Source organism: Phyllobates terribilis, unplaced genomic scaffold (assembly GCF_046119375.1).
Source record: "Phyllobates terribilis strain yellow unplaced genomic scaffold, ASM4611937v1 Scaffold_1__5_contigs__length_1240528914, whole genome shotgun sequence".
NCBI classification, from domain to species: domain Eukaryota; kingdom Metazoa; phylum Chordata; class Amphibia; order Anura; family Dendrobatidae; genus Phyllobates; species Phyllobates terribilis.
Window position 1 is genome coordinate 672,348,717 of NW_027362761.1, and position 288,358 is coordinate 672,637,074.

Genomic DNA, 288,358 nt, shown 5'->3' on the forward strand with positions numbered 1-288,358 from the left:
GCTGCATTATTTAAGGACTTTGTTGTATTATTTAAGGACTTTGCTGCATTATTTAAGGACTCTGCTGCGGTATTTAAGGACTCTGCTGCATTATTTAAGGACTTTGTTGCATTATTTAAGGACTCTGCTGCATTATTTAAGGACTTTGCTGCATTATTTAAGGACTATGCTGTGGTATTTAAGGACTCTGCTGTATTATTTAAGGACTTTGCTGCATTATTTAAGGACTCTGCTGCATTATTTAATGACTTTGTTGCATTATATAAAGACTCTGCTGCATTATTTAAGGACTATGTTGCATTATGTTAGAAGTCTGCTGCATTATTTAAGGACTTTGCTGCATAATTTAAGGACTCTGCTGCATTATTTAAGGAATTTGCTGCATTATTTAAGGACTCTGCTGCGATATTTAAGTACTCTTCTGCATTATTTAAGGACTTTGATGCATTATTTAAGGACGCTGCTGCAGAATTTAAGGAATCTGCTGCATTATTTAAGGACTTTGTTGCATTATTTAAGGTCTCTGCTGCATTATTTAACGACTTTGCTGCATTATTTAAGGACTCTGCTGCATAATTTAAGGACTTTATTGCATTATTTTAGGATCCTGCTGCATTATTTAATGACTCTGCTGAAGCATTTGAGGACTCAGCTGCATTATTAAAGGTCTCTGCTGCATTATTTAAGGATCCTGCTGAAGCATTTGAGGACTCAGCTGCATTATTTAAGGACTTTGCTGCATTATTTAACGACTCTGCTGCGTTATTTAAGGACTCTGCTGCATTATTTAAGAACTTTGCTGCATTATTTAAGGACTCTTCTGCATTATTTAATGACTCTGCTGAAGTATTTGAGGACTCAGCTGCATTATTTAAGGACTCTGCTGCATTATTTAAGGAATTTGCTGCATTATTTAAGGACTCTGCTGCGTTATTTAAGGACTCTGCTGCATTATTTAAGGACTTTGATGCATTATTTAAGGACGCTGCTGCAGAATTTAAGGAATCTGCTGCATTATTTAAGGACTTTGTTGCATTATTTAAGGTCTCTGCTGCATTATTTAAGGACTCTGCTGTGGTATTTAAGGACTCTGCTGCATTATTTAAGGAATTTGTTGCATTATTTAAGGACGCTGCTGCATTATTTAAGGACTTTGTTGCTTTATTTAAGGACTCTGCTGCAGTATTTAATGACTCTGCTGAAGCATTTGGGGACTCAGATGCATTATTTAAGGACTCTGCTGCATTATGTAAGGGCTTTGCTGCTTTATTTAAGGACTCTTTTGCATTATTTAAGGACTTTGTTGCATTATTTAAGGACTCTGCTGCATTATTTAAGGACTTTGCTGCATTATTTAAGGACTATGCTTTGGTATTTAAGGACTCTGCTGCATTATTTAAGGACTTTGCTGCATTATTTAAGGACTCTGCTGCATTATTTAATTACTTTGCTGCATTATTTAAGGACTCTGCTGCGGTATTTAAGGACTCTGCTGCATTATTTAAGGACTTTGATGCATTATTTAAGGACTCTGCTGCATTATTTAAGGAATTTGTTGCATTATTTAAGGACTCTGCTGCATTATTTAAGGACTTTGCTGCATTATTTAATAACTTTGTTGCATTATATAAGTACTCTGCTGCATTATTTAAGGACTTTGTTGCATTATGTAAGGAGTCTGCTGCATTATTTAAGGACTTTGCTGCATTATTTAACGACTCTGCTGAAGCATTTGAGGACTCAGCTGCATTATTTAAGGACTCTGCTGCATTATTTAAGGAATTTGCTGCATTATTTAAGGACTCTGCTGCGGTATTTAAGGACTCTGCTGCATTATTTAAGGACTTTGTTGCATTATGTAAGGAGTCTGCTGCATTATTTAAGGACTTTGCTGCATTATTTAATGAATCTGCTGAAGCATTTGAGGACTCAACTGCATTATTTAAGGTCTCTGCTGCATTATTTAAGGACTCTGCTGAAGCATTTGAGGACTCAGCTGCATGATTTAAGGACTTTGCTGCATTAGTTAAGGACTCTGCTGCATTATTTAAGGAATTTGTTGCATTATTTAAGGACTCTGCTGCATTATTTAAGGACTTTGCTGCATTATTTAATAACTTTGTTGCATTATATAAGTACTCTGCTGCATTATTTAAGGACTTTGTTGCATTATGTAAGGAGTCTGCTGCATTATTTAAGGACTTTGCTGCATTATTTAACGACTCTGCTGAAGCATTTGAGGACTCAGCTGCATTATTTAAGGACACTGCTGCATTATTTAAGGAATTTGCTGCATTATTTAAGGACTCTGCTGCGGTATTTAAGGACTCTGCTGCATTATTTAAGGACTTTGTTGCATTATTTAAGGTCTCTGCTGCAGTATTTAATGACTCTGCTGAAGCATTTGGGCACTCAGATGCATTATTTAAGGACTCTGCTGCATTATGTAAGGGCTTTGCTGCTTTATTTAAGGACTCTTTTGCATTATTTAAGGACTTTGTTGCATTATTTAAGGACTCTGCTGCATTATTTAAGGACTTTGTTGCATTATTTAAGGATTCTGCTGCATTATTTAAGGACTTTGCTGCATTATTTAAGGACTTTGCCGCATTATTTAAGGACTATGCTTTGGTATTTAAGGACTCTGCTGCATTATTTAAGGACTCTGCTGCATTATTTAAGGACTCTGCTGCATTATTTAATTACTTTGCTGCATTATTTAAGGACTCTGCTGCGGTATTTAAGGACTCTGCTGCGGTATTTAAGGACTCTGCTGCATTATTTAAGGACACTGCTGCAGAATTTAAGGAATCTGCTTCATTATTTAAGGACTTTGTTGCTTTATTTAAGGTCTCTGCTGCATTATTTAAGGACTCTGCTATGGTACTTAAGGACTTTGCTGCATTATTTAAGGACTTTGCTGCATTATTTAATGAATCTGCTGAAGCATTTGAGGACTCAACTGCATTATTTAAGGTCTCTGCTGCATTATTTAAGGACTCTGCTGAAGCATTTGAGGACTCAGCTGCATGATTTAAGGACTTTGCTGCATTAGTTAAGGACTCTGCTGCATTATTTAAGGAATTTGTTGCATTATTTAAGGACTCTGCTGCATTATTTAAGGACTTTGCTGCATTATTTAATAACTTTGTTGCATTATATAAGTACTCTGCTGCATTATTTAAGGACTTTGTTGCATTATGTAAGGAGTCTGCTGCATTATTTAAGGACTTTGCTGCATTATTTAACGACTCTGCTGAAGCATTTGAGGACTCAGCTGCATTATTTAAGGACACTGCTGCATTATTTAAGGAATTTGCTGCATTATTTAAGGACTCTGCTGCGGTATTTAAGGACTCTGCTGCATTATTTAAGGACTTTGTTGCATTATTTAAGGTCTCTGCTGCAGTATTTAATGACTCTGCTGAAGCATTTGGGCACTCAGATGCATTATTTAAGGACTCTGCTGCATTATGTAAGGGCTTTGCTGCTTTATTTAAGGACTCTTTTGCATTATTTAAGGACTTTGTTGCATTATTTAAGGACTCTGCTGCATTATTTAAGGACTTTGTTGCATTATTTAAGGATTCTGCTGCATTATTTAAGGACTTTGCTGCATTATTTAAGGACTTTGCCGCATTATTTAAGGACTATGCTTTGGTATTTAAGGACTCTGCTGCATTATTTAAGGACTCTGCTGCATTATTTAAGGACTCTGCTGCATTATTTAATTACTTTGCTGCATTATTTAAGGACTCTGCTGCGGTATTTAAGGACTCTGCTGCGGTATTTAAGGACTCTGCTGCATTATTTAAGGACACTGCTGCAGAATTTAAGGAATCTGCTTCATTATTTAAGGACTTTGTTGCTTTATTTAAGGTCTCTGCTGCATTATTTAAGGACTCTGCTATGGTACTTAAGGACTTTGCTGCATTATTTAAGGACTTTGCTGCATTATTTAAGGACTCTGCTGCATTATTTAAGAACTTTGTTGCATTATTTAAGGACTCTGCTGCATTATTTAAGGACTTTGTTGCATTATGTAAGGACTCTGCTGCATTATTTAAGGACTTTGCTGTATTATTTAAGGACTCTGCTGCATTATTTAAGGACTTTTTTGCATTACTTAATGACTCTGCTGCATTATTTAAGGACTTTGCTGCATTATTTAAGGACTCTGTTGCATTATTTAAGGACTTTATTGCATTATTTAATGACTCTGCTGCATTATTTAAGGAATTTGCTGCATTATTTAAGGACTCTGCTGCATTATTTAAGGACTTTGCTGCATTATTTAATGACTCTGCTGCATTATTTAAGGACTTTGTTGTATTATTTAAGGACTTTGCTGCATTATTTAAGGACTCTGCTGCGGTATTTAAGGACTCTGCTGCATTATTTAAGGACTTTGTTGCATTATTTAAGGACTCTGCTGCATTATTTAAGGACTTTGCTGCATTATTTAAGGACTATGCTGTGGTATTTAAGGACTCTGCTGTATTATTTAAGGACTTTGCTGCATTATTTAAGGACTCTGCTGCATTATTTAATGACTTTGTTGCATTATATAAAGACTCTGCTGCATTATTTAAGGACTATGTTGCATTATGTTAGAAGTCTGCTGCATTATTTAAGGACTTTGCTGCATAATTTAAGGACTCTGCTGCATTATTTAAGGAATTTGCTGCATTATTTAAGGACTCTGCTGCGATATTTAAGGACTCTTCTGCATTATTTAAGGACTTTGATGCATTATTTAAGGACGCTGCTGCAGAATTTAAGGAATCTGCTGCATTATTTAAGGACTTTGTTGCATTATTTAAGGTCTCTGCTGCATTATTTAACGACTTTGCTGCATTATTTAAGGACTCTGCTGCATAATTTAAGGACTTTATTGCATTATTTTAGGATCCTGCTGCATTATTTAATGACTCTGCTGAAGCATTTGAGGACTCAGCTGCATTATTAAAGGTCTCTGCTGCATTATTTAAGGATCCTGCTGAAGCATTTGAGGACTCAGCTGCATTATTTAAGGACTTTGCTGCATTATTTAACGACTCTGCTGCGTTATTTAAGGACTCTGCTGCATTATTTAAGAACTTTGCTGCATTATTTAAGGACTCTTCTGCATTATTTAATGACTCTGCTGAAGTATTTGAGGACTCAGCTGCATTATTTAAGGACTCTGCTGCATTATTTAAGGAATTTGCTGCATTATTTAAGGACTCTGCTGCGTTATTTAAGGACTCTGCTGCATTATTTAAGGACTTTGATGCATTATTTAAGGACGCTGCTGCAGAATTTAAGGAATCTGCTGCATTATTTAAGGACTTTGTTGCATTATTTAAGGTCTCTGCTGCATTATTTAAGGACTCTGCTGTGGTATTTAAGGACTCTGCTGCATTATTTAAGGAATTTGTTGCATTATTTAAGGACGCTGCTGCATTATTTAAGGACTTTGTTGCTTTATTTAAGGACTCTGCTGCAGTATTTAATGACTCTGCTGAAGCATTTGGGGACTCAGATGCATTATTTAAGGACTCTGCTGCATTATGTAAGGGCTTTGCTGCTTTATTTAAGGACTCTTTTGCATTATTTAAGGACTTTGTTGCATTATTTAAGGACTCTGCTGCATTATTTAAGGACTTTGCTGCATTATTTAAGGACTATGCTTTGGTATTTAAGGACTCTGCTGCATTATTTAAGGACTTTGCTGCATTATTTAAGGACTCTGCTGCATTATTTAATTACTTTGCTGCATTATTTAAGGACTCTGCTGCGGTATTTAAGGACTCTGCTGCATTATTTAAGGACTTTGATGCATTATTTAAGGACTCTGCTGCATTATTTAAGGAATTTGTTGCATTATTTAAGGACTCTGCTGCATTATTTAAGGACTTTGCTGCATTATTTAATAACTTTGTTGCATTATATAAGTACTCTGCTGCATTATTTAAGGACTTTGTTGCATTATGTAAGGAGTCTGCTGCATTATTTAAGGACTTTGCTGCATTATTTAACGACTCTGCTGAAGCATTTGAGGACTCAGCTGCATTATTTAAGGACTCTGCTGCATTATTTAAGGAATTTGCTGCATTATTTAAGGACTCTGCTGCGGTATTTAAGGACTCTGCTGCATTATTTAAGGACTTTGTTGCATTATGTAAGGAGTCTGCTGCATTATTTAAGGACTTTGCTGCATTATTTAATGAATCTGCTGAAGCATTTGAGGACTCAACTGCATTATTTAAGGTCTCTGCTGCATTATTTAAGGACTCTGCTGAAGCATTTGAGGACTCAGCTGCATGATTTAAGGACTTTGCTGCATTAGTTAAGGACTCTGCTGCATTATTTAAGGAATTTGTTGCATTATTTAAGGACTCTGCTGCATTATTTAAGGACTTTGCTGCATTATTTAATAACTTTGTTGCATTATATAAGTACTCTGCTGCATTATTTAAGGACTTTGTTGCATTATGTAAGGAGTCTGCTGCATTATTTAAGGACTTTGCTGCATTATTTAACGACTCTGCTGAAGCATTTGAGGACTCAGCTGCATTATTTAAGGACACTGCTGCATTATTTAAGGAATTTGCTGCATTATTTAAGGACTCTGCTGCGGTATTTAAGGACTCTGCTGCATTATTTAAGGACTTTGTTGCATTATTTAAGGTCTCTGCTGCAGTATTTAATGACTCTGCTGAAGCATTTGGGCACTCAGATGCATTATTTAAGGACTCTGCTGCATTATGTAAGGGCTTTGCTGCTTTATTTAAGGACTCTTGCATTATTTAAGGACTTTGTTGCATTATTTAAGGACTCTGCTGCATTATTTAAGGACTTTGTTGCATTATTTAAGGATTCTGCTGCATTATTTAAGGACTTTGCTGCATTATTTAAGGACTTTGCCGCATTATTTAAGGACTATGCTTTGGTATTTAAGGACTCTGCTGCATTATTTAAGGACTCTGCTGCATTATTTAAGGACTCTGCTGCATTATTTAATTACTTTGCTGCATTATTTAAGGACTCTGCTGCGGTATTTAAGGACTCTGCTGCGGTATTTAAGGACTCTGCTGCATTATTTAAGGACACTGCTGCAGAATTTAAGGAATCTGCTTCATTATTTAAGGACTTTGTTGCTTTATTTAAGGTCTCTGCTGCATTATTTAAGGACTCTGCTATGGTACTTAAGGACTTTGCTGCATTATTTAAGGACTTTGCTGCATTATTTAAGGACTCTGCTGCATTATTTAAGAACTTTGTTGCATTATTTAAGGACTCTGCTGCATTATTTAAGGACTTTGTTGCATTATGTAAGGACTCTGCTGCATTATTTAAGGACTTTGCTGCATTATTTAAGGACTCTGCTGCATAATTTAAGGACTTTATTGCATTATTTTAGGATCCTGCTGCATTATTTAATGACTCTGCTGAAGCATTTGAGGACTCAGCTGCATTATTAAAGGTCTCTGCTGCATTATTTAAGGATCCTGCTGAAGCATTTGAGGACTCAGTTGCATTATTTAAGGACTTTGCTGCATTATTTAACGACTCTGCTGCGTTATTTAAGGACTCTGCTGCATTATTTAAGAACTTTGCTGTATTATTTAAGGACTCTTCTGCATTATTTAATGACTCTGCTGAAGTATTTGAGGACTCAGCTGCATTATTTAAGGACTCTGCTGCATTATTTAAGGAATTTGCTGCATTATTTAAGGACTCTGCTGCGTTATTTAAGGACTCTGCTGCATTATTTAAGGACTTTGATGCATTATTTAAGGACGCTGCTGCAGAATTTAAGGAATCTGCTGCATTATTTAAGGACTTTGTTGCAATATTTAAGGTCTCTGCTGCATTATTTAAGGACTCTGCTGTGGTATTTAAGGACTCTGCTGCATTATTTAAGGAATTTGTTGCATTATTTAAGGACGCTGCTGCATTATTTAAGGTCTTTGTTGCATTATTTAAGGACTCTGCTGCAGTATTTAATGACTCTGCTGAAGCATTTGGGGACTCAGATGCATTATTTAAGGACTCTGCTGCATTATGTAAGGGCTTTGCTGCTTTATTTAAGGACTCTTTTGCATTATTTAAGGACTTTGTTGCATTATTTAAGGACTCTGCTGCATTATTTAAGGACTTTGTTGCATTATTTAAGGATTCTGCTGCATTATTTAAGGACTTTGCTGCATTATTTAAGGACTATGCTTTGGTATTTAAGGACTCTGCTGCATTATTTAAGGACTTTGCTGCATTATTTAAGGACTCTGCTGCATTATTTAATTACTTTGCTGCATTATTTAAGGACTCTGCTGCGGTATTTAAGGACTCTGCTGCATTATTTAAGGACTTTGATGCATTATTTAAGGACTCTGCTGCATTATTTAAGGAATTTGTTGCATTATTTAAGGACTCTGCTGCATTATTTAAGGACTTTGCTGCATTATTTAATAACTTTGTTGCATTATATAAGTACTCTGCTGCATTATTTAAGGACTTTGTTGCATTATGTAAGGAGTCTGCTGCATTATTTAAGGACTTTGCTGCATTATTTAACGACTCTGCTGAAGCATTTGAGGACTCAGCTGCATTATTTAAGGACTCTGCTGCATTATTTAAGGAATTTGCTGCATTATTTAAGGACTCTGCTGCGGTATTTAAGGACTCTGCTGCATTATTTAAGGACTTTGTTGCATTATGTAAGGAGTCTGCTGCATTATTTAAGGACTTTGCTGCATTATTTAATGAATCTGCTGAAGCATTTGAGGACTCAACTGCATTATTTAAGGTCTCTGCTGCATTATTTAAGGACTCTGCTGAAGCATTTGAGGACTCAGCTGCATGATTTAAGGACTTTGCTGCATTATTTAAGGACTCTGCTGCATTATTTAAGGAATTTGTTGCATTATTTAAGGACTCTGCTGCATTATTTAAGGACTTTGCTGCATTATTTAATAACTTTGTTGCATTATATAAGTACTCTGCTGCATTATTTAAGGACTTTGTTGCATTATGTAAGGAGTCTGCTGCATTATTTAAGGACTTTGCTGCATTATTTAACGACTCTGCTGAAGCATTTGAGGACTCAGCTGCATTATTTAAGGACTCTGCTGCATTATTTAAGGAATTTGCTGCATTATTTAAGGACTCTGCTGCGGTATTTAAGGACTCTGCTGCATTATTTAATTACTTGCTGCATTATTTAAGGACTCTGCTGCGGTATTTAAGGACTCTGCTGCATTATTTAATTACTTGCTGCATTATTTAAGGACTCTGCTGCGGTGTTTAAGAACTCTGCTGCATTATTTAAGGACTTTGCTGCATTATTTTAGGACTCTGCTGCATTATTTAAGGACTTTGCTGTATTATTTAAGGACTCTACTGAATTATTTAAGGACTTTGTTGCATTATTTAAGGACTCTGCTGCATTATTTAAGGACTTTGTGCATTATGTAAGGACTCTGCTGCATTATTTAAGGACTTTGTTGCATTATTTAAGGTCTCTGCTGCAGTATTTAATGACTCTGCTGAAGCATTTGGGCACTCAGATGCATTATTTAAGGACTCTGCTGCATTATGTAAGGGCTTTGCTGCTTTATTTAAGGACTCTTTTGCATTATTTAAGGACTTTGTTGCATTATTTAAGGACTCTGCTGCATTATTTAAGGACTTTGTTGCATTATTTAAGGATTCTGCTGCATTATTTAAGGACTTTGCTGCATTATTTAAGGACTTTGCCGCATTATTTAAGGACTATGCTTTGGTATTTAAGGACTCTGCTGCATTATTTAAGGACTCTGCTGCATTATTTAAGGACTCTGCTGCATTATTTAATTACTTTGCTGCATTATTTAAGGACTCTGCTGCGGTATTTAAGGACTCTGCTGCGGTATTTAAGGACTCTGCTGCATTATTTAAGGACACTGCTGCAGAATTTAAGGAATCTGCTTCATTATTTAAGGACTTTGTTGCTTTATTTAAGGTCTCTGCTGCATTATTTAAGGACTCTGCTATGGTACTTAACGACTTTGCTGCATTATTTAAGGACTTTGCTGCATTATTTAAGGACTCTGCTGCATTATTTAAGAACTTTGTTGCATTATTTAAGGACTCTGCTGCATTATTTAAGGACTTTGTTGCATTATGTAAGGACTCTGCTGCATTATTTAAGGACTTTGCTGCATTATTTAAGGACTCTGCTGCATAATTTAAGGACTTTATTGCATTATTTTAGGATCCTGCTGCATTATTTAATGACTCTGCTGAAGCATTTGAGGACTCAGCTGCATTATTAAAGGTCTCTGCTGCATTATTTAAGGATCCTGCTGAAGCATTTGAGGACTCAGTTGCATTATTTAAGGACTTTGCTGCATTATTTAACGACTCTGCTGCGTTATTTAAGGACTCTGCTGCATTATTTAAGAACTTTGCTGTATTATTTAAGGACTCTTCTGCATTATTTAATGACTCTGCTGAAGTATTTGAGGACTCAGCTGCATTATTTAAGGACTCTGCTGCATTATTTAAGGAATTTGCTGCATTATTTAAGGACTCTGCTGCGTTATTTAAGGACTCTGCTGCATTATTTAAGGACTTTGATGCATTATTTAAGGACGCTGCTGCAGAATTTAAGGAATCTGCTGCATTATTTAAGGACTTTGTTGCAATATTTAAGGTCTCTGCTGCATTATTTAAGGACTCTGCTGTGGTATTTAAGGACTCTGCTGCATTATTTAAGGAATTTGTTGCATTATTTAAGGACGCTGCTGCATTATTTAAGGTCTTTGTTGCATTATTTAAGGACTCTGCTGCAGTATTTAATGACTCTGCTGAAGCATTTGGGGACTCAGATGCATTATTTAAGGACTCTGCTGCATTATGTAAGGGCTTTGCTGCTTTATTTAAGGACTCTTTTGCATTATTTAAGGACTTTGTTGCATTATTTAAGGACTCTGCTGCATTATTTAAGGACTTTGTTGCATTATTTAAGGATTCTGCTGCATTATTTAAGGACTTTGCTGCATTATTTAAGGACTATGCTTTGGTATTTAAGGACTCTGCTGCATTATTTAAGGACTTTGCTGCATTATTTAAGGACTCTGCTGCATTATTTAATTACTTTGCTGCATTATTTAAGGACTCTGCTGCGGTATTTAAGGACTCTGCTGCATTATTTAAGGACTTTGATGCATTATTTAAGGACTCTGCTGCATTATTTAAGGAATTTGTTGCATTATTTAAGGACTCTGCTGCATTATTTAAGGACTTTGCTGCATTATTTAATAACTTTGTTGCATTATATAAGTACTCTGCTGCATTATTTAAGGACTTTGTTGCATTATGTAAGGAGTCTGCTGCATTATTTAAGGACTTTGCTGCATTATTTAACGACTCTGCTGAAGCATTTGAGGACTCAGCTGCATTATTTAAGGACTCTGCTGCATTATTTAAGGAATTTGCTGCATTATTTAAGGACTCTGCTGCGGTATTTAAGGACTCTGCTGCATTATTTAAGGACTTTGTTGCATTATGTAAGGAGTCTGCTGCATTATTTAAGGACTTTGCTGCATTATTTAATGAATCTGCTGAAGCATTTGAGGACTCAACTGCATTATTTAAGGTCTCTGCTGCATTATTTAAGGACTCTGCTGAAGCATTTGAGGACTCAGCTGCATGATTTAAGGACTTTGCTGCATTATTTAAGGACTCTGCTGCATTATTTAAGGAATTTGTTGCATTATTTAAGGACTCTGCTGCATTATTTAAGGACTTTGCTGCATTATTTAATAACTTTGTTGCATTATATAAGTACTCTGCTGCATTATTTAAGGACTTTGTTGCATTATGTAAGGAGTCTGCTGCATTATTTAAGGACTTTGCTGCATTATTTAACGACTCTGCTGAAGCATTTGAGGACTCAGCTGCATTATTTAAGGACTCTGCTGCATTATTTAAGGAATTTGCTGCATTATTTAAGGACTCTGCTGCGGTATTTAAGGACTCTGCTGCATTATTTAAGGACTTTGTTGCATTATGTAAGGAGCCTGCTGCATTATTTAAGGACTTTGCTGCATTATTTAATGACTCTGCTGAAGCATTTGAGGACTCAGCTGCATAATTTAAGGACTCTGCTGCATTATTTAAGGAATTTGCTGCATTATTTAAGGACTCTGCTGCGATATTTAAGGACTCTTCTGCATTATTTAAGGACTTTGATGCATTATTTAAGGACGCTGCTGCAGAATTTAAGGAATCTGCTGCATTATTTAAGGACTTTGTTGCATTATTTAAGGTCTCTGCTGCATTATTTAACGACTTTGCTGCATTATTTAAGGACTCTGCTGCATAATTTAAGGACTTTATTGCATTATTTTAGGATCCTGCTGCATTATTTAATGACTCTGCTGAAGCATTTGAGGACTCAGCTGCATTATTAAAGGTCTCTGCTGCATTATTTAAGGATCCTGCTGAAGCATTTGAGGACTCAGCTGCATTATTTAAGGACTTTGCTGCATTATTTAACGACTCTGCTGCGTTATTTAAGGACTCTGCTGCATTATTTAAGAACTTTGCTGCATTATTTAAGGACTCTTCTGCATTATTTAATGACTCTGCTGAAGTATTTGAGGACTCAGCTGCATTATTTAAGGACTCTGCTGCATTATTTAAGGAATTTGCTGCATTATTTAAGGACTCTGCTGCGTTATTTAAGGACTCTGCTGCATTATTTAAGGACTTTGATGCATTATTTAAGGACGCTGCTGCAGAATTTAAGGAATCTGCTGCATTATTTAAGGACTTTGTTGCATTATTTAAGGTCTCTGCTGCATTATTTAAGGACTCTGCTGTGGTATTTAAGGACTCTGCTGCATTATTTAAGGAATTTGTTGCATTATTTAAGGACGCTGCTGCATTATTTAAGGACTTTGTTGCTTTATTTAAGGACTCTGCTGCAGTATTTAATGACTCTGCTGAAGCATTTGGGGACTCAGATGCATTATTTAAGGACTCTGCTGCATTATGTAAGGGCTTTGCTGCTTTATTTAAGGACTCTTTTGCATTATTTAAGGACTTTGTTGCATTATTTAAGGACTCTGCTGCATTATTTAAGGACTTTGCTGCATTATTTAAGGACTATGCTTTGGTATTTAAGGACTCTGCTGCATTATTTAAGGACTTTGCTGCATTATTTAAGGACTCTGCTGCATTATTTAATTACTTTGCTGCATTATTTAAGGACTCTGCTGCGGTATTTAAGGACTCTGCTGCATTATTTAAGGACTTTGATGCATTATTTAAGGACTCTGCTGCATTATTTAAGGAATTTGTTGCATTATTTAAGGACTCTGCTGCATTATTTAAGGACTTTGCTGCATTATTTAATAACTTTGTTGCATTATATAAGTACTCTGCTGCATTATTTAAGGACTTTGTTGCATTATGTAAGGAGTCTGCTGCATTATTTAAGGACTTTGCTGCATTATTTAACGACTCTGCTGAAGCATTTGAGGACTCAGCTGCATTATTTAAGGACTCTGCTGCATTATTTAAGGAATTTGCTGCATTATTTAAGGACTCTGCTGCGGTATTTAAGGACTCTGCTGCATTATTTAAGGACTTTGTTGCATTATGTAAGGAGTCTGCTGCATTATTTAAGGACTTTGCTGCATTATTTAATGAATCTGCTGAAGCATTTGAGGACTCAACTGCATTATTTAAGGTCTCTGCTGCATTATTTAAGGACTCTGCTGAAGCATTTGAGGACTCAGCTGCATGATTTAAGGACTTTGCTGCATTATTTAAGGACTCTGCTGCATTATTTAAGGAATTTGTTGCATTATTTAAGGACTCTGCTGCATTATTTAAGGACTTTGCTGCATTATTTAATAACTTTGTTGCATTATATAAGTACTCTGCTGCATTATTTAAGGACTTTGTTGCATTATGTAAGGAGTCTGCTGCATTATTTAAGGACTTTGCTGCATTATTTAACGACTCTGCTGAAGCATTTGAGGACTCAGCTGCATTATTTAAGGACTCTGCTGCATTATTTAAGGAATTTGCTGCATTATTTAAGGACTCTGCTGCGGTATTTAAGGACTCTGCTGCATTATTTAAGGACTTTGTTGCATTATGTAAGGAGCCTGCTGCATTATTTAAGGACTTTGCTGCATTATTTAATGACTCTGCTGAAGCATTTGAGGACTCAGCTGCATAATTTAAGGACTCTGCTGCATTATTTAAGGAATTTGCTGCATTATTTAAGGACTCTGCTGCGATATTTAAGGACTCTTCTGCATTATTTAAGGACTTTGATGCATTATTTAAGGACGCTGCTGCAGAATTTAAGGAATCTGCTGCATTATTTAAGGACTTTGTTGCATTATTTAAGGTCTCTGCTGCATTATTTAAGGACTCTGCTGTGGTATTTAATTACTCTGCTGCATTATTTAAGGAATTTGTTGCATTATTTAAGGACGCTGCTGCATTATTTAAGGACTTTGTTGCATTATTTAAGGACTTTGCTGCATTAATTAAGGACTTTGCTGCATTACTTAAGAACTCTGCTGCATTATTTAATTACTTGCTGCATTATTTAAGGACTCTGCTGCGGTGTTTAAGAACTCTGCTGCATTATTTAAGGACTTTGCTGCATTATTTTAGGACTCTGCTGCATTATTTAAGGACTTTGCTGTATTATTTAAGGACTCTACTGAATTATTTAAGGACTTTGTTGCATTATTTAAGGACTCTGCTGCATTATTTAAGGACTTTGCTGTATTATTTAAGGACTCTGCTGCATTATTTAAGGACTTTTTTGCATTATTTAATGACTCTGCTGCATTATTTAAGGACTTTGCTGCATTATTTAAGGACTCTGTTGCATTATTTAAGGACTTTATTGCATTATTTAATGACTCTGCTGCATTATTTAAGGAATTTGCTGCATTATTTAAGGACTCTGCTGCATTATTTAAGGACTTTGCTGCATTATTTAATGACTCTGCTGCATTATTTAAGGACTTTGTTGTATTATTTAAGGACTTTGCTCCATTATTTAAGGACTCTGCTGCGGTATTTAAGGACTCTGCTGCATTATTTAAGGACTTTGTTGCATTATTTAAGGACTCTGCTGCATTATTTAAGGACTTTGCTGCATTATTTAAGGACTATGCTGTGGTATTTAAGGACTCTGCTGTATTATTTAAGGACTTTGCTGCATTATTTAAGGACTCTGCTGCATTATTTAATGACTTTGTTGCATTATATAAAGACTCTGCTGCATTATTTAAGGACTATGTTGCATTATGTTAGAAGTCTGCTGCATTATTTAAGGACTTTGCTGCATAATTTAAGGACTCTGCTGCATTATTTAAGGAATTTGCTGCATTATTTAAGGACTCTGCTGCGATATTTAAGGACTCTTCTGCATTATTTAAGGACTTTGATGCATTATTTAAGGACGCTGCTGCAGAATTTAAGGAATCTGCTGCATTATTTAAGGACTTTGTTGCATTATTTAAGGTCTCTGCTGCATTATTTAACGACTTTGCTGCATTATTTAAGGACTCTGCTGCATAATTTAAGGACTTTATTGCATTATTTTAGGATCCTGCTGCATTATTTAATGACTCTGCTGAAGCATTTGAGGACTCAGCTGCATTATTAAAGGTCTCTGCTGCATTATTTAAGGATCCTGCTGAAGCATTTGAGGACTCAGCTGCATTATTTAAGGACTTTGCTGCATTATTTAACGACTCTGCTGCGTTATTTAAGGACTCTGCTGCATTATTTAAGAACTTTGCTGCATTATTTAAGGACTCTTCTGCATTATTTAATGACTCTGCTGAAGTATTTGAGGACTCAGCTGCATTATTTAAGGACTCTGCTGCATTATTTAAGGAATTTGCTGCATTATTTAAGGACTCTGCTGCGTTATTTAAGGACTCTGCTGCATTATTTAAGGACTTTGATGCATTATTTAAGGACGCTGCTGCAGAATTTAAGGAATCTGCTGCATTATTTAAGGACTTTGTTGCATTATTTAAGGTCTCTGCTGCATTATTTAAGGACTCTGCTGTGGTATTTAAGGACTCTGCTGCATTATTTAAGGAATTTGTTGCATTATTTAAGGACGCTGCTGCATTATTTAAGGACTTTGTTGCTTTATTTAAGGACTCTGCTGCAGTATTTAATGACTCTGCTGAAGCATTTGGGGACTCAGATGCATTATTTAAGGACTCTGCTGCATTATGTAAGGGCTTTGCTGCTTTATTTAAGGACTCTTTTGCATTATTTAAGGACTTTGTTGCATTATTTAAGGACTCTGCTGCATTATTTAAGGACTTTGCTGCATTATTTAAGGACTATGCTTTGGTATTTAAGGACTCTGCTGCATTATTTAAGGACTTTGCTGCATTATTTAAGGACTCTGCTGCATTATTTAATTACTTTGCTGCATTATTTAAGGACTCTGCTGCGGTATTTAAGGACTCTGCTGCATTATTTAAGGACTTTGATGCATTATTTAAGGACTCTGCTGCATTATTTAAGGAATTTGTTGCATTATTTAAGGACTCTGCTGCATTATTTAAGGACTTTGCTGCATTATTTAATAACTTTGTTGCATTATATAAGTACTCTGCTGCATTATTTAAGGACTTTGTTGCATTATGTAAGGAGTCTGCTGCATTATTTAAGGACTTTGCTGCATTATTTAACGACTCTGCTGAAGCATTTGAGGACTCAGCTGCATTATTTAAGGACTCTGCTGCATTATTTAAGGAATTTGCTGCATTATTTAAGGACTCTGCTGCGGTATTTAAGGACTCTGCTGCATTATTTAAGGACTTTGTTGCATTATGTAAGGAGTCTGCTGCATTATTTAAGGACTTTGCTGCATTATTTAATGAATCTGCTGAAGCATTTGAGGACTCAACTGCATTATTTAAGGTCTCTGCTGCATTATTTAAGGACTCTGCTGAAGCATTTGAGGACTCAGCTGCATGATTTAAGGACTTTGCTGCATTAGTTAAGGACTCTGCTGCATTATTTAAGGAATTTGTTGCATTATTTAAGGACTCTGCTGCATTATTTAAGGACTTTGCTGCATTATTTAATAACTTTGTTGCATTATATAAGTACTCTGCTGCATTATTTAAGGACTTTGTTGCATTATGTAAGGAGTCTGCTGCATTATTTAAGGACTTTGCTGCATTATTTAACGACTCTGCTGAAGCATTTGAGGACTCAGCTGCATTATTTAAGGACACTGCTGCATTATTTAAGGAATTTGCTGCATTATTTAAGGACTCTGCTGCGGTATTTAAGGACTCTGCTGCATTATTTAAGGACTTTGTTGCATTATTTAAGGTCTCTGCTGCAGTATTTAATGACTCTGCTGAAGCATTTGGGCACTCAGATGCATTATTTAAGGACTCTGCTGCATTATGTAAGGGCTTTGCTGCTTTATTTAAGGACTCTTTTGCATTATTTAAGGACTTTGTTGCATTATTTAAGGACTCTGCTGCATTATTTAAGGACTTTGTTGCATTATTTAAGGATTCTGCTGCATTATTTAAGGACTTTGCTGCATTATTTAAGGACTTTGCCGCATTATTTAAGGACTATGCTTTGGTATTTAAGGACTCTGCTGCATTATTTAAGGACTCTGCTGCATTATTTAAGGACTCTGCTGCATTATTTAATTACTTTGCTGCATTATTTAAGGACTCTGCTGCGGTATTTAAGGACTCTGCTGCGGTATTTAAGGACTCTGCTGCATTATTTAAGGACACTGCTGCAGAATTTAAGGAATCTGCTTCATTATTTAAGGACTTTGTTGCTTTATTTAAGGTCTCTGCTGCATTATTTAAGGACTCTGCTATGGTACTTAAGGACTTTGCTGCATTATTTAAGGACTTTGCTGCATTATTTAAGGACTCTGCTGCATTATTTAAGAACTTTGTTGCATTATTTAAGGACTCTGCTGCATTATTTAAGGACTTTGTTGCATTATGTAAGGACTCTGCTGCATTATTTAAGGACTTTGCTGCATTATTTAAGGACTCTGCTGCATAATTTAAGGACTTTATTGCATTATTTTAGGATCCTGCTGCATTATTTAATGACTCTGCTGAAGCATTTGAGGACTCAGCTGCATTATTAAAGGTCTCTGCTGCATTATTTAAGGATCCTGCTGAAGCATTTGAGGACTCAGTTGCATTATTTAAGGACTTTGCTGCATTATTTAACGACTCTGCTGCGTTATTTAAGGACTCTGCTGCATTATTTAAGAACTTTGCTGTATTATTTAAGGACTCTTCTGCATTATTTAATGACTCTGCTGAAGTATTTGAGGACTCAGCTGCATTATTTAAGGACTCTGCTGCATTATTTAAGGAATTTGCTGCATTATTTAAGGACTCTGCTGCGTTATTTAAGGACTCTGCTGCATTATTTAAGGACTTTGATGCATTATTTAAGGACGCTGCTGCAGAATTTAAGGAATCTGCTGCATTATTTAAGGACTTTGTTGCAATATTTAAGGTCTCTGCTGCATTATTTAAGGACTCTGCTGTGGTATTTAAGGACTCTGCTGCATTATTTAAGGAATTTGTTGCATTATTTAAGGACGCTGCTGCATTATTTAAGGTCTTTGTTGCATTATTTAAGGACTCTGCTGCAGTATTTAATGACTCTGCTGAAGCATTTGGGGACTCAGATGCATTATTTAAGGACTCTGCTGCATTATGTAAGGGCTTTGCTGCTTTATTTAAGGACTCTTTTGCATTATTTAAGGACTTTGTTGCATTATTTAAGGACTCTGCTGCATTATTTAAGGACTTTGTTGCATTATTTAAGGATTCTGCTGCATTATTTAAGGACTTTGCTGCATTATTTAAGGACTATGCTTTGGTATTTAAGGACTCTGCTGCATTATTTAAGGACTTTGCTGCATTATTTAAGGACTCTGCTGCATTATTTAATTACTTTGCTGCATTATTTAAGGACTCTGCTGCGGTATTTAAGGACTCTGCTGCATTATTTAAGGACTTTGATGCATTATTTAAGGACTCTGCTGCATTATTTAAGGAATTTGTTGCATTATTTAAGGACTCTGCTGCATTATTTAAGGACTTTGCTGCATTATTTAATAACTTTGTTGCATTATATAAGTACTCTGCTGCATTATTTAAGGACTTTGTTGCATTATGTAAGGAGTCTGCTGCATTATTTAAGGACTTTGCTGCATTATTTAACGACTCTGCTGAAGCATTTGAGGACTCAGCTGCATTATTTAAGGACTCTGCTGCATTATTTAAGGAATTTGCTGCATTATTTAAGGACTCTGCTGCGGTATTTAAGGACTCTGCTGCATTATTTAAGGACTTTGTTGCATTATGTAAGGAGTCTGCTGCATTATTTAAGGACTTTGCTGCATTATTTAATGAATCTGCTGAAGCATTTGAGGACTCAACTGCATTATTTAAGGTCTCTGCTGCATTATTTAAGGACTCTGCTGAAGCATTTGAGGACTCAGCTGCATGATTTAAGGACTTTGCTGCATTATTTAAGGACTCTGCTGCATTATTTAAGGAATTTGTTGCATTATTTAAGGACTCTGCTGCATTATTTAAGGACTTTGCTGCATTATTTAATAACTTTGTTGCATTATATAAGTACTCTGCTGCATTATTTAAGGACTTTGTTGCATTATGTAAGGAGTCTGCTGCATTATTTAAGGACTTTGCTGCATTATTTAACGACTCTGCTGAAGCATTTGAGGACTCAGCTGCATTATTTAAGGACTCTGCTGCATTATTTAAGGAATTTGCTGCATTATTTAAGGACTCTGCTGCGGTATTTAAGGACTCTGCTGCATTATTTAAGGACTTTGTTGCATTATGTAAGGAGCCTGCTGCATTATTTAAGGACTTTGCTGCATTATTTAATGACTCTGCTGAAGCATTTGAGGACTCAGCTGCATAATTTAAGGACTCTGCTGCATTATTTAAGGAATTTGCTGCATTATTTAAGGACTCTGCTGCGATATTTAAGGACTCTTCTGCATTATTTAAGGACTTTGATGCATTATTTAAGGACGCTGCTGCAGAATTTAAGGAATCTGCTGCATTATTTAAGGACTTTGTTGCATTATTTAAGGTCTCTGCTGCATTATTTAAGGACTCTGCTGTGGTATTTAATTACTCTGCTGCATTATTTAAGGAATTTGTTGCATTATTTAAGGACGCTGCTGCATTATTTAAGGACTTTGTTGCATTATTTAAGGACTTTGCTGCATTAATTAAGGACTTTGCTGCATTACTTAAGAACTCTGCTGCATTATTTAATTACTTGCTGCATTATTTAAGGACTCTGCTGCGGTGTTTAAGAACTCTGCTGCATTATTTAAGGACTTTGCTGCATTATTTTAGGACTCTGCTGCATTATTTAAGGACTTTGCTGTATTATTTAAGGACTCTACTGAATTATTTAAGGACTTTGTTGCATTATTTAAGGACTCTGCTGCATTATTTAAGGACTTTGCTGTATTATTTAAGGACTCTGCTGCATTATTTAAGGACTTTTTTGCATTATTTAATGACTCTGCTGCATTATTTAAGGACTTTGCTGCATTATTTAAGGACTCTGTTGCATTATTTAAGGACTTTATTGCATTATTTAATGACTCTGCTGCATTATTTAAGGAATTTGCTGCATTATTTAAGGACTCTGCTGCATTATTTAAGGACTTTGCTGCATTATTTAATGACTCTGCTGCATTATTTAAGGACTTTGTTGTATTATTTAAGGACTTTGCTGCATTATTTAAGGACTCTGCTGCGGTATTTAAGGACTCTGCTGCATTATTTAAGGACTTTGTTGCATTATTTAAGGACTCTGCTGCATTATTTAAGGACTTTGCTGCATTATTTAAGGACTATGCTGTGGTATTTAAGGACTCTGCTGTATTATTTAAGGACTTTGCTGCATTATTTAAGGACTCTGCTGCATTATTTAATGACTTTGTTGCATTATATAAAGACTCTGCTGCATTATTTAAGGACTATGTTGCATTATGTTAGAAGTCTGCTGCATTATTTAAGGACTTTGCTGCATTATTTAAGGACTCTGCTGCATTATTTAAGGACTTTATTGCATTATTTAAGGACTCTGCTGCATTATTTAATGACTCTGCTGAAGCATTTGAGGACTCAGCTGCATTATTTAAGGTCTCTGCTGTATTATTTAAGGACTCTGCTGCATTATTTAATGACTCTGCTGCGGTATTTAAGGACTCTGCTGCATTATTTAAGGACTTTGCTGCATTACTTAAGGACTGCTGCGTTATTTAAGGACTCTGCTGCATTATTTAAGACTTTGCTGCATTATTTAAGGACTCTGCTGCAGTGCTTAATGACTCTGCTGAAGCAATTGGGGACTCAGATGCATTATTTAAGGACTCTGCTGCATTATGTAAGGACTTTGCTGCTTTATTTAAGGACTTTGCTGCATTATTTAAGGACTTTGTTGCATTATTTAAGGACTCTGCTGCATTATTTAAGGACTTTGTTGCATTATTTAAGGACTCTGCTGCATTATTTAAGGACTTTGCTGCATTATTTAAGGACTATGCTGTGGTATTTAAGGACTATGCTTTGGCATTATTTAAGGACTTTGCTGCATTATTTAAGGACTCTGCTGCATTATTTAATTACTTTGCTGCATTATTAAAGGACCCTGCTGCGGCATTTAAGGATTCTGCTGCATTATTTAAGGACTTTGATGCATTATTTAAGGACGCTGCTGCAGAATTTAAGGAATCTTCTGCATTATTTAAGGACTTTGTTGCATTATTTAAGGTCTCTGCTGCATTATTTAAGGACTCTGCTATGGTACTTAACGACTTTGCTGCATTATTTAAGGACTTTGCTGCATTATTTAAGGACTTTGATGCATTATTTAAGAACTTTGTTGCATTATTTAAGGACTCTGCTGCATTATTTAAGGACTTTGTTGCATTATGTAAGGACTCTGCTGCATTATTTAAGGACTTTGTTACATTATTTAAGGTCTCTGCTGCAGTATTTAATGACTCTGCTGAAGCATTTGGGCACTCAGATGCATTATTTAAGGACTCTGCTGCATTATGTAAGGGCTTTGCTGCTTTATTTAAGGACTCTTTTGCATTATTTAAGGACTTTGTTGCATTATTTAAGGACTCTGCTGCATTATTTAAGGACTTTGTTGCATTATTTAAGGATTCTGCTGCATTATTTAAGGACTTTGCTGCATTATTTAAGGACTTTGCCGCATTATTTAAGGACTATGCTTTGGTATTTAAGGACTCTGCTGCATTATTTAAGGACTCTGCTGCATTATTTAAGGACTCTGCTGCATTATTTAATTACTTTGCTGCATTATTTAAGGACTCTGCTGCGGTATTTAAGGACTCTGCTGCGGTATTTAAGGACTCTGCTGCATTATTTAAGGACACTGCTGCAGAATTTAAGGAATCTGCTTCATTATTTAAGGACTTTGTTGCTTTATTTAAGGTCTCTGCTGCATTATTTAAGGACTCTGCTATGGTACTTAAGGACTTTGCTGCATTATTTAAGGACTTTGCTGCATTATTTAAGGACTCTGCTGCATTATTTAAGAACTTTGTTGCATTATTTAAGGACTCTGCTGCATTATTTAAGGACTTTGTTGCATTATGTAAGGACTCTGCTGCATTATTTAAGGACTTTGCTGCATTATTTAAGGACTCTGCTGCATAATTTAAGGACTTTATTGCATTATTTTAGGATCCTGCTGCATTATTTAATGACTCTGCTGAAGCATTTGAGGACTCAGCTGCATTATTAAAGGTCTCTGCTGCATTATTTAAGGATCCTGCTGAAGCATTTGAGGACTCAGTTGCATTATTTAAGGACTTTGCTGCATTATTTAACGACTCTGCTGCGTTATTTAAGGACTCTGCTGCATTATTTAAGAACTTTGCTGTATTATTTAAGGACTCTTCTGCATTATTTAATGACTCTGCTGAAGTATTTGAGGACTCAGCTGCATTATTTAAGGACTCTGCTGCATTATTTAAGGAATTTGCTGCATTATTTAAGGACTCTGCTGCGTTATTTAAGGACTCTGCTGCATTATTTAAGGACTTTGATGCATTATTTAAGGACGCTGCTGCAGAATTTAAGGAATCTGCTGCATTATTTAAGGACTTTGTTGCAATATTTAAGGTCTCTGCTGCATTATTTAAGGACTCTGCTGTGGTATTTAAGGACTCTGCTGCATTATTTAAGGAATTTGTTGCATTATTTAAGGACGCTGCTGCATTATTTAAGGTCTTTGTTGCATTATTTAAGGACTCTGCTGCAGTATTTAATGACTCTGCTGAAGCATTTGGGGACTCAGATGCATTATTTAAGGACTCTGCTGCATTATGTAAGGGCTTTGCTGCTTTATTTAAGGACTCTTTTGCATTATTTAAGGACTTTGTTGCATTATTTAAGGACTCTGCTGCATTATTTAAGGACTTTGTTGCATTATTTAAGGATTCTGCTGCATTATTTAAGGACTTTGCTGCATTATTTAAGGACTATGCTTTGGTATTTAAGGACTCTGCTGCATTATTTAAGGACTTTGCTGCATTATTTAAGGACTCTGCTGCATTATTTAATTACTTTGCTGCATTATTTAAGGACTCTGCTGCGCTATTTAAGGACTCTGCTGCATTATTTAAGGACTTTGATGCATTATTTAAGGACTCTGCTGCATTATTTAAGGAATTTGTTGCATTATTTAAGGACTCTGCTGCATTATTTAAGGACTTTGCTGCATTATTTAATAACTTTGTTGCATTATATAAGTACTCTGCTGCATTATTTAAGGACTTTGTTGCATTATGTAAGGAGTCTGCTGCATTATTTAAGGACTTTGCTGCATTATTTAACGACTCTGCTGAAGCATTTGAGGACTCAGCTGCATTATTTAAGGACTCTGCTGCTTTATTTAAGGAATTTGCTGCATTATTTAAGGACTCTGCTGCGGTATTTAAGGACTCTGCTGCATTATTTAAGGACTTTGTTGCATTATGTAAGGAGTCTGCTGCATTATTTAAGGACTTTGCTGCATTATTTAATGAATCTGCTGAAGCATTTGAGGACTCAACTGCATTATTTAAGGTCTCTGCTGCATTATTTAAGGACTCTGCTGAAGCATTTGAGGACTCAGCTGCATGATTTAAGGACTTTGCTGCATTATTTAAGGACTCTGCTGCATTATTTAAGGAATTTGTTGCATTATTTAAGGACTCTGCTGCATTATTTAAGGACTTTGCTGCATTATTTAATAACTTTGTTGCATTATATAAGTACTCTGCTGCATTATTTAAGGACTTTGTTGCATTATGTAAGGAGTCTGCTGCATTATTTAAGGACTTTGCTGCATTATTTAACGACTCTGCTGAAGCATTTGAGGACTCAGCTGCATTATTTAAGGACTCTGCTGCATTATTTAAGGAATTTGCTGCATTATTTAAGGACTCTGCTGCGGTATTTAAGGACTCTGCTGCATTATTTAAGGACTTTGTTGCATTATGTAAGGAGCCTGCTGCATTATTTAAGGACTTTGCTGCATTATTTAATGACTCTGCTGAAGCATTTGAGGACTCAGCTGCATAATTTAAGGACTCTGCTGCATTATTTAAGGAATTTGCTGCATTATTTAAGGACTCTGCTGCGATATTTAAGGACTCTTCTGCATTATTTAAGGACTTTGATGCATTATTTAAGGACGCTGCTGCAGAATTTAAGGAATCTGCTGCATTATTTAAGGACTTTGTTGCATTATTTAAGGTCTCTGCTGCATTATTTAAGGACTCTGCTGTGGTATTTAATTACTCTGCTGCATTATTTAAGGAATTTGTTGCATTATTTAAGGACGCTGCTGCATTATTTAAGGACTTTGTTGCATTATTTAAGGACTTTGCTGCATTAATTAAGGACTTTGCTGCATTACTTAAGAACTCTGCTGCATTATTTAATTACTTGCTGCATTATTTAAGGACTCTGCTGCGGTGTTTAAGAACTCTGCTGCATTATTTAAGGACTTTGCTGCATTATTTTAGGACTCTGCTGCATTATTTAAGGACTTTGCTGTATTATTTAAGGACTCTACTGAATTATTTAAGGACTTTGTTGCATTATTTAAGGACTCTGCTGCATTATTTAAGGACTTTGCTGTATTATTTAAGGACTCTGCAGCATTATTTAAGGACTTTTTTGCATTATTTAATGACTCTGCTGCATTATTTAAGGACTTTGCTGCATTATTTAAGGACTCTGTTGCATTATTTAAGGACTTTATTGCATTATTTAATGACTCTGCTGCATTATTTAAGGAATTTGCTGCATTATTTAAGGACTCTGCTGCATTATTTAAGGACTTTGCTGCATTATTTAATGACTCTGCTGCATTATTTAAGGACTTTGTTGTATTATTTAAGGACTTTGCTGCATTATTTAAGGACTCTGCTGCGGTATTTAAGGACTCTGCTGCATTATTTAAGGACTTTGTTGCATTATTTAAGGACTCTGCTGCATTATTTAAGGACTTTGCTGCATTATTTAAGGACTATGCTGTGGGATTTAAGGACTCTGCTGTATTATTTAAGGACTTTGCTGCATTATTTAAGGACTCTGCTGCATTATTTAATGACTTTGTTGCATTATATAAAGACTCTGCTGCATTATTTAAGGACTATGTTGCATTATGTTAGAAGTCTGCTGCATTATTTAAGGACTTTGCTGCATTATTTAAGGACTCTGCTGCATTATTTAAGGACTTTATTGCATTATTTAAGGACTCTGCTGCATTATTTAATGACTCTGCTGAAGCATTTGAGGACTCAGCTGCATTATTTAAGGTCTCTGCTGTATTATTTAAGGACTCTGCTGCATTATTTAATGACTCTGCTGCGGTATTTAAGGACTCTGCTGCATTATTTAAGGACTTTGCTGCATTACTTAAGGACTGCTGCGTTATTTAAGGACTCTGCTGCATTATTTAAGACTTTGCTGCATTATTTAAGGACTCTGCTGCAGTGCTTAATGACTCTGCTGAAGCAATTGGGGACTCAGATGCATTATTTAAGGACTCTGCTGCATTATGTAAGGACTTTGCTGCTTTATTTAAGGACTTTGCTGCATTATTTAAGGACTTTGTTGCATTATTTAAGGACTCTGCTGCATTATTTAAGGACTTTGTTGCATTATTTAAGGACTCTGCTGCATTATTTAAGGACTTTGCTGCATTATTTAAGGACTATGCTGTGGTATTTAAGGACTATGCTTTGGCATTATTTAAGGACTTTGCTGCATTATTTAAGGACTCTGCTGCATTATTTAATTACTTTGCTGCATTATTAAAGGACCCTGCTGCGGCATTTAAGGATTCTGCTGCATTATTTAAGGACTTTGATGCATTATTTAAGGACGCTGCTGCAGAATTTAAGGAATCTGCTGCATTATTTAAGGACTTTGTTGCATTATTTAAGGTCTCTGCTGCATTATTTAAGGACTCTGCTATGGTACTTAACGACTTTGCTGCATTATTTAAGGACTTTGCTGCATTATTTAAGGACTTTGATGCATTATTTAAGAACTTTGTTGCATTATTTAAGGACTCTGCTGCATTATTTAAGGACTTTGTTGCATTATGTAAGGACTCTGCTGCATTATTTAAGGACTTTGCTGCATTATTTAAGGACTCTGTTGCATAATTTAAGGACTTTATTGCATTATTTAAGGATCCTGCTGCATTATTTAAGGATCCTGCTGAAGCATTTGAGGACTCAGCTGCATTATTTAACGACTCTGCTGCATTATCTAAGGACTCTGCTGCTTTATTTAAGGACTTTCCTGCATTATTTAAGGAGTCTTCTGCATTATTTAATGACTCTGCTGAAGCATTTGAGGACTCAGCTGCATTATTTAAGGACTCTGCTGCATTATTTAAGGACTTTGCTGCATTATTTAATGACTCTGCTGAAGCATTTGAGGACTCAGCTGCATTATTTAAGGACTTTGCTGCATTATTTAACGACTCTGCTGCGTTATTTAAGGACTCTGCTGCATTATTTAAGAACTTTGCTGCATTATTTAAGGACTCTTCTGCATTATTTAATGACTCTGCTGAAGTATTTGAGGACTCAGCTGCATTATTTAAGGACTCTGCTGCATTATTTAAGGAATTTGCTGCATTATTTAAGGACTCTGCTGCGTTATTTAAGGACTCTGCTGCATTATTTAAGGACTTTGATGCATTATTTAAGGACGCTGCTGCAGAATTTAAGGAATCTGCTGCATTATTTAAGGACTTTGTTGCATTATTTAAGGTCTCTGCTGCATTATTTAAGGACTCTGCTGTGGTATTTAAGGACTCTGCTGCATTATTTAAGGAATTTGTTGCATTATTTAAGGACGCTGCTGCATTATTTAAGGACTTTGTTGCTTTATTTAAGGACTCTGCTGCAGTATTTAATGACTCTGCTGAAGCATTTGGGGACTCAGATGCATTATTTAAGGACTCTGCTGCATTATGTAAGGGCTTTGCTGCTTTATTTAAGGACTCTTTTGCATTATTTAAGGACTTTGTTGCATTATTTAAGGACTCTGCTGCATTATTTAAGGACTTTGCTGCATTATTTAAGGACTATGCTTTGGTATTTAAGGACTCTGCTGCATTATTTAAGGACTTTGCTGCATTATTTAAGGACTCTGCTGCATTATTTAATTACTTTGCTGCATTATTTAAGGACTCTGCTGCGGTATTTAAGGACTCTGCTGCATTATTTAAGGACTTTGATGCATTATTTAAGGACTCTGCTGCATTATTTAAGGAATTTGTTGCATTATTTAAGGACTCTGCTGCATTATTTAAGGACTTTGCTGCATTATTTAATAACTTTGTTGCATTATATAAGTACTCTGCTGCATTATTTAAGGACTTTGTTGCATTATGTAAGGAGTCTGCTGCATTATTTAAGGACTTTGCTGCATTATTTAACGACTCTGCTGAAGCATTTGAGGACTCAGCTGCATTATTTAAGGACTCTGCTGCATTATTTAAGGAATTTGCTGCATTATTTAAGGACTCTGCTGCGGTATTTAAGGACTCTGCTGCATTATTTAAGGACTTTGTTGCATTATGTAAGGAGTCTGCTGCATTATTTAAGGACTTTGCTGCATTATCTAATGAATCTGCTGAAGCATTTGAGGACTCAACTGCATTATTTAAGGTCTCTGCTGCATTATTTAAGGACTCTGCTGAAGCATTTGAGGACTCAGCTGCATGATTTAAGGACTTTGCTGCATTAGTTAAGGACTCTGCTGCATTATTTAAGGAATTTGTTGCATTATTTAAGGACTCTGCTGCATTATTTAAGGACTTTGCTGCATTATTTAATAACTTTGTTGCATTATATAAGTACTCTGCTGCATTATTTAAGGACTTTGTTGCATTATGTAAGGAGTCTGCTGCATTATTTAAGGACTTTGCTGCATTATTTAACGACTCTGCTGAAGCATTTGAGGACTCAGCTGCATTATTTAAGGACACTGCTGCATTATTTAAGGAATTTGCTGCATTATTTAAGGACTCTGCTGCGGTATTTAAGGACTCTGCTGCATTATTTAAGGACTTTGTTGCATTATTTAAGGTCTCTGCTGCAGTATTTAATGACTCTGCTGAAGCATTTGGGCACTCAGATGCATTATTTAAGGACTCTGCTGCATTATGTAAGGGCTTTGCTGCTTTATTTAAGGACTCTTTTGCATTATTTAAGGACTTTGTTGCATTATTTAAGGACTCTGCTGCATTATTTAAGGACTTTGTTGCATTATTTAAGGATTCTGCTGCATTATTTAAGGACTTTGCTGCATTATTTAAGGACTTTGCCGCATTATTTAAGGACTATGCTTTGGTATTTAAGGACTCTGCTGCATTATTTAAGGACTCTGCTGCATTATTTAAGGACTCTGCTGCATTATTTAATTACTTTGCTGCATTATTTAAGGACTCTGCTGCGGTATTTAAGGACTCTGCTGCGGTATTTAAGGACTCTGCTGCATTATTTAAGGACACTGCTGCAGAATTTAAGGAATCTGCTTCATTATTTAAGGACTTTGTTGCTTTATTTAAGGTCTCTGCTGCATTATTTAAGGACTCTGCTATGGTACTTAAGGACTTTGCTGCATTATTTAAGGACTTTGCTGCATTATTTAAGGACTCTGCTGCATTATTTAAGAACTTTGTTGCATTATTTAAGGACTCTGCTGCATTATTTAAGGACTTTGTTGCATTATGTAAGGACTCTGCTGCATTATTTAAGGACTTTGCTGCATTATTTAAGGACTCTGCTGCATAATTTAAGGACTTTATTGCATTATTTTAGGATCCTGCTGCATTATTTAATGACTCTGCTGAAGCATTTGAGGACTCAGCTGCATTATTAAAGGTCTCTGCTGCATTATTTAAGGATCCTGCTGAAGCATTTGAGGACTCAGTTGCATTATTTAAGGACTTTGCTGCATTATTTAACGACTCTGCTGCGTTATTTAAGGACTCTGCTGCATTATTTAAGAACTTTGCTGTATTATTTAAGGACTCTTCTGCATTATTTAATGACTCTGCTGAAGCATTTGAGGACTCAGCTGCATAATTTAAGGACTCTGCTGCATTATTTAAGGAATTTGCTGCATTATTTAAGGACTCTGCTGCGATATTTAAGGACTCTTCTGCATTATTTAAGGACTTTGATGCATTATTTAAGGACGCTGCTGCAGAATTTAAGGAATCTGCTGCATTATTTAAGGACTTTGTTGCATTATTTAAGGTCTCTGCTGCATTATTTAAGGACTCTGCTGTGGTATTTAATTACTCTGCTGCATTATTTAAGGAATTTGTTGCATTATTTAAGGACGCTGCTGCATTATTTAAGGACTTTGTTGCATTATTTAAGGACTTTGCTGCATTAATTAAGGACTTTGCTGCATTACTTAAGAACTCTGCTGCATTATTTAATTACTTGCTGCATTATTTAAGGACTCTGCTGCGGTGTTTAAGAACTCTGCTGCATTATTTAAGGACTTTGCTGCATTATTTTAGGACTCTGCTGCATTATTTAAGGACTTTGCTGTATTATTTAAGGACTCTACTGAATTATTTAAGGACTTTGTTGCATTATTTAAGGACTCTGCTGCATTATTTAAGGACTTTGCTGTATTATTTAAGGACTCTGCAGCATTATTTAAGGACTTTTTTGCATTATTTAATGACTCTGCTGCATTATTTAAGGACTTTGCTGCATTATTTAAGGACTCTGTTGCATTATTTAAGGACTTTATTGCATTATTTAATGACTCTGCTGCATTATTTAAGGAATTTGCTGCATTATTTAAGGACTCTGCTGCATTATTTAAGGACTTTGCTGCATTATTTAATGACTCTGCTGCATTATTTAAGGACTTTGTTGTATTATTTAAGGACTTTGCTGCATTATTTAAGGACTCTGCTGCGGTATTTAAGGACTCTGCTGCATTATTTAAGGACTTTGTTGCATTATTTAAGGACTCTGCTGCATTATTTAAGGACTTTGCTGCATTATTTAAGGACTATGCTGTGGTATTTAAGGACTCTGCTGTATTATTTAAGGACTTTGCTGCATTATTTAAGGACTCTGCTGCATTATTTAATGACTTTGTTGCATTATATAAAGACTCTGCTGCATTATTTAAGGACTATGTTGCATTATGTTAGAAGTCTTCTGCATTATTTAAGGACTTTGCTGCATTATTTAAGGACTCTGCTGCATTATTTAAGGACTTTATTGCATTATTTAAGGACTCTGCTGCATTATTTAATGACTCTGCTGAAGCATTTGAGGACTCAGCTGCATTATTTAAGGTCTCTGCTGTATTATTTAAGGACTCTGCTGCATTATTTAATGACTCTGCTGCGGTATTTAAGGACTCTGCTGCATTATTTAAGGACTTTGCTGCATTACTTAAGGACTGCTGCGTTATTTAAGGACTCTGCTGCATTATTTAAGACTTTGCTGCATTATTTAAGGACTCTGCTGCAGTGCTTAATGACTCTGCTGAAGCAATTGGGGACTCAGATGCATTATTTAAGGACTCTGCTGCATTATGTAAGGACTTTGCTGCTTTATTTAAGGACTTTGCTGCATTATTTAAGGACTTTGTTGCATTATTTAAGGACTCTGCTGCATTATTTAAGGACTTTGTTGCATTATTTAAGGACTCTGCTGCATTATTTAAGGACTTTGCTGCATTATTTAAGGACTATGCTGTGGTATTTAAGGACTATGCTTTGGCATTATTTAAGGACTTTGCTGCATTATTTAAGGACTCTGCTGCATTATTTAATTACTTTGCTGCATTATTAAAGGACCCTGCTGCGGCATTTAAGGATTCTGCTGCATTATTTAAGGACTTTGATGCATTATTTAAGGACGCTGCTGCAGAATTTAAGGAATCTGCTGCATTATTTAAGGACTTTGTTGCATTATTTAAGGTCTCTGCTGCATTATTTAAGGACTCTGCTATGGTACTTAACGACTTTGCTGCATTATTTAAGGACTTTGCTGCATTATTTAAGGACTTTGATGCATTATTTAAGAACTTTGTTGCATTATTTAAGGACTCTGCTGCATTATTTAAGGACTTTGTTGAATTATGTAAGGACTCTGCTGCATTATTTAAGGACTTTGCTGCATTATTTAAGGACTCTGTTGCATAATTTAAGGACTTTATTGCATTATTTAAGGATCCTGCTGCATTATTTAAGGATCCTGCTGAAGCATTTGAGGACTCAGCTGCATTATTTAACGACTCTGCTGCATTATCTAAGGACTCTGCTGCTTTATTTAAGGACTTTCCTGCATTATTTAAGGAGTCTTCTGCATTATTTAATGACTCTGCTGAAGCATTTGAGGACTCAGCTGCATTATTTAAGGACTCTGCTGCATTATTTAAGGACTTTGCTGCATTATTTAATGACTCTGCTGAAGCATTTGAGGACTCAGCTGCATTATTTAAGGACTTTGCTGCATTATTTAACGACTCTGCTGCGTTATTTAAGGACTCTGCTGCATTATTTAAGAACTTTGCTGCATTATTTAAGGACTCTTCTGCATTATTTAATGACTCTGCTGAAGTATTTGAGGACTCAGCTGCATTATTTAAGGACTCTGCTGCATTATTTAAGGAATTTGCTGCATTATTTAAGGACTCTGCTGCGTTATTTAAGGACTCTGCTGCATTATTTAAGGACTTTGATGCATTATTTAAGGACGCTGCTGCAGAATTTAAGGAATCTGCTGCATTATTTAAGGACTTTGTTGCATTATTTAAGGTCTCTGCTGCATTATTTAAGGACTCTGCTGTGGTATTTAAGGACTCTGCTGCATTATTTAAGGAATTTGTTGCATTATTTAAGGACGCTGCTGCATTATTTAAGGACTTTGTTGCTTTATTTAAGGACTCTGCTGCAGTATTTAATGACTCTGCTGAAGCATTTGGGGACTCAGATGCATTATTTAAGGACTCTGCTGCATTATGTAAGGGCTTTGCTGCTTTATTTAAGGACTCTTTTGCATTATTTAAGGACTTTGTTGCATTATTTAAGGACTCTGCTGCATTATTTAAGGACTTTGCTGCATTATTTAAGGACTATGCTTTGGTATTTAAGGACTCTGCTGCATTATTTAAGGACTTTGCTGCATTATTTAAGGACTCTGCTGCATTATTTAATTACTTTGCTGCATTATTTAAGGACTCTGCTGCGGTATTTAAGGACTCTGCTGCATTATTTAAGGACTTTGATGCATTATTTAAGGACTCTGCTGCATTATTTAAGGAATTTGTTGCATTATTTAAGGACTCTGCTGCATTATTTAAGGACTTTGCTGCATTATTTAATAACTTTGTTGCATTATATAAGTACTCTGCTGCATTATTTAAGGACTTTGTTGCATTATGTAAGGAGTCTGCTGCATTATTTAAGGACTTTGCTGCATTATTTAACGACTCTGCTGAAGCATTTGAGGACTCAGCTGCATTATTTAAGGACTCTGCTGCATTATTTAAGGAATTTGCTGCATTATTTAAGGACTCTGCTGCGGTATTTAAGGACTCTGCTGCATTATTTAAGGACTTTGTTGCATTATGTAAGGAGTCTGCTGCATTATTTAAGGACTTTGCTGCATTATTTAATGAATCTGCTGAAGCATTTGAGGACTCAACTGCATTATTTAAGGTCTCTGCTGCATTATTTAAGGACTCTGCTGAAGCATTTGAGGACTCAGCTGCATGATTTAAGGACTTTGCTGCATTAGTTAAGGACTCTGCTGCATTATTTAAGGAATTTGTTGCATTATTTAAGGACTCTGCTGCATTATTTAAGGACTTTGCTGCATTATTTAATAACTTTGTTGCATTATATAAGTACTCTGCTGCATTATTTAAGGACTTTGTTGCATTATGTAAGGAGTCTGCTGCATTATTTAAGGACTTTGCTGCATTATTTAACGACTCTGCTGAAGCATTTGAGGACTCAGCTGCATTATTTAAGGACACTGCTGCATTATTTAAGGAATTTGCTGCATTATTTAAGGACTCTGCTGCGGTATTTAAGGACTCTGCTGCATTATTTAAGGACTTTGTTGCATTATTTAAGGTCTCTGCTGCAGTATTTAATGACTCTGCTGAAGCATTTGGGCACTCAGATGCATTATTTAAGGACTCTGCTGCATTATGTAAGGGCTTTGCTGCTTTATTTAAGGACTCTTTTGCATTATTTAAGGACTTTGTTGCATTATTTAAGGACTCTGCTGCATTATTTAAGGACTTTGTTGCATTATTTAAGGATTCTGCTGCATTATTTAAGGACTTTGCTGCATTATTTAAGGACTTTGCCGCATTATTTAAGGACTATGCTTTGGTATTTAAGGACTCTGCTGCATTATTTAAGGACTCTGCTGCATTATTTAAGGACTCTGCTGCATTATTTAATTACTTTGCTGCATTATTTAAGGACTCTGCTGCGGTATTTAAGGACTCTGCTGCGGTATTTAAGGACTCTGCTGCATTATTTAAGGACACTGCTGCAGAATTTAAGGAATCTGCTTCATTATTTAATGACTTTGTTGCTTTATTTAAGGTCTCTGCTGCATTATTTAAGGACTCTGCTATGGTACTTAAGGACTTTGCTGCATTATTTAAGGACTTTGCTGCATTATTTAAGGACTCTGCTGCATTATTTAAGAACTTTGTTGCATTATTTAAGGACTCTGCTGCATTATTTAAGGACTTTGTTGCATTATGTAAGGACTCTGCTGCATTATTTAAGGACTTTGCTGCATTATTTAAGGACTCTGCTGCATAATTTAAGGACTTTATTGCATTATTTTAGGATCCTGCTGCATTATTTAATGACTCTGCTGAAGCATTTGAGGACTCAGCTGCATTATTAAAGGTCTCTGCTGCATTATTTAAGGATCCTGCTGAAGCATTTGAGGACTCAGTTGCATTATTTAAGGACTTTGCTGCATTATTTAACGACTCTGCTGCGTTATTTAAGGACTCTGCTGCATTATTTAAGAACTTTGCTGTATTATTTAAGGACTCTTCTGCATTATTTAATGACTCTGCTGAAGTATTTGAGGACTCAGCTGCATTATTTAAGGACTCTGCTGCATTATTTAAGGAATTTGCTGCATTATTTAAGGACTCTGCTGCGTTATTTAAGGACTCTGCTGCATTATTTAAGGACTTTGATGCATTATTTAAGGACGCTGCTGCAGAATTTAAGGAATCTGCTGCATTATTTAAGGACTTTGTTGCAATATTTAAGGTCTCTGCTGCATTATTTAAGGACTCTGCTGTGGTATTTAAGGACTCTGCTGCATTATTTAAGGAATTTGTTGCATTATTTAAGGACGCTGCTGCATTATTTAAGGTCTTTGTTGCATTATTTAAGGACTCTGCTGCAGTATTTAATGACTCTGCTGAAGCATTTGGGGACTCAGATGCATTATTTAAGGACTCTGCTGCATTATGTAAGGGCTTTGCTGCTTTATTTAAGGACTCTTTTGCATTATTTAAGGACTTTGTTGCATTATTTAAGGACTCTGCTGCATTATTTAAGGACTTTGTTGCATTATTTAAGGATTCTGCTGCATTATTTAAGGACTTTGCTGCATTATTTAAGGACTATGCTTTGGTATTTAAGGTCTCTGCTGCATTATTTAAGGACTCTGCTATGGTACTTAAGGACTTTGCTGCATTATTTAAGGACTTTGCTGCATTATTTAAGGACTCTGCTGCATTATTTAAGAACTTTGTTGCATTATTTAAGGACTCTGCTGCATTATTTAAGGACTTTGTTGCATTATGTAAGGACTCTGCTGCATTATTTAAGGACTTTGCTGCATTATTTAAGGACTCTGCTGCATAATTTAAGGACTTTATTGCATTATTTTAGGATCCTGCTGCATTATTTAATGACTCTGCTGAAGCATTTGAGGACTCAGCTGCATTATTAAAGGTCTCTGCTGCATTATTTAAGGATCCTGCTGAAGCATTTGAGGACTCAGTTGCATTATTTAAGGACTTTGCTGCATTATTTAACGACTCTGCTGCGTTATTTAAGGACTCTGCTGCATTATTTAAGAACTTTGCTGTATTATTTAAGGACTCTTCTGCATTATTTAATGACTCTGCTGAAGTATTTGAGGACTCAGCTGCATTATTTAAGGACTCTGCTGCATTATTTAAGGAATTTGCTGCATTATTTAAGGACTCTGCTGCGTTATTTAAGGACTCTGCTGCATTATTTAAGGACTTTGATGCATTATTTAAGGACGCTGCTGCAGAATTTAAGGAATCTGCTGCATTATTTAAGGACTTTGTTGCAATATTTAAGGTCTCTGCTGCATTATTTAAGGACTCTGCTGTGGTATTTAAGGACTCTGCTGCATTATTTAAGGAATTTGTTGCATTATTTAAGGACGCTGCTGCATTATTTAAGGTCTTTGTTGCATTATTTAAGGACTCTGCTGCAGTATTTAATGACTCTGCTGAAGCATTTGGGGACTCAGATGCATTATTTAAGGACTCTGCTGCATTATGTAAGGGCTTTGCTGCTTTATTTAAGGACTCTTTTGCATTATTTAAGGACTTTGTTGCATTATTTAAGGACTCTGCTGCATTATTTAAGGACTTTGTTGCATTATTTAAGGATTCTGCTGCATTATTTAAGGACTTTGCTGCATTATTTAAGGACTATGCTTTGGTATTTAAGGACTCTGCTGCATTATTTAAGGACTTTGCTGCATTATTTAAGGACTCTGCTGCATTATTTAATTACTTTGCTGCATTATTTAAGGACTCTGCTGCGGTATTTAAGGACTCTGCTGCATTATTTAAGGACTTTGATGCATTATTTAAGGACTCTGCTGCATTATTTAAGGAATTTGTTGCATTATTTAAGGACTCTGCTGCATTATTTAAGGACTTTGCTGCATTATTTAATAACTTTGTTGCATTATATAAGTACTCTGCTGCATTATTTAAGGACTTTGTTGCATTATGTAAGGAGTCTGCTGCATTATTTAAGGACTTTGCTGCATTATTTAACGACTCTGCTGAAGCATTTGAGGACTCAGCTGCATTATTTAAGGACTCTGCTGCATTATTTAAGGAATTTGCTGCATTATTTAAGGACTCTGCTGCGGTATTTAAGGACTCTGCTGCATTATTTAAGGACTTTGTTGCATTATGTAAGGAGTCTGCTGCATTATTTAAGGACTTTGCTGCATTATTTAATGAATCTGCTGAAGCATTTGAGGACTCAACTGCATTATTTAAGGTCTCTGCTGCATTATTTAAGGACTCTGCTGAAGCATTTGAGGACTCAGCTGCATGATTTAAGGACTTTGCTGCATTATTTAAGGACTCTGCTGCATTATTTAAGGAATTTGTTGCATTATTTAAGGACTCTGCTGCATTATTTAAGGACTTTGCTGCATTATTTAATAACTTTGTTGCATTATATAAGTACTCTGCTGCATTATTTAAGGACTTTGTTGCATTATGTAAGGAGTCTGCTGCATTATTTAAGGACTTTGCTGCATTATTTAACGACTCTGCTGAAGCATTTGAGGACTCAGCTGCATTATTTAAGGACTCTGCTGCATTATTTAAGGAATTTGCTGCATTATTTAAGGACTCTGCTGCGGTATTTAAGGACTCTGCTGCATTATTTAAGGACTTTGTTGCATTATGTAAGGAGCCTGCTGCATTATTTAAGGACTTTGCTGCATTATTTAATGACTCTGCTGAAGCATTTGAGGACTCAGCTGCATAATTTAAGGACTCTGCTGCATTATTTAAGGAATTTGCTGCATTATTTAAGGACTCTGCTGCGATATTTAAGGACTCTTCTGCATTATTTAAGGACTTTGATGCATTATTTAAGGACGCTGCTGCAGAATTTAAGGAATCTGCTGCATTATTTAAGGACTTTGTTGCATTATTTAAGGTCTCTGCTGCATTATTTAAGGACTCTGCTGTGGTATTTAATTACTCTGCTGCATTATTTAAGGAATTTGTTGCATTATTTAAGGACGCTGCTGCATTATTTAAGGACTTTGTTGCATTATTTAAGGACTTTGCTGCATTAATTAAGGACTTTGCTGCATTACTTAAGAACTCTGCTGCATTATTTAATTACTTGCTGCATTATTTAAGGACTCTGCTGCGGTGTTTAAGAACTCTGCTGCATTATTTAAGGACTTTGCTGCATTATTTTAGGACTCTGCTGCATTATTTAAGGACTTTGCTGTATTATTTAAGGACTCTACTGAATTATTTAAGGACTTTGTTGCATTATTTAAGGACTCTGCTGCATTATTTAAGGACTTTGCTGTATTATTTAAGGACTCTGCTGCATTATTTAAGGACTTTTTTGCATTATTTAATGACTCTGCTGCATTATTTAAGGACTTTGCTGCATTATTTAAGGACTCTGTTGCATTATTTAAGGACTTTATTGCATTATTTAATGACTCTGCTGCATTATTTAAGGAATTTGCTGCATTATTTAAGGACTCTGCTGCATTATTTAAGGACTTTGCTGCATTATTTAATGACTCTGCTGCATTATTTAAGGACTTTGTTGTATTATTTAAGGACTTTGCTGCATTATTTAAGGACTCTGCTGCGGTATTTAAGGACTCTGCTGCATTATTTAAGGACTTTGTTGCATTATTTAAGGACTCTGCTGCATTATTTAAGGACTTTGCTGCATTATTTAAGGACTATGCTGTGGTATTTAAGGACTCTGCTGCATTATTTAAGGACTCTGCTGCATTATGTAAGGACTTTGCTGCTTTATTTAAGGACTTTGCTGCATTATTTAAGGACTTTGTTGCATTATTTAAGGACTCTGCTGCATTATTTAAGGACTTTGTTGCATTATTTAAGGACTCTGCTGCATTATTTAAGGACTTTGCTGCATTATTTAAGGACTATGCTGTGGTATTTAAGGACTATGCTTTGGCATTATTTAAGGACTTTGCTGCATTATTTAAGGACTCTGCTGCATTATTTAATTACTTTGCTGCATTATTAAAGGACCCTGCTGCGGCATTTAAGGATTCTGCTGCATTATTTAAGGACTTTGATGCATTATTTAAGGACGCTGCTGCAGAATTTAAGGAATCTGCTGCATTATTTAAGGACTTTGTTGCATTATTTAAGGTCTCTGCTGCATTATTTAAGGACTCTGCTATGGTACTTAACGACTTTGCTGCATTATTTAAGGACTTTGCTGCATTATTTAAGGACTTTGATGCATTATTTAAGAACTTTGTTGCATTATTTAAGGACTCTGCTGCATTATTTAAGGACTTTGTTGCATTATGTAAGGACTCTGCTGCATTATTTAAGGACTTTGCTGCATTATTTAAGGACTCTGTTGCATAATTTAAGGACTTTATTGCATTATTTAAGGATCCTGCTGCATTATTTAAGGATCCTGCTGAAGCATTTGAGGACTCAGCTGCATTATTTAACGACTCTGCTGCATTATCTAAGGACTCTGCTGCTTTATTTAAGGACTTTCCTGCATTATTTAAGGAGTCTTCTGCATTATTTAATGACTCTGCTGAAGCATTTGAGGACTCAGCTGCATTATTTAAGGACTCTGCTGCATTATTTAAGGACTTTGCTGCATTATTTAATGACTCTGCTGAAGCATTTGAGGACTCAGCTGCATTATTTAAGGACTTTGCTGCATTATTTAACGACTCTGCTGCGTTATTTAAGGACTCTGCTGCATTATTTAAGAACTTTGCTGCATTATTTAAGGACTCTTCTGCATTATTTAATGACTCTGCTGAAGTATTTGAGGACTCAGCTGCATTATTTAAGGACTCTGCTGCATTATTTAAGGAATTTGCTGCATTATTTAAGGACTCTGCTGCGTTATTTAAGGACTCTGCTGCATTATTTAAGGACTTTGATGCATTATTTAAGGACGCTGCTGCAGAATTTAAGGAATCTGCTGCATTATTTAAGGACTTTGTTGCATTATTTAAGGTCTCTGCTGCATTATTTAAGGACTCTGCTGTGGTATTTAAGGACTCTGCTGCATTATTTAAGGAATTTGTTGCATTATTTAAGGACGCTGCTGCATTATTTAAGGACTTTGTTGCTTTATTTAAGGACTCTGCTGCAGTATTTAATGACTCTGCTGAAGCATTTGGGGACTCAGATGCATTATTTAAGGACTCTGCTGCATTATGTAAGGGCTTTGCTGCTTTATTTAAGGACTCTTTTGCATTATTTAAGGACTTTGTTGCATTATTTAAGGACTCTGCTGCATTATTTAAGGACTTTGCTGCATTATTTAAGGACTATGCTTTGGTATTTAAGGACTCTGCTGCATTATTTAAGGACTTTGCTGCATTATTTAAGGACTCTGCTGCATTATTTAATTACTTTGCTGCATTATTTAAGGACTCTGCTGCGGTATTTAAGGACTCTGCTGCATTATTTAAGGACTTTGATGCATTATTTAAGGACTCTGCTGCATTATTTAAGGAATTTGTTGCATTATTTAAGGACTCTGCTGCATTATTTAAGGACTTTGCTGCATTATTTAATAACTTTGTTGCATTATATAAGTACTCTGCTGCATTATTTAAGGACTTTGTTGCATTATGTAAATAGTCTGCTGCATTATTTAAGGACTTTGCTGCATTATTTAACGACTCTGCTGAAGCATTTGAGGACTCAGCTGCATTATTTAAGGACTCTGCTGCATTATTTAAGGAATTTGCTGCATTATTTAAGGACTCTGCTGCGGTATTTAAGGACTCTGCTGCATTATTTAAGGACTTTGTTGCATTATGTAAGGAGTCTGCTGCATTATTTAAGGACTTTGCTGCATTATTTAATGAATCTGCTGAAGCATTTGAGGACTCAACTGCATTATTTAAGGTCTCTGCTGCATTATTTAAGGACTCTGCTGAAGCATTTGAGGACTCAGCTGCATGATTTAAGGACTTTGCTGCATTAGTTAAGGACTCTGCTGCATTATTTAAGGAATTTGTTGCATTATTTAAGGACTCTGCTGCATTATTTAAGGACTTTGCTGCATTATTTAATAACTTTGTTGCATTATATAAGTACTCTGCTGCATTATTTAAGGACTTTGTTGCATTATGTAAGGAGTCTGCTGCATTATTTAAGGACTTTGCTGCATTATTTAACGACTCTGCTGAAGCATTTGAGGACTCAGCTGCATTATTTAAGGACACTGCTGCATTATTTAAGGAATTTGCTGCATTATTTAAGGACTCTGCTGCGGTATTTAAGGACTCTGCTGCATTATTTAAGGACTTTGTTGCATTATTTAAGGTCTCTGCTGCAGTATTTAATGACTCTGCTGAAGCATTTGGGCACTCAGATGCATTATTTAAGGACTCTGCTGCATTATGTAAGGGCTTTGCTGCTTTATTTAAGGACTCTTTTGCATTATTTAAGGACTTTGTTGCATTATTTAAGGACTCTGCTGCATTATTTAAGGACTTTGTTGCATTATTTAAGGATTCTGCTGCATTATTTAAGGACTTTGCTGCATTATTTAAGGACTTTGCCGCATTATTTAAGGACTATGCTTTGGTATTTAAGGACTCTGCTGCATTATTTAAGGACTCTGCTGCATTATTTAAGGACTCTGCTGCATTATTTAATTACTTTGCTGCATTATTTAAGGACTCTGCTGCGGTATTTAAGGACTCTGCTGCGGTATTTAAGGACTCTGCTGCATTATTTAAGGACAATGCTGCAGAATTTAAGGAATCTGCTTCATTATTTAAGGACTTTGTTGCTTTATTTAAGGTCTCTGCTGCATTATTTAAGGACTCTGCTATGGTACTTAAGGACTTTGCTGCATTATTTAAGGACTTTGCTGCATTATTTAAGGACTCTGCTGCATTATTTAAGAACTTTGTTGCATTATTTAAGGACTCTGCTGCATTATTTAAGGACTTTGTTGCATTATGTAAGGACTCTGCTGCATTATTTAAGGACTTTGCTGCATTATTTAAGGACTCTGCTGCATAATTTAAGGACTTTATTGCATTATTTTAGGATCCTGCTGCATTATTTAATGACTCTGCTGAAGCATTTGAGGACTCAGCTGCATTATTAAAGGTCTCTGCTGCATTATTTAAGGATCCTGCTGAAGCATTTGAGGACTCAGTTGCATTATTTAAGGACTTTGCTGCATTATTTAACGACTCTGCTGCGTTATTTAAGGACTCTGCTGCATTATTTAAGAACTTTGCTGTATTATTTAAGGACTCTTCTGCATTATTTAATGACTCTGCTGAAGTATTTGAGGACTCAGCTGCATTATTTAAGGACTCTGCTGCATTATTTAAGGAATTTGCTGCATTATTTAAGGACTCTGCTGCGTTATTTAAGGACTCTGCTGCATTATTTAAGGACTTTGATGCATTATTTAAGGACGCTGCTGCAGAATTTAAGGAATCTGCTGCATTATTTAAGGACTTTGTTGCAATATTTAAGGTCTCTGCTGCATTATTTAAGGACTCTGCTGTGGTATTTAAGGACTCTGCTGCATTATTTAAGGAATTTGTTGCATTATTTAAGGACGCTGCTGCATTATTTAAGGTCTTTGTTGCATTATTTAAGGACTCTGCTGCAGTATTTAATGACTCTGCTGAAGCATTTGGGGACTCAGATGCATTATTTAAGGACTCTGCTGCATTATGTAAGGGCTTTGCTGCTTTATTTAAGGACTCTTTTGCATTATTTAAGGACTTTGTTGCATTATTTAAGGACTCTGCTGCATTATTTAAGGACTTTGTTGCATTATTTAAGGATTCTGCTGCATTATTTAAGGACTTTGCTGCATTATTTAAGGACTATGCTTTGGTATTTAAGGTCTCTGCTGCATTATTTAAGGACTCTGCTATGGTACTTAAGGACTTTGCTGCATTATTTAAGGACTTTGCTGCATTATTTAAGGACTCTGCTGCATTATTTAAGAACTTTGTTGCATTATTTAAGGACTCTGCTGCATTATTTAAGGACTTTGTTGCATTATGTAAGGACTCTGCTGCATTATTTAAGGACTTTGCTGCATTATTTAAGGACTCTGCTGCATAATTTAAGGACTTTATTGCATTATTTTAGGATCCTGCTGCATTATTTAATGACTCTGCTGAAGCATTTGAGGACTCAGCTGCATTATTAAAGGTCTCTGCTGCATTATTTAAGGATCCTGCTGAAGCATTTGAGGACTCAGTTGCATTATTTAAGGACTTTGCTGCATTATTTAACGACTCTGCTGCGTTATTTAAGGACTCTGCTGGATTATTTAAGAACTTTGCTGTATTATTTAAGGACTCTTCTGCATTATTTAATGACTCTGCTGAAGTATTTGAGGACTCAGCTGCATTATTTAAGGACTCTGCTGCATTATTTAAGGAATTTGCTGCATTATTTAAGGACTCTGCTGCGTTATTTAAGGACTCTGCTGCATTATTTAAGGACTTTGATGCATTATTTAAGGACGCTGCTGCAGAATTTAAGGAATCTGCTGCATTATTTAAGGACTTTGTTGCAATATTTAAGGTCTCTGCTGCATTATTTAAGGACTCTGCTGTGGTATTTAAGGACTCTGCTGCATTATTTAAGGAATTTGTTGCATTATTTAAGGACGCTGCTGCATTATTTAAGGTCTTTGTTGCATTATTTAAGGACTCTGCTGCAGTATTTAATGACTCTGCTGAAGCATTTGGGGACTCAGATGCATTATTTAAGGACTCTGCTGCATTATGTAAGGGCTTTGCTGCTTTATTTAAGGACTCTTTTGCATTATTTAAGGACTTTGTTGCATTATTTAAGGACTCTGCTGCATTATTTAAGGACTTTGTTGCATTATTTAAGGATTCTGCTGCATTATTTAAGGACTTTGCTGCATTATTTAAGGACTATGCTTTGGTATTTAAGGACTCTGCTGCATTATTTAAGGACTTTGCTGCATTATTTAAGGACTCTGCTGCATTATTTAATTACTTTGCTGCATTATTTAAGGACTCTGCTGCGGTATTTAAGGACTCTGCTGCATTATTTAAGGACTTTGATGCATTATTTAAGGACTCTGCTGCATTATTTAAGGAATTTGTTGCATTATTTAAGGACTCTGCTGCATTATTTAAGGACTTTGCTGCATTATTTAATAACTTTGTTGCATTATATAAGTACTCTGCTGCATTATTTAAGGACTTTGTTGCATTATGTAAGGAGTCTGCTGCATTATTTAAGGACTTTGCTGCATTATTTAACGACTCTGCTGAAGCATTTGAGGACTCAGCTGCATTATTTAAGGACTCTGCTGCATTATTTAAGGAATTTGCTGCATTATTTAAGGACTCTGCTGCGGTATTTAAGGACTCTGCTGCATTATTTAAGGACTTTGTTGCATTATGTAAGGAGTCTGCTGCATTATTTAAGGACTTTGCTGCATTATTTAATGAATCTGCTGAAGCATTTGAGGACTCAACTGCATTATTTAAGGTCTCTGCTGCATTATTTAAGGACTCTGCTGAAGCATTTGAGGACTCAGCTGCATGATTTAAGGACTTTGCTGCATTATTTAAGGACTCTGCTGCATTATTTAAGGAATTTGTTGCATTATTTAAGGACTCTGCTGCATTATTTAAGGACTTTGCTGCATTATTTAATAACTTTGTTGCATTATATAAGTACTCTGCTGCATTATTTAAGGACTTTGTTGCATTATGTAAGGAGTCTGCTGCATTATTTAAGGACTTTGCTGCATTATTTAACGACTCTGCTGAAGCATTTGAGGACTCAGCTGCATTATTTAAGGACTCTGCTGCATTATTTAAGGAATTTGCTGCATTATTTAAGGACTCTGCTGCGGTATTTAAGGACTCTGCTGCATTATTTAAGGACTTTGTTGCATTATGTAAGGAGCCTGCTGCATTATTTAAGGACTTTGCTGCATTATTTAATGACTCTGCTGAAGCATTTGAGGACTCAGCTGCATAATTTAAGGACTCTGCTGCATTATTTAAGGAATTTGCTGCATTATTTAAGGACTCTGCTGCGATATTTAAGGACTCTTCTGCATTATTTAAGGACTTTGATGCATTATTTAAGGACGCTGCTGCAGAATTTAAGGAATCTGCTGCATTATTTAAGGACTTTGTTGCATTATTTAAGGTCTCTGCTGCATTATTTAAGGACTCTGCTGTGGTATTTAATTACTCTGCTGCATTATTTAAGGAATTTGTTGCATTATTTAAGGACGCTGCTGCATTATTTAAGGACTTTGTTGCATTATTTAAGGACTTTGCTGCATTAATTAAGGACTTTGCTGCATTACTTAAGAACTCTGCTGCATTATTTAATTACTTGCTGCATTATTTAAGGACTCTGCTGCGGTGTTTAAGAACTCTGCTGCATTATTTAAGGACTTTGCTGCATTATTTTAGGACTCTGCTGCATTATTTAAGGACTTTGCTGTATTATTTAAGGACTCTACTGAATTATTTAAGGACTTTGTTGCATTATTTAAGGACTCTGCTGCATTATTTAAGGACTTTGCTGTATTATTTAAGGACTCTGCTGCATTATTTAAGGACTTTTTTGCATTATTTAATGACTCTGCTGCATTATTTAAGGACTTTGCTGCATTATTTAAGGACTCTGTTGCATTATTTAAGGACTTTATTGCATTATTTAATGACTCTGCTGCATTATTTAAGGAATTTGCTGCATTATTTAAGGACTCTGCTGCATTATTTAAGGACTTTGCTGCATTATTTAATGACTCTGCTGCATTATTTAAGGACTTTGTTGTATTATTTAAGGACTTTGCTGCATTATTTAAGGACTCTGCTGCGGTATTTAAGGACTCTGCTGCATTATTTAAGGACTTTGTTGCATTATTTAAGGACTCTGCTGCATTATTTAAGGACTTTGCTGCATTATTTAAGGACTATGCTGTGGTATTTAAGGACTCTGCTGTATTATTTAAGGACTTTGCTGCATTATTTAAGGACTCTGCTGCATTATTTAATGACTTTGTTGCATTATATAAAGACTCTGCTGCATTATTTAAGGACTATGTTGCATTATGTTAGAAGTCTGCTGCATTATTTAAGGACTTTGCTGCATTATTTAAGGACTCTGCTGCATTATTTAAGGACTTTATTGCATTATTTAAGGACTCTGCTGCATTATTTAATGACTCTGCTGAAGCATTTGAGGACTCAGCTGCATTATTTAAGGTCTCTGCTGTATTATTTAAGGACTCTGCTGCATTATTTAATGACTCTGCTGCGGTATTTAAGGACTCTGCTGCATTATTTAAGGACTTTGCTGCATTACTTAAGGACTGCTGCGTTATTTAAGGACTCTGCTGCATTATTTAAGACTTTGCTGCATTATTTAAGGACTCTGCTGCAGTGCTTAATGACTCTGCTGAAGCAATTGGGGACTCAGATGCATTATTTAAGGACTCTGCTGCATTATGTAAGGACTTTGCTGCTTTATTTAAGGACTTTGCTGCATTATTTAAGGACTTTGTTGCATTATTTAAGGACTCTGCTGCATTATTTAAGGACTTTGTTGCATTATTTAAGGACTCTGCTGCATTATTTAAGGACTTTGCTGCATTATTTAAGGACTATGCTGTGGTATTTAAGGACTATGCTTTGGCATTATTTAAGGACTTTGCTGCATTATTTAAGGACTCTGCTGCATTATTTAATTACTTTGCTGCATTATTAAAGGACCCTGCTGCGGCATTTAAGGATTCTGCTGCATTATTTAAGGACTTTGATGCATTATTTAAGGACGCTGCTGCAGAATTTAAGGAATCTGCTGCATTATTTAAGGACTTTGTTGCATTATTTAAGGTCTCTGCTGCATTATTTAAGGACTCTGCTATGGTACTTAACGACTTTGCTGCATTATTTAAGGACTTTGCTGCATTATTTAAGGACTTTGATGCATTATTTAAGAACTTTGTTGCATTATTTAAGGACTCTGCTGCATTATTTAAGGACTTTGTTGCATTATGTAAGGACTCTGCTGCATTATTTAAGGACTTTGTTGCATTATTTAAGGTCTCTGCTGCAGTATTTAATGACTCTGCTGAAGCATTTGGGCACTCAGATGCATTATTTAAGGACTCTGCTGCATTATGTAAGGGCTTTGCTGCTTTATTTAAGGACTCTTTTGCATTATTTAAGGACTTTGTTGCATTATTTAAGGACTCTGCTGCATTATTTAAGGACTTTGTTGCATTATTTAAGGATTCTGCTGCATTATTTAAGGACTTTGCTGCATTATTTAAGGACTTTGCCGCATTATTTAAGGACTATGCTTTGGTATTTAAGGACTCTGCTGCATTATTTAAGGACTCTGCTGCATTATTTAAGGACTCTGCTGCATTATTTAATTACTTTGCTGCATTATTTAAGGACTCTGCTGCGGTATTTAAGGACTCTGCTGCGGTATTTAAGGACTCTGCTGCATTATTTAAGGACACTGCTGCAGAATTTAAGGAATCTGCTTCATTATTTAAGGACTTTGTTGCTTTATTTAAGGTCTCTGCTGCATTATTTAAGGACTCTGCTATGGTACTTAAGGACTTTGCTGCATTATTTAAGGACTTTGCTGCATTATTTAAGGACTCTGCTGCATTATTTAAGAACTTTGTTGCATTATTTAAGGACTCTGCTGCATTATTTAAGGACTTTGTTGCATTATGTAAGGACTCTGCTGCATTATTTAAGGACTTTGCTGCATTATTTAAGGACTCTGCTGCATAATTTAAGGACTTTATTGCATTATTTTAGGATCCTGCTGCATTATTTAATGACTCTGCTGAAGCATTTGAGGACTCAGCTGCATTATTAAAGGTCTCTGCTGCATTATTTAAGGATCCTGCTGAAGCATTTGAGGACTCAGTTGCATTATTTAAGGACTTTGCTGCATTATTTAACGACTCTGCTGCGTTATTTAAGGACTCTGCTGCATTATTTAAGAACTTTGCTGTATTATTTAAGGACTCTTCTGCATTATTTAATGACTCTGCTGAAGTATTTGAGGACTCAGCTGCATTATTTAAGGACTCTGCTGCATTATTTAAGGAATTTGCTGCATTATTTAAGGACTCTGCTGCGTTATTTAAGGACTCTGCTGCATTATTTAAGGACTTTGATGCATTATTTAAGGACGCTGCTGCAGAATTTAAGGAATCTGCTGCATTATTTAAGGACTTTGTTGCAATATTTAAGGTCTCTGCTGCATTATTTAAGGACTCTGCTGTGGTATTTAAGGACTCTGCTGCATTATTTAAGGAATTTGTTGCATTATTTAAGGACGCTGCTGCATTATTTAAGGTCTTTGTTGCATTATTTAAGGACTCTGCTGCAGTATTTAATGACTCTGCTGAAGCATTTGGGGACTCAGATGCATTATTTAAGGACTCTGCTGCATTATGTAAGGGCTTTGCTGCTTTATTTAAGGACTCTTTTGCATTATTTAAGGACTTTGTTGCATTATTTAAGGACTCTGCTGCATTATTTAAGGACTTTGTTGCATTATTTAAGGATTCTGCTGCATTATTTAAGGACTTTGCTGCATTATTTAAGGACTATGCTTTGGTATTTAAGGACTCTGCTGCATTATTTAAGGACTTTGCTGCATTATTTAAGGACTCTGCTGCATTATTTAATTACTTTGCTGCATTATTTAAGGACTCTGCTGCGGTATTTAAGGACTCTGCTGCATTATTTAAGGACTTTGATGCATTATTTAAGGACTCTGCTGCATTATTTAAGGAATTTGTTGCATTATTTAAGGACTCTGCTGCATTATTTAAGGACTTTGCTGCATTATTTAATAACTTTGTTGCATTATATAAGTACTCTGCTGCATTATTTAAGGACTTTGTTGCATTATGTAAGGAGTCTGCTGCATTATTTAAGGACTTTGCTGCATTATTTAACGACTCTGCTGAAGCATTTGAGGACTCAGCTGCATTATTTAAGGACTCTGCTGCTTTATTTAAGGAATTTGCTGCATTATTTAAGGACTCTGCTGCGGTATTTAAGGACTCTGCTGCATTATTTAAGGACTTTGTTGCATTATGTAAGGAGTCTGCTGCATTATTTAAGGACTTTGCTGCATTATTTAATGAATCTGCTGAAGCATTTGAGGACTCAACTGCATTATTTAAGGTCTCTGCTGCATTATTTAAGGACTCTGCTGAAGCATTTGAGGACTCAGCTGCATGATTTAAGGACTTTGCTGCATTATTTAAGGACTCTGCTGCATTATTTAAGGAATTTGTTGCATTATTTAAGGACTCTGCTGCATTATTTAAGGACTTTGCTGCATTATTTAATAACTTTGTTGCATTATATAAGTACTCTGCTGCATTATTTAAGGACTTTGTTGCATTATGTAAGGAGTCTGCTGCATTATTTAAGGACTTTGCTGCATTATTTAACGACTCTGCTGAAGCATTTGAGGACTCAGCTGCATTATTTAAGGACTCTGCTGCATTATTTAAGGAATTTGCTGCATTATTTAAGGACTCTGCTGCGGTATTTAAGGACTCTGCTGCATTATTTAAGGACTTTGTTGCATTATGTAAGGAGCCTGCTGCATTATTTAAGGACTTTGCTGCATTATTTAATGACTCTGCTGAAGCATTTGAGGACTCAGCTGCATAATTTAAGGACTCTGCTGCATTATTTAAGGAATTTGCTGCATTATTTAAGGACTCTGCTGCGATATTTAAGGACTCTTCTGCATTATTTAAGGACTTTGATGCATTATTTAAGGACGCTGCTGCAGAATTTAAGGAATCTGCTGCATTATTTAAGGACTTTGTTGCATTATTTAAGGTCTCTGCTGCATTATTTAAGGACTCTGCTGTGGTATTTAATTACTCTGCTGCATTATTTAAGGAATTTGTTGCATTATTTAAGGACGCTGCTGCATTATTTAAGGACTTTGTTGCATTATTTAAGGACTTTGCTGCATTAATTAAGGACTTTGCTGCATTACTTAAGAACTCTGCTGCATTATTTAATTACTTGCTGCATTATTTAAGGACTCTGCTGCGGTGTTTAAGAACTCTGCTGCATTATTTAAGGACTTTGCTGCATTATTTTAGGACTCTGCTGCATTATTTAAGGACTTTGCTGTATTATTTAAGGACTCTACTGAATTATTTAAGGACTTTGTTGCATTATTTAAGGACTCTGCTGCATTATTTAAGGACTTTGCTGTATTATTTAAGGACTCTGCAGCATTATTTAAGGACTTTTTTGCATTATTTAATGACTCTGCTGCATTATTTAAGGACTTTGCTGCATTATTTAAGGACTCTGTTGCATTATTTAAGGACTTTATTGCATTATTTAATGACTCTGCTGCATTATTTAAGGAATTTGCTGCATTATTTAAGGACTCTGCTGCATTATTTAAGGACTTTGCTGCATTATTTAATGACTCTGCTGCATTATTTAAGGACTTTGTTGTATTATTTAAGGACTTTGCTGCATTATTTAAGGACTCTGCTGCGGTATTTAAGGACTCTGCTGCATTATTTAAGGACTTTGTTGCATTATTTAAGGACTCTGCTGCATTATTTAAGGACTTTGCTGCATTATTTAAGGACTATGCTGTGGTATTTAAGGACTCTGCTGTATTATTTAAGGACTTTGCTGCATTATTTAAGGACTCTGCTGCATTATTTAATGACTTTGTTGCATTATATAAAGACTCTGCTGCATTATTTAAGGACTATGTTGCATTATGTTAGAAGTCTGCTGCATTATTTAAGGACTTTGCTGCATTATTTAAGGACTCTGCTGCATTATTTAAGGACTTTATTGCATTATTTAAGGACTCTGCTGCATTATTTAATGACTCTGCTGAAGCATTTGTGGACTCAGCTGCATTATTTAAGGTCTCTGCTGTATTATTTAAGGACTCTGCTGCATTATTTAATGACTCTGCTGCGGTATTTAAGGACTCTGCTGCATTATTTAAGGACTTTGCTGCATTACTTAAGGACTGCTGCGTTATTTAAGGACTCTGCTGCATTATTTAAGACTTTGCTGCATTATTTAAGGACTCTGCTGCAGTGCTTAATGACTCTGCTGAAGCAATTGGGGACTCAGATGCATTATTTAAGGACTCTGCTGCATTATGTAAGGACTTTGCTGCTTTATTTAAGGACTTTGCTGCATTATTTAAGGACTTTGTTGCATTATTTAAGGACTCTGCTGCATTATTTAAGGACTTTGTTGCATTATTTAAGGACTCTGCTGCATTATTTAAGGACTTTGCTGCATTATTTAAGGACTATGCTGTGGTATTTAAGGACTATGCTTTGGCATTATTTAAGGACTTTGCTGCATTATTTAAGGACTCTGCTGCATTATTTAATTACTTTGCTGCATTATTAAAGGACCCTGCTGCGGCATTTAAGGATTCTGCTGCATTATTTAAGGACTTTGATGCATTATTTAAGGACGCTGCTGCAGAATTTAAGGAATCTGCTGCATTATTTAAGGACTTTGTTGCATTATTTAAGGTCTCTGCTGCATTATTTAAGGACTCTGCTATGGTACTTAACGACTTTGCTGCATTATTTAAGGACTTTGCTGCATTATTTAAGGACTTTGATGCATTATTTAAGAACTTTGTTGCATTATTTAAGGACTCTGCTGCATTATTTAAGGACTTTGTTGCATTATGTAAGGACTCTGCTGCATTATTTAAGGACTTTGCTGCATTATTTAAGGACTCTGTTGCATAATTTAAGGACTTTATTGCATTATTTAAGGATCCTGCTGCATTATTTAAGGATCCTGCTGAAGCATTTGAGGACTCAGCTGCATTATTTAACGACTCTGCTGCATTATCTAAGGACTCTGCTGCTTTATTTAAGGACTTTCCTGCATTATTTAAGGAGTCTTCTGCATTATTTAATGACTCTGCTGAAGCATTTGAGGACTCAGCTGCATTATTTAAGGACTCTGCTGCATTATTTAAGGACTTTGCTGCATTATTTAATGACTCTGCTGAAGCATTTGAGGACTCAGCTGCATTATTTAAGGACTTTGCTGCATTATTTAATGACTCTGCTGCGTTATTTAAGGACTCTGCTGCATTATTTAAGAACTTTGCTGCATTATTTAAGGACTCTTCTGCATTATTTAATGACTCTGCTGAAGTATTTGAGGACTCAGCTGCATTATTTAAGGACTCTGCTGCATTATTTAAGGAATTTGCTGCATTATTTAAGGACTCTGCTGCGTTATTTAAGGACTCTGCTGCATTATTTAAGGACTTTGATGCATTATTTAAGGACGCTGCTGCAGAATTTAAGGAATCTGCTGCATTATTTAAGGACTTTGTTGCATTATTTAAGGTCTCTGCTGCATTATTTAAGGACTCTGCTGTGGTATTTAAGGACTCTGCTGCATTATTTAAGGAATTTGTTGCATTATTTAAGGACGCTGCTGCATTATTTAAGGACTTTGTTGCTTTATTTAAGGACTCTGCTGCAGTATTTAATGACTCTGCTGAAGCATTTGGGGACTCAGATGCATTATTTAAGGACTCTGCTGCATTATGTAAGGGCTTTGCTGCTTTATTTAAGGACTCTTTTGCATTATTTAAGGACTTTGTTGCATTATTTAAGGACTCTGCTGCATTATTTAAGGACTTTGCTGCATTATTTAAGGACTATGCTTTGGTATTTAAGGACTCTGCTGCATTATTTAAGGACTTTGCTGCATTATTTAAGGACTCTGCTGCATTATTTAATTACTTTGCTGCATTATTTAAGGACTCTGCTGCGGTATTTAAGGACTCTGCTGCATTATTTAAGGACTTTGATGCATTATTTAAGGACTCTGCTGCATTATTTAAGGAATTTGTTGCATTATTTAAGGACTCTGCTGCATTATTTAAGGACTTTGCTGCATTATTTAATAACTTTGTTGCATTATATAAGTACTCTGCTGCATTATTTAAGGACTTTGTTGCATTATGTAAGGAGTCTGCTGCATTATTTAAGGACTTTGCTGCATTATTTAACGACTCTGCTGAAGCATTTGAGGACTCAGCTGCATTATTTAAGGACTCTGCTGCATTATTTAAGGAATTTGCTGCATTATTTAAGGACTCTGCTGCGGTGTTTAAGGACTCTGCTGCATTATTTAAGGACTTTGTTGCATTATGTAAGGAGTCTGCTGCATTATTTAAGGACTTTGCTGCATTATTTAATGAATCTGCTGAAGCATTTGAGGACTCAACTGCATTATTTAAGGTCTCTGCTGCATTATTTAAGGACTCTGCTGAAGCATTTGAGGACTCAGCTGCATGATTTAAGGACTTTGCTGCATTAGTTAAGGACTCTGCTGCATTATTTAAGGAATTTGTTGCATTATTTAAGGACTCTGCTGCATTATTTAAGGACTTTGCTGCATTATTTAATAACTTTGTTGCATTATATAAGTACTCTGCTGCATTATTTAAGGACTTTGTTGCATTATGTAAGGAGTCTGCTGCATTATTTAAGGACTTTGCTGCATTATTTAACGACTCTGCTGAAGCATTTGAGGACTCAGCTGCATTATTTAAGGACACTGCTGCATTATTTAAGGAATTTGCTGCATTATTTAAGGACTCTGCTGCGGTATTTAAGGACTCTGCTGCATTATTTAAGGACTTTGTTGCATTATTTAAGGTCTCTGCTGCAGTATTTAATGACTCTGCTGAAGCATTTGGGCACTCAGATGCATTATTTAAGGACTCTGCTGCATTATGTAAGGGCTTTGCTGCTTTATTTAAGGACTCTTTTGCATTATTTAAGGACTTTGTTGCATTATTTAAGGACTCTGCTGCATTATTTAAGGACTTTGTTGCATTATTTAAGGATTCTGCTGCATTATTTAAGGACTTTGCTGCATTATTTAAGGACTTTGCCGCATTATTTAAGGACTATGCTTTGGTATTTAAGGACTCTGCTGCATTATTTAAGGACTCTGCTGCATTATTTAAGGACTCTGCTGCATTATTTAATTACTTTGCTGCATTATTTAAGGACTCTGCTGCGGTATTTAAGGACTCTGCTGCGGTATTTAAGGACTCTGCTGCATTATTTAAGGACACTGCTGCAGAATTTAAGGAATCTGCTTCATTATTTAAGGACTTTGTTGCTTTATTTAAGGTCTCTGCTGCATTATTTAAGGACTCTGCTATGGTACTTAAGGACTTTGCTGCATTATTTAAGGACTTTGCTGCATTATTTAAGGACTCTGCTGCATTATTTAAGAACTTTGTTGCATTATTTAAGGACTCTGCTGCATTATTTAAGGACTTTGTTGCATTATGTAAGGACTCTGCTGCATTATTTAAGGACTTTGCTGCATTATTTAAGGACTCTGCTGCATAATTTAAGGACTTTATTGCATTATTTTAGGATCCTGCTGCATTATTTAATGACTCTGCTGAAGCATTTGAGGACTCAGCTGCATTATTAAAGGTCTCTGCTGCATTATTTAAGGATCCTGCTGAAGCATTTGAGGACTCAGTTGCATTATTTAAGGACTTTGCTGCATTATTTAACGACTCTGCTGCGTTATTTAAGGACTCTGCTGCATTATTTAAGAACTTTGCTGTATTATTTAAGGACTCTTCTGCATTATTTAATGACTCTGCTGAAGTATTTGAGGACTCAGCTGCATTATTTAAGGACTCTGCTGCATTATTTAAGGAATTTGCTGCATTATTTAAGGACTCTGCTGCGTTATTTAAGGACTCTGCTGCATTATTTAAGGACTTTGATGCATTATTTAAGGACGCTGCTGCAGAATTTAAGGAATCTGCTGCATTATTTAAGGACTTTGTTGCAATATTTAAGGTCTCTGCTGCATTATTTAAGGACTCTGCTGTGGTATTTAAGGACTCTGCTGCATTATTTAAGGAATTTGTTGCATTATTTAAGGACGCTGCTGCATTATTTAAGGTCTTTGTTGCATTATTTAAGGACTCTGCTGCAGTATTTAATGACTCTGCTGAAGCATTTGGGGACTCAGATGCATTATTTAAGGACTCTGCTGCATTATGTAAGGGCTTTGCTGCTTTATTTAAGGACTCTTTTGCATTATTTAAGGACTTTGTTGCATTATTTAAGGACTCTGCTGCATTATTTAAGGACTTTGTTGCATTATTTAAGGATTCTGCTGCATTATTTAAGGACTTTGCTGCATTATTTAAGGACTATGCTTTGGTATTTAAGGACTCTGCTGCATTATTTAAGGACTTTGCTGCATTATTTAAGGACTCTGCTGCATTATTTAATTACTTTGCTGCATTATTTAAGGACTCTGCTGCGGTATTTAAGGACTCTGCTGCATTACTTAAGGACTTTGATGCATTATTTAAGGACTCTGCTGCATTATTTAAGGAATTTGTTGCATTATTTAAGGACTCTGCTGCATTATTTAAGGACTTTGCTGCATTATTTAATAACTTTGTTGCATTATATAAGTACTCTGCTGCATTATTTAAGGACTTTGTTGCATTATGTAAGGAGTCTGCTGCATTATTTAAGGACTTTGCTGCATTATTTAACGACTCTGCTGAAGCATTTGAGGACTCAGCTGCATTATTTAAGGACTCTGCTGCATTATTTAAGGAATTTGCTGCATTATTTAAGGACTCTGCTGCGGTATTTAAGGACTCTGCTGCATTATTTAAGGACTTTGTTGCATTATGTAAGGAGTCTGCTGCATTATTTAAGGACTTTGCTGCATTATTTAATGAATCTGCTGAAGCATTTGAGGACTCAACTGCATTATTTAAGGTCTCTGCTGCATTATTTAAGGACTCTGCTGAAGCATTTGAGGACTCAGCTGCATGATTTAAGGACTTTGCTGCATTATTTAAGGACTCTGCTGCATTATTTAAGGAATTTGTTGCATTATTTAAGGACTCTGCTGCATTATTTAAGGACTTTGCTGCATTATTTAATAACTTTGTTGCATTATATAAGTACTCTGCTGCATTATTTAAGGACTTTGTTGCATTATGTAAGGAGTCTGCTGCATTATTTAAGGACTTTGCTGCATTATTTAACGACTCTGCTGAAGCATTTGAGGACTCAGCTGCATTATTTAAGGACTCTGCTGCATTATTTAAGGAATTTGCTGCATTATTTAAGGACTCTGCTGCGGTATTTAAGGACTCTGCTGCATTATTTAAGGACTTTGTTGCATTATGTAAGGAGCCTGCTGCATTATTTAAGGACTTTGCTGCATTATTTAATGACTCTGCTGAAGCATTTGAGGACTCAGCTGCATAATTTAAGGACTCTGCTGCATTATTTAAGGAATTTGCTGCATTATTTAAGGACTCTGCTGCGATATTTAAGGACTCTTCTGCATTATTTAAGGACTTTGATGCATTATTTAAGGACGCTGCTGCAGAATTTAAGGAATCTGCTGCATTATTTAAGGACTTTGTTGCATTATTTAAGGTCTCTGCTGCATTATTTAAGGACTCTGCTGTGGTATTTAATTACTCTGCTGCATTATTTAAGGAATTTGTTGCATTATTTAAGGACGCTGCTGCATTATTTAAGGACTTTGTTGCATTATTTAAGGACTTTGCTGCATTAATTAAGGACTTTGCTGCATTACTTAAGAACTCTGCTGCATTATTTAATTACTTGCTGCATTATTTAAGGACTCTGCTGCGGTGTTTAAGAACTCCTCTGCATTATTTAAGGACTTTGCTGCATTATTTTAGGACTCTGCTGCATTATTTAAGGACTTTGCTGTATTATTTAAGGACTCTACTGAATTATTTAAGGACTTTGTTGCATTATTTAAGGACTCTGCTGCATTATTTAAGGACTTTGCTGTATTATTTAAGGACTCTGCTGCATTATTTAAGGACTTTTTTGCATTATTTAATGACTCTGCTGCATTATTTAAGGACTTTGCTGCATTATTTAAGGACTCTGTTGCATTATTTAAGGACTTTATTGCATTATTTAATGACTCTGCTGCATTATTTAAGGAATTTGCTGCATTATTTAAGGACTCTGCTGCATTATTTAAGGACTTTGCTGCATTATTTAATGACTCTGCTGCATTATTTAAGGACTTTGTTGTATTATTTAAGGACTTTGCTGCATTATTTAAGGACTCTGCTGCGGTATTTAAGGACTCTGCTGCATTATTTAAGGACTTTGTTGCATTATTTAAGGACTCTGCTGCATTATTTAAGGACTTTGCTGCATTATTTAAGGACTATGCTGTGGTATTTAAGGACTCTGCTGTATTATTTAAGGACTTTGCTGCATTATTTAAGGACTCTGCTGCATTATTTAATGACTTTGTTGCATTATATAAAGACTCTGCTGCATTATTTAAGGACTATGTTGCATTATGTTAGAAGTCTGCTGCATTATTTAAGGACTTTGCTGCATTATTTAAGGACTCTGCTGCATTATTTAAGGACTTTATTGCATTATTTAAGGACTCTGCTGCATTATTTAATGACTCTGCTGAAGCATTTGAGGACTCAGCTGCATTATTTAAGGTCTCTGCTGTATTATTTAAGGACTCTGCTGCATTATTTAATGACTCTGCTGCGGTATTTAAGGACTCTGCTGCATTATTTAAGGACTTTGCTGCATTACTTAAGGACTGCTGCGTTATTTAAGGACTCTGCTGCATTATTTAAGACTTTGCTGCATTATTTAAGGACTCTGCTGCAGTGCTTAATGACTCTGCTGAAGCAATTGGGGACTCAGATGCATTATTTAAGGACTCTGCTGCATTATGTAAGGACTTTGCTGCTTTATTTAAGGACTTTGCTGCATTATTTAAGGACTTTGTTGCATTATTTAAGGACTCTGCTGCATTATTTAAGGACTTTGTTGCATTATTTAAGGACACTGCTGCATTATTTAAGGACTTTGCTGCATTATTTAAGGACTATGCTGTGGTATTTAAGGACTATGCTTTGGCATTATTTAAGGACTTTGCTGCATTATTTAAGGACTCTGCTGCATTATTTAATTACTTTGCTGCATTATTAAAGGACCCTGCTGCGGCATTTAAGGATTCTGCTGCATTATTTAAGGACTTTGATGCATTATTTAAGGACGCTGCTGCAGAATTTAAGGAATCTGCTGCATTATTTAAGGACTTTGTTGCATTATTTAAGGTCTCTGCTGCATTATTTAAGGACTCTGCTATGGTACTTAACGACTTTGCTGCATTATTTAAGGACTTTGCTGCATTATTTAAGGACTTTGATGCATTATTTAAGAACTTTGTTGCATTATTTAAGGACTCTGCTGCATTATTTAAGGACTTTGTTGCATTATGTAAGGACTCTGCTGCATTATTTAAGGACTTTGTTGCATTATTTAAGGTCTCTGCTGCAGTATTTAATGACTCTGCTGAAGCATTTGGGCACTCAGATGCATTATTTAAGGACTCTGCTGCATTATGTAAGGGCTTTGCTGCTTTATTTAAGGAATCTTTTGCATTATTTAAGGACTTTGTTGCATTATTTAAGGACTCTGCTGCATTATTTAAGGACTTTGTTGCATTATTTAAGGATTCTGCTGCATTATTTAAGGACTTTGCTGCATTATTTAAGGACTTTGCCGCATTATTTAAGGACTATGCTTTGGTATTTAAGGACTCTGCTGCATTATTTAAGGACTCTGCTGCATTATTTAAGGACTCTGCTGCATTATTTAATTACTTTGCTGCATTATTTAAGGACTCTGCTGCGGTATTTAAGGACTCTGCTGCGGTATTTAAGGACTCTGCTGCATTATTTAAGGACACTGCTGCAGAATTTAAGGAATCTGCTTCATTATTTAAGGACTTTGTTGCTTTATTTAAGGTCTCTGCTGCATTATTTAAGGACTCTGCTATGGTACTTAAGGACTTTGCTGCATTATTTAAGGACTTTGCTGCATTATTTAAGGACTCTGCTGCATTATTTAAGAACTTTGTTGCATTATTTAAGGACTCTGCTGCATTATTTAAGGAATTTGTTGCATTATGTAAGGACTCTGCTGCATTATTTAAGGACTTTGCTGCATTATTTAAGGACTCTGCTGCATAATTTAAGGACTTTATTGCATTATTTTAGGATCCTGCTGCATTATTTAATGACTCTGCTGAAGCATTTGAGGACTCAGCTGCATTATTAAAGGTCTCTGCTGCATTATTTAAGGATCCTGCTGAAGCATTTGAGGACTCAGTTGCATTATTTAAGGACTTTGCTGCATTATTTAACGACTCTGCTGCGTTATTTAAGGACTCTGCTGCATTATTTAAGAACTTTGCTGTATTATTTAAGGACTCTTCTGCATTATTTAATGACTCTGCTGAAGTATTTGAGGACTCAGCTGCATTATTTAAGGACTCTGCTGCATTATTTAAGGAATTTGCTGCATTATTTAAGGACTCTGCTGCGTTATTTAAGGACTCTGCTGCATTATTTAAGGACTTTGATGCATTATTTAAGGACGCTGCTGCAGAATTTAAGGAATCTGCTGCATTATTTAAGGACTTTGTTGCAATATTTAAGGTCTCTGCTGCATTATTTAAGGACTCTGCTGTGGTATTTAAGGACTCTGCTGCATTATTTAAGGAATTTGTTGCATTATTTAAGGACGCTGCTGCATTATTTAAGGTCTTTGTTGCATTATTTAAGGACTCTGCTGCAGTATTTAATGACTCTGCTGAAGCATTTGGGGACTCAGATGCATTATTTAAGGACTCTGCTGCATTATGTAAGGGCTTTGCTGCTTTATTTAAGGACTCTTTTGCATTATTTAAGGACTTTGTTGCATTATTTAAGGACTCTGCTGCATTATTTAAGGACTTTGTTGCATTATTTAAGGATTCTGCTGCATTATTTAAGGACTTTGCTGCATTATTTAAGGACTATGCTTTGGTATTTAAGGACTCTGCTGCATTATTTAAGGACTTTGCTGCATTATTTAAGGACTCTGCTGCATTATTTAATTACTTTGCTGCATTATTTAAGGACTCTGCTGCGGTATTTAAGGACTCTGCTGCATTATTTAAGGACTTTGATGCATTATTTAAGGACTCTGCTGCATTATTTAAGGAATTTGTTGCATTATTTAAGGACTCTGCTGCGGTATTTAAGGACTCTGCTGCATTATTTAAGGACTTTGTTGCATTATGTAAGGAGTCTGCTGCATTATTTAAGGACTTTGCTGCATTATTTAATGAATCTGCTGAAGCATTTGAGGACTCAACTGCATTATTTAAGGTCTCTGCTGCATTATTTAAGGACTCTGCTGAAGCATTTGAGGACTCAGCTGCATGATTTAAGGACTTTGCTGCATTATTTAAGGACTCTGCTGCATTATTTAAGGAATTTGTTGCATTATTTAAGGACTCTGCTGCATTATTTAAGGAATTTGCTGCATTATTTAATAACTTTGTTGCATTATATAAGTACTCTGCTGCATTATTTAAGGACTTTGTTGCATTATGTAAGGAGTCTGCTGCATTATTTAAGGACTTTGCTGCATTATTTAACGACTCTGCTGAAGCATTTGAGGACTCAGCTGCATTATTTAAGGACTCTGCTGCATTATTTAAGGAATTTGCTGCATTATTTAAGGACTCTGCTGCGGTATTTAAGGACTCTGCTGCATTATTTAAGGACTTTGTTGCATTATGTAAGGAGCCTGCTGCATTATTTAAGGACTTTGCTGCATTATTTAATGACTCTGCTGAAGCATTTGAGGACTCAGCTGCATAATTTAAGGACTCTGCTGCATTATTTAAGGAATTTGCTGCATTATTTAAGGACTCTGCTGCGATATTTAAGGACTCTTCTGCATTATTTAAGGACTTTGATGCATTATTTAAGGACGCTGCTGCAGAATTTAAGGAATCTGCTGCATTATTTAAGGACTTTGTTGCATTATTTAAGGTCTCTGCTGCATTATTTAAGGACTCTGCTGTGGTATTTAATTACTCTGCTGCATTATTTAAGGAATTTGTTGCATTATTTAAGGACGCTGCTGCATTATTTAAGGACTTTGTTGCATTATTTAAGGACTTTGCTGCATTAATTAAGGACTTTGCTGCATTACTTAAGAACTCTGCTGCATTATTTAATTACTTGCTGCATTATTTAAGGACTCTGCTGCGGTGTTTAAGAACTCTGCTGCATTATTTAAGGACTTTGCTGCATTATTTTAGGACTCTGCTGCATTATTTAAGGACTTTGCTGTATTATTTAAGGACTCTACTGAATTATTTAAGGACTTTGTTGCATTATTTAAGGACTCTGCTGCATTATTTAAGGACTTTGCTGTATTATTTAAGGACTCTGCAGCATTATTTAAGGACTTTTTTGCATTATTTAATGACTCTGCTGCATTATTTAAGGACTTTGCTGCATTATTTAAGGACTCTGTTGCATTATTTAAGGACTTTATTGCATTATTTAATGACTCTGCTGCATTATTTAAGGAATTTGCTGCATTATTTAAGGACTCTGCTGCATTATTTAAGGACTTTGCTGCATTATTTAATGACTCTGCTGCATTATTTAAGGACTTTGTTGTATTATTTAAGGACTTTGCTGCATTATTTAAGGACTCTGCTGCGGTATTTAAGGACTCTGCTGCATTATTTAAGGACTTTGTTGCATTATTTAAGGACTCTGCTGCATTATTTAAGGACTTTGCTGCATTATTTAAGGACTATGCTGTGGTATTTAAGGACTCTGCTGTATTATTTAAGGACTTTGCTGCATTATTTAAGGACTCTGCTGCATTATTTAATGACTTTGTTGCATTATATAAAGACTCTGCTGCATTATTTAAGGACTATGTTGCATTATGTTAGAAGTCTGCTGCATTATTTAAGGACTTTGCTGCATTATTTAAGGACTCTGCTGCATTATTTAAGGACTTTATTGCATTATTTAAGGACTCTGCTGCATTATTTAATGACTCTGCTGAAGCATTTGAGGACTCAGCTGCATTATTTAAGGTCTCTGCTGTATTATTTAAGGACTCTGCTGCATTATTTAATGACTCTGCTGCGGTATTTAAGGACTCTGCTGCATTATTTAAGGACTTTGCTGCATTACTTAAGGACTGCTGCGTTATTTAAGGACTCTGCTGCATTATTTAAGACTTTGCTGCATTATTTAAGGACTCTGCTGCAGTGCTTAATGACTCTGCTGAAGCAATTGGGGACTCAGATGCATTATTTAAGGACTCTGCTGCATTATGTAAGGACATTGCTGCTTTATTTAAGGACTTTGCTGCATTATTTAAGGACTTTGTTGCATTATTTAAGGACTCTGCTGCATTATTTAAGGACTTTGTTGCATTATTTAAGGACTCTGCTGCATTATTTAAGGACTTTGCTGCATTATTTAAGGACTATGCTGTGGTATTTAAGGACTATGCTTTGGCATTATTTAAGGACTTTGCTGCATTATTTAAGGACTCTGCTGCATTATTTAATTACTTTGCTGCATTATTAAAGGACCCTGCTGCGGCATTTAAGGATTCTGCTGCATTATTTAAGGACTTTGATGCATTATTTAAGGACGCTGCTGCAGAATTTAAGGAATCTGCTGCATTATTTAAGGACTTTGTTGCATTATTTAAGGTCTCTGCTGCATTATTTAAGGACTCTGCTATGGTACTTAACGACTTTGCTGCATTATTTAAGGACTTTGCTGCATTATTTAAGGACTTTGATGCATTATTTAAGAACTTTGTTGCATTATTTAAGGACTCTGCTGCATTATTTAAGGACTTTGTTGCATTATGTAAGGACTCTGCTGCATTATTTAAGGACTTTGCTGCATTATTTAAGGACTCTGTTGCATAATTTAAGGACTTTATTGCATTATTTAAGGATCCTGCTGCATTATTTAAGGATCCTGCTGAAGCATTTGAGGACTCAGCTGCATTATTTAACGACTCTGCTGCATTATCTAAGGACTCTGCTGCTTTATTTAAGGACTTTCCTGCATTATTTAAGGAGTCTTCTGCATTATTTAATGACTCTGCTGAAGCATTTGAGGACTCAGCTGCATTATTTAAGGACTCTGCTGCATTATTTAAGGACTTTGCTGCATTATTTAATGACTCTGCTGAAGCATTTGAGGACTCAGCTGCATTATTTAAGGACTCTGCTGCATTATTTAAGGAGTTTGCTGCATTATTTAAGGACTCTGCTGCGGTATTTATGGACTCTGCTGCATTATTTAAGGACTTTGATGCATTATTTAAGGACGCTGCTGCAGAATTTAAGGAATCTGCTGCATTATTTAAGGACTTTGTTGCATTATTTAAGGTCTCTGCTGCATTATTTAAGGACTCTGCTGTGGTATTTAAGGACTCTGCTGCATTATTTAAGGAATTTGTTGCATTATTTAAGGACGCTGCTGCATTATTTAAGGAATTTGTTGCATTATTTAAGGACTTTGCTGCATTAATTAAGGACTTTGCTGCATTACTTAAGGACTCTGCTGCATTATTTAATTACTTGCTGCATTATTTAAGGACTCTGCTGCTGTGTTTAAGAACTCTGCTGCATTATTTAAGGACTTTGCTGCATTATTTTAGGACTCTGCTGCATTATTTAAGGACTTTGCTGTATTATTTAAGGACTCTACTGCATTATTTAAGGACTTTGTTGCATTATTTAAGGACTCTGCTGCATTATTTAAGGACTTTGCTGCATTATTTAAGGACTTTTTTGCATTATTTAAGGACTCTGCTGCATTATTTAAGGACTTTGCTGCATTATTTAAGGACTCTGTTGCATTATTTAAGGACTTTATTGCATTATTTAATGACTCTGCTGCATTATTTAAGGAATTTGCTGCATTATTTAAGGAATCTGCTGCATTATTTAAGGACTTTGCTGCATTATTTAATGACTCTGCTGCATTATTTAAGGACTTTGTTGTATTATTTAAGGACTTTGCTGCATTATTTAAGGACTCTGCTGCGGTATTTAAGGACTCTGCTGCATTATTTAAGGACTTTGTTGCATTATTTAAGGACTCTGCTGCATTATTTAAGGACTTTGCTGCATTATTTAAGGACTATGCTGTGGTACTTAAGGACTCTGCTGTATTATTTAAGGACTTTGCTGCATTATTTAAGGACTCTGCTGCATTATTTAATGACTTTGTTGCATTATATAAGGACTCTGCTGCATTATTTAAGGACTATGTTGCATTATGTTAGAAGTCTGCTGCATTATTTAAGGACTTTGCTGCATTATTTAAGGACTCTGCTGCATTATTTAAGGACTTTATTGCATTATTTAATGACTCTGCTGAAGCATTTGAGGACTCAGCTGCATTATTTAAGGTCTCTGCTGTATTATTTAAGGACTCTGCTGCATTATTTAATGACTCTGCTGCGGTATTTAAGGACTCTGCTGCATTATTTAAGGACTTTGCTGCATTATTTAAGGACTGCTGCGTTATTTAAGGACTCTGCTGCATTATTTAAGACTTTGCTGCATTATTTAAGGACTCTGCTGCAGTGTTTAATGACTCTGCTGAAGCAATTGGGGACTCAGATGCATTGTTTAAGGACTCTGCTGCATTATGTAAGGACTTTGCTGCTTTATTTAAGGACTTTGCTGCATTATTTAAGGACTTTGTTGCATTATTTAAGGACTCTGCTGCATTATTTAAGGACTTTGTTGCATTATTTAAGGACTCTGCCGCATTATTTAAGGACTATGCTTTGGTATTTAAGGACTCTGCTGCATTATTTAAGGACTTTGCTGCATTATTTAAGGACTCTGCTGCATTATTTAATTACTTTGCTACATTATTTAAGGACTCTGCTGCGGTATTTAAGGACTCTGCTGCATTATTTAAGGACTTTGATGCATTATTTAAGGACACTGCTGCAGAATTTAAGGAATCTGCTTCATTATTTAAGGACTTTGTTGCATTATTTAAGGTCTCTGCTGCATTATTTAAGGACTCTGCTATGGTACTTAAGGACTTTGCTGCATTATTTAATGACTCTGCTGAAGCATTTGAGGACTCAGCTGCATTATTTAAGGACTTTGCTGCATTATTTAACGACTCTGCTGCGTTATTTAAGGACTCTGCTGCATTATTTAAGAACTTTGCTGCATTATTTAAGGACTCTTCTGCATTATTTAATGACTCTGCTGAAGTATTTGAGGACTCAGCTGCATTATTTAAGGACTCTGCTGCATTATTTAAGGAATTTGCTGCATTATTTAAGGACTCTGCTGCGTTATTTAAGGACTCTGCTGCATTATTTAAGGACTTTGATGCATTATTTAAGGACGCTGCTGCAGAATTTAAGGAATCTGCTGCATTATTTAAGGACTTTGTTGCATTATTTAAGGTCTCTGCTGCATTATTTAAGGACTCTGCTGTGGTATTTAAGGACTCTGCTGCATTATTTAAGGAATTTGTTGCATTATTTAAGGACGCTGCTGCATTATTTAAGGACTTTGTTGCTTTATTTAAGGACTCTGCTGCAGTATTTAATGACTCTGCTGAAGCATTTGGGGACTCAGATGCATTATTTAAGGACTCTGCTGCATTATGTAAGGGCTTTGCTGCTTTATTTAAGGACTCTTTTGCATTATTTAAGGACTTTGTTGCATTATTTAAGGACTCTGCTGCATTATTTAAGGACTTTGCTGCATTATTTAAGGACTATGCTTTGGTATTTAAGGACTCTGCTGCATTATTTAAGGACTTTGCTGCATTATTTAAGGACTCTGCTGCATTATTTAATTACTTTGCTGCATTATTTAAGGACTCTGCTGCGGTATTTAAGGACTCTGCTGCATTATTTAAGGACTTTGATGCATTATTTAAGGACTCTGCTGCATTATTTAAGGAATTTGTTGCATTATTTAAGGACTCTGCTGCATTATTTAAGGACTTTGCTGCATTATTTAATAACTTTGTTGCATTATATAAGTACTCTGCTGCATTATTTAAGGACTTTGTTGCATTATGTAAGGAGTCTGCTGCATTATTTAAGGACTTTGCTGCATTATTTAACGACTCTGCTGAAGCATTTGAGGACTCAGCTGCATTATTTAAGGACTCTGCTGCATTATTTAAGGAATTTGCTGCATTATTTAAGGACTCTGCTGCGGTGTTTAAGGACTCTGCTGCATTATTTAAGGACTTTGTTGCATTATGTAAGGAGTCTGCTGCATTATTTAAGGACTTTGCTGCATTATTTAATGAATCTGCTGAAGCATTTGAGGACTCAACTGCATTATTTAAGGTCTCTGCTGCATTATTTAAGGACTCTGCTGAAGCATTTGAGGACTCAGCTGCATGATTTAAGGACTTTGCTGCATTAGTTAAGGACTCTGCTGCATTATTTAAGGAATTTGTTGCATTATTTAATGACTCTGCTGCATTATTTAAGGACTTTGCTGCATTATTTAATAACTTTGTTGCATTATATAAGTACTCTGCTGCATTATTTAAGGACTTTGTTGCATTATGTAAGGAGTCTGCTGCATTATTTAAGGACTTTGCTGCATTATTTAACGACTCTGCTGAAGCATTTGAGGACTCAGCTGCATTATTTAAGGACACTGCTGCATTATTTAAGGAATTTGCTGCATTATTTAAGGACTCTGCTGCGGTATTTAAGGACTCTGCTGCATTATTTAAGGACTTTGTTGCATTATTTAAGGTCTCTGCTGCAGTATTTAATGACTCTGCTGAAGCATTTGGGCACTCAGATGCATTATTTAAGGACTCTGCTGCATTATGTAAGGGCTTTGCTGCTTTATTTAAGGACTCTTTTGCATTATTTAAGGACTTTGTTGCATTATTTAAGGACTCTGCTGCATTATTTAAGGACTTTGTTGCATTATTTAAGGATTCTGCTGCATTATTTAAGGACTTTGCTGCATTATTTAAGGACTTTGCCGCATTATTTAAGGACTATGCTTTGGTATTTAAGGACTCTGCTGCATTATTTAAGGACTCTGCTGCATTATTTAAGGACTCTGCTGCATTATTTAATTACTTTGCTGCATTATTTAAGGACTCTGCTGCGGTATTTAAGGACTCTGCTGCGGTATTTAAGGACTCTGCTGCATTATTTAAGGACACTGCTGCAGAATTTAAGGAATCTGCTTCATTATTTAAGGACTTTGTTGCTTTATTTAAGGTCTCTGCTGCATTATTTAAGGACTCTGCTATGGTACTTAAGGACTTTGCTGCATTATTTAAGGACTTTGCTGCATTATTTAAGGACTCTGCTGCATTATTTAAGAACTTTGTTGCATTATTTAAGGACTCTGCTGCATTATTTAAGGACTTTGTTGCATTATGTAAGGACTCTGCTGCATTATTTAAGGACTTTGCTGCATTATTTAAGGACTCTGCTGCATAATTTAAGGACTTTATTGCATTATTTTAGGATCCTGCTGCATTATTTAATGACTCTGCTGAAGCATTTGAGGACTCAGCTGCATTATTAAAGGTCTCTGCTGCATTATTTAAGGATCCTGCTGAAGCATTTGAGGACTCAGTTGCATTATTTAAGGACTTTGCTGCATTATTTAACGACTCTGCTGCGTTATTTAAGGACTCTGCTGCATTATTTAAGAACTTTGCTGTATTATTTAAGGACTCTTCTGCATTATTTAATGACTCTGCTGAAGTATTTGAGGACTCAGCTGCATTATTTAAGGACTCTGCTGCATTATTTAAGGAATTTGCTGCATTATTTAAGGACTCTGCTGCGTTATTTAAGGACTCTGCTGCATTATTTAAGGACTTTGATGCATTATTTAAGGACGCTGCTGCAGAATTTAAGGAATCTGCTGCATTATTTAAGGACTTTGTTGCAATATTTAAGGTCTCTGCTGCATTATTTAAGGACTCTGCTGTGGTATTTAAGGACTCTGCTGCATTATTTAAGGAATTTGTTGCATTATTTAAGGACGCTGCTGCATTATTTAAGGTCTTTGTTGCATTATTTAAGGACTCTGCTGCAGTATTTAATGACTCTGCTGAAGCATTTGGGGACTCAGATGCATTATTTAAGGACTCTGCTGCATTATGTAAGGGCTTTGCTGCTTTATTTAAGGACTCTTTTGCATTATTTAAGGACTTTGTTGCATTATTTAAGGACTCTGCTGCATTATTTAAGGACTTTGTTGCATTATTTAAGGATTCTGCTGCATTATTTAAGGACTTTGCTGCATTATTTAAGGACTATGCTTTGGTATTTAAGGACTCTGCTGCATTATTTAAGGACTTTGCTGCATTATTTAAGGACTCTGCTGCATTATTTAATTACTTTGCTGCATTATTTAAGGACTCTGCTGCGGTATTTAAGGACTCTGCTGCATTATTTAAGGACTTTGATGCATTATTTAAGGACTCTGCTGCATTATTTAAGGAATTTGTTGCATTATTTAAGGACTCTGCTGCATTATTTAAGGACTTTGCTGCATTATTTAATAACTTTGTTGCATTATATAAGTACTCTGCTGCATTATTTAAGGACTTTGTTGCATTATGTAAGGAGTCTGCTGCATTATTTAAGGACTTTGCTGCATTATTTAACGACTCTGCTGAAGCATTTGAGGACTCAGCTGCATTATTTAAGGACTCTGCTGCATTATTTAAGGAATTTGCTGCATTATTTAAGGACTCTGCTGCGGTATTTAAGGACTCTGCTGCATTATTTAAGGACTTTGTTGCATTATGTAAGGAGTCTGCTGCATTATTTAAGGACTTTGCTGCATTATTTAATGAATCTGCTGAAGCATTTGAGGACTCAACTGCATTATTTAAGGTCTCTGCTGCATTATTTAAGGACTCTGCTGAAGCATTTGAGGACTCAGCTGCATGATTTAAGGACTTTGCTGCATTATTTAAGGACTCTGCTGCATTATTTAAGGAATTTGTTGCATTATTTAAGGACTCTGCTGCATTATTTAAGGACTTTGCTGCATTATTTAATAACTTTGTTGCATTATATAAGTACTCTGCTGCATTATTTAAGGACTTTGTTGCATTATGTAAGGAGTCTGCTGCATTATTTAAGGACTTTGCTGCATTATTTAACGACTCTGCTGAAGCATTTGAGGACTCAGCTGCATTATTTAAGGACTCTGCTGCATTATTTAAGGAATTTGCTGCATTATTTAAGGACTCTGCTGCGGTATTTAAGGACTCTGCTGCATTATTTAAGGACTTTGTTGCATTATGTAAGGAGCCTGCTGCATTATTTAAGGACTTTGCTGCATTATTTAATGACTCTGCTGAAGCATTTGAGGACTCAGCTGCATAATTTAAGGACTCTGCTGCATTATTTAAGGAATTTGCTGCATTATTTAAGGACTCTGCTGCGATATTTAAGGACTCTTCTGCATTATTTAAGGACTTTGATGCATTATTTAAGGACGCTGCTGCAGAATTTAAGGAATCTGCTGCATTATTTAAGGACTTTGTTGCATTATTTAAGGTCTCTGCTGCATTATTTAAGGACTCTGCTGTGGTATTTAATTACTCTGCTGCATTATTTAAGGAATTTGTTGCATTATTTAAGGACGCTGCTGCATTATTTAAGGACTTTGTTGCATTATTTAAGGACTTTGCTGCATTAATTAAGGACTTTGCTGCATTACTTAAGAACTCTGCTGCATTATTTAATTACTTGCTGCATTATTTAAGGACTCTGCTGCGGTGTTTAAGAACTCCTCTGCATTATTTAAGGACTTTGCTGCATTATTTTAGGACTCTGCTGCATTATTTAAGGACTTTGCTGTATTATTTAAGGACTCTACTGAATTATTTAAGGACTTTGTTGCATTATTTAAGGACTCTGCTGCATTATTTAAGGACTTTGCTGTATTATTTAAGGACTCTGCTGCATTATTTAAGGACTTTTTTGCATTATTTAATGACTCTGCTGCATTATTTAAGGACTTTGCTGCATTATTTAAGGACTCTGTTGCATTATTTAAGGACTTTATTGCATTATTTAATGACTCTGCTGCATTATTTAAGGAATTTGCTGCATTATTTAAGGACTCTGCTGCATTATTTAAGGACTTTGCTGCATTATTTAATGACTCTGCTGCATTATTTAAGGACTTTGTTGTATTATTTAAGGACTTTGCTGCATTATTTAAGGACTCTGCTGCGGTATTTAAGGACTCTGCTGCATTATTTAAGGACTTTGTTGCATTATTTAAGGACTCTGCTGCATTATTTAAGGACTTTGCTGCATTATTTAAGGACTATGCTGTGGTATTTAAGGACTCTGCTGTATTATTTAAGGACTTTGCTGCATTATTTAAGGACTCTGCTGCATTATTTAATGACTTTGTTGCATTATATAAAGACTCTGCTGCATTATTTAAGGACTATGTTGCATTATGTTAGAAGTCTGCTGCATTATTTAAGGACTTTGCTGCATTATTTAAGGACTCTGCTGCATTATTTAAGGACTTTATTGCATTATTTAAGGACTCTGCTGCATTATTTAATGACTCTGCTGAAGCATTTGAGGACTCAGCTGCATTATTTAAGGTCTCTGCTGTATTATTTAAGGACTCTGCTGCATTATTTAATGACTCTGCTGCGGTATTTAAGGACTCTGCTGCATTATTTAAGGACTTTGCTGCATTACTTAAGGACTGCTGCGTTATTTAAGGACTCTGCTGCATTATTTAAGGACTCTGCTGCAGTGCTTAATGACTCTGCTGAAGCAATTGGGGACTCAGATGCATTATTTAAGGACTCTGCTGCATTATGTAAGGACTTTGCTGCTTTATTTAAGGACTTTGCTGCATTATTTAAGGACTTTGTTGCATTATTTAAGGACTCTGCTGCATTATTTAAGGACTTTGTTGCATTATTTAAGGACACTGCTGCATTATTTAAGGACTTTGCTGCATTATTTAAGGACTATGCTGTGGTATTTAAGGACTATGCTTTGGCATTATTTAAGGACTTTGCTGCATTATTTAAGGACTCTGCTGCATTATTTAATTACTTTGCTGCATTATTAAAGGACCCTGCTGCGGCATTTAAGGATTCTGCTGCATTATTTAAGGACTTTGATGCATTATTTAAGGACGCTGCTGCAGAATTTAAGGAATCTGCTGCATTATTTAAGGACTTTGTTGCATTATTTAAGGTCTCTGCTGCATTATTTAAGGACTCTGCTATGGTACTTAACGACTTTGCTGCATTATTTAAGGACTTTGCTGCATTATTTAAGGACTTTGATGCATTATTTAAGAACTTTGTTGCATTATTTAAGGACTCTGCTGCATTATTTAAGGACTTTGTTGCATTATGTAAGGACTCTGCTGCATTATTTAAGGACTTTGTTGCATTATTTAAGGTCTCTGCTGCAGTATTTAATGACTCTGCTGAAGCATTTGGGCACTCAGATGCATTATTTAAGGACTCTGCTGCATTATGTAAGGGCTTTGCTGCTTTATTTAAGGAATCTTTTGCATTATTTAAGGACTTTGTTGCATTATTTAAGGACTCTGCTGCATTATTTAAGGACTTTGTTGCATTATTTAAGGATTCTGCTGCATTATTTAAGGACTTTGCTGCATTATTTAAGGACTTTGCCGCATTATTTAAGGACTATGCTTTGGTATTTAAGGACTCTGCTGCATTATTTAAGGACTCTGCTGCATTATTTAAGGACTCTGCTGCATTATTTAATTACTTTGCTGCATTATTTAAGGACTCTGCTGCGGTATTTAAGGACTCTGCTGCGGTATTTAAGGACTCTGCTGCATTATTTAAGGACACTGCTGCAGAATTTAAGGAATCTGCTTCATTATTTAAGGACTTTGTTGCTTTATTTAAGGTCTCTGCTGCATTATTTAAGGACTCTGCTATGGTACTTAAGGACTTTGCTGCATTATTTAAGGACTTTGCTGCATTATTTAAGGACTCTGCTGCATTATTTAAGAACTTTGTTGCATTATTTAAGGACTCTGCTGCATTATTTAAGGACTTTGTTGCATTATGTAAGGACTCTGCTGCATTATTTAAGGACTTTGCTGCATTATTTAAGGACTCTGCTGCATAATTTAAGGACTTTATTGCATTATTTTAGGATCCTGCTGCATTATTTAATGACTCTGCTGAAGCATTTGAGGACTCAGCTGCATTATTAAAGGTCTCTGCTGCATTATTTAAGGATCCTGCTGAAGCATTTGAGGACTCAGTTGCATTATTTAAGGACTTTGCTGCATTATTTAACGACTCTGCTGCGTTATTTAAGGACTCTGCTGCATTATTTAAGAACTTTGCTGTATTATTTAAGGACTCTTCTGCATTATTTAATGACTCTGCTGAAGTATTTGAGGACTCAGCTGCATTATTTAAGGACTCTGCTGCATTATTTAAGGAATTTGCTGCATTATTTAAGGACTCTGCTGCGTTATTTAAGGACTCTGCTGCATTATTTAAGGACTTTGATGCATTATTTAAGGACGCTGCTGCAGAATTTAAGGAATCTGCTGCATTATTTAAGGACTTTGTTGCAATATTTAAGGTCTCTGCTGCATTATTTAAGGACTCTGCTGTGGTATTTAAGGACTCTGCTGCATTATTTAAGGAATTTGTTGCATTATTTAAGGACGCTGCTGCATTATTTAAGGTCTTTGTTGCATTATTTAAGGACTCTGCTGCAGTATTTAATGACTCTGCTGAAGCATTTGGGGACTCAGATGCATTATTTAAGGACTCTGCTGCATTATGTAAGGGCTTTGCTGCTTTATTTAAGGACTCTTTTGCATTATTTAAGGACTTTGTTGCATTATTTAAGGACTCTGCTGCATTATTTAAGGACTTTGTTGCATTATTTAAGGATTCTGCTGCATTATTTAAGGACTTTGCTGCATTATTTAAGGACTATGCTTTGGTATTTAAGGACTCTGCTGCATTATTTAAGGACTTTGCTGCATTATTTAAGGACTCTGCTGCATTATTTAATTACTTTGCTGCATTATTTAAGGACTCTGCTGCGGTATTTAAGGACTCTGCTGCATTATTTAAGGACTTTGATGCATTATTTAAGGACTCTGCTGCATTATTTAAGGAATTTGTTGCATTATTTAAGGACTCTGCTGCATTATTTAAGGACTTTTCTGCATTATTTAATAACTTTGTTGCATTATATAAGTACTCTGCTGCATTATTTAAGGACTTTGTTGCATTATGTAAGGAGTCTGCTGCATTATTTAAGGACTTTGCTGCATTATTTAACGACTCTGCTGAAGCATTTGAGGACTCAGCTGCATTATTTAAGGACTCTGCTGCTTTATTTAAGGAATTTGCTGCATTATTTAAGGACTCTGCTGCGGTATTTAAGGACTCTGCTGCATTATTTAAGGACTTTGTTGCATTATGTAAGGAGTCTGCTGCATTATTTAAGGACTTTGCTGCATTATTTAATGAATCTGCTGAAGCATTTGAGGACTCAACTGCATTATTTAAGGTCTCTGCTGCATTATTTAAGGACTCTGCTGAAGCATTTGAGGACTCAGCTGCATGATTTAAGGACTTTGCTGCATTATTTAAGGACTCTGCTGCATTATTTAAGGAATTTGTTGCATTATTTAAGGACTCTGCTGCATTATTTAAGGAATTTGCTGCATTATTTAATAACTTTGTTGCATTATATAAGTACTCTGCTGCATTATTTAAGGACTTTGTTGCATTATGTAAGGAGTCTGCTGCATTATTTAAGGACTTTGCTGCATTATTTAACGACTCTGCTGAAGCATTTGAGGACTCAGCTGCATTATTTAAGGACTCTGCTGCATTATTTAAGGAATTTGCTGCATTATTTAAGGACTCTGCTGCGGTATTTAAGGACTCTGCTGCATTATTTAAGGACTTTGTTGCATTATGTAAGGAGCCTGCTGCATTATTTAAGGACTTTGCTGCATTATTTAATGACTCTGCTGAAGCATTTGAGGACTCAGCTGCATAATTTAAGGACTCTGCTGCATTATTTAAGGAATTTGCTGCATTATTTAAGGACTCTGCTGCGATATTTAAGGACTCTTCTGCATTATTTAAGGACTTTGATGCATTATTTAAGGACGCTGCTGCAGAATTTAAGGAATCTGCTGCATTATTTAAGGACTTTGTTGCATTATTTAAGGTCTCTGCTGCATTATTTAAGGACTCTGCTGTGGTATTTAATTACTCTGCTGCATTATTTAAGGAATTTGTTGCATTATTTAAGGACGCTGCTGCATTATTTAAGGACTTTGTTGCATTATTTAAGGACTTTGCTGCATTAATTAAGGACTTTGCTGCATTACTTAAGAACTCTGCTGCATTATTTAATTACTTGCTGCATTATTTAAGGACTCTGCTGCGGTGTTTAAGAACTCTGCTGCATTATTTAAGGACTTTGCTGCATTATTTTAGGACTCTGCTGCATTATTTAAGGACTTTGCTGTATTATTTAAGGACTCTACTGAATTATTTAAGGACTTTGTTGCATTATTTAAGGACTCTGCTGCATTATTTAAGGACTTTGCTGTATTATTTAAGGACTCTGCAGCATTATTTAAGGACTTTTTTGCATTATTTAATGACTCTGCTGCATTATTTAAGGACTTTGCTGCATTATTTAAGGACTCTGTTGCATTATTTAAGGACTTTATTGCATTATTTAATGACTCTGCTGCATTATTTAAGGAATTTGCTGCATTATTTAAGGACTCTGCTGCATTATTTAAGGACTTTGCTGCATTATTTAATGACTCTGCTGCATTATTTAAGGACTTTGTTGTATTATTTAAGGACTTTGCTGCATTATTTAAGGACTCTGCTGCGGTATTTAAGGACTCTGCTGCATTATTTAAGGACTTTGTTGCATTATTTAAGGACTCTGCTGCATTATTTAAGGACTTTGCTGCATTATTTAAGGACTATGCTGTGGTATTTAAGGACTCTGCTGTATTATTTAAGGACTTTGCTGCATTATTTAAGGACTCTGCTGCATTATTTAATGACTTTGTTGCATTATATAAAGACTCTGCTGCATTATTTAAGGACTATGTTGCATTATGTTAGAAGTCTGCTGCATTATTTAAGGACTTTGCTGCATTATTTAAGGACTCTGCTGCATTATTTAAGGACTTTATTGCATTATTTAAGGACTCTGCTGCATTATTTAATGACTCTGCTGAAGCATTTGAGGACTCAGCTGCATTATTTAAGGTCTCTGCTGTATTATTTAAGGACTCTGCTGCATTATTTAATGACTCTGCTGCGGTATTTAAGGACTCTGCTGCATTATTTAAGGACTTTGCTGCATTACTTAAGGACTGCTGCGTTATTTAAGGACTCTGCTGCATTATTTAAGACTTTGCTGCATTATTTAAGGACTCTGCTGCAGTGCTTAATGACTCTGCTGAAGCAATTGGGGACTCAGATGCATTATTTAAGGACTCTGCTGCATTATGTAAGGACATTGCTGCTTTATTTAAGGACTTTGCTGCATTATTTAAGGACTTTGTTGCATTATTTAAGGACTCTGCTGCATTATTTAAGGACTTTGTTGCATTATTTAAGGACTCTGCTGCATTATTTAAGGACTTTGCTGCATTATTTAAGGACTATGCTGTGGTATTTAAGGACTATGCTTTGGCATTATTTAAGGACTTTGCTGCATTATTTAAGGACTCTGCTGCATTATTTAATTACTTTGCTGCATTATTAAAGGACCCTGCTGCGGCATTTAAGGATTCTGCTGCATTATTTAAGGACTTTGATGCATTATTTAAGGACGCTGCTGCAGAATTTAAGGAATCTGCTGCATTATTTAAGGACTTTGTTGCATTATTTAAGGTCTCTGCTGCATTATTTAAGGACTCTGCTATGGTACTTAACGACTTTGCTGCATTATTTAAGGACTTTGCTGCATTATTTAAGGACTTTGATGCATTATTTAAGAACTTTGTTGCATTATTTAAGGACTCTGCTGCATTGTTTAAGGACTTTGTTGCATTATGTAAGGACTCTGCTGCATTATTTAAGGACTTTGCTGCATTATTTAAGGACTCTGTTGCATAATTTAAGGACTTTATTGCATTATTTAAGGATCCTGCTGCATTATTTAAGGATCCTGCTGAAGCATTTGAGGACTCAGCTGCATTATTTAACGACTCTGCTGCATTATCTAAGGACTCTGCTGCTTTATTTAAGGACTTTCCTGCATTATTTAAGGAGTCTTCTGCATTATTTAATGACTCTGCTGAAGCATTTGAGGACTCAGCTGCATTATTTAAGGACTCTGCTGCATTATTTAAGGACTTTGCTGCATTATTTAATGACTCTGCTGAAGCATTTGAGGACTCAGCTGCATTATTTAAGGACTCTGCTGCATTATTTAAGGAGTTTGCTGCATTATTTAAGGACTCTGCTGCGGTATTTATGGACTCTGCTGCATTATTTAAGGACTTTGATGCATTATTTAAGGACGCTGCTGCAGAATTTAAGGAATCTGCTGCATTATTTAAGGACTTTGTTGCATTATTTAAGGTCTCTGCTGCATTATTTAAGGACTCTGCTGTGGTATTTAAGGACTCTGCTGCATTATTTAAGGAATTTGTTGCATTATTTAAGGACGCTGCTGCATTATTTAAGGAATTTGTTGCATTATTTAAGGACTTTGCTGCATTAATTAAGGACTTTGCTGCATTACTTAAGGACTCTGCTGCATTATTTAATTACTTGCTGCATTATTTAAGGACTCTGCTGCTGTGTTTAAGAACTCTGCTGCATTATTTAAGGACTTTGCTGCATTATTTTAGGACTCTGCTGCATTATTTAAGGACTTTGCTGTATTATTTAAGGACTCTACTGCATTATTTAAGGACTTTGTTGCATTATTTAAGGACTCTGCTGCATTATTTAAGGACTTTGCTGCATTATTTAAGGACTTTTTTGCATTATTTAAGGACTCTGCTGCATTATTTAAGGACTTTGCTGCATTATTTAAGGACTCTGTTGCATTATTTAAGGACTTTATTGCATTATTTAATGACTCTGCTGCATTATTTAAGGAATTTGCTGCATTATTTAAGGAATCTGCTGCATTATTTAAGGACTTTGCTGCATTATTTAATGACTCTGCTGCATTATTTAAGGACTTTGTTGTATTATTTAAGGACTTTGCTGCATTATTTAAGGACTCTGCTGCGGTATTTAAGGACTCTGCTGCATTATTTAAGGACTTTGTTGCATTATTTAAGGACTCTGCTGCATTATTTAAGGACTTTGCTGCATTATTTAAGGACTATGCTGTGGTACTTAAGGACTCTGCTGTATTATTTAAGGACTTTGCTGCATTATTTAAGGACTCTGCTGCATTATTTAATGACTTTGTTGCATTATATAAGGACTCTGCTGCATTATTTAAGGACTATGTTGCATTATGTTAGAAGTCTGCTGCATTATTTAAGGACTTTGCTGCATTATTTAAGGACTCTGCTGCATTATTTAAGGACTTTATTGCATTATTTAATGACTCTGCTGAAGCATTTGAGGACTCAGCTGCATTATTTAAGGTCTCTGCTGTATTATTTAAGGACTCTGCTGCATTATTTAATGACTCTGCTGCGGTATTTAAGGACTCTGCTGCATTATTTAAGGACTTTGCTGCATTATTTAAGGACTGCTGCGTTATTTAAGGACTCTGCTGCATTATTTAAGACTTTGCTGCATTATTTAAGGACTCTGCTGCAGTGTTTAATGACTCTGCTGAAGCAATTGGGGACTCAGATGCATTGTTTAAGGACTCTGCTGCATTATGTAAGGACTTTGCTGCTTTATTTAAGGACTTTGCTGCATTATTTAAGGACTTTGTTGCATTATTTAAGGACTCTGCTGCATTATTTAAGGACTTTGTTGCATTATTTAAGGACTCTGCCGCATTATTTAAGGACTATGCTTTGGTATTTAAGGACTCTGCTGCATTATTTAAGGACTTTGCTGCATTATTTAAGGACTCTGCTGCATTATTTAATTACTTTGCTACATTATTTAAGGACTCTGCTGCGGTATTTAAGGACTCTGCTGCATTATTTAAGGACTTTGATGCATTATTTAAGGACACTGCTGCAGAATTTAAGGAATCTGCTTCATTATTTAAGGACTTTGTTGCATTATTTAAGGTCTCTGCTGCATTATTTAAGGACTCTGCTATGGTACTTAAGGACTTTGCTGCATTATTTAAGGACTCTGCTGCATTATTTAAGAACTTTGTTGCATTATTTAAGGACTCTGCTGCATTATTTAAGGACTTTGTTGCATTATGTAAGGACTCTGCTGCATTATTTAAGGACTTTGCTGCATTATTTAAGGACTCTGCTGCATAATTTAAGGACTTTATTGCATTATTTTAGGATCCTGCTGCATTATTTAATGACTCTGCTGAAGCATTTGAGGACTCAGCTGCATTATTAAAGGTCTCTGCTGCATTATTTAAGGATCCTGCTGAAGCATTTGAGGACTCAGCTGCATTATTTAAGGACTTTGCTGCATTATTTAACGACTCTGCTGCATTATTTAAGGACTCTGCTGCATTATTTAAGAACTTTGCTGCATTATTTAAGGACTCTTCTGCATTATTTAATGACTCTGCTGAAGTATTTGAGGACTCAGCTGCATTATTTAAGGACTCTGCTGCATTATTTAAGGAATTTGCTGCATTATTTAAGGACTCTGCTGCGTTATTTAAGGACTCTGCTGCATTATTTAAGGACTTTGATGCATTATTTAAGGACGCTGCTGCAGAATTTAAGGAATGTGCTGCACTATTTAAGGACTTTGTTGCATTATTTAAGGTCTCTGCTGCATTATTTAAGGACTCTGCTGTGGTATTTAAGGACTCTGCTGCATTATTTAAGGAATTTGTTGCATTATTTAAGGACGCTGCTGCATTATTTAAGGACTTTGTTGCATTATTTAAGGACTCTGCTGCAGTATTTAATGACTCTGCTGAAGCATTTGGGGACTCAGATGCATTATTTAAGGACTTTGATGCATTATGTAAGGGCTTTGCTGCTTTATTTAAGGACTCTTTTGCATTATTTAAGGACTTTGTTGCATTATTTAAGGACTCTGCTGCATTATTTAAGGACTTTGTTGCATTATTTAAGGATTCTGCTGCATTATTTAAGGACTTTGCTGCATTATTTAAGGACTATGCTTTGGTATTTAAGGACTCTGCTGCATTATTTAAGGACTTTGCTGCATTATTTAAGAACTCTGCTGCATTATTTAATTACTTTGCTGCATTATTTAAGGACTCTGCTGCGGTATTTAAGGACTCTGCTGCATTATTTAAGGACTTTGATGCATTATTTAAGGACTCTGCTGCATTATTTAAGGAATTTGTTGCATTATTTAAGGACTCTGCTGCATTATTTAAGGACTTTGCTGCATTATTTAATAACTTTGTTGCATTATATAAGTACTCTGCTGCATTATTTAAGGACTTTGTTGCATTATGTAAGGAGTCTGCTGCATTATTTAAGGACTTTGCTGCATTATTTAACGACTCTGCTGAAGCATTTGAGGACTCAGCTGCATTATTTAAGGACTCTGCTGCATTATTTAAGGAATTTGCTGCATTATTTAAGGACTCTGCTGCGGTATTTAAGGACTCTGCTGCATTATTTAAGGACTTTGTTGCATTATGTAAGGAGTCTGCTGCATTATTTAAGGACTTTGCTGCATTATTTAATGAATCTGTTGAAGCATTTGAGGACTCAACTGCATTATTTAAGGTCTCTGCTGCATTATTTAAGGACTCTGCTGAAGTATTTGAGGACTCAGCTGCATTATTTAAGGACTCTGCTGCATTATTTAAGGAATTTGCTGCATTATTTAAGGACTCTGCTGCGTTATTTAAGGACTCTGCTGCATTATTTAAGGACTTTGATGCATTATTTAAGGACGCTGCTGCAGAATTTAAGGAATCTGCTGCATTATTTAAGGACTTTGTTGCAATATTTAAGGTCTCTGCTGCATTATTTAAGGACTCTGCTGTGGTATTTAAGGACTCTGCTGCATTATTTAAGGAATTTGTTGCATTATTTATGGACGCTGCTGCATTATTTAAGGTCTTTGTTGCATTATTTAAGGACTCTGCTGCAGTATTTAATGACTCTGCTGAAGCATTTGGGGACTCAGATGCATTATTTAAGGACTCTGCTGCATTATGTAAGGGCTTTGCTGCTTTATTTAAGGACTCTTTTGCATTATTTAAGGACTTTGTTGCATTATTTAAGGACTCTGCTGCATTATTTAAGGACTTTGTTGCATTATTTAAGGATTCTGCTGCATTATTTAAGGACTTTGCTGCATTATTTAAGGACTATGCTTTGGTATTTAAGGACTCTGCTGCATTATTTAAGGACTTTGCTGCATTATTTAAGGACTCTGCTGCATTATTTAATTACTTTGCTGCATTATTTAAGGACTCTGCTGCGGTATTTAAGGACTCTGCTGCATTATTTAAGGACTTTGATGCATTATTTAAGGACTCTGCTGCATTATTTAAGGAATTTGTTGCATTATTTAAGGACTCTGCTGCATTATTTAAGGACTTTGCTGCATTATTTAATAACTTTGTTGCATTATATAAGTACTCTGCTGCATTATTTAAGGACTTTGTTGCATTATGTAAGGAGTCTGCTGCATTATTTAAGGACTTTGCTGCATTATTTAACGACTCTGCTGAAGCATTTGAGGACTCAGCTGCATTATTTAAGGACTCTGCTGCTTTATTTAAGGAATTTGCTGCATTATTTAAGGACTCTGCTGCGGTATTTAAGGACTCTGCTGCATTATTTAAGGACTTTGTTGCATTATGTAAGGAGTCTGCTGCATTATTTAAGGACTTTGCTGCATTATTTAATGAATCTGCTGAAGCATTTGAGGACTCAGCTGCATAATTTAAGGACTCTGCTGCATTATTTAAGGAATTTGCTGCATTATTTAAGGACTCTGCTGCGATATTTAAGGACTCTTCTGCATTATTTAAGGACTTTGATGCATTATTTAAGGACGCTGCTGCAGAATTTAAGGAATCTGCTGCATTATTTAAGGACTTTGTTGCATTATTTAAGGTCTCTGCTGCATTATTTAAGGACTCTGCTGTGGTATTTAATTACTCTGCTGCATTATTTAAGGAATTTGTTGCATTATTTAAGGACGCTGCTGCATTATTTAAGGACTTTGTTGCATTATTTAAGGACTTTGCTGCATTAATTAAGGACTTTGCTGCATTACTTAAGAACTCTGCTGCATTATTTAATTACTTGCTGCATTATTTAAGGACTCTGCTGCGGTGTTTAAGAACTCTGCTGCATTATTTAAGGACTTTGCTGCATTATTTTAGGACTCTGCTGCATTATTTAAGGACTTTGCTGTATTATTTAAGGACTCTACTGAATTATTTAAGGACTTTGTTGCATTATTTAAGGACTCTGCTGCATTATTTAAGGACTTTGCTGTATTATTTAAGGACTCTGCAGCATTATTTAAGGACTTTTTTGCATTATTTAATGACTCTGCTGCATTATTTAAGGACTTTGCTGCATTATTTAAGGACTTTATTGCATTATTTAATGACTCTGCTGCATTATTTAAGGAATTTGCTGCATTATTTAAGGACTCTGCTGCATTATTTTAGGACTTTGCTGCATTATTTAATGACTCTGCTGCATTATTTAAGGACTTTGTTGTATTATTTAAGGACTTTGCTGCATTATTTAAGGACTCTGCTGCGGTATTTAAGGACTCTGCTGCATTATTTAAGGACTTTGTTGCATTATTTAAGGACTCTGCTGCATTATTTAAGGACTTTGCTGCATTATTTAAGGACTATGCTGTGGTATTTAAGGACTCTGCTGTATTATTTAAGGACTTTGCTGCATTATTTAAGAACTCTGCTGCATTATTTAATGACTTTGTTGCATTATATAAAGACTCTGCTGCATTATTTAAGGACTATGTTGCATTATGTTAGAAGTCTGCTGCATTATTTAAGGACTTTGCTGCATTATTTAAGGACTCTGCTGCATTATTTAAGGACTTTATTGCATTATTTAAGGACTCTGCTGCATTATTTAATGACTCTGCTGAAGCATTTGAGGACTCAGCTGCATTATTTAAGGTCTCTGCTGTATTATTTAAGGACTCTGCTGCATTATTTAATGACTCTGCTGCGGTATTTAAGGACTCTGCTGCATTATTTAAGGACTTTGCTGCATTACTTAAGGACTGCTGCGTTATTTAAGGACTCTGCTGCATTATTTAAGACTTTGCTGCATTATTTAAGGACTCTGCTGCAGTGCTTAATGACTCTGCTGAAGCAATTGGGGACTCAGATGCATTATTTAAGGACTCTGCTGCATTATGTAAGGACTTTGCTGCTTTATTTAAGGACTTTGCTGCATTATTTAAGGACTTTGTTGCATTATTTAAGGACTCTGCTGCATTATTTAAGGACTTTGTTGCATTATTTAAGGACTCTGCTGCATTATTTAAGGACTTTGCTGCATTATTTAAGGACTATGCTGTGGTATTTAAGGACTATGCTTTGGCATTATTTAAGGACTTTGCTGCATTATTTAAGGACTCTGCTGCATTATTTAATTACTTTGCTGCATTATTAAAGGACCCTGCTGCGGCATTTAAGGATTCTGCTGCATGATTTAAGGACTTTGATGCATTATTTAAGGACGCTGCTGCAGAATTTAAGGAATCTGCTGCATTATTTAAGGACTTTGTTGCATTATTTAAGGTCTCTGCTGCATTATTTAAGGACTCTGCTATGGTACTTAACGACTTTGCTGCATTATTTAAGGACTTTGCTGCATTATTTAAGGACTTTGATGCATTATTTAAGAACTTTGTTGCATTATTTAAGGACTCTGCTGCATTATTTAAGGACTTTGTTGCATTATGTAAGGACTCTGCTGCATTATTTAAGGACTTTGCTGCATTATTTAAGGACTCTGTTGCATAATTTAAGGACTTTATTGCATTATTTAAGGATCCTGCTGCATTATTTAAGGATCCTGCTGAAGCATTTGAGGACTCAGCTGCATTATTTAACGACTCTGCTGCATTATCTAAGGACTCTGCTGCTTTATTTAAGGACTTTCCTGCATTATTTAAGGAGTCTTCTGCATTATTTAATGACTCTGCTGAAGCATTTGAGGACTCAGCTGCATTATTTAAGGACTCTGCTGCATTATTTAAGGACTTTGCTGCATTATTTAATGACTCTGCTGAAGCATTTGAGGACTCAGCTGCATTATCTAAGGACTCTGCTGCATTATTTAAGGAGTTTGCTGCATTATTTAAGGACTCTGCTGCGGTATTTATGGACTCTGCTGCATTATTTAAGGACTTTGATGCATTATTTAAGGACGCTGCTGCAGAATTTAAGGAATCTGCTGCATTATTTAAGGACTTTGTTGCATTATTTAAGGTCTCTGCTGCATTATTTAAGGACTCTGCTGTGGTATTTAAGGACTCTGCTGCATTATTTAAGGAATTTGTTGCATTATTTAAGGACGCTGCTGCATTATTTAAGGAATTTGTTGCATTATTTAAGGACTTTGCTGCATTAATTAAGGACTTTGCTGCATTACTTAAGGACTCTGCTGCATTATTTAATTACTTGCTGCATTATTTAAGGACTCTGCTGCTGTGTTTAAGAACTCTGCTGCATTATTTAAGGACTTTGCTGCATTATTTTAGGACTCTGCTGCATTATTTAAGGACTTTGCTGTATTATTTAAGGACTCTACTGCATTATTTAAGGACTTTGTTGCATTATTTAAGGACTCTGCTGCATTATTTAAGGACTTTGCTGCATTATTTAAGGACTTTTTTGCATTATTTAAGGACTCTGCTGCATTATTTAAGGACTTTGCTGCATTATTTAAGGACTCTGTTGCATTATTTAAGGACTTTATTGCATTATTTAATGACTCTGCTGCATTATTTAAGGAATTTGCTGCATTATTTAAGGATTCTGCTGCATTATTTAAGGACTTTGCTGCATTATTTAATGACTCTGCTGCATTATTTAAGGACTTTGTTGTATTATTTAAGGACTTTGCTGCATTATTTAAGGACTCTGCTGCGGTATTTAAGGACTCTGCTGCATTATTTAAGGACTTTGTTGCATTATTTAAGGACTCTGCTGCATTATTTAAGGACTTTGCTGCATTATTTAAGGACTATGCTGTGGTACTTAAGGACTCTGCTGTATTATTTAAGGACTTTGCTGCATTATTTAAGGACTCTGCTGCATTATTTAATGACTTTGTTGCATTATATAAGGACTCTGCTGCATTATTTAAGGACTATGTTGCATTATGTTAGAAGTCTGCTGCATTATTTAAGGACTTTGCTGCATTATTTAAGGACTCTGCTGCATTATTTAAGGACTTTATTGCATTATTTAATGACTCTGCTGAAGCATTTGAGGACTCAGCTGCATTATTTAAGGTCTCTGCTGTATTATTTAAGGACTCTGCTGCATTATTTAATGACTCTGCTGCGGTATTTAAGGACTCTGCTGCATTATTTAAGGACTTTGCTGCATTATTTAAGGACTGCTGCGTTATTTAAGGACTCTGCTGCATTATTTAAGACTTTGCGGCATTATTTAAGGACTCTGCTGCAGTGCTTAATGACTCTGCTGAAGCAATTGGGGACTCAGATGCATTATTTAAGGACTCTGCTGCATTATGTAAGGACTTTGCTGCTTTATTTAAGGACTTTGCTGCATTATTTAAGGACTTTGTTGCATTATTTAAGGACTCTGCTGCATTATTTAAGGACTTTGTTGCATTATTTAAGGACTCTGCTGCATTATTTAAGGACTTTGCTGCATTATTTAAGGACTATGCTGTGGTATTTAAGGACTATGCTTTGGCATTATTTAAGGACTTTGCTGCATTATTTAAGGACTCTGCTGCATTATTTAATTACTTTGCTGCATTATTAAAGGACCCTGCTGCGGCATTTAAGGATTCTGCTGCATTATTTAAGGACTTTGATGCATTATTTAAGGACGCTGCTGCAGAATTTAAGGAATCTGCTGCATTATTTAAGGACTTTGTTGCATTATTTAAGGTCTCTGCTGCATTATTTAAGGACTCTGCTATGGTACTTAACGACTTTGCTGCATTATTTAAGGACTTTGCTGCATTATTTAAGGACTTTGATGCATTATTTAAGAACTTTGTTGCATTATTTAAGGACTCTGCTGCATTATTTAAGGACTTTGTTGCATTATGTAAGGACTCTGCTGCATTATTTAAGGACTTTGCTGCATTATTTAAGGACTCTGTTGCATAATTTAAGGACTTTATTGCATTATTTAAGGATCCTGCTGCATTATTTAAGGATCCTGCTGAAGCATTTGAGGACTCAGCTGCATTATTTAACGACTCTGCTGCATTATCTAAGGACTCTGCTGCTTTATTTAAGGACTTTCCTGCATTATTTAAGGAGTCTTCTGCATTATTTAATGACTCTGCTGAAGCATTTGAGGACTCAGCTGCATTATTTAAGGACTCTGCTGCATTATTTAAGGACTTTGCTGCATTATTTAATGACTCTGCTGAAGCATTTGAGGACTCAGCTGCATTATCTAAGGACTCTGCTGCATTATTTAAGGAGTTTGCTGCATTATTTAAGGACTCTGCTGCGGTATTTATGGACTCTGCTGCATTATTTAAGGACTTTGATGCATTATTTAAGGACGCTGCTGCAGAATTTAAGGAATCTGCTGCATTATTTAAGGACTTTGTTGCATTATTTAAGGTCTCTGCTGCATTATTTAAGGACTCTGCTGTGGTATTTAAGGACTCTGCTGCATTATTTAAGGAATTTGTTGCATTATTTAAGGACGCTGCTGCATTATTTAAGGAATTTGTTGCATTATTTAAGGACTTTGCTGCATTAATTAAGGACTTTGCTGCATTACTTAAGGACTCTGCTGCATTATTTAATTACTTGCTGCATTATTTAAGGACTCTGCTGCTGTGTTTAAGAACTCTGCTGCATTATTTAAGGACTTTGCTGCATTATTTTAGGACTCTGCTGCATTATTTAAGGACTTTGCTGTATTATTTAAGGACTCTACTGCATTATTTAAGGACTTTGTTGCATTATTTAAGGACTCTGCTGCATTATTTAAGGACTTTGCTGCATTATTTAAGGACTTTTTTGCATTATTTAAGGACTCTGCTGCATTATTTAAGGACTTTGCTGCATTATTTAAGGACTCTGTTGCATTATTTAAGGACTTTATTGCATTATTTAATGACTCTGCTGCATTATTTAAGGAATTTGCTGCATTATTTAAGGATTCTGCTGCATTATTTAAGGACTTTGCTGCATTATTTAATGACTCTGCTGCATTATTTAAGGACTTTGTTGTATTATTTAAGGACTTTGCTGCATTATTTAAGGACTCTGCTGCGGTATTTAAGGACTCTGCTGCATTATTTAAGGACTTTGTTGCATTATTTAAGGACTCTGCTGCATTATTTAAGGACTTTGCTGCATTATTTAAGGACTATGCTGTGGTACTTAAGGACTCTGCTGTATTATTTAAGGACTTTGCTGCATTATTTAAGGACTCTGCTGCATTATTTAATGACTTTGTTGCATTATATAAGGACTCTGCTGCATTATTTAAGGACTATGTTGCATTATGTTAGAAGTCTGCTGCATTATTTAAGGACTTTGCTGCATTATTTAAGGACTCTGCTGCATTATTTAAGGACTTTATTGCATTATTTAATGACTCTGCTGAAGCATTTGAGGACTCAGCTGCATTATTTAAGGTCTCTGCTGTATTATTTAAGGACTCTGCTGCATTATTTAATGACTCTGCTGCGGTATTTAAGGACTCTGCTGCATTATTTAAGGACTTTGCTGCATTATTTAAGGACTGCTGCGTTATTTAAGGACTCTGCTGCATTATTTAAGACTTTGCTGCATTATTTAAGGACTCTGCTGCAGTGTTTAATGACTCTGCTGAAGCAATTGGGGACTCAGATGCATTGTTTAAGGACTCTGCTGCATTATGTAAGGACTTTGCTGCTTTATTTAAGGACTTTGCTGCATTATTTAAGGACTTTGTTGCATTATTTAAGGACTCTGCTGCATTATTTAAGGACTTTGTTGCATTATTTAAGGACTCTGCCGCATTATTTAAGGACTATGCTTTGGTATTTAAGGACTCTGCTGCATTATTTAAGGACTTTGCTGCATTATTTAAGGACTCTGCTGCATTATTTAATTACTTTGCTACATTATTTAAGGACTCTGCTGCGGTATTTAAGGACTCTGCTGCATTATTTAAGGACTTTGATGCATTATTTAAGGACACTGCTGCAGAATTTAAGGAATCTGCTTCATTATTTAAGGACTTTGTTGCATTATTTAAGGTCTCTGCTGCATTATTTAAGGACTCTGCTATGGTACTTAAGGACTTTGCTGCATTATTTAAGGACTCTGCTGCATTATTTAAGAACTTTGTTGCATTATTTAAGGACTCTGCTGCATTATTTAAGGACTTTGTTGCATTATGTAAGGACTCTGCTGCATTATTTAAGGACTTTGCTGCATTATTTAAGGACTCTGCTGCATAATTTAAGGACTTTATTGCATTATTTTAGGATCCTGCTGCATTATTTAATGACTCTGCTGAAGCATTTGAGGACTCAGCTGCATTATTAAAGGTCTCTGCTGCATTATTTAAGGATCCTGCTGAAGCATTTGAGGACTCAGCTGCATTATTTAAGGACTTTGCTGCATTATTTAACGACTCTGCTGCATTATTTAAGGACTCTGCTGCATTATTTAAGAACTTTGCTGCATTATTTAAGGACTCTTCTGCATTATTTAATGACTCTGCTGAAGTATTTGAGGACTCAGCTGCATTATTTAAGGACTCTGCTGCATTATTTAAGGAATTTGCTGCATTATTTAAGGACTCTGCTGCGTTATTTAAGGACTCTGCTGCATTATTTAAGGACTTTGATGCATTATTTAAGGACGCTGCTGCAGAATTTAAGGAATGTGCTGCACTATTTAAGGACTTTGTTGCATTATTTAAGGTCTCTGCTGCATTATTTAAGGACTCTGCTGTGGTATTTAAGGACTCTGCTGCATTATTTAAGGAATTTGTTGCATTATTTAAGGACGCTGCTGCATTATTTAAGGACTTTGTTGCATTATTTAAGGACTCTGCTGCAGTATTTAATGACTCTGCTGAAGCATTTGGGGACTCAGATGCATTATTTAAGGACTTTGCTGCATTATGTAAGGGCTTTGCTGCTTTATTTAAGGACTCTTTTGCATTATTTAAGGACTTTGTTGCATTATTTAAGGACTCTGCTGCATTATTTAAGGACTTTGTTGCATTATTTAAGGATTCTGCTGCATTATTTAAGGACTTTGCTGCATTATTTAAGGACTATGCTTTGGTATTTAAGGACTCTGCTGCATTATTTAAGGACTTTGCTGCGGTATTTAAGGACTCTGCTGCATTATTTAAGGACTTTGATGCATTATTTAAGGACTCTGCTGAAGCATTTGAGGACTCAGCTGCATTATTTAAGGACTCTGCTGCATTATTTAAGGAATTTGCTGCATTATTTAAGGACTCTGCTGCGGTATTTAAGGACTCTGCTGCATTATTTAAGGACTTTGTTGCATTATGTAAGGAGTCTGCTGCATTATTTAAGGACTTTGCTGCATTATTTAATGAATCTGCTGAAGCATTTGAGGACTCAACTGCATTATTTAAGGTCTCTGCTGCATTATTTAAGGACTCTGCTGAAGCATTTGAGGACTCAGCTGCATGATTTAAGGACTTTGCTGCATTATTTAAGGACTCTGCTGCATTATTTAAGGAATTTGTTGCATTATTTAAGGACTCTGCTGCATTATTTAAGGACTTTGCTGCATTATTTAATAACTTTGTTGCATTATATAAGTACTCTGCTGCATTATTTAAGGACTTTGTTGCTTTATGTAAGGAGTCTGCTGCATTATTTAAGGACTTTGCTGCATTATTTAACGACTCTGCTGAAGCATTTGAGGACTCAGCTGCATTATTTAAGGACTCTGCTGCATTATTTAAGGAATTTGCTGTATTATTTAAGGACTCTGCTGCGGTATTTAAGGACTCTGCTGCATTATTTAAGGACTTTGTTGCATTATGTAAGGAGCCTGCTGCATTATTTAAGGACTTTGCTGCATTATTTAATGACTCTGCTGAAGCATTTGAGGACTCAGCTGCATAATTTAAGGACTCTGCTGCATTATTTAAGGAATTTGCTGCATTATTTAAGGACTCTGCTGCGATATTTAAGGACTCTTCTGCATTATTTAAGGACTTTGATGCATTATTTAAGGACGCTGCTGCAGAATTTAAGGAATCTGCTGCATTATTTAAGGACTTTGTTGCATTATTTAAGGTCTCTGCTGCATTATTTAAGGACTCTGCTGTGGTATTTAATTACTCTGCTGCATTATTTAAGGAATTTGTTGCATTATTTAAGGACGCTGCTGCATTATTTAAGGACTTTGTTGCATTATTTAAGGACTTTGCTGCATTAATTAAGGACTTTGCTGCATTACTTAAGAACTCTGCTGCATTATTTAATTACTTGCTGCATTATTTAAGGACTCTGCTGCGGTGTTTAAGAACTCTGCTGCATTATTTAAGGACTTTGCTGCATTATTTTAGGACTCTGCTGCATTATTTAAGGACTTTGCTGTATTATTTAAGGACTCTACTGAATTATTTAAGGACTTTGTTGCATTATTTAAGGACTCTGCTGCATTATTTAAGGACTTTGCTGTATTATTTAAGGACTCTGCAGCATTATTTAAGGACTTTTTTGCATTATTTAATGACTCTGCTGCATTATTTAAGGACTTTGCTGCATTATTTAAGGACTCTGTTGCATTATTTAAGGACTTTATTGCATTATTTAATGACTCTGCTGCATTATTTAAGGAATTTGCTGCATTATTTAAGGACTCTGCTGCATTATTTAAGGACTTTGCTGCATTATTTAATGACTCTGCTGCATTATTTAAGGACTTTGTTGTATTATTTAAGGACTTTGCTGCATTATTTAAGGACTCTGCTGCGGTATTTAAGGACTCTGCTGCATTATTTAAGGACTTTGTTGCATTATTTAAGGACTCTGCTGCATTATTTAAGGACTTTGCTGCATTATTTAAGGACTATGCTGTGGTATTTAAGGACTCTGCTGTATTATTTAAGGACTTTGCTGCATTATTTAAGAACTCTGCTGCATTATTTAATGACTTTGTTGCATTATATAAAGACTCTGCTGCATTATTTAAGGACTATGTTGCATTATGTTAGAAGTCTGCTGCATTATTTAAGGACTTTGCTGCATTATTTAAGGACTCTGCTGCATTATTTAAGGACTTTATTGCATTATTTAAGGACTCTGCTGCATTATTTAATGACTCTGCTGAAGCATTTGAGGACTCAGCTGCATTATTTAAGGTCTCTGCTGTATTATTTAAGGACTCTGCTGCATTATTTAATGACTCTGCTGCGGTATTTAAGGACTCTGCTGCATTATTTAAGGACTTTGCTGCATTACTTAAGGACTGCTGCGTTATTTAAGGACTCTGCTGCATTATTTAAGACTTTGCTGCATTATTTAAGGACTCTGCTGCAGTGCTTAATGACTCTGCTGAAGCAATTGGGGACTCAGATGCATTATTTAAGGACTCTGCTGCATTATGTAAGGACTTTGCTGCTTTATTTAAGGACTTTGCTGCATTATTTAAGGACTTTGTTGCATTATTTAAGGACTCTGCTGCATTATTTAAGGACTTTGTTGCATTATTTAAGGACTCTGCTGCATTATTTAAGGACTTTGCTGCATTATTTAAGGACTATGCTGTGGTATTTAAGGACTATGCTTTGGCATTATTTAAGGACTTTGCTGCATTATTTAAGGACTCTGCTGCATTATTTAATTACTTTGCTGCATTATTAAAGGACCCTGCTGCGGCATTTAAGGATTCTGCTGCATTATTTAAGGACTTTGATGCATTATTTAAGGACGCTGCTGCAGAATTTAAGGAATCTGCTGCATTATTTAAGGACTTTGTTGCATTATTTAAGGTCTCTGCTGCATTATTTAAGGACTCTGCTATGGTACTTAACGACTTTGCTGCATTATTTAAGGACTTTGCTGCATTATTTAAGGACTTTGATGCATTATTTAAGAACTTTGTTGCATTATTTAAGGACTCTGCTGCATTATTTAAGGACTTTGTTGCATTATGTAAGGACTCTGCTGCATTATTTAAGGACTTTGCTGCATTATTTAAGGACTCTGTTGCATAATTTAAGGACTTTATTGCATTATATAAGGATCCTGCTGCATTATTTAAGGATCCTGCTGAAGCATTTGAGGACTCAGCTGCATTATTTAACGACTCTGCTGCATTATCTAAGGACTCTGCTGCTTTATTTAAGGACTTTCCTGCATTATTTAAGGAGTCTTCTGCATTATTTAATGACTCTGCTGAAGCATTTGAGGACTCAGCTGCATTATTTAAGGACTCTGCTGCATTATTTAAGGACTTTGCTGCATTATTTAATGACTCTGCTGAAGCATTTGAGGACTCAGCTGCATTATTTAAGGACTCTGCTGCATTATTTAAGGAGTTTGCTGCATTATTTAAGGACTCTGCTGCGGTATTTATGGACTCTGCTGCATTATTTAAGGACTTTGATGCATTATTTAAGGACGCTGCTGCAGAATTTAAGGAATCTGCTGCATTATTTAAGGACTTTGTTGCATTATTTAAGGTCTCTGCTGCATTATTTAAGGACTCTGCTGTGGTATTTAAGGACTCTGCTGCATTATTTAAGGAATTTGTTGCATTATTTAAGGACGCTGCTGCATTATTTAAGGAATTTGTTGCATTATTTAAGGACTTTGCTGCATTAATTAAGGACTTTGCTGCATTACTTAAGGACTCTGCTGCATTATTTAATTACTTGCTGCATTATTTAAGGACTCTGCTGCTGTGTTTAAGAACTCTGCTGCATTATTTAAGGACTTTGCTGCATTATTTTAGGACTCTGCTGCATTATTTAAGAACTTTGTTGCATTATTTAAGGACTCTGCTGCATTATTTAAGGACTTTGTTGCATTATGTAAGGACTCTGCTGCATTATTTAAGGACTTTGCTGCATTATTTAAGGACTCTGCTGCATAATTTAAGGACTTTATTGCATTATTTTAGGATCCTGCTGCATTATTTAATGACTCTGCTGAAGCATTTGAGGACTCAGCTGCATTATTAAAGGTCTCTGCTGCATTATTTAAGGATCCTGCTGAAGCATTTGAGGACTCAGTTGCATTATTTAAGGACTTTGCTGCATTATTTAACGACTCTGCTGCGTTATTTAAGGACTCTGCTGCATTATTTAAGAACTTTGCTGTATTATTTAAGGACTCTTCTGCATTATTTAATGACTCTGCTGAAGTATTTGAGGACTCAGCTGCATTATTTAAGGACTCTGCTGCATTATTTAAGGAATTTGCTGCATTATTTAAGGACTCTGCTGCGTTATTTAAGGACTCTGCTGCATTATTTAAGGACTTTGATGCATTATTTAAGGACGCTGCTGCAGAATTTAAGGAATCTGCTGCATTATTTAAGGACTTTGTTGCAATATTTAAGGTCTCTGCTGCATTATTTAAGGACTCTGCTGTGGTATTTAAGGACTCTGCTGCATTATTTAAGGAATTTGTTGCATTATTTAAGGACGCTGCTGCATTATTTAAGGTCTTTGTTGCATTATTTAAGGACTCTGCTGCAGTATTTAATGACTCTGCTGAAGCATTTGGGGACTCAGATGCATTATTTAAGGACTCTGCTGCATTATGTAAGGGCTTTGCTGCTTTATTTAAGGACTCTTTTGCATTATTTAAGGACTTTGTTGCATTATTTAAGGACTCTGCTGCATTATTTAAGGACTTTGTTGCATTATTTAAGGATTCTGCTGCATTATTTAAGGACTTTGCTGCATTATTTAAGGACTATGCTTTGGTATTTAAGGACTCTGCTGCATTATTTAAGGACTTTGCTGCATTATTTAAGGACTCTGCTGCATTATTTAATTACTTTGCTGCATTATTTAAGGACTCTGCTGCGGTATTTAAGGACTCTGCTGCATTATTTAAGGACTTTGATGCATTATTTAAGGACTCTGCTGCATTATTTAAGGAATTTGTTGCATTATTTAAGGACTCTGCTGCATTATTTAAGGACTTTGCTGCATTATTTAATAACTTTGTTGCATTATATAAGTACTCTGCTGCATTATTTAAGGACTTTGTTGCATTATGTAAGGAGTCTGCTGCATTATTTAAGGACTTTGCTGCATTATTTAACGACTCTGCTGAAGCATTTGAGGACTCAGCTGCATTATTTAAGGACTCTGCTGCTTTATTTAAGGAATTTGCTGCATTATTTAAGGACTCTGCTGCGGTATTTAAGGACTCTGCTGCATTATTTAAGGACTTTGTTGCATTATGTAAGGAGTCTGCTGCATTATTTAAGGACTTTGCTGCATTATTTAATGAATCTGCTGAAGCATTTGAGGACTCAACTGCATTATTTAAGGTCTCTGCTGCATTATTTAAGGACTCTGCTGAAGCATTTGAGGACTCAGCTGCATGATTTAAGGACTTTGCTGCATTATTTAAGGACTCTGCTGCATTATTTAAGGAATTTGTTGCATTATTTAAGGACTCTGCTGCATTATTTAAGGACTTTGCTGCATTATTTAATAACTTTGTTGCATTATATAAGTACTCTGCTGCATTATTTAAGGACTTTGTTGCATTATGTAAGGAGTCTGCTGCATTATTTAAGGACTTTGCTGCATTATTTAACGACTCTGCTGAAGCATTTGAGGACTCAGCTGCATTATTTAAGGACTCTGCTGCATTATTTAAGGAATTTGCTGCATTATTTAAGGACTCTGCTGCGGTATTTAAGGACTCTGCTGCATTATTTAAGGACTTTGTTGCATTATGTAAGGAGCCTGCTGCATTATTTAAGGACTTTGCTGCATTATTTAATGACTCTGCTGAAGCATTTGAGGACTCAGCTGCATAATTTAAGGACTCTGCTGCATTATTTAAGGAATTTGCTGCATTATTTAAGGACTCTGCTGCGATATTTAAGGACTCTTCTGCATTATTTAAGGACTTTGATGCATTATTTAAGGACGCTGCTGCAGAATTTAAGGAATCTGCTGCATTATTTAAGGACTTTGTTGCATTATTTAAGGTCTCTGCTGCATTATTTAAGGACTCTGCTGTGGTATTTAATTACTCTGCTGCATTATTTAAGGAATTTGTTGCATTATTTAAGGACGCTGCTGCATTATTTAAGGACTTTGTTGCATTATTTAAGGACTTTGCTGCATTAATTAAGGACTTTGCTGCATTACTTAAGAACTCTGCTGCATTATTTAATTACTTGCTGCATTATTTAAGGACTCTGCTGCGGTGTTTAAGAACTCTGCTGCATTATTTAAGGACTTTGCTGCATTATTTTAGGACTCTGCTGCATTATTTAAGGACTTTGCTGTATTATTTAAGGACTCTACTGAATTATTTAAGGACTTTGTTGCATTATTTAAGGACTCTGCTGCATTATTTAAGGACTTTGCTGTATTATTTAAGGACTCTGCAGCATTATTTAAGGACTTTTTTGCATTATTTAATGACTCTGCTGCATTATTTAAGGACTTTGCTGCATTATTTAAGGACTCTGTTGCATTATTTAAGGACTTTATTGCATTATTTAATGACTCTGCTGCATTATTTAAGGAATTTGCTGCATTATTTAAGGACTCTGCTGCATTATTTAAGGACTTTGCTGCATTATTTAATGACTCTGCTGCATTATTTAAGGACTTTGTTGTATTATTTAAGGACTTTGCTGCATTATTTAAGGACTCTGCTGCGGTATTTAAGGACTCTGCTGCATTATTTAAGGACTTTGTTGCATTATTTAAGGACTCTGCTGCATTATTTAAGGACTTTGCTGCATTATTTAAGGACTATGCTGTGGTATTTAAGGACTCTGCTGTATTATTTAAGGACTTTGCTGCATTATTTAAGGACTCTGCTGCATTATTTAATGACTTTGTTGCATTATATAAAGACTCTGCTGCATTATTTAAGGACTATGTTGCATTATGTTAGAAGTCTGCTGCATTATTTAAGGACTTTGCTGCATTATTTAAGGACTCTGCTGCATTATTTAAGGACTTTATTGCATTATTTAAGGACTCTGCTGCATTATTTAATGACTCTGCTGAAGCATTTGAGGACTCAGCTGCATTATTTAAGGTCTCTGCTGTATTATTTAAGGACTCTGCTGCATTATTTAATGACTCTGCTGCGGTATTTAAGGACTCTGCTGCATTATTTAAGGACTTTGCTGCATTACTTAAGGACTGCTGCGTTATTTAAGGACTCTGCTGCATTATTTAAGACTTTGCTGCATTATTTAAGGACTCTGCTGCAGTGCTTAATGACTCTGCTGAAGCAATTGGGGACTCAGATGCATTATTTAAGGACTCTGCTGCATTATGTAAGGACATTGCTGCTTTATTTAAGGACTTTGCTGCATTATTTAAGGACTTTGTTGCATTATTTAAGGACTCTGCTGCATTATTTAAGGACTTTGTTGCATTATTTAAGGACTCTGCTGCATTATTTAAGGACTTTGCTGCATTATTTAAGGACTATGCTGTGGTATTTAAGGACTATGCTTTGGCATTATTTAAGGACTTTGCTGCATTATTTAAGGACTCTGCTGCATTATTTAATTACTTTGCTGCATTATTAAAGGACCCTGCTGCGGCATTTAAGGATTCTGCTGCATTATTTAAGGACTTTGATGCATTATTTAAGGACGCTGCTGCAGAATTTAAGGAATCTGCTGCATTATTTAAGGACTTTGTTGCATTATTTAAGGTCTCTGCTGCATTATTTAAGGACTCTGCTATGGTACTTAACGACTTTGCTGCATTATTTAAGGACTTTGCTGCATTATTTAAGGACTTTGATGCATTATTTAAGAACTTTGTTGCATTATTTAAGGACTCTGCTGCATTATTTAAGGACTTTGTTGCATTATGTAAGGACTCTGCTGCATTATTTAAGGACTTTGCTGCATTATTTAAGGACTCTGTTGCATAATTTAAGGACTTTATTGCATTATTTAAGGATCCTGCTGCATTATTTAAGGATCCTGCTGAAGCATTTGAGGACTCAGCTGCATTATTTAACGACTCTGCTGCATTATCTAAGGACTCTGCTGCTTTATTTAAGGACTTTCCTGCATTATTTAAGGAGTCTTCTGCATTATTTAATGACTCTGCTGAAGCATTTGAGGACTCAGCTGCATTATTTAAGGACTCTGCTGCATTATTTAAGGACTTTGCTGCATTATTTAATGACTCTGCTGAAGCATTTGAGGACTCAGCTGCATTATTTAAGGACTCTGCTGCATTATTTAAGGAGTTTGCTGCATTATTTAAGGACTCTGCTGCGGTATTTATGGACTCTGCTGCATTATTTAAGGACTTTGATGCATTATTTAAGGACGCTGCTGCAGAATTTAAGGAATCTGCTGCATTATTTAAGGACTTTGTTGCATTATTTAAGGTCTCTGCTGCATTATTTAAGGACTCTGCTGTGGTATTTAAGGACTCTGCTGCATTATTTAAGGAATTTGTTGCATTATTTAAGGACGCTGCTGCATTATTTAAGGAATTTGTTGCATTATTTAAGGACTTTGCTGCATTAATTAAGGACTTTGCTGCATTACTTAAGGACTCTGCTGCATTATTTAATTACTTGCTGCATTATTTAAGGACTCTGCTGCTGTGTTTAAGAACTCTGCTGCATTATTTAAGGACTTTGCTGCATTATTTTAGGACTCTGCTGCATTATTTAAGGACTTTGCTGTATTATTTAAGGACTCTACTGCATTATTTAAGGACTTTGTTGCATTATTTAAGGACTCTGCTGCATTATTTAAGGACTTTGCTGCATTATTTAAGGACTTTTTTGCATTATTTAAGGACTCTGCTGCATTATTTAAGGACTTTGCTGCATTATTTAAGGACTCTGTTGCATTATTTAAGGACTTTATTGCATTATTTAATGACTCTGCTGCATTATTTAAGGAATTTGCTGCATTATTTAAGGAATCTGCTGCATTATTTAAGGACTTTGCTGCATTATTTAATGACTCTGCTGCATTATTTAAGGACTTTGTTGTATTATTTAAGGACTTTGCTGCATTATTTAAGGACTCTGCTGCGGTATTTAAGGACTCTGCTGCATTATTTAAGGACTTTGTTTCATTATTTAAGGACTCTGCTGCATTATTTAAGGACTTTGCTGCATTATTTAAGGACTATGCTGTGGTACTTAAGGACTCTGCTGTATTATTTAAGGACTTTGCTGCATTATTTAAGGACTCTGCTGCATTATTTAATGACTTTGTTGCATTATATAAGGACTCTGCTGCATTATTTAAGGACTATGTTGCATTATGTTAGAAGTCTGCTGCATTATTTAAGGACTTTGCTGCATTATTTAAGGACTCTGCTGCATTATTTAAGGACTTTATTGCATTATTTAATGACTCTGCTGAAGCATTTGAGGACTCAGCTGCATTATTTAAGGTCTCTGCTGTATTATTTAAGGACTCTGCTGCATTATTTAATGACTCTGCTGCGGTATTTAAGGACTCTGCTGCATTATTTAAGGACTTTGCTGCATTATTTAAGGACTGCTGCGTTATTTAAGGACTCTGCTGCATTATTTAAGACTTTGCTGCATTATTTAAGGACTCTGCTGCAGTGTTTAATGACTCTGCTGAAGCAATTGGGGACTCAGATGCATTGTTTAAGGACTCTGCTGCATTATGTAAGGACTTTGCTGCTTTATTTAAGGACTTTGCTGCATTATTTAAGGACTTTGTTGCATTATTTAAGGACTCTGCTGCATTATTTAAGGACTTTGTTGCATTATTTAAGGACTCTGCCGCATTATTTAAGGACTATGCTTTGGTATTTAAGGACTCTGCTGCATTATTTAAGGACTTTGCTGCATTATTTAAGGACTCTGCTGCATTATTTAATTACTTTGCTACATTATTTAAGGACTCTGCTGCGGTATTTAAGGACTCTGCTGCATTATTTAAGGACTTTGATGCATTATTTAAGGACACTGCTGCAGAATTTAAGGAATCTGCTTCATTATTTAAGGACTTTGTTGCATTATTTAAGGTCTCTGCTGCATTATTTAAGGACTCTGCTATGGTACTTAAGGACTTTGCTGCATTATTTAAGGACTCTGCTGCATTATTTAAGAACTTTGTTGCATTATTTAAGGACTCTGCTGCATTATTTAAGGACTTTGTTGCATTATGTAAGGACTCTGCTGCATTATTTAAGGACTTTGCTGCATTATTTAAGGACTCTGCTGCATAATTTAAGGACTTTATTGCATTATTTTAGGATCCTGCTGCATTATTTAATGACTCTGCTGAAGCATTTGAGGACTCAGCTGCATTATTAAAGGTCTCTGCTGCATTATTTAAGGATCCTGCTGAAGCATTTGAGGACTCAGCTGCATTATTTAAGGACTTTGCTGCATTATTTAACGACTCTGCTGCATTATTTAAGGACTCTGCTGCATTATTTAAGAACTTTGCTGCATTATTTAAGGACTCTTCTGCATTATTTAATGACTCTGCTGAAGTATTTGAGGACTCAGCTGCATTATTTAAGGACTCTGCTGCATTATTTAAGGAATTTGCTGCATTATTTAAGGACTCTGCTGCGTTATTTAAGGACTCTGCTGCATTATTTAAGGACTTTGATGCATTATTTAAGGACGCTGCTGCAGAATTTAAGGAATGTGCTGCACTATTTAAGGACTTTGTTGCATTATTTAAGGTCTCTGCTGCATTATTTAAGGACTCTGCTGTGGTATTTAAGGACTCTGCTGCATTATTTAAGGAATTTGTTGCATTATTTAAGGACGCTGCTGCATTATTTAAGGACTTTGTTGCATTATTTAAGGACTCTGCTGCAGTATTTAATGACTCTGCTGAAGCATTTGGGGACTCAGATGCATTATTTAAGGACTTTGATGCATTATGTAAGGGCTTTGCTGCTTTATTTAAGGACTCTTTTGCATTATTTAAGGACTTTGTTGCATTATTTAAGGACTCTGCTGCATTATTTAAGGACTTTGTTGCATTATTTAAGGATTCTGCTGCATTATTTAAGGACTTTGCTGCATTATTTAAGGACTATGCTTTGGTATTTAAGGACTCTGCTGCATTATTTAAGGACTTTGCTGCATTATTTAAGAACTCTGCTGCATTATTTAATTACTTTGCTGCATTATTTAAGGACTCTGCTGCGGTATTTAAGGACTCTGCTGCATTATTTAAGGACTTTGATGCATTATTTAAGGACTCTGCTGCATTATTTAAGGAATTTGTTGCATTATTTAAGGACTCTGCTGCATTATTTAAGGACTTTGCTGCATTATTTAATAACTTTGTTGCATTATATAAGTACTCTGCTGCATTATTTAAGGACTTTGTTGCATTATGTAAGGAGTCTGCTGCATTATTTAAGGACTTTGCTGCATTATTTAACGACTCTGCTGAAGCATTTGAGGACTCAGCTGCATTATTTAAGGACTCTGCTGCATTATTTAAGGAATTTGCTGCATTATTTAAGGACTCTGCTGCGGTATTTAAGGACTCTGCTGCATTATTTAAGGACTTTGTTGCATTATGTAAGGAGTCTGCTGCATTATTTAAGGACTTTGCTGCATTATTTAATGAATCTGCTGAAGCATTTGAGGACTCAACTGCATTATTTAAGGTCTCTGCTGCATTATTTAAGGACTCTGCTGAAGTATTTGAGGACTCAGCTGCATTATTTAAGGACTCTGCTGCATTATTTAAGGAATTTGCTGCATTATTTAAGGACTCTGCTGCGTTATTTAAGGACTCTGCTGCATTATTTAAGGACTTTGATGCATTATTTAAGGACGCTGCTGCAGAATTTAAGGAATCTGCTGCATTATTTAAGGACTTTGTTGCAATATTTAAGGTCTCTGCTGCATTATTTAAGGACTCTGCTGTGGTATTTAAGGACTCTGCTGCATTATTTAAGGAATTTGTTGCATTATTTAAGGACGCTGCTGCATTATTTAAGGTCTTTGTTGCATTATTTAAGGACTCTGCTGCAGTATTTAATGACTCTGCTGAAGCATTTGGGGACTCAGATGCATTATTTAAGGACTCTGCTGCATTATGTAAGGGCTTTGCTGCTTTATTTAAGGACTCTTTTGCATTATTTAAGGACTTTGTTGCATTATTTAAGGACTCTGCTGCATTATTTAAGGACTTTGTTGCATTATTTAAGGATTCTGCTGCATTATTTAAGGACTTTGCTGCATTATTTAAGGACTATGCTTTGGTATTTAAGGACTCTGCTGCATTATTTAAGGACTTTGCTGCATTATTTAAGGACTCTGCTGCATTATTTAATTACTTTGCTGCATTATTTAAGGACTCTGCTGCGGTATTTAAGGACTCTGCTGCATTATTTAAGGACTTTGATGCATTATTTAAGGACTCTGCTGCATTATTTAAGGAATTTGTTGCATTATTTAAGGACTCTGCTGCATTATTTAAGGACTTTGCTGCATTATTTAATAACTTTGTTGCATTATATAAGTACTCTGCTGCATTATTTAAGGACTTTGTTGCATTATGTAAGGAGTCTGCTGCATTATTTAAGGACTTTGCTGCATTATTTAACGACTCTGCTGAAGCATTTGAGGACTCAGCTGCATTATTTAAGGACTCTGCTGCTTTATTTAAGGAATTTGCTGCATTATTTAAGGACTCTGCTGCGGTATTTAAGGACTCTGCTGCATTATTTAAGGACTTTGTTGCATTATGTAAGGAGTCTGCTGCATTATTTAAGGACTTTGCTGCATTATTTAATGAATCTGCTGAAGCATTTGAGGACTCAACTGCATTATTTAAGGTCTCTGCTGCATTATTTAAGGACTCTGCTGAAGCATTTGAGGACTCAGCTGCATGATTTAAGGACTTTGCTGCATTATTTAAGGACTCTGCTGCATTATTTAAGGAATTTGTTGCATTATTTAAGGACTCTGCTGCATTATTTAAGGACTTTGCTGCATTATTTAATAACTTTGTTGCATTATATAAGTACTCTGCTGCATTATTTAAGGACTTTGTTGCATTATGTAAGGAGTCTGCTGCATTATTTAAGGACTTTGCTGCATTATTTAACGACTCTGCTGAAGCATTTGAGGACTCAGCTGCATTATTTAAGGACTCTGCTGCATTATTTAAGGAATTTGCTGCATTATTTAAGGACTCTGCTGCGGTATTTAAGGACTCTGCTGCATTATTTAAGGACTTTGTTGCATTATGTAAGGAGCCTGCTGCATTATTTAAGGACTTTGCTGCATTATTTAATGACTCTGCTGAAGCATTTGAGGACTCAGCTGCATAATTTAAGGACTCTGCTGCATTATTTAAGGAATTTGCTGCATTATTTAAGGACTCTGCTGCGATATTTAAGGACTCTTCTGCATTATTTAAGGACTTTGATGCATTATTTAAGGACGCTGCTGCAGAATTTAAGGAATCTGCTGCATTATTTAAGGACTTTGTTGCATTATTTAAGGTCTCTGCTGCATTATTTAAGGACTCTGCTGTGGTATTTAATTACTCTGCTGCATTATTTAAGGAATTTGTTGCATTATTTAAGGACGCTGCTGCATTATTTAAGGACTTTGTTGCATTATTTAAGGACTTTGCTGCATTAATTAAGGACTTTGCTGCATTACTTAAGAACTCTGCTGCATTATTTAATTACTTGCTGCATTATTTAAGGACTCTGCTGCGGTGTTTAAGAACTCTGCTGCATTATTTAAGGACTTTGCTGCATTATTTTAGGACTCTGCTGCATTATTTAAGGACTTTGCTGTATTATTTAAGGACTCTACTGAATTATTTAAGGACTTTGTTGCATTATTTAAGGACTCTGCTGCATTATTTAAGGACTTTGCTGTATTATTTAAGGACTCTGCAGCATTATTTAAGGACTTTTTTGCATTATTTAATGACTCTGCTGCATTATTTAAGGACTTTGCTGCATTATTTAAGGACTCTGTTGCATTATTTAAGGACTTTATTGCATTATTTAATGACTCTGCTGCATTATTTAAGGAATTTGCTGCATTATTTAAGGACTCTGCTGCATTATTTTAGGACTTTGCTGCATTATTTAATGACTCTGCTGCATTATTTAAGGACTTTGTTGTATTATTTAAGGACTTTGCTGCATTATTTAAGGACTCTGCTGCGGTATTTAAGGACTCTGCTGCATTATTTAAGGACTTTGTTGCATTATTTAAGGACTCTGCTGCATTATTTAAGGACTTTGCTGCATTATTTAAGGACTATGCTGTGGTATTTAAGGACTCTGCTGTATTATTTAAGGACTTTGCTGCATTATTTAAGAACTCTGCTGCATTATTTAATGACTTTGTTGCATTATATAAAGACTCTGCTGCATTATTTAAGGACTATGTTGCATTATGTTAGAAGTCTGCTGCATTATTTAAGGACTTTGCTGCATTATTTAAGGACTCTGCTGCATTATTTAAGGACTTTATTGCATTATTTAAGGACTCTGCTGCATTATTTAATGACTCTGCTGAAGCATTTGAGGACTCAGCTGCATTATTTAAGGTCTCTGCTGTATTATTTAAGGACTCTGCTGCATTATTTAATGACTCTGCTGCGGTATTTAAGGACTCTGCTGCATTATTTAAGGACTTTGCTGCATTACTTAAGGACTGCTGCGTTATTTAAGGACTCTGCTGCATTATTTAAGACTTTGCTGCATTATTTAAGGACTCTGCTGCAGTGCTTAATGACTCTGCTGAAGCAATTGGGGACTCAGATGCATTATTTAAGGACTCTGCTGCATTATGTAAGGACTTTGCTGCTTTATTTAAGGACTTTGCTGCATTATTTAAGGACTTTGTTGCATTATTTAAGGACTCTGCTGCATTATTTAAGGACTTTGTTGCATTATTTAAGGACTCTGCTGCATTATTTAAGGACTTTGCTGCATTATTTAAGGACTATGCTGTGGTATTTAAGGACTATGCTTTGGCATTATTTAAGGACTTTGCTGCATTATTTAAGGACTCTGCTGCATTATTTAATTACTTTGCTGCATTATTAAAGGACCCTGCTGCGGCATTTAAGGATTCTGCTGCATTATTTAAGGACTTTGATGCATTATTTAAGGACGCTGCTGCAGAATTTAAGGAATCTGCTGCATTATTTAAGGACTTTGTTGCATTATTTAAGGTCTCTGCTGCATTATTTAAGGACTCTGCTATGGTACTTAACGACTTTGCTGCATTATTTAAGGACTTTGCTGCATTATTTAAGGACTTTGATGCATTATTTAAGAACTTTGTTGCATTATTTAAGGACTCTGCTGCATTATTTAAGGACTTTGTTGCATTATGTAAGGACTCTGCTGCATTATTTAAGGACTTTGCTGCATTATTTAAGGACTCTGTTGCATAATTTAAGGACTTTATTGCATTATTTAAGGATCCTGCTGCATTATTTAAGGATCCTGCTGAAGCATTTGAGGACTCAGCTGCATTATTTAACGACTCTGCTGCATTATCTAAGGACTCTGCTGCTTTATTTAAGGACTTTCCTGCATTATTTAAGGAGTCTTCTGCATTATTTAATGACTCTGCTGAAGCATTTGAGGACTCAGCTGCATTATTTAAGGACTCTGCTGCATTATTTAAGGACTTTGCTGCATTATTTAATGACTCTGCTGAAGCATTTGAGGACTCAGCTGCATTATCTAAGGACTCTGCTGCATTATTTAAGGAGTTTGCTGCATTATTTAAGGACTCTGCTGCGGTATTTATGGACTCTGCTGCATTATTTAAGGACTTTGATGCATTATTTAAGGACGCTGCTGCAGAATTTAAGGAATCTGCTGCATTATTTAAGGACTTTGTTGCATTATTTAAGGTCTCTGCTGCATTATTTAAGGACTCTGCTGTGGTATTTAAGGACTCTGCTGCATTATTTAAGGAATTTGTTGCATTATTTAAGGACGCTGCTGCATTATTTAAGGAATTTGTTGCATTATTTAAGGACTTTGCTGCATTAATTAAGGACTTTGCTGCATTACTTAAGGACTCTGCTGCATTATTTAATTACTTGCTGCATTATTTAAGGACTCTGCTGCTGTGTTTAAGAACTCTGCTGCATTATTTAAGGACTTTGCTGCATTATTTTAGGACTCTGCTGCATTATTTAAGGACTTTGCTGTATTATTTAAGGACTCTACTGCATTATTTAAGGACTTTGTTGCATTATTTAAGGACTCTGCTGCATTATTTAAGGACTTTGCTGCATTATTTAAGGACTTTTTTGCATTATTTAAGGACTCTGCTGCATTATTTAAGGACTTTGCTGCATTATTTAAGGACTCTGTTGCATTATTTAAGGACTTTATTGCATTATTTAATGACTCTGCTGCATTATTTAAGGAATTTGCTGCATTATTTAAGGATTCTGCTGCATTATTTAAGGACTTTGCTGCATTATTTAAGGTCTCTGCTGCATTATTTAAGGACTCTGCTGTGGTATTTAAGGACTCTGCTGCATTATTTAAGGAATTTGTTGCATTATTTAAGGACGCTGCTGCATTATTTAAGGAATTTGTTGCATTATTTAAGGACTTTGCTGCATTAATTAAGGACTTTGCTGCATTACTTAAGGACTCTGCTGCATTATTTAATTACTTGCTGCATTATTTAAGGACTCTGCTGCTGTGTTTAAGAACTCTGCTGCATTATTTAAGGACTTTGCTGCATTATTTTAGGACTCTGCTGCATTATTTAAGAACTTTGTTGCATTATTTAAGGACTCTGCTGCATTATTTAAGGACTTTGTTGCATTATGTAAGGACTCTGCTGCATTATTTAAGGACTTTGCTGCATTATTTAAGGACTCTGCTGCATAATTTAAGGACTTTATTGCATTATTTTAGGATCCTGCTGCATTATTTAATGACTCTGCTGAAGCATTTGAGGACTCAGCTGCATTATTAAAGGTCTCTGCTGCATTATTTAAGGATCCTGCTGAAGCATTTGAGGACTCAGTTGCATTATTTAAGGACTTTGCTGCATTATTTAACGACTCTGCTGCGTTATTTAAGGACTCTGCTGCATTATTTAAGAACTTTGCTGTATTATTTAAGGACTCTTCTGCATTATTTAATGACTCTGCTGAAGTATTTGAGGACTCAGCTGCATTATTTAAGGACTCTGCTGCATTATTTAAGGAATTTGCTGCATTATTTAAGGACTCTGCTGCGTTATTTAAGGACTCTGCTGCATTATTTAAGGACTTTGATGCATTATTTAAGGACGCTGCTGCAGAATTTAAGGAATCTGCTGCATTATTTAAGGACTTTGTTGCAATATTTAAGGTCTCTGCTGCATTATTTAAGGACTCTGCTGTGGTATTTAAGGACTCTGCTGCATTATTTAAGGAATTTGTTGCATTATTTAAGGACGCTGCTGCATTATTTAAGGTCTTTGTTGCATTATTTAAGGACTCTGCTGCAGTATTTAATGACTCTGCTGAAGCATTTGGGGACTCAGATGCATTATTTAAGGACTCTGCTGCATTATGTAAGGGCTTTGCTGCTTTATTTAAGGACTCTTTTGCATTATTTAAGGACTTTGTTGCATTATTTAAGGACTCTGCTGCATTATTTAAGGACTTTGTTGCATTATTTAAGGATTCTGCTGCATTATTTAAGGACTTTGCTGCATTATTTAAGGACTATGCTTTGGTATTTAAGGACTCTGCTGCATTATTTAAGGACTTTGCTGCATTATTTAAGGACTCTGCTGCATTATTTAATTACTTTGCTGCATTATTTAAGGACTCTGCTGCGGTATTTAAGGACTCTGCTGCATTATTTAAGGACTTTGATGCATTATTTAAGGACTCTGCTGCATTATTTAAGGAATTTGTTGCATTATTTAAGGACTCTGCTGCATTATTTAAGGACTTTGCTGCATTATTTAATAACTTTGTTGCATTATATAAGTACTCTGCTGCATTATTTAAGGACTTTGTTGCATTATGTAAGGAGTCTGCTGCATTATTTAAGGACTTTGCTGCATTATTTAACGACTCTGCTGAAGCATTTGAGGACTCAGCTGCATTATTTAAGGACTCTGCTGCTTTATTTAAGGAATTTGCTGCATTATTTAAGGACTCTGCTGCGGTATTTAAGGACTCTGCTGCATTATTTAAGGACTTTGTTGCATTATGTAAGGAGTCTGCTGCATTATTTAAGGACTTTGCTGCATTATTTAATGAATCTGCTGAAGCATTTGAGGACTCAACTGCATTATTTAAGGTCTCTGCTGCATTATTTAAGGACTCTGCTGAAGCATTTGAGGACTCAGCTGCATGATTTAAGGACTTTGCTGCATTATTTAAGGACTCTGCTGCATTATTTAAGGAATTTGTTGCATTATTTAAGGACTCTGCTGCATTATTTAAGGACTTTGCTGCATTATTTAATAACTTTGTTGCATTATATAAGTACTCTGCTGCATTATTTAAGGACTTTGTTGCATTATGTAAGGAGTCTGCTGCATTATTTAAGGACTTTGCTGCATTATTTAACGACTCTGCTGAAGCATTTGAGGACTCAGCTGCATTATTTAAGGACTCTGCTGCATTATTTAAGGAATTTGCTGCATTATTTAAGGACTCTGCTGCGGTATTTAAGGACTCTGCTGCATTATTTAAGGACTTTGTTGCATTATGTAAGGAGCCTGCTGCATTATTTAAGGACTTTGCTGCATTATTTAATGACTCTGCTGAAGCATTTGAGGACTCAGCTGCATAATTTAAGGACTCTGCTGCATTATTTAAGGAATTTGCTGCATTATTTAAGGACTCTGCTGCGATATTTAAGGACTCTTCTGCATTATTTAAGGACTTTGATGCATTATTTAAGGACGCTGCTGCAGAATTTAAGGAATCTGCTGCATTATTTAAGGACTTTGTTGCATTATTTAAGGTCTCTGCTGCATTATTTAAGGACTCTGCTGTGGTATTTAATTACTCTGCTGCATTATTTAAGGAATTTGTTGCATTATTTAAGGACGCTGCTGCATTATTTAAGGACTTTGTTGCATTATTTAAGGACTTTGCTGCATTAATTAAGGACTTTGCTGCATTACTTAAGAACTCTGCTGCATTATTTAATTACTTGCTGCATTATTTAAGGACTCTGCTGCGGTGTTTAAGAACTCTGCTGCATTATTTAAGGACTTTGCTGCATTATTTTAGGACTCTGCTGCATTATTTAAGGACTTTGCTGTATTATTTAAGGACTCTACTGAATTATTTAAGGACTTTGTTGCATTATTTAAGGACTCTGCTGCATTATTTAAGGACTTTGCTGTATTATTTAAGGACTCTGCAGCATTATTTAAGGACTTTTTTGCATTATTTAATGACTCTGCTGCATTATTTAAGGACTTTGCTGCATTATTTAAGGACTCTGTTGCATTATTTAAGGACTTTATTGCATTATTTAATGACTCTGCTGCATTATTTAAGGAATTTGCTGCATTATTTAAGGACTCTGCTGCATTATTTTAGGACTTTGCTGCATTATTTAATGACTCTGCTGCATTATTTAAGGACTTTGTTGTATTATTTAAGGACTTTGCTGCATTATTTAAGGACTCTGCTGCGGTATTTAAGGACTCTGCTGCATTATTTAAGGACTTTGTTGCATTATTTAAGGACTCTGCTGCATTATTTAAGGACTTTGCTGCATTATTTAAGGACTATGCTGTGGTATTTAAGGACTCTGCTGTATTATTTAAGGACTTTGCTGCATTATTTAAGAACTCTGCTGCATTATTTAATGACTTTGTTGCATTATATAAAGACTCTGCTGCATTATTTAAGGACTATGTTGCATTATGTTAGAAGTCTGCTGCATTATTTAAGGACTTTGCTGCATTATTTAAGGACTCTGCTGCATTATTTAAGGACTTTATTGCATTATTTAAGGACTCTGCTGCATTATTTAATGACTCTGCTGAAGCATTTGAGGACTCAGCTGCATTATTTAAGGTCTCTGCTGTATTATTTAAGGACTCTGCTGCATTATTTAATGACTCTGCTGCGGTATTTAAGGACTCTGCTGCATTATTTAAGGACTTTGCTGCATTACTTAAGGACTGCTGCGTTATTTAAGGACTCTGCTGCATTATTTAAGACTTTGCTGCATTATTTAAGGACTCTGCTGCAGTGCTTAATGACTCTGCTGAAGCAATTGGGGACTCAGATGCATTATTTAAGGACTCTGCTGCATTATGTAAGGACTTTGCTGCTTTATTTAAGGACTTTGCTGCATTATTTAAGGACTTTGTTGCATTATTTAAGGACTCTGCTGCATTATTTAAGGACTTTGTTGCATTATTTAAGGACTCTGCTGCATTATTTAAGGACTTTGCTGCATTATTTAAGGACTATGCTGTGGTATTTAAGGACTATGCTTTGGCATTATTTAAGGACTTTGCTGCATTATTTAAGGACTCTGCTGCATTATTTAATTACTTTGCTGCATTATTAAAGGACCCTGCTGCGGCATTTAAGGATTCTGCTGCATTATTTAAGGACTTTGATGCATTATTTAAGGACGCTGCTGCAGAATTTAAGGAATCTGCTGCATTATTTAAGGACTTTGTTGCATTATTTAAGGTCTCTGCTGCATTATTTAAGGACTCTGCTATGGTACTTAACGACTTTGCTGCATTATTTAAGGACTTTGCTGCATTATTTAAGGACTTTGATGCATTATTTAAGAACTTTGTTGCATTATTTAAGGACTCTGCTGCATTATTTAAGGACTTTGTTGCATTATGTAAGGACTCTGCTGCATTATTTAAGGACTTTGCTGCATTATTTAAGGACTCTGTTGCATAATTTAAGGACTTTATTGCATTATTTAAGGATCCTGCTGCATTATTTAAGGATCCTGCTGAAGCATTTGAGGACTCAGCTGCATTATTTAACGACTCTGCTGCATTATCTAAGGACTCTGCTGCTTTATTTAAGGACTTTCCTGCATTATTTAAGGAGTCTTCTGCATTATTTAATGACTCTGCTGAAGCATTTGAGGACTCAGCTGCATTATTTAAGGACTCTGCTGCATTATTTAAGGACTTTGCTGCATTATTTAATGACTCTGCTGAAGCATTTGAGGACTCAGCTGCATTATCTAAGGACTCTGCTGCATTATTTAAGGAGTTTGCTGCATTATTTAAGGACTCTGCTGCGGTATTTATGGACTCTGCTGCATTATTTAAGGACTTTGATGCATTATTTAAGGACGCTGCTGCAGAATTTAAGGAATCTGCTGCATTATTTAAGGACTTTGTTGCATTATTTAAGGTCTCTGCTGCATTATTTAAGGACTCTGCTGTGGTATTTAAGGACTCTGCTGCATTATTTAAGGAATTTGTTGCATTATTTAAGGACGCTGCTGCATTATTTAAGGAATTTGTTGCATTATTTAAGGACTTTGCTGCATTAATTAAGGACTTTGCTGCATTACTTAAGGACTCTGCTGCATTATTTAATTACTTGCTGCATTATTTAAGGACTCTGCTGCTGTGTTTAAGAACTCTGCTGCATTATTTAAGGACTTTGCTGCATTATTTTAGGACTCTGCTGCATTATTTAAGGACTTTGCTGTATTATTTAAGGACTCTACTGCATTATTTAAGGACTTTGTTGCATTATTTAAGGACTCTGCTGCATTATTTAAGGACTTTGCTGCATTATTTAAGGACTTTTTTGCATTATTTAAGGACTCTGCTGCATTATTTAAGGACTTTGCTGCATTATTTAAGGACTCTGTTGCATTATTTAAGGACTTTATTGCATTATTTAATGACTCTGCTGCATTATTTAAGGAATTTGCTGCATTATTTAAGGATTCTGCCATTATTTAAGGACTTTGCTGCATTATTTTAAGGTCTCTGCTGCATTATTTAAGGACTCTGCTTGTGGAATTTAAGGACTCTGCTGCATTATTTAAGGAATTTGTTGCATTATTTAAGGACGCTGCTGCATTATTTAAGGAATTTGTTGCATTATTTAAGGACTTTGCTGCATTAATTAAGGACTTTGCTGCATTACTTAAGGACTCTGCTGCATTATTTAATTACTTGCTGCATTATTTAAGGACTCTGCTGCTGTGTTTAAGAACTCTGCTGCATTATTTAAGGACTTTGCTGCATTATTTTAGGACTCTGCTGCATTATTTAAGAACTTTGTTGCATTATTTAAGGACTCTGCTGCATTATTTAAGGACTTTGTTGCATTATGTAAGGACTCTGCTGCATTATTTAAGGACTTTGCTGCATTATTTAAGGACTCTGCTGCATAATTTAAGGACTTTATTGCATTATTTTAGGATCCTGCTGCATTATTTAATGACTCTGCTGAAGCATTTGAGGACTCAGCTGCATTATTAAAGGTCTCTGCTGCATTATTTAAGGATCCTGCTGAAGCATTTGAGGACTCAGTTGCATTATTTAAGGACTTTGCTGCATTATTTAACGACTCTGCTGCGTTATTTAAGGACTCTGCTGCATTATTTAAGAACTTTGCTGTATTATTTAAGGACTCTTCTGCATTATTTAATGACTCTGCTGAAGTATTTGAGGACTCAGCTGCATTATTTAAGGACTCTGCTGCATTATTTAAGGAATTTGCTGGCATTATTTAAGGACTCTGCTGCGTTATTTAAGGACTCTGCTGCATTATTTAAGGACTTGATGCATTATTTAAGGACGCTGCTGCAGAATTTAAGGAATCTGCTGCATTATTTAAGGACTTTGTTGCAATATTTAAGGTCTCTGCTGCATTATTTAAGGACTCTGCTGTGGTATTTAAGGACTCTGCTGCATTATTTAAGGAATTTGTTGCATTATTTAAGGACGCTGCTGCATTATTTAAGGTCTTTGTTGCATTATTTAAGGACTCTGCTGCAGTATTTAATGACTCTGCTGAAGCATTTGGGGACTCAGGATGCATTATTTAAGGACTCTGCTGCATTATGTAAGGGCTTTGCTGCTTTATTTAAGACTCTTTTGCATTATTTAAGGACTTTGTTGCATTATTTAAGGACTCTGCTGCATTATTTAAGGACTTTGTTGCATTATTTAAGGATTCTGCTGCATTATTTAAGGACTTTGCTGCATTATTTAAGACTATGCTTTGGTATTTAAGGACTCTGCTGCATTATTTAAGGACTTTGCTGCATTATTTAAGGGACTCTGCTGCATTATTTAATTACTTTGCTGCATTATTTAAGGACTCTGCTGCGGTATTTAAGGACTCTGCTGCATTATTTAAGGACTTTGATGCATTATTTAAGGACTCTGCTGCATTATTTAAGGAATTTGTTGCATTATTTAAGGACTCTGCTGCATTATTTAAGGACTTTGCTGCATTATTTAATAACTTTGTTGCATTATATAAGTACTCTGCTGCATTATTTAAGGACTTTGTTGCATTATGTAAGGAGTCTGCTGCATTATTTAAGGACTTTGCTGCATTATTTAACGACTCTGCTGAAGCATTTGAGGACTCAGCTGCATTATTTAAGGACTCTGCTGCTTTATTTAAGGAATTTGCTGCATTATTTAAGGACTCTGCTGCGGTATTTAAGGACTCTGCTGCATTATTTAAGGACTTTGTTGCATTATGTAAGGAGTCTGCTGCATTATTTAAGGACTTTGCTGCATTATTTAATGAATCTGCTGAAGCATTTGAGGACTCAACTGCATTATTTAAGGTCTCTGCTGCATTATTTAAGGACTCTGCTGAAGCATTTGAGGACTCAGCTGCATGATTTAAGGACTTTGCTGCATTATTTAAGGACTCTGCTGCATTATTTAAGGAATTTGTTGCATTATTTAAGGACTCTGCTGCATTATTTAAGGACTTTGCTGCATTATTTAATAACTTTGTTGCATTATATAAGTACTCTGCTGCATTATTTAAGGACTTTGTTGCATTATGTAAGGAGTCTGCTGCATTATTTAAGGACTTTGCTGCATTATTTAACGACTCTGCTGAAGCATTTGAGGACTCAGCTGCATTATTTAAGGACTCTGCTGCATTATTTAAGGAATTTGCTGCATTATTTAAGGACTCTGCTGCGGTATTTAAGGACTCTGCTGCATTATTTAAGGACTTTGTTGCATTATGTAAGGAGCCTGCTGCATTATTTAAGGACTTTGCTGCATTATTTAATGACTCTGCTGAAGCATTTGAGGACTCAGCTGCATAATTTAAGGACTCTGCTGCATTATTTAAGGAATTTGCTGCATTATTTAAGGACTCTGCTGCGATATTTAAGGACTCTTCTGCATTATTTAAGGACTATTGATGCATTATTTAAGGACGCTGCTGCAGAATTTAAGGAATCTGCTGCATTATTTAAGGACTTTGTTGCATTATTTAAGGTCTCTGCTGCATTATTTAAGGACTCTGCTGTGGTATTTAATTACTCTGCTGCATTATTTAAGGAATTTGTTGCATTATTTAAGGACGCTGCTGCATTATTTAAGGACTTTGTTGCATTATTTAAGGACTTTGCTGCATTAATTAAGGACTTTGCTGCATTACTTAAGAACTCTGCTGCATTATTTAATTACTTGCTGCATTATTTAAGGACTCTGCTGCGGTGTTTAAGAACTCTGCTGCATTATTTAAGGACTTTGCTGCATTATTTTAGGACTCTGCTGCATTATTTAAGGACTTTGCTGTATTATTTAAGGACTCTACTGAATTATTTAAGGACTTTGTTGCATTATTTAAGGACTCTGCTGCATTATTTAAGGACTTTGCTGTATTATTTAAGGACTCTGCAGCATTATTTAAGGACTTTTTTGCATTATTTAATGACTCTGCTGCATTATTTAAGGACTTTGCTGCATTATTTAAGGACTCTGTTGCATTATTTAAGGACTTTATTGCATTATTTAATGACTCTGCTGCATTATTTAAGGAATTTGCTGCATTATTTAAGGACTCTGCTGCATTATTTAAGGACTTTGCTGCATTATTTAATGACTCTGCTGCATTATTTAAGGACTTTGTTGTATTATTTAAGGACTTTGCTGCATTATTTAAGGACTCTGCTGCGGTATTTAAGGACTCTGCTGCATTATTTAAGGACTTTGTTGCATTATTTAAGGACTCTGCTGCATTATTTAAGGACTTTGCTGCATTATTTAAGGACTATGCTGTGGTATTTAAGGACTCTGCTGTATTATTTAAGGACTTTGCTGCATTATTTAAGGACTCTGCTGCATTATTTAATGACTTTGTTGCATTATATAAAGACTCTGCTGCATTATTTAAGGACTATGTTGCATTATGTTAGAAGTCTGCTGCATTATTTAAGGACTTTGCTGCATTATTTAAGGACTCTGCTGCATTATTTAAGGACTTTATTGCATTATTTAAGGACTCTGCTGCATTATTTAATGACTCTGCTGAAGCATTTGAGGACTCAGCTGCATTATTTAAGGTCTCTGCTGTATTATTTAAGGACTCTGCTGCATTATTTAATGACTCTGCTGCGGTATTTAAGGACTCTGCTGCATTATTTAAGGACTTTGCTGCATTACTTAAGGACTGCTGCGTTATTTAAGGACTCTGCTGCATTATTTAAGACTTTGCTGCATTATTTAAGGACTCTGCTGCAGTGCTTAATGACTCTGCTGAAGCAATTGGGGACTCAGATGCATTATTTAAGGACTCTGCTGCATTATGTAAGGACATTGCTGCTTTATTTAAGGACTTTGCTGCATTATTTAAGGACTTTGTTGCATTATTTAAGGACTCTGCTGCATTATTTAAGGACTTTGTTGCATTATTTAAGGACTCTGCTGCATTATTTAAGGACTTTGCTGCATTATTTAAGGACTATGCTGTGGTATTTAAGGACTATGCTTTGACATTATTTAAGGACTTTGCTGCATTATTTAAGGACTCTGCTGCATTATTTAATTACTTTGCTGCATTATTAAAGGACCCTGCTGCGGCATTTAAGGATTCTGCTGCATTATTTAAGGACTTTGATGCATTATTTAAGGACGCTGCTGCAGAATTTAAGGAATCTGCTGCATTATTTAAGGACTTTGTTGCATTATTTAAGGTCTCTGCTGCATTATTTAAGGACTCTGCTATGGTACTTAACGACTTTGCTGCATTATTTAAGGACTTTGCTGCATTATTTAAGGACTTTGATGCATTATTTAAGAACTTTGTTGCATTATTTAAGGACTCTGCTGCATTATTTAAGGACTTTGTTGCATTATGTAAGGACTCTGCTGCATTATTTAAGGACTTTGCTGCATTATTTAAGGACTCTGTTGCATAATTTAAGGACTTTATTGCATTATTTAAGGATCCTGCTGCATTATTTAAGGATCCTGCTGAAGCATTTGAGGACTCAGCTGCATTATTTAACGACTCTGCTGCATTATCTAAGGACTCTGCTGCTTTATTTAAGGACTTTCCTGCATTATTTAAGGAGTCTTCTGCATTATTTAATGACTCTGCTGAAGCATTTGAGGACTCAGCTGCATTATTTAAGGACTCTGCTGCATTATTTAAGGACTTTGCTGCATTATTTAATGACTCTGCTGAAGCATTTGAGGACTCAGCTGCATTATTTAAGGACTCTGCTGCATTATTTAAGGAGTTTGCTGCATTATTTAAGGACTCTGCTGCGGTATTTATGGACTCTGCTGCATTATTTAAGGACTTTGATGCATTATTTAAGGACGCTGCTGCAGAATTTAAGGAATCTGCTGCATTATTTAAGGACTTTGTTGCATTATTTAAGGTCTCTGCTGCATTATTTAAGGACTCTGCTGTGGTATTTAAGGACTCTGCTGCATTATTTAAGGAATTTGTTGCATTATTTAAGGACGCTGCTGCATTATTTAAGGAATTTGTTGCATTATTTAAGGACTTTGCTGCATTAATTAAGGACTTTGCTGCATTACTTAAGGACTCTGCTGCATTATTTAATTACTTGCTGCATTATTTAAGGACTCTGCTGCTGTGTTTAAGAACTCTGCTGCATTATTTAAGGACTTTGCTGCATTATTTTAGGACTCTGCTGCATTATTTAAGGACTTTGCTGTATTATTTAAGGACTCTACTGCATTATTTAAGGACTTTGTTGCATTATTTAAGGACTCTGCTGCATTATTTAAGGACTTTGCTGCATTATTTAAGGACTTTTTTGCATTATTTAAGGACTCTGCTGCATTATTTAAGGACTTTGCTGCATTATTTAAGGACTCTGTTGCATTATTTAAGGACTTTATTGCATTATTTAATGACTCTGCTGCATTATTTAAGGAATTTGCTGCATTATTTAAGGAATCTGCTGCATTATTTAAGGACTTTGCTGCATTATTTAATGACTCTGCTGCATTATTTAAGGACTTTGTTGTATTATTTAAGGACTTTGCTGCATTATTTAAGGACTCTGCTGCGGTATTTAAGGACTCTGCTGCATTATTTAAGGACTTTGTTGCATTATTTAAGGACTCTGCTGCATTATTTAAGGACTTTGCTGCATTATTTAAGGACTATGCTGTGGTACTTAAGGACTCTGCTGTATTATTTAAGGACTTTGCTGCATTATTTAAGGACTCTGCTGCATTATTTAATGACTTTGTTGCATTATATAAGGACTCTGCTGCATTATTTAAGGACTATGTTGCATTATGTTAGAAGTCTGCTGCATTATTTAAGGACTTTGCTGCATTATTTAAGGACTCTGCTGCATTATTTAAGGACTTTATTGCATTATTTAATGACTCTGCTGAAGCATTTGAGGACTCAGCTGCATTATTTAAGGTCTCTGCTGTATTATTTAAGGACTCTGCTGCATTATTTAATGACTCTGCTGCGGTATTTAAGGACTCTGCTGCATTATTTAAGGACTTTGCTGCATTATTTAAGGACTGCTGCGTTATTTAAGGACTCTGCTGCATTATTTAAGACTTTGCTGCATTATTTAAGGACTCTGCTGCAGTGTTTAATGACTCTGCTGAAGCAATTGGGGACTCAGATGCATTGTTTAAGGACTCTGCTGCATTATGTAAGGACTTTGCTGCTTTATTTAAGGACTTTGCTGCATTATTTAAGGACTTTGTTGCATTATTTAAGGACTCTGCTGCATTATTTAAGGACTTTGTTGCATTATTTAAGGACTCTGCCGCATTATTTAAGGACTATGCTTTGGTATTTAAGGACTCTGCTGCATTATTTAAGGACTTTGCTGCATTATTTAAGGACTCTGCTGCATTATTTAATTACTTTGCTACATTATTTAAGGACTCTGCTGCGGTATTTAAGGACTCTGCTGCATTATTTAAGGACTTTGATGCATTATTTAAGGACACTGCTGCAGAATTTAAGGAATCTGCTTCATTATTTAAGGACTTTGTTGCATTATTTAAGGTCTCTGCTGCATTATTTAAGGACTCTGCTATGGTACTTAAGGACTTTGCTGCATTATTTAAGGACTCTGCTGCATTATTTAAGAACTTTGTTGCATTATTTAAGGACTCTGCTGCATTATTTAAGGACTTTGTTGCATTATGTAAGGACTCTGCTGCATTATTTAAGGACTTTGCTGCATTATTTAAGGACTCTGCTGCATAATTTAAGGACTTTATTGCATTATTTTAGGATCCTGCTGCATTATTTAATGACTCTGCTTAAGCATTTGAGGACTCAGCTGCATTATTAAAGGTCTCTGCTGCATTATTTAAGGATCCTGCTGAAGCATTTGAGGACTCAGCTGCATTATTTAAGGACTTTGCTGCATTATTTAACGACTCTGCTGCATTATTTAAGGACTCTGCTGCATTATTTAAGAACTTTGCTGCATTATTTAAGGACTCTTCTGCATTATTTAATGACTCTGCTGAAGTATTTGAGGACTCAGCTGCATTATTTAAGGACTCTGCTGCATTATTTAAGGAATTTGCTGCATTATTTAAGGACTCTGCTGCGTTATTTAAGGACTCTGCTGCATTATTTAAGGACTTTGATGCATTATTTAAGGACGCTGCTGCAGAATTTAAGGAATGTGCTGCACTATTTAAGGACTTTGTTGCATTATGTAAGGTCTCTGCTGCATTATTTAAGGACTCTGCTGTGGTATTTAAGGACTCTGCTGCATTATTTAAGGAATTTGTTGCATTATTTAAGGACGCTGCTGCATTATTTAAGGACTTTGTTGCATTATTTAAGGACTCTGCTGCAGTATTTAATGACTCTGCTGAAGCATTTGGGGACTCAGATGCATTATTTAAGGACTTTGATGCATTATGTAAGGGCTTTGCTGCTTTATTTAAGGACTCTTTTGCATTATTTAAGGACTTTGTTGCATTATTTAAGGACTCTGCTGCATTATTTAAGGACTTTGTTGCATTATTTAAGGATTCTGCTGCATTATTTAAGGACTTTGCTGCATTATTTAAGGACTATGCTTTGGTATTTAAGGACTCTGCTGCATTATTTAAGGACTTTGCTGCATTATTTAAGAACTCTGCTGCATTATTTAATTACTTTGCTGCATTATTTAAGGACTCTGCTGCGGTATTTAAGGACTCTGCTGCATTATTTAAGGACTTTGATGCATTATTTAAGGACTCTGCTGCATTATTTAAGGAATTTGTTGCATTATTTAAGGACTCTGCTGCATTATTTAAGGACTTTGCTGCATTATTTAATAACTTTGTTGCATTATATAAGTACTCTGCTGCATTATTTAAGGACTTTGTTGCATTATGTAAGGAGTCTGCTGCATTATTTAAGGACTTTGCTGCATTATTTAACGACTCTGCTGAAGCATTTGAGGACTCAGCTGCATTATTTAAGGACTCTGCTGCATTATTTAAGGAATTTGCTGCATTATTTAAGGACTCTGCTGCGGTATTTAAGGACTCTGCTGCATTATTTAAGGACTTTGTTGCATTATGTAAGGAGTCTGCTGCATTATTTAAGGACTTTGCTGCATTATTTAATGAATCTGCTGAAGCATTTGAGGACTCAACTGCATTATTTAAGGTCTCTGCTGCATTATTTAAGGACTCTGCTGAAGTATTTGAGGACTCAGCTGCATTATTTAAGGACTCTGCTGCATTATTTAAGGAATTTGCTGCATTATTTAAGGACTCTGCTGCGTTATTTAAGGACTCTGCTGCATTATTTAAGGACTTTGATGCATTATTTAAGGACGCTGCTGCAGAATTTAAGGAATCTGCTGCATTATTTAAGGACTTTGTTGCAATATTTAAGGTCTCTGCTGCATTATTTAAGGACTCTGCTGTGGTATTTAAGGACTCTGCTGCATTATTTAAGGAATTTGTTGCATTATTTAAGGACGCTGCTGCATTATTTAAGGTCTTTGTTGCATTATTTAAGGACTCTGCTGCAGTATTTAATGACTCTGCTGAAGCATTTGGGGACTCAGATGCATTATTTAAGGACTCTGCTGCATTATGTAAGGGCTTTGCTGCTTTATTTAAGGACTCTTTTGCATTATTTAAGGACTTTGTTGCATTATTTAAGGACTCTGCTGCATTATTTAAGGACTTTGTTGCATTATTTAAGGATTCTGCTGCATTATTTAAGGACTTTGCTGCATTATTTAAGGACTATGCTTTGGTATTTAAGGACTCTGCTGCATTATTTAAGGACTTTGCTGCATTATTTAAGGACTCTGCTGCATTATTTAATTACTTTGCTGCATTATTTAAGGACTCTGCTGCGGTATTTAAGGACTCTGCTGCATTATTTAAGGACTTTGATGCATTATTTAAGGACTCTGCTGCATTATTTAAGGAATTTGTTGCATTATTTAAGGACTCTGCTGCATTATTTAAGGACTTTGCTGCATTATTTAATAACTTTGTTGCATTATATAAGTACTCTGCTGCATTATTTAAGGACTTTGTTGCATTATGTAAGGAGTCTGCTGCATTATTTAAGGACTTTGCTGCATTATTTAACGACTCTGCTGAAGCATTTGAGGACTCAGCTGCATTATTTAAGGACTCTGCTGCTTTATTTAAGGAATTTGCTGCATTATTTAAGGACTCTGCTGCGGTATTTAAGGACTCTGCTGCATTATTTAAGGACTTTGTTGCATTATGTAAGGAGTCTGCTGCATTATTTAAGGACTTTGCTGCATTATTTAATGAATCTGCTGAAGCATTTGAGGACTCAACTGCATTATTTAAGGTCTCTGCTGCATTATTTAAGGACTCTGCTGAAGCATTTGAGGACTCAGCTGCATGATTTAAGGACTTTGCTGCATTATTTAAGGACTCTGCTGCATTATTTAAGGAATTTGTTGCATTATTTAAGGACTCTGCTGCATTATTTAAGGACTTTGCTGCATTATTTAATAACTTTGTTGCATTATATAAGTACTCTGCTGCATTATTTAAGGACTTTGTTGCATTATGTAAGGAGTCTGCTGCATTATTTAAGGACTTTGCTGCATTATTTAACGACTCTGCTGAAGCATTTGAGGACTCAGCTGCATTATTTAAGGACTCTGCTGCATTATTTAAGGAATTTGCTGCATTATTTAAGGACTCTGCTGCGGTATTTAAGGACTCTGCTGCATTATTTAAGGACTTTGTTGCATTATGTAAGGAGCCTGCTGCATTATTTAAGGACTTTGCTGCATTATTTAATGACTCTGCTGAAGCATTTGAGGACTCAGCTGCATAATTTAAGGACTCTGCTGCATTATTTAAGGAATTTGCTGCATTATTTAAGGACTCTGCTGCGATATTTAAGGACTCTTCTGCATTATTTAAGGACTTTGATGCATTATTTAAGGACGCTGCTGCAGAATTTAAGGAATCTGCTGCATTATTTAAGGACTTTGTTGCATTATTTAAGGTCTCTGCTGCATTATTTAAGGACTCTGCTGTGGTATTTAATTACTCTGCTGCATTATTTAAGGAATTTGTTGCATTATTTAAGGACGCTGCTGCATTATTTAAGGACTTTGTTGCATTATTTAAGGACTTTGCTGCATTAATTAAGGACTTTGCTGCATTACTTAAGAACTCTGCTGCATTATTTAATTACTTGCTGCATTATTTAAGGACTCTGCTGCGGTGTTTAAGAACTCTGCTGCATTATTTAAGGACTTTGCTGCATTATTTTAGGACTCTGCTGCATTATTTAAGGACTTTGCTGTATTATTTAAGGACTCTACTGAATTATTTAAGGACTTTGTTGCATTATTTAAGGACTCTGCTGCATTATTTAAGGACTTTGCTGTATTATTTAAGGACTCTGCAGCATTATTTAAGGACTTTTTTGCATTATTTAATGACTCTGCTGCATTATTTAAGGACTTTGCTGCATTATTTAAGGACTCTGTTGCATTATTTAAGGACTTTATTGCATTATTTAATGACTCTGCTGCATTATTTAAGGAATTTGCTGCATTATTTAAGGACTCTGCTGCATTATTTTAGGACTTTGCTGCATTATTTAATGACTCTGCTGCATTATTTAAGGACTTTGTTGTATTATTTAAGGACTTTGCTGCATTATTTAAGGACTCTGCTGCGGTATTTAAGGACTCTGCTGCATTATTTAAGGACTTTGTTGCATTATTTAAGGACTCTGCTGCATTATTTAAGGACTTTGCTGCATTATTTAAGGACTATGCTGTGGTATTTAAGGACTCTGCTGTATTATTTAAGGACTTTGCTGCATTATTTAAGAACTCTGCTGCATTATTTAATGACTTTGTTGCATTATATAAAGACTCTGCTGCATTATTTAAGGACTATGTTGCATTATGTTAGAAGTCTGCTGCATTATTTAAGGACTTTGCTGCATTATTTAAGGACTCTGCTGCATTATTTAAGGACTTTATTGCATTATTTAAGGACTCTGCTGCATTATTTAATGACTCTGCTGAAGCATTTGAGGACTCAGCTGCATTATTTAAGGTCTCTGCTGTATTATTTAAGGACTCTGCTGCATTATTTAATGACTCTGCTGCGGTATTTAAGGACTCTGCTGCATTATTTAAGGACTTTGCTGCATTACTTAAGGACTGCTGCGTTATTTAAGGACTCTGCTGCATTATTTAAGACTTTGCTGCATTATTTAAGGACTCTGCTGCAGTGCTTAATGACTCTGCTGAAGCAATTGGGGACTCAGATGCATTATTTAAGGACTCTGCTGCATTATGTAAGGACTTTGCTGCTTTATTTAAGGACTTTGCTGCATTATTTAAGGACTTTGTTGCATTATTTAAGGACTCTGCTGCATTATTTAAGGACTTTGTTGCATTATTTAAGGACTCTGCTGCATTATTTAAGGACTTTGCTGCATTATTTAAGGACTATGCTGTGGTATTTAAGGACTATGCTTTGGCATTATTTAAGGACTTTGCTGCATTATTTAAGGACTCTGCTGCATTATTTAATTACTTTGCTGCATTATTAAAGGACCCTGCTGCGGCATTTAAGGATTCTGCTGCATTATTTAAGGACTTTGATGCATTATTTAAGGACGCTGCTGCAGAATTTAAGGAATCTGCTGCATTATTTAAGGACTTTGTTGCATTATTTAAGGTCTCTGCTGCATTATTTAAGGACTCTGCTATGGTACTTAACGACTTTGCTGCATTATTTAAGGACTTTGCTGCATTATTTAAGGACTTTGATGCATTATTTAAGAACTTTGTTGCATTATTTAAGGACTCTGCTGCATTATTTAAGGACTTTGTTGCATTATGTAAGGACTCTGCTGCATTATTTAAGGACTTTGCTGCATTATTTAAGGACTCTGTTGCATAATTTAAGGACTTTATTGCATTATTTAAGGATCCTGCTGCATTATTTAAGGATCCTGCTGAAGCATTTGAGGACTCAGCTGCATTATTTAACGACTCTGCTGCATTATCTAAGGACTCTGCTGCTTTATTTAAGGACTTTCCTGCATTATTTAAGGAGTCTTCTGCATTATTTAATGACTCTGCTGAAGCATTTGAGGACTCAGCTGCATTATTTAAGGACTCTGCTGCATTATTTAAGGACTTTGCTGCATTATTTAATGACTCTGCTGAAGCATTTGAGGACTCAGCTGCATTATCTAAGGACTCTGCTGCATTATTTAAGGAGTTTGCTGCATTATTTAAGGACTCTGCTGCGGTATTTATGGACTCTGCTGCATTATTTAAGGACTTTGATGCATTATTTAAGGACGCTGCTGCAGAATTTAAGGAATCTGCTGCATTATTTAAGGACTTTGTTGCATTATTTAAGGTCTCTGCTGCATTATTTAAGGACTCTGCTGTGGTATTTAAGGACTCTGCTGCATTATTTAAGGAATTTGTTGCATTATTTAAGGACGCTGCTGCATTATTTAAGGAATTTGTTGCATTATTTAAGGACTTTGCTGCATTAATTAAGGACTTTGCTGCATTACTTAAGGACTCTGCTGCATTATTTAATTACTTGCTGCATTATTTAAGGACTCTGCTGCTGTGTTTAAGAACTCTGCTGCATTATTTAAGGACTTTGCTGCATTATTTTAGGACTCTGCTGCATTATTTAAGGACTTTGCTGTATTATTTAAGGACTCTACTGCATTATTTAAGGACTTTGTTGCATTATTTAAGGACTCTGCTGCATTATTTAAGGACTTTGCTGCATTATTTAAGGACTTTTTTGCATTATTTAAGGACTCTGCTGCATTATTTAAGGACTTTGCTGCATTATTTAAGGACTCTGTTGCATTATTTAAGGACTTTATTGCATTATTTAATGACTCTGCTGCATTATTTAAGGAATTTGCTGCATTATTTAAGGATTCTGCTGCATTATTTAAGGACTTTGCTGCATTATTTAATGACTCTGCTGCATTATTTAAGGACTTTGTTGTATTATTTAAGGACTTTGCTGCATTATTTAAGGACTCTGCTGCGGTATTTAAGGACTCTGCTGCATTATTTAAGGAATTTGTTGCATTATTTAAGGACTCTGCTGCATTATTTAAGGACTTTGCTGCATTATTTAAGGACTATGCTGTGGTACTTAAGGACTCTGCTGTATTATTTAAGGACTTTGCTGCATTATTTAAGGACTCTGCTGCATTATTTAATGACTTTGTTGCATTATATAAGGACTCTGCTGCATTATTTAAGGACTATGTTGCATTATGTTAGAAGTCTGCTGCATTATTTAAGGACTTTGCTGCATTATTTAAGGACTCTGCTGCATTATTTAAGGACTTTATTGCATTATTTAATGACTCTGCTGAAGCATTTGAGGACTCAGCTGCATTATTTAAGGTCTCTGCTGTATTATTTAAGGACTCTGCTGCATTATTTAATGACTCTGCTGCGGTATTTAAGGACTCTGCTGCATTATTTAAGGACTTTGCTGCATTATTTAAGGACTGCTGCGTTATTTAAGGACTCTGCTGCATTATTTAAGACTTTGCTGCATTATTTAAGGACTCTGCTGCAGTGCTTAATGACTCTGCTGAAGCAATTGGGGACTCAGATGCATTATTTAAGGACTCTGCTGCATTATGTAAGGACTTTGCTGCTTTATTTAAGGACTTTGCTGCATTATTTAAGGACTTTGTTGCATTATTTAAGGACTCTGCTGCATTATTTAAGGACTTTGTTGCATTATTTAAGGACTCTGCTGCATTATTTAAGGACTTTGCTGCATTATTTAAGGACTATGCTGTGGTATTTAAGGACTATGCTTTGGCATTATTTAAGGACTTTGCTGCATTATTTAAGGACTCTGCTGCATTATTTAATTACTTTGCTGCATTATTAAAGGACCCTGCTGCGGCATTTAAGGATTCTGCTGCATTATTTAAGGACTTTGATGCATTATTTAAGGACGCTGCTGCAGAATTTAAGGAATCTGCTGCATTATTTAAGGACTTTGTTGCATTATTTAAGGTCTCTGCTGCATTATTTAAGGACTCTGCTATGGTACTTAACGACTTTGCTGCATTATTTAAGGACTTTGCTGCATTATTTAAGGACTTTGATGCATTATTTAAGAACTTTGTTGCATTATTTAAGGACTCTGCTGCATTATTTAAGGACTTTGTTGCATAATTTAAGGACTTTATTGCATTATTTAAGGATCCTGCTGCATTATTTAAGGATCCTGCTGAAGCATTTGAGGACTCAGCTGCATTATTTAACGACTCTGCTGCATTATCTAAGGACTCTGCTGCTTTATTTAAGGACTTTCCTGCATTATTTAAGGAGTCTTCTGCATTATTTAATGACTCTGCTGAAGCATTTGAGGACTCAGCTGCATTATTTAAGGACTCTGCTGCATTATTTAAGGACTTTGCTGCATTATTTAATGACTCTGCTGAAGCATTTGAGGACTCAGCTGCATTATCTAAGGACTCTGCTGCATTATTTAAGGAGTTTGCTGCATTATTTAAGGACTCTGCTGCGGTATTTATGGACTCTGCTGCATTATTTAAGGACTTTGATGCATTATTTAAGGACGCTGCTGCAGAATTTAAGGAATCTGCTGCATTATTTAAGGACTTTGTTGCATTATTTAAGGTCTCTGCTGCATTATTTAAGGACTCTGCTGTGGTATTTAAGGACTCTGCTGCATTATTTAAGGAATTTGTTGCATTATTTAAGGACGCTGCTGCATTATTTAAGGAATTTGTTGCATTATTTAAGGACTTTGCTGCATTAATTAAGGACTTTGCTGCATTACTTAAGGACTCTGCTGCATTATTTAATTACTTGCTGCATTATTTAAGGACTCTGCTGCTGTGTTTAAGAACTCTGCTGCATTATTTAAGGACTTTGCTGCATTATTTTAGGACTCTGCTGCATTATTTAAGGACTTTGCTGTATTATTTAAGGACTCTACTGCATTATTTAAGGACTTTGTTGCATTATTTAAGGACTCTGCTGCATTATTTAAGGACTTTGCTGCATTATTTAAGGACTTTTTTGCATTATTTAAGGACTCTGCTGCATTATTTAAGGACTTTGCTGCATTATTTAAGGACTCTGTTGCATTATTTAAGGACTTTATTGCATTATTTAATGACTCTGCTGCATTATTTAAGGAATTTGCTGCATTATTTAAGGATTCTGCTGCATTATTTAAGGACTTTGCTGCATTATTTAATGACTCTGCTGCATTATTTAAGGACTTTGTTGTATTATTTAAGGACTTTGCTGCATTATTTAAGGACTCTGCTGCGGTATTTAAGGACTCTGCTGCATTATTTAAGGACTTTGTTGCATTATTTAAGGACTCTGCTGCATTATTTAAGGACTTTGCTGCATTATTTAAGGACTATGCTGTGGTACTTAAGGACTCTGCTGTATTATTTAAGGACTTTGCTGCATTATTTAAGGACTCTGCTGCATTATTTAATGACTTTGTTGCATTATATAAGGACTCTGCTGCATTATTTAAGGACTATGTTGCATTATGTTAGAAGTCTGCTGCATTATTTAAGGACTTTGCTGCATTATTTAAGGACTCTGCTGCATTATTTAAGGACTTTATTGCATTATTTAATGACTCTGCTGAAGCATTTGAGGACTCAGCTGCATTATTTAAGGTCTCTGCTGTATTATTTAAGGACTCTGCTGCATTATTTAATGACTCTGCTGCGGTATTTAAGGACTCTGCTGCATTATTTAAGGACTTTGCTGCATTATTTAAGGACTGCTGCGTTATTTAAGGACTCTGCTGCATTATTTAAGACTTTGCTGCATTATTTAAGGACTCTGCTGCAGTGTTTAATGACTCTGCTGAAGCAATTGGGGACTCAGATGCATTGTTTAAGGACTCTGCTGCATTATGTAAGGACTTTGCTGCTTTATTTAAGGACTTTGCTGCATTATTTAAGGACTTTGTTGCATTATTTAAGGACTCTGCTGCATTATTTAAGGACTTTGTTGCATTATTTAAGGACTCTGCCGCATTATTTAAGGACTATGCTTTGGTATTTAAGGACTCTGCTGCATTATTTAAGGACTTTGCTGCATTATTTAAGGACTCTGCTGCATTATTTAATTACTTTGCTACATTATTTAAGGACTCTGCTGCGGTATTTAAGGACTCTGCTGCATTATTTAAGGACTTTGATGCATTATTTAAGGACACTGCTGCAGAATTTAAGGAATCTGCTTCATTATTTAAGGACTTTGTTGCATTATTTAAGGTCTCTGCTGCATTATTTAAGGACTCTGCTATGGTACTTAAGGACTTTGCTGCATTATTTAAGGACTCTGCTGCATTATTTAAGAACTTTGTTGCATTATTTAAGGACTCTGCTGCATTATTTAAGGACTTTGTTGCATTATGTAAGGACTCTGCTGCATTATTTAAGGACTTTGCTGCATTATTTAAGGACTCTGCTGCATAATTTAAGGACTTTATTGCATTATTTTAGGATCCTGCTGCATTATTTAATGACTCTGCTGAAGCATTTGAGGACTCAGCTGCATTATTAAAGGTCTCTGCTGCATTATTTAAGGATCCTGCTGAAGCATTTGAGGACTCAGCTGCATTATTTAAGGACTTTGCTGCATTATTTAACGACTCTGCTGCATTATTTAAGGACTCTGCTGCATTATTTAAGAACTTTGCTGCATTATTTAAGGACTCTTCTGCATTATTTAATGACTCTGCTGAAGTATTTGAGGACTCAGCTGCATTATTTAAGGACTCTGCTGCATTATTTAAGGAATTTGCTGCATTATTTAAGGACTCTGCTGCGTTATTTAAGGACTCTGCTGCATTATTTAAGGACTTTGATGCATTATTTAAGGACGCTGCTGCAGAATTTAAGGAATGTGCTGCACTATTTAAGGACTTTGTTGCATTATTTAAGGTCTCTGCTGCATTATTTAAGGACTCTGCTGTGGTATTTAAGGACTCTGCTGCATTATTTAAGGAATTTGTTGCATTATTTAAGGACGCTGCTGCATTATTTAAGGACTTTGTTGCATTATTTAAGGACTCTGCTGCAGTATTTAATGACTCTGCTGAAGCATTTGGGGACTCAGATGCATTATTTAAGGACTTTGCTGCATTATGTAAGGGCTTTGCTGCTTTATTTAAGGACTCTTTTGCATTATTTAAGGACTTTGTTGCATTATTTAAGGACTCTGCTGCATTATTTAATGACTTTGTTGCATTATATAAAGACTCTGCTGCATTATTTAAGGACTATGTTGCATTATGTTAGAAGTCTGCTGCATTATTTAAGGACTTTGCTGCATTATTTAAGGACTCTGCTGCATTATTTAAGGACTTTATTGCATTATTTAAGGACTCTGCTGCATTATTTAATGACTCTGCTGAAGCATTTGAGGACTCAGCTGCATTATTTAAGGTCTCTGCTGTATTATTTAAGGACTCTGCTGCATTATTTAATGACTCTGCTGCGGTATTTAAGGACTCTGCTGCATTATTTAAGGACTTTGCTGCATTACTTAAGGACTGCTGCGTTATTTAAGGACTCTGCTGCATTATTTAAGACTTTGCTGCATTATTTAAGGACTCTGCTGCAGTGCTTAATGACTCTGCTGAAGCAATTGGGGACTCAGATGCATTATTTAAGGACTCTGCTGCATTATGTAAGGACATTGCTGCTTTATTTAAGGACTTTGCTGCATTATTTAAGGACTTTGTTGCATTATTTAAGGACTCTGCTGCATTATTTAAGGACTTTGTTGCATTATTTAAGGACTCTGCTGCATTATTTAAGGACTTTGCTGCATTATTTAAGGACTATGCTGTGGTATTTAAGGACTATGCTTTGGCATTATTTAAGGACTTTGCTGCATTATTTAAGGACTCTGCTGCATTATTTAATTACTTTGCTGCATTATTAAAGGACCCTGCTGCGGCATTTAAGGATTCTGCTGCATTATTTAAGGACTTTGATGCATTATTTAAGGACGCTGCTGCAGAATTTAAGGAATCTGCTGCATTATTTAAGGACTTTGTTGCATTATTTAAGGTCTCTGCTGCATTATTTAAGGACTCTGCTATGGTACTTAACGACTTTGCTGCATTATTTAAGGACTTTGCTGCATTATTTAAGGACTTTGATGCATTATTTAAGAACTTTGTTGCATTATTTAAGGACTCTGCTGCATTATTTAAGGACTTTGTTGCATTATGTAAGGACTCTGCTGCATTATTTAAGGACTTTGCTGCATTATTTAAGGACTCTGTTGCATAATTTAAGGACTTTATTGCATTATTTAAGGATCCTGCTGCATTATTTAAGGATCCTGCTGAAGCATTTGAGGACTCAGCTGCATTATTTAACGACTCTGCTGCATTATCTAAGGACTCTGCTGCTTTATTTAAGGACTTTCCTGCATTATTTAAGGAGTCTTCTGCATTATTTAATGACTCTGCTGAAGCATTTGAGGACTCAGCTACATTATTTAAGGTCTCTGCTGCATTATTTAAGGACTTTGCTGCATTATTTAATGACTCTGCTGAAGCATTTGAGGACTCAGCTGCATTATTTAAGGACTCTGCTGCATTATTTAAGGAGTTTGCTGCATTATTTAAGGACTCTGCTGCGGTATTTATGGACTCTGCTGCATTATTTAAGGACTTTGATGCATTATTTAAGGACGCTGCTGCAGAATTTAAGGAATCTGCTGCATTATTTAAGGACTTTGTTGCATTATTTAAGGTCTCTGCTGCATTATTTAAGGACTCTGCTGTGGTATTTAAGGACTCTGCTGCATTATTTAAGGAATTTGTTGCATTATTTAAGGACGCTGCTGCATTATTTAAGGAATTTGTTGCATTATTTAAGGACTTTGCTGCATTAATTAAGGACTTTGCTGCATTACTTAAGGACTCTGCTGCATTATTTAATTACTTGCTGCATTATTTAAGGACTCTGCTGCTGTGTTTAAGAACTCTGCTGCATTATTTAAGGACTTTGCTGCATTATTTTAGGACTCTGCTGCATTATTTAAGGACTTTGCTGTATTATTTAAGGACTCTACTGCATTATTTAAGGACTTTGTTGCATTATTTAAGGACTCTGCTGCATTATTTAAGGACTTTGCTGCATTATTTAAGGACTTTTTTGCATTATTTAAGGACTCTGCTGCATTATTTAAGGACTTTGCTGCATTATTTAAGGACTCTGTTGCATTATTTAAGGACTTTATTGCATTATTTAATGACTCTGCTGCATTATTTAAGGAATTTGCTGCATTATTTAAGGAATCTGCTGCATTATTTAAGGACTTTGCTGCATTATTTAATGACTCTGCTGCATTATTTAAGGACTTTGTTGTATTATTTAAGGACTTTGCTGCATTATTTAAGGACTCTGCTGCGGTATTTAAGGACTCTGCTGCATTATTTAAGGACTTTGTTGCATTATTTAAGGACTCTGCTGCATTATTTAAGGACTTTGCTGCATTATTTAAGGACTATGCTGTGGTACTTAAGGACTCTGCTGTATTATTTAAGGACTTTGCTGCATTATTTAAGGACTCTGCTGCATTATTTAATGACTTTGTTGCATTATATAAGGACTCTGCTGCATTATTTAAGGACTATGTTGCATTATGTTAGAAGTCTGCTGCATTATTTAAGGACTTTGCTGCATTATTTAAGGACTCTGCTGCATTATTTAAGGACTTTATTGCATTATTTAATGACTCTGCTGAAGCATTTGAGGACTCAGCTGCATTATTTAAGGTCTCTGCTGTATTATTTAAGGACTCTGCTGCATTATTTAATGACTCTGCTGCGGTATTTAAGGACTCTGCTGCATTATTTAAGGACTTTGCTGCATTATTTAAGGACTGCTGCGTTATTTAAGGACTCTGCTGCATTATTTAAGACTTTGCTGCATTATTTAAGGACTCTGCTGCAGTGTTTAATGACTCTGCTGAAGCAATTGGGGACTCAGATGCATTGTTTAAGGACTCTGCTGCATTATGTAAGGACTTTGCTGCTTTATTTAAGGACTTTGCTGCATTATTTAAGGACTTTGTTGCATTATTTAAGGACTCTGCTGCATTATTTAAGGACTTTGTTGCATTATTTAAGGACTCTGCCGCATTATTTAAGGACTATGCTTTGGTATTTAAGGACTCTGCTGCATTATTTAAGGACTTTGCTGCATTATTTAAGGACTCTGCTGCATTATTTAATTACTTTGCTACATTATTTAAGGACTCTGCTGCGGTATTTAAGGACTCTGCTGCATTATTTAAGGACTTTGATGCATTATTTAAGGACACTGCTGCAGAATTTAAGGAATCTGCTTCATTATTTAAGGACTTTGTTGCATTATTTAAGGTCTCTGCTGCATTATTTAAGGACTCTGCTATGGTACTTAAGGACTTTGCTGCATTATTTAAGGACTCTGCTGCATTATTTAAGAACTTTGTTGCATTATTTAAGGACTCTGCTGCATTATTTAAGGACTTTGTTGCATTATGTAAGGACTCTGCTGCATTATTTAAGGACTTTGCTGCATTATTTAAGGACTCTGCTGCATAATTTAAGGACTTTATTGCATTATTTTAGGATCCTGCTGCATTATTTAATGACTCTGCTGAAGCATTTGAGGACTCAGCTGCATTATTAAAGGTCTCTGCTGCATTATTTAAGGATCCTGCTGAAGCATTTGAGGACTCAGCTGCATTATTTAAGGACTTTGCTGCATTATTTAACGACTCTGCTGCATTATTTAAGGACTCTGCTGCATTATTTAAGAACTTTGCTGCATTATTTAAGGACTCTTCTGCATTATTTAATGACTCTGCTGAAGTATTTGAGGACTCAGCTGCATTATTTAAGGACTCTGCTGCATTATTTAAGGAATTTGCTGCATTATTTAAGGACTCTGCTGCGTTATTTAAGGACTCTGCTGCATTATTTAAGGACTTTGATGCATTATTTAAGGACGCTGCTGCAGAATTTAAGGAATGTGCTGCACTATTTAAGGACTTTGTTGCATTATTTAAGGTCTCTGCTGCATTATTTAAGGACTCTGCTGTGGTATTTAAGGACTCTGCTGCATTATTTAAGGAATTTGTTGCATTATTTAAGGACGCTGCTGCATTATTTAAGGACTTTGTTGCATTATTTAAGGACTCTGCTGCAGTATTTAATGACTCTGCTGAAGCATTTGGGGACTCAGATGCATTATTTAAGGACTTTGATGCATTATGTAAGGGCTTTGCTGCTTTATTTAAGGACTCTTTTGCATTATTTAAGGACTTTGTTGCATTATTTAAGGACTCTGCTGCATTATTTAAGGACTTTGTTGCATTATTTAAGGATTCTGCTGCATTATTTAAGGACTTTGCTGCATTATTTAAGGACTATGCTTTGGTATTTAAGGACTCTGCTGCATTATTTAAGGACTTTGCTGCATTATTTAAGAACTCTGCTGCATTATTTAATTACTTTGCTGCATTATTTAAGGACTCTGCTGCGGTATTTAAGGACTCTGCTGCATTATTTAAGGACTTTGATGCATTATTTAAGGACTCTGCTGCATTATTTAAGGAATTTGTTGCATTATTTAAGGACTCTGCTGCATTATTTAAGGACTTTGCTGCATTATTTAATAACTTTGTTGCATTATATAAGTACTCTGCTGCATTATTTAAGGACTTTGTTGCATTATGTAAGGAGTCTGCTGCATTATTTAAGGACTTTGCTGCATTATTTAACGACTCTGCTGAAGCATTTGAGGACTCAGCTGCATTATTTAAGGACTCTGCTGCATTATTTAAGGAATTTGCTGCATTATTTAAGGACTCTGCTGCGGTATTTAAGGACTCTGCTGCATTATTTAAGGACTTTGTTGCATTATGTAAGGAGTCTGCTGCATTATTTAAGGACTTTGCTGCATTATTTAATGAATCTGCTGAAGCATTTGAGGACTCAACTGCATTATTTAAGGTCTCTGCTGCATTATTTAAGGACTCTGCTGAAGTATTTGAGGACTCAGCTGCATTATTTAAGGACTCTGCTGCATTATTTAAGGAATTTGCTGCATTATTTAAGGACTCTGCTGCGTTATTTAAGGACTCTGCTGCATTATTTAAGGACTTTGATGCATTATTTAAGGACGCTGCTGCAGAATTTAAGGAATCTGCTGCATTATTTAAGGACTTTGTTGCAATATTTAAGGTCTCTGCTGCATTATTTAAGGACTCTGCTGTGGTATTTAAGGACTCTGCTGCATTATTTAAGGAATTTGTTGCATTATTTAAGGACGCTGCTGCATTATTTAAGGTCTTTGTTGCATTATTTAAGGACTCTGCTGCAGTATTTAATGACTCTGCTGAAGCATTTGGGGACTCAGATGCATTATTTAAGGACTCTGCTGCATTATGTAAGGGCTTTGCTGCTTTATTTAAGGACTCTTTTGCATTATTTAAGGACTTTGTTGCATTATTTAAGGACTCTGCTGCATTATTTAAGGACTTTGTTGCATTATTTAAGGATTCTGCTGCATTATTTAAGGACTTTGCTGCATTATTTAAGGACTATGCTTTGGTATTTAAGGACTCTGCTGCATTATTTAAGGACTTTGCTGCATTATTTAAGGACTCTGCTGCATTATTTAATTACTTTGCTGCATTATTTAAGGACTCTGCTGCGGTATTTAAGGACTCTGCTGCATTATTTAAGGACTTTGATGCATTATTTAAGGACTCTGCTGCATTATTTAAGGAATTTGTTGCATTATTTAAGGACTCTGCTGCATTATTTAAGGACTTTGCTGCATTATTTAATAACTTTGTTGCATTATATAAGTACTCTGCTGCATTATTTAAGGACTTTGTTGCATTATGTAAGGAGTCTGCTGCATTATTTAAGGACTTTGCTGCATTATTTAACGACTCTGCTGAAGCATTTGAGGACTCAGCTGCATTATTTAAGGACTCTGCTGCTTTATTTAAGGAATTTGCTGCATTATTTAAGGACTCTGCTGCGGTATTTAAGGACTCTGCTGCATTATTTAAGGACTTTGTTGCATTATGTAAGGAGTCTGCTGCATTATTTAAGGACTTTGCTGCATTATTTAATGAATCTGCTGAAGCATTTGAGGACTCAACTGCATTATTTAAGGTCTCTGCTGCATTATTTAAGGACTCTGCTGAAGCATTTGAGGACTCAGCTGCATGATTTAAGGACTTTGCTGCATTATTTAAGGACTCTGCTGCATTATTTAAGGAATTTGTTGCATTATTTAAGGACTCTGCTGCATTATTTAAGGACTTTGCTGCATTATTTAATAACTTTGTTGCATTATATAAGTACTCTGCTGCATTATTTAAGGACTTTGTTGCATTATGTAAGGAGTCTGCTGCATTATTTAAGGACTTTGCTGCATTATTTAACGACTCTGCTGAAGCATTTGAGGACTCAGCTGCATTATTTAAGGACTCTGCTGCATTATTTAAGGAATTTGCTGCATTATTTAAGGACTCTGCTGCGGTATTTAAGGACTCTGCTGCATTATTTAAGGACTTTGTTGCATTATGTAAGGAGCCTGCTGCATTATTTAAGGACTTTGCTGCATTATTTAATGACTCTGCTGAAGCATTTGAGGACTCAGCTGCATAATTTAAGGACTCTGCTGCATTATTTAAGGAATTTGCTGCATTATTTAAGGACTCTGCTGCGATATTTAAGGACTCTTCTGCATTATTTAAGGACTTTGATGCATTATTTAAGGACGCTGCTGCAGAATTTAAGGAATCTGCTGCATTATTTAAGGACTTTGTTGCATTATTTAAGGTCTCTGCTGCATTATTTAAGGACTCTGCTGTGGTATTTAATTACTCTGCTGCATTATTTAAGGAATTTGTTGCATTATTTAAGGACGCTGCTGCATTATTTAAGGACTTTGTTGCATTATTTAAGGACTTTGCTGCATTAATTAAGGACTTTGCTGCATTACTTAAGAACTCTGCTGCATTATTTAATTACTTGCTGCATTATTTAAGGACTCTGCTGCGGTGTTTAAGAACTCTGCTGCATTATTTAAGGACTTTGCTGCATTATTTTAGGACTCTGCTGCATTATTTAAGGACTTTGCTGTATTATTTAAGGACTCTACTGAATTATTTAAGGACTTTGTTGCATTATTTAAGGACTCTGCTGCATTATTTAAGGACTTTGCTGTATTATTTAAGGACTCTGCAGCATTATTTAAGGACTTTTTTGCATTATTTAATGACTCTGCTGCATTATTTAAGGACTTTGCTGCATTATTTAAGGACTCTGTTGCATTATTTAAGGACTTTATTGCATTATTTAATGACTCTGCTGCATTATTTAAGGAATTTGCTGCATTATTTAAGGACTCTGCTGCATTATTTTAGGACTTTGCTGCATTATTTAATGACTCTGCTGCATTATTTAAGGACTTTGTTGTATTATTTAAGGACTTTGCTGCATTATTTAAGGACTCTGCTGCGGTATTTAAGGACTCTGCTGCATTATTTAAGGACTTTGTTGCATTATTTAAGGACTCTGCTGCATTATTTAAGGACTTTGCTGCATTATTTAAGGACTATGCTGTGGTATTTAAGGACTCTGCTGTATTATTTAAGGACTTTGCTGCATTATTTAAGAACTCTGCTGCATTATTTAATGACTTTGTTGCATTATATAAAGACTCTGCTGCATTATTTAAGGACTATGTTGCATTATGTTAGAAGTCTGCTGCATTATTTAAGGACTTTGCTGCATTATTTAAGGACTCTGCTGCATTATTTAAGGACTTTATTGCATTATTTAAGGACTCTGCTGCATTATTTAATGACTCTGCTGAAGCATTTGAGGACTCAGCTGCATTATTTAAGGTCTCTGCTGTATTATTTAAGGACTCTGCTGCATTATTTAATGACTCTGCTGCGGTATTTAAGGACTCTGCTGCATTATTTAAGGACTTTGCTGCATTACTTAAGGACTGCTGCGTTATTTAAGGACTCTGCTGCATTATTTAAGACTTTGCTGCATTATTTAAGGACTCTGCTGCAGTGCTTAATGACTCTGCTGAAGCAATTGGGGACTCAGATGCATTGTTTAAGGACTCTGCTGCATTATGTAAGGACTTTGCTGCTTTATTTAAGGACTTTGCTGCATTATTTAAGGACTTTGTTGCATTATTTAAGGACTCTGCTGCATTATTTAAGGACTTTGTTGCATTATTTAAGGACTCTGCCGCATTATTTAAGGACTATGCTTTGGTATTTAAGGACTCTGCTGCATTATTTAAGGACTTTGCTGCATTATTTAAGGACTCTGCTGCATTATTTAATTACTTTGCTACATTATTTAAGGACTCTGCTGCGGTATTTAAGGACTCTGCTGCATTATTTAAGGACTTTGATGCATTATTTAAGGACACTGCTGCAGAATTTAAGGAATCTGCTTCATTATTTAAGGACTTTGTTGCATTATTTAAGGTCTCTGCTGCATTATTTAAGGACTCTGCTATGGTACTTAAGGACTTTGCTGCATTATTTAAGGACTCTGCTGCATTATTTAAGAACTTTGTTGCATTATTTAAGGACTCTGCTGCATTATTTAAGGACTTTGTTGCATTATGTAAGGACTCTGCTGCATTATTTAAGGACTTTGCTGCATTATTTAAGGACTCTGCTGCATAATTTAAGGACTTTATTGCATTATTTTAGGATCCTGCTGCATTATTTAATGACTCTGCTGAAGCATTTGAGGACTCAGCTGCATTATTAAAGGTCTCTGCTGCATTATTTAAGGATCCTGCTGAAGCATTTGAGGACTCAGCTGCATTATTTAAGGTCTCTGCTGTATTATTTAAGGACTCTGCTGCATTATTTAATGACTCTGCTGCGGTATTTAAGGACTCTGCTGCATTATTTAAGGACTTTGCTGCATTACTTAAGGACTGCTGCGTTATTTAAGGACTCTGCTGCATTATTTAAGACTTTGCTGCATTATTTAAGGACTCTGCTGCAGTGCTTAATGACTCTGCTGAAGCAATTGGGGACTCAGATGCATTATTTAAGGACTCTGCTGCATTATGTAAGGACTTTGCTGCTTTATTTAAGGACTTTGCTGCATTATTTAAGGACTTTGTTGCATTATTTAAGGACTCTGCTGCATTATTTAAGGACTTTGTTGCATTATTTAAGGACTCTGCTGCATTATTTAAGGACTTTGCTGCATTATTTAAGGACTATGCTGTGGTATTTAAGGACTATGCTTTGGCATTATTTAAGGACTTTGCTGCATTATTTAAGGACTCTGCTGCATTATTTAATTACTTTGCTGCATTATTAAAGGACCCTGCTGCGGCATTTAAGGATTCTGCTGCATTATTTAAGGACTTTGATGCATTATTTAAGGACGCTGCTGCAGAATTTAAGGAATCTGCTGCATTATTTAAGGACTTTGTTGCATTATTTAAGGTCTCTGCTGCATTATTTAAGGACTCTGCTATGGTACTTAACGACTTTGCTGCATTATTTAAGGACTTTGCTGCATTATTTAAGGACTTTGATGCATTATTTAAGAACTTTGTTGCATTATTTAAGGACTCTGCTGCATTATTTAAGGACTTTGTTGCATTATGTAAGGACTCTGCTGCATTATTTAAGGACTTTGCTGCATTATTTAAGGACTCTGTTGCATAATTTAAGGACTTTATTGCATTATTTAAGGATCCTGCTGCATTATTTAAGGATCCTGCTGAAGCATTTGAGGACTCAGCTGCATTATTTAACGACTCTGCTGCATTATCTAAGGACTCTGCTGCTTTATTTAAGGACTTTCCTGCATTATTTAAGGAGTCTTCTGCATTATTTAATGACTCTGCTGAAGCATTTGAGGACTCAGCTGCATTATTTAAGGACTCTGCTGCATTATTTAAGGACTTTGCTGCATTATTTAATGACTCTGCTGAAGCATTTGAGGACTCAGCTGCATTATCTAAGGACTCTGCTGCATTATTTAAGGAGTTTGCTGCATTATTTAAGGACTCTGCTGCGGTATTTATGGACTCTGCTGCATTATTTAAGGACTTTGATGCATTATTTAAGGACGCTGCTGCAGAATTTAAGGAATCTGCTGCATTATTTAAGGACTTTGTTGCATTATTTAAGGTCTCTGCTGCATTATTTAAGGACTCTGCTGTGGTATTTAAGGACTCTGCTGCATTATTTAAGGAATTTGTTGCATTATTTAAGGACGCTGCTGCATTATTTAAGGAATTTGTTGCATTATTTAAGGACTTTGCTGCATTAATTAAGGACTTTGCTGCATTACTTAAGGACTCTACTGCATTATTTAATTACTTGCTGCATTATTTAAGGACTCTGCTGCTGTGTTTAAGAACTCTGCTGCATTATTTAAGGACTTTGCTGCATTATTTTAGGACTCTGCTGCATTATTTAAGGACTTTGCTGTATTATTTAAGGACTCTACTGCATTATTTAAGGACTTTGTTGCATTATTTAAGGACTCTGCTGCATTATTTAAGGACTTTGCTGCATTATTTAAGGACTTTTTTGCATTATTTAAGGACTCTGCTGCATTATTTAAGGACTTTGCTGCATTATTTAAGGACTCTGTTGCATTATTTAAGGACTTTATTGCATTATTTAATGACTCTGCTGCATTATTTAAGGAATTTGCTGCATTATTTAAGGATTCTGCTGCATTATTTAAGGACTTTGCTGCATTATTTAATGACTCTGCTGCATTATTTAAGGACTTTGTTGTATTATTTAAGGACTTTGCTGCATTATTTAAGGACTCTGCTGCGGTATTTAAGGACTCTGCTGCATTATTTAAGGACTTTGTTGCATTATTTAAGGACTCTGCTGCATTATTTAAGGACTTTGCTGCATTATTTAAGGACTATGCTGTGGTACTTAAGGACTCTGCTGTATTATTTAAGGACTTTGCTGCATTATTTAAGGACTCTGCTGCATTATTTAATGACTTTGTTGCATTATATAAGGACTCTGCTGCATTATTTAAGGACTATGTTGCATTATGTTAGAAGTCTGCTGCATTATTTAAGGACTTTATTGCATTATTTAATGACTCTGCTGAAGCATTTGAGGACTCAGCTGCATTATTTAAGGTCTCTGCTGTATTATTTAAGGACTCTGCTGCATTATTTAATGACTCTGCTGCGGTATTTAAGGACTCTGCTGCATTATTTAAGGACTTTGCTGCATTATTTAAGGACTGCTGCGTTATTTAAGGACTCTGCTGCATTATTTAAGACTTTGCTGCATTATTTAAGGACTCTGCTGCAGTGCTTAATGACTCTGCTGAAGCAATTGGGGACTCAGATGCATTATTTAAGGACTCTGCTGCATTATGTAAGGACTTTGCTGCTTTATTTAAGGACTTTGCTGCATTATTTAAGGACTTTGTTGCATTATTTAAGGACTCTGCTGCATTATTTAAGGACTTTGTTGCATTATTTAAGGACTCTGCTGCATTATTTAAGGACTTTGCTGCATTATTTAAGGACTATGCTGTGGTATTTAAGGACTATGCTTTGGCATTATTTAAGGACTTTGCTGCATTATTTAAGGACTCTGCTGCATTATTTAATTACTTTGCTGCATTATTAAAGGACCCTGCTGCGGCATTTAAGGATTCTGCTGCATTATTTAAGGACTTTGATGCATTATTTAAGGACGCTGCTGCAGAATTTAAGGAATCTGCTGCATTATTTAAGGACTTTGTTGCATTATTTAAGGTCTCTGCTGCATTATTTAAGGACTCTGCTATGGTACTTAACGACTTTGCTGCATTATTTAAGGACTTTGCTGCATTATTTAAGGACTTTGATGCATTATTTAAGAACTTTGTTGCATTATTTAAGGACTCTGCTGCATTATTTAAGGACTTTGTTGCATTATGTAAGGACTCTGCTGCATTATTTAAGGACTTTGCTGCATTATTTAAGGACTCTGTTGCATAATTTAAGGACTTTATTGCATTATTTAAGGATCCTGCTGCATTATTTAAGGATCCTGCTGAAGCATTTGAGGACTCAGCTGCATTATTTAACGACTCTGCTGCATTATCTAAGGACTCTGCTGCTTTATTTAAGGACTTTCCTGCATTATTTAAGGAGTCTTCTGCATTATTTAATGACTCTGCTGAAGCATTTGAGGACTCAGCTGCATTATTTAAGGACTCTGCTGCATTATTTAAGGACTTTGCTGCATTATTTAATGACTCTGCTGAAGCATTTGAGGACTCAGCTGCATTATCTAAGGACTCTGCTGCATTATTTAAGGAGTTTGCTGCATTATTTAAGGACTCTGCTGCGGTATTTATGGACTCTGCTGCATTATTTAAGGACTTTGATGCATTATTTAAGGACGCTGCTGCAGAATTTAAGGAATCTGCTGCATTATTTAAGGACTTTGTTGCATTATTTAAGGTCTCTGCTGCATTATTTAAGGACTCTGCTGTGGTATTTAAGGACTCTGCGGCATTATTTAAGGAATTTGTTGCATTATTTAAGGACGCTGCTGCATTATTTAAGGAATTTGTTGCATTATTTAAGGACTTTGCTGCATTAATTAAGGACTTTGCTGCATTACTTAAGGACTCTGCTGCATTATTTAATTACTTGCTGCATTATTTAAGGACTCTGCTGCTGTGTTTAAGAACTCTGCTGCATTATTTAAGGACTTTGCTGCATTATTTTAGGACTCTGCTGCATTATTTAAGGACTTTGCTGTATTATTTAAGGACTCTACTGCATTATTTAAGGACTTTGTTGCATTATTTAAGGACTCTGCTGCATTATTTAAGGACTTTGCTGCATTATTTAAGGACTTTTTTGCATTATTTAAGGACTCTGCTGCATTATTTAAGGACTTTGCTGCATTATTTAAGGACTCTGTTGCATTATTTAAGGACTTTATTGCATTATTTAATGACTCTGCTGCATTATTTAAGGAATTTGCTGCATTATTTAAGGATTCTGCTGCATTATTTAAGGACTTTGCTGCATTATTTAATGACTCTGCTGCATTATTTAAGGACTTTGTTGTATTATTTAAGGACTTTGCTGCATTATTTAAGGACTCTGCTGCGGTATTTAAGGACTCTGCTGCATTATTTAAGGACTTTGTTGCATTATTTAAGGACTCTGCTGCATTATTTAAGGACTTTGCTGCATTATTTAAGGACTATGCTGTGGTACTTAAGGACTCTGCTGTATTATTTAAGGACTTTGCTGCATTATTTAAGGACTCTGCTGCATTATTTAATGACTTTGTTGCATTATATAAGGACTCTGCTGCATTATTTAAGGACTATGTTGCATTATGTTAGAAGTCTGCTGCATTATTTAAGGACTTTGCTGCATTATTTAAGGACTCTGCTGCATTATTTAAGGACTTTATTGCATTATTTAATGACTCTGCTGAAGCATTTGAGGACTCAGCTGCATTATTTAAGGTCTCTGCTGTATTATTTAAGGACTCTGCTGCATTATTTAATGACTCTGCTGCGGTATTTAAGGACTCTGCTGCATTATTTAAGGACTTTGCTGCATTATTTAAGGACTGCTGCGTTATTTAAGGACTCTGCTGCATTATTTAAGACTTTGCTGCATTATTTAAGGACTCTGCTGCAGTGTTTAATGACTCTGCTGAAGCAATTGGGGACTCAGATGCATTGTTTAAGGACTCTGCTGCATTATGTAAGGACTTTGCTGCTTTATTTAAGGACTTTGCTGCATTATTTAAGGACTTTGTTGCATTATTTAAGGACTCTGCTGCATTATTTAAGGACTTTGTTGCATTATTTAAGGACTCTGCCGCATTATTTAAGGACTATGCTTTGGTATTTAAGGACTCTGCTGCATTATTTAAGGACTTTGCTGCATTATTTAAGGACTCTGCTGCATTATTTAATTACTTTGCTACATTATTTAAGGACTCTGCTGCGGTATTTAAGGACTCTGCTGCATTATTTAAGGACTTTGATGCATTATTTAAGGACACTGCTGCAGAATTTAAGGAATCTGCTTCATTATTTAAGGACTTTGTTGCATTATTTAAGGTCTCTGCTGCATTATTTAAGGACTCTGCTATGGTACTTAAGGACTTTGCTGCATTATTTAAGGACTCTGCTGCATTATTTAAGAACTTTGTTGCATTATTTAAGGACTCTGCTGCATTATTTAAGGACTTTGTTGCATTATGTAAGGACTCTGCTGCATTATTTAAGGACTTTGCTGCATTATTTAAGGACTCTGCTGCATAATTTAAGGACTTTATTGCATTATTTTAGGATCCTGCTGCATTATTTAATGACTCTGCTGAAGCATTTGAGGACTCAGCTGCATTATTAAAGGTCTCTGCTGCATTATTTAAGGATCCTGCTGAAGCATTTGAGGACTCAGCTGCATTATTTAAGGACTTTGCTGCATTATTTAACGACTCTGCTGCATTATTTAAGGACTCTGCTGCATTATTTAAGAACTTTGCTGCATTATTTAAGGACTCTTCTGCATTATTTAATGACTCTGCTGAAGTATTTGAGGACTCAGCTGCATTATTTAAGGACTCTGCTGCATTATTTAAGGAATTTGCTGCATTATTTAAGGACTCTGCTGCGTTATTTAAGGACTCTGCTGCATTATTTAAGGACTTTGATGCATTATTTAAGGACGCTGCTGCAGAATTTAAGGAATGTGCTGCACTATTTAAGGACTTTGTTGCATTATTTAAGGTCTCTGCTGCATTATTTAAGGACTCTGCTGTGGTATTTAAGGACTCTGCTGCATTATTTAAGGAATTTGTTGCATTATTTAAGGACGCTGCTGCATTATTTAAGGACTTTGTTGCATTATTTAAGGACTCTGCTGCAGTATTTAATGACTCTGCTGAAGCATTTGGGGACTCAGATGCATTATTTAAGGACTTTGCTGCATTATGTAAGGGCTTTGCTGCTTTATTTAAGGACTCTTTTGCATTATTTAAGGACTTTGTTGCATTATTTAAGGACTCTGCTGCATTATTTAAGGACTTTGTTGCATTATTTAAGGATTCTGCTGCATTATTTAAGGACTTTGCTGCATTATTTAAGGACTATGCTTTGGTATTTAAGGACTCTGCTGCATTATTTAAGGACTTTGCTGCGGTATTTAAGGACTCTGCTGCATTATTTAAGGACTTTGATGCATTATTTAAGGACTCTGCTGAAGCATTTGAGGACTCAGCTGCATTATTTAAGGACTCTGCTGCATTATTTAAGGAATTTGCTGCATTATTTAAGGACTCTGCTGCGGTATTTAAGGACTCTGCTGCATTATTTAAGGACTTTGTTGCATTATGTAAGGAGTCTGCTGCATTATTTAAGGACTTTGCTGCATTATTTAATGAATCTGCTGAAGCATTTGAGGACTCAACTGCATTATTTAAGGTCTCTGCTGCATTATTTAAGGACTCTGCTGAAGCATTTGAGGACTCAGCTGCATGATTTAAGGACTTTGCTGCATTATTTAAGGACTCTGCTGCATTATTTAAGGAATTTGTTGCATTATTTAAGGACTCTGCTGCATTATTTAAGGACTTTGCTGCATTATTTAATAACTTTGTTGCATTATATAAGTACTCTGCTGCATTATTTAAGGACTTTGTTGCTTTATGTAAGGAGTCTGCTGCATTATTTAAGGACTTTGCTGCATTATTTAACGACTCTGCTGAAGCATTTGAGGACTCAGCTGCATTATTTAAGGACTCTGCTGCATTATTTAAGGAATTTGCTGCATTATTTAAGGACTCTGCTGCGGTATTTAAGGACTCTGCTGCATTATTTAAGGACTTTGTTGCATTATGTAAGGAGCCTGCTGCATTATTTAAGGACTTTGCTGCATTATTTAATGACTCTGCTGAAGCATTTGAGGACTCAGCTGCATAATTTAAGGACTCTGCTGCATTATTTAAGGAATTTGCTGCATTATTTAAGGACTCTGCTGCGATATTTAAGGACTCTTCTGCATTATTTAAGGACTTTGATGCATTATTTAAGGACGCTGCTGCAGAATTTAAGGAATCTGCTGCATTATTTAAGGACTTTGTTGCATTATTTAAGGTCTCTGCTGCATTATTTAAGGACTCTGCTGTGGTATTTAATTACTCTGCTGCATTATTTAAGGAATTTGTTGCATTATTTAAGGACGCTGCTGCATTATTTAAGGACTTTGTTGCATTATTTAAGGACTTTGCTGCATTAATTAAGGACTTTGCTGCATTACTTAAGAACTCTGCTGCATTATTTAATTACTTGCTGCATTATTTAAGGACTCTGCTGCGGTGTTTAAGAACTCTGCTGCATTATTTAAGGACTTTGCTGCATTATTTTAGGACTCTGCTGCATTATTTAAGGACTTTGCTGTATTATTTAAGGACTCTACTGAATTATTTAAGGACTTTGTTGCATTATTTAAGGACTCTGCTGCATTATTTAAGGACTTTGCTGTATTATTTAAGGACTCTGCAGCATTATTTAAGGACTTTTTTGCATTATTTAATGACTCTGCTGCATTATTTAAGGACTTTGCTGCATTATTTAAGGACTCTGTTGCATTATTTAAGGACTTTATTGCATTATTTAATGACTCTGCTGCATTATTTAAGGAATTTGCTGCATTATTTAAGGACTCTGCTGCATTATTTAAGGACTTTGCTGCATTATTTAATGACTCTGCTGCATTATTTAAGGACTTTGTTGTATTATTTAAGGACTTTGCTGCATTATTTAAGGACTCTGCTGCGGTATTTAAGGACTCTGCTGCATTATTTAAGGACTTTGTTGCATTATTTAAGGACTCTGCTGCATTATTTAAGGACTTTGCTGCATTATTTAAGGACTATGCTGTGTTATTTAAGGACTCTGCTGTATTATTTAAGGACTTTGCTGCATTATTTAAGAACTCTGCTGCATTATTTAATGACTTTGTTGCATTATATAAAGACTCTGCTGCATTATTTAAGGACTATGTTGCATTATGTTAGAAGTCTGCTGCATTATTTAAGGACTTTGCTGCATTATTTAAGGACTCTGCTGCATTATTTAAGGACTTTATTGCATTATTTAAGGACTCTGCTGCATTATTTAATGACTCTGCTGAAGCATTTGAGGACTCAGCTGCATTATTTAAGGTCTCTGCTGTATTATTTAAGGACTCTGCTGCATTATTTAATGACTCTGCTGCGGTATTTAAGGACTCTGCTGCATTATTTAAGGACTTTGCTGCATTACTTAAGGACTGCTGCGTTATTTAAGGACTCTGCTGCATTATTTAAGACTTTGCTGCATTATTTAAGGACTCTGCTGCAGTGCTTAATGACTCTGCTGAAGCAATTGGGGACTCAGATGCATTATTTAAGGACTCTGCTGCATTATGTAAGGACTTTGCTGCTTTATTTAAGGACTTTGCTGCATTATTTAAGGACTTTGTTGCATTATTTAAGGACTCTGCTGCATTATTTAAGGACTTTGTTGCATTATTTAAGGACTCTGCTGCATTATTTAAGGACTTTGCTGCATTATTTAAGGACTATGCTGTGGTATTTAAGGACTATGCTTTGGCATTATTTAAGGACTTTGCTGCATTATTTAAGGACTCTGCTGCATTATTTAATTACTTTGCTGCATTATTAAAGGACCCTGCTGCGGCATTTAAGGATTCTGCTGCATTATTTAAGGACTTTGATGCATTATTTAAGGACGCTGCTGCAGAATTTAAGGAATCTGCTGCATTGTTTAAGGACTTTGTTGCATTATTTAAGGTCTCTGCTGCATTATTTAAGGACTCTGCTATGGTACTTAACGACTTTGCTGCATTATTTAAGGACTTTGCTGCATTATTTAAGGACTTTGATGCATTATTTAAGAACTTTGTTGCATTATTTAAGGACTCTGCTGCATTATTTAAGGACTTTGTTGCATTATGTAAGGACTCTGCTGCATTATTTAAGGACTTTGCTGCATTATTTAAGGACTCTGTTGCATAATTTAAGGACTTTATTGCATTATTTAAGGATCCTGCTGCATTATTTAAGGATCCTGCTGAAGCATTTGAGGACTCAGCTGCATTATTTAACGACTCTGCTGCATTATCTAAGGACTCTGCTGCTTTATTTAAGGACTTTCCTGCATTATTTAAGGAGTCTTCTGCATTATTTAATGACTCTGCTGAAGCATTTGAGGACTCAGCTGCATTATTTAAGGACTCTGCTGCATTATTTAAGGACTTTGCTGCATTATTTAATGACTCTGCTGAAGCATTTGAGGACTCAGCTGCATTATCTAAGGACTCTGCTGCATTATTTAAGGAGTTTGCTGCATTATTTAAGGACTCTGCTGCGGTATTTATGGACTCTGCTGCATTATTTAAGGACTTTGATGCATTATTTAAGGACGCTGCTGCAGAATTTAAGGAATCTGCTGCATTATTTAAGGACTTTGTTGCATTATTTAAGGTCTCTGCTGCATTATTTAAGGACTCTGCTGTGGTATTTAAGGACTCTGCGGCATTATTTAAGGAATTTGTTGCATTATTTAAGGACGCTGCTGCATTATTTAAGGAATTTGTTGCATTATTTAAGGACTTTGCTGCATTAATTAAGGACTTTGCTGCATTACTTAAGGACTCTGCTGCATTATTTAATTGCTTGCTGCATTATTTAAGGACTCTGCTGCTGTGTTTAAGAACTCTGCTGCATTATTTAAGGACTTTGCTGCATTATTTTAGGACTCTGCTGCATTATTTAAGGACTTTGCTGTATTATTTAAGGACTCTACTGCATTATTTAAGGACTTTGTTGCATTATTTAAGGACTCTGCTGCATTATTTAAGGACTTTGCTGCATTATTTAAGGACTTTTTTGCATTATTTAAGGACTCTGCTGCATTATTTAAGGACTTTGCTGCATTATTTAAGGACTCTGTTGCATTATTTAAGGACTTTATTGCATTATTTAATGACTCTGCTGCATTATTTAAGGAATTTGCTGCATTATTTAAGGATTCTGCTGCATTATTTAAGGACTTTGCTGCATTATTTAATGACTCTGCTGCATTATTTAAGGACTTTGTTGTATTATTTAAGGACTTTGCTGCATTATTTAAGGACTCTGCTGCGGTATTTAAGGACTCTGCTGCATTATTTAAGGACTTTGTTGCATTATTTAAAGACTCTGCTGCATTATTTAAGGACTTTGCTGCATTATTTAAGGACTATGCTGTGGTACTTAAGGACTCTGCTGTATTATTTAAGGACTTTGCTGCATTATTTAAGGACTCTGCTGCATTATTTAATGACTTTGTTGCATTATATAAGGACTCTGCTGCATTATTTAAGGACTATGTTGCATTATGTTAGAAGTCTGCTGCATTATTTAAGGACTTTGCTGCATTATTTAAGGACTCTGCTGCATTATTTAAGGACTTTATTGCATTATTTAATGACTCTGCTGAAGCATTTGAGGACTCAGCTGCATTATTTAAGGTCTCTGCTGTATTATTTAAGGACTCTGCTGCATTATTTAATGACTCTGCTGCGGTATTTAAGGACTCTGCTGCATTATTTAAGGACTTTGCTGCATTATTTAAGGACTGCTGCGTTATTTAAGGACTCTGCTGCATTATTTAAGACTTTGCTGCATTATTTAAGGACTCTGCTGCAGTGTTTAATGACTCTGCTGAAGCAATTGGGGACTCAGATGCATTGTTTAAGGACTCTGCTGCATTATGTAAGGACTTTGCTGCTTTATTTAAGGACTTTGCTGCATTATTTAAGGACTTTGTTGCATTATTTAAGGACTCTGCTGCATTATTTAAGGACTTTGTTGCATTATTTAAGGACTCTGCCGCATTATTTAAGGACTATGCTTTGGTATTTAAGGACTCTGCTGCATTATTTAAGGACTTTGCTGCATTATTTAAGGACTCTGCTGCATTATTTAATTACTTTGCTACATTATTTAAGGACTCTGCTGCGGTATTTAAGGACTCTGCTGCATTATTTAAGGACTTTGATGCATTATTTAAGGACACTGCTGCAGAATTTAAGGAATCTGCTTCATTATTTAAGGACTTTGTTGCATTATTTAAGGTCTCTGCTGCATTATTTAAGGACTCTGCTATGGTACTTAAGGACTTTGCTGCATTATTTAAGGACTCTGCTGCATTATTTAAGAACTTTGTTGCATTATTTAAGGACTCTGCTGCATTATTTAAGGACTTTGTTGCATTATGTAAGGACTCTGCTGCATTATTTAAGGACTTTGCTGCATTATTTAAGGACTCTGCTGCATAATTTAAGGACTTTATTGCATTATTTTAGGATCCTGCTGCATTATTTAATGACTCTGCTGAAGCATTTGAGGACTCAGCTGCATTATTAAAGGTCTCTGCTGCATTATTTAAGGATCCTGCTGAAGCATTTGAGGACTCAGCTGCATTATTTAAGGACTTTGCTGCATTATTTAACGACTCTGCTGCATTATTTAAGGACTCTGCTGCATTATTTAAGAACTTTGCTGCATTATTTAAGGACTCTTCTGCATTATTTAATGACTCTGCTGAAGTATTTGAGGACTCAGCTGCATTATTTAAGGACTCTGCTGCATTATTTAAGGAATTTGCTGCATTATTTAAGGACTCTGCTGCGTTATTTAAGGACTCTGCTGCATTATTTAAGGACTTTGATGCATTATTTAAGGACGCTGCTGCAGAATTTAAGGAATGTGCTGCACTATTTAAGGACTTTGTTGCATTATTTAAGGTCTCTGCTGCATTATTTAAGGACTCTGCTGTGGTATTTAAGGACTCTGCTGCATTATTTAAGGAATTTGTTGCATTATTTAAGGACGCTGCTGCATTATTTAAGGACTTTGTTGCATTATTTAAGGACTCTGCTGCAGTATTTAATGACTCTGCTGAAGCATTTGGGGACTCAGATGCATTATTTAAGGACTTTGCTGCATTATGTAAGGGCTTTGCTGCTTTATTTAAGGACTCTTTTGCATTATTTAAGGACTTTGTTGCATTATTTAAGGACTCTGCTGCATTATTTAAGGACTTTGTTGCATTATTTAAGGATTCTGCTGCATTATTTAAGGACTTTGCTGCATTATTTAAGGACTATGCTTTGGTATTTAAGGACTCTGCTGCATTATTTAAGGACTTTGCTGCGGTATTTAAGGACTCTGCTGCATTATTTAAGGACTTTGATGCATTATTTAAGGACTCTGCTGAAGCATTTGAGGACTCAGCTGCATTATTTAAGGACTCTGCTGCATTATTTAAGGACTCTGCTGCATTATTTAATGACTCTGCTGCGGTATTTAAGGACTCTGCTGCATTATTTAAGGACTTTGCTGCATTACTTAAGGACTGCTGCGTTATTTAAGGACTCTGCTGCATTATTTAAGACTTTGCTGCATTATTTAAGGACTCTGCTGCAGTGCTTAATGACTCTGCTGAAGCAATTGGGGACTCAGATGCATTATTTAAGGACTCTGCTGCATTATGTAAGGACTTTGCTGCTTTATTTAAGGACTTTGCTGCATTATTTAAGGACTTTGTTGCATTATTTAAGGACTCTGCTGCATTATTTAAGGACTTTGTTGCATTATTTAAGGACTCTGCTGCATTATTTAAGGACTTTGCTGCATTATTTAAGGACTATGCTGTGGTATTTAAGGACTATGCTTTGGCATTATTTAAGGACTTTGCTGCATTATTTAAGGACTCTGCTGCATTATTTAATTACTTTGCTGCATTATTAAAGGACCCTGCTGCGGCATTTAAGGATTCTGCTGCATTATTTAAGGACTTTGATGCATTATTTAAGGACGCTGCTGCAGAATTTAAGGAATCTGCTGCATTATTTAAGGACTTTGTTGCATTATTTAAGGTCTCTGCTGCATTATTTAAGGACTCTGCTATGGTACTTAACGACTTTGCTGCATTATTTAAGGACTTTGCTGCATTATTTAAGGACTTTGATGCATTATTTAAGAACTTTGTTGCATTATTTAAGGACTCTGCTGCATTATTTAAGGACTTTGTTGCATTATGTAAGGACTCTGCTGCATTATTTAAGGACTTTGCTGCATTATTTAAGGACTCTGTTGCATAATTTAAGGACTTTATTGCATTATTTAAGGATCCTGCTGCATTATTTAAGGATCCTGCTGAAGCATTTGAGGACTCAGCTGCATTATTTAACGACTCTGCTGCATTATCTAAGGACTCTGCTGCTTTATTTAAGGACTTTCCTGCATTATTTAAGGAGTCTTCTGCATTATTTAATGACTCTGCTGAAGCATTTGAGGACTCAGCTGCATTATTTAAGGACTCTGCTGCATTATTTAAGGACTTTGCTGCATTATTTAATGACTCTGCTGAAGCATTTGAGGACTCAGCTGCATTATCTAAGGACTCTGCTGCATTATTTAAGGAGTTTGCTGCATTATTTAAGGACTCTGCTGCGGTATTTATGGACTCTGCTGCATTATTTAAGGACTTTGATGCATTATTTAAGGACGCTGCTGCAGAATTTAAGGAATCTGCTGCATTATTTAAGGACTTTGTTGCATTATTTAAGGTCTCTGCTGCATTATTTAAGGACTCTGCTGTGGTATTTAAGGACTCTGCGGCATTATTTAAGGAATTTGTTGCATTATTTAAGGACGCTGCTGCATTATTTAAGGAATTTGTTGCATTATTTAAGGACTTTGCTGCATTAATTAAGGACTTTGCTGCATTACTTAAGGACTCTGCTGCATTATTTAATTGCTTGCTGCATTATTTAAGGACTCTGCTGCTGTGTTTAAGAACTCTGCTGCATTATTTAAGGACTTTGCTGCATTATTTTAGGACTCTGCTGCATTATTTAAGGACTTTGCTGTATTATTTAAGGACTCTACTGCATTATTTAAGGACTTTGTTGCATTATTTAAGGACTCTGCTGCATTATTTAAGGAATTTGCTGCATTATTTAAGGACTTTTTTGCATTATTTAAGGACTCTGCTGCATTATTTAAGGACTTTGCTGCATTATTTAAGGACTCTGTTGCATTATTTAAGGACTTTATTGCATTATTTAATGACTCTGCTGCATTATTTAAGGAATTTGCTGCATTATTTAAGGATTCTGCTGCATTATTTAAGGACTTTGCTGCATTATTTAATGACTCTGCTGCATTATTTAAGGACTTTGTTGTATTATTTAAGGACTTTGCTGCATTATTTAAGGACTCTGCTGCGGTATTTAAGGACTCTGCTGCATTATTTAAGGACTTTGTTGCATTATTTAAAGACTCTGCTGCATTATTTAAGGACTTTGCTGCATTATTTAAGGACTATGCTGTGGTACTTAAGGACTCTGCTGTATTATTTAAGGACTTTGCTGCATTATTTAAGGACTCTGCTGCATTATTTAATGACTTTGTTGCATTATATAAGGACTCTGCTGCATTATTTAAGGACTATGTTGCATTATGTTAGAAGTCTGCTGCATTATTTAAGGACTTTGCTGCATTATTTAAGGACTCTGCTGCATTATTTAAGGACTTTATTGCATTATTTAATGACTCTGCTGAAGCATTTGAGGACTCAGCTGCATTATTTAAGGTCTCTGCTGTATTATTTAAGGACTCTGCTGCATTATTTAATGACTCTGCTGCGGTATTTAAGGACTCTGCTGCATTATTTAAGGACTTTGCTGCATTATTTAAGGACTGCTGCGTTATTTAAGGACTCTGCTGCATTATTTAAGACTTTGCTGCATTATTTAAGGACTCTGCTGCAGTGTTTAATGACTCTGCTGAAGCAATTGGGGACTCAGATGCATTGTTTAAGGACTCTGCTGCATTATGTAAGGACTTTGCTGCTTTATTTAAGGACTTTGCTGCATTATTTAAGGACTTTGTTGCATTATTTAAGGACTCTGCTGCATTATTTAAGGACTTTGTTGCATTATTTAAGGACTCTGCCGCATTATTTAAGGACTATGCTTTGGTATTTAAGGACTCTGCTGCATTATTTAAGGACTTTGCTGCATTATTTAAGGACTCTGCTGCATTATTTAATTACTTTGCTACATTATTTAAGGACTCTGCTGCGGTATTTAAGGACTCTGCTGCATTATTTAAGGACTTTGATGCATTATTTAAGGACACTGCTGCAGAATTTAAGGAATCTGCTTCATTATTTAAGGACTTTGTTGCATTATTTAAGGTCTCTGCTGCATTATTTAAGGACTCTGCTATGGTACTTAAGGACTTTGCTGCATTATTTAAGGACTCTGCTGCATTATTTAAGAACTTTGTTGCATTATTTAAGGACTCTGCTGCATTATTTAAGGACTTTGTTGCATTATGTAAGGACTCTGCTGCATTATTTAAGGACTTTGCTGCATTATTTAAGGACTCTGCTGCATAATTTAAGGACTTTATTGCATTATTTTAGGATCCTGCTGCATTATTTAATGACTCTGCTGAAGCATTTGAGGACTCAGCTGCATTATTAAAGGTCTCTGCTGCATTATTTAAGGATCCTGCTGAAGCATTTGAGGACTCAGCTGCATTATTTAAGGACTTTGCTGCATTATTTAACGACTCTGCTGCATTATTTAAGGACTCTGCTGCATTATTTAAGAACTTTGCTGCATTATTTAAGGACTCTTCTGCATTATTTAATGACTCTGCTGAAGTATTTGAGGACTCAGCTGCATTATTTAAGGACTCTGCTGCATTATTTAAGGAATTTGCTGCATTATTTAAGGACTCTGCTGCGTTATTTAAGGACTCTGCTGCATTATTTAAGGACTTTGATGCATTATTTAAGGACGCTGCTGCAGAATTTAAGGAATGTGCTGCACTATTTAAGGACTTTGTTGCATTATTTAAGGTCTCTGCTGCATTATTTAAGGACTCTGCTGTGGTATTTAAGGACTCTGCTGCATTATTTAAGGAATTTGTTGCATTATTTAAGGACGCTGCTGCATTATTTAAGGACTTTGTTGCATTATTTAAGGACTCTGCTGCAGTATTTAATGACTCTGCTGAAGCATTTGGGGACTCAGATGCATTATTTAAGGACTTTGCTGCATTATGTAAGGGCTTTGCTGCTTTATTTAAGGACTCTTTTGCATTATTTAAGGACTTTGTTGCATTATTTAAGGACTCTGCTGCATTATTTAAGGACTTTGTTGCATTATTTAAGGATTCTGCTGCATTATTTAAGGACTTTGCTGCATTATTTAAGGACTATGCTTTGGTATTTAAGGACTCTGCTGCATTATTTAAGGACTTTGCTGCGGTATTTAAGGACTCTGCTGCATTATTTAAGGACTTTGATGCATTATTTAAGGACTCTGCTGAAGCATTTGAGGACTCAGCTGCATTATTTAAGGACTCTGCTGCATTATTTAAGGAATTTGCTGCATTATTTAAGGACTCTGCTGCGGTATTTAAGGACTCTGCTGCATTATTTAAGGACTTTGTTGCATTATGTAAGGAGTCTGCTGCATTATTTAAGGACTTTGCTGCATTATTTAATGAATCTGCTGAAGCATTTGAGGACTCAACTGCATTATTTAAGGTCTCTGCTGCATTATTTAAGGACTCTGCTGAAGCATTTGAGGACTCAGCTGCATGATTTAAGGACTTTGCTGCATTATTTAAGGACTCTGCTGCATTATTTAAGGAATTTGTTGCATTATTTAAGGACTCTGCTGCATTATTTAAGGACTTTGCTGCATTATTTAATAACTTTGTTGCATTATATAAGTACTCTGCTGCATTATTTAAGGACTTTGTTGCTTTATGTAAGGAGTCTGCTGCATTATTTAAGGACTTTGCTGCATTATTTAACGACTCTGCTGAAGCATTTGAGGACTCAGCTGCATTATTTAAGGACTCTGCTGCATTATTTAAGGAATTTGCTGCATTATTTAAGGACTCTGCTGCGGTATTTAAGGACTCTGCTGCATTATTTAAGGACTTTGTTGCATTATGTAAGGAGCCTGCTGCATTATTTAAGGACTTTGCTGCATTATTTAATGACTCTGCTGAAGCATTTGAGGACTCAGCTGCATAATTTAAGGACTCTGCTGCATTATTTAAGGAATTTGCTGCATTATTTAAGGACTCTGCTGCGATATTTAAGGACTCTTCTGCATTATTTAAGGACTTTGATGCATTATTTAAGGACGCTGCTGCAGAATTTAAGGAATCTGCTGCATTATTTAAGGACTTTGTTGCATTATTTAAGGTCTCTGCTGCATTATTTAAGGACTCTGCTGTGGTATTTAATTACTCTGCTGCATTATTTAAGGAATTTGTTGCATTATTTAAGGACGCTGCTGCATTATTTAAGGACTTTGTTGCATTATTTAAGGACTTTGCTGCATTAATTAAGGACTTTGCTGCATTACTTAAGAACTCTGCTGCATTATTTAATTACTTGCTGCATTATTTAAGGACTCTGCTGCGGTGTTTAAGAACTCTGCTGCATTATTTAAGGACTTTGCTGCATTATTTTAGGACTCTGCTGCATTATTTAAGGACTTTGCTGTATTATTTAAGGACTCTACTGAATTATTTAAGGACTTTGTTGCATTATTTAAGGACTCTGCTGCATTATTTAAGGACTTTGCTGTATTATTTAAGGACTCTGCAGCATTATTTAAGGACTTTTTTGCATTATTTAATGACTCTGCTGCATTATTTAAGGACTTTGCTGCATTATTTAAGGACTCTGTTGCATTATTTAAGGACTTTATTGCATTATTTAATGACTCTGCTGCATTATTTAAGGAATTTGCTGCATTATTTAAGGACTCTGCTGCATTATTTAAGGACTTTGCTGCATTATTTAATGACTCTGCTGCATTATTTAAGGACTTTGTTGTATTATTTAAGGACTTTGCTGCATTATTTAAGGACTCTGCTGCGGTATTTAAGGACTCTGCTGCATTATTTAAGGACTTTGTTGCATTATTTAAGGACTCTGCTGCATTATTTAAGGACTTTGCTGCATTATTTAAGGACTATGCTGTGTTATTTAAGGACTCTGCTGTATTATTTAAGGACTTTGCTGCATTATTTAAGAACTCTGCTGCATTATTTAATGACTTTGTTGCATTATATAAAGACTCTGCTGCATTATTTAAGGACTATGTTGCATTATGTTAGAAGTCTGCTGCATTATTTAAGGACTTTGCTGCATTATTTAAGGACTCTGCTGCATTATTTAAGGACTTTATTGCATTATTTAAGGACTCTGCTGCATTATTTAATGACTCTGCTGAAGCATTTGAGGACTCAGCTGCATTATTTAAGGTCTCTGCTGTATTATTTAAGGACTCTGCTGCATTATTTAATGACTCTGCTGCGGTATTTAAGGACTCTGCTGCATTATTTAAGGACTTTGCTGCATTACTTAAGGACTGCTGCGTTATTTAAGGACTCTGCTGCATTATTTAAGACTTTGCTGCATTATTTAAGGACTCTGCTGCAGTGCTTAATGACTCTGCTGAAGCAATTGGGGACTCAGATGCATTATTTAAGGACTCTGCTGCATTATGTAAGGACTTTGCTGCTTTATTTAAGGACTTTGCTGCATTATTTAAGGACTTTGTTGCATTATTTAAGGACTCTGCTGCATTATTTAAGGACTTTGTTGCATTATTTAAGGACTCTGCTGCATTATTTAAGGACTTTGCTGCATTATTTAAGGACTATGCTGTGGTATTTAAGGACTATGCTTTGGCATTATTTAAGGACTTTGCTGCATTATTTAAGGACTCTGCTGCATTATTTAATTACTTTGCTGCATTATTAAAGGACCCTGCTGCGGCATTTAAGGATTCTGCTGCATTATTTAAGGACTTTGATGCATTATTTAAGGACGCTGCTGCAGAATTTAAGGAATCTGCTGCATTATTTAAGGACTTTGTTGCATTATTTAAGGTCTCTGCTGCATTATTTAAGGACTCTGCTATGGTACTTAACGACTTTGCTGCATTATTTAAGGACTTTGCTGCATTATTTAAGGACTTTGATGCATTATTTAAGAACTTTGTTGCATTATTTAAGGACTCTGCTGCATTATTTAAGGACTTTGTTGCATTATGTAAGGACTCTGCTGCATTATTTAAGGACTTTGCTGCATTATTTAAGGACTCTGTTGCATAATTTAAGGACTTTATTGCATTATTTAAGGATCCTGCTGCATTATTTAAGGATCCTGCTGAAGCATTTGAGGACTCAGCTGCATTATTTAACGACTCTGCTGCATTATCTAAGGACTCTGCTGCTTTATTTAAGGACTTTCCTGCATTATTTAAGGAGTCTTCTGCATTATTTAATGACTCTGCTGAAGCATTTGAGGACTCAGCTGCATTATTTAAGGACTCTGCTGCATTATTTAAGGACTTTGCTGCATTATTTAATGACTCTGCTGAAGCATTTGAGGACTCAGCTGCATTATCTAAGGACTCTGCTGCATTATTTAAGGAGTTTGCTGCATTATTTAAGGACTCTGCTGCGGTATTTATGGACTCTGCTGCATTATTTAAGGACTTTGATGCATTATTTAAGGACGCTGCTGCAGAATTTAAGGAATCTGCTGCATTATTTAAGGACTTTGTTGCATTATTTAAGGTCTCTGCTGCATTATTTAAGGACTCTGCTGTGGTATTTAAGGACTCTGCGGCATTATTTAAGGAATTTGTTGCATTATTTAAGGACGCTGCTGCATTATTTAAGGAATTTGTTGCATTATTTAAGGACTTTGCTGCATTAATTAAGGACTTTGCTGCATTACTTAAGGACTCTGCTGCATTATTTAATTACTTGCTGCATTATTTAAGGACTCTGCTGCTGTGTTTAAGAACTCTGCTGCATTATTTAAGGACTTTGCTGCATTATTTTAGGACTCTGCTGCATTATTTAAGGACTTTGCTGTATTATTTAAGGACTCTACTGCATTATTTAAGGACTTTGTTGCATTATTTAAGGACTCTGCTGCATTATTTAAGGACTTTGCTGCATTATTTAAGGACTTTTTTGCATTATTTAAGGACTCTGCTGCATTATTTAAGGACTTTGCTGCATTATTTAAGGACTCTGTTGCATTATTTAAGGACTTTATTGCATTATTTAATGACTCTGCTGCATTATTTAAGGAATTTGCTGCATTATTTAAGGATTCTGCTGCATTATTTAAGGACTTTGCTGCATTATTTAATGACTCTGCTGCATTATTTAAGGACTTTGTTGTATTATTTAAGGACTTTGCTGCATTATTTAAGGACTCTGCTGCGGTATTTAAGGACTCTGCTGCATTATTTAAGGACTTTGTTGCATTATTTAAGGACTCTGCTGCATTATTTAAGGACTTTGCTGCATTATTTAAGGACTATGCTGTGGTACTTAAGGACTCTGCTGTATTATTTAAGGACTTTGCTGCATTATTTAAGGACTCTGCTGCATTATTTAATGACTTTGTTGCATTATATAAGGACTCTGCTGCATTATTTAAGGACTATGTTGCATTATGTTAGAAGTCTGCTGCATTATTTAAGGACTTTGCTGCATTATTTAAGGACTCTGCTGCATTATTTAAGGACTTTATTGCATTATTTAATGACTCTGCTGAAGCATTTGAGGACTCAGCTGCATTATTTAAGGTCTCTGCTGTATTATTTAAGGACTCTGCTGCATTATTTAATGACTCTGCTGCGGTATTTAAGGACTCTGCTGCATTATTTAAGGACTTTGCTGCATTATTTAAGGACTGCTGCGTTATTTAAGGACTCTGCTGCATTATTTAAGACTTTGCTGCATTATTTAAGGACTCTGCTGCAGTGTTTAATGACTCTGCTGAAGCAATTGGGGACTCAGATGCATTGTTTAAGGACTCTGCTGCATTATGTAAGGACTTTGCTGCTTTATTTAAGGACTTTGCTGCATTATTTAAGGACTTTGTTGCATTATTTAAGGACTCTGCTGCATTATTTAAGGACTTTGTTGCATTATTTAAGGACTCTGCCGCATTATTTAAGGACTATGCTTTGGTATTTAAGGACTCTGCTGCATTATTTAAGGACTTTGCTGCATTATTTAAGGACTCTGCTGCATTATTTAATTACTTTGCTACATTATTTAAGGACTCTGCTGCGGTATTTAAGGACTCTGCTGCATTATTTAAGGACTTTGATGCATTATTTAAGGACACTGCTGCAGAATTTAAGGAATCTGCTTCATTATTTAAGGACTTTGTTGCATTATTTAAGGTCTCTGCTGCATTATTTAAGGACTCTGCTATGGTACTTAAGGACTTTGCTGCATTATTTAAGGACTCTGCTGCATTATTTAAGAACTTTGTTGCATTATTTAAGGACTCTGCTGCATTATTTAAGGACTTTGTTGCATTATGTAAGGACTCTGCTGCATTATTTAAGGACTTTGCTGCATTATTTAAGGACTCTGCTGCATAATTTAAGGACTTTATTGCATTATTTTAGGATCCTGCTGCATTATTTAATGACTCTGCTGAAGCATTTGAGGACTCAGCTGCATTATTAAAGGTCTCTGCTGCATTATTTAAGGATCCTGCTGAAGCATTTGAGGACTCAGCTGCATTATTTAAGGACTTTGCTGCATTATTTAACGACTCTGCTGCATTATTTAAGGACTCTGCTGCATTATTTAAGAACTTTGCTGCATTATTTAAGGACTCTTCTGCATTATTTAATGACTCTGCTGAAGTATTTGAGGACTCAGCTGCATTATTTAAGGACTCTGCTGCATTATTTAAGGAATTTGCTGCATTATTTAAGGACTCTGCTGCGTTATTTAAGGACTCTGCTGCATTATTTAAGGACTTTGATGCATTATTTAAGGACGCTGCTGCAGAATTTAAGGAATGTGCTGCACTATTTAAGGACTTTGTTGCATTATTTAAGGTCTCTGCTGCATTATTTAAGGACTCTGCTGTGGTATTTAAGGACTCTGCTGCATTATTTAAGGAATTTGTTGCATTATTTAAGGACGCTGCTGCATTATTTAAGGACTTTGTTGCATTATTTAAGGACTCTGCTGCAGTATTTAATGACTCTGCTGAAGCATTTGGGGACTCAGATGCATTATTTAAGGACTTTGCTGCATTATGTAAGGGCTTTGCTGCTTTATTTAAGGACTCTTTTGCATTATTTAAGGACTTTGTTGCATTATTTAAGGACTCTGCTGCATTATTTAAGGACTTTGTTGCATTATTTAAGGATTCTGCTGCATTATTTAAGGACTTTGCTGCATTATTTAAGGACTATGCTTTGGTATTTAAGGACTCTGCTGCATTATTTAAGGACTTTGCTGCGGTATTTAAGGACTCTGCTGCATTATTTAAGGACTTTGATGCATTATTTAAGGACTCTGCTGAAGCATTTGAGGACTCAGCTGCATTATTTAAGGACTCTGCTGCATTATTTAAGGAATTTGCTGCATTATTTAAGGACTCTGCTGCGGTATTTAAGGACTCTGCTGCATTATTTAAGGACTTTGTTGCATTATGTAAGGAGTCTGCTGCATTATTTAAGGACTTTGCTGCATTATTTAATGAATCTGCTGAAGCATTTGAGGACTCAACTGCATTATTTAAGGTCTCTGCTGCATTATTTAAGGACTCTGCTGAAGCATTTGAGGACTCAGCTGCATGATTTAAGGACTTTGCTGCATTATTTAAGGACTCTGCTGCATTATTTAAGGAATTTGTTGCATTATTTAAGGACTCTGCTGCATTATTTAAGGACTTTGCTGCATTATTTAATAACTTTGTTGCATTATATAAGTACTCTGCTGCATTATTTAAGGACTTTGTTGCTTTATGTAAGGAGTCTGCTGCATTATTTAAGGACTTTGCTGCATTATTTAACGACTCTGCTGAAGCATTTGAGGACTCAGCTGCATTATTTAAGGACTCTGCTGCATTATTTAAGGAATTTGCTGCATTATTTAAGGACTCTGCTGCGGTATTTAAGGACTCTGCTGCATTATTTAAGGACTTTGTTGCATTATGTAAGGAGCCTGCTGCATTATTTAAGGACTTTGCTGCATTATTTAATGACTCTGCTGAAGCATTTGAGGACTCAGCTGCATAATTTAAGGACTCTGCTGCATTATTTAAGGAATTTGCTGCATTATTTAAGGACTCTGCTGCGATATTTAAGGACTCTTCTGCATTATTTAAGGACTTTGATGCATTATTTAAGGACGCTGCTGCAGAATTTAAGGAATCTGCTGCATTATTTAAGGACTTTGTTGCATTATTTAAGGTCTCTGCTGCATTATTTAAGGACTCTGCTGTGGTATTTAATTACTCTGCTGCATTATTTAAGGAATTTGTTGCATTATTTAAGGACGCTGCTGCATTATTTAAGGACTTTGTTGCATTATTTAAGGACTTTGCTGCATTAATTAAGGACTTTGCTGCATTACTTAAGAACTCTGCTGCATTATTTAATTACTTGCTGCATTATTTAAGGACTCTGCTGCGGTGTTTAAGAACTCTGCTGCATTATTTAAGGACTTTGCTGCATTATTTTAGGACTCTGCTGCATTATTTAAGGACTTTGCTGTATTATTTAAGGACTCTACTGAATTATTTAAGGACTTTGTTGCATTATTTAAGGACTCTGCTGCATTATTTAAGGACTTTGCTGTATTATTTAAGGACTCTGCAGCATTATTTAAGGACTTTTTTGCATTATTTAATGACTCTGCTGCATTATTTAAGGACTTTGCTGCATTATTTAAGGACTCTGTTGCATTATTTAAGGACTTTATTGCATTATTTAATGACTCTGCTGCATTATTTAAGGAATTTGCTGCATTATTTAAGGACTCTGCTGCATTATTTAAGGACTTTGCTGCATTATTTAATGACTCTGCTGCATTATTTAAGGACTTTGTTGTATTATTTAAGGACTTTGCTGCATTATTTAAGGACTCTGCTGCGGTATTTAAGGACTCTGCTGCATTATTTAAGGACTTTGTTGCATTATTTAAGGACTCTGCTGCATTATTTAAGGACTTTGCTGCATTATTTAAGGACTATGCTGTGTTATTTAAGGACTCTGCTGTATTATTTAAGGACTTTGCTGCATTATTTAAGAACTCTGCTGCATTATTTAATGACTTTGTTGCATTATATAAAGACTCTGCTGCATTATTTAAGGACTATGTTGCATTATGTTAGAAGTCTGCTGCATTATTTAAGGACTTTGCTGCATTATTTAAGGACTCTGCTGCATTATTTAAGGACTTTATTGCATTATTTAAGGACTCTGCTGCATTATTTAATGACTCTGCTGAAGCATTTGAGGACTCAGCTGCATTATTTAAGGTCTCTGCTGTATTATTTAAGGACTCTGCTGCATTATTTAATGACTCTGCTGCGGTATTTAAGGACTCTGCTGCATTATTTAAGGACTTTGCTGCATTACTTAAGGACTGCTGCGTTATTTAAGGACTCTGCTGCATTATTTAAGACTTTGCTGCATTATTTAAGGACTCTGCTGCAGTGCTTAATGACTCTGCTGAAGCAATTGGGGACTCAGATGCATTATTTAAGGACTCTGCTGCATTATGTAAGGACTTTGCTGCTTTATTTAAGGACTTTGCTGCATTATTTAAGGACTTTGTTGCATTATTTAAGGACTCTGCTGCATTATTTAAGGACTTTGTTGCATTATTTAAGGACTCTGCTGCATTATTTAAGGACTTTGCTGCATTATTTAAGGACTATGCTGTGGTATTTAAGGACTATGCTTTGGCATTATTTAAGGACTTTGCTGCATTATTTAAGGACTCTGCTGCATTATTTAATTACTTTGCTGCATTATTAAAGGACCCTGCTGCGGCATTTAAGGATTCTGCTGCATTATTTAAGGACTTTGATGCATTATTTAAGGACGCTGCTGCAGAATTTAAGGAATCTGCTGCATTATTTAAGGACTTTGTTGCATTATTTAAGGTCTCTGCTGCATTATTTAAGGACTCTGCTATGGTACTTAACGACTTTGCTGCATTATTTAAGGACTTTGCTGCATTATTTAAGGACTTTGATGCATTATTTAAGAACTTTGTTGCATTATTTAAGGACTCTGCTGCATTATTTAAGGACTTTGTTGCATTATGTAAGGACTCTGCTGCATTATTTAAGGACTTTGCTGCATTATTTAAGGACTCTGTTGCATAATTTAAGGACTTTATTGCATTATTTAAGGATCCTGCTGCATTATTTAAGGATCCTGCTGAAGCATTTGAGGACTCAGCTGCATTATTTAACGACTCTGCTGCATTATCTAAGGACTCTGCTGCTTTATTTAAGGACTTTCCTGCATTATTTAAGGAGTCTTCTGCATTATTTAATGACTCTGCTGAAGCATTTGAGGACTCAGCTGCATTATTTAAGGACTCTGCTGCATTATTTAAGGACTTTGCTGCATTATTTAATGACTCTGCTGAAGCATTTGAGGACTCAGCTGCATTATCTAAGGACTCTGCTGCATTATTTAAGGAGTTTGCTGCATTATTTAAGGACTCTGCTGCGGTATTTATGGACTCTGCTGCATTATTTAAGGACTTTGATGCATTATTTAAGGACGCTGCTGCAGAATTTAAGGAATCTGCTGCATTATTTAAGGACTTTGTTGCATTATTTAAGGTCTCTGCTGCATTATTTAAGGACTCTGCTGTGGTATTTAAGGACTCTGCGGCATTATTTAAGGAATTTGTTGCATTATTTAAGGACGCTGCTGCATTATTTAAGGAATTTGTTGCATTATTTAAGGACTTTGCTGCATTAATTAAGGACTTTGCTGCATTACTTAAGGACTCTGCTGCATTATTTAATTACTTGCTGCATTATTTAAGGACTCTGCTGCTGTGTTTAAGAACTCTGCTGCATTATTTAAGGACTTTGCTGCATTATTTTAGGACTCTGCTGCATTATTTAAGGACTTTGCTGTATTATTTAAGGACTCTACTGCATTATTTAAGGACTTTGTTGCATTATTTAAGGACTCTGCTGCATTATTTAAGGACTTTGCTGCATTATTTAAGGACTTTTTTGCATTATTTAAGGACTCTGCTGCATTATTTAAGGACTTTGCTGCATTATTTAAGGACTCTGTTGCATTATTTAAGGACTTTATTGCATTATTTAATGACTCTGCTGCATTATTTAAGGAATTTGCTGCATTATTTAAGGATTCTGCTGCATTATTTAAGGACTTTGCTGCATTATTTAATGACTCTGCTGCATTATTTAAGGACTTTGTTGTATTATTTAAGGACTTTGCTGCATTATTTAAGGACTCTGCTGCGGTATTTAAGGACTCTGCTGCATTATTTAAGGACTTTGTTGCATTATTTAAGGACTCTGCTGCATTATTTAAGGACTTTGCTGCATTATTTAAGGACTATGCTGTGGTACTTAAGGACTCTGCTGTATTATTTAAGGACTTTGCTGCATTATTTAAGGACTCTGCTGCATTATTTAATGACTTTGTTGCATTATATAAGGACTCTGCTGCATTATTTAAGGACTATGTTGCATTATGTTAGAAGTCTGCTGCATTATTTAAGGACTTTGCTGCATTATTTAAGGACTCTGCTGCATTATTTAAGGACTTTATTGCATTATTTAATGACTCTGCTGAAGCATTTGAGGACTCAGCTGCATTATTTAAGGTCTCTGCTGTATTATTTAAGGACTCTGCTGCATTATTTAATGACTCTGCTGCGGTATTTAAGGACTCTGCTGCATTATTTAAGGACTTTGCTGCATTATTTAAGGACTGCTGCGTTATTTAAGGACTCTGCTGCATTATTTAAGACTTTGCTGCATTATTTAAGGACTCTGCTGCAGTGTTTAATGACTCTGCTGAAGCAATTGGGGACTCAGATGCATTGTTTAAGGACTCTGCTGCATTATGTAAGGACTTTGCTGCTTTATTTAAGGACTTTGCTGCATTATTTAAGGACTTTGTTGCATTATTTAAGGACTCTGCTGCATTATTTAAGGACTTTGTTGCATTATTTAAGGACTCTGCCGCATTATTTAAGGACTATGCTTTGGTATTTAAGGACTCTGCTGCATTATTTAAGGACTTTGCTGCATTATTTAAGGACTCGGCTGCATTATTTAATTACTTTGCTACATTATTTAAGGACTCTGCTGCGGTATTTAAGGACTCTGCTGCATTATTTAAGGACTTTGATGCATTATTTAAGGACACTGCTGCAGAATTTAAGGAATCTGCTTCATTATTTAAGGACTTTGTTGCATTATTTAAGGTCTCTGCTGCATTATTTAAGGACTCTGCTATGGTACTTAAGGACTTTGCTGCATTATTTAAGGACTCTGCTGCATTATTTAAGAACTTTGTTGCATTATTTAAGGACTCTGCTGCATTATTTAAGGACTTTGTTGCATTATGTAAGGACTCTGCTGCATTATTTAAGGACTTTGCTGCATTATTTAAGGACTCTGCTGCATAATTTAAGGACTTTATTGCATTATTTTAGGATCCTGCTGCATTATTTAATGACTCTGCTGAAGCATTTGAGGACTCAGCTGCATTATTAAAGGTCTCTGCTGCATTATTTAAGGATCCTGCTGAAGCATTTGAGGACTCAGCTGCATTATTTAAGGACTTTGCTGCATTATTTAACGACTCTGCTGCATTATTTAAGGACTCTGCTGCATTATTTAAGAACTTTGCTGCATTATTTAAGGACTCTTCTGCATTATTTAATGACTCTGCTGAAGTATTTGAGGACTCAGCTGCATTATTTAAGGACTCTGCTGCATTATTTAAGGAATTTGCTGCATTATTTAAGGACTCTGCTGCGTTATTTAAGGACTCTGCTGCATTATTTAAGGACTTTGATGCATTATTTAAGGACGCTGCTGCAGAATTTAAGGAATGTGCTGCACTATTTAAGGACTTTGTTGCATTATTTAAGGTCTCTGCTGCATTATTTAAGGACTCTGCTGTGGTATTTAAGAACTCTGCTGCATTATTTAAGGAATTTGTTGCATTATTTAAGGACGCTGCTGCATTATTTAAGGACTTTGTTGCATTATTTAAGGACTCTGCTGCAGTATTTAATGACTCTGCTGAAGCATTTGGGGACTCAGATGCATTATTTAAGGACTTTGCTGCATTATGTAAGGGCTTTGCTGCTTTATTTAAGGACTCTTTTGCATTATTTAAGGACTTTGTTGCATTATTTAAGGACTCTGCTGCATTATTTAAGGACTTTGTTGCATTATTTAAGGATTCTGCTGCATTATTTAAGGACTTTGCTGCATTATTTAAGGACTATGCTTTGGTATTTAAGGACTCTGCTGCATTATTTAAGGACTTTGCTGCGGTATTTAAGGACTCTGCTGCATTATTTAAGGACTTTGATGCATTATTTAAGGACTCTGCTGAAGCATTTGAGGACTCAGCTGCATTATTTAAGGACTCTGCTGCATTACTTAAGGAATTTGCTGCATTATTTAAGGACTCTGCTGCGGTATTTAAGGACTCTGCTGCATTATTTAAGGACTTTGTTGCATTATGTAAGGAGTCTGCTGCATTATTTAAGGACTTTGCTGCATTATTTAATGAATCTGCTGAAGCATTTGAGGACTCAACTGCATTATTTAAGGTCTCTGCTGCATTATTTAAGGACTCTGCTGAAGCATTTGAGGACTCAGCTGCATGATTTAAGGACTTTGCTGCATTATTTAAGGACTCTGCTGCATTATTTAAGGAATTTGTTGCATTATTTAAGGACTCTGCTGCATTATTTAAGGACTTTGCTGCATTATTTAATAACTTTGTTGCATTATATAAGTACTCTGCTGCATTATTTAAGGACTTTGTTGCTTTATGTAAGGAGTCTGCTGCATTATTTAAGGACTTTGCTGCATTATTTAACGACTCTGCTGAAGCATTTGAGGACTCAGCTGCATTATTTAAGGACTCTGCTGCATTATTTAAGGAATTTGCTGCATTATTTAAGGACTCTGCTGCGGTATTTAAGGACTCTGCTGCATTATTTAAGGACTTTGTTGCATTATGTAAGGAGCCTGCTGCATTATTTAAGGACTTTGCTGCATTATTTAATGACTCTGCTGAAGCATTTGAGGACTCAGCTGCATAATTTAAGGACTCTGCTGCATTATTTAAGGAATTTGCTGCATTATTTAAGGACTCTGCTGCGATATTTAAGGACTCTTCTGCATTATTTAAGGACTTTGATGCATTATTTAAGGACGCTGCTGCAGAATTTAAGGAATCTGCTGCATTATTTAAGGACTTTGTTGCATTATTTAAGGTCTCTGCTGCATTATTTAAGGACTCTGCTGTGGTATTTAATTACTCTGCTGCATTATTTAAGGAATTTGTTGCATTATTTAAGGACGCTGCTGCATTATTTAAGGACTTTGTTGCATTATTTAAGGACTTTGCTGCATTAATTAAGGACTTTGCTGCATTACTTAAGAACTCTGCTGCATTATTTAATTACTTGCTGCATTATTTAAGGACTCTGCTGCGGTGTTTAAGAACTCTGCTGCATTATTTAAGGACTTTGCTGCATTATTTTAGGACTCTGCTGCATTATTTAAGGACTTTGCTGTATTATTTAAGGACTCTACTGAATTATTTAAGGACTTTGTTGCATTATTTAAGGACTCTGCTGCATTATTTAAGGACTTTGCTGTATTATTTAAGGACTCTGCAGCATTATTTAAGGACTTTTTTGCATTATTTAATGACTCTGCTGCATTATTTAAGGACTTTGCTGCATTATTTAAGGACTCTGTTGCATTATTTAAGGACTTTATTGCATTATTTAATGACTCTGCTGCATTATTTAAGGAATTTGCTGCATTATTTAAGGACTCTGCTGCATTATTTAAGGACTTTGCTGCATTATTTAATGACTCTGCTGCATTATTTAAGGACTTTGTTGTATTATTTAAGGACTTTGCTGCATTATTTAAGGACTCTGCTGCGGTATTTAAGGACTCTGCTGCATTATTTAAGGACTTTGTTGCATTATTTAAGGACTCTGCTGCATTATTTAAGGACTTTGCTGCATTATTTAAGGACTATGCTGTGTTATTTAAGGACTCTGCTGTATTATTTAAGGACTTTGCTGCATTATTTAAGAACTCTGCTGCATTATTTAATGACTTTGTTGCATTATATAAAGACTCTGCTGCATTATTTAAGGACTATGTTGCATTATGTTAGAAGTCTGCTGCATTATTTAAGGACTTTGCTGCATTATTTAAGGACTCTGCTGCATTATTTAAGGACTTTATTGCATTATTTAAGGACTCTGCTGCATTATTTAATGACTCTGCTGAAGCATTTGAGGACTCAGCTGCATTATTTAAGGTCTCTGCTGTATTATTTAAGGACTCTGCTGCATTATTTAATGACTCTGCTGCGGTATTTAAGGACTCTGCTGCATTATTTAAGGACTTTGCTGCATTACTTAAGGACTGCTGCGTTATTTAAGGACTCTGCTGCATTATTTAAGACTTTGCTGCATTATTTAAGGACTCTGCTGCAGTGCTTAATGACTCTGCTGAAGCAATTGGGGACTCAGATGCATTATTTAAGGACTCTGCTGCATTATGTAAGGACTTTGCTGCTTTATTTAAGGACTTTGCTGCATTATTTAAGGACTTTGTTGCATTATTTAAGGACTCTGCTGCATTATTTAAGGACTTTGTTGCATTATTTAAGGACTCTGCTGCATTATTTAAGGACTTTGCTGCATTATTTAAGGACTATGCTGTGGTATTTAAGGACTATGCTTTGGCATTATTTAAGGACTTTGCTGCATTATTTAAGGACTCTGCTGCATTATTTAATTACTTTGCTGCATTATTAAAGGACCCTGCTGCGGCATTTAAGGATTCTGCTGCATTATTTAAGGACTTTGATGCATTATTTAAGGACGCTGCTGCAGAATTTAAGGAATCTGCTGCATTATTTAAGGACTTTGTTGCATTATTTAAGGTCTCTGCTGCATTATTTAAGGACTCTGCTATGGTACTTAACGACTTTGCTGCATTATTTAAGGACTTTGCTGCATTATTTAAGGACTTTGATGCATTATTTAAGAACTTTGTTGCATTATTTAAGGACTCTGCTGCATTATTTAAGGACTTTGTTGCATTATGTAAGGACTCTGCTGCATTATTTAAGGACTTTGCTGCATTATTTAAGGACTCTGTTGCATAATTTAAGGACTTTATTGCATTATTTTAGGATCCTGCTGCATTATTTAAGGATCCTGCTGAAGCATTTGAGGACTCAGCTGCATTATTTAACGACTCTGCTGCATTATCTAAGGACTCTGCTGCTTTATTTAAGGACTTTCCTGCATTATTTAAGGAGTCTTCTGCATTATTTAATGACTCTGCTGAAGCTTTTGAGGACTCAGCTGCATTATTTAAGGACTCTGCTGCATTATTTAAGGACTTTGCTGCATTATTTAATGACTCTGCTGAAGCATTTGAGGACTCAGCTGCATTATTTAAGGACTCTGCTGCATTATTTAAGGAGTTTGCTGCATTATTTAAGGACTCTGCTGCGGTATTTATGGACTCTGCTGCATTATTTAAGGACTTTGATGCATTATTTAAGGACGCTGCTGCAGAATTTAAGGAATCTGCTGCATTATTTAAGGACTTTGTTGCATTATTTAAGGTCTCTGCTGCATTATTTAAGGACTCTGCTGTGGTATTTAAGGACTCTGCTGCATTATTTAAGGAATTTGTTGCATTATTTAAGGACGCTGCTGCATTATTTAAGGAATTTGTTGCATTATTTAAGGACTTTGCTGCATTAATTAAGGACTTTGCTGCATTACTTAAGGACTCTGCTGCATTATTTAATTACTTGCTGCATTATTTAAGGACTCTGCTGCTGTGTTTAAGAACTCTGCTGCATTATTTAAGGACTTTGCTGCATTATTTTAGGACTCTGCTGCATTATTTAAGGACTTTGCTGTATTATTTAAGGACTCTACTGCATTATTTAAGGACTTTGTTGCATTATTTAAGGACTCTGCTGCATTATTTAAGGACTTTGCTGCATTATTTAAGGACTTTTTTGCATTATTTAAGGACTCTGCTGCATTATTTAAGGACTTTGCTGCATTATTTAAGGACTCTGTTGCATTATTTAAGGACTTTATTGCATTATTTAATGACTCTGCTGCATTATTTAAGGAATTTGCTGCATTATTTAAGGATTCTGCTGCATTATTTAAGGACTTTGCTGCATTATTTAATGACTCTGCTGCATTATTTAAGGACTTTGTTGTATTATTTAAGGACTTTGCTGCATTATTTAAGGACTCTGCTGCGGTATTTAAGGACTCTGCTGCATTATTTAAGGACTTTGTTGCATTATTTAAGGACTCTGCTGCATTATTTAAGGACTTTGCTGCATTATTTAAGGACTATGCTGTGGTACTTAAGGACTCTGCTGTATTATTTAAGGACTTTGCTGCATTATTTAAGGACTCTGCTGCATTATTTAATGACTTTGTTGCATTATATAAGGACTCTGCTGCATTATTTAAGGACTATGTTGCATTATGTTAGAAGTCTGCTGCATTATTTAAGGACTTTGCTGCATTATTTAAGGACTCTGCTGCATTATTTAAGGACTTTATTGCATTATTTAATGACTCTGCTGAAGCATTTGAGGACTCAGCTGCATTATTTAAGGTCTCTGCTGTATTATTTAAGGACTCTGCTGCATTATTTAATGACTGCTGCGGTATTTAAGGACTCTGCTGCATTATTTAAGGACTTTGCTGCATTATTTAAGGACTGCTGCGTTATTTAAGGACTCTGCTGCATTATTTAAGACTTTGCTGCATTATTTAAGGACTCTGCTGCAGTGTTTAATGACTCTGCTGAAGCAATTGGGGACTCAGATGCATTGTTTAAGGACTCTGCTGCATTATGTAAGGACTTTGCTGCTTTATTTAAGGACTTTGCTGCATTATTTAAGGACTTTGTTGCATTATTTAAGGACTCTGCTGCATTATTTAAGGACTTTGTTGCATTATTTAAGGACTCTGCCGCATTATTTAAGGACTATGCTTTGGTATTTAAGGACTCTGCTGCATTATTTAAGGACTTTGCTGCATTATTTAAGGACTCTGCTGCATTATTTAATTACTTTGCTACATTATTTAAGGACTCTGCTGCGGTATTTAAGGACTCTGCTGCATTATTTAAGGACTTTGATGCATTATTTAAGGACACTGCTGCAGAATTTAAGGAATCTGCTTCATTATTTAAGGACTTTGTTGCATTATTTAAGGTCTCTGCTGCATTATTTAAGGACTCTGCTATGGTACTTAAGGACTTTGCTGCATTATTTAAGGACTCTGCTGCATTATTTAAGAACTTTGTTGCATTATTTAAGGACTCTGCTGCATTATTTAAGGACTTTGTTGCATTATGTAAGGACTCTGCTGCATTATTTAAGGACTTTGCTGCATTATTTAAGGACTCTGCTGCATAATTTAAGGACTTTATTGCATTATTTTAGGATCCTGCTGCATTATTTAATGACTCTGCTGAAGCATTTGAGGACTCAGCTGCATTATTAAAGGTCTCTGCTGCATTATTTAAGGATCCTGCTGAAGCATTTGAGGACTCAGCTGCATTATTTAAGGACTTTGCTGCATTATTTAACGACTCTGCTGCATTATTTAAGGACTCTGCTGCATTATTTAAGAACTTTGCTGCATTATTTAAGGACTCTTCTGCATTATTTAATGACTCTGCTGAAGTATTTGAGGACTCAGCTGCATTATTTAAGGACTCTGCTGCATTATTTAAGGAATTTGCTGCATTATTTAAGGACTCTGCTGCGTTATTTAAGGACTCTGCTGCATTATTTAAGGACTTTGATGCATTATTTAAGGACGCTGCTGCAGAATTTAAGGAATGTGCTGCACTATTTAAGGACTTTGTTGCATTATTTAAGGTCTCTGCTGCATTATTTAAGGACTCTGCTGTGGTATTTAAGGACTCTGCTGCATTATTTAAGGAATTTGTTGCATTATTTAAGGACGCTGCTGCATTATTTAAGGACTTTGTTGCATTATTTAAGGACTCTGCTGCAGTATTTAATGACTCTGCTGAAGCATTTGGGGACTCAGATGCATTATTTAAGGACTTTGCTGCATTATGTAAGGGCTTTGCTGCTTTATTTAAGGACTCTTTTGCATTATTTAAGGACTTTGTTGCATTATTTAAGGACTCTGCTGCATTATTTAAGGACTTTGTTGCATTATTTAAGGATTCTGCTGCATTATTTAAGGACTTTGCTGCATTATTTAAGGACTATGCTTTGGTATTTAAGGACTCTGCTGCATTATTTAAGGACTTTGCTGCATTATTTAAGAACTCTGCTGCATTATTTAATTACTTTGCTGCATTATTTAAGGACTCTGCTGCGGTATTTAAGGACTCTGCTGCATTATTTAAGGACTTTGATGCATTATTTAAGGACTCTGCTGCATTATTTAAGGAATTTGTTGCATTATTTAAGGACTCTGCTGCATTATTTAAGGACTTTGCTGCATTATTTAATAACTTTGTTGCATTATATAAGTACTCTGCTGCATTATTTAAGGACTTTGTTGCATTATGTAAGGAGTCTGCTGCATTATTTAAGGACTTTGCTGCATTATTTAACGACTCTGCTGAAGCATTTGAGGACTCAGCTGCATTATTTAAGGACTCTGCTGCATTATTTAAGGAATTTGCTGCATTATTTAAGGACTCTGCTGCGGTATTTAAGGACTCTGCTGCATTATTTAAGGACTTTGTTGCATTATGTAAGGAGTCTGCTGCATTATTTAAGGACTTTGCTGCATTATTTAATGAATCTGCTGAAGCATTTGAGGACTCAACTGCATTATTTAAGGTCTCTGCTGCATTATTTAAGGACTCTGCTGAAGCATTTGAGGACTCAGCTGCATGATTTAAGGACTTTGCTGCATTATTTAAGGACTCTGCTGCATTATTTAAGGAATTTGTTGCATTATTTAAGGACTCTGCTGCATTATTTAAGGACTTTGCTGCATTATTTAATAACTTTGTTGCATTATATAAGTACTCTGCTGCATTATTTAAGGACTTTGTTGCATTATGTAAGGAGTCTGCTGCATTATTTAAGGACTTTGCTGCATTATTTAACGACTCTGCTGAAGCATTTGAGGACTCAGCTGCATTATTTAAGGACTCTGCTGCATTATTTAAGGAGTTTGCTGCATTATTTAAGGACTCTGCTGCGGTATTTAAGGACTCTGCTGCATTATTTAAGGACTTTGTTGCATTATTTAAGGTCTCTGCTGCAGTATTTAATGACTTTGCTGAAGCATTTGGGCACTCAGATGCATTATTTAAGGACTCTGCTGCATTATGTAAGGGCTTTGCTGCTTTATTTAAGGACTCTTTTGCATTATTTAAGGACTTTGTTGCATTATTTATGGACTCTGCTGCATTATTTAAGGACTTTGTTGCATTATTTAAGGATTCTGCTGCATTATTTAAGGACTTTGCTGCATTATTTAAGGACTTTGCCGCATTATTTAAGGACTATGCTTTGGTATTTAAGGACTCTGCTGCATTATTTAAGGACTTTGCTGCATTATTTAAGGACTCTGCTGCATTATTTAAGGACTTTGTTGCATTATGTAAGGAGCCTGCTGCATTATTTAAGGACTTTGCTGCATTATTTAATGACTCTGCTGAAGCATTTGAGGACTCAGCTGCATAATTTAAGGACTCTGCTGCATTATTTAAGGAATTTGCTGCATTATTTAAGGACTCTGCTGCGATATTTAAGGACTCTTCTGCATTATTTAAGGACTTTGATGCATTATTTAAGGACGCTGCTGCAGAATTTAAGGAATCTGCTGCATTATTTAAGGACTTTGTTGCATTATTTAAGGTCTCTGCTGCATTATTTAAGGACTCTGCTGTGGTATTTAATTACTCTGCTGCATTATTTAAGGAATTTGTTGCATTATTTAAGGACGCTGCTGCATTATTTAAGGACTTTGTTGCATTATTTAAGGACTTTGCTGCATTAATTAAGGACTTTGCTGCATTACTTAAGAACTCTGCTGCATTATTTAATTACTTGCTGCATTATTTAAGGACTCTGCTGCGGTGTTTAAGAACTCTGCTGCATTATTTAAGGACTTTGCTGCATTATTTTAGGACTCTGCTGCATTATTTAAGGACTTTGCTGTATTATTTAAGGACTCTACTGAATTATTTAAGGACTTTGTTGCATTATTTAAGGACTCTGCTGCATTATTTAAGGACTTTGCTGTATTATTTAAGGACTCTGCAGCATTATTTAAGGACTTTTTTGCATTATTTAATGACTCTGCTGCATTATTTAAGGACTTTGCTGCATTATTTAAGGACTCTGTTGCATTATTTAAGGACTTTATTGCATTATTTAATGACTCTGCTGCATTATTTAAGGAATTTGCTGCATTATTTAAGGACTCTGCTGCATTATTTTAGGACTTTGCTGCATTATTTAATGACTCTGCTGCATTATTTAAGGACTTTGTTGTATTATTTAAGGACTTTGCTGCATTATTTAAGGACTCTGCTGCGGTATTTAAGGACTCTGCTGCATTATTTAAGGACTTTGTTGCATTATTTAAGGACTCTGCTGCATTATTTAAGGACTTTGCTGCATTATTTAAGGACTATGCTGTGGTATTTAAGGACTCTGCTGTATTATTTAAGGACTTTGCTGCATTATTTAAGAACTCTGCTGCATTATTTAATGACTTTGTTGCATTATATAAAGACTCTGCTGCATTATTTAAGGACTATGTTGCATTATGTTAGAAGTCTGCTGCATTATTTAAGGACTTTGCTGCATTATTTAAGGACTCTGCTGCATTATTTAAGGACTTTATTGCATTATTTAAGGACTCTGCTGCATTATTTAATGACTCTGCTGAAGCATTTGAGGACTCAGCTGCATTATTTAAGGTCTCTGCTGTATTATTTAAGGACTCTGCTGCATTATTTAATGACTCTGCTGCGGTATTTAAGGACTCTGCTGCATTATTTAAGGACTTTGCTGCATTACTTAAGGACTGCTGCGTTATTTAAGGACTCTGCTGCATTATTTAAGACTTTGCTGCATTATTTAAGGACTCTGCTGCAGTGCTTAATGACTCTGCTGAAGCAATTGGGGACTCAGATGCATTATTTAAGGACTCTGCTGCATTATGTAAGGACTTTGCTGCTTTATTTAAGGACTTTGCTGCATTATTTAAGGACTTTGTTGCATTATTTAAGGACTCTGCTGCATTATTTAAGGACTTTGTTGCATTATTTAAGGACTCTGCTGCATTATTTAAGGACTTTGCTGCATTATTTAAGGACTATGCTGTGGTATTTAAGGACTATGCTTTGGCATTATTTAAGGACTTTGCTGCATTATTTAAGGACTCTGCTGCATTATTTAATTACTTTGCTGCATTATTAAAGGACCCTGCTGCGGCATTTAAGGATTCTGCTGCATTATTTAAGGACTTTGATGCATTATTTAAGGACGCTGCTGCAGAATTTAAGGAATCTGCTGCATTATTTAAGGACTTTGTTGCATTATTTAAGGTCTCTGCTGCATTATTTAAGGACTCTGCTATGGTACTTAACGACTTTGCTGCATTATTTAAGGACTTTGCTGCATTATTTAAGGACTTTGATGCATTATTTAAGAACTTTGTTGCATTATTTAAGGACTCTGCTGCATTATTTAAGGACTTTGTTGCATTATGTAAGGACTCTGCTGCATTATTTAAGGACTTTGCTGCATTATTTAAGGACTCTGTTGCATAATTTAAGGACTTTATTGCATTATTTAAGGATCCTGCTGCATTATTTAAGGATCCTGCTGAAGCATTTGAGGACTCAGCTGCATTATTTAACGACTCTGCTGCATTATCTAAGGACTCTGCTGCTTTATTTAAGGACTTTCCTGCATTATTTAAGGAGTCTTCTGCATTATTTAATGACTCTGCTGAAGCATTTGAGGACTCAGCTGCATTATTTAAGGACTCTGCTGCATTATTTAAGGACTTTGCTGCATTATTTAATGACTCTGCTGAAGCATTTGAGGACTCAGCTGCATTATCTAAGGACTCTGCTGCATTATTTAAGGAGTTTGCTGCATTATTTAAGGACTCTGCTGCGGTATTTATGGACTCTGCTGCATTATTTAAGGACTTTGATGCATTATTTAAGGACGCTGCTGCAGAATTTAAGGAATCTGCTGCATTATTTAAGGACTTTGTTGCATTATTTAAGGTCTCTGCTGCATTATTTAAGGACTCTGCTGTGGTATTTAAGGACTCTGCTGCATTATTTAAGGAATTTGTTGCATTATTTAAGGACGCTGCTGCATTATTTAAGGAATTTGTTGCATTATTTAAGGACTTTGCTGCATTAATTAAGGACTTTGCTGCATTACTTAAGGACTCTGCTGCATTATTTAATTACTTGCTGCATTATTTAAGGACTCTGCTGCTGTGTTTAAGAACTCTGCTGCATTATTTAAGGACTTTGCTGCATTATTTTAGGACTCTGCTGCATTATTTAAGGACTTTGCTGTATTATTTAAGGACTCTACTGCATTATTTAAGGACTTTGTTGCATTATTTAAGGACTCTGCTGCATTATTTAAGGACTTTGCTGCATTATTTAAGGACTTTTTTGCATTATTTAAGGACTCTGCTGCATTATTTAAGGACTTTGCTGCATTATTTAAGGACTCTGTTGCATTATTTAAGGACTTTATTGCATTATTTAATGACTCTGCTGCATTATTTAAGGAATTTGCTGCATTATTTAAGGATTCTGCTGCATTATTTAAGGACTTTGCTGCATTATTTAATGACTCTGCTGCATTATTTAAGGACTTTGTTGTATTATTTAAGGACTTTGCTGCATTATTTAAGGACTCTGCTGCGGTATTTAAGGACTCTGCTGCATTATTTAAGGACTTTGTTGCATTATTTAAGGACTCTGCTGCATTATTTAAGGACTTTGCTGCATTATTTAAGGACTATGCTGTGGTACTTAAGGACTCTGCTGTATTATTTAAGGACTTTGCTGCATTATTTAAGGACTCTGCTGCATTATTTAATGACTTTGTTGCATTATATAAGGACTCTGCTGCATTATTTAAGGACTATGTTGCATTATGTTAGAAGTCTGCTGCATTATTTAAGGACTTTGCTGCATTATTTAAGGACTCTGCTGCATTATTTAAGGACTTTATTGCATTATTTAATGACTCTGCTGAAGCATTTGAGGACTCAGCTGCATTATTTAAGGTCTCTGCTGTATTATTTAAGGACTCTGCTGCATTATTTAATGACTCTGCTGCGGTATTTAAGGACTCTGCTGCATTATTTAAGGACTTTGCTGCATTATTTAAGGACTGCTGCGTTATTTAAGGACTCTGCTGCATTATTTAAGACTTTGCTGCATTATTTAAGGACTCTGCTGCAGTGTTTAATGACTCTGCTGAAGCAATTGGGGACTCAGATGCATTGTTTAAGGACTCTGCTGCATTATGTAAGGACTTTGCTGCTTTATTTAAGGACTTTGCTGCATTATTTAAGGACTTTGTTGCATTATTTAAGGACTCTGCTGCATTATTTAAGGACTTTGTTGCATTATTTAAGGACTCTGCCGCATTATTTAAGGACTATGCTTTGGTATTTAAGGACTCTGCTGCATTATTTAAGGACTTTGCTGCATTATTTAAGGACTCTGCTGCATTATTTAATTACTTTGCTACATTATTTAAGGACTCTGCTGCGGTATTTAAGGACTCTGCTGCATTATTTAAGGACTTTGATGCATTATTTAAGGACACTGCTGCAGAATTTAAGGAATCTGCTTCATTATTTAAGGACTTTGTTGCATTATTTAAGGTCTCTGCTGCATTATTTAAGGACTCTGCTATGGTACTTAAGGACTTTGCTGCATTATTTAAGGACTCTGCTGCATTATTTAAGAACTTTGTTGCATTATTTAAGGACTCTGCTGCATTATTTAAGGACTTTGTTGCATTATGTAAGGACTCTGCTGCATTATTTAAGGACTTTGCTGCATTATTTAAGGACTCTGCTGCATAATTTAAGGACTTTATTGCATTATTTTAGGATCCTGCTGCATTATTTAATGACTCTGCTGAAGCATTTGAGGACTCAGCTGCATTATTAAAGGTCTCTGCTGCATTATTTAAGGATCCTGCTGAAGCATTTGAGGACTCAGCTGCATTATTTAAGGACTTTGCTGCATTATTTAACGACTCTGCTGCATTATTTAAGGACTCTGCTGCATTATTTAAGAACTTTGCTGCATTATTTAAGGACTCTTCTGCATTATTTAATGACTCTGCTGAAGTATTTGAGGACTCAGCTGCATTATTTAAGGACTCTGCTGCATTATTTAAGGAATTTGCTGCATTATTTAAGGACTCTGCTGCGTTATTTAAGGACTCTGCTGCATTATTTAAGGACTTTGATGCATTATTTAAGGACGCTGCTGCAGAATTTAAGGAATGTGCTGCACTATTTAAGGACTTTGTTGCATTATTTAAGGTCTCTGCTGCATTATTTAAGGACTCTGCTGTGGTATTTAAGGACTCTGCTGCATTATTTAAGGAATTTGTTGCATTATTTAAGGACGCTGCTGCATTATTTAAGGACTTTGTTGCATTATTTAAGGACTCTGCTGCAGTATTTAATGACTCTGCTGAAGCATTTGGGGACTCAGATGCATTATTTAAGGACTTTGCTGCATTATGTAAGGGCTTTGCTGCTTTATTTAAGGACTCTTTTGCATTATTTAAGGACTTTGTTGCATTATTTAAGGACTCTGCTGCATTATTTAAGGACTTTGTTGCATTATTTAAGGATTCTGCTGCATTATTTAAGGACTTTGCTGCATTATTTAAGGACTATGCTTTGGTATTTAAGGACTCTGCTGCATTATTTAAGGACTTTGCTGCATTATTTAAGAACTCTGCTGCATTATTTAATTACTTTGCTGCATTATTTAAGGACTCTGCTGCGGTATTTAAGGACTCTGCTGCATTATTTAAGGACTTTGATGCATTATTTAAGGACTCTGCTGCATTATTTAAGGAATTTGTTGCATTATTTAAGGACTCTGCTGCATTATTTAAGGACTTTGCTGCATTATTTAATAACTTTGTTGCATTATATAAGTACTCTGCTGCATTATTTAAGGCCTTTGTTGCATTATGTAAGGAGTCTGCTGCATTATTTAAGGACTTTGCTGCATTATTTAACGACTCTGCTGAAGCATTTGAGGACTCAGCTGCATTATTTAAGGACTCTGCTGCATTATTTAAGGAATTTGCTGCATTATTTAAGGACTCTGCTGCGGTATTTAAGGACTCTGCTGCATTATTTAAGGACTTTGTTGCATTATGTAAGGAGTCTGCTGCATTATTTAAGGACTTTGCTGCATTATTTAATGAATCTGCTGAAGCATTTGAGGACTCAACTGCATTATTTAAGGTCTCTGCTGCATTATTTAAGGACTCTGCTGATGCATTTGAGGACTCAGCTGCATGATTTAAGGACTTTGCTGCATTATTTAAGGACTCTGCTGCATTATTTAAGGAATTTGTTGCATTATTTAAGGACTCTGCTGCATTATTTAAGGACTTTGCTGCATTATTTAATAACTTTGTTGCATTATATAAGTACTCTGCTGCATTATTTAAGGACTTTGTTGCTTTATGTAAGGAGTCTGCTGCATTATTTAAGGACTTTGCTGCATTATTTAACGACTCTGCTGAAGCATTTGAGGACTCAGCTGCATTATTTAAGGACTCTGCTGCATTATTTAAGGAATTTGCTGCATTATTTAAGGACTCTGCTGCGGTATTTAAGGACTCTGCTGCATTATTTAAGGACTTTGTTGCATTATGTAAGGAGCCTGCTGCATTATTTAAGGACTTTGCTGCATTATTTAATGACTCTGCTGAAGCATTTGAGGACTCAGCTGCATAATTTAAGGACTCTGCTGCATTATTTAAGGAATTTGCTGCATTATTTAAGGACTCTGCTGCGATATTTAAGGACTCTTCTGCATTATTTAAGGACTTTGATGCATTATTTAAGGACGCTGCTGCAGAATTTAAGGAATCTGCTGCATTATTTAAGGACTTTGTTGCATTATTTAAGGTCTCTGCTGCATTATTTAAGGACTCTGCTGTGGTATTTAATTACTCTGCTGCATTATTTAAGGAATTTGTTGCATTATTTAAGGACGCTGCTGCATTATTTAAGGACTTTGTTGCATTATTTAAGGACTTTGCTGCATTAATTAAGGACTTTGCTGCATTACTTAAGAACTCTGCTGCATTATTTAATTACTTGCTGCATTATTTAAGGACTCTGCTGCGGTGTTTAAGAACTCTGCTGCATTATTTAAGGACTTTGCTGCATTATTTTAGGACTCTGCTGCATTATTTAAGGACTTTGCTGTATTATTTAAGGACTCTACTGAATTATTTAAGGACTTTGTTGCATTATTTAAGGACCCTGCTGCATTATTTAAGGACTTTGCTGTATTATTTAAGGACTCTGCAGCATTATTTAAGGACTTTTTTGCATTATTTAATGACTCTGCTGCATTATTTAAGGACTTTGCTGCATTATTTAAGGACTCTGTTGCATTATTTAAGGACTTTATTGCATTATTTAATGACTCTGCTGCATTATTTAAGGAATTTGCTGCATTATTTAAGGACTCTGCTGCATTATTTAAGGACTTTGCTGCATTATTTAATGACTCTGCTGCATTATTTAAGGACTTTGTTGTATTATTTAAGGACTTTGCTGCATTATTTAAGGACTCTGCTGCGGTATTTAAGGACTCTGCTGCATTATTTAAGGACTTTGTTGCATTATTTAAGGACTCTGCTGCATTATTTAAGGACTTTGCTGCATTATTTAAGGACTATGCTGTGGTATTTAAGGACTCTGCTGTATTATTTAAGGACTTTGCTGCATTATTTAAGAACTCTGCTGCATTATTTAATGACTTTGTTGCATTATATAAAGACTCTGCTGCATTATTTAAGGACTATGTTGCATTATGTTAGAAGTCTGCTGCATTATTTAAGGACTTTGCTGCATTATTTAAGGACTCTGCTGCATTATTTAAGGACTTTATTGCATTATTTAAGGACTCTGCTGCATTATTTAATGACTCTGCTGAAGCATTTGAGGACTCAGCTGCATTATTTAAGGTCTCTGCTGTATTATTTAAGGACTCTGCTGCATTATTTAATGACTCTGCTGCGGTATTTAAGGACTCTGCTGCATTATTTAAGGACTTTGCTGCATTACTTAAGGACTGCTGCGTTATTTAAGGACTCTGCTGCATTATTTAAGACTTTGCTGCATTATTTAAGGACTCTGCTGCAGTGCTTAATGACTCTGCTGAAGCAATTGGGGACTCAGATGCATTATTTAAGGACTCTGCTGCATTATGTAAGGACTTTGCTGCTTTATTTAAGGACTTTGCTGCATTATTTAAGGACTTTGTTGCATTATTTAAGGACTCTGCTGCATTATTTAAGGACTTTGTTGCATTATTTAAGGACTCTGCTGCATTATTTAAGGACTTTGCTGCATTATTTAAGGACTATGCTGTGGTATTTAAGGACTATGCTTTGGCATTATTTAAGGACTTTGCTGCATTATTTAAGGACTCTGCTGCATTATTTAATTACTTTGCTGCATTATTAAAGGACCCTGCTGCGGCATTTAAGGATTCTGCTGCATTATTTAAGGACTTTGATGCATTATTTAAGGACGCTGCTGCAGAATTTAAGGAATCTGCTGCATTATTTAAGGACTTTGTTGCATTATTTAAGGTCTCTGCTGCATTATTTAAGGACTCTGCTATGGTACTTAACGACTTTGCTGCATTATTTAAGGACTTTGCTGCATTATTTAAGGACTTTGATGCATTATTTAAGAACTTTGTTGCATTATTTAAGGACTCTGCTGCATTATTTAAGGACTTTGTTGCATTATGTAAGGACTCTGCTGCATTATTTAAGGACTTTGCTGCATTATTTAAGGACTCTGTTGCATAATTTAAGGACTTTATTGCATTATTTAAGGATCCTGCTGCATTATTTAAGGATCCTGCTGAAGCATTTGAGGACTCAGCTGCATTATTTAACGACTCTGCTGCATTATCTAAGGACTCTGCTGCTTTATTTAAGGACTTTCCTGCATTATTTAAGGAGTCTTCTGCATTATTTAATGACTCTGCTGAAGCATTTGAGGACTCAGCTGCATTATTTAAGGACTCTGCTGCATTATTTAAGGACTTTGCTGCATTATTTAATGACTCTGCTGAAGCATTTGAGGACTCAGCTGCATTATTTAAGGACTCTGCTGCATTATTTAAGGAGTTTGCTGCATTATTTAAGGACTCTGCTGCGGTATTTATGGACTCTGCTGCATTATTTAAGGACTTTGATGCATTATTTAAGGACGCTGCTGCAGAATTTAAGGAATCTGCTGCATTATTTAAGGACTTTGTTGCATTATTTAAGGTCTCTGCTGCATTATTTAAGGACTCTGCTGTGGTATTTAAGGACTCTGCTGCATTATTTAAGGAATTTGTTGCATTATTTAAGGACGCTGCTGCATTATTTAAGGAATTTGTTGCATTATTTAAGGACTTTGCTGCATTAATTAAGGACTTTGCTGCATTACTTAAGGACTCTGCTGCATTATTTAATTACTTGCTGCATTATTTAAGGACTCTGCTGCTGTGTTTAAGAACTCTGCTGCATTATTTAAGGACTTTGCTGCATTATTTTAGGACTCTGCTGCATTATTTAAGGACTTTGCTGTATTATTTAAGGACTCTACTGCATTATTTAAGGACTTTGTTGCATTATTTAAGGACTCTGCTGCATTATTTAAGGACTTTGCTGCATTATTTAAGGACTTTTTTGCATTATTTAAGGACTCTGCTGCATTATTTAAGGACTTTGCTGCATTATTTAAGGACTCTGTTGCATTATTTAAGGACTTTATTGCATTATTTAATGACTCTGCTGCATTATTTAAGGAATTTGCTGCATTATTTAAGGATTCTGCTGCATTATTTAAGGACTTTGCTGCATTATTTAATGACTCTGCTGCATTATTTAAGGACTTTGTTGTATTATTTAAGGACTTTGCTGCATTATTTAAGGACTCTGCTGCGGTATTTAAGGACTCTGCTGCATTATTTAAGGACTTTGTTGCATTATTTAAGGACTCTGCTGCATTATTTAAGGACTTTGCTGCATTATTTAAGGACTATGCTGTGGTACTTAAGGACTCTGCTGTATTATTTAAGGACTTTGCTGCATTATTTAAGGACTCTGCTGCATTATTTAATGACTTTGTTGCATTATATAAGGACTCTGCTGCATTATTTAAGGACTATGTTGCATTATGTTAGAAGTCTGCTGCATTATTTAAGGACTTTGCTGCATTATTTAAGGACTCTGCTGCATTATTTAAGGACTTTATTGCATTATTTAATGACTCTGCTGAAGCATTTGAGGACTCAGCTGCATTATTTAAGGTCTCTGCTGTATTATTTAAGGACTCTGCTGCATTATTTAATGACTCTGCTGCGGTATTTAAGGACTCTGCTGCATTATTTAAGGACTTTGCTGCATTATTTAAGGACTGCTGCGTTATTTAAGGACTCTGCTGCATTATTTAAGACTTTGCTGCATTATTTAAGGACTCTGCTGCAGTGTTTAATGACTCTGCTGAAGCAATTGGGGACTCAGATGCATTGTTTAAGGACTCTGCTGCATTATGTAAGGACTTTGCTGCTTTATTTAAGGACTTTGCTGCATTATTTAAGGACTTTGTTGCATTATTTAAGGACTCTGCTGCATTATTTAAGGACTTTGTTGCATTATTTAAGGACTCTGCCGCATTATTTAAGGACTATGCTTTGGTATTTAAGGACTCTGCTGCATTATTTAAGGACTTTGCTGCATTATTTAAGGACTCTGCTGCATTATTTAATTACTTTGCTACATTATTTAAGGACTCTGCTGCGGTATTTAAGGACTCTGCTGCATTATTTAAGGACTTTGATGCATTATTTAAGGACACTGCTGCAGAATTTAAGGAATCTGCTTCATTATTTAAGGACTTTGTTGCATTATTTAAGGTCTCTGCTGCATTATTTAAGGACTCTGCTATGGTACTTAAGGACTTTGCTGCATTATTTAAGGACTCTGCTGCATTATTTAAGAACTTTGTTGCATTATTTAAGGACTCTGCTGCATTATTTAAGGACTTTGTTGCATTATGTAAGGACTCTGCTGCATTATTTAAGGACTTTGCTGCATTATTTAAGGACTCTGCTGCATAATTTAAGGACTTTATTGCATTATTTTAGGATCCTGCTGCATTATTTAATGACTCTGCTGAAGCATTTGAGGACTCAGCTGCATTATTAAAGGTCTCTGCTGCATTATTTAAGGATCCTGCTGAAGCATTTGAGGACTCAGCTGCATTATTTAAGGACTTTGCTGCATTATTTAACGACTCTGCTGCATTATTTAAGGACTCTGCTGCATTATTTAAGAACTTTGCTGCATTATTTAAGGACTCTTCTGCATTATTTAATGACTCTGCTGAAGTATTTGAGGACTCAGCTGCATTATTTAAGGACTCTGCTGCATTATTTAAGGAATTTGCTGCATTATTTAAGGACTCTGCTGCGTTATTTAAGGACTCTGCTGCATTATTTAAGGACTTTGATGCATTATTTAAGGACGCTGCTGCAGAATTTAAGGAATGTGCTGCACTATTTAAGGACTTTGTTGCATTATTTAAGGTCTCTGCTGCATTATTTAAGGACTCTGCTGTGGTATTTAAGGACTCTGCTGCATTATTTAAGGAATTTGTTGCATTATTTAAGGACGCTGCTGCATTATTTAAGGACTTTGTTGCATTATTTAAGGACTCTGCTGCAGTATTTAATGACTCTGCTGAAGCATTTGGGGACTCAGATGCATTATTTAAGGACTTTGCTGCATTATGTAAGGGCTTTGCTGCTTTATTTAAGGACTCTTTTGCATTATTTAAGGACTTTGTTGCATTATTTAAGGACTCTGCTGCATTATTTAAGGACTTTGTTGCATTATTTAAGGATTCTGCTGCATTATTTAAGGACTTTGCTGCATTATTTAAGGACTATGCTTTGGTATTTAAGGACTCTGCTGCATTATTTAAGGACTTTGCTGCATTATTTAAGAACTCTGCTGCATTATTTAATTACTTTGCTGCATTATTTAAGGACTCTGCTGCGGTATTTAAGGACTCTGCTGCATTATTTAAGGACTTTGATGCATTATTTAAGGACTCTGCTGCATTATTTAAGGAATTTGTTGCATTATTTAAGGACTCTGCTGCATTATTTAAGGACTTTGCTGCATTATTTAATAACTTTGTTGCATTATATAAGTACTCTGCTGCATTATTTAAGGACTTTGTTGCATTATGTAAGGAGTCTGCTGCATTATTTAAGGACTTTGCTGCATTATTTAACGACTCTGCTGAAGCATTTGAGGACTCAGCTGCATTATTTAAGGACTCTGCTGCATTATTTAAGGAATTTGCTGCATTATTTAAGGACTCTGCTGCGGTATTTAAGGACTCTGCTGCATTATTTAAGGACTTTGTTGCATTATGTAAGGAGTCTGCTGCATTATTTAAGGACTTTGCTGCATTATTTAATGAATCTGCTGAAGCATTTGAGGACTCAACTGCATTATTTAAGGTCTCTGCTGCATTATTTAAGGACTCTGCTGAAGCATTTGAGGACTCAGCTGCATGATTTAAGGACTTTGCTGCATTATTTAAGGACTCTGCTGCATTATTTAAGGAATTTGTTGCATTATTTAAGGACTCTGCTGCATTATTTAAGGACTTTGCTGCATTATTTAATAACTTTGTTGCATTATATAAGTACTCTGCTGCATTATTTAAGGACTTTGTTGCATTATGTAAGGAGTCTGCTGCATTATTTAAGGACTTTGCTGCATTATTTAACGACTCTGCTGAAGCATTTGAGGACTCAGCTGCATTATTTAAGGACTCTGCTGCATTATTTAAGGAGTTTGCTGCATTATTTAAGGACTCTGCTGCGGTATTTAAGGACTCTGCTGCATTATTTAAGGACTTTGTTGCATTATTTAAGGTCTCTGCTGCAGTATTTAATGACTTTGCTGAAGCATTTGGGCACTCAGATGCATTATTTAAGGACTCTGCTGCATTATGTAAGGGCTTTGCTGCTTTATTTAAGGACTCTTTTGCATTATTTAAGGACTTTGTTGCATTATTTATGGACTCTGCTGCATTATTTAAGGACTTTGTTGCATTATTTAAGGATTCTGCTGCATTATTTAAGGACTTTGCTGCATTATTTAAGGACTTTGCCGCATTATTTAAGGACTATGCTTTGGTATTTAAGGACTCTGCTGCATTATTTAAGGACTTTGCTGCATTATTTAAGGACTCTGCTGCATTATTTAAGGACTTTGTTGCATTATGTAAGGAGCCTGCTGCATTATTTAAGGACTTTGCTGCATTATTTAATGACTCTGCTGAAGCATTTGAGGACTCAGCTGCATAATTTAAGGACTCTGCTGCATTATTTAAGGAATTTGCTGCATTATTTAAGGACTCTGCTGCGATATTTAAGGACTCTTCTGCATTATTTAAGGACTTTGATGCATTATTTAAGGACGCTGCTGCAGAATTTAAGGAATCTGCTGCATTATTTAAGGACTTTGTTGCATTATTTAAGGTCTCTGCTGCATTATTTAAGGACTCTGCTGTGGTATTTAATTACTCTGCTGCATTATTTAAGGAATTTGTTGCATTATTTAAGGACGCTGCTGCATTATTTAAGGACTTTGTTGCATTATTTAAGGACTTTGCTGCATTAATTAAGGACTTTGCTGCATTACTTAAGAACTCTGCTGCATTATTTAATTACTTGCTGCATTATTTAAGGACTCTGCTGCGGTGTTTAAGAACTCTGCTGCATTATTTAAGGACTTTGCTGCATTATTTTAGGACTCTGCTGCATTATTTAAGGACTTTGCTGTATTATTTAAGGACTCTACTGAATTATTTAAGGACTTTGTTGCATTATTTAAGGACTCTGCTGCATTATTTAAGGACTTTGCTGTATTATTTAAGGACTCTGCAGCATTATTTAAGGACTTTTTTGCATTATTTAATGACTCTGCTGCATTATTTAAGGACTTTGCTGCATTATTTAAGGACTCTGTTGCATTATTTAAGGACTTTATTGCATTATTTAATGACTCTGCTGCATTATTTAAGGAATTTGCTGCATTATTTAAGGACTCTGCTGCATTATTTAAGGACTTTGCTGCATTATTTAATGACTCTGCTGCATTATTTAAGGACTTTGTTGTATTATTTAAGGACTTTGCTGCATTATTTAAGGACTCTGCTGCGGTATTTAAGGACTCTGCTGCATTATTTAAGGACTTTGTTGCATTATTTAAGGACTCTGCTGCATTATTTAAGGACTTTGCTGCATTATTTAAGGACTATGCTGTGGTATTTAAGGACTCTGCTGTATTATTTAAGGACTTTGCTGCATTATTTAAGAACTCTGCTGCATTATTTAATGACTTTGTTGCATTATATAAAGACTCTGCTGCATTATTTAAGGACTATGTTGCATTATGTTAGAAGTCTGCTGCATTATTTAAGGACTTTGCTGCATTATTTAAGGACTCTGCTGCATTATTTAAGGACTTTATTGCATTATTTAAGGACTCTGCTGCATTATTTAATGACTCTGCTGAAGCATTTGAGGACTCAGCTGCATTATTTAAGGTCTCTGCTGTATTATTTAAGGACTCTGCTGCATTATTTAATGACTCTGCTGCGGTATTTAAGGACTCTGCTGCATTATTTAAGGACTTTGCTGCATTACTTAAGGACTGCTGCGTTATTTAAGGACTCTGCTGCATTATTTAAGACTTTGCTGCATTATTTAAGGACTCTGCTGCAGTGCTTAATGACTCTGCTGAAGCAATTGGGGACTCAGATGCATTATTTAAGGACTCTGCTGCATTATGTAAGGACTTTGCTGCTTTATTTAAGGACTTTGCTGCATTATTTAAGGACTTTGTTGCATTATTTAAGGACTCTGCTGCATTATTTAAGGACTTTGTTGCATTATTTAAGGACTCTGCTGCATTATTTAAGGACTTTGCTGCATTATTTAAGGACTATGCTGTGGTATTTAAGGACTATGCTTTGGCATTATTTAAGGACTTTGCTGCATTATTTAAGGACTCTGCTGCATTATTTAATTACTTTGCTGCATTATTAAAGGACCCTGCTGCGGCATTTAAGGATTCTGCTGCATTATTTAAGGACTTTGATGCATTATTTAAGGACGCTGCTGCAGAATTTAAGGAATCTGCTGCATTATTTAATGACTTTGTTGCATTATTTAAGGTCTCTGCTGCATTATTTAAGGACTCTGCTATGGTACTTAACGACTTTGCTGCATTATTTAAGGACTTTGCTGCATTATTTAAGGACTTTGATGCATTATTTAAGAACTTTGTTGCATTATTTAAGGACTCTGCTGCATTATTTAAGGACTTTGTTGCATTATGTAAGGACTCTGCTGCATTATTTAAGGACTTTGCTGCATTATTTAAGGACTCTGTTGCATAATTTAAGGACTTTATTGCATTATTTAAGGATCCTGCTGCATTATTTAAGGATCCTGCTGAAGCATTTGAGGACTCAGCTGCATTATTTAACGACTCTGCTGCATTATCTAAGGACTCTGCTGCTTTATTTAAGGACTTTCCTGCATTATTTAAGGAGTCTTCTGCATTATTTAATGACTCTGCTGAAGCATTTGAGGACTCAGCTGCATTATTTAAGGACTCTGCTGCATTATTTAAGGACTTTGCTGCATTATTTAATGACTCTGCTGAAGCATTTGAGGACTCAGCTGCATTATTTAAGGACTCTGCTGCATTATTTAAGGAGTTTGCTGCATTATTTAAGGACTCTGCTGCGGTATTTATGGACTCTGCTGCATTATTTAAGGACTTTGATGCATTATTTAAGGACGCTGCTGCAGAATTTAAGGAATCTGCTGCATTATTTAAGGACTTTGTTGCATTATTTAAGGTCTCTGCTGCATTATTTAAGGACTCTGCTGTGGTATTTAAGGACTCTGCTGCATTATTTAAGGAATTTGTTGCATTATTTAAGGACGCTGCTGCATTATTTAAGGAATTTGTTGCATTATTTAAGGACTTTGCTGCATTAATTAAGGACTTTGCTGCATTACTTAAGGACTCTGCTGCATTATTTAATTACTTGCTGCATTATTTAAGGACTCTGCTGCTGTGTTTAAGAACTCTGCTGCATTATTTAAGGACTTTGCTGCATTATTTTAGGACTCTGCTGCATTATTTAAGGACTTTGCTGCATTATTTAAGGACTATGCTTTGGTATTTAAGGACTCTGCTGCATTATTTAAGGACTTTGCTGCATTATTTAAGAACTCTGCTGCATTATTTAATTACTTTGCTGCATTATTTAAGGACTCTGCTGCGGTATTTAAGGACTCTGCTGCATTATTTAAGGACTTTGATGCATTATTTAAGGACTCTGCTGCATTATTTAAGGAATTTGTTGCATTATTTAAGGACTCTGCTGCATTATTTAAGGACTTTGCTGCATTATTTAATAACTTTGTTGCATTATATAAGTACTCTGCTGCATTATTTAAGGACTTTGTTGCATTATGTAAGGAGTCTGCTGCATTATTTAAGGACTTTGCTGCATTATTTAACGACTCTGCTGAAGCATTTGAGGACTCAGCTGCATTATTTAAGGACTCTGCTGCATTATTTAAGGAATTTGCTGCATTATTTAAGGACTCTGCTGCGGTATTTAAGGACTCTGCTGCATTATTTAAGGACTTTGTTGCATTATGTAAGGAGTCTGCTGCATTATTTAAGGACTTTGCTGCATTATTTAATGAATCTGCTGAAGCATTTGAGGACTCAACTGCATTATTTAAGGTCTCTGCTGCATTATTTAAGGACTCTGCTGAAGCATTTGAGGACTCAGCTGCATGATTTAAGGACTTTGCTGCATTATTTAAGGACTCTGCTGCATTATTTAAGGAATTTGTTGCATTATTTAAGGACTCTGCTGCATTATTTAAGGACTTTGCTGCATTATTTAATAACTTTGTTGCATTATATAAGTACTCTGCTGCATTATTTAAGGACTTTGTTGCATTATGTAAGGAGTCTGCTGCATTATTTAAGGACTTTGCTGCATTATTTAAGGACTTTGTTGCATTATTTAAGGACTCTGCTGCATTATTTAAGGACTTTGTTGCATTATTTAAGGACTCTGCTGCATTATTTAAGGACTTTGCTGCATTATTTAAGGACTATGCTGTGGTATTTAAGGACTATGCTTTGGCATTATTTAAGGACTTTGCTGCATTATTTAAGGACTCTGCTGCATTATTTAATTACTTTGCTGCATTATTAAAGGACCCTGCTGCGGCATTTAAGGATTCTGCTGCATTATTTAAGGACTTTGATGCATTATTTAAGGACGCTGCTGCAGAATTTAAGGAATCTGCTGCATTATTTAATGACTTTGTTGCATTATTTAAGGTCTCTGCTGCATTATTTAAGGACTCTGCTATGGTACTTAACGACTTTGCTGCATTATTTAAGGACTTTGCTGCATTATTTAAGGACTTTGATGCATTATTTAAGAACTTTGTTGCATTATTTAAGGACTCTGCTGCATTATTTAAGGACTTTGTTGCATTATGTAAGGACTCTGCTGCATTATTTAAGGACTTTGCTGCATTATTTAAGGACTCTGTTGCATAATTTAAGGACTTTATTGCATTATTTAAGGATCCTGCTGCATTATTTAAGGATCCTGCTGAAGCATTTGAGGACTCAGCTGCATTATTTAACGACTCTGCTGCATTATCTAAGGACTCTGCTGCTTTATTTAAGGACTTTCCTGCATTATTTAAGGAGTCTTCTGCATTATTTAATGACTCTGCTGAAGCATTTGAGGACTCAGCTGCATTATTTAAGGACTCTGCTGCATTATTTAAGGACTTTGCTGCATTATTTAATGACTCTGCTGAAGCATTTGAGGACTCAGCTGCATTATTTAAGGACTCTGCTGCATTATTTAAGGAGTTTGCTGCATTATTTAAGGACTCTGCTGCGGTATTTATGGACTCTGCTGCATTATTTAAGGACTTTGATGCATTATTTAAGGACGCTGCTGCAGAATTTAAGGAATCTGCTGCATTATTTAAGGACTTTGTTGCATTATTTAAGGTCTCTGCTGCATTATTTAAGGACTCTGCTGTGGTATTTAAGGACTCTGCTGCATTATTTAAGGAATTTGTTGCATTATTTAAGGACGCTGCTGCATTATTTAAGGAATTTGTTGCATTATTTAAGGACTTTGCTGCATTAATTAAGGACTTTGCTGCATTACTTAAGGACTCTGCTGCATTATTTAATTACTTGCTGCATTATTTAAGGACTCTGCTGCTGTGTTTAAGAACTCTGCTGCATTATTTAAGGACTTTGCTGCATTATTTTAGGACTCTGCTGCATTATTTAAGGACTTTGCTGCATTATTTAAGGACTATGCTTTGGTATTTAAGGACTCTGCTGCATTATTTAAGGACTTTGCTGCATTATTTAAGAACTCTGCTGCATTATTTAATTACTTTGCTGCATTATTTAAGGACTCTGCTGCGGTATTTAAGGACTCTGCTGCATTATTTAAGGACTTTGATGCATTATTTAAGGACTCTGCTGCATTATTTAAGGAATTTGTTGCATTATTTAAGGACTCTGCTGCATTATTTAAGGACTTTGCTGCATTATTTAATAACTTTGTTGCATTATATAAGTACTCTGCTGCATTATTTAAGGACTTTGTTGCATTATGTAAGGAGTCTGCTGCATTATTTAAGGACTTTGCTGCATTATTTAACGACTCTGCTGAAGCATTTGAGGACTCAGCTGCATTATTTAAGGACTCTGCTGCATTATTTAAGGAATTTGCTGCATTATTTAAGGACTCTGCTGCGGTATTTAAGGACTCTGCTGCATTATTTAAGGACTTTGTTGCATTATGTAAGGAGTCTGCTGCATTATTTAAGGACTTTGCTGCATTATTTAATGAATCTGCTGAAGCATTTGAGGACTCAACTGCATTATTTAAGGTCTCTGCTGCATTATTTAAGGACTCTGCTGAAGCATTTGAGGACTCAGCTGCATGATTTAAGGACTTTGCTGCATTATTTAAGGACTCTGCTGCATTATTTAAGGAATTTGTTGCATTATTTAAGGACTCTGCTGCATTATTTAAGGACTTTGTTGCATTATGTAAGGAGTCTGCTGCATTATTTAAGGACTTTGCTGCATTATTTAAGGACTTTGTTGCATTATTTAAGGACTCTGCTGCATTATTTAAGGACTTTGTTGCATTATTTAAGGACTCTGCTGCATTATTTAAGGACTTTGCTGCATTATTTAAGGACTATGCTGTGGTATTTAAGGACTATGCTTTGGCATTATTTAAGGACTTTGCTGCATTATTTAAGGACTCTGCTGCATTATTTAATTACTTTGCTGCATTATTAAAGGACCCTGCTGCGGCATTTAAGGATTCTGCTGCATTATTTAAGGACTTTGATGCATTATTTAAGGACGCTGCTGCAGAATTTAAGGAATCTGCTGCATTATTTAATGACTTTGTTGCATTATTTAAGGTCTCTGCTGCATTATTTAAGGACTCTGCTATGGTACTTAACGACTTTGCTGCATTATTTAAGGACTTTGCTGCATTATTTAAGGACTTTGATGCATTATTTAAGAACTTTGTTGCATTATTTAAGGACTCTGCTGCATTATTTAAGGACTTTGTTGCATTATGTAAGGACTCTGCTGCATTATTTAAGGACTTTGCTGCATTATTTAAGGACTCTGCTGCATTATTTAATGACTTTGTTGCATTATATAAGGACTCTGCTGCATTATTTAAGGACTATGTTGCATTATGTTAGAAGTCTGCTGCATTATTTAAGGACTTTGCTGCATTATTTAAGGACTCTGCTGCATTATTTAAGGACTTTATTGCATTATTTAATGACTCTGCTGAAGCATTTGAGGACTCAGCTGCATTATTTAAGGTCTCTGCTGTATTATTTAAGGACTCTGCTGCATTATTTAATGACTCTGCTGCGGTATTTAAGGACTCTGCTGCATTATTTAAGGACTTTGCTGCATTATTTAAGGACTGCTGCGTTATTTAAGGACTCTGCTGCATTATTTAAGACTTTGCTGCATTATTTAAGGACTCTGCTGCAGTGTTTAATGACTCTGCTGAAGCAATTGGGGACTCAGATGCATTGTTTAAGGACTCTGCTGCATTATGTAAGGACTTTGCTGCTTTATTTAAGGACTTTGCTGCATTATTTAAGGACTTTGTTGCATTATTTAAGGACTCTGCTGCATTATTTAAGGACTTTGTTGCATTATTTAAGGACTCTGCCGCATTATTTAAGGACTATGCTTTGGTATTTAAGGACTCTGCTGCATTATTTAAGGACTTTGCTGCATTATTTAAGGACTCTGCTGCATTATTTAATTACTTTGCTACATTATTTAAGGACTCTGCTGCGGTATTTAAGGACTCTGCTGCATTATTTAAGGACTTTGATGCATTATTTAAGGACACTGCTGCAGAATTTAAGGAATCTGCTTCATTATTTAAGGACTTTGTTGCATTATTTAAGGTCTCTGCTGCATTATTTAAGGACTCTGCTATGGTACTTAAGGACTTTGCTGCATTATTTAAGGACTCTGCTGCATTATTTAAGAACTTTGTTGCATTATTTAAGGACTCTGCTGCATTATTTAAGGACTTTGTTGCATTATGTAAGGACTCTGCTGCATTATTTAAGGACTTTGCTGCATTATTTAAGGACTCTGCTGCATAATTTAAGGACTTTATTGCATTATTTTAGGATCCTGCTGCATTATTTAATGACTCTGCTGAAGCATTTGAGGACTCAGCTGCATTATTAAAGGTCTCTGCTGCATTATTTAAGGATCCTGCTGAAGCATTTGAGGACTCAGCTGCATTATTTAAGGACTTTGCTGCATTATTTAACGACTCTGCTGCATTATTTAAGGACTCTGCTGCATTATTTAAGAACTTTGCTGCATTATTTAAGGACTCTTCTGCATTATTTAATGACTCTGCTGAAGTATTTGAGGACTCAGCTGCATTATTTAAGGACTCTGCTGCATTATTTAAGGAATTTGCTGCATTATTTAAGGACTCTGCTGCGTTATTTAAGGACTCTGCTGCATTATTTAAGGACTTTGATGCATTATTTAAGGACGCTGCTGCAGAATTTAAGGAATGTGCTGCACTATTTAAGGACTTTGTTGCATTATTTAAGGTCTCTGCTGCATTATTTAAGGACTCTGCTGTGGTATTTAAGGACTCTGCTGCATTATTTAAGGAATTTGTTGCATTATTTAAGGACGCTGCTGCATTATTTAAGGACTTTGTTGCATTATTTAAGGACTCTGCTGCAGTATTTAATGACTCTGCTGAAGCATTTGGGGACTCAGATGCATTATTTAAGGACATTGCTGCATTATGTAAGGGCTTTGCTGCTTTATTTAAGGACTCTTTTGCATTATTTAAGGACTTTGTTGCATTATTTAAGGACTCTGCTGCATTATTTAAGGACTTTGTTGCATTATTTAAGGATTCTGCTGCATTATTTAAGGACTTTGCTGCATTATTTAAGGACTATGCTTTGGTATTTAAGGACTCTGCTGCATTATTTAAGGACTTTGCTGCATTATTTAAGAACTCTGCTGCATTATTTAATTACTTTGCTGCATTATTTAAGGACTCTGCTGCGGTATTTAAGGACTCTGCTGCATTATTTAAGGACTTTGATGCATTATTTAAGGACTCTGCTGCATTATTTAAGGAATTTGTTGCATTATTTAAGGACTCTGCTGCATTATTTAAGGACTTTGCTGCATTATTTAATAACTTTGTTGCATTATATAAGTACTCTGCTGCATTATTTAAGGACTTTGTTGCATTATGTAAGGAGTCTGCTGCATTATTTAAGGACTTTGCTGCATTATTTAACGACTCTGCTGAAGCATTTGAGGACTCAGCTGCATTATTTAAGGACTCTGCTGCATTATTTAAGGAATTTGCTGCATTATTTAAGGACTCTGCTGCGGTATTTAAGGACTCTGCTGCATTATTTAAGGACTTTGTTGCATTATGTAAGGAGTCTGCTGCATTATTTAAGGACTTTGCTGCATTATTTAATGAATCTGCTGAAGCATTTGAGGACTCAACTGCATTATTTAAGGTCTCTGCTGCATTATTTAAGGACTCTGCTGAAGCATTTGAGGACTCAGCTGCATGATTTAAGGACTTTGCTGCATTATTTAAGGACTCTGCTGCATTATTTAAGGAATTTGTTGCATTATTTAAGGACTCTGCTGCATTATTTAAGGACTTTGCTGCATTATTTAATAACTTTGTTGCATTATATAAGTACTCTGCTGCATTATTTAAGGACTTTGTTGCATTATGTAAGGAGTCTGCTGCATTATTTAAGGACTTTGCTGCATTATTTAACGACTCTGCTGAAGCATTTGAGGACTCAGCTGCATTATTTAAGGACTCTGCTGCATTATTTAAGGAGTTTGCTGCATTATTTAAGGACTCTGCTGCGGTATTTAAGGACTCTGCTGCATTATTTAAGGACTTTGTTGCATTATTTAAGGTCTCTGCTGCAGTATTTAATGACTTTGCTGAAGCATTTGGGCACTCAGATGCATTATTTAAGGACTCTGCTGCATTATGTAAGGGCTTTGCTGCTTTATTTAAGGACTCTTTTGCATTATTTAAGGACTTTGTTGCATTATTTATGGACTCTGCTGCATTATTTAAGGACTTTGTTGCATTATTTAAGGATTCTGCTGCATTATTTAAGGACTTTGCTGCATTATTTAAGGACTTTGCCGCATTATTTAAGGACTATGCTTTGGTATTTAAGGACTCTGCTGCATTATTTAAGGACTTTGCTGCATTATTTAAGGACTCTGCTGCATTATTTAAGGACTTTGTTGCATTATGTAAGGAGCCTGCTGCATTATTTAAGGACTTTGCTGCATTATTTAATGACTCTGCTGAAGCATTTGAGGACTCAGCTGCATAATTTAAGGACTCTGCTGCATTATTTAAGGAATTTGCTGCATTATTTAAGGACTCTGCTGCGATATTTAAGGACTCTTCTGCATTATTTAAGGACTTTGATGCATTATTTAAGGACGCTGCTGCAGAATTTAAGGAATCTGCTGCATTATTTAAGGACTTTGTTGCATTATTTAAGGTCTCTGCTGCATTATTTAAGGACTCTGCTGTGGTATTTAATTACTCTGCTGCATTATTTAAGGAATTTGTTGCATTATTTAAGGACGCTGCTGCATTATTTAAGGACTTTGTTGCATTATTTAAGGACTTTGCTGCATTAATTAAGGACTTTGCTGCATTACTTAAGAACTCTGCTGCATTATTTAATTACTTGCTGCATTATTTAAGGACTCTGCTGCGGTGTTTAAGAACTCTGCTGCATTATTTAAGGACTTTGCTGCATTATTTTAGGACTCTGCTGCATTATTTAAGGACTTTGCTGTATTATTTAAGGACTCTACTGAATTATTTAAGGACTTTGTTGCATTATTTAAGGACTCTGCTGCATTATTTAAGGACTTTGCTGTATTATTTAAGGACTCTGCAGCATTATTTAAGGACTTTTTTGCATTATTTAATGACTCTGCTGCATTATTTAAGGACTTTGCTGCATTATTTAAGGACTCTGTTGCATTATTTAAGGACTTTATTGCATTATTTAATGACTCTGCTGCATTATTTAAGGAATTTGCTGCATTATTTAAGGACTCTGCTGCATTATTTTAGGACTTTGCTGCATTATTTAATGACTCTGCTGCATTATTTAAGGACTTTGTTGTATTATTTAAGGACTTTGCTGCATTATTTAAGGACTCTGCTGCGGTATTTAAGGACTCTGCTGCATTATTTAAGGACTTTGTTGCATTATTTAAGGACTCTGCTGCATTATTTAAGGACTTTGCTGCATTATTTAAGGACTATGCTGTGGTATTTAAGGACTCTGCTGTATTATTTAAGGACTTTGCTGCATTATTTAAGAACTCTGCTGCATTATTTAATGACTTTGTTGCATTATATAAAGACTCTGCTGCATTATTTAAGGACTATGTTGCATTATGTTAGAAGTCTGCTGCATTATTTAAGGACTTTGCTGCATTATTTAAGGACTCTGCTGCATTATTTAAGGACTTTATTGCATTATTTAAGGACTCTGCTGCATTATTTAATGACTCTGCTGAAGCATTTGAGGACTCAGCTGCATTATTTAAGGTCTCTGCTGTATTATTTAAGGACTCTGCTGCATTATTTAATGACTCTGCTGCGGTATTTAAGGACTCTGCTGCATTATTTAAGGACTTTGCTGCATTACTTAAGGACTGCTGCGTTATTTAAGGACTCTGCTGCATTATTTAAGACTTTGCTGCATTATTTAAGGACTCTGCTGCAGTGCTTAATGACTCTGCTGAAGCAATTGGGGACTCAGATGCATTATTTAAGGACTCTGCTGCATTATGTAAGGACTTTGCTGCTTTATTTAAGGACTTTGCTGCATTATTTAAGGACTTTGTTGCATTATTTAAGGACTCTGCTGCATTATTTAAGGACTTTGTTGCATTATTTAAGGACTCTGCTGCATTATTTAAGGACTTTGCTGCATTATTTAAGGACTATGCTGTGGTATTTAAGGACTATGCTTTGGCATTATTTAAGGACTTTGCTGCATTATTTAAGGACTCTGCTGCATTATTTAATTACTTTGCTGCATTATTAAAGGACCCTGCTGCGGCATTTAAGGATTCTGCTGCATTATTTAAGGACTTTGATGCATTATTTAAGGACGCTGCTGCAGAATTTAAGGAATCTGCTGCATTATTTAAGGACTTTGTTGCATTATTTAAGGTCTCTGCTGCATTATTTAAGGACTCTGCTATGGTACTTAACGACTTTGCTGCATTATTTAAGGACTTTGCTGCATTATTTAAGGACTTTGATGCATTATTTAAGAACTTTGTTGCATTATTTAAGGACTCTGCTGCATTATTTAAGGACTTTGTTGCATTATGTAAGGACTCTGCTGCATTATTTAAGGACTTTGCTGCATTATTTAAGGACTCTGTTGCATAATTTAAGGACTTTATTGCATTATTTAAGGATCCTGCTGCATTATTTAAGGATCCTGCTGAAGCATTTGAGGACTCAGCTGCATTATTTAACGACTCTGCTGCATTATCTAAGGACTCTGCTGCTTTATTTAAGGACTTTCCTGCATTATTTAAGGAGTCTTCTGCATTATTTAATGACTCTGCTGAAGCATTTGAGGACTCAGCTGCATTATTTAAGGACTCTGCTGCATTATTTAAGGACTTTGCTGCATTATTTAATGACTCTGCTGAAGCATTTGAGGACTCAGCTGCATTATTTAAGGACTCTGCTGCATTATTTAAGGAGTTTGCTGCATTATTTAAGGACTCTGCTGCGGTATTTATGGACTCTGCTGCATTATTTAAGGACTTTGATGCATTATTTAAGGACGCTGCTGCAGAATTTAAGGAATCTGCTGCATTATTTAAGGACTTTGTTGCATTATTTAAGGTCTCTGCTGCATTATTTAAGGACTCTGCTGTGGTATTTAAGGACTCTGCTGCATTATTTAAGGAATTTGTTGCATTATTTAAGGACGCTGCTGCATTATTTAAGGAATTTGTTGCATTATTTAAGGACTTTGCTGCATTAATTAAGGACTTTGCTGCATTACTTAAGGACTCTGCTGCATTATTTAATTACTTGCTGCATTATTTAAGGACTCTGCTGCTGTGTTTAAGAACTCTGCTGCATTATTTAAGGACTTTGCTGCATTATTTTAGGACTCTGCTGCATTATTTAAGGACTTTGCTGTATTATTTAAGGACTCTACTGCATTATTTAAGGACTTTGTTGCATTATTTAAGGACTCTGCTGCATTATTTAAGGACTTTGCTGCATTATTTAAGGACTTTTTTGCATTATTTAAGGACTCTGCTGCATTATTTAAGGACTTTGCTGCATTATTTAAGGACTCTGTTGCATTATTTAAGGACTTTATTGCATTATTTAATGACTCTGCTGCATTATTTAAGGAATTTGCTGCATTATTTAAGGATTCTGCTGCATTATTTAAGGACTTTGCTGCATTATTTAATGACTCTGCTGCATTATTTAAGGACTTTGTTGTATTATTTAAGGACTTTGCTGCATTATTTAAGGACTCTGCTGCGGTATTTAAGGACTCTGCTGCATTATTTAAGGACTTTGTTGCATTATTTAAGGACTCTGCTGCATTATTTAAGGACTTTGCTGCATTATTTAAGGACTATGCTGTGGTACTTAAGGACTCTGCTGTATTATTTAAGGACTTTGCTGCATTATTTAAGGACTCTGCTGCATTATTTAATGACTTTGTTGCATTATATAAGGACTCTGCTGCATTATTTAAGGACTATGTTGCATTATGTTAGAAGTCTGCTGCATTATTTAAGGACTTTGCTGCATTATTTAAGGACTCTGCTGCATTATTTAAGGACTTTATTGCATTATTTAATGACTCTGCTGAAGCATTTGAGGACTCAGCTGCATTATTTAAGGTCTCTGCTGTATTATTTAAGGACTCTGCTGCATTATTTAATGACTCTGCTGCGGTATTTAAGGACTCTGCTGCATTATTTAAGGACTTTGCTGCATTATTTAAGGACTGCTGCGTTATTTAAGGACTCTGCTGCATTATTTAATTACTTTGCTGCATTATTTAAGGACTCTGCTGCGGTATTTAAGGACTCTGCTGCATTATTTAAGGACTTTGATGCATTATTTAAGGACTCTGCTGCATTATTTAAGGAATTTGTTGCATTATTTAAGGACTCTGCTGCATTATTTAAGGACTTTGCTGCATTATTTAATAACTTTGTTGCATTATATAAGTACTCTGCTGCATTATTTAAGGACTTTGTTGCATTATGTAAGGCGTCTGCTGCATTATTTAAGGACTTTGCTGCATTATTTAACGACTCTGCTGAAGCATTTGAGGACTCAGCTGCATTATTTAAGGACTCTGCTGCATTATTTAAGGAATTTGCTGCATTATTTAAGGACTCTGCTGCGGTATTTAAGGACTCTGCTGCATTATTTAAGGACTTTGTTGCATTATGTAAGGAGTCTGCTGCATTATTTAAGGACTTTGCTGCATTATTTAATGAATCTGCTGAAGCATTTGAGGACTCAACTGCATTATTTAAGGTCTCTGCTGCATTATTTAAGGACTCTGCTGAAGCATTTGAGGACTCAGCTGCATGATTTAAGGACTTTGCTGCATTATTTAAGGACTCTGCTGCATTATTTAAGGAATTTGTTGCATTATTTAAGGACTCTGCTGCATTATTTAAGGACTTTGCTGCATTATTTAATAACTTTGTTGCATTATATAAGTACTCTGCTGCATTATTTAAGGACTTTGTTGCATTATGTAAGGAGTCTGCTGCATTATTTAAGGACTTTGCTGCATTATTTAACGACTCTGCTGAAGCATTTGAGGACTCAGCTGCATTATTTAAGGACTCTGCTGCATTATTTAAGGAGTTTGCTGCATTATTTAAGGACTCTGCTGCGGTATTTAAGGACTCTGCTGCATTATTTAAGGACTTTGTTGCATTATTTAAGGTCTCTGCTGCAGTATTTAATGACTTTGCTGAAGCATTTGGGCACTCAGATGCATTATTTAAGGACTCTGCTGCATTATGTAAGGGCTTTGCTGCTTTATTTAAGGACTCTTTTGCATTATTTAAGGACTTTGTTGCATTATTTATGGACTCTGCTGCATTATTTAAGGACTTTGTTGCATTATTTAAGGATTCTGCTGCATTATTTAAGGACTTTGCTGCATTATTTAAGGACTTTGCCGCATTATTTAAGGACTATGCTTTGGTATTTAAGGACTCTGCTGCATTATTTAAGGACTTTGCTGCATTATTTAAGGACTCTGCTGCATTATTTAAGGACTTTGTTGCATTATGTAAGGAGCCTGCTGCATTATTTAAGGACTTTGCTGCATTATTTAATGACTCTGCTGAAGCATTTGAGGACTCAGCTGCATAATTTAAGGACTCTGCTGCATTATTTAAGGAATTTGCTGCATTATTTAAGGACTCTGCTGCGATATTTAAGGACTCTTCTGCATTATTTAAGGACTTTGATGCATTATTTAAGGACGCTGCTGCAGAATTTAAGGAATCTGCTGCATTATTTAAGGACTTTGTTGCATTATTTAAGGTCTCTGCTGCATTATTTAAGGACTCTGCTGTGGTATTTAATTACTCTGCTGCATTATTTAAGGAATTTGTTGCATTATTTAAGGACGCTGCTGCATTATTTAAGGACTTTGTTGCATTATTTAAGGACTTTGCTGCATTAATTAAGGACTTTGCTGCATTACTTAAGAACTCTGCTGCATTATTTAATTACTTGCTGCATTATTTAAGGACTCTGCTGCGGTGTTTAAGAACTCTGCTGCATTATTTAAGGACTTTGCTGCATTATTTTAGGACTCTGCTGCATTATTTAAGGACTTTGCTGTATTATTTAAGGACTCTACTGAATTATTTAAGGACTTTGTTGCATTATTTAAGGACTCTGCTGCATTATTTAAGGACTTTGCTGTATTATTTAAGGACTCTGCAGCATTATTTAAGGACTTTTTTGCATTATTTAATGACTCTGCTGCATTATTTAAGGACTTTGCTGCATTATTTAAGGACTCTGTTGCATTATTTAAGGACTTTATTGCATTATTTAATGACTCTGCTGCATTATTTAAGGAATTTGCTGCATTATTTAAGGACTCTGCTGCATTATTTTAGGACTTTGCTGCATTATTTAATGACTCTGCTGCATTATTTAAGGACTTTGTTGTATTATTTAAGGACTTTGCTGCATTATTTAAGGACTCTGCTGCGGTATTTAAGGACTCTGCTGCATTATTTAAGGACTTTGTTGCATTATTTAAGGACTCTGCTGCATTATTTAAGGACTTTGCTGCATTATTTAAGGACTATGCTGTGGTATTTAAGGACTCTGCTGTATTATTTAAGGACTTTGCTGCATTATTTAAGAACTCTGCTGCATTATTTAATGACTTTGTTGCATTATATAAAGACTCTGCTGCATTATTTAAGGACTATGTTGCATTATGTTAGAAGTCTGCTGCATTATTTAAGGACTTTGCTGCATTATTTAAGGACTCTGCTGCATTATTTAAGGACTTTATTGCATTATTTAAGGACTCTGCTGCATTATTTAATGACTCTGCTGAAGCATTTGAGGACTCAGCTGCATTATTTAAGGTCTCTGCTGTATTATTTAAGGACTCTGCTGCATTATTTAATGACTCTGCTGCGGTATTTAAGGACTCTGCTGCATTATTTAAGGACTTTGCTGCATTACTTAAGGACTGCTGCGTTATTTAAGGACTCTGCTGCATTATTTAAGACTTTGCTGCATTATTTAAGGACTCTGCTGCAGTGCTTAATGACTCTGCTGAAGCAATTGGGGACTCAGATGCATTATTTAAGGACTCTGCTGCATTATGTAAGGACTTTGCTGCTTTATTTAAGGACTTTGCTGCATTATTTAAGGACTTTGTTGCATTATTTAAGGACTCTGCTGCATTATTTAAGGACTTTGTTGCATTATTTAAGGACTCTGCTGCATTATTTAAGGACTTTGCTGCATTATTTAAGGACTATGCTGTGGTATTTAAGGACTATGCTTTGGCATTATTTAAGGACTTTGCTGCATTATTTAAGGACTCTGCTGCATTATTTAATTACTTTGCTGCATTATTAAAGGACCCTGCTGCGGCATTTAAGGATTCTGCTGCATTATTTAAGGACTTTGATGCATTATTTAAGGACGCTGCTGCAGAATTTAAGGAATCTGCTGCATTATTTAAGGACTTTGTTGCATTATTTAAGGTCTCTGCTGCATTATTTAAGGACTCTGCTATGGTACTTAACGACTTTGCTGCATTATTTAAGGACTTTGCTGCATTATTTAAGGACTTTGATGCATTATTTAAGAACTTTGTTGCATTATTTAAGGACTCTGCTGCATTATTTAAGGACTTTGTTGCATTATGTAAGGACTCTGCTGCATTATTTAAGGACTTTGCTGCATTATTTAAGGACTCTGTTGCATAATTTAAGGACTTTATTGCATTATTTAAGGATCCTGCTGCATTATTTAAGGATCCTGCTGAAGCATTTGAGGACTCAGCTGCATTATTTAACGACTCTGCTGCATTATCTAAGGACTCTGCTGCTTTATTTAAGGACTTTCCTGCATTATTTAAGGAGTCTTCTGCATTATTTAATGACTCTGCTGAAGCATTTGAGGACTCAGCTGCATTATTTAAGGACTCTGCTGCATTATTTAAGGACTTTGCTGCATTATTTAATGACTCTGCTGAAGCATTTGAGGACTCAGCTGCATTATTTAAGGACTCTGCTGCATTATTTAAGGAGTTTGCTGCATTATTTAAGGACTCTGCTGCGGTATTTATGGACTCTGCTGCATTATTTAAGGACTTTGATGCATTATTTAAGGACGCTGCTGCAGAATTTAAGGAATCTGCTGCATTATTTAAGGACTTTGTTGCATTATTTAAGGTCTCTGCTGCATTATTTAAGGACTCTGCTGTGGTATTTAAGGACTCTGCTGCATTATTTAAGGAATTTGTTGCATTATTTAAGGACGCTGCTGCATTATTTAAGGAATTTGTTGCATTATTTAAGGACTTTGCTGCATTAATTAAGGACTTTGCTGCATTACTTAAGGACTCTGCTGCATTATTTAATTACTTGCTGCATTATTTAAGGACTCTGCTGCTGTGTTTAAGAACTCTGCTGCATTATTTAAGGACTTTGCTGCATTATTTTAGGACTCTGCTGCATTATTTAAGGACTTTGCTGTATTATTTAAGGACTCTACTGCATTATTTAAGGACTTTGTTGCATTATTTAAGGACTCTGCTGCATTATTTAAGGACTTTGCTGCATTATTTAAGGACTTTTTTGCATTATTTAAGGACTCTGCTGCATTATTTAAGGACTTTGCTGCATTATTTAAGGACTCTGTTGCATTATTTAAGGACTTTATTGCATTATTTAATGACTCTGCTGCATTATTTAAGGAATTTGCTGCATTATTTAAGGATTCTGCTGCATTATTTAAGGACTTTGCTGCATTATTTAATGACTCTGCTGCATTATTTAAGGACTTTGTTGTATTATTTAAGGACTTTGCTGCATTATTTAAGGACTCTGCTGCGGTATTTAAGGACTCTGCTGCATTATTTAAGGACTTTGTTGCATTATTTAAGGACTCTGCTGCATTATTTAAGGACTTTGCTGCATTATTTAAGGACTATGCTGTGGTACTTAAGGACTCTGCTGTATTATTTAAGGACTTTGCTGCATTATTTAAGGACTCTGCTGCATTATTTAATGACTTTGTTGCATTATATAAGGACTCTGCTGCATTATTTAAGGACTATGTTGCATTATGTTAGAAGTCTGCTGCATTATTTAAGGACTTTGCTGCATTATTTAAGGACTCTGCTGCATTATTTAAGGACTTTATTGCATTATTTAATGACTCTGCTGAAGCATTTGAGGACTCAGCTGCATTATTTAAGGTCTCTGCTGTATTATTTAAGGACTCTGCTGCATTATTTAATGACTCTGCTGCGGTATTTAAGGACTCTGCTGCATTATTTAAGGACTTTGCTGCATTATTTAAGGACTGCTGCGTTATTTAAGGACTCTGCTGCATTATTTAATTACTTTGCTGCATTATTTAAGGACTCTGCTGCGGTATTTAAGGACTCTGCTGCATTATTTAAGGACTTTGATGCATTATTTAAGGACTCTGCTGCATTATTTAAGGAATTTGTTGCATTATTTAAGGACTCTGCTGCATTATTTAAGGACTTTGCTGCATTATTTAATAACTTTGTTGCATTATATAAGTACTCTGCTGCATTATTTAAGGACTTTGTTGCATTATGTAAGGCGTCTGCTGCATTATTTAAGGACTTTGCTGCATTATTTAACGACTCTGCTGAAGCATTTGAGGACTCAGCTGCATTATTTAAGGACTCTGCTGCATTATTTAAGGAATTTGCTGCATTATTTAAGGACTCTGCTGCGGTATTTAAGGACTCTGCTGCATTATTTAAGGACTTTGTTGCATTATGTAAGGAGTCTGCTGCATTATTTAAGGACTTTGCTGCATTATTTAATGAATCTGCTGAAGCATTTGAGGACTCAACTGCATTATTTAAGGTCTCTGCTGCATTATTTAAGGACTCTGCTGAAGCATTTGAGGACTCAGCTGCATGATTTAAGGACTTTGCTGCATTATTTAAGGACTCTGCTGCATTATTTAAGGAATTTGTTGCATTATTTAAGGACTCTGCTGCATTATTTAAGGACTTTGCTGCATTATTTAATAACTTTGTTGCATTATATAAGTACTCTGCTGCATTATTTAAGGACTTTGTTGCATTATGTAAGGAGTCTGCTGCATTATTTAAGGACTTTGCTGCATTATTTAACGACTCTGCTGAAGCATTTGAGGACTCAGCTGCATTATTTAAGGACTCTGCTGCATTATTTAAGGAGTTTGCTGCATTATTTAAGGACTCTGCTGCGGTATTTAAGGACTCTGCTGCATTATTTAAGGACTTTGTTGCATTATTTAAGGTCTCTGCTGCAGTATTTAATGACTTTGCTGAAGCATTTGGGCACTCAGATGCATTATTTAAGGACTCTGCTGCATTATGTAAGGGCTTTGCTGCTTTATTTAAGGACTCTTTTGCATTATTTAAGGACTTTGTTGCATTATTTATGGACTCTGCTGCATTATTTAAGGACTTTGTTGCATTATTTAAGGATTCTGCTGCATTATTTAAGGACTTTGCTGCATTATTTAAGGACTTTGCCGCATTATTTAAGGACTATGCTTTGGTATTTAAGGACTCTGCTGCATTATTTAAGGACTTTGCTGCATTATTTAAGGACTCTGCTGCATTATTTAAGGACTTTGTTGCATTATGTAAGGAGCCTGCTGCATTATTTAAGGACTTTGCTGCATTATTTAATGACTCTGCTGAAGCATTTGAGGACTCAGCTGCATAATTTAAGGACTCTGCTGCATTATTTAAGGAATTTGCTGCATTATTTAAGGACTCTGCTGCGATATTTAAGGACTCTTCTGCATTATTTAAGGACTTTGATGCATTATTTAAGGACGCTGCTGCAGAATTTAAGGAATCTGCTGCATTATTTAAGGACTTTGTTGCATTATTTAAGGTCTCTGCTGCATTATTTAAGGACTCTGCTGTGGTATTTAATTACTCTGCTGCATTATTTAAGGAATTTGTTGCATTATTTAAGGACGCTGCTGCATTATTTAAGGACTTTGTTGCATTATTTAAGGACTTTGCTGCATTAATTAAGGACTTTGCTGCATTACTTAAGAACTCTGCTGCATTATTTAATTACTTGCTGCATTATTTAAGGACTCTGCTGCGGTGTTTAAGAACTCTGCTGCATTATTTAAGGACTTTGCTGCATTATTTTAGGACTCTGCTGCATTATTTAAGGACTTTGCTGTATTATTTAAGGACTCTACTGAATTATTTAAGGACTTTGTTGCATTATTTAAGGACTCTGCTGCATTATTTAAGGACTTTGCTGTATTATTTAAGGACTCTGCAGCATTATTTAAGGACTTTTTTGCATTATTTAATGACTCTGCTGCATTATTTAAGGACTTTGCTGCATTATTTAAGGACTCTGTTGCATTATTTAAGGACTTTATTGCATTATTTAATGACTCTGCTGCATTATTTAAGGAATTTGCTGCATTATTTAAGGACTCTGCTGCATTATTTTAGGACTTTGCTGCATTATTTAATGACTCTGCTGCATTATTTAAGGACTTTGTTGTATTATTTAATGACTCTGCTGCATTATTTAAGGACTTTGCTGCATTATTTAAGGACTCTGCTGCATTATTTAATTACTTTGCTGCATTATTAAAGGACCCTGCTGCGGCATTTAAGGATTCTGCTGCATTATTTAAGGACTTTGATGCATTATTTAAGGACGCTGCTGCAGAATTTAAGGAATCTGCTGCATTATTTAAGGACTTTGTTGCATTATTTAAGGTCTCTGCTGCATTATTTAAGGACTCTGCTATGGTACTTAACGACTTTGCTGCATTATTTAAGGACTTTGCTGCATTATTTAAGGACTTTGATGCATTATTTAAGAACTTTGTTGCATTATTTAAGGACTCTGCTGCATTATTTAAGGACTTTGTTGCATTATGTAAGGACTCTGCTGCATTATTTAAGGACTTTGCTGCATTATTTAAGGACTCTGTTGCATAATTTAAGGACTTTATTGCATTATTTAAGGATCCTGCTGCATTATTTAAGGATCCTGCTGAAGCATTTGAGGACTCAGCTGCATTATTTAACGACTCTGCTGCATTATCTAAGGACTCTGCTGCTTTATTTAAGGACTTTCCTGCATTATTTAAGGAGTCTTCTGCATTATTTAATGACTCTGCTGAAGCATTTGAGGACTCAGCTGCATTATTTAAGGACTCTGCTGCATTATTTAAGGACTTTGCTGCATTATTTAATGACTCTGCTGAAGCATTTGAGGACTCAGCTGCATTATTTAAGGACTCTGCTGCATTATTTAAGGAGTTTGCTGCATTATTTAAGGACTCTGCTGCGGTATTTATGGACTCTGCTGCATTATTTAAGGACTTTGATGCATTATTTAAGGACGCTGCTGCAGAATTTAAGGAATCTGCTGCATTATTTAAGGACTTTGTTGCATTATTTAAGGTCTCTGCTGCATTATTTAAGGACTCTGCTGTGGTATTTAAGGACTCTGCTGCATTATTTAAGGAATTTGTTGCATTATTTAAGGACGCTGCTGCATTATTTAAGGAATTTGTTGCATTATTTAAGGACTTTGCTGCATTAATTAAGGACTTTGCTGCATTACTTAAGGACTCTGCTGCATTATTTAATTACTTGCTGCATTATTTAAGGACTCTGCTGCTGTGTTTAAGAACTCTGCTGCATTATTTAAGGACTTTGCTGCATTATTTTAGGACTCTGCTGCATTATTTAAGGACTTTGCTGTATTATTTAAGGACTCTACTGCATTATTTAAGGACTTTGTTGCATTATTTAAGGACTCTGCTGCATTATTTAAGGACTTTGCTGCATTATTTAAGGACTTTTTTGCATTATTTAAGGACTCTGCTGCATTATTTAAGGACTTTGCTGCATTATTTAAGGACTCTGTTGCATTATTTAAGGACTTTATTGCATTATTTAATGACTCTGCTGCATTATTTAAGGAATTTGCTGCATTATTTAAGGATTCTGCTGCATTATTTAAGGACTTTGCTGCATTATTTAATGACTCTGCTGCATTATTTAAGGACTTTGTTGTATTATTTAAGGACTTTGCTGCATTATTTAAGGACTCTGCTGCGGTATTTAAGGACTCTGCTGCATTATTTAAGGACTTTGTTGCATTATTTAAGGACTCTGCTGCATTATTTAAGGACTTTGCTGCATTATTTAAGGACTATGCTGTGGTACTTAAGGACTCTGCTGTATTATTTAAGGACTTTGCTGCATTATTTAAGGACTCTGCTGCATTATTTAATGACTTTGTTGCATTATATAAGGACTCTGCTGCATTATTTAAGGACTATGTTGCATTATGTTAGAAGTCTGCTGCATTATTTAAGGACTTTGCTGCATTATTTAAGGACTCTGCTGCATTATTTAAGGACTTTATTGCATTATTTAATGACTCTGCTGAAGCATTTGAGGACTCAGCTGCATTATTTAAGGTCTCTGCTGTATTATTTAAGGACTCTGCTGCATTATTTAATGACTCTGCTGCGGTATTTAAGGACTCTGCTGCATTATTTAAGGACTTTGCTGCATTATTTAAGGACTGCTGCGTTATTTAAGGACTCTGCTGCATTATTTAAGACTTTGCTGCATTATTTAAGGACTCTGCTGCAGTGTTTAATGACTCTGCTGAAGCAATTGGGGACTCAGATGCATTGTTTAAGGACTCTGCTGCATTATGTAAGGACTTTGCTGCTTTATTTAAGGACTTTGCTGCATTATTTAAGGACTTTGTTGCATTATTTAAGGACTCTGCTGCATTATTTAAGGACTTTGTTGCATTATTTAAGGACTCTGCCGCATTATTTAAGGACTATGCTTTGGTATTTAAGGACTCTGCTGCATTATTTAAGGACTTTGCTGCATTATTTAAGGACTCTGCTGCATTATTTAATTACTTTGCTACATTATTTAAGGACTCTGCTGCGGTATTTAAGGACTCTGCTGCATTATTTAAGGACTTTGATGCATTATTTAAGGACACTGCTGCAGAATTTAAGGAATCTGCTTCATTATTTAAGGACTTTGTTGCATTATTTAAGGTCTCTGCTGCATTATTTAAGGACTCTGCTATGGTACTTAAGGACTTTGCTGCATTATTTAAGGACTCTGCTGCATTATTTAAGAACTTTGTTGCATTATTTAAGGACTCTGCTGCATTATTTAAGGACTTTGTTGCATTATGTAAGGACTCTGCTGCATTATTTAAGGACTTTGCTGCATTATTTAAGGACTCTGCTGCATAATTTAAGGACTTTATTGCATTATTTTAGGATCCTGCTGCATTATTTAATGACTCTGCTGAAGCATTTGAGGACTCAGCTGCATTATTAAAGGTCTCTGCTGCATTATTTAAGGATCCTGCTGAAGCATTTGAGGACTCAGCTGCATTATTTAAGGACTTTGCTGCATTATTTAACGACTCTGCTGCATTATTTAAGGACTCTGCTGCATTATTTAAGAACTTTGCTGCATTATTTAAGGACTCTTCTGCATTATTTAATGACTCTGCTGAAGTATTTGAGGACTCAGCTGCATTATTTAAGGACTCTGCTGCATTATTTAAGGAATTTGCTGCATTATTTAAGGACTCTGCTGCGTTATTTAAGGACTCTGCTGCATTATTTAAGGACTTTGATGCATTATTTAAGGACGCTGCTGCAGAATTTAAGGAATGTGCTGCACTATTTAAGGACTTTGTTGCATTATTTAAGGTCTCTGCTGCATTATTTAAGGACTCTGCTGTGGTATTTAAGGACTCTGCTGCATTATTTAAGGAATTTGTTGCATTATTTAAGGACGCTGCTGCATTATTTAAGGACTTTGTTGCATTATTTAAGGACTCTGCTGCAGTATTTAATGACTCTGCTGAAGCATTTGGGGACTCAGATGCATTATTTAAGGACTTTGCTGCATTATGTAAGGGCTTTGCTGCTTTATTTAAGGACTCTTTTGCATTATTTAAGGACTTTGTTGCATTATTTAAGGACTCTGCTGCATTATTTAAGGACTTTGTTGCATTATTTAAGGATTCTGCTGCATTATTTAAGGACTTTGCTGCATTATTTAAGGACTATGCTTTGGTATTTAAGGACTCTGCTGCATTATTTAAGGACTTTGCTGCATTATTTAAGAACTCTGCTGCATTATTTAATTACTTTGCTGCATTATTTAAGGACTCTGCTGCGGTATTTAAGGACTCTGCTGCATTATTTAAGGACTTTGATGCATTATTTAAGGACTCTGCTGCATTATTTAAGGAATTTGTTGCATTATTTAAGGACTCTGCTGCATTATTTAAGGACTTTGCTGCATTATTTAATAACTTTGTTGCATTATATAAGTACTCTGCTGCATTATTTAAGGACTTTGTTGCATTATGTAAGGAGTCTGCTGCATTATTTAAGGACTTTGCTGCATTATTTAACGACTCTGCTGAAGCATTTGAGGACTCAGCTGCATTATTTAAGGACTCTGCTGCATTATTTAAGGAATTTGCTGCATTATTTAAGGACTCTGCTGCGGTATTTAAGGACTCTGCTGCATTATTTAAGGACTTTGTTGCATTATGTAAGGAGTCTGCTGCATTATTTAAGGACTTTGCTGCATTATTTAATGAATCTGCTGAAGCATTTGAGGACTCAACTGCATTATTTAAGGTCTCTGCTGCATTATTTAAGGACTCTGCTGAAGCATTTGAGGACTCAGCTGCATGATTTAAGGACTTTGCTGCATTATTTAAGGACTCTGCTGCATTATTTAAGGAATTTGTTGCATTATTTAAGGACTCTGCTGCATTATTTAAGGACTTTGCTGCATTATTTAATAACTTTGTTGCATTATATAAGTACTCTGCTGCATTATTTAAGGACTTTGTTGCATTATGTAAGGAGTCTGCTGCATTATTTAAGGACTTTGCTGCATTATTTAACGACTCTGCTGAAGCATTTGAGGACTCAGCTGCATTATTTAAGGACTCTGCTGCATTATTTAAGGAGTTTGCTGCATTATTTAAGGACTCTGCTGCGGTATTTAAGGACTCTGCTGCATTATTTAAGGACTTTGTTGCATTATTTAAGGTCTCTGCTGCAGTATTTAATGACTTTGCTGAAGCATTTGGGCACTCAGATGCATTATTTAAGGACTCTGCTGCATTATGTAAGGGCTTTGCTGCTTTATTTAAGGACTCTTTTGCATTATTTAAGGACTTTGTTGCATTATTTATGGACTCTGCTGCATTATTTAAGGACTTTGTTGCATTATTTAAGGATTCTGCTGCATTATTTAAGGACTTTGCTGCATTATTTAAGGACTTTGCCGCATTATTTAAGGACTATGCTTTGGTATTTAAGGACTCTGCTGCATTATTTAAGGACTTTGCTGCATTATTTAAGGACTCTGCTGCATTATTTAAGGACTTTGTTGCATTATGTAAGGAGCCTGCTGCATTATTTAAGGACTTTGCTGCATTATTTAATGACTCTGCTGAAGCATTTGAGGACTCAGCTGCATAATTTAAGGACTCTGCTGCATTATTTAAGGAATTTGCTGCATTGTTTAAGGACTCTGCTGCGATATTTAAGGACTCTTCTGCATTATTTAAGGACTTTGATGCATTATTTAAGGACGCTGCTGCAGAATTTAAGGAATCTGCTGCATTATTTAAGGACTTTGTTGCATTATTTAAGGTCTCTGCTGCATTATTTAAGGACTCTGCTGTGGTATTTAATTACTCTGCTGCATTATTTAAGGAATTTGTTGCATTATTTAAGGACGCTGCTGCATTATTTAAGGACTTTGTTGCATTATTTAAGGACTTTGCTGCATTAATTAAGGACTTTGCTGCATTACTTAAGAACTCTGCTGCATTATTTAATTACTTGCTGCATTATTTAAGGACTCTGCTGCGGTGTTTAAGAACTCTGCTGCATTATTTAAGGACTTTGCTGCATTATTTTAGGACTCTGCTGCATTATTTAAGGACTTTGCTGTATTATTTAAGGACTCTACTGAATTATTTAAGGACTTTGTTGCATTATTTAAGGACTCTGCTGCATTATTTAAGGACTTTGCTGTATTATTTAAGGACTCTGCAGCATTATTTAAGGACTTTTTTGCATTATTTAATGACTCTGCTGCATTATTTAAGGACTTTGCTGCATTATTTAAGGACTCTGTTGCATTATTTAAGGACTTTATTGCATTATTTAATGACTCTGCTGCATTATTTAAGGAATTTGCTGCATTATTTAAGGACTCTGCTGCATTATTTTAGGACTTTGCTGCATTATTTAATGACTCTGCTGCATTATTTAAGGACTTTGTTGTATTATTTAAGGACTTTGCTGCATTATTTAAGGACTCTGCTGCGGTATTTAAGGACTCTGCTGCATTATTTAAGGACTTTGTTGCATTATTTAAGGACTCTGCTGCATTATTTAAGGACTTTGCTGCATTATTTAAGGACTATGCTGTGGTATTTAAGGACTCTGCTGTATTATTTAAGGACGTTGCTGCATTATTTAAGAACTCTGCTGCATTATTTAATGACTTTGTTGCATTATATAAAGACTCTGCTGCATTATTTAAGGACTATGTTGCATTATGTTAGAAGTCTGCTGCATTATTTAAGGACTTTGCTGCATTATTTAAGGACTCTGCTGCATTATTTAAGGACTTTATTGCATTATTTAAGGACTCTGCTGCATTATTTAATGACTCTGCTGAAGCATTTGAGGACTCAGCTGCATTATTTAAGGTCTCTGCTGTATTATTTAAGGACTCTGCTGCATTATTTAATGACTCTGCTGCGGTATTTAAGGACTCTGCTGCATTATTTAAGGACTTTGCTGCATTACTTAAGGACTGCTGCGTTATTTAAGGACTCTGCTGCATTATTTAAGACTTTGCTGCATTATTTAAGGACTCTGCTGCAGTGCTTAATGACTCTGCTGAAGCAATTGGGGACTCAGATGCATTATTTAAGGACTCTGCTGCATTATGTAAGGACTTTGCTGCTTTATTTAAGGACTTTGCTGCATTATTTAAGGACTTTGTTGCATTATTTAAGGACTCTGCTGCATTATTTAAGGACTTTGTTGCATTATTTAAGGACTCTGCTGCATTATTTAAGGACTTTGCTGCATTATTTAAGGACTATGCTGTGGTATTTAAGGACTATGCTTTGGCATTATTTAAGGACTTTGCTGCATTATTTAAGGACTCTGCTGCATTATTTAATTACTTTGCTGCATTATTAAAGGACCCTGCTGCGGCATTTAAGGATTCTGCTGCATTATTTAAGGACTTTGATGCATTATTTAAGGACGCTGCTGCAGAATTTAAGGAATCTGCTGCATTATTTAAGGACTTTGTTGCATTATTTAAGGTCTCTGCTGCATTATTTAAGGACTCTGCTATGGTACTTAACGACTTTGCTGCATTATTTAAGGACTTTGCTGCATTATTTAAGGACTTTGATGCATTATTTAAGAACTTTGTTGCATTATTTAAGGACTCTGCTGCATTATTTAAGGACTTTGTTGCATTATGTAAGGACTCTGCTGCATTATTTAAGGACTTTGCTGCATTATTTAAGGACTCTGTTGCATAATTTAAGGACTTTATTGCATTATTTAAGGATCCTGCTGCATTATTTAAGGATCCTGCTGAAGCATTTGAGGACTCAGCTGCATTATTTAACGACTCTGCTGCATTATCTAAGGACTCTGCTGCTTTATTTAAGGACTTTCCTGCATTATTTAAGGAGTCTTCTGCATTATTTAATGACTCTGCTGAAGCATTTGAGGACTCAGCTGCATTATTTAAGGACTCTGCTGCATTATTTAAGGACTTTGCTGCATTATTTAATGACTCTGCTGAAGCATTTGAGGACTCAGCTGCATTATCTAAGGACTCTGCTGCATTATTTAAGGAGTTTGCTGCATTATTTAAGGACTCTGCTGCGGTATTTATGGACTCTGCTGCATTATTTAAGGACTTTGATGCATTATTTAAGGACGCTGCTGCAGAATTTAAGGAATCTGCTGCATTATTTAAGGACTTTGTTGCATTATTTAAGGTCTCTGCTGCATTATTTAAGGACTCTGCTGTGGTATTTAAGGACTCTGCTGCATTATTTAAGGAATTTGTTGCATTATTTAAGGACGCTGCTGCATTATTTAAGGAATTTGTTGCATTATTTAAGGACTTTGCTGCATTAATTAAGGACTTTGCTGCATTACTTAAGGACTCTGCTGCATTATTTAATTACTTGCTGCATTATTTAAGGACTCTGCTGCTGTGTTTAAGAACTCTGCTGCATTATTTAAGGACTTTGCTGCATTATTTTAGGACTCTGCTGCATTATTTAAGGACTTTGCTGTATTATTTAAGGACTCTACTGCATTATTTAAGGACTTTGTTGCATTATTTAAGGACTCTGCTGCATTATTTAAGGACTTTGCTGCATTATTTAAGGACTTTTTTGCATTATTTAAGGACTCTGCTGCATTATTTAAGGACTTTGCTGCATTATTTAAGGACTCTGTTGCATTATTTAAGGACTTTATTGCATTATTTAATGACTCTGCTGCATTATTTAAGGAATTTGCTGCATTATTTAAGGATTCTGCTGCATTATTTAAGGACTTTGCTGCATTATTTAATGACTCTGCTGCATTATTTAAGGACTTTGTTGTATTATTTAAGGACTTTGCTGCATTATTTAAGGACTCTGCTGCGGTATTTAAGGACTCTGCTGCATTATTTAAGGACTTTGTTGCATTATTTAAGGACTCTGCTGCATTATTTAAGGACTTTGCTGCATTATTTAAGGACTATGCTGTGGTACTTAAGGACTCTGCTGTATTATTTAAGGACTTTGCTGCATTATTTAAGGACTCTGCTGCATTATTTAATGACTTTGTTGCATTATATAAGGACTCTGCTGCATTATTTAAGGACTATGTTGCATTATGTTAGAAGTCTGCTGCATTATTTAAGGACTTTGCTGCATTATTTAAGGACTCTGCTGCATTATTTAAGGCCTTTATTGCATTATTTAATGACTCTGCTGAAGCATTTGAGGACTCAGCTGCATTATTTAAGGTCTCTGCTGTATTATTTAAGGACTCTGCTGCATTATTTAATGACTCTGCTGCGGTATTTAAGGACTCTGCTGCATTATTTAAGGACTTTGCTGCATTATTTAAGGACTGCTGCGTTATTTAAGGACTCTGCTGCATTATTTAAGACTTTGCTGCATTATTTAAGGACTCTGCTGCAGTGTTTAATGACTCTGCTGAAGCAATTGGGGACTCAGATGCATTGTTTAAGGACTCTGCTGCATTATGTAAGGACTTTGCTGCTTTATTTAAGGACTTTGCTGCATTATTTAAGGACTTTGTTGCATTATTTAAGGACTCTGCTGCATTATTTAAGGACTTTGTTGCATTATTTAAGGACTCTGCCGCATTATTTAAGGACTATGCTTTGGTATTTAAGGACTCTGCTGCATTATTTAAGGACTTTGCTGCATTATTTAAGGACTCTGCTGCATTATTTAATTACTTTGCTACATTATTTAAGGACTCTGCTGCGGTATTTAAGGACTCTGCTGCATTATTTAAGGACTTTGATGCATTATTTAAGGACACTGCTGCAGAATTTAAGGAATCTGCTTCATTATTTAAGGACTTTGTTGCATTATTTAAGGTCTCTGCTGCATTATTTAAGGACTCTGCTATGGTACTTAAGGACTTTGCTGCATTATTTAAGGACTCTGCTGCATTATTTAAGAACTTTGTTGCATTATTTAAGGACTCTGCTGCATTATTTAAGGACTTTGTTGCATTATGTAAGGACTCTGCTGCATTATTTAAGGACTTTGCTGCATTATTTAAGGACTCTGCTGCATAATTTAAGGACTTTATTGCATTATTTTAGGATCCTGCTGCATTATTTAATGACTCTGCTGAAGCATTTGAGGACTCAGCTGCATTATTAAAGGTCTCTGCTGCATTATTTAAGGATCCTGCTGAATCATTTGAGGACTCAGCTGCATTATTTAAGGACTTTGCTGCATTATTTAACGACTCTGCTGCATTATTTAAGGACTCTGCTGCATTATTTAAGAACTTTGCTGCATTATTTAAGGACTCTTCTGCATTATTTAATGACTCTGCTGAAGTATTTGAGGACTCAGCTGCATTATTTAAGGACTCTGCTGCATTATTTAAGGAATTTGCTGCATTATTTAAGGACTCTGCTGCGTTATTTAAGGACTCTGCTGCATTATTTAAGGACTTTGATGCATTATTTAAGGACGCTGCTGCAGAATTTAAGGAATGTGCTGCACTATTTAAGGACTTTGTTGCATTATTTAAGGTCTCTGCTGCATTATTTAAGGACTCTGCTGTGGTATTTAAGGACTCTGCTGCATTATTTAAGGAATTTGTTGCATTATTTAAGGACGCTGCTGCATTATTTAAGGACTTTGTTGCATTATTTAAGGACTCTGCTGCAGTATTTAATGACTCTGCTGAAGCATTTGGGGACTCAGATGCATTATTTAAGGACTTTGCTGCATTATGTAAGGGCTTTGCTGCTTTATTTAAGGACTCTTTTGCATTATTTAAGGACTTTGTTGCATTATTTAAGGACTCTGCTGCATTATTTAAGGACTTTGTTGCATTATTTAAGGATTCTGCTGCATTATTTAAGGACTTTGCTGCATTATTTAAGGACTATGCTTTGGTATTTAAGGACTCTGCTGCATTATTTAAGGACTTTGCTGCATTATTTAAGAACTCTGCTGCATTATTTAATTACTTTGCTGCATTATTTAAGGACTCTGCTGCGGTATTTAAGGACTCTGCTGCATTATTTAAGGACTTTGATGCATTATTTAAGGACTCTGCTGCATTATTTAAGGAATTTGTTGCATTATTTAAGGACTCTGCTGCATTATTTAAGGACTTTGCTGCATTATTTAATAACTTTGTTGCATTATATAAGTACTCTGCTGCATTATTTAAGGCCTTTGTTGCATTATGTAAGGAGTCTGCTGCATTATTTAAGGACTTTGCTGCATTATTTAACGACTCTGCTGAAGCATTTGAGGACTCAGCTGCATTATTTAAGGACTCTGCTGCATTATTTAAGGAATTTGCTGCATTATTTAAGGACTCTGCTGCGGTATTTAAGGACTCTGCTGCATTATTTAAGGACTTTGTTGCATTATGTAAGGAGTCTGCTGCATTATTTAAGGACTTTGCTGCATTATTTAATGAATCTGCTGAAGCATTTGAGGACTCAACTGCATTATTTAAGGTCTCTGCTGCATTATTTAAGGACTCTGCTGAAGCATTTGAGGACTCAGCTGCATGATTTAAGGACTTTGCTGCATTATTTAAGGACTCTGCTGCATTATTTAAGGAATTTGTTGCATTATTTAAGGACTCTGCTGCATTATTTAAGGACTTTGCTGCATTATTTAATAACTTTGTTGCATTATATAAGTACTCTGCTGCATTATTTAAGGACTTTGTTGCTTTATGTAAGGAGTCTGCTGCATTATTTAAGGACTTTGCTGCATTATTTAACGACTCTGCTGAAGCATTTGAGGACTCAGCTGCATTATTTAAGGACTCTGCTGCATTATTTAAGGAATTTGCTGCATTATTTAAGGACTCTGCTGCGGTATTTAAGGACTCTGCTGCATTATTTAAGGACTTTGTTGCATTATGTAAGGAGCCTGCTGCATTATTTAAGGACTTTGCTGCATTATTTAATGACTCTGCTGAAGCATTTGAGGACTCAGCTGCATAATTTAAGGACTCTGCTGCATTATTTAAGGAATTTGCTGCATTATTTAAGGACTCTGCTGCGATATTTAAGGACTCTTCTGCATTATTTAAGGACTTTGATGCATTATTTAAGGACGCTGCTGCAGAATTTAAGGAATCTGCTGCATTATTTAAGGACTTTGTTGCATTATTTAAGGTCTCTGCTGCATTATTTAAGGACTCTGCTGTGGTATTTAATTACTCTGCTGCATTATTTAAGGAATTTGTTGCATTATTTAAGGACGCTGCTGCATTATTTAAGGACTTTGTTGCATTATTTAAGGACATTGCTGCATTAATTAAGGACTTTGCTGCATTACTTAAGAACTCTGCTGCATTATTTAATTACTTGCTGCATTATTTAAGGACTCTGCTGCGGTGTTTAAGAACTCTGCTGCATTATTTAAGGACTTTGCTGCATTATTTTAGGACTCTGCTGCATTATTTAAGGACTTTGCTGTATTATTTAAGGACTCTACTGAATTATTCAAGGACTTTGTTGCATTATTTAAGGACTCTGCTGCATTATTTAAGGACTTTGCTGTATTATTTAAGGACTCTGCAGCATTATTTAAGGACTTTTTTGCATTATTTAATGACTCTGCTGCATTATTTAAGGACTTTGCTGCATTATTTAAGGACTCTGTTGCATTATTTAAGGACTTTATTGCATTATTTAATGACTCTGCTGCATTATTTAAGCAATTTGCTGCATTATTTAAGGACTCTGCTGCATTATTTAAGGACTTTGCTGCATTATTTAATGACTCTGCTGCATTATTTAAGGACTTTGTTGTATTATTTAAGGACTTTGCTGCATTATTTAAGGACTCTGCTGCGGTATTTAAGGACTCTGCTGCATTATTTAAGGACTTTGTTGCATTATTTAAGGACTCTGCTGCATTATTTAAGGACTTTGCTGCATTATTTAAGGACTATGCTGTGGTATTTAAGGACTCTGCTGTATTATTTAAGGACTTTGCTGCATTATTTAAGAACTCTGCTGCATTATTTAATGACTTTGTTGCATTATATAAAGACTCTGCTGCATTATTTAAGGACTATGTTGCATTATGTTAGAAGTCTGCTGCATTATTTAAGGACTTTGCTGCATTATTTAAGGACTCTGCTGCATTATTTAAGGACTTTATTGCATTATTTAAGGACTCTGCTGCATTATTTAATGACTCTGCTGAAGCATTTGAGGACTCAGCTGCATTATTTAAGGTCTCTGCTGTATTATTTAAGGACTCTGCTGCATTATTTAATGACTCTGCTGCGGTATTTAAGGACTCTGCTGCATTATTTAAGGACTTTGCTGCATTACTTAAGGACTGCTGCGTTATTTAAGGACTCTGCTGCATTATTTAAGACTTTGCTGCATTATTTAAGGACTCTGCTGCAGTGCTTAATGACTCTGCTGAAGCAATTGGGGACTCAGATGCATTATTTAAGGACTCTGCTGCATTATGTAAGGACTTTGCTGCTTTATTTAAGGACTTTGCTGCATTATTTAAGGACTTTGTTGCATTATTTAAGGACTCTGCTGCATTATTTAAGGACTTTGTTGCATTATTTAAGGACTCTGCTGCATTATTTAAGGACTTTGCTGCATTATTTAAGGACTATGCTGTGGTATTTAAGGACTATGCTTTGGCATTATTTAAGGACTTTGCTGCATTATTTAAGGACTCTGCTGCATTATTTAATTACTTTGCTGCATTATTAAAGGACCCTGCTGCGGCATTTAAGGATTCTGCTGCATTATTTAAGGACTTTGATGCATTATTTAAGGACGCTGCTGCAGAATTTAAGGAATCTGCTGCATTATTTAAGGACTTTGTTGCATTATTTAAGGTCTCTGCTGCATTATTTAAGGACTCTGCTATGGTACTTAACGACTTTGCTGCATTATTTAAGGACTTTGCTGCATTATTTAAGGACTTTGATGCATTATTTAAGAACTTTGTTGCATTATTTAAGGACTCTGCTGCATTATTTAAGGACTTTGTTGCATTATGTAAGGACTCTGCTGCATTATTTAAGGACTTTGCTGCATTATTTAAGGACTCTGTTGCATAATTTAAGGACTTTATTGCATTATTTAAGGATCCTGCTGCATTATTTAAGGATCCTGCTGAAGCATTTGAGGACTCAGCTGCATTATTTAACGACTCTGCTGCATTATCTAAGGACTCTGCTGCTTTATTTAAGGACTTTCCTGCATTATTTAAGGAGTCTTCTGCATTATTTAATGACTCTGCTGAAGCATTTGAGGACTCAGCTGCATTATTTAAGGACTCTGCTGCATTATTTAAGGACTTTGCTGCATTATTTAATGACTCTGCTGAAGCATTTGAGGACTCAGCTGCATTATTTAAGGACTCTGCTGCATTATTTAAGGAGTTTGCTGCATTATTTAAGGACTCTGCTGCGGTATTTATGGACTCTGCTGCATTATTTAAGGACTTTGATGCATTATTTAAGGACGCTGCTGCAGAATTTAAGGAATCTGCTGCATTATTTAAGGACTTTGTTGCATTATTTAAGGTCTCTGCTGCATTATTTAAGGACTCTGCTGTGGTATTTAAGGACTCTGCTGCATTATTTAAGGAATTTGTTGCATTATTTAAGGACGCTGCTGCATTATTTAAGGAATTTGTTGCATTATTTAAGGACTTTGCTGCATTAATTAAGGACTTTGCTGCATTACTTAAGGACTCTGCTGCATTATTTAATTACTTGCTGCATTATTTAAGGACTCTGCTGCTGTGTTTAAGAACTCTGCTGCATTATTTAAGGACTTTGCTGCATTATTTTAGGACTCTGCTGCATTATTTAAGGACTTTGCTGTATTATTTAAGGACTCTACTGCATTATTTAAGGACTTTGTTGCATTATTTAAGGACTCTGCTGCATTATTTAAGGACTTTGCTGCATTATTTAAGGACTTTTTTGCATTATTTAAGGACTCTGCTGCATTATTTAAGGACTTTGCTGCATTATTTAAGGACTCTGTTGCATTATTTAAGGACTTTATTGCATTATTTAATGACTCTGCTGCATTATTTAAGGAATTTGCTGCATTATTTAAGGATTCTGCTGCATTATTTAAGGACTTTGCTGCATTATTTAATGACTCTGCTGCATTATTTAAGGACTTTGTTGTATTATTTAAGGACTTTGCTGCATTATTTAAGGACTCTGCTGCGGTATTTAAGGACTCTGCTGCATTATTTAAGGACTTTGTTGCATTATTTAAGGACTCTGCTGCATTATTTAAGGACTTTGCTGCATTATTTAAGGACTATGCTGTGGTACTTAAGGACTCTGCTGTATTATTTAAGGACTTTGCTGCATTATTTAAGGACTCTGCTGCATTATTTAATGACTTTGTTGCATTATATAAGGACTCTGCTGCATTATTTAAGGACTATGTTGCATTATGTTAGAAGTCTGCTGCATTATTTAAGGACTTTGCTGCATTATTTAAGGACTCTGCTGCATTATTTAAGGACTTTATTGCATTATTTAATGACTCTGCTGAAGCATTTGAGGACTCAGCTGCATTATTTAAGGTCTCTGCTGTATTATTTAAGGACTCTGCTGCATTATTTAATGACTCTGCTGCGGTATTTAAGGACTCTGCTGCATTATTTAAGGACTTTGCTGCATTATTTAAGGACTGCTGCGTTATTTAAGGACTCTGCTGCATTATTTAAGACTTTGCTGCATTATTTAAGGACTCTGCTGCAGTGTTTAATGACTCTGCTGAAGCAATTGGGGACTCAGATGCATTGTTTAAGGACTCTGCTGCATTATGTAAGGACTTTGCTGCTTTATTTAAGGACTTTGCTGCATTATTTAAGGACTTTGTTGCATTATTTAAGGACTCTGCTGCATTATTTAAGGACTTTGTTGCATTATTTAAGGACTCTGCCGCATTATTTAAGGACTATGCTTTGGTATTTAAGGACTCTGCTGCATTATTTAAGGACTTTGCTGCATTATTTAAGGACTCTGCTGCATTATTTAATTACTTTGCTACATTATTTAAGGACTCTGCTGCGGTATTTAAGGACTCTGCTGCATTATTTAAGGACTTTGATGCATTATTTAAGGACACTGCTGCAGAATTTAAGGAATCTGCTTCATTATTTAAGGACTTTGTTGCATTATTTAAGGTCTCTGCTGCATTATTTAAGGACTCTGCTATGGTACTTAAGGACTTTGCTGCATTATTTAAGGACTCTGCTGCATTATTTAAGAACTTTGTTGCATTATTTAAGGACTCTGCTGCATTATTTAAGGACTTTGTTGCATTATGTAAGGACTCTGCTGCATTATTTAAGGACTTTGCTGCATTATTTAAGGACTCTGCTGCATAATTTAAGGACTTTATTGCATTATTTTAGGATCCTGCTGCATTATTTAATGACTCTGCTGAAGCATTTGAGGACTCAGCTGCATTATTAAAGGTCTCTGCTGCATTATTTAAGGATCCTGCTGAAGCATTTGAGGACTCAGCTGCATTATTTAAGGACTTTGCTGCATTATTTAACGACTCTGCTGCATTATTTAAGGACTCTGCTGCATTATTTAAGAACTTTGCTGCATTATTTAAGGACTCTTCTGCATTATTTAATGACTCTGCTGAAGTATTTGAGGACTCAGCTGCATTATTTAAGGACTCTGCTGCATTATTTAAGGAATTTGCTGCATTATTTAAGGACTCTGCTGCGTTATTTAAGGACTCTGCTGCATTATTTAAGGACTTTGATGCATTATTTAAGGACGCTGCTGCAGAATTTAAGGAATGTGCTGCACTATTTAAGGACTTTGTTGCATTATTTAAGGTCTCTGCTGCATTATTTAAGGACTTTGCTGTGGTATTTAAGGACTCTGCTGCATTATTTAAGGAATTTGTTGCATTATTTAAGGACGCTGCTGCATTATTTAAGGACTTTGTTGCATTATTTAAGGACTCTGCTGCAGTATTTAATGACTCTGCTGAAGCATTTGGGGACTCAGATGCATTATTTAAGGACTTTGCTGCATTATGTAAGGGCTTTGCTGCTTTATTTAAGGACTCTTTTGCATTATTTAAGGACTTTGTTGCATTATTTAAGGACTCTGCTGCATTATTTAAGGACTTTGTTGCATTATTTAAGGATTCTGCTGCATTATTTAAGGACTTTGCTGCATTATTTAAGGACTATGCTTTGGTATTTAAGGACTCTGCTGCATTATTTAAGGACTTTGCTGCATTATTTAAGAACTCTGCTGCATTATTTAATTACTTTGCTGCATTATTTAAGGACTCTGCTGCGGTATTTAAGGACTCTGCTGCATTATTTAAGGACTTTGATGCATTATTTAAGGACTCTGCTGCATTATTTAAGGAATTTGTTGCATTATTTAAGGACTCTGCTGCATTATTTAAGGACTTTGCTGCATTATTTAATAACTTTGTTGCATTATATAAGTACTCTGCTGCATTATTTAAGGACTTTGTTGCATTATGTAAGGAGTCTGCTGCATTATTTAAGGACTTTGCTGCATTATTTAACGACTCTGCTGAAGCATTTGAGGACTCAGCTGCATTATTTAAGGACTCTGCTGCATTATTTAAGGAATTTGCTGCATTATTTAAGGACTCTGCTGCGGTATTTAAGGACTCTGCTGCATTATTTAAGGACTTTGTTGCATTATGTAAGGAGTCTGCTGCATTATTTAAGGACTTTGCTGCATTATTTAATGAATCTGCTGAAGCATTTGAGGACTCAACTGCATTATTTAAGGTCTCTGCTGCATTATTTAAGGACTCTGCTGAAGCATTTGAGGACTCAGCTGCATGATTTAAGGACTTTGCTGCATTATTTAAGGACTATGCTGCATTATTTAAGGAATTTGTTGCATTATTTAAGGACTCTGCTGCATTATTTAAGGACTTTGCTGCATTATTTAATAACTTTGTTGCATTATATAAGTACTCTGCTGCATTATTTAAGGACTTTGTTGCATTATGTAAGGAGTCTGCTGCATTATTTAAGGACTTTGCTGCATTATTTAACGACTCTGCTGAAGCATTTGAGGACTCAGCTGCATTATTTAAGGACTCTGCTGCATTATTTAAGGAGTTTGCTGCATTATTTAAGGACTCTGCTGCGGTATTTAAGGACTCTGCTGCATTATTTAAGGACTTTGTTGCATTATTTAAGGTCTCTGCTGCAGTATTTAATGACTTTGCTGAAGCATTTGGGCACTCAGATGCATTATTTAAGGACTCTGCTGCATTATGTAAGGGCTTTGCTGCTTTATTTAAGGACTCTTTTGCATTATTTAAGGACTTTGTTGCATTATTTATGGACTCTGCTGCATTATTTAAGGACTTTGTTGCATTATTTAAGGATTCTGCTGCATTATTTAAGGACTTTGCTGCATTATTTAAGGACTTTGCCGCATTATTTAAGGACTATGCTTTGGTATTTAAGGACTCTGCTGCATTATTTAAGGACTTTGCTGCATTATTTAAGGACTCTGCTGCATTATTTAATTACTTTGCTGCATTATTTAAGGACTCTGCTGCGGTATTTAAGGACTCTGCTGCATTATTTAAGGACTTTGATGCATTATTTAAGGACACTGCTGCAGAATTTAAGGAATCTGCTTCATTATTTAAGGACTTTGTTGCATTATTTAAGGTCTCTGCTGCATTATTTAAGGACTCTGCTATGGTACTTAAGGACTTTGCTGCATTATTTAAGGACTTTGCTGCATTATTTAAGGACTCTGCTGCATTATTTAAGAACTTTGTTGCATTATGTAAGGACTCTGCTGCATTATTTAAGGACTTTGCTGCATTATTTAAGGACTCTGCTGCATAATTTAAGGACTTTATTGCATTATTTTAGGATCCTGCTGCATTATTTAATGACTCTGCTGAAGCATTTGAGGACTCAGCTGCATTATTAAAGGTCTCTGCTGCATTATTTAAGGATCCTGCTGAAGCATTTGAGGACTCAGTTGCATTATTTAAGGACTTTGCTGCATTATTTAACGACTCTGCTGCGTTATTTAAGGACTCTGCTGCATTATTTAAGAACTTTGCTGCATTATTTAAGGACTCTTCTGCATTATTTAATGACTCTGCTGAAGTATTTGAGGACTCAGCTGCATTATTTAAGGACTCTGCTGCATTATTTAAGGAATTTGCTGCATTATTTAAGGACTCTGCTGCGTTATTTAAGGACTCTGCTGCATTATTTAAGGACTTTGATGCATTATTTAAGGATGCTGCTGCAGAATTTAAGGAATCTGCTGCATTATTTAAGGACTTTGTTGCATTATTTAAGGTCTCTGCTGCATTATTTAAGGACTCTGCTGTGGTATTTAAGGACTCTGCTGCATTATTTAAGGAATTTGTTGCATTATTTAAGGACGCTGCTGCATTATTTAAGGTCTTTGTAGCATTATTTAAGGACTCTGCTGCAGTATTTAATGACTCTGCTGAAGCATTTGGGGACTCAGATGCATTATTTAAGGACTCTGCTGCATTATGTAAGGGCTTTGCTGCTTTATTTAAGGACTCTTTTGCATTATTTAAGGACTTTGTTGCATTATTTAAGGACTCTGCTGCATTATTTAAGGACTTTGTTGCATTATTTAAGGATTCTGCTGCATTATTTAAGGACTTTGCTGCATTATTTAAGGACTATGCTTTGGTATTTAAGGACTCTGCTGCATTATTTAAGGACTTTGCTGCATTATTTAAGGACTCTGCTGCATTATTTAATTACTTTGCTGCATTATTTAAGGACTCTGCTGCGGTATTTAAGGACTCTGCTGCATTATTTAAGGACTTTGCTGCATTACTTAAGGACTCTGCTGCATTATTTAATTACTTGCTGCATTATTTAAGGACTCTGCTGCGGTGTTTAAGAACTCTGCTGCATTATTTAAGGACTTTGCTGCATTATTTTAGGACTCTGCTGCATTATTTAAGGACTTTGCTGTATTATTTAAGGACTCTACTGCATTATTTAAGGACTTTGTTGCATTATTTAAGGACTCTGCTGCATTATTTAAGGACTTTGCTGTATTATTTAAGGACTCTGCTGCATTATTTAAGGACTTTTTTGCATTATTTAAGGACTCTGCTGCATTATTTAAGGACTTTGCTGCATTATTTAAGGACTCTGTTGCATTATTTAAGGACTTTATTGCATTATTTAATGACTCTGCTGCATTATTTAAGGAATTTGCTGCATTATTTAAGGACTCTGCTGCATTATTTAAGGACTTTGCTGCATTATTTAATGACTCTGCTGCATTATTTAAGGACTTTGTTGTATTATTTAAGGACTTTGCTGCATTATTTAAGGACTCTGCTGCGGTATTTAAGGACTCTGCTGCATTATTTAAGGACTTTGTTGCATTATTTAAGGACTCTGCTGCATTATTTAAGGACTTTGCTGCATTATTTAAGGACTATGCTGTGGTATTTAAGGACTCTGCTGTATTATTTAAGGACTTTGCTGCATTATTTAAGGACTCTGCTGCATTATTTAATGACTTTGTTGCATTATATAAGGACTCTGCTGCATTATTTAAGGACTATGTTGCATTATGTTAGAAGTCTGCTGCATTATTTAAGGACTTTGCTGCATTATTTAAGGACTCTGCTGCATTATTTAAGGACTTTATTGCATTATTTAAGGACTCTGCTGCATTATTTAATGACTCTGCTGAAGCATTTGAGGACTCAGCTGCATTATTTAAGGTCTCTGCTGTATTATTTAAGGACTCTGCTGCATTATCTAATGACTCTGCTGCGGTATTTAAGGACTCTGCTGCATTATTTAAGGACTTTGCTGCATTATTTAAGGACTGCTGCGTTATTTAAGGACTCTGCTGCATTATTTAAGACTTTGCTGCATTATTTAAGGACTCTGCTGCAGTGCTTAATGACTCTGCTGAAGCAATTGGGGACTCAGATGCATTATTTAAGGACTCTGCTGCATTATGTAAGGACTTTGCTGCTTTATTTAAGGACTTTGCTGCATTATTTAAGGACTTTGTTGCATTATTTAAGGACTCTGCTGCATTATTTAAGGACTTTGTTGCATTATTTAAGGACTCTGCTGCATTATTTAAGGACTTTGCTGCATTATTTAAGGACTATGCTGTGGTATTTAAGGACTATGCTTTGGCATTATTTAAGGACTTTGCTGCATTATTTAAGGACTCTGCTGCATTATTTAATTACTTTGCTGCATTATTAAAGGACCCTGCTGCGGCATTTAAGGATTCTGCTGCATTATTTAAGGACTTTGATGCATTATTTAAGGACGCTGCTGCAGAATTTAAGGAATCTGCTGCATTATTTAAGGACTTTGTTGCATTATTTAAGGTCTCTGCTGCATTATTTAAGGACTCTGCTATGGTACTTAACGACTTTGCTGCATTATTTAAGGACTTTGCTGCATTATTTAAGGACTTTGATGCATTATTTAAGAACTTTGTTGCATTATTTAAGGACTCTGCTGCATTATTTAAGGAGTTTGTTGCATTATGTAAGGACTCTGCTGCATTATTTAAGGACTTTGCTGCATTATTTAAGGACTCTGCTGCATAATTTAAGGACTTTATTGCATTATTTAAGGATCCTGCTGCATTATTTAAGGATCCTGCTGAAGCATTTGAGGACTCAGCTGCATTATTTAAGGACTTTGCTGCATTATTTAACGACTCTGCTGCATTATCTAAGGACTCTGCTGCTTTATTTAAGGACTTTCCTGCATTATTTAAGGAGTCTTCTGCATTATTTAATGACTCTGCTGAAGCATTTGAGGACTCAGCTGCATTATTTAAGGACTCTGCTGCATTATTTAAGGACTTTGCTGCATTATTTAATGACTCTGCTGAAGCATTTGAGGACTCAGCTGCATTATTTAAGGACTCTGCTGCATTATTTAAGGAATTTGCTGCATTATCTAAGGACTCTGCTGCGGTATTTAAGGACTCTGCTGCATTATTTAAGGACTTTGATGCATTATTTAAGGACGCTGCTGCAGAATTTAAGGAATCTGCTGCATTATTTAAGGACTTTGTTGCATTATTTAAGGTCTCTGCTGCATTATTTAAGGACTCTGCTGTGGTATTTAAGGACTCTGCTGCATTATTTAAGGACTTTGTTGCATTATGTAAGGAGTCTGCTGCATTATTTAAGGACTTTGCTGCATTATTTAACGACTCTGCTGAAGCATTTGAGGACTCAGCTGCATTATTTAAGGACTCTGCTGCATTATTTAAGGAATTTGCTGCATTATTTAAGGACTCTGCTGCGGTATTTAAGGACTCTGCTGCATTATTTAAGGACTTTGTTGCATTATGTAAGGAGTCTGCTGCATTATTTAAGGACTTTGCTGCATTATTTAATGAATCTGCTGAAGCATTTGAGGACTCAACTGCATTATTTAAGGTCTCTGCTGCATTATTTAAGGACTCTGCTGAAGCATTTGAGGACTCAGCTGCATGATTTAAGGACTTTGCTGCATTATTTAAGGACTCTGCTGCATTATTTAAGGAATTTGTTGCATTATTTAAGGACTCTGCTGCATTATTTAAGGACTTTGCTGCATTATTTAATAACTTTGTTGCATTATATAAGTACTCTGCTGCATTATTTAAGGACTTTGTTGCATTATGTAAGGAGTCTGCTGCATTATTTAAGGACTTTGCTGCATTATTTAACGACTCTGCTGAAGCATTTGAGGACTCAGCTGCATTATTTAAGGACTCTGCTGCATTATTTAAGGAGTTTGCTGCATTATTTAAGGACTCTGCTGCGGTATTTAAGGACTCTGCTGCATTATTTAAGGACTTTGTTGCATTATTTAAGGTCTCTGCTGCAGTATTTAATGACTTTGCTGAAGCATTTGGGCACTCAGATGCATTATTTAAGGATTCTGCTGCATTATGTAAGGGCTTTGCTGCTTTATTTAAGGACTCTTTTGCATTATTTAAGGACTTTGTTGCATTATTTATGGACTCTGCTGCATTATTTAAGGACTTTGTTGCATTATTTAAGGATTCTGCTGCATTATTTAAGGACTTTGCTGCATTATTTAAGGACTTTGCCGCATTATTTAAGGACTATGCTTTGGTATTTAAGGACTCTGCTGCATTATTTAAGGACTTTGCTGCATTATTTAAGGACTCTGCTGCAATATTTAATTACTTTGCTGCATTATTTAAGGACTCTGCTGCGGTATTTAAGGACTCTGCTGCATTATTTAAGGACTTTGATGCATAATTTAAGGACACTGCTGCAGAATTTAAGGAATCTGCTTCATTATTTAAGGACTTTGTTGCATTATTTAAGGTCTCTGCTGCATTATTTAAGGACTCTGCTATGGTACTTAAGGACTTTGCTGCATTATTTAAGGACTTTGCTGCAATATTTAAGGACTCTGCTGCATTATTTAAGAACTTTGTTGCATTATGTAAGGACTCTGCTGCATTATTTAAGGACTTTGCTGCATTATTTAAGGACTCTGCTGCATAATTTAAGGACTTTATTGCATTATTTTAGGATCCTGCTGCATTATTTAATGACTCTGCTGAAGCATTTGAGGACTCAGCTGCATTATTAAAGGTCTCTGCTGCATTATTTAAGGATCCTGCTGAAGCATTTGAGGACTCAGTTGCATTATTTAAGGACTTTGCTGCATTATTTAACGACTCTGCTGCGTTATTTAAGGACTCTGCTGCATTATTTAAGAACTTTGCTGCATTATTTAAGGACTCTTCTGCATTATTTAATGACTCTGCTGAAGTATTTGAGGACTCAGCTGCATTATTTAAGGACTCTGCTGCATTATTTAAGGAATTTGCTGCATTATTTAAGGACTCTGCTGCGTTATTTAAGGACTCTGCTGCATTATTTAAGGACTTTGATGCATTATTTAAGGACGCTGCTGCAGAATTTAAGGAATCTGCTGCATTATTTAAGGACTTTGTTGCATTATTTAAGGTCTCTGCTGCGTTATTTAAGGACTCTGCTGTGGTATTTAAGGACTCTGCTGCATTATTTAAGGAATTTGTTGCATTATTTAAGGACGCTGCTGCATTATTTAAGGTCTTTGTAGCATTATTTAAGGACTCTGCTGCAGTATTTAATGACTCTGCTGAAGCATTTGGGGACTCAGATGCATTATTTAAGGACTCTGCTGCATTATGTAAGGGCTTTGCTGCTTTATTTAAGGACTCTTTTGCATTATTTAAGGACTTTGTTGCATTATTTAAGGACTCTGCTGCATTATTTAAGGACTTTGTTGCATTATTTAAGGATTCTGCTGCATTATTTAAGGACTTTGCTGCATTATTTAAGGACTATGCTTTGGTATTTAAGGACTCTGCTGCATTATTTAAGGACTTTGCTGCATTATTTAAGGACTCTGCTGCATTATTTAATTACTTTGCTGCATTATTTAAGGACTCTGCTGCGGTATTTAAGGACTCTGCTGCATTATTTAAGCACTTTGCTGCATTACTTAAGGACTCTGCTGCATTATTTAATTACTTGCTGCATTATTTAAGGACTCTGCTGCGGTGTTTAAGAACTCTGCTGCATTATTTAAGGACTTTGCTGCATTATTTTAGGACTCTGCTGCATTATTTAAGGACTTTGCTGTATTATTTAAGGACTCTACTGCATTATTTAAGGACTTTGTTGCATTATTTAAGGACTCTGCTGCATTATTTAAGGACTTTGCTGTATTATTTAAGGACTCTGCTGCATTATTTAAGGACTTTTTTGCATTATTTAAGGACTCTGCTGCATTATTTAAGGACTTTGCTGCATTATTTAAGGACTCTGTTGCATTATTTAAGGACTTTATTGCATTATTTAATGACTCTGCTGCATTATTTAAGGAATTTGCTGCATTATTTAAGGATTCTGCTGCATTATTTAAGGACTTTGCTGCATTATTTAATGACTCTGCTGCATTATTTAAGGACTTTGTTGTATTATTTAAGGACTTTGCTGCATTATTTAAGGACTCTGCTGCGGTATTTAAGGACTCTGCTGCATTATTTAAGGACTTTGTTGCATTATTTAAGGACTCTGCTGCATTATTTAAGGACTTTGCTGCATTATTTAAGGACTATGCTGTGGTACTTAAGGACTCTGCTGTATTATTTAAGGACTTTGCTGCATTATTTAAGGACTCTGCTGCATTATTTAATGACTTTGTTGCATTATATAAGGACTCTGCTGCATTATTTAAGGACTATGTTGCATTATGTTAGAAGTCTGCTGCATTATTTAAGGACTTTGCTGCATTATTTAAGGACTCTGCTGCATTATTTAAGGACTTTATTGCATTATTTAATGACTCTGCTGAAGCATTTGAGGACTCAGCTGCATTATTTAAGGTCTCTGCTGTATTATTTAAGGACTCTGCTGCATTATTTAATGACTCTGCTGCGGTATTTAAGGACTCTGCTGCATTATTTAAGGACTTTGCTGCATTATTTAAGGACTGCTGCGTTATTTAAGGACTCTGCTGCATTATTTAAGACTTTGCTGCATTATTTAAGGACTCTGCTGCAGTGTTTAATGACTCTGCTGAAGCAATTGGGGACTCAGATGCATTGTTTAAGGACTCTGCTGCATTATGTAAGGACTTTGCTGCTTTATTTAAGGACTTTGCTGCATTATTTAAGGACTTTGTTGCATTATTTAAGGACTCTGCTGCATTATTTAAGGACTTTGTTGCATTATTTAAGGACTCTGCCGCATTATTTAAGGACTATGCTTTGGTATTTAAGGACTCTGCTGCATTATTTAAGGACTTTGCTGCATTATTTAAGGACTCTGCTGCATTATTTAATTACTTTGCTACATTATTTAAGGACTCTGCTGCGGTATTTAAGGACTCTGCTGCATTATTTAAGGACTTTGATGCATTATTTAAGGACACTGCTGCAGAATTTAAGGAATCTGCTTCATTATTTAAGGACTTTGTTGCATTATTTAAGGTCTCTGCTGCATTATTTAAGGACTCTGCTATGGTACTTAAGGACTTTGCTGCATTATTTAAGGACTCTGCTGCATTATTTAAGAACTTTGTTGCATTATTTAAGGACTCTGCTGCATTATTTAAGGACTTTGTTGCATTATGTAAGGACTCTGCTGCATTATTTAAGGACTTTGCTGCATTATTTAAGGACTCTGCTGCATAATTTAAGGACTTTATTGCATTATTTTAGGATCCTGCTGCATTATTTAATGACTCTGCTGAAGCATTTGAGGACTCAGCTGCATTATTAAAGGTCTCTGCTGCATTATTTAAGGATCCTGCTGAAGCATTTGAGGACTCAGCTGCATTATTTAAGGACTTTGCTGCATTATTTAACGACTCTGCTGCATTATTTAAGGACTCTGCTGCATTATTTAAGAACTTTGCTGCATTATTTAAGGACTCTTCTGCATTATTTAATGACTCTGCTGAAGTATTTGAGGACTCAGCTGCATTATTTAAGGACTCTGCTGCATTATTTAAGGAATTTGCTGCATTATTTAAGGACTCTGCTGCGTTATTTAAGGACTCTGCTGCATTATTTAAGGACTTTGATGCATTATTTAAGGACGCTGCTGCAGAATTTAAGGAATGTGCTGCACTATTTAAGGACTTTGTTGCATTATTTAAGGTCTCTGCTGCATTATTTAAGGACTCTGCTGTGGTATTTAAGGACTCTGCTGCATTATTTAAGGAATTTGTTGCATTATTTAAGGACGCTGCTGCATTATTTAAGGACTTTGTTGCATTATTTAAGGACTCTGCTGCAGTATTTAATGACTCTGCTGAAGCATTTGGGGACTCAGATGCATTATTTAAGGACTTTGCTGCATTATGTAAGGGCTTTGCTGCTTTATTTAAGGACTCTTTTGCATTATTTAAGGACTTTGTTGCATTATTTAAGGACTCTGCTGCATTATTTAAGGACTTTGTTGCATTATTTAAGGATTCTGTTGCATTATTTAAGGACTTTGCTGCATTATTTAAGGACTATGCTTTGGTATTTAAGGACTCTGCTGCATTATTTAAGGACTTTGCTGCATTATTTAAGAACTCTGCTGCATTATTTAATTACTTTGCTGCATTATTTAAGGACTCTGCTGCGGTATTTAAGGACTCTGCTGCATTATTTAAGGACTTTGATGCATTATTTAAGGACTCTGCTGCATTATTTAAGGAATTTGTTGCATTATTTAAGGACTCTGCTGCATTATTTAAGGACTTTGCTGCATTATTTAATAACTTTGTTGCATTATATAAGTACTCTGCTGCATTATTTAAGGACTTTGTTGCATTATGTAAGGAGTCTGCTGCATTATTTAAGGACTTTGCTGCATTATTTAACGACTCTGCTGAAGCATTTGAGGACTCAGCTGCATTATTTAAGGACTCTGCTGCATTATTTAAGGAATTTGCTGCATTATTTAAGGACTCTGCTGCGGTATTTAAGGACTCTGCTGCATTATTTAAGGACTTTGTTGCATTATGTAAGGAGTCTGCTGCATTATTTAAGGACTTTGCTGCATTATTTAATGAATCTGCTGAAGCATTTGAGGACTCAACTGCATTATTTAAGGTCTCTGCTGCATTATTTAAGGACTCTGCTGAAGCATTTGAGGACTCAGCTGCATGATTTAAGGACTTTGCTGCATTATTTAAGGACTCTGCTGCATTATTTAAGGAATTTGTTGCATTATTTAAGGACTCTGCTGCATTATTTAAGGACTTTGCTGCATTATTTAATAACTTTGTTGCATTATATAAGTACTCTGCTGCATTATTTAAGGACTTTGTTGCATTATGTAAGGAGTCTGCTGCATTATTTAAGGACTTTGCTGCATTATTTAACGACTCTGCTGAAGCATTTGAGGACTCAGCTGCATTATTTAAGGACTCTGCTGCATTATTTAAGGAGTTTGCTGCATTATTTAAGGACTCTGCTGCGGTATTTAAGGACTCTGCTGCATTATTTAAGGACTTTGTTGCATTATTTAAGGTCTCTGCTGCAGTATTTAATGACTTTGCTGAAGCATTTGGGCACTCAGATGCATTATTTAAGGACTCTGCTGCATTATGTAAGGGCTTTGCTGCTTTATTTAAGGACTCTTTTGCATTATTTAAGGACTTTGTTGCATTATTTATGGACTCTGCTGCATTATTTAAGGACTTTGTTGCATTATTTAAGGATTCTGCTGCATTATTTAAGGACTTTGCTGCATTATTTAAGGACTTTGCCGCATTATTTAAGGACTATGCTTTGGTATTTAAGGACTCTGCTGCATTATTTAAGGACTTTGCTGCATTATTTAAGGACTCTGCTGCATTATTTAATTACTTTGCTGCATTATTTAAGGACTCTGCTGCGGTATTTAAGGACTCTGCTGCATTATTTAAGGACTTTGATGCATTATTTAAGGACACTGCTGCAGAATTTAAGGAATCTGCTTCATTATTTAAGGACTTTGTTGCATTATTTAAGGTCTCTGCTGCATTATTTAAGGACTCTGCTATGGTACTTAAGGACTTTGCTGCATTATTTAAGGACTTTGCTGCATTATTTAAGGACTCTGCTGCATTATTTAAGAACTTTGTTGCATTATGTAAGGACTCTGCTGCATTATTTAAGGACTTTGCTGCATTATTTAAGGACTCTGCTGCATAATTTAAGGACTTTATTGCATTATTTTAGGATCCTGCTGCATTATTTAATGACTCTGCTGAAGCATTTGAGGACTCAGCTGCATTATTAAAGGTCTCTGCTGCATTATTTAAGGATCCTGCTGAAGCATTTGAGGACTCAGTTGCATTATTTAAGGACTTTGCTGCATTATTTAACGACTCTGCTGCGTTATTTAAGGACTCTGCTGCATTATTTAAGAACTTTGCTGCATTATTTAAGGACTCTTCTGCATTATTTAATGACTCTGCTGAAGTATTTGAGGACTCAGCTGCATTATTTAAGGACTCTGCTGCATTATTTAAGGAATTTGCTGCATTATTTAAGGACTCTGCTGCGTTATTTAAGGACTCTGCTGCATTATTTAAGGACTTTGATGCATTATTTAAGGATGCTGCTGCAGAATTTAAGGAATCTGCTGCATTATTTAAGGACTTTGTTGCATTATTTAAGGTCTCTGCTGCATTATTTAAGGACTCTGCTGTGGTATTTAAGGACTCTGCTGCATTATTTAAGGAATTTGTTGCATTATTTAAGGACGCTGCTGCATTATTTAAGGTCTTTGTAGCATTATTTAAGGACTCTGCTGCAGTATTTAATGACTCTGCTGAAGCATTTGGGGACTCAGATGCATTATTTAAGGACTCTGCTGCATTATGTAAGGGCTTTGCTGCTTTATTTAAGGACTCTTTTGCATTATTTAAGGACTTTGTTGCATTATTTAAGGACTCTGCTGCATTATTTAAGGACTTTGTTGCATTATTTAAGGATTCTGCTGCATTATTTAAGGACTTTGCTGCATTATTTAAGGACTATGCTTTGGTATTTAAGGACTCTGCTGCATTATTTAAGGACTTTGCTGCATTATTTAAGGACTCTGCTGCATTATTTAATTACTTTGCTGCATTATTTAAGGACTCTGCTGCGGTATTTAAGGACTCTGCTGCATTATTTAAGGACTTTGCTGCATTACTTAAGGACTCTGCTGCATTATTTAATTACTTGCTGCATTATTTAAGGACTCTGCTGCGGTGTTTAAGAACTCTGCTGCATTATTTAAGGACTTTGCTGCATTATTTTAGGACTCTGCTGCATTATTTAAGGACTTTGCTGTATTATTTAAGGACTCTACTGCATTATTTAAGGACTTTGTTGCATTATTTAAGGACTCTGCTGCATTATTTAAGGACTTTGCTGTATTATTTAAGGACTCTGCTGCATTATTTAAGGACTTTTTTGCATTATTTAAGGACTCTGCTGCATTATTTAAGGACTTTGCTGCATTATTTAAGGACTCTGTTGCATTATTTAAGGACTTTATTGCATTATTTAATGACTCTGCTGCATTATTTAAGGAATTTGCTGCATTATTTAAGGACTCTGCTGCATTATTTAAGGACTTTGCTGCATTATTTAATGACTCTGCTGCATTATTTAAGGACTTTGTTGTATTATTTAAGGACTTTGCTGCATTATTTAAGGACTCTGCTGCGGTATTTAAGGACTCTGCTGCATTATTTAAGGACTTTGTTGCATTATTTAAGGACTCTGCTGCATTATTTAAGGACTTTGCTGCATTATTTAAGGACTATGCTGTGGTATTTAAGGACTCTGCTGTATTATTTAAGGACTTTGCTGCATTATTTAAGGACTCTGCTGCATTATTTAATGACTTTGTTGCATTATATAAGGACTCTGCTGCATTATTTAAGGACTATGTTGCATTATGTTAGAAGTCTGCTGCATTATTTAAGGACTTTGCTGCATTATTTAAGGACTCTGCTGCATTATTTAAGGACTTTATTGCATTATTTAAGGACTCTGCTGCATTATTTAATGACTCTGCTGAAGCATTTGAGGACTCAGCTGCATTATTTAAGGTCTCTGCTGTATTATTTAAGGACTCTGCTGCATTATCTAATGACTCTGCTGCGGTATTTAAGGACTCTGCTGCATTATTTAAGGACTTTGCTGCATTATTTAAGGACTGCTGCGTTATTTAAGGACTCTGCTGCATTATTTAAGACTTTGCTGCATTATTTAAGGACTCTGCTGCAGTGCTTAATGACTCTGCTGAAGCAATTGGGGACTCAGATGCATTATTTAAGGACTCTGCTGCATTATGTAAGGACTTTGCTGCTTTATTTAAGGACTTTGCTGCATTATTTAAGGACTTTGTTGCATTATTTAAGGACTCTGCTGCATTATTTAAGGACTTTGTTGCATTATTTAAGGACTCTGCTGCATTATTTAAGGACTTTGCTGCATTATTTAAGGACTATGCTGTGGTATTTAAGGACTATGCTTTGGCATTATTTAAGGACTTTGCTGCATTATTTAAGGACTCTGCTGCATTATTTAATTACTTTGCTGCATTATTAAAGGACCCTGCTGCGGCATTTAAGGATTCTGCTGCATTATTTAAGGACTTTGATGCATTATTTAAGGACGCTGCTGCAGAATTTAAGGAATCTGCTGCATTATTTAAGGACTTTGTTGCATTATTTAAGGTCTCTGCTGCATTATTTAAGGACTCTGCTATGGTACTTAACGACTTTGCTGCATTATTTAAGGACTTTGCTGCATTATTTAAGGACTTTGATGCATTATTTAAGAACTTTGTTGCATTATTTAAGGACTCTGCTGCATTATTTAAGGAGTTTGTTGCATTATGTAAGGACTCTGCTGCATTATTTAAGGACTTTGCTGCATTATTTAAGGACTCTGCTGCATAATTTAAGGACTTTATTGCATTATTTAAGGATCCTGCTGCATTATTTAAGGATCCTGCTGAAGCATTTGAGGACTCAGCTGCATTATTTAAGGACTTTGCTGCATTATTTAACGACTCTGCTGCATTATCTAAGGACTCTGCTGCTTTATTTAAGGACTTTCCTGCATTATTTAAGGAGTCTTCTGCATTATTTAATGACTCTGCTGAAGCATTTGAGGACTCAGCTGCATTATTTAAGGACTCTGCTGCATTATTTAAGGACTTTGCTGCATTATTTAATGACTCTGCTGAAGCATTTGAGGACTCAGCTGCATTATTTAAGGACTCTGCTGCATTATTTAAGGAATTTGCTGCATTATTTAAGGACTCTGCTGCGGTATTTAAGGACTCTGCTGCATTATTTAAGGACTTTGATGCATTATTTAAGGACGCTGCTGCAGAATTTAAGGAATCTGCTGCATTATTTAAGGACTTTGTTGCATTATTTAAGGTCTCTGCTGCATTATTTAAGGACTCTGCTGTGGTATTTAAGGACTCTGCTGCATTATTTAAGGACTTTGTTGCATTATGTAAGGAGTCTGCTGCATTATTTAAGGACTTTGCTGCATTATTTAACGACTCTGCTGAAGCATTTGAGGACTCAGCTGCATTATTTAAGGACTCTGCTGCATTATTTAAGGAATTTGCTGCATTATTTAAGGACTCTGCTGTGGTATTTAAGGACTCTGCTGCATTATTTAAGGACTTTGTTGCATTATGTAAGGAGTCTGCTGCATTATTTAAGGACTTTGCTGCATTATTTAATGAATCTGCTGAAGCATTTGAGGACTCAACTGCATTATTTAAGGTCTCTGCTGCATTATTTAAGGACTCTGCTGAAGCATTTGAGGACTCAGCTGCATGATTTAAGGACTTTGCTGCATTATTTAAGGACTCTGCTGCATTATTTAAGGAATTTGTTGCATTATTTAAGGACTCTGCTGCATTATTTAAGGACTTTGCTGCATTATTTAATAACTTTGTTGCATTATATAAGTACTCTGCTGCATTATTTAAGGACTTTGTTGCATTATGTAAGGAGTCTGCTGCATTATTTAAGGACTTTGCTGCATTATTTAACGACTCTGCTGAAGCATTTGAGGACTCAGCTGCATTATTTAAGGACTCTGCTGCATTATTTAAGGAGTTTGCTGCATTATTTAAGGACTCTGCTGCGGTATTTAAGGACTCTGCTGCATTATTTAAGGACTTTGTTGCATTATTTAAGGTCTCTGCTGCAGTATTTAATGACTTTGCTGAAGTATTTGGGCACTCAGATGCATTATTTAAGGACTCTGCTGCATTATGTAAGGGCTTTGCTGCTTTATTTAAGGACTCTTTTGCATTATTTAAGGACTTTGTTGCATTATTTATGGACTCTGCTGCATTATTTAAGGACTTTGTTGCATTATTTAAGGATTCTGCTGCATTATTTAAGGACTTTGCTGCATTATTTAAGGACTTTGCCGCATTATTTAAGGACTATGCTTTGGTATTTAAGGACTCTGCTGCATTATTTAAGGACTTTGCTGCATTATTTAAGGACTCTGCTGCAATATTTAATTACTTTGCTGCATTATTTAAGGACTCTGCTGCGGTATTTAAGGACTCTGCTGCATTATTTAAGGACTTTGATGCATAATTTAAGGACACTGCTGCAGAATTTAAGGAATCTGCTTCATTATTTAAGGACTTTGTTGCATTATTTAAGGTCTCTGCTGCATTATTTAAGGACTCTGCTATGGTACTTAAGGACTTTGCTGCATTATTTAAGGACTTTGCTGCAATATTTAAGGACTCTGCTGCATTATTTAAGAACTTTGTTGCATTATGTAAGGACTCTGCTGCATTATTTAAGGACTTTGCTGCATTATTTAAGGACTCTGCTGCATAATTTAAGGACTTTATTGCATTATTTTAGGATCCTGCTGCATTATTTAATGACTCTGCTGAAGCATTTGAGGACTCAGCTGCATTATTAAAGGTCTCTGCTGCATTATTTAAGGATCCTGCTGAAGCATTTGAGGACTCAGTTGCATTATTTAAGGACTTTGCTGCATTATTTAACGACTCTGCTGCGTTATTTAAGGACTCTGCTGCATTATTTAAGAACTTTGCTGCATTATTTAAGGACTCTTCTGCATTATTTAATGACTCTGCTGAAGTATTTGAGGACTCAGCTGCATTATTTAAGGACTCTGCTGCATTATTTAAGGAATTTGCTGCATTATTTAAGGACTCTGCTGCGTTATTTAAGGACTCTGCTGCATTATTTAAGGACTTTGATGCATTATTTAAGGACGCTGCTGCAGAATTTAAGGAATCTGCTGCATTATTTAAGGACTTTGTTGCATTATTTAAGGTCTCTGCTGCGTTATTTAAGGACTCTGCTGTGGTATTTAAGGACTCTGCTGCATTATTTAAGGAATTTGTTGCATTATTTAAGGACGCTGCTGCATTATTTAAGGTCTTTGTAGCATTATTTAAGGACTCTGCTGCAGTATTTAATGACTCTGCTGAAGCATTTGGGGACTCAGATGCATTATTTAAGGACTCTGCTGCATTATGTAAGGGCTTTGCTGCTTTATTTAAGGACTCTTTTGCATTATTTAAGGACTTTGTTGCATTATTTAAGGACTCTGCTGCATTATTTAAGGACTTTGTTGCATTATTTAAGGATTCTGCTGCATTATTTAAGGACTTTGCTGCATTATTTAAGGACTATGCTTTGGTATTTAAGGACTCTGCTGCATTATTTAAGGACTTTGCTGCATTATTTAAGGACTCTGCTGCATTATTTAATTACTTTGCTGCATTATTTAAGGACTCTGCTGCGGTATTTAAGGACTCTGCTGCATTATTTAAGGACTTTGCTGCATTACTTAAGGACTCTGCTGCATTATTTAATTACTTGCTGCATTATTTAAGGACTCTGCTGCGGTGTTTAAGAACTCTGCTGCATTATTTAAGGACTTTGCTGCATTATTTTAGGACTCTGCTGCATTATTTAAGGACTTTGCTGTATTATTTAAGGACTCTACTGCATTATTTAAGGACTTTGTTGCATTATTTAAGGACTCTGCTGCATTATTTAAGGACTTTGCTGTATTATTTAAGGACTCTGCTGCATTATTTAAGGACTTTTTTGCATTATTTAAGGACTCTGCTGCATTATTTAAGGACTTGCTGCATTATTTAAGGACTCTGTTGCATTATTTAAGGACTTTATTGCATTATTTAATGACTCTGCTGCATTATTTAAGGAATTTGCTGCATTATTTAAGGACTCTGCTGCATTATTTAAGGACTTTGCTGCATTATTTAATGACTCTGCTGCATTATTTAAGGACTTTGTTGTATTATTTAAGGACTTTGCTGCATTATTTAAGGACTCTGCTGCGGTATTTAAGGACTCTGCTGCATTATTTAAGGACTTTGTTGCATTATTTAAGGACTCTGCTGCATTATTTAAGGACTTTGCTGCATTATTTAAGGACTATGCTGTGGTATTTAAGGACTCTGCTGTATTATTTAAGGACTTTGCTGCATTATTTAAGGACTCTGCTGCATTATTTAATGACTTTGTTGCATTATATAAGGACTCTGCTGCATTATTTAAGGACTATGTTGCATTATGTTAGAAGTCTGCTGCATTATTTAAGGACTTTGCTGCATTATTTAAGGACTCTGCTGCATTATTTAAGGACTTTATTGCATTATTTAAGGACTCTGCTGCATTATTTAATGACTCTGCTGAAGCATTTGAGGACTCAGCTGCATTATTTAAGGTCTCTGCTGTATTATTTAAGGACTCTGCTGCATTATCTAATGACTCTGCTGCGGTATTTAAGGACTCTGCTGCATTATTTAAGGACTTTGCTGCATTATTTAAGGACTGCTGCGTTATTTAAGGACTCTGCTGCATTATTTAAGACTTTGCTGCATTATTTAAGGACTCTGCTGCAGTGCTTAATGACTCTGCTGAAGCAATTGGGGACTCAGATGCATTATTTAAGGACTCTGCTGCATTATGTAAGGACTTTGCTGCTTTATTTAAGGACTTTGCTGCATTATTTAAGGACTTTGTTGCATTATTTAAGGACTCTGCTGCATTATTTAAGGACTTTGTTGCATTATTTAAGGACTCTGCTGCATTATTTAAGGACTTTGCTGCATTATTTAAGGACTATGCTGTGGTATTTAAGGACTATGCTTTGGCATTATTTAAGGACTTTGCTGCATTATTTAAGGACTCTGCTGCATTATTTAATTACTTTGCTGCATTATTAAAGGACCCTGCTGCGGCATTTAAGGATTCTGCTGCATTATTTAAGGACTTTGATGCATTATTTAAGGACGCTGCTGCAGAATTTAAGGAATCTGCTGCATTATTTAAGGACTTTGTTGCATTATCTAAGGTCTCTGCTGCATTATTTAAGGACTCTGCTATGGTACTTAACGACTTTGCTGCATTATTTAAGGACTTTGCTGCATTATTTAAGGACTTTGATGCATTATTTAAGAACTTTGTTGCATTATTTAAGGACTCTGCTGCATTATTTAAGGAGTTTGTTGCATTATGTAAGGACTCTGCTGCATTATTTAAGGACTTTGCTGCATTATTTAAGGACTCTGCTGCATAATTTAAGGACTTTATTGCATTATTTAAGGATCCTGCTGCATTATTTAAGGATCCTGCTGAAGCATTTGAGGACTCAGCTGCATTATTTAAGGACTTTGCTGCATTATTTAACGACTCTGCTGCATTATCTAAGGACTCTGCTGCTTTATTTAAGGACTTTCCTGCATTATTTAAGGAGTCTTCTGCATTATTTAATGACTCTGCTGAAGCATTTGAGGACTCAGCTGCATTATTTAAGGACTCTGCTGCATTATTTAAGGACTTTGCTGCATTATTTAATGACTCTGCTGAAGCATTTGAGGACTCAGCTGCATTATTTAAGGACTCTGCTGCATTATTTAAGGAATTTGCTGCATTATTTAAGGACTCTGCTGCGGTATTTAAGGACTCTGCTGCATTATTTAAGGACTTTGATGCATTATTTAAGGACGCTGCTGCAGAATTTAAGGAATCTGCTGCATTATTTAAGGACTTTGTTGCATTATTTAAGGTCTCTGCTGCATTATTTAAGGACTCTGCTGTGGTATTTAAGGACTCTGCTGCATTATTTAAGGACTTTGTTGCATTATGTAAGGAGTCTGCTGCATTATTTAAGGACTTTGCTGCATTATTTAACGACTCTGCTGAAGCATTTGAGGACTCAGCTGCATTATTTAAGGACTCTGCTGCATTATTTAAGGAATTTGCTGCATTATTTAAGGACTCTGCTGTGGTATTTAAGGACTCTGCTGCATTATTTAAGGACTTTGTTGCATTATGTAAGGAGTCTGCTGCATTATTTAAGGACTTTGCTGCATTATTTAATGAATCTGCTGAAGCATTTGAGGACTCAACTGCATTATTTAAGGTCTCTGCTGCATTATTTAAGGACTCTGCTGAAGCATTTGAGGACTCAGCTGCATGATTTAAGGACTTTGCTGCATTATTTAAGGACTCTGCTGCATTATTTAAGGAATTTGTTGCATTATTTAAGGACTCTGCTGCATTATTTAAGGACTTTGCTGCATTATTTAATAACTTTGTTGCATTATATAAGTACTCTGCTGCATTATTTAAGGACTTTGTTGCATTATGTAAGGAGTCTGCTGCATTATTTAAGGACTTTGCTGCATTATTTAACGACTCTGCTGAAGCATTTGAGGACTCAGCTGCATTATTTAAGGACTCTGCTGCATTATTTAAGGAGTTTGCTGCATTATTTAAGGACTCTGCTGCGGTATTTAAGGACTCTGCTGCATTATTTAAGGACTTTGTTGCATTATTTAAGGTCTCTGCTGCAGTATTTAATGACTTTGCTGAAGCATTTGGGCACTCAGATGCATTATTTAAGGACTCTGCTGCATTATGTAAGGGCTTTGCTGCTTTATTTAAGGACTCTTTTGCATTATTTAAGGACTTTGTTGCATTATTTATGGACTCTGCTGCATTATTTAAGGACTTTGTTGCATTATTTAAGGATTCTGCTGCATTATTTAAGGACTTTGCTGCATTATTTAAGGACTTTGCCGCATTATTTAAGGACTATGCTTTGGTATTTAAGGACTCTGCTGCATTATTTAAGGACTTTGCTGCATTATTTAAGGACTCTGCTGCAATATTTAATTACTTTGCTGCATTATTTAAGGACTCTGCTGCGGTATTTAAGGACTCTGCTGCATTATTTAAGGACTTTGATGCATAATTTAAGGACACTGCTGCAGAATTTAAGGAATCTGCTTCATTATTTAAGGACTTTGTTGCATTATTTAAGGTCTCTGCTGCATTATTTAAGGACTCTGCTATGGTACTTAAGGACTTTGCTGCATTATTTAAGGACTTTGCTGCAATATTTAAGGACTCTGCTGCATTATTTAAGAACTTTGTTGCATTATGTAAGGACTCTGCTGCATTATTTAAGGACTTTGCTGCATTATTTAAGGACTCTGCTGCATAATTTAAGGACTTTATTGCATTATTTTAGGATCCTGCTGCATTATTTAATGACTCTGCTGAAGCATTTGAGGACTCAGCTGCATTATTAAAGGTCTCTGCTGCATTATTTAAGGATCCTGCTGAAGCATTTGAGGACTCAGTTGCATTATTTAAGGACTTTGCTGCATTATTTAACGACTCTGCTGCGTTATTTAAGGACTCTGCTGCATTATTTAAGAACTTTGCTGCATTATTTAAGGACTCTTCTGCATTATTTAATGACTCTGCTGAAGTATTTGAGGACTCAGCTGCATTATTTAAGGACTCTGCTGCATTATTTAAGGAATTTGCTGCATTATTTAAGGACTCTGCTGCGTTATTTAAGGACTCTGCTGCATTATTTAAGGACTTTGATGCATTATTTAAGGACGCTGCTGCAGAATTTAAGGAATCTGCTGCATTATTTAAGGACTTTGTTGCATTATTTAAGGTCTCTGCTGCGTTATTTAAGGACTCTGCTGTGGTATTTAAGGACTCTGCTGCATTATTTAAGGAATTTGTTGCATTATTTAAGGACGCTGCTGCATTATTTAAGGTCTTTGTAGCATTATTTAAGGACTCTGCTGCAGTATTTAATGACTCTGCTGAAGCATTTGGGGACTCAGATGCATTATTTAAGGACTCTGCTGCATTATGTAAGGGCTTTGCTGCTTTATTTAAGGACTCTTTTGCATTATTTAAGGACTTTGTTGCATTATTTAAGGACTCTGCTGCATTATTTAAGGACTTTGTTGCATTATTTAAGGATTCTGCTGCATTATTTAAGGACTTTGCTGCATTATTTAAGGACTATGCTTTGGTATTTAAGGACTCTGCTGCATTATTTAAGGACTTTGCTGCATTATTTAAGGACTCTGCTGCATTATTTAATTACTTTGCTGCATTATTTAAGGACTCTGCTGCGGTATTTAAGGACTCTGCTGCATTATTTAAGGACTTTGCTGCATTACTTAAGGACTCTGCTGCATTATTTAATTACTTGCTGCATTATTTAAGGACTCTGCTGCGGTGTTTAAGAACTCTGCTGCATTATTTAAGGACTTTGCTGCATTATTTTAGGACTCTGCTGCATTATTTAAGGACTTTGCTGTATTATTTAAGGACTCTACTGCATTATTTAAGGACTTTGTTGCATTATTTAAGGACTCTGCTGCATTATTTAAGGACTTTGCTGTATTATTTAAGGACTCTGCTGCATTATTTAAGGACTTTTTTGCATTATTTAAGGACTCTGCTGCATTATTTAAGGACTTTGCTGCATTATTTAAGGACTCTGTTGCATTATTTAAGGACTTTATTGCATTATTTAATGACTCTGCTGCATTATTTAAGGAATTTGCTGCATTATTTAAGGACTCTGCTGCATTATTTAAGGACTTTGCTGCATTATTTAATGACTCTGCTGCATTATTTAAGGACTTTGTTGTATTATTTAAGGACTTTGCTGCATTATTTAAGGACTCTGCTGCGGTATTTAAGGACTCTGCTGCATTATTTAAGGACTTTGTTGCATTATTTAAGGACTCTGCTGCATTATTTAAGGACTTTGCTGCATTATTTAAGGACTATGCTGTGGTATTTAAGGACTCTGCTGTATTATTTAAGGACTTTGCTGCATTATTTAAGGACTCTGCTGCATTATTTAATGACTTTGTTGCATTATATAAGGACTCTGCTGCATTATTTAAGGACTATGTTGCATTATGTTAGAAGTCTGCTGCATTATTTAAGGACTTTGCTGCATTATTTAAGGACTCTGCTGCATTATTTAAGGACTTTATTGCATTATTTAAGGACTCTGCTGCATTATTTAATGACTCTGCTGAAGCATTTGAGGACTCAGCTGCATTATTTAAGGTCTCTGCTGTATTATTTAAGGACTCTGCTGCATTATCTAATGACTCTGCTGCGGTATTTAAGGACTCTGCTGCATTATTTAAGGACTTTGCTGCATTATTTAAGGACTGCTGCGTTATTTAAGGACTCTGCTGCATTATTTAAGACTTTGCTGCATTATTTAAGGACTCTGCTGCAGTGCTTAATGACTCTGCTGAAGCAATTGGGGACTCAGATGCATTATTTAAGGACTCTGCTGCATTATGTAAGGACTTTGCTGCTTTATTTAAGGACTTTGCTGCATTATTTAAGGACTTTGTTGCATTATTTAAGGACTCTGCTGCATTATTTAAGGACTTTGTTGCATTATTTAAGGACTCTGCTGCATTATTTAAGGACTTTGTTGCATTATTTAAGGACTCTGCTGCATTATTTAAGGACTTTGCTGCATTATTTAAGGACTATGCTGTGGTATTTAAGGACTATGCTTTGGCATTATTTAAGGACTTTGCTGCATTATTTAAGGACTCTGCTGCATTATTTAATTACTTTGCTGCATTATTAAAGGACCCTGCTGCGGCATTTAAGGATTCTGCTGCATTATTTAAGGACTTTGATGCATTATTTAAGGACGCTGCTGCAGAATTTAAGGAATCTGCTGCATTATTTAAGGACTTTGTTGCATTATTTAAGGTCTCTGCTGCATTATTTAAGGACTCTGCTATGGTACTTAACGACTTTGCTGCATTATTTAAGGACTTTGCTGCATTATTTAAGGACTTTGATGCATTATTTAAGAACTTTGTTGCATTATTTAAGGACTCTGCTGCATTATTTAAGGAGTTTGTTGCATTATGTAAGGACTCTGCTGCATTATTTAAGGACTTTGCTGCATTATTTAAGGACTCTGCTGCATAATTTAAGGACTTTATTGCATTATTTAAGGATCCTGCTGCATTATTTAAGGATCCTGCTGAAGTATTTGAGGACTCAGCTGCATTATTTAAGGACTTTGCTGCATTATTTAACGACTCTGCTGCATTATCTAAGGACTCTGCTGCTTTATTTAAGGACTTTCCTGCATTATTTAAGGAGTCTTCTGCATTATTTAATGACTCTGCTGAAGCATTTGAGGACTCAGCTGCATTATTTAAGGACTCTGCTGCATTATTTAAGGAATTTGCTGCATTATTTAAGGACTCTGCTGCGGTATTTAAGGACTCTGCTGCATTATTTAAGGACTTTGATGCATTATTTAAGGACGCTGCTGCAGAATTTAAGGAATCTGCTGCATTATTTAAGGACTTTGTTGCATTATTTAAGGTCTCTGCTGCATTATTTAAGGACTCTGCTGTGGTATTTAAGGACTCTGCTGCATTATTTAAGGACTTTGTTGCATTATGTAAGGAGTCTGCTGCATTATTTAAGGACTTTGCTGCATTATTTAACGACTCTGCTGAAGCATTTGAGGACTCAGCTGCATTATTTAAGGACTCTGCTGCATTATTTAAGGAATTTGCTGCATTATTTAAGGACTCTGCTGTGGTATTTAAGGACTCTGCTGCATTATTTAAGGACTTTGTTGCATTATGTAAGGAGTCTGCTGCATTATTTAAGGACTTTGCTGCATTATTTAATGAATCTGCTGAAGCATTTGAGGACTCAACTGCATTATTTAAGGTCTCTGCTGCATTATTTAAGGACTCTGCTGAAGCATTTGAGGACTCAGCTGCATGATTTAAGGACTTTGCTGCATTATTTAAGGACTCTGCTGCATTATTTAAGGAATTTGTTGCATTATTTAAGGACTCTGCTGCATTATTTAAGGACTTTGCTGCATTATTTAATAACTTTGTTGCATTATATAAGTACTCTGCTGCATTATTTAAGGACTTTGTTGCATTATGTAAGGAGTCTGCTGCATTATTTAAGGACTTTGCTGCATTATTTAACGACTCTGCTGAAGCATTTGAGGACTCAGCTGCATTATTTAAGGACTCTGCTGCATTATTTAAGGAGTTTGCTGCATTATTTAAGGACTCTGCTGCGGTATTTAAGGACTCTGCTGCATTATTTAAGGACTTTGTTGCATTATTTAAGGTCTCTGCTGCAGTATTTAATGACTTTGCTGAAGCATTTGGGCACTCAGATGCATTATTTAAGGACTCTGCTGCATTATGTAAGGGCTTTGCTGCTTTATTTAAGGACTCTTTTGCATTATTTAAGGACTTTGTTGCATTATTTATGGACTCTGCTGCATTATTTAAGGACTTTGTTGCATTATTTAAGGATTCTGCTGCATTATTTAAGGACTTTGCTGCATTATTTAAGGACTTTGCCGCATTATTTAAGGACTATGCTTTGGTATTTAAGGACTCTGCTGCATTATTTAAGGACTTTGCTGCATTATTTAAGGACTCTGCTGCAATATTTAATTACTTTGCTGCATTATTTAAGGACTCTGCTGCGGTATTTAAGGACTCTGCTGCATTATTTAAGGACTTTGATGCATAATTTAAGGACACTGCTGCAGAATTTAAGGAATCTGCTTCATTATTTAAGGACTTTGTTGCATTATTTAAGGTCTCTGCTGCATTATTTAAGGACTCTGCTATGGTACTTAAGGACTTTGCTGCATTATTTAAGGACTTTGCTGCAATATTTAAGGACTCTGCTGCATTATTTAAGAACTTTGTTGCATTATGTAAGGACTCTGCTGCATTATTTAAGGACTTTGCTGCATTATTTAAGGACTCTGCTGCATAATTTAAGGACTTTATTGCATTATTTTAGGATCCTGCTGCATTATTTAATGACTCTGCTGAAGCATTTGAGGACTCAGCTGCATTATTAAAGGTCTCTGCTGCATTATTTAAGGATCCTGCTGAAGCATTTGAGGACTCAGTTGCATTATTTAAGGACTTTGCTGCATTATTTAACGACTCTGCTGCGTTATTTAAGGACTCTGCTGCATTATTTAAGAACTTTGCTGCATTATTTAAGGACTCTTCTGCATTATTTAATGACTCTGCTGAAGTATTTGAGGACTCAGCTGCATTATTTAAGGACTCTGCTGCATTATTTAAGGAATTTGCTGCATTATTTAAGGACTCTGCTGCGTTATTTAAGGACTCTGCTGCATTATTTAAGGACTTTGATGCATTATTTAAGGACGCTGCTGCAGAATTTAAGGAATCTGCTGCATTATTTAAGGACTTTGTTGCATTATTTAAGGTCTCTGCTGCGTTATTTAAGGACTCTGCTGTGGTATTTAAGGACTCTGCTGCATTATTTAAGGAATTTGTTGCATTATTTAAGGACGCTGCTGCATTATTTAAGGTCTTTGTAGCATTATTTAAGGACTCTGCTGCAGTATTTAATGACTCTGCTGAAGCATTTGGGGACTCAGATGCATTATTTAAGGACTCTGCTGCATTATGTAAGGGCTTTGCTGCTTTATTTAAGGACTCTTTTGCATTATTTAAGGACTTTGTTGCATTATTTAAGGACTCTGCTGCATTATTTAAGGACTTTGTTGCATTATTTAAGGATTCTGCTGCATTATTTAAGGACTTTGCTGCATTATTTAAGGACTATGCTTTGGTATTTAAGGACTCTGCTGCATTATTTAAGGACTTTGCTGCATTATTTAAGGACTCTGCTGCATTATTTAATTACTTTGCTGCATTATTTAAGGACTCTGCTGCGGTATTTAAGGACTCTGCTGCATTATTTAAGGACTTTGCTGCATTACTTAAGGACTCTGCTGCATTATTTAATTACTTGCTGCATTATTTAAGGACTCTGCTGCGGTGTTTAAGAACTCTGCTGCATTATTTAAGGACTTTGCTGCATTATTTTAGGACTCTGCTGCATTATTTAAGGACTTTGCTGTATTATTTAAGGACTCTACTGCATTATTTAAGGACTTTGTTGCATTATTTAAGGACTCTGCTGCATTATTTAAGGACTTTGCTGTATTATTTAAGGACTCTGCTGCATTATTTAAGGACTTTTTTGCATTATTTAAGGACTCTGCTGCATTATTTAAGGACTTTGCTGCATTATTTAAGGACTCTGTTGCATTATTTAAGGACTTTATTGCATTATTTAATGACTCTGCTGCATTATTTAAGGAATTTGCTGCATTATTTAAGGACTCTGCTGCATTATTTAAGGACTTTGCTGCATTATTTAATGACTCTGCTGCATTATTTAAGGACTTTGTTGTATTATTTAAGGACTTTGCTGCATTATTTAAGGACTCTGCTGCGGTATTTAAGGACTCTGCTGCATTATTTAAGGACTTTGTTGCATTATTTAAGGACTCTGCTGCATTATTTAAGGACTTTGCTGCATTATTTAAGGACTATGCTGTGGTATTTAAGGACTCTGCTGTATTATTTAAGGACTTTGCTGCATTATTTAAGGACTCTGCTGCATTATTTAATGACTTTGTTGCATTATATAAGGACTCTGCTGCATTATTTAAGGACTATGTTGCATTATGTTAGAAGTCTGCTGCATTATTTAAGGACTTTGCTGCATTATTTAAGGACTCTGCTGCATTATTTAAGGACTTTATTGCATTATTTAAGGACTCTGCTGCATTATTTAATGACTCTGCTGAAGCATTTGAGGACTCAGCTGCATTATTTAAGGTCTCTGCTGTATTATTTAAGGACTCTGCTGCATTATCTAATGACTCTGCTGCGGTATTTAAGGACTCTGCTGCATTATTTAAGGACTTTGCTGCATTATTTAAGGACTGCTGCGTTATTTAAGGACTCTGCTGCATTATTTAAGACTTTGCTGCATTATTTAAGGACTCTGCTGCAGTGCTTAATGACTCTGCTGAAGCAATTGGGGACTCAGATGCATTATTTAAGGACTCTGCTGCATTATGTAAGGACTTTGCTGCTTTATTTAAGGACTTTGCTGCATTATTTAAGGACTTTGTTGCATTATTTAAGGACTCTGCTGCATTATTTAAGGACTTTGTTGCATTATTTAAGGACTCTGCTGCATTATTTAAGGACTTTGTTGCATTATTTAAGGACTCTGCTGCATTATTTAAGGACTTTGCTGCATTATTTAAGGACTATGCTGTGGTATTTAAGGACTATGCTTTGGCATTATTTAAGGACTTTGCTGCATTATTTAAGGACTCTGCTGCATTATTTAATTACTTTGCTGCATTATTAAAGGACCCTGCTGCGGCATTTAAGGATTCTGCTGCATTATTTAAGGACTTTGATGCATTATTTAAGGACGCTGCTGCAGAATTTAAGGAATCTGCTGCATTATTTAAGGACTTTGTTGCATTATTTAAGGTCTCTGCTGCATTATTTAAGGACTCTGCTATGGTACTTAACGACTTTGCTGCATTATTTAAGGACTTTGCTGCATTATTTAAGGACTTTGATGCATTATTTAAGAACTTTGTTGCATTATTTAAGGACTCTGCTGCATTATTTAAGGAGTTTGTTGCATTATGTAAGGACTCTGCTGCATTATTTAAGGACTTTGCTGCATTATTTAAGGACTCTGCTGCATAATTTAAGGACTTTATTGCATTATTTAAGGATCCTGCTGCATTATTTAAGGATCCTGCTGAAGTATTTGAGGACTCAGCTGCATTATTTAAGGACTTTGCTGCATTATTTAACGACTCTGCTGCATTATCTAAGGACTCTGCTGCTTTATTTAAGGACTTTCCTGCATTATTTAAGGAGTCTTCTGCATTATTTAATGACTCTGCTGAAGCATTTGAGGACTCAGCTGCATTATTTAAGGACTCTGCTGCATTATTTAAGGAATTTGCTGCATTATTTAAGGACTCTGCTGCGGTATTTAAGGACTCTGCTGCATTATTTAAGGACTTTGATGCATTATTTAAGGACGCTGCTGCAGAATTTAAGGAATCTGCTGCATTATTTAAGGACTTTGTTGCATTATTTAAGGTCTCTGCTGCATTATTTAAGGACTCTGCTGTGGTATTTAAGGACTCTGCTGCATTATTTAAGGACTTTGTTGCATTATGTAAGGAGTCTGCTGCATTATTTAAGGACTTTGCTGCATTATTTAACGACTCTGCTGAAGCATTTGAGGACTCAGCTGCATTATTTAAGGACTCTGCTGCATTATTTAAGGAATTTGCTGCATTATTTAAGGACTCTGCTGTGGTATTTAAGGACTCTGCTGCATTATTTAAGGACTTTGTTGCATTATGTAAGGAGTCTGCTGCATTATTTAAGGACTTTGCTACATTATTTAATGAATCTGCTGAAGCATTTGAGGACTCAACTGCATTATTTAAGGTCTCTGCTGCATTATTTAAGGACTCTGCTGAAGCATTTGAGGACTCAGCTGCATGATTTAAGGACTTTGCTGCATTATTTAAGGACTCTGCTGCATTATTTAAGGAATTTGTTGCATTATTTAAGGACTCTGCTGCATTATTTAAGGACTTTGCTGCATTATTTAATAACTTTGTTGCATTATATAAGTACTCTGCTGCATTATTTAAGGACTTTGTTGCATTATGTAAGGAGTCTGCTGCATTATTTAAGGACTTTGCTGCATTATTTAACGACTCTGCTGAAGCATTTGAGGACTCAGCTGCATTATTTAAGGACTCTGCTGCATTATTTAAGGAGTTTGCTGCATTATTTAAGGACTCTGCTGCGGTATTTAAGGACTCTGCTGCATTATTTAAGGACTTTGTTGCATTATTTAAGGTCTCTGCTGCAGTATTTAATGACTTTGCTGAAGCATTTGGGCACTCAGATGCATTATTTAAGGACTCTGCTGCATTATGTAAGGGCTTTGCTGCTTTATTTAAGGACTCTTTTGCATTATTTAAGGACTTTGTTGCATTATTTATGGACTCTGCTGCATTATTTAAGGACTTTGTTGCATTATTTAAGGATTCTGCTGCATTATTTAAGGACTTTGCTGCATTATTTAAGGACTTTGCCGCATTATTTAAGGACTATGCTTTGGTATTTAAGGACTCTGCTGCATTATTTAAGGACTTTGCTGCATTATTTAAGGACTCTGCTGCAATATTTAATTACTTTGCTGCATTATTTAAGGACTCTGCTGCGGTATTTAAGGACTCTGCTGCATTATTTAAGGACTTTGATGCATAATTTAAGGACACTGCTGCAGAATTTAAGGAATCTGCTTCATTATTTAAGGACTTTGTTGCATTATTTAAGGTCTCTGCTGCATTATTTAAGGACTCTGCTATGGTACTTAAGGACTTTGCTGCATTATTTAAGGACTTTGCTGCAATATTTAAGGACTCTGCTGCATTATTTAAGAACTTTGTTGCATTATGTAAGGACTCTGCTGCATTATTTAAGGACTTTGCTGCATTATTTAAGGACTCTGCTGCATAATTTAAGGACTTTATTGCATTATTTTAGGATCCTGCTGCATTATTTAATGACTCTGCTGAAGCATTTGAGGACTCAGCTGCATTATTAAAGGTCTCTGCTGCATTATTTAAGGATCCTGCTGAAGCATTTGAGGACTCAGTTGCATTATTTAAGGACTTTGCTGCATTATTTAACGACTCTGCTGCGTTATTTAAGGACTCTGCTGCATTATTTAAGAACTTTGCTGCATTATTTAAGGACTCTTCTGCATTATTTAATGACTCTGCTGAAGTATTTGAGGACTCAGCTGCATTATTTAAGGACTCTGCTGCATTATTTAAGGAATTTGCTGCATTATTTAAGGACTCTGCTGCGTTATTTAAGGACTCTGCTGCATTATTTAAGGACTTTGATGCATTATTTAAGGACGCTGCTGCAGAATTTAAGGAATCTGCTGCATTATTTAAGGACTTTGTTGCATTATTTAAGGTCTCTGCTGCGTTATTTAAGGACTCTGCTGTGGTATTTAAGGACTCTGCTGCATTATTTAAGGAATTTGTTGCATTATTTAAGGACGCTGCTGCATTATTTAAGGTCTTTGTAGCATTATTTAAGGACTCTGCTGCAGTATTTAATGACTCTGCTGAAGCATTTGGGGACTCTGCTGCATTATTTAAGGACTTTGCTGTATTATTTAAGGACTCTGCTGCATTATTTAAGGACTTTTTTGCATTATTTAAGGACTCTGCTGCATTATTTAAGGACTTTGCTGCATTATTTAAGGACTCTGTTGCATTATTTAAGGACTTTATTGCATTATTTAATGACTCTGCTGCATTATTTAAGGAATTTGCTGCATTATTTAAGGACTCTGCTGCATTATTTAAGGACTTTGCTGCATTATTTAATGACTCTGCTGCATTATTTAAGGACTTTGTTGTATTATTTAAGGACTTTGCTGCATTATTTAAGGACTCTGCTGCGGTATTTAAGGACTCTGCTGCATTATTTAAGGACTTTGTTGCATTATTTAAGGACTCTGCTGCATTATTTAAGGACTTTGCTGCATTATTTAAGGACTATGCTGTGGTATTTAAGGACTCTGCTGTATTATTTAAGGACTTTGCTGCATTATTTAAGGACTCTGCTGCATTATTTAATGACTTTGTTGCATTATATAAGGACTCTGCTGCATTATTTAAGGACTATGTTGCATTATGTTAGAAGTCTGCTGCATTATTTAAGGACTTTGCTGCATTATTTAAGGACTCTGCTGCATTATTTAAGGACTTTATTGCATTATTTAAGGACTCTGCTGCATTATTTAATGACTCTGCTGAAGCATTTGAGGACTCAGCTGCATTATTTAAGGTCTCTGCTGTATTATTTAAGGACTCTGCTGCATTATCTAATGACTCTGCTGCGGTATTTAAGGACTCTGCTGCATTATTTAAGGACTTTGCTGCATTATTTAAGGACTGCTGCGTTATTTAAGGACTCTGCTGCATTATTTAAGACTTTGCTGCATTATTTAAGGACTCTGCTGCAGTGCTTAATGACTCTGCTGAAGCAATTGGGGACTCAGATGCATTATTTAAGGACTCTGCTGCATTATGTAAGGACTTTGCTGCTTTATTTAAGGACTTTGCTGCATTATTTAAGGACTTTGTTGCATTATTTAAGGACTCTGCTGCATTATTTAAGGACTTTGTTGCATTATTTAAGGACTCTGCTGCATTATTTAAGGACTTTGCTGCATTATTTAAGGACTATGCTGTGGTATTTAAGGACTATGCTTTGGCATTATTTAAGGACTTTGCTGCATTATTTAAGGACTCTGCTGCATTATTTAATTACTTTGCTGCATTATTAAAGGACCCTGCTGCGGCATTTAAGGATTCTGCTGCATTATTTAAGGACTTTGATGCATTATTTAAGGACGCTGCTGCAGAATTTAAGGAATCTGCTGCATTATTTAAGGACTTTGTTGCATTATTTAAGGTCTCTGCTGCATTATTTAAGGACTCTGCTATGGTACTTAACGACTTTGCTGCATTATTTAAGGACTTTGCTGCATTATTTAAGGACTTTGATGCATTATTTAAGAACTTTGTTGCATTATTTAAGGACTCTGCTGCATTATTTAAGGAGTTTGTTGCATTATGTAAGGACTCTGCTGCATTATTTAAGGACTTTGCTGCATTATTTAAGGACTCTGCTGCATAATTTAAGGACTTTATTGCATTATTTAAGGATCCTGCTGCATTATTTAAGGATCCTGCTGAAGCATTTGAGGACTCAGCTGCATTATTTAAGGACTTTGCTGCATTATTTAACGACTCTGCTGCATTATCTAAGGACTCTGCTGCTTTATTTAAGGACTTTCCTGCATTATTTAAGGAGTCTTCTGCATTATTTAATGACTCTGCTGAAGCATTTGAGGACTCAGCTGCATTATTTAAGGACTCTGCTGCATTATTTAAGGACTTTGCTGCATTATTTAATGACTCTGCTGAAGCATTTGAGGACTCAGCTGCATTATTTAAGGACTCTGCTGCATTATTTAAGGAATTTGCTGCATTATTTAAGGACTCTGCTGCGGTATTTAAGGACTCTGCTGCATTATTTAAGGACTTTGATGCATTATTTAAGGACGCTGCTGCAGAATTTAAGGAATCTGCTGCATTATTTAAGGACTTTGTTGCATTATTTAAGGTCTCTGCTGCATTATTTAAGGACTCTGCTGTGGTATTTAAGGACTCTGCTGCATTATTTAAGGACTTTGTTGCATTATGTAAGGAGTCTGCTGCATTATTTAAGGACTTTGCTGCATTATTTAACGACTCTGCTGAAGCATTTGAGGACTCAGCTGCATTATTTAAGGACTCTGCTGCATTATTTAAGGAATTTGCTGCATTATTTAAGGACTCTGCTGCGTTATTTAAGGACTCTGCTGCATTATTTAAGGACTTTGATGCATTATTTAAGGACGCTGCTGCAGAATTTAAGGAATCTGCTGCATTATTTAAGGACTTTGTTGCATTATTTAAGGTCTCTGCTGCATTATTTAAGGACTCTGCTGTGGTATTTAAGGACTCTGCTGCATTATTTAAGGAATTTGTTGCATTATTTAAGGACGCTGCTGCATTATTTAAGGACTTTGTTGCTTTATTTAAGGACTCTGCTGCAGTATTTAATGACTCTGCTGAAGCATTTGGGGACTCAGATGCATTATTTAAGGACTCTGCTGCATTATGTAAGGGCTTTGCTGCTTTATTTAAGGACTCTTTTGCATTATTTAAGGACTTTGTTGCATTATTTAAGGACTCTGCTGCATTATTTAAGGACTTTGCTGCATTATTTAAGGACTATGCTTTGGTATTTAAGGACTCTGCTGCATTATTTAAGGACTTTGCTGCATTATTTAAGGACTCTGCTGCATTATTTAATTACTTTGCTGCATTATTTAAGGACTCTGCTGCGGTATTTAAGGACTCTGCTGCATTATTTAAGGACTTTGATGCATTATTTAAGGACTCTGCTGCATTATTTAAGGAATTTGTTGCATTATTTAAGGACTCTGCTGCATTATTTAAGGACTTTGCTGCATTATTTAATAACTTTGTTGCATTATATAAGTACTCTGCTGCATTATTTAAGGACTTTGTTGCATTATGTAAGGAGTCTGCTGCATTATTTAAGGACTTTGCTGCATTATTTAACGACTCTGCTGAAGCATTTGAGGACTCAGCTGCATTATTTAAGGACTCTGCTGCATTATTTAAGGAATTTGCTGCATTATTTAAGGACTCTGCTGCGGTATTTAAGGACTCTGCTGCATTATTTAAGGACTTTGTTGCATTATGTAAGGAGTCTGCTGCATTATTTAAGGACTTTGCTGCATTATTTAATGAATCTGCTGAAGCATTTGAGGACTCAACTGCATTATTTAAGGTCTCTGCTGCATTATTTAAGGACTCTGCTGAAGCATTTGAGGACTCAGCTGCATGATTTAAGGACTTTGCTGCATTAGTTAAGGACTCTGCTGCATTATTTAAGGAATTTGTTGCATTATTTAAGGACTCTGCTGCATTATTTAAGGACTTTGCTGCATTATTTAATAACTTTGTTGCATTATATAAGTACTCTGCTGCATTATTTAAGGACTTTGTTGCATTATGTAAGGAGTCTGCTGCATTATTTAAGGACTTTGCTGCATTATTTAACGACTCTGCTGAAGCATTTGAGGACTCAGCTGCATTATTTAAGGACACTGCTGCATTATTTAAGGAATTTGCTGCATTATTTAAGGACTCTGCTGCGGTATTTAAGGACTCTGCTGCATTATTTAAGGACTTTGTTGCATTATTTAAGGTCTCTGCTGCAGTATTTAATGACTCTGCTGAAGCATTTGGGCACTCAGATGCATTATTTAAGGACTCTGCTGCATTATGTAAGGGCTTTGCTGCTTTATTTAAGGACTCTTTTGCATTATTTAAGGACTTTGTTGCATTATTTAAGGACTCTGCTGCATTATTTAAGGACTTTGTTGCATTATTTAAGGATTCTGCTGCATTATTTAAGGACTTTGCTGCATTATTTAAGGACTTTGCCGCATTATTTAAGGACTATGCTTTGGTATTTAAGGACTCTGCTGCATTATTTAAGGACTCTGCTGCATTATTTAAGGACTCTGCTGCATTATTTAATTACTTTGCTGCATTATTTAAGGACTCTGCTGCGGTATTTAAGGACTCTGCTGCGGTATTTAAGGACTCTGCTGCATTATTTAAGGACACTGCTGCAGAATTTAAGGAATCTGCTTCATTATTTAAGGACTTTGTTGCTTTATTTAAGGTCTCTGCTGCATTATTTAAGGACTCTGCTATGGTACTTAAGGACTTTGCTGCATTATTTAAGGACTTTGCTGCAATATTTAAGGACTCTGCTGCATTATTTAAGAACTTTGTTGCATTATGTAAGGACTCTGCTGCATTATTTAAGGACTTTGCTGCATTATTTAAGGACTCTGCTGCATAATTTAAGGACTTTATTGCATTATTTTAGGATCCTGCTGCATTATTTAATGACTCTGCTGAAGCATTTGAGGACTCAGCTGCATTATTAAAGGTCTCTGCTGCATTATTTAAGGATCCTGCTGAAGCATTTGAGGACTCAGTTGCATTATTTAAGGACTTTGCTGCATTATTTAACGACTCTGCTGCGTTATTTAAGGACTCTGCTGCATTATTTAAGAACTTTGCTGCATTATTTAAGGACTCTTCTGCATTATTTAATGACTCTGCTGAAGTATTTGAGGACTCAGCTGCATTATTTAAGGACTCTGCTGCATTATTTAAGGAATTTGCTGCATTATTTAAGGACTCTGCTGCGTTATTTAAGGACTCTGCTGCATTATTTAAGGACTTTGATGCATTATTTAAGGACGCTGCTGCAGAATTTAAGGAATCTGCTGCATTATTTAAGGACTTTGTTGCATTATTTAAGGTCTCTGCTGCGTTATTTAAGGACTCTGCTGTGGTATTTAAGGACTCTGCTGCATTATTTAAGGAATTTGTTGCATTATTTAAGGACGCTGCTGCATTATTTAAGGTCTTTGTAGCATTATTTAAGGACTCTGCTGCAGTATTTAATGACTCTGCTGAAGCATTTGGGGACTCTGCTGCATTATTTAAGGACTTTGCTGTATTATTTAAGGACTCTGCTGCATTATTTAAGGACTTTTTTGCATTATTTAAGGACTCTGCTGCATTATTTAAGGACTTTGCTGCATTATTTAAGGACTCTGTTGCATTATTTAAGGACTTTATTGCATTATTTAATGACTCTGCTGCATTATTTAAGGAATTTGCTGCATTATTTAAGGACTCTGCTGCATTATTTAAGGTCTTTGCTGCATTATTTAATGACTCTGCTGCATTATTTAAGGACTTTGTTGTATTATTTAAGGACTTTGCTGCATTATTTAAGGACTCTGCTGCGGTATTTAAGGACTCTGCTGCATTATTTAAGGACTTTGTTGCATTATTTAAGGACTCTGCTGCATTATTTAAGGACTTTGCTGCATTATTTAAGGACTATGCTGTGGTATTTAAGGACTCTGCTGTATTATTTAAGGACTTTGCTGCATTATTTAAGGACTCTGCTGCATTATTTAATGACTTTGTTGCATTATATAAGGACTCTGCTGCATTATTTAAGGACTATGTTGCATTATGTTAGAAGTCTGCTGCATTATTTAAGGACTTTGCTGCATTATTTAAGGACTCTGCTGCATTATTTAAGGACTTTATTGCATTATTTAAGGACTCTGCTGCATTATTTAATGACTCTGCTGAAGCATTTGAGGACTCAGCTGCATTATTTAAGGTCTCTGCTGTATTATTTAAGGACTCTGCTGCATTATCTAATGACTCTGCTGCGGTATTTAAGGACTCTGCTGCATTATTTAAGGACTTTGCTGCATTATTTAAGGACTGCTGCGTTATTTAAGGACTCTGCTGCATTATTTAAGACTTTGCTGCATTATTTAAGGACTCTGCTGCAGTGCTTAATGACTCTGCTGAAGCAATTGGGGACTCAGATGCATTATTTAAGGACTCTGCTGCATTATGTAAGGACTTTGCTGCTTTATTTAAGGACTTTGCTGCATTATTTAAGGACTTTGTTGCATTATTTAAGGACTCTGCTGCATTATTTAAGGACTTTGTTGCATTATTTAAGGACTCTGCTGCATTATTTAAGGACTTTGCTGCATTATTTAAGGACTATGCTGTGGTATTTAAGGACTATGCTTTGGCATTATTTAAGGACTTTGCTGCATTATCTAAGGACTCTGCTGCATTATTTAATTACTTTGCTGCATTATTAAAGGACCCTGCTGCGGCATTTAAGGATTCTGCTGCATTATTTAAGGACTTTGATGCATTATTTAAGGACGCTGCTGCAGAATTTAAGGAATCTGCTGCATTATTTAAGGACTTTGTTGCATTATTTAAGGTCTCTGCTGCATTATTTAAGGACTCTGCTATGGTACTTAACGACTTTGCTGCATTATTTAAGGACTTTGCTGCATTATTTAAGGACTTTGATGCATTATTTAAGAACTTTGTTGCATTATTTAAGGACTCTGCTGCATTATTTAAGGAGTTTGTTGCATTATGTAAGGACTCTGCTGCATTATTTAAGGACTTTGCTGCATTATTTAAGGACTCTGCTGCATAATTTAAGGACTTTATTGCATTATTTAAGGATCCTGCTGCATTATTTAAGGATCCTGCTGAAGCATTTGAGGACTCAGCTGCATTATTTAAGGACTTTGCTGCATTATTTAACGACTCTGCTGCATTATCTAAGGACTCTGCTGCTTTATTTAAGGACTTTCCTGCATTATTTAAGGAGTCTTCTGCATTATTTAATGACTCTGCTGAAGCATTTGAGGACTCAGCTGCATTATTTAAGGACTCTGCTGCATTATTTAAGGACTTTGCTGCATTATTTAATGACTCTGCTGAAGCATTTGAGGACTCAGCTGCATTATTTAAGGACTCTGCTGCATTATTTAAGGAATTTGCTGCATTATTTAAGGACTCTGCTGCGGTATTTAAGGACTCTGCTGCATTATTTAAGGACTTTGATGCATTATTTAAGGACGCTGCTGCAGAATTTAAGGAATCTGCTGCATTATTTAAGGACTTTGTTGCATTATTTAAGGTCTCTGCTGCATTATTTAAGGACTCTGCTGTGGTATTTAAGGACTCTGCTGCATTATTTAAGGACTTTGTTGCATTATGTAAGGAGTCTGCTGCATTATTTAAGGACTTTGCTGCATTATTTAACGACTCTGCTGAAGCATTTGAGGACTCAGCTGCATTATTTAAGGACTCTGCTGCATTATTTAAGGAATTTGCTGCATTATTTAAGGACTCTGCTGCGTTATTTAAGGACTCTGCTGCATTATTTAAGGACTTTGATGCATTATTTAAGGACGCTGCTGCAGAATTTAAGGAATCTGCTGCATTATTTAAGGACTTTGTTGCATTATTTAAGGTCTCTGCTGCATTATTTAAGGACTCTGCTGTGGTATTTAAGGACTCTGCTGCATTATTTAAGGAATTTGTTGCATTATTTAAGGACGCTGCTGCATTATTTAAGGACTTTGTTGCTTTATTTAAGGACTCTGCTGCAGTATTTAATGACTCTGCTGAAGCATTTGGGGACTCAGATGCATTATTTAAGGACTCTGCTGCATTATGTAAGGGCTTTGCTGCTTTATTTAAGGACTCTTTTGCATTATTTAAGGACTTTGTTGCATTATTTAAGGACTCTGCTGCATTATTTAAGGACTTTGCTGCATTATTTAAGGACTATGCTTTGGTATTTAAGGACTCTGCTGCATTATTTAAGGACTTTGCTGCATTATTTAAGGACTCTGCTGCATTATTTAATTACTTTGCTGCATTATTTAAGGACTCTGCTGCGGTATTTAAGGACTCTGCTGCATTATTTAAGGACTTTGATGCATTATTTAAGGACTCTGCTGCATTATTTAAGGAATTTGTTGCATTATTTAAGGACTCTGCTGCATTATTTAAGGACTTTGCTGCATTATTTAATAACTTTGTTGCATTATATAAGTACTCTGCTGCATTATTTAAGGACTTTGTTGCATTATGTAAGGAGTCTGCTGCATTATTTAAGGACTTTGCTGCATTATTTAACGACTCTGCTGAAGCATTTGAGGACTCAGCTGTATTATTTAAGGACTCTGCTGCATTATTTAAGGAATTTGCTGCATTATTTAAGGACTCTGCTGCGGTATTTAAGGACTCTGCTGCATTATTTAAGGACTTTGTTGCATTATGTAAGGAGTCTGCTGCATTATTTAAGGACTTTGCTGCATTATTTAATGAATCTGCTGAAGCATTTGAGGACTCAACTGCATTATTTAAGGTCTCTGCTGCATTATTTAAGGACTCTGCTGAAGCATTTGAGGACTCAGCTGCATGATTTAAGGACTTTGCTGCATTAGTTAAGGACTCTGCTGCATTATTTAAGGAATTTGTTGCATTATTTAAGGACTCTGCTGCATTATTTAAGGACTTTGCTGCATTATTTAATAACTTTGTTGCATTATATAAGTACTCTGCTGCATTATTTAAGGACTTTGTTGCATTATGTAAGGAGTCTGCTGCATTATTTAAGGACTTTGCTGCATTATTTAACGACTCTGCTGAAGCATTTGAGGACTCAGCTGCATTATTTAAGGACACTGCTGCATTATTTAAGGAATTTGCTGCATTATTTAAGGACTCTGCTGCGGTATTTAAGGACTCTGCTGCATTATTTAAGGACTTTGTTGCATTATTTAAGGTCTCTGCTGCAGTATTTAATGACTCTGCTGAAGCATTTGGGCACTCAGATGCATTATTTAAGGACTCTGCTGCATTATGTAAGGGCTTTGCTGCTTTATTTAAGGACTCTTTTGCATTATTTAAGGACTTTGTTGCATTATTTAAGGACTCTGCTGCATTATTTAAGGACTTTGTTGCATTATTTAAGGATTCTGCTGCATTATTTAAGGACTTTGCTGCATTATTTAAGGACTTTGCCGCATTATTTAAGGACTATGCTTTGGTATTTAAGGACTCTGCTGCATTATTTAAGGACTCTGCTGCATTATTTAAGGACTCTGCTGCATTATTTAATTACTTTGCTGCATTATTTAAGGACTCTGCTGCGGTATTTAAGGACTCTGCTGCGGTATTTAAGGACTCTGCTGCATTATTTAAGGACACTGCTGCAGAATTTAAGGAATCTGCTTCATTATTTAAGGACTTTGTTGCTTTATTTAAGGTCTCTGCTGCATTATTTAAGGACTCTGCTATGGTACTTAAGGACTTTGCTGCATTATTTAAGGACTTTGCTGCAATATTTAAGGACTCTGCTGCATTATTTAAGAACTTTGTTGCATTATGTAAGGACTCTGCTGCATTATTTAAGGACTTTGCTGCATTATTTAAGGACTCTGCTGCATAATTTAAGGACTTTATTGCATTATTTTAGGATCCTGCTGCATTATTTAATGACTCTGCTGAAGCATTTGAGGACTCAGCTGCATTATTAAAGGTCTCTGCTGCATTATTTAAGGATCCTGCTGAAGCATTTGAGGACTCAGTTGCATTATTTAAGGACTTTGCTGCATTATTTAACGACTCTGCTGCGTTATTTAAGGACTCTGCTGCATTATTTAAGAACTTTGCTGCATTATTTAAGGACTCTTCTGCATTATTTAATGACTCTGCTGAAGTATTTGAGGACTCAGCTGCATTATTTAAGGACTCTGCTGCATTATTTAAGGAATTTGCTGCATTATTTAAGGACTCTGCTGCGTTATTTAAGGACTCTGCTGCATTATTTAAGGACTTTGATGCATTATTTAAGGACGCTGCTGCAGAATTTAAGGAATCTGCTGCATTATTTAAGGACTTTGTTGCATTATTTAAGGTCTCTGCTGCGTTATTTAAGGACTCTGCTGTGGTATTTAAGGACTCTGCTGCATTATTTAAGGAATTTGTTGCATTATTTAAGGACGCTGCTGCATTATTTAAGGTCTTTGTAGCATTATTTAAGGACTCTGCTGCAGTATTTAATGACTCTGCTGAAGCATTTGGGGACTCTGCTGCATTATTTAAGGACTTTGCTGTATTATTTAAGGACTCTGCTGCATTATTTAAGGACTTTTTTGCATTATTTAAGGACTCTGCTGCATTATTTAAGGACTTTGCTGCATTATTTAAGGACTCTGTTGCATTATTTAAGGACTTTATTGCATTATTTAATGACTCTGCTGCATTATTTAAGGAATTTGCTGCATTATTTAAGGACTCTGCTGCATTATTTAAGGACTTTGCTGCACTATTTAATGACTCTGCTGCATTATTTAAGGACTTTGTTGTATTATTTAAGGACTTTGCTGCATTATTTAAGGACTCTGCTGCGGTATTTAAGGACTCTGCTGCATTATTTAAGGACTTTGTTGCATTATTTAAGGACTCTGTTGCATTATTTAAGGACTTTGCTGCATTATTTAAGGACTATGCTGTGGTATTTAAGGACTCTGCTGTATTATTTAAGGACTTTGCTGCATTATTTAAGGACTCTGCTGCATTATTTAATGACTTTGTTGCATTATATAAGGACTCTGCTGCATTATTTAAGGACTATGTTGCATTATGTTAGAAGTCTGCTGCATTATTTAAGGACTTTGCTGCATTATTTAAGGACTCTGCTGCATTATTTAAGGACTTTATTGCATTATTTAAGGACTCTGCTGCATTATTTAATGACTCTGCTGAAGCATTTGAGGACTCAGCTGCATTATTTAAGGTCTCTGCTGTATTATTTAAGGACTCTGCTGCATTATCTAATGACTCTGCTGCGGTATTTAAGGACTCTGCTGCATTATTTAAGGACTTTGCTGCATTATTTAAGGACTGCTGCGTTATTTAAGGACTCTGCTGCATTATTTAAGACTTTGCTGCATTATTTAAGGACTCTGCTGCAGTGCTTAATGACTCTGCTGAAGCAATTGGGGACTCAGATGCATTATTTAAGGACTCTGCTGCATTATGTAAGGACTTTGCTGCTTTATTTAAGGACTTTGCTGCATTATTTAAGGACTTTGTTGCATTATTTAAGGACTCTGCTGCATTATTTAAGGACTTTGTTGCATTATTTAAGGACTCTGCTGCATTATTTAAGGACTTTGCTGCATTATTTAAGGACTATGCTGTGGTATTTAAGGACTATGCTTTGGCATTATTTAAGGACTTTGCTGCATTATTTAAGGACTCTGCTGCATTATTTAATTACTTTGCTGCATTATTAAAGGACCCTGCTGCGGCATTTAAGGATTCTGCTGCATTATTTAAGGACTTTGATGCATTATTTAAGGACGCTGCTGCAGAATTTAAGGAATCTGCTGCATTATTTAAGGACTTTGTTGCATTATTTAAGGTCTCTGCTGCATTATTTAAGGACTCTGCTATGGTACTTAACGACTTTGCTGCATTATTTAAGGACTTTGCTGCATTATTTAAGGACTTTGATGCATTATTTAAGAACTTTGTTGCATTATTTAAGGACTCTGCTGCATTATTTAAGGAGTTTGTTGCATTATGTAAGGACTCTGCTGCATTATTTAAGGACTTTGCTGCATTATTTAAGGACTCTGCTGCATAATTTAAGGACTTTATTGCATTATTTAAGGATCCTGCTGCATTATTTAAGGATCCTGCTGAAGCATTTGAGGACTCAGCTGCATTATTTAAGGACTTTGCTGCATTATTTAACGACTCTGCTGCATTATCTAAGGACTCTGCTGCTTTATTTAAGGACTTTCCTGCATTATTTAAGGAGTCTTCTGCATTATTTAATGACTCTGCTGAAGCATTTGAGGACTCAGCTGCATTATTTAAGGACTCTGCTGCATTATTTAAGGACTTTGCTGCATTATTTAATGACTCTGCTGAAGCATTTGAGGACTCAGCTGCATTATTTAAGGACTCTGCTGCATTATTTAAGGAATTTGCTGCATTATTTAAGGACTCTGCTGCGGTATTTAAGGACTCTGCTGCATTATTTAAGGACTTTGATGCATTATTTAAGGACGCTGCTGCAGAATTTAAGGAATCTGCTGCATTATTTAAGGACTTTGTTGCATTATTTAAGGTCTCTGCTGCATTATTTAAGGACTCTGCTGTGGTATTTAAGGACTCTGCTGCATTATTTAAGGACTTTGTTGCATTATGTAAGGAGTCTGCTGCATTATTTAAGGACTTTGCTGCATTATTTAACGACTCTGCTGAAGCATTTGAGGACTCAGCTGCATTATTTAAGGACTCTGCTGCATTATTTAAGGAATTTGCTGCATTATTTAAGGACTCTGCTGCGTTATTTAAGGACTCTGCTGCATTATTTAAGGACTTTGATGCATTATTTAAGGACGCTGCTGCAGAATTTAAGGAATCTGCTGCATTATTTAAGGACTTTGTTGCATTATTTAAGGTCTCTGCTGCATTATTTAAGGACTCTGCTGTGGTATTTAAGGACTCTGCTGCATTATTTAAGGAATTTGTTGCATTATTTAAGGACGCTGCTGCATTATTTAAGGACTTTGTTGCTTTATTTAAGGACTCTGCTGCAGTATTTAATGACTCTGCTGAAGCATTTGGGGACTCAGATGCATTATTTAAGGACTCTGCTGCATTATGTAAGGGCTTTGCTGCTTTATTTAAGGACTCTTTTGCATTATTTAAGGACTTTGTTGCATTATTTAAGGACTCTGCTGCATTATTTAAGGACTTTGCTGCATTATTTAAGGACTATGCTTTGGTATTTAAGGACTCTGCTGCATTATTTAAGGACTTTGCTGCATTATTTAAGGACTCTGCTGCATTATTTAATTACTTTGCTGCATTATTTAAGGACTCTGCTGCGGTATTTAAGGACTCTGCTGCATTATTTAAGGACTTTGATGCATTATTTAAGGACTCTGCTGCATTATTTAAGGAATTTGTTGCATTATTTAAGGACTCTGCTGCATTATTTAAGGACTTTGCTGCATTATTTAATAACTTTGTTGCATTATATAAGTACTCTGCTGCATTATTTAAGGACTTTGTTGCATTATGTAAGGAGTCTGCTGCATTATTTAAGGACTTTGCTGCATTATTTAACGACTCTGCTGAAGCATTTGAGGACTCAGCTGCATTATTTAAGGACTCTGCTGCATTATTTAAGGAATTTGCTGCATTATTTAAGGACTCTGCTGCGGTATTTAAGGACTCTGCTGCATTATTTAAGGACTTTGTTGCATTATGTAAGGAGTCTGCTGCATTATTTAAGGACTTTGCTGCATTATTTAATGAATCTGCTGAAGCATTTGAGGACTCAACTGCATTATTTAAGGTCTCTGCTGCATTATTTAAGGACTCTGCTGAAGCATTTGAGGACTCAGCTGCATGATTTAAGGACTTTGCTGCATTAGTTAAGGACTCTGCTGCATTATTTAAGGAATTTGTTGCATTATTTAAGGACTCTGCTGCATTATTTAAGGACTTTGCTGCATTATTTAATAACTTTGTTGCATTATATAAGTACTCTGCTGCATTATTTAAGGACTTTGTTGCATTATGTAAGGAGTCTGCTGCATTATTTAAGGACTTTGCTGCATTATTTAACGACTCTGCTGAAGCATTTGAGGACTCAGCTGCATTATTTAAGGACACTGCTGCATTATTTAAGGAATTTGCTGCATTATTTAAGGACTCTGCTGCGGTATTTAAGGACTCTGCTGCATTATTTAAGGACTTTGTTGCATTATTTAAGGTCTCTGCTGCAGTATTTAATGACTCTGCTGAAGCATTTGGGCACTCAGATGCATTATTTAAGGACTCTGCTGCATTATGTAAGGGCTTTGCTGCTTTATTTAAGGACTCTTTTGCATTATTTAAGGACTTTGTTGCATTATTTAAGGACTCTGCTGCATTATTTAAGGACTTTGTTGCATTATTTAAGGATTCTGCTGCATTATTTAAGGACTTTGCTGCATTATTTAAGGACTTTGCCGCATTATTTAAGGACTATGCTTTGGTATTTAAGGACTCTGCTGCATTATTTAAGGACTCTGCTGCATTATTTAAGGACTCTGCTGCATTATTTAATTACTTTGCTGCATTATTTAAGGACTCTGCTGCGGTATTTAAGGACTCTGCTGCGGTATTTAAGGACTCTGCTGCATTATTTAAGGACACTGCTGCAGAATTTAAGGAATCTGCTTCATTATTTAAGGACTTTGTTGCTTTATTTAAGGTCTCTGCTGCATTATTTAAGGACTCTGCTATGGTACTTAAGGACTTTGCTGCATTATTTAAGGACTTTGCTGCATTATTTAAGGACTATGCTGTGGTATTTAAGGACTCTGCTGTATTATTTAAGGACTTTGCTGCATTATTTAAGGACTCTGCTGCATTATTTAATGACTTTGTTGCATTATATAAGGACTCTGCTGCATTATTTAAGGACTATGTTGCATTATGTTAGAAGTCTGCTGCATTATTTAAGGACTTTGCTGCATTATTTAAGGACTCTGCTGCATTATTTAAGGACTTTATTGCATTATTTAAGGACTCTGCTGCATTATTTAATGACTCTGCTGAAGCATTTGAGGACTCAGCTGCATTATTTAAGGTCTCTGCTGTATTATTTAAGGACTCTGCTGCATTATCTAATGACTCTGCTGCGGTATTTAAGGACTCTGCTGCATTATTTAAGGACTTTGCTGCATTATTTAAGGACTGCTGCGTTATTTAAGGACTCTGCTGCATTATTTAAGACTTTGCTGCATTATTTAAGGACTCTGCTGCAGTGCTTAATGACTCTGCTGAAGCAATTGGGGACTCAGATGCATTATTTAAGGACTCTGCTGCATTATGTAAGGACTTTGCTGCTTTATTTAAGGACTTTGCTGCATTATTTAAGGACTTTGCTGCATTATTTAAGGACTATGCTGTGGTATTTAAGGACTCTGCTGTATTATTTAAGGACTTTGCTGCATTATTTAAGGACTCTGCTGCATTATTTAATGACTTTGTTGCATTATATAAGGACTCTGCTGCATTATTTAAGGACTATGTTGCATTATGTTAGAAGTCTGCTGCATTATTTAAGGACTTTGCTGCATTATTTAAGGACTCTGCTGCATTATTTAAGGACTTTATTGCATTATTTAAGGACTCTGCTGCATTATTTAATGACTCTGCTGAAGCATTTGAGGACTCAGCTGCATTATTTAAGGTCTCTGCTGTATTATTTAAGGACTCTGCTGCATTATCTAATGACTCTGCTGCGGTATTTAAGGACTCTGCTGCATTATTTAAGGACTTTGCTGCATTATTTAAGGACTGCTGCGTTATTTAAGGACTCTGCTGCATTATTTAAGACTTTGCTGCATTATTTAAGGACTCTGCTGCAGTGCTTAATGACTCTGCTGAAGCAATTGGGGACTCAGATGCATTATTTAAGGACTCTGCTGCATTATGTAAGGACTTTGCTGCTTTATTTAAGGACTTTGCTGCATTATTTAAGGACTTTGTTGCATTATTTAAGGACTCTGCTGCATTATTTAAGGACTTTGTTGCATTATTTAAGGACTCTGCTGCATTATTTAAGGACTTTGCTGCATTATTTAAGGACTATGCTGTGGTATTTAAGGACTATGCTTTGGCATTATTTAAGGACTTTGCTGCATTATTTAAGGACTCTGCTGCATTATTTAATTACTTTGCTGCATTATTAAAGGACCCTGCTGCGGCATTTAAGGATTCTGCTGCATTATTTAAGGACTTTGATGCATTATTTAAGGACGCTGCTGCAGAATTTAAGGAATCTGCTGCATTATTTAAGGACTTTGTTGCATTATTTAAGGTCTCTGCTGCATTATTTAAGGACTCTGCTATGGTACTTAACGACTTTGCTGCATTATTTAAGGACTTTGCTGCATTATTTAAGGACTTTGATGCATTATTTAAGAACTTTGTTGCATTATTTAAGGACTCTGCTGCATTATTTAAGGAGTTTGTTGCATTATGTAAGGACTCTGCTGCATTATTTAAGGACTTTGCTGCATTATTTAAGGACTCTGCTGCATAATTTAAGGACTTTATTGCATTATTTAAGGATCCTGCTGCATTATTTAAGGATCCTGCTGAAGCATTTGAGGACTCAGCTGCATTATTTAAGGACTTTGCTGCATTATTTAACGACTCTGCTGCATTATCTAAGGACTCTGCTGCTTTATTTAAGGACTTTCCTGCATTATTTAAGGAGTCTTCTGCATTATTTAATGACTCTGCTGAAGCATTTGAGGACTCAGCTGCATTATTTAAGGACTCTGCTGCATTATTTAAGGACTTTGCTGCATTATTTAATGACTCTGCTGAAGCATTTGAGGACTCAGCTGCATTATTTAAGGACTCTGCTGCATTATTTAAGGAATTTGCTGCATTATTTAAGGACTCTGCTGCGGTATTTAAGGACTCTGCTGCATTATTTAAGGACTTTGATGCATTATTTAAGGACGCTGCTGCAGAATTTAAGGAATCTGCTGCATTATTTAAGGACTTTGTTGCATTATTTAAGGTCTCTGCTGCATTATTTAAGGACTCTGCTGTGGTATTTAAGGACTCTGCTGCATTATTTAAGGACTTTGTTGCATTATGTAAGGAGTCTGCTGCATTATTTAAGGACTTTGCTGCATTATTTAACGACTCTGCTGAAGCATTTGAGGACTCAGCTGCATTATTTAAGGACTCTGCTGCATTATTTAAGGAATTTGCTGCATTATTTAAGGACTCTGCTGCGTTATTTAAGGACTCTGCTGCATTATTTAAGGACTTTGATGCATTATTTAAGGACGCTGCTGCAGAATTTAAGGAATCTGCTGCATTATTTAAGGACTTTGTTGCATTATTTAAGGTCTCTGCTGCATTATTTAAGGACTCTGCTGTGGTATTTAAGGACTCTGCTGCATTATTTAAGGAATTTGTTGCATTATTTAAGGACGCTGCTGCATTATTTAAGGACTTTGTTGCTTTATTTAAGGACTCTGCTGCAGTATTTAATGACTCTGCTGAAGCATTTGGGGACTCAGATGCATTATTTAAGGACTCTGCTGCATTATGTAAGGGCTTTGCTGCTTTATTTAAGGACTCTTTTGCATTATTTAAGGACTTTGTTGCATTATTTAAGGACTCTGCTGCATTATTTAAGGACTTTGCTGCATTATTTAAGGACTATGCTTTGGTATTTAAGGACTCTGCTGCATTATTTAAGGACTTTGCTGCATTATTTAAGGACTCTGCTGCATTATTTAATTACTTTGCTGCATTATTTAAGGACTCTGCTGCGGTATTTAAGGACTCTGCTGCATTATTTAAGGACTTTGATGCATTATTTAAGGACTCTGCTGCATTATTTAAGGAATTTGTTGCATTATTTAAGGACTCTGCTGCATTATTTAAGGACTTTGCTGCATTATTTAATAACTTTGTTGCATTATATAAGTACTCTGCTGCATTATTTAAGGACTTTGTTGCATTATGTAAGGAGTCTGCTGCATTATTTAAGGACTTTGCTGCATTATTTAACGACTCTGCTGAAGCATTTGAGGACTCAGCTGCATTATTTAAGGACTCTGCTGCATTATTTAAGGAATTTGCTGCATTATTTAAGGACTCTGCTGCGGTATTTAAGGACTCTGCTGCATTATTTAAGGACTTTGTTGCATTATGTAAGGAGTCTGCTGCATTATTTAAGGACTTTGCTGCATTATTTAATGAATCTGCTGAAGCATTTGAGGACTCAACTGCATTATTTAAGGTCTCTGCTGCATTATTTAAGGACTCTGCTGAAGCATTTGAGGACTCAGCTGCATGATTTAAGGACTTTGCTGCATTAGTTAAGGACTCTGCTGCATTATTTAAGGAATTTGTTGCATTATTTAAGGACTCTGCTGCATTATTTAAGGACTTTGCTGCATTATTTAATAACTTTGTTGCATTATATAAGTACTCTGCTGCATTATTTAAGGACTTTGTTGCATTATGTAAGGAGTCTGCTGCATTATTTAAGGACTTTGCTGCATTATTTAACGACTCTGCTGAAGCATTTGAGGACTCAGCTGCATTATTTAAGGACACTGCTGCATTATTTAAGGAATTTGCTGCATTATTTAAGGACTCTGCTGCGGTATTTAAGGACTCTGCTGCATTATTTAAGGACTTTGTTGCATTATTTAAGGTCTCTGCTGCAGTATTTAATGACTCTGCTGAAGCATTTGGGCACTCAGATGCATTATTTAAGGACTCTGCTGCATTATGTAAGGGCTTTGCTGCTTTATTTAAGGACTCTTTTGCATTATTTAAGGACTTTGTTGCATTATTTAAGGACTCTGCTGCATTATTTAAGGACTTTGTTGCATTATTTAAGGATTCTGCTGCATTATTTAAGGACTTTGCTGCATTATTTAAGGACTTTGCCGCATTATTTAAGGACTATGCTTTGGTATTTAAGGACTCTGCTGCATTATTTAAGGACTCTGCTGCATTATTTAAGGACTCTGCTGCATTATTTAATTACTTTGCTGCATTATTTAAGGACTCTGCTGCGGTATTTAAGGACTCTGCTGCGGTATTTAAGGACTCTGCTGCATTATTTAAGGACACTGCTGCAGAATTTAAGGAATCTGCTTCATTATTTAAGGACTTTGTTGCTTTATTTAAGGTCTCTGCTGCATTATTTAAGGACTCTGCTATGGTACTTAAGGACTTTGCTGCATTATTTAAGGACTTTGCTGCATTATTTAAGGACTCTGCTGCATTATTTAAGAACTTTGTTGCATTATTTAAGGACTCTGCTGCATTATTTAAGGACTTTGTTGCATTATGTAAGGACTCTGCTGCATTATTTAAGGACTTTGCTGCATTATTTAAGGACTCTGCTGCATAATTTAAGGACTTTATTGCATTATTTTAGGATCCTGCTGCATTATTTAATGACTCTGCTGAAGCATTTGAGGACTCAGCTGCATTATTAAAGGTCTCTGCTGCATTATTTAAGGATCCTGCTGAAGCATTTGAGGACTCAGTTGCATTATTTAAGGACTTTGCTGCATTATTTAACGACTCTGCTGCGTTATTTAAGGACTCTGCTGCATTATTTAAGAACTTTGCTGTATTATTTAAGGACTCTTCTGCATTATTTAATGACTCTGCTGAAGTATTTGAGGACTCAGCTGCATTATTTAAGGACTCTGCTGCATTATTTAAGGAATTTGCTGCATTATTTAAGGACTCTGCTGCGTTATTTAAGGACTCTGCTGCATTATTTAAGGACTATGATGCATTATTTAAGGACGCTGCTGCAGAATTTAAGGAATCTGCTGCATTATTTAAGGACTTTGTTGCAATATTTAAGGTCTCTGCTGCATTATTTAAGGACTCTGCTGTGTTATTTAAGGACTCTGCTGCATTATTTAAGGAATTTGTTGCATTATTTAAGGACGCTGCTGCATTATTTAAGGTCTTTGTTGCATTATTTAAGGACTCTGCTGCAGTATTTAATGACTCTGCTGAAGCATTTGGGGACTCAGATGCATTATTTAAGGACTCTGCTGCATTATGTAAGGGCTTTGCTGCTTTATTTAAGGACTCTTTTGCATTATTTAAGGACTTTGTTGCATTATTTAAGGACTCTGCTGCATTATTTAAGGACTTTGTTGCATTATTTAAGGATTCTGCTGCATTATTTAAGGACTTTGCTGCATTATTTAAGGACTATGCTTTGGTATTTAAGGACTCTGCTGCATTATTTAAGGACTTTGCTGCATTATTTAAGGACTCTGCTGCATTATTTAATTACTTTGCTGCATTATTTAAGGACTCTGCTGCGGTATTTAAGGACTCTGCTTCATTATTTAAGGACTTTGATGCATTTTTAAGGACTCTGCTGCATTATTTAAGGAATTTGTTGCATTATTTAAGGACTCTGCTGCATTATTTAAGGACTTTGCTGCATTATTTAAGGACTATGCTTTGGTATTTAAGGACTCTGCTGCATTATTTAAGGACTTTGCTGCATTATTTAAGGACTCTGCTGCATTATTTAATTACTTTGCTGCATTATTTAAGGACTCTGCTGCGGTATTTAAGGACTCTGCTGCATTATTTAAGGACTTTGATGCATTATTTAAGGACTCTGCTGCATTATTTAAGGAATTTGTTGCATTATTTAAGGACTCTGCTGCATTATTTAAGGACTTTGCTGCATTATTTAATAACTTTGTTGCATTATATAAGTACTCTGCTGCATTATTTAAGGACTTTGTTGCATTATGTAAGGAGTCTGCTGCATTATTTAAGGACTTTGCTGCATTATTTAACGACTCTGCTGAAGCATTTGAGGACTCAGCTGCATTATTTAAGGACTCTGCTGCATTATTTAAGGAATTTGCTGCATTATTTAAGGACTCTGCTGCGGTATTTAAGGACTCTGCTGCATTATTTAAGGACTTTGTTGCATTATGTAAGGAGTCTGCTGCATTATTTAAGGACTTTGCTGCATTATTTAATGAATCTGCTGAAGCATTTGAGGACTCAACTGCATTATTTAAGGTCTCTGCTGCATTATTTAAGGACTCTGCTGAAGCATTTGAGGACTCAGCTGCATGATTTAAGGACTTTGCTGCATTAGTTAAGGACTCTGCTGCATTATTTAAGGAATTTGTTGCATTATTTAAGGACTCTGCTGCATTATTTAAGGACTTTGCTGCATTATTTAATAACTTTGTTGCATTATATAAGTACTCTGCTGCATTATTTAAGGACTTTGTTGCATTATGTAAGGAGTCTGCTGCATTATTTAAGGACTTTGCTGCATTATTTAACGACTCTGCTGAAGCATTTGAGGACTCAGCTGCATTATTTAAGGACACTGCTGCATTATTTAAGGAATTTGCTGCATTATTTAAGGACTCTGCTGCGGTATTTAAGGACTCTGCTGCATTATTTAAGGACTTTGTTGCATTATTTAAGGTCTCTGCTGCAGTATTTAATGACTCTGCTGAAGCATTTGGGCACTCAGATGCATTATTTAAGGACTCTGCTGCATTATGTAAGGGCTTTGCTGCTTTATTTAAGGACTCTTTTGCATTATTTAAGGACTTTGTTGCATTATTTAAGGACTCTGCTGCATTATTTAAGGACTTTGTTGCATTATTTAAGGATTCTGCTGCATTATTTAAGGACTTTGCTGCATTATTTAAGGACTTTGCCGCATTATTTAAGGACTATGCTTTGGTATTTAAGGACTCTGCTGCATTATTTAAGGACTCTGCTGCATTATTTAAGGACTCTGCTGCATTATTTAATTACTTTGCTGCATTATTTAAGGACTCTGCTGCGGTATTTAAGGACTCTGCTGCGGTATTTAAGGACTCTGCTGCATTATTTAAGGACACTGCTGCAGAATTTAAGGAATCTGCTTCATTATTTAAGGACTTTGTTGCTTTATTTAAGGTCTCTGCTGCATTATTTAAGGACTCTGCTATGGTACTTAAGGACTTTGCTGCATTATTTAAGGACTTTGCTGCAATATTTAAGGACTCTGCTGCATTATTTAAGAACTTTGTTGCATTATGTAAGGACTCTGCTGCATTATTTAAGGACTTTGCTGCATTATTTAAGGACTCTGCTGCATAATTTAAGGACTTTATTGCATTATTTTAGGATCCTGCTGCATTATTTAATGACTCTGCTGAAGCATTTGAGGACTCAGCTGCATTATTAAAGGTCTCTGCTGCATTATTTAAGGATCCTGCTGAAGCATTTGAGGACTCAGTTGCATTATTTAAGGACTTTGCTGCATTATTTAACGACTCTGCTGCGTTATTTAAGGACTCTGCTGCATTATTTAAGAACTTTGCTGCATTATTTAAGGACTCTTCTGCATTATTTAATGACTCTGCTGAAGTATTTGAGGACTCAGCTGCATTATTTAAGGACTCTGCTGCATTATTTAAGGAATTTGCTGCATTATTTAAGGACTCTGCTGCGTTATTTAAGGACTCTGCTGCATTATTTAAGGACTTTGATGCATTATTTAAGGACGCTGCTGCAGAATTTAAGGAATCTGCTGCATTATTTAAGGACTTTGTTGCATTATTTAAGGTCTCTGCTGCGTTATTTAAGGACTCTGCTGTGGTATTTAAGGACTCTGCTGCATTATTTAAGGAATTTGTTGCATTATTTAAGGACGCTGCTGCATTATTTAAGGTCTTTGTAGCATTATTTAAGGACTCTGCTGCAGTATTTAATGACTCTGCTGAAGCATTTGGGGACTCTGCTGCATTATTTAAGGACTTTGCTGTATTATTTAAGGACTCTGCTGCATTATTTAAGGACTTTTTTGCATTATTTAAGGACTCTGCTGCATTATTTAAGGACTTTGCTGCATTATTTAAGGACTCTGTTGCATTATTTAAGGACTTTATTGCATTATTTAATGACTCTGCTGCATTATTTAAGGAATTTGCTGCATTATTTAAGGACTCTGCTGCATTATTTAAGGACTTTGCTGCACTATTTAATGACTCTGCTGCATTATTTAAGGACTTTGTTGTATTATTTAAGGACTTTGCTGCATTATTTAAGGACTCTGCTGCGGTATTTAAGGACTCTGCTGCATTATTTAAGGACTTTGTTGCATTATTTAAGGACTCTGTTGCATTATTTAAGGACTTTGCTGCATTATTTAAGGACTATGCTGTGGTATTTAAGGACTCTGCTGTATTATTTAAGGACTTTGCTGCATTATTTAAGGACTCTGCTGCATTATTTAATGACTTTGTTGCATTATATAAGGACTCTGCTGCATTATTTAAGGACTATGTTGCATTATGTTAGAAGTCTGCTGCATTATTTAAGGACTTTGCTGCATTATTTAAGGACTCTGCTGCATTATTTAAGGACTTTATTGCATTATTTAAGGACTCTGCTGCATTATTTAATGACTCTGCTGAAGCATTTGAGGACTCAGCTGCATTATTTAAGGTCTCTGCTGTATTATTTAAGGACTCTGCTGCATTATCTAATGACTCTGCTGCGGTATTTAAGGACTCTGCTGCATTATTTAAGGACTTTGCTGCATTATTTAAGGACTGCTGCGTTATTTAAGGACTCTGCTGCATTATTTAAGACTTTGCTGCATTATTTAAGGACTCTGCTGCAGTGCTTAATGACTCTGCTGAAGCAATTGGGGACTCAGATGCATTATTTAAGGACTCTGCTGCATTATGTAAGGACTTTGCTGCTTTATTTAAGGACTTTGCTGCATTATTTAAGGACTTTGTTGCATTATTTAAGGACTCTGCTGCATTATTTAAGGACTTTGTTGCATTATTTAAGGACTCTGCTGCATTATTTAAGGACTTTGCTGCATTATTTAAGGACTATGCTGTGGTATTTAAGGACTATGCTTTGGCATTATTTAAGGACTTTGCTGCATTATTTAAGGACTCTGCTGCATTATTTAATTACTTTGCTGCATTATTAAAGGACCCTGCTGCGGCATTTAAGGATTCTGCTGCATTATTTAAGGACTTTGATGCATTATTTAAGGACGCTGCTGCAGAATTTAAGGAATCTGCTGCATTATTTAAGGACTTTGTTGCATTATTTAAGGTCTCTGCTGCATTATTTAAGGACTCTGCTATGGTACTTAACGACTTTGCTGCATTATTTAAGGACTTTGCTGCATTATTTAAGGACTTTGATGCATTATTTAAGAACTTTGTTGCATTATTTAAGGACTCTGCTGCATTATTTAAGGAGTTTGTTGCATTATGTAAGGACTCTGCTGCATTATTTAAGGACTTTGCTGCATTATTTAAGGACTCTGCTGCATAATTTAAGGACTTTATTGCATTATTTAAGGATCCTGCTGCATTATTTAAGGATCCTGCTGAAGCATTTGAGGACTCAGCTGCATTATTTAAGGACTTTGCTGCATTATTTAACGACTCTGCTGCATTATCTAAGGACTCTGCTGCTTTATTTAAGGACTTTCCTGCATTATTTAAGGAGTCTTCTGCATTATTTAATGACTCTGCTGAAGCATTTGAGGACTCAGCTGCATTATTTAAGGACTCTGCTGCATTATTTAAGGACTTTGCTGCATTATTTAATGACTCTGCTGAAGCATTTGAGGACTCAGCTGCATTATTTAAGGACTCTGCTGCATTATTTAAGGAATTTGCTGCATTATTTAAGGACTCTGCTGCGGTATTTAAGGACTCTGCTGCATTATTTAAGGACTTTGATGCATTATTTAAGGACGCTGCTGCAGAATTTAAGGAATCTGCTGCATTATTTAAGGACTTTGTTGCATTATTTAAGGTCTCTGCTGCATTATTTAAGGACTCTGCTGTGGTATTTAAGGACTCTGCTGCATTATTTAAGGACTTTGTTGCATTATGTAAGGAGTCTGCTGCATTATTTAAGGACTTTGCTGCATTATTTAACGACTCTGCTGAAGCATTTGAGGACTCAGCTGCATTATTTAAGGACTCTGCTGCATTATTTAAGGAATTTGCTGCATTATTTAAGGACTCTGCTGCGTTATTTAAGGACTCTGCTGCATTATTTAAGGACTTTGATGCATTATTTAAGGACGCTGCTGCAGAATTTAAGGAATCTGCTGCATTATTTAAGGACTTTGTTGCATTATTTAAGGTCTCTGCTGCATTATTTAAGGACTCTGCTGTGGTATTTAAGGACTCTGCTGCATTATTTAAGGAATTTGTTGCATTATTTAAGGACGCTGCTGCATTATTTAAGGACTTTGTTGCTTTATTTAAGGACTCTGCTGCAGTATTTAATGACTCTGCTGAAGCATTTGGGGACTCAGATGCATTATTTAAGGACTCTGCTGCATTATGTAAGGGCTTTGCTGCTTTATTTAAGGACTCCTTTGCATTATTTAAGGACTTTGTTGCATTATTTAAGGACTCTGCTGCATTATTTAAGGACTTTGCTGCATTATTTAAGGACTATGCTTTGGTATTTAAGGACTCTGCTGCATTATTTAAGGACTTTGCTGCATTATTTAAGGACTCTGCTGCATTATTTAATTACTTTGCTGCATTATTTAAGGACTCTGCTGCGGTATTTAAGGACTCTGCTGCATTATTTAAGGACTTTGATGCATTATTTAAGGACTCTGCTGCATTATTTAAGGAATTTGTTGCATTATTTAAGGACTCTGCTGCATTATTTAAGGACTTTGCTGCATTATTTAATAACTTTGTTGCATTATATAAGTACTCTGCTGCATTATTTAAGGACTTTGTTGCATTATGTAAGGAGTCTGCTGCATTATTTAAGGACTTTGCTGCATTATTTAACGACTCTGCTGAAGCATTTGAGGACTCAGCTGCATTATTTAAGGACTCTGCTGCATTATTTAAGGAATTTGCTGCATTATTTAAGGACTCTGCTGCGGTATTTAAGGACTCTGCTGCATTATTTAAGGACTTTGTTGCATTATGTAAGGAGTCTGCTGCATTATTTAAGGACTTTGCTGCATTATTTAATGAATCTGCTGAAGCATTTGAGGACTCAACTGCATTATTTAAGGTCTCTGCTGCATTATTTAAGGACTCTGCTGAAGCATTTGAGGACTCAGCTGCATGATTTAAGGACTTTGCTGCATTAGTTAAGGACTCTGCTGCATTATTTAAGGAATTTGTTGCATTATTTAAGGACTCTGCTGCATTATTTAAGGACTTTGCTGCATTATTTAATAACTTTGTTGCATTATATAAGTACTCTGCTGCATTATTTAAGGACTTTGTTGCATTATGTAAGGAGTCTGCTGCATTATTTAAGGACTTTGCTGCATTATTTAACGACTCTGCTGAAGCATTTGAGGACTCAGCTGCATTATTTAAGGACACTGCTGCATTATTTAAGGAATTTGCTGCATTATTTAAGGACTCTGCTGCGGTATTTAAGGACTCTGCTGCATTATTTAAGGACTTTGTTGCATTATTTAAGGTCTCTGCTGCAGTATTTAATGACTCTGCTGAAGCATTTGGGCACTCAGATGCATTATTTAAGGACTCTGCTGCATTATGTAAGGGCTTTGCTGCTTTATTTAAGGACTCTTTTGCATTATTTAAGGACTTTGTTGCATTATTTAAGGACTCTGCTGCATTATTTAAGGACTTTGTTGCATTATTTAAGGATTCTGCTGCATTATTTAAGGACTTTGCTGCATTATTTAAGGACTTTGCCGCATTATTTAAGGACTATGCTTTGGTATTTAAGGACTCTGCTGCATTATTTAAGGACTCTGCTGCATTATTTAAGGACTCTGCTGCATTATTTAATTACTTTGCTGCATTATTTAAGGACTCTGCTGCGGTATTTAAGGACTCTGCTGCGGTATTTAAGGACTCTGCTGCATTATTTAAGGACACTGCTGCAGAATTTAAGGAATCTGCTTCATTATTTAAGGACTTTGTTGCTTTATTTAAGGTCTCTGCTGCATTATTTAAGGACTCTGCTATGGTACTTAAGGACTTTGCTGCATTATTTAAGGACTTTGCTGCATTATTTAAGGACTCTGCTGCATTATTTAAGAACTTTGTTGCATTATTTAAGGACTCTGCTGCATTATTTAAGGACTTTGTTGCATTATGTAAGGACTCTGCTGCATTATTTAAGGACTTTGCTGCATTATTTAAGGACTCTGCTGCATAATTTAAGGACTTTATTGCATTATTTTAGGATCCTGCTGCATTATTTAATGACTCTGCTGAAGCATTTGAGGACTCAGCTGCATTATTAAAGGTCTCTGCTGCATTATTTAAGGATCCTGCTGAAGCATTTGAGGACTCAGTTGCATTATTTAAGGACTTTGCTGCATTATTTAACGACTCTGCTGTGTTATTTAAGGACTCTGCTGCATTATTTAAGAACTTTGCTGTATTATTTAAGGACTCTTCTGCATTATTTAATGACTCTGCTGAAGTATTTGAGGACTCAGCTGCATTATTTAAGGACTCTGCTGCATTATTTAAGGAATTTGCTGCATTATTTAAGGACTCTGCTGCGTTATTTAAGGACTCTGCTGCATTATTTAAGGACTATGATGCATTATTTAAGGACGCTGCTGCAGAATTTAAGGAATCTGCTGCATTATTTAAGGACTTTGTTGCAATATTTAAGGTCTCTGCTGCATTATTTAAGGACTCTGCTGTGGTATTTAAGGACTCTGCTGCATTATTTAAGGAATTTGTTGCATTATTTAAGGACGCTGCTGCATTATTTAAGGTCTTTGTTGCATTATTTAAGGACTCTGCTGCAGTATTTAATGACTCTGCTGAAGCATTTGGGGACTCAGATGCATTATTTAAGGACTCTGCTGCATTATGTAAGGGCTTTGCTGCTTTATTTAAGGACTCTTTTGCATTATTTAAGGACTTTGTTGCATTATTTAAGGACTCTGCTGCATTATTTAAGGACTTTGTTGCATTATTTAAGGATTCTGCTGCATTATTTAAGGACTTTGCTGCATTATTTAAGGACTATGCTTTGGTATTTAAGGACTCTGCTGCATTATTTAAGGACTTTGCTGCATTATTTAAGGACTCTGCTGCATTATTTAATTACTTTGCTGCATTATTTAAGGACTCTGCTGCGGTATTTAAGGACTCTGCTTCATTATTTAAGGACTTTGATGCATTATTTAAGGACTCTGCTGCATTATTTAAGGAATTTGTTGCATTATTTAAGGACTCTGCTGCATTATTTAAGGACTTTGCTGCATTATTTAATAACTTTGTTGCATTATATAAGTACTCTGCTGCATTATTTAAGGACTTTGTTGCATTATGTAAGGAGTCTGCTGCATTATTTAAGGACTTTGCTGCATTATTTAACGACTCTGCTGAAGCATTTGAGGACTCAGCTGCATTATTTAAGGACTCTGCTGCATTATTTAAGGAATTTGCTGCATTATTTAAGGACTCTGCTGCGGTATTTAAGGACTCTGCTGCATTATTTAAGGACTTTGTTGCATTATGTAAGGAGTCTGCTGCATTATTTAAGGACTTTGCTGCATTATTTAATGAATCTGCTGAAGCATTTGAGGACTCAACTGCATTATTTAAGGTCTCTGCTGCATTATTTAAGGACTCTGCTGAAGCATTTGAGGACTCAGCTGCATGATTTAAGGACTTTGCTGCATTATTTAAGGACTCTGCTGCATTATTTAAGGAATTTGTTGCATTATTTAAGGACTCTGCTGCATTATTTAAGGACTTTGCTGCATTATTTAATAACTTTGTTGCATTATATAAGTACTCTGCTGCATTATTTAAGGACTTTGTTGCATTATGTAAGGAGTCTGCTGCATTATTTAAGGACTTTGCTGCATTATTTAACGACTCTGCTGAAGCATTTGAGGACTCAGCTGCATTATTTAAGGACTCTGCTGCATTATTTAAGGAATTTGCTGCATTATTTAAGGACTCTGCTGCGGTATTTAAGGACTCTGCTGCATTATTTAAGGACTTTGTTGCATTATGTAAGGAGCCTGCTGCATTATTTAAGGACTTTGCTGCATTATTTAATGACTCTGCTGAAGCATTTGAGGACTCAGCTGCATAATTTAAGGACTCTGCTGCATTATTTAAGGAATTTGCTGCATTATTTAAGGACTCTGCTGCGATATTTAAGGACTCTTCTGCATTATTTAAGGACTTTGATGCATTATTTAAGGACGCTGCTGCAGAATTTAAGGAATCTGCTGCATTATTTAAGGACTTTGTTGCATTATTTAAGGTCTCTGCTGCATTATTTAAGGACTCTGCTGTGGTATTTAATTACTCTGCTGCATTATTTAAGGAATTTGTTGCATTATTTAAGGACGCTGCTGCATTATTTAAGGACTTTGTTGCATTATTTAAGGACTTTGCTGCATTAATTAAGGACTTTGCTGCATTACTTAAGAACTCTGCTGCATTATTTAATTACTTGCTGCATTATTTAAGGACTCTGCTGCGGTGTTTAAGAACTCTGCTGCATTATTTAAGGACTTTGCTGCATTATTTTAGGACTCTGCTGCATTATTTAAGGACTTTGCTGTATTATTTAAGGACTCTACTGAATTATTTAAGGACTTTGTTGCATTATTTAAGGACTCTGCTGCATTATTTAAGGACTTTGCTGTATTATTTAAGGACTCTGCTGCATTATTTAAGGACTTTTTTGCATTATTTAATGACTCTGCTGCATTATTTAAGGACTTTGCTGCATTATTTAAGGACTCTGTTGCATTATTTAAGGACTTTATTGCATTATTTAATGACTCTGCTGCATTATTTAAGGAATTTGCTGCATTATTTAAGGACTCTGCTGCATTATTTAAGGACTTTGCTGCATTATTTAATGACTCTGCTGCATTATTTAAGGACTTTGTTGTATTATTTAAGGACTTTGCTGCATTATTTAAGGACTCTGCTGCGGTATTTAAGGACTCTGCTGCATTATTTAAGGACTTTGTTGCATTATTTAAGGACTCTGCTGCATTATTTAAGGACTTTGCTGCATTATTTAAGGACTATGCTGTGGTATTTAAGGACTCTGCTGTATTATTTAAGGACTTTGCTGCATTATTTAAGGACTCTGCTGCATTATTTAATGACTTTGTTGCATTATATAAAGACTCTGCTGCATTATTTAAGGACTATGTTGCATTATGTTAGAAGTCTGCTGCATTATTTAAGGACTTTGCTGCATTATTTAAGGACTCTGCTGCATTATTTAAGGACTTTATTGCATTATTTAAGGACTCTGCTGCATTATTTAATGACTCTGCTGAAGCATTTGAGGACTCAGCTGCATTATTTAAGGTCTCTGCTGTATTATTTAAGGACTCTGCTGCATTATTTAATGACTCTGCTGCGGTATTTAAGGACTCTGCTGCATTATTTAAGGACTTTGCTGCATTACTTAAGGACTGCTGCGTTATTTAAGGACTCTGCTGCATTATTTAAGACTTTGCTGCATTATTTAAGGACTCTGCTGCAGTGCTTAATGACTCTGCTGAAGCAATTGGGGACTCAGATGCATTATTTAAGGACTCTGCTGCATTATGTAAGGACTTTGCTGCTTTATTTAAGGACTTTGCTGCATTATTTAAGGACTTTGTTGCATTATTTAAGGACTCTGCTGCATTATTTAAGGACTTTGTTGCATTATTTAAGGACTCTGCTGCATTATTTAAGGACTTTGCTGCATTATTTAAGGACTATGCTGTGGTATTTAAGGACTATGCTTTGGCATTATTTAAGGACTTTGCTGCATTATTTAAGGACTCTGCTGCATTATTTAATTACTTTGCTGCATTATTAAAGGACCCTGCTGCGGCATTTAAGGATTCTGCTGCATTATTTAAGGACTTTGATGCATTATTTAAGGACGCTGCTGCAGAATTTAAGGAATCTGCTGCATTATTTAAGGACTTTGTTGCATTATTTAAGGTCTCTGCTGCATTATTTAAGGACTCTGCTATGGTACTTAACGACTTTGCTGCATTATTTAAGGACTTTGCTGCATTATTTAAGGACTTTGATGCATTATTTAAGAACTTTGTTGCATTATTTAAGGACTCTGCTGCATTATTTAAGGACTTTGTTGCATTATGTAAGGACTCTGCTGCATTATTTAAGGACTTTGTTGCATTATTTAAGGTCTCTGCTGCAGTATTTAATGACTCTGCTGAAGCATTTGGGCACTCAGATGCATTATTTAAGGACTCTGCTGCATTATGTAAGGGCTTTGCTGCTTTATTTAAGGACTCTTTTGCATTATTTAAGGACTTTGTTGCATTATTTAAGGACTCTGCTGCATTATTTAAGGACTTTGTTGCATTATTTAAGGATTCTGCTGCATTATTTAAGGACTTTGCTGCATTATTTAAGGACTTTGCCGCATTATTTAAGGACTATGCTTTGGTATTTAAGGACTCTGCTGCATTATTTAAGGACTCTGCTGCATTATTTAAGGACTCTGCTGCATTATTTAATTACTTTGCTGCATTATTTAAGGACTCTGCTGCGGTATTTAAGGACTCTGCTGCGGTATTTAAGGACTCTGCTGCATTATTTAAGGACACTGCTGCAGAATTTAAGGAATCTGCTTCATTATTTAAGGACTTTGTTGCTTTATTTAAGGTCTCTGCTGCATTATTTAAGGACTCTGCTATGGTACTTAAGGACTTTGCTGCATTATTTAAGGACTTTGCTGCATTATTTAAGGACTCTGCTGCATTATTTAAGAACTTTGTTGCATTATTTAAGGACTCTGCTGCATTATTTAAGGACTTTGTTGCATTATGTAAGGACTCTGCTGCATTATTTAAGGACTTTGCTGCATTATTTAAGGACTCTGCTGCATAATTTAAGGACTTTATTGCATTATTTTAGGATCCTGCTGCATTATTTAATGACTCTGCTGAAGCATTTGAGGACTCAGCTGCATTATTAAAGGTCTCTGCTGCATTATTTAAGGATCCTGCTGAAGCATTTGAGGACTCAGTTGCATTATTTAAGGACTTTGCTGCATTATTTAACGACTCTGCTGCGTTATTTAAGGACTCTGCTGCATTATTTAAGAACTTTGCTGTATTATTTAAGGACTCTTCTGCATTATTTAATGACTCTGCTGAAGTATTTGAGGACTCAGCTGCATTATTTAAGGACTCTGCTGCATTATTTAAGGAATTTGCTGCATTATTTAAGGACTCTGCTGCGTTATTTAAGGACTCTGCTGCATTATTTAAGGACTTTGATGCATTATTTAAGGACGCTGCTGCAGAATTTAAGGAATCTGCTGCATTATTTAAGGACTTTGTTGCAATATTTAAGGTCTCTGCTGCATTATTTAAGGACTCTGCTGCATTATTTAAGGACTTTGCTGCATTATTTAAGGACTCTGTTGCATTATTTAAGGACTTTATTGCATTATTTAATGACTCTGCTGCATTATTTAAGGAATTTGCTGCATTATTTAAGGACTCTGCTGCATTATTTAAGGACTTTGCTGCACTATTTAATGACTCTGCTGCATTATTTAAGGACTTTGTTGTATTATTTAAGGACTTTGCTGCATTATTTAAGGACTCTGCTGCGGTATTTAAGGACTCTGCTGCATTATTTAAGGACTTTGTTGCATTATTTAAGGACTCTGTTGCATTATTTAAGGACTTTGCTGCATTATTTAAGGACTATGCTGTGGTATTTAAGGACTCTGCTGTATTATTTAAGGACTTTGCTGCATTATTTAAGGACTCTGCTGCATTATTTAATGACTTTGTTGCATTATATAAGGACTCTGCTGCATTATTTAAGGACTATGTTGCATTATGTTAGAAGTCTGCTGCATTATTTAAGGACTTTGCTGCATTATTTAAGGACTCTGCTGCATTATTTAAGGACTTTATTGCATTATTTAAGGACTCTGCTGCATTATTTAATGACTCTGCTGAAGCATTTGAGGACTCAGCTGCATTATTTAAGGTCTCTGCTGTATTATTTAAGGACTCTGCTGCATTATCTAATGACTCTGCTGCGGTATTTAAGGACTCTGCTGCATTATTTAAGGACTTTGCTGCATTATTTAAGGACTGCTGCGTTATTTAAGGACTCTGCTGCATTATTTAAGACTTTGCTGCATTATTTAAGGACTCTGCTGCAGTGCTTAATGACTCTGCTGAAGCAATTGGGGACTCAGATGCATTATTTAAGGACTCTGCTGCATTATGTAAGGACTTTGCTGCTTTATTTAAGGACTTTGCTGCATTATTTAAGGACTTTGTTGCATTATTTAAGGACTCTGCTGCATTATTTAAGGACTTTGTTGCATTATTTAAGGACTCTGCTGCATTATTTAAGGACTTTGCTGCATTATTTAAGGACTATGCTGTGGTATTTAAGGACTATGCTTTGGCATTATTTAAGGACTTTGCTGCATTATTTAAGGACTCTGCTGCATTATTTAATTACTTTGCTGCATTATTAAAGGACCCTGCTGCGGCATTTAAGGATTCTGCTGCATTATTTAAGGACTTTGATGCATTATTTAAGGACGCTGCTGCAGAATTTAAGGAATCTGCTGCATTATTTAAGGACTTTGTTGCATTATTTAAGGTCTCTGCTGCATTATTTAAGGACTCTGCTATGGTACTTAACGACTTTGCTGCATTATTTAAGGACTTTGCTGCATTATTTAAGGACTTTGATGCATTATTTAAGAACTTTGTTGCATTATTTAAGGACTCTGCTGCATTATTTAAGGAGTTTGTTGCATTATGTAAGGACTCTGCTGCATTATTTAAGGACTTTGCTGCATTATTTAAGGACTCTGCTGCATAATTTAAGGACTTTATTGCATTATTTAAGGATCCTGCTGCATTATTTAAGGATCCTGCTGAAGCATTTGAGGACTCAGCTGCATTATTTAAGGACTTTGCTGCATTATTTAACGACTCTGCTGCATTATCTAAGGACTCTGCTGCTTTATTTAAGGACTTTCCTGCATTATTTAAGGAGTCTTCTGCATTATTTAATGACTCTGCTGAAGCATTTGAGGACTCAGCTGCATTATTTAAGGACTCTGCTGCATTATTTAAGGACTTTGCTGCATTATTTAATGACTCTGCTGAAGCATTTGAGGACTCAGCTGCATTATTTAAGGACTCTGCTGCATTATTTAAGGAATTTGCTGCATTATTTAAGGACTCTGCTGCGGTATTTAAGGACTCTGCTGCATTATTTAAGGACTTTGATGCATTATTTAAGGACGCTGCTGCAGAATTTAAGGAATCTGCTGCATTATTTAAGGACTTTGTTGCATTATTTAAGGTCTCTGCTGCATTATTTAAGGACTCTGCTGTGGTATTTAAGGACTCTGCTGCATTATTTAAGGACTTTGTTGCATTATGTAAGGAGTCTGCTGCATTATTTAAGGACTTTGCTGCATTATTTAACGACTCTGCTGAAGCATTTGAGGACTCAGCTGCATTATTTAAGGACTCTGCTGCATTATTTAAGGAATTTGCTGCATTATTTAAGGACTCTGCTGCGTTATTTAAGGACTCTGCTGCATTATTTAAGGACTTTGATGCATTATTTAAGGACGCTGCTGCAGAATTTAAGGAATCTGCTGCATTATTTAAGGACTTTGTTGCATTATTTAAGGTCTCTGCTGCATTATTTAAGGACTCTGCTGTGGTATTTAAGGACTCTGCTGCATTATTTAAGGAATTTGTTGCATTATTTAAGGACGCTGCTGCATTATTTAAGGACTTTGTTGCTTTATTTAAGGACTCTGCTGCAGTATTTAATGACTCTGCTGAAGCATTTGGGGACTCAGATGCATTATTTAAGGACTCTGCTGCATTATGTAAGGGCTTTGCTGCTTTATTTAAGGACTCCTTTGCATTATTTAAGGACTTTGTTGCATTATTTAAGGACTCTGCTGCATTATTTAAGGACTTTGCTGCATTATTTAAGGACTATGCTTTGGTATTTAAGGACTCTGCTGCATTATTTAAGGACTTTGCTGCATTATTTAAGGACTCTGCTGCATTATTTAATTACTTTGCTGCATTATTTAAGGACTCTGCTGCGGTATTTAAGGACTCTGCTGCATTATTTAAGGACTTTGATGCATTATTTAAGGACTCTGCTGCATTATTTAAGGAATTTGTTGCATTATTTAAGGACTCTGCTGCATTATTTAAGGACTTTGCTGCATTATTTAATAACTTTGTTGCATTATATAAGTACTCTGCTGCATTATTTAAGGACTTTGTTGCATTATGTAAGGAGTCTGCTGCATTATTTAAGGACTTTGCTGCATTATTTAACGACTCTGCTGAAGCATTTGAGGACTCAGCTGCATTATTTAAGGACTCTGCTGCATTATTTAAGGAATTTGCTGCATTATTTAAGGA